The following is a 256,709-nucleotide window of genomic DNA, read 5'->3' on the forward strand; positions in this document are numbered from 1 at the left end:
TTGGAAGTCATCCAGTCTAACCCTCAGTGCAGGCAACTGCTACAGCATCCCTTACCAGTTGGCTGTTCAGCCTCTGCTTGAAAATCTCTAATGAAGGAATGCTCACTACTGCATAATGCAGACTGTTCCAATGCCAGAAAGCTCTTACAGTAAGGACAATCTTCATCATGACTAGCCTAAATCTACTTCCATGTAGTTTCAACCCACTGTATTCTAGTATTGCCCTCATGAGCCACAGAAGTAACAGCCCAATCCAAAATGGTCACTGCTGCATCTTATGGGGCTGGGGCAGCCACCAGAGTCCCCTCAGGTAAGGGAACATTTGCTCCCTTACCCTGGGTAGAATGCAGCTGGCAGTGATGGGTCTCCTTGGAGCTGCGCCCGCAGAATCAGAAAGGCCCATGTCAGGCTTTTTGGCGAGGGGGGGTGGGGATGCCCACCCCCCCTCCCAGACCTGATTCTCCCTATGGTCCACCCCCCTGTCCTGTTCTGCTCCCTCCACACCTCTCCTCATCCCCAAAAGCCTCACTACCTCCAGAGCCACTCAAATTAGCCCCCTCAGTGCTGAGGCCAGCGCCAGTCAGCACTGCCTTTAGCGCCTGCCCAGTAGGCTTACTACCAGTGCAAGAGTGCCTTATGGCACTTTTGCAATGGTGGTTGCTGGGGCAGTGTGGCAGCTGCTTGCGCTGCCCAGCATAGGATCAGGCCCGTAATCTTCCTTTTCTGCAATTCTGTACAAAGGGTTTGAATGAATCCACCTAGTCATAGAATTAAGAAAAGATGCAGTTCTGAGGATGACCAGGTACAATAGAGAACAATTATCCTCTATCTTCATTAGTTGTATGGAAGAAAGAATTTCAGCAAGTAAAACTTCTCACCACTGCATGGTGCTAAACTGAACCTGTAAACTTTACTGCATAAATGTACAGAAATTCTACCATGCTTATTCAGTCTAGAGCAAACTCAGCAGAGGCCATCCAGTAAAAGATGTGACACAATTCCACACGTCTTCCTTTCTCTCTCAAATGTTTCTTACCAATATGAAGTGAAACATGGACACTTGACTCAGACACAGTGGGAGAGATGCTTTTATATTAATTAAAAAATAGAACTGGATCACACATTTTTACACCATATAAAAACAGCATTGGTTACAAATGATAACGACTCTGGAAAGCAACATCTTTTGAATTAAAAATAGTTATTAAATTACTGATTTGATGGCAAACGAGTCAAAAAACCATTTAAAAGTTGAGCTACTAGCTTATATTTCAGCACAGTGATTATCACCTAGAGTTATAGCTTTGTTAAGTTATGACAATTATAAGTGTGTAAGTTGTTAAGATACACCATAAGACAGTACAGAGAAACACAAATGACTACATCACTATGGCAATACTGTTGTTGTAAGGAATATTAACCGACAATTTGATTCCTATGAAATACAAATTAGTTCCTTGTTATATCACGTGAACAACATTTGTGGAGAAACAAGTGCTTCACAGCAACAGGGAAGGAGTAGGAAAGGGAAAAACCATACTTTTTAAAAAATGTACATAGTATAATGACCCAGTACCTATATGAATAAAACAGTGTTCTTTCAACAATTTTTCTAATGAGCAGCTTTTCCAATGCTGTAATGCATACATTGCACTGTGCTTGCACATGTACATCCAAAGCTGTGAAAGAACTTTGTACGTACAGGATATTGCATCGGTTGGGATCCGAAGAGGTGCATATGTGCATCAGGACATACCTAGTTTTGCTTTCAACCTTCAGCTCCTTGTATTGCATTGGGTGACACATCTGACACATCACCAAGCTTTGAGAAAGGCTTTTTGGGTAGTGCAGGGGAGAGTACTATCAGAACGAGGGTTCTTAGAAGCCCCGCTGGTTGTGTGGAAGTGGGCCTTTGTACGCCAGCCTTTGTCATTCTTTGAATTTCCTCTCAGCACCGTTTGGGGGTTTCTAGACCACAGTAGCACCAAAATATGCATCAGATTCTGTTTCCAGGTGGGTGAAATTCATCTTCCATGTGCAAGAATGGGGGCGGGGTGGCTTAATCTGAGGTCAGTTACATTCAAACTTCTTGTCTAAAGAAAATGTTAAAGGAACTGTCTGTAGCATTCCAGTTTTTCAAATCATGGGCTGCCTATATGTGCTCGGTTTAGAAGAACTATCTATGCAATTACTTCTACGTGCTTCATTGCAATGTGGCATTGAAGTTTGCTATTCAAAGAAAAAAGGCAATAAAACCCACTGGATGTGCCTGAAACAGCTCTTTGCACTCTAGTCCATGGTTTAGTATAGGTGGTTGAATGTGAGGACAATGAGACACTGGATAAGAAACACTCATGGTGGCAGTAGCCATAACAGCCTTTGACACTGGGCAGAAATATTCTGAACCCACAAGCAACCAATGGGGGTGTGATTCCCCTTTGCTTGCACACCATACCTAGTATCCCCAGCATAAATGTGGGTACAGTCCTCTGCATGTCTATTCAGAAGTAAGTTCCACAAAATTCAATGGGATTTACTCCCAGGAAAGCATATAAGATTGCACTCTGTATTACCAAGCCGGTTTATCATGGGGACCAGTCCCATATTGCCCAGGAACTTTGACGTGCTGCTTCTGTATTGGGTGGAAAACTAAAAAAAAAAAAAAATGAATATTCGTCTTGGAATAAGATTCTGCACTGAGGTATGCTTTCTTTGGTTATTATCTTTTTAAAGTGTGCAGTTACAATACAATATTTACATCATTAAAAAAATTACATTTCAGTGTCAATGTTTTTTTGTAATAAAATTTTAATTTACATGCGGGGGGGGGGCAAAAGAAGGAGTTTATTTCCCTCCAATATTTCCAATATATCTGAAATCTGAAATATAACTGTTTTCAACACAAAGGACAATAAATCTGTTGCTACAGCTATAGGCTTGTTGATCCAAGAGCTTTCCAGACTTGAGAGGTGAGGCTTGTCCCATGACTGCTACATCTGCTGTCCTCCAGGCTTCACAGTAGTTGCTAATGAGTCGTATCCCATTTGGGCTTGAGCCGTGCCAGATGACTTTTTGAGGCCTAAAGTTAGAAGAATGTTTTAGTGTTATATTTGTGAAATAATTTCACTATACAGTTAGTTCTTTAGGTTCCATATTTGAGATAAACTAACAATTATTGCACAATTGAGGTACTAAATGGAAACAAAGAGTGATGGGTAGACTTGTCTGAACATGTTCTGGAAATCATCTGGAAACTATTATATGTTTGCTTTATACTAGACTAATCCAAATCTAGTAACCAAAGCCTGGATGCACAGCCAATCCTACCTAACTCTCCTGTGCTGATGCCGCACACTATATCCTGCAGGGGATTTTCAGGCCCCAGAGGTCTCCTCCAGATAAGGGAATATTTATTCCCTTGCCTGGGGCAAGACTCCAGTGACTGCATGGACCTACTCAGATACACAGGCTACTTTGCTGGTGCAAGTTTGGTGGGCCACAGGAAGCTGGACTAGATGGCCTGATCCAGTGCCACCATGCACCAAAGGAGTAAAAGTGGCAAGTACTTGCAGATTTAGGAGGCTCAGAGGCTGAGCTTCTGCAACCTGGCCAGGAGGAAGGGGTGGAGAAAGAGGGTGGGGATGCTCCATACAACCCCAAGCCAGCTGTTGATGAGGGCAATCTGGAGAGGGCTGGCTAGCAGGTAGGATGCTGGCCAGCCAGTGGCAGGGAGGAGGTCCAGTGGGTGATGGAACCCCCTCCCCCTGCCTATCTCTGGGGCTACTGAACTCCTTGACATGCTGTGAGACTGGAGGGAGCCTGGTCACAACCTTCTCCAGCTCCAGTAGTAACCTCTCGCAGTGCTCCAATATGGGTCATCCCGGGGGTAGCCATCCCTCCCGTCGCAGCCCCGACACCCCCATTCATTCACCGTAACCTAGCCACCCAATCTTTTGCATATCACATCTGTTCTCCTTATTTGTACTTAGTGCTTTTGGGTGGGGATGGGGTAACAGTCCTTAAGGTGGGATGCAACACAGATGCAATTCAGGTGCCCTAGCACTAATGCCTCCATGGTATGGAGTACTTTCACCAGTTGCAACTCTTCATTGCAACTCCTCCTGGACACATGAACTTCAGATTCAACTATGTTAATGTGTTGTACACGGGACTGCTTTTGAAGATTGCTCAGGAACTTCAGATAGTTTGTTTAGTAGGACTGGTGGATGTGGGAGCATATATCAAGATCCAATCCAAGGGCAATTCATGCCTGAGGTACACAGACTTGTCCACTCCCACCACTACAGCCACCAATTCCTCCTCTTCCTACTAGTTCATCCATCTAGAAGGGGGGGGCAACTGGACATGAGGTACCACACATGAGGTACCAATTTTCTTCCCCCCTTACTTCAAAGCATGGCTGCTGCTGCTTAAAAAAAACATGCAGGAAGTGACAATTAGGCATCCTAACCCTTCACACCTCACTCATATTTTGTGTAATCACTTTAAACAAATCAGGAAGTATGACTACACTGGGATTATTCCCAAGGTGTCCCATACTTCCTGTTTTGTTTACATGAGGAAGGAGTGAGGTCTGGGGAAGGGTGCCGGATCATTGCCTTTTGATCTATTTCCCTTTGCTTTTATTCAGCAGGAAGCAGATTGGATTGGCTCTGTGAACCCAGATCTCAACTAAACATGAAAAAATTGTGTGTAGGTGAGGAGATGCAGCAAGTGGAGAAGGAGTGCTTAACTCATACCCTAAATGTTGGTTCTCCCCTCTGCTTCCTACTCTGAAGAGCTTTCCCCATTTCCAGAGGTGGGTTTTCCACAGCTGGGAGAAAACTGGGTGAAGAGAGTGCAGGTGGAAAAGTGGCAGGTGGGGAATGAATTAATGCCCCTCTCCTGCTCACTGTTTTTGCACTCCAAATTGTGCCATCGCCATAATACTTTTGAGATGTTCAGTAGAGATTCAAATTCTGGATCTTTGCCAAATGTATAAATTGACCCTGAGGAGCAAAGTACTCCAGTGTTTCTCAAACTGTGGGTCGGGAACCACTAGGTGAGCCATGAGCCAGTTTCAGGTGGGTTCCATTAATTTCAATGTGTATTTTATTTTTAATATATTAAACATGGTATGTGACTGCATTTGGGGAAATGTTACAGTTCTTTACTTTTATCAGGCTACTATGTATACTTTTAACAATGATAGTCAATGGGGCTAACTCCCGGGTAAGTGTAGATAGGACTGCTGTCTTTGAGAAGTTTGGGGATTTTTTTTTCAGCAGATCAGCAACTGCTTGGAAGGGTTAGGAAGGTTCTTCTTTAATTTAAATAAATTTTTAAACTTATTCTAAATTAAACTTTTAATTACTTTAAGGGTGCAATCCTAACCCACTTTCCAGCACTGACATAAGGGCAATGCAGCTCTGAGATAAGGGAACAAACATTCTTTTACTTTCAGGAGGCTTCCATGAGTGCCACCCAACTGCAGGATGCACCACATGTCCCATTGGGACAGCTATGCCAGAGCTGGAAAGTTGGTTAGGATTTGGGCCTTAATGGATTAATTAGATTTGATTTTGTCATATGGGTGGTGTTAAAAATGTCTTGCTTCATGATGTCACTTCTGGCCATTACATCATTTCCAGGTTAAAGGCCTCACTTCCGGTGGGTCCTAGCAGATTGTCATGCTAAAAAGTGGGTCTCAATGCTAAAATGCTTGAGAACCTTTTACTTGAGATCCTTTACCTTTGCTTGAGATCCAGTTAAAGATGCAATCCTAACCACACTTTCCTGAGAGTAAGCCCCATTCAACAAAATAGGACTTACTTCTGAGTAGACTTGGTTAGGCTTGTGCCCTAAAAGGATCAGATTAGGCTGATCCAGTAATTCTGAAAGATCTATGGATGTTATCCTACCTTTGGACAATAAGCACTGTACTTTTTTTGCTGCTGGATGTGTTAATCACTTTAGCTATTTGTTCAATCCCAGGGAAATTCAAAGATTTCCAGTAGTACTGCAGGTAGAGGGATCTCAGTGCACTTATGGAACACTTAGAACACTTGATTAATACTTCAAGTTAACACATGGAATGCTGATATTATATTCAAGAATGTGAGCTTACCAAACTGGATCTGTCATAACATTTCTACCACTAAAGGAGTATATTGGAATCTGGAGATCAAACTGTCCACCATTGCCAGAGAATATTGACTCCCAGTTACTGAACAGGGTTTCTCCCTATCAAAAAGAAAAGTGTTTTAGAAATTAAATGAATTCAGCTACTGTACATTGCTACACAGCTTGACTGTATCCCAAATTAGTCTTGTCTTCTTCCAAAAGTGCACATAATTTGTACATTAATACCCTAATTTTATAGTCTCTGCCCTCTGTTTCAAGATAGTAACCTCCCACCAACATTCAGCTAGCTGTCATTTTGAGGCTGGTTGTTCAGATATACTAGCCAACCATGATGCTTTTTCTCCCAGTTCTTAGAAACACACCAGCACATAGAGGAATAGAGGAACACAAACTTGACTGCGTCTACACTTTTCCCACCTGAAATTTCAGTGCCATTCAGGATTCAAGAGACTGCAGCTACCGACACAATTTCAGATTGAGAACATTGAGAACCCTCCTGTCTCCTACCTCCTTTCCTGAACCATCCACAATCATGAAGGAAGATGCATAATGGCTTCTCCCACACCATTCCTCCACCTGTTCCCACTGTACATTCTCCCCTCTGGTCAGCCTGACAGATACGGCTCTTGGTTTGCTCCACCAAGCATGGGGCAGAATGGTGTGGAAGTATGGCAGTGCTGGGCTATAGTCATCTTCCTTCCCACTTAGGTCCAGGAGCCAGTTGGAAAACTGTGAAGTGAATACTATGTACTTCCCATAAAACTACACATGCATGAATTAGACACACAAGTAGTAAAAATAAGTAGATGCTGGCATACAGTTCAGAGGTAATGTAGAAATCCTACCATAAGCAAAGGCTTTTAACCATGCAAAATATTTTGGTCATATTTTCCAGAATGCTTTCAAAACAGGCAGTGGGGGTAGTGCTTAATTTTAAAAAAAGGTAAGTGCCAGGATTCAGGATTGTATCATTCTATCTGCCCTGAAGGAAAGTCTGGTTCTTAATTCTAAGTGTGTTGCACTGTGGGGTGAGAGACACTTTTTACAAGCTCAGAGACATTTCCATTCATTATATAGTAAGTAATCATCAAGATTCATCTTTAAGAGTTTGGTAGTATGTGTTTCAGGGATTCATATAGCTCACCTCAATCTTAACCTAAAGCAGAAAAGAGTTCCCCTCCCACCAAAACCAAGGTCCTCCATAACTCGGAGACGTCAATAACTTAGGGACCTAGTATGCTTCCAGAGTTCTACTGCTGACAGAGGGGAGGAGGGAGAGATCTTCCTTTCTTCCCTCTCTCAGGTTGCTGCTTGAGCGCTGCTCTGCCAGCCTGGTAAATAGGATGAGAGGAAAGTTGGGAAAATGTGGTTGAAAATCACTTGGCTTGGCAATAAGCCATTTCTCATTGGGGGGGGGTCAGGGGGAAGTCACCCAGTTTATTTCCTAGCCCAGTGATTTTCAATCTTTTCCACCTCATGTCACATTGGGAAGGCACTAAAATGGTCAAGGCACACCATCAGATTTTTGACAAGGCACACTATACTGCTGGTGGGGAGCTTACACCCCCCAATGACCCTACTAATAAATAACCCTCTCCCAAATTCCCACGGCATACCTGGAGACCATTCACAGCACACCAATGTGCCACGGCACCGTGGTTGAAAATGACTGTTCTAGCCAATCTAATACTTCGATGCATTAGCTTTTCCAGCCAATTTGGAGGAAGCTTGACAATCACCAAGAACAACTTCTTTAACAACAAACAAGTAGAATAACAATGTCTACATCTTTAATATCTTAACATCTACAGTAGAACCTCCAAAGTTGACCACCTCTCTACAATGACCACTTCCTTAAGTTGACCTAATTTTCACAATATGGACAGACACTGCATATGGGAGACCAACCTCTCTATATTGACCACCTCCGTAAGTTGTATCTTGACCACTTCAACCATTGCACAGAGTATTAATTTACCCTCTGTACGTTGCCCACTGAACGTGATACCGTGGGCCTGTGTTTTGTCTGGTTTGTCCCATCTTGGAAAAGCAAGAAGCCACGCGACAATCCCTCCCCTACGCCTGCTAGTGCATGTGCGAAAGGGTTTTTACAGGTGGGCACACTGCACATAGCTGACAGACCTGCACCGGCTGCCAATTGTACCTGGACATGTACCAAGTTGTGAGGGACATGAGGTTGCTTGTGCATAGTGAAGCCACTGTCCTTTCACTTTGGTTCCCATCACCAGTGCATTACTTTACACTTATATTGAAACACAACTGCTATTTTGCTGCCTATTCTCCCGGTTTGGAGAGATCCTTCTGGAGCACTTCACAATCCCTTCTGGTCTTCACCACTCAGAAAAATTTGGTGTCATTCACAAACTTGTCCCCCTCTCTGCTTATCCCTGTTTCCAGCTCATTTATGAAGATGTTGAAAAGCACCAGTCCCAGGACAGATCCTTGAGGTACTCCGCTTGCCACCTCTCTCCACTTTTTGTAAATTGCCCATTGACACCCACGCTCTGTTTCCTGGTCTTCAACCAGTTCCCAGTCCATGAGAGGACCTGTCCTCTTATTCCCTGACCATGGAGTTTTCTCAATAGCTTTTAGTGAGGGACCGTATCAAACACCTTCTGGCATTTAGTGAATCTGAGGAGACCCAGTGGAGGCCAGGCAGACTAAGTAAAAAAGTGTTTGCTTTTTTAGCTGTTGGGGCTATGTAACATGCTACGGACTGGCAAGGTATAGCATTGGTCTGCCTGTCTGCTATGAAACCAAGTATTTTTTTTTAACTTACAATTTTTTTTAAGCTTATGAATTTTCAGGGTTTTTTTTAAACACTGGTTGTGGGCTGTTTATTCTCTGTCTCTTGATATAGATATAGATGATATAAATAGTAAGCATCACAAGAGGATCAATTCTTATTGATATTTGCAATAAAACTTTAAAAGAATCCAATCTAAATAATAACTTGGCCTTGCATTTGTTGTCCTGGGAGCTAAACATGATAATATTTAAATGCCTTTCCCCCCCCGTATGTTGACCACCTCCCTATGTTGACCAATTCCTCCAGTCCCTTGGGTGGTCAACTTAAAGAGGTTCTACTGTATTTATTTTGTTGTCAGCTGTCTTGGACACTATTTTGATATGGTGGAAAGGCTTACAGTAAACATAAAATATAATATAAATGCTTAATAAACAGAATAATAAACAATGAAGAGGAATGACCACAAATAGGAGCAAGTGATGCAAAATAGATTGCTGAGTGACATTGGCACAATTTCCAAACAGGATTGGGCCTTATGTTTTTTACTTATTTATTTGCAAGACATCATCAAAGTGAAATATAGCTTTTCCATGTCATGACATGCACTGACTATAAGAGCTGAGTTTCAGAAAGCAAAAAAGCAAAGTCTTTTACCTTAAGATTAACTATAGGCAGGTGATTCCTGTCTGCTTTTCGAACAACGCTCAACAGATCTTGCAAATGTGAAGATAAGAAAGCTCTATATGTTGAGGTTAAACCGGCAGCCCGGGCTTGTTGAAAACACTGATAGTCAGCTCGCATATCACCGGAAAATGGAGTGTTCAAAGCCACTAGATGAAGCTGCAGAGCAAAGGGTGCAAATGTTTATATTGTAATAAACTAAGGGTTTTCTGGGAGGATGGGATGGAACAATAAGCCTCTGGAAATGACTGGCTAAGCTACATTCGCATCACGGAAGGTGGACCAGGTATATTGCTCTGCCTGCTCAGATCTTAGAGGGAATAGTGGAGACACAAGGACCTAGAGAAGGAAGGGTGGGAAAAGTAGAAGGAAGGGGCCTGACAAGATGAAAACCAAGGAAAGGGAGGAAGGAGACACACTATGACGGAAAAGCTAGAAGAGGCAGTGATCCTAAGAAAAGAGGAGGTGAGAGAGAATAGGCAGAAAGGAGAGGTGTTTAATGGAGCTGTAGAGATCAGGAAAACAAGTTTACATTCACAGATCTGAAATTACCAGGCAAATCTTTAACTGCAAGCCAGTAGCTGATTTTTAAAGTCATGATGTCTGGTAGTTACTCTGCTTTTCTGTCAATAATCTCAAATGCCCTTGAACAGAGCAGAAGCTGAAATAACTAGCAGAGCAGCACATTCCAAATGAGATTATTTAGACTAGCCCATGCATACAAATAATTATTTGCCCCCAGCACAGGCTGAGAGGAGTTTCATGCGCCAGGACAGACTAGCCTAGTGCACAAATGTATCATTTTTTAATGAAGTATAAAGCACCATCATCATGTTTGCATTTGTATTGTTTGTAATAATAGAATCACATATATGTCAGCATGAATAAATGCAAACATTGTATTAGTATTATTATAAGAATATTTATATACTGCTTTTCAACAAAAAGGAGTTCAGAAAGTGGTTTGCATAGTAAAATACTTTACATAGCACACAAAATGAGAGCACTTAAAAGAAAATGGAAAACAATAGTAATTATTCTAATATCCTATGAAAAATTATTCCAGTCATGAAGCTATGTATAAACTTTTTATTATCAAGTTCAGAAACCAATTTTGTACATTTTATCCAAGCAAAATAGATGGGCCCTATCAACAAAATGAGATATTTTAATGACTCTGATGAGCTTAACCTTTAACAAATTTTGGTCTATGTGTAAAATATATGTAACAGGTTTGTCTTAAAAAATAAAATCTGTTATGCATTTAGGGTGCAATCCAATCTGCGCCCTATGCCAACCGAAGTCCCTTGGGCCAGCCTAGGAGGGTTGCAAACATGGTGTAAAGCACATTTGTGCCTCCTCAAGAGGAAGCCAGGCTGGCGCTCTGAGAAGCACCGGCTTGCAGAGGCTGACATAAGCCTCCACACCGGCTTCCCCTCAGCCACTTGTGTTGGCCCACCTGCGCCAACACAAGCGGAAAAGGTAGGCATGGGAGGCAGGGAGGAGGAGGGAGGTAGGCTTCCTGGGCGGGGTGAGGGCGGGTGATGGGTGGCCTGGGGTGGGCAGGTGGGGAGCAGGAGTTGGGGCTGGGATCCCAACCACCGTTCCTGGGGAGAATGGAGTGGCTTCAAGCCGCTCCGCTCTCCTCAAACTTGCACCACCTCCAGAGGTGGCGCAAGTCCGAGGAGACCCATTGTGGCCAGCAGCTCTTACCCAGGGGTAAGGGGAAAAGTTTCCCCTTACCTCTGGCTGAGCCGCTTCTGGCCACAATCCTGCACTGGATACAGTGCAAGCCTCCTGGCTTGCCTGTTCCAGCACAGGTTAGGATTGCTCCCTAAGTAGCTTATTTAAACTGAAAATCTTTAAATGTAAGTATCTCCAAAAGGACTCACATTTTCAAGCATTGGTTAGAGAAAGGCCACAAATGTTGCATTATACTTATAATGTGCACCTGTGAAACTGCATTTCTGTCTCCACAATCTATGGCAATAAAGTGGATTAGCAGTAGTAGTCGTTAGTCTTCCATGCTCTATGTGCCATCCACCGCAGACACCCGCCCATAAGTCGATCCCACAGATAAGTCGAGGGCAGGTTTTGAGCCAACAATCATGGAATTTTCTATGACCCTTGGATAAGTTGGGGGTTAAACTTAGGGGGGTGTCTGACTATAGTTTTGTCTGATTTTACTCGAGGCCAGATCCTGAAAAATAACCCACCACTAATTGTTACTTAAGAACTGTAGTCTCTAATTTATTAAAAACATAGTAAAATCATAAGATACATTTTTATTCTTTTTAAATTCTGGTCTTCATCATCTTTTTGTAAGCATTATCAGAGTAAGTGCACTATAAACAACATACCAGTAAAACAGTGGTTCCCAACCTGGTATTCATGTACTCCCAGGGACACTCAACAGGACCTTTAGGGGTACTTGAAAAAGAATGGCAGAATGGCAGAAAAAAGGCAGGTCATGCTCAGGAATGCCTTGCAAGGACCAGCAAGGCAGGAAGGGAGGTAGCTAGTTGGGTTTGAAAGCCCCACCAATAGCTAGTTTTTGGTCATCAATTCATGTATGAACCAGTGATTGAAAACCAGCACAGTAAAAAAGCTGAAACATAATATGGAATGTGATCAATCACCCAGAATTTCTCAGCATACTTCTGGTGCAAAACAGTGCAAAGGCATAGTCTTTTGTTCCTCAAACAGATGAAAAGAGAAAACACTTTGATAAATACATGAAGTCTGGACTTTCATATAGAGGAGATGAGGGCTTGTATTATTAATTACAAGCATTTTGCTAATAGGAAGGGTACAATTTATGGAAATGGGCTGCCAAGGGATATGCAAGTGAAAAAGGTTGAACCATGAATCAAATCCACCTTTAAGGTGTCTGGTGTGTTAAGCCAGAAGAAGCTCCGCGTACAACATACAACTTGTAACACATAACTGGGAGTGTGCAATTCAATTCACAGCAGAGAGATGCAGCTGCATATACTTGCAACCCTTTTTAATCAGAAGTAGACCCACTGCTTTCCATGGGTGTTATTCTTAAGTAAGGGTGCATTGAATTGTAGCCTGCTTCAGATGGAAAGGAGGATTCCCATCCTGGTCTTTCAAAAAACAGACCTGCTTTGCAAGCATTTGCAACAGAAGGAAGGAGAATAAAAGGTTAACAAACTGCTTCTAAGGAGCTGTGCCTGCCTGCTGCTTGAGAAACTCAGTGCCTGTCTGTCACTTGAGAAACAAAACTTTTCAGAGTTGAAAGATTTTGCCCTCTGATTGACCCAGAGATAAGGCAAAGTGATAATTTGAGCTTGATTACTTGGCAAAAGTCTCATGTACTGTAGGCAAGTATCTACGGTATTTCTTTTTTGTAGAGGAGAAGATAGTAAGCTGTGCTTATACCTCTTCCTCCTGGACAATTTTTTTGCACATATGCAAAAAGTAACAGTACTACAGCTTTGAACTAAGCATCAGCCCTACCAGCACTCTTGGTAAATGTGTTGCCTGGGTGGGCTCAAGCAAAAGAAAATCAATAGGCTCTGAACCTCTTTCAGCCACACTGATGCTTTTCCTACAGCCAAACTGGAAGCACAGCACAGACTAGTGATTTCACCTCTGGTTTTTGACATGAGCTGAACCAGTTGTTCTTGGGAAGAGTTAGGAAATACAGCCACAGAATTGTCATAACTTATAAAAGCACAAGCCTCCTACTTACACTTGGTCTTCCATTGTCACGATGTGAAGATGACATTGGCACTGGAAGGGGTTGAGATCCCTATTAGTTTAACACACAACAAATTATGAAGGTTACAAATAAAGCAGTTAAGGCAGAGAAAACAAGGGTGAAGATAGATTTTAAGAGCTGGTTTTTGATACATGGCCTGAACACAACTTTGCAACTTGCATAACAAATGTTTGTTTGTTTAATGAATTTATACTCCACTTTTCTCCCAGCAAGGGCACTCAAGGTGGCCTATGAGAGTTGAAAATGTAATAATAAAACATTAAAAATTAAAACAAAGACACTCTGTGAATCGCATAACAAGTTGAATGAATTTCAGCTATCTCCTCCCTCCCACTATTTATCAGGCAAGTTGTCAGTTTCTTTTTTTTAACTGAAAGTGTAATACTTTTAGTTGTTTAGCATTCAGCTTGCAAAAGCATTTCACTATTTAAAAAGATGCTAAGCTGCCCTAAAGATTGGGGCATGTAGATGATAGTGTCTTTTCATAGCTCTATTTTCTCCCATCCAAGCTGAACCAATCCTAAAATCTGCAGAACCATTTATCCTAGAGCAGACTGTCCTATCATGAAGAAATTTTTTTTTAAAAGAGCTACCAGACTGCCATACTCAGTTTTAGAATACTGAAGAATGGTACACAGTGGTGTGGTCAAGGAGGAGCAAATTTTGGGACATCTTTCACAGGAGAGGTCATGTCATCAGCAGGGGCACTCGGTGCTGCTTTTGAAACATTTTTCAAAGGACCTTAGCAAAGAAGAAACATCAGGCACAACATGAAGCAAACCAAGACATTTGCCTAGGGTGGAGGTTCCCAAACTGGGGCGTCATGACACTCCAGCCAAGGAAGCCCTGTCTCTGCCCCCTGAAGGGGTGGGGCAATGGCAGTGAAGTGATTCGGCTGTTACCTGGGCCAAAAGGAGGATTTTTTATACTCACTAGTGGCAGTGCCAGCCCTCTGGAGAGTGTGGGGCCTCAGCAGACCCCTCTGCTGGGCTCCCGGTGTCTCAGAACAGCTAAAAATTGCTATCACAACCCACTTCTGATTCAGGTTCAAATATCCACCCATATATTTAGAAAATAAATATTTATTTAGAAAATAAATTAAAATAAGGGGATTGCATCAGGCAGGGTCAATGATGCAAAGTCAAGTAAACGTGGGCTGCTTAAATCGTCCTCTGGATTGCCACATGAGGTCTTTCATGCGACACGGAAGCACACTGACCCAAACCATGTCTTAGTGATTCAGGTTGTCCACATTCATGACTCATTTCCAAATCAATGGCTTCAGACTTGAGTCCGTGCCAGAGTCATTGACACAGATGACTGTACGCGAGTGTACACGAGTCAGCAAAAAACATGTGTTTTCACAACTTGGATGAGTCACTTGACTGGAGTTCCCATCCCTACCTGAACGTATGTCCCACTGAACTCAGTGGGAATTACTTCTAAGTAGACATGTCTAGGATCACACTGTAAATGTAGTATAAAAAATTCTATAGTAGAAATACGTAGCATGAGAATAAACACTATAATGAAGAAATTTAAAGTTAATGTATAGTCTTACCGTGGTGTGGTGGTTGTCATAATGAGCCCCTGCACTTCAAAATTCATCACTATGCTATGTTACATCTGTCTTCACCCCAAGAGGAGTTTTTATTGCAATTGACAACAATTCCCTTAATGAAATGAAGATCAAACCATACAGAACAAGCTTAGCTGCAAATTATGAGTGAAGATATGGATGAATCTAAATATAATTTGTCTGTTCACCACATCTTTACTCCTTCAAAAAGTGCAGAAGGAAAGTGAAATCTAGGCTAATGAGTCATGAATTTCTATATTGGGCTGGGTCTATGTATTATTTGTAATACACAATGGAAGGTAAGTGTCCTGCCGAGGTTTGGTACTGTGTTCCACAGTTTGTAGGCTGTTACTGGGCTTGTCAGAATCTGAAACTGCCCTATCTCATCAGAAAAAGTATTATAATACTTACTAAGCTTGAAATTGCTGGAGGTGGTTGGCCACTCAAAGCCAAGGGAATCAGATCACCTAGCTGGAATAAAACATAAAATGTCCTTCAACAGGAACAGAAGTAATAAAGAATGGTGTAACAGAAATAACAATAATGTTGTTAGCTTAGATCCAAAGTTGCGCTTGGGCATGTTCTCTTCTTCTACTAGGTGTGCCCAAGTACATTTTTGGATTCAAACCAAGGTCTGGATACAAACCAAGGTCATGTTCATAACATTTTACAAAAAATGAGAGGTTAAGTCCCTGCCCCAATCTCGATATCAACATAAGAAAGACAACAGTAGAAGGAGAGGCACATGGAGGTAAGGATAAACTGGGGAGAAAGACATTATTTCAGTTCTAGTAGGGTCTAATCTCATACAACTCATTCCTTTCAGAAACTAATGAAGCCAACAAATCTTTTGAATGGAAGGTGGGCCATATGACCTAGAATGAACTATTACCAGCAATTTTCTCCATCCACCATGAACACGGATGTACATCTCCTGGGTTTCACTAACAAAGATGAAGGCGCCTTCTTGCACTGATAAAAAGCTTCGCATCATACTGTCAACATTTGTAACTGTCGTGGCCTGTCAAGGAAAACAAAATTAAGTTATCAGATACAAAGAATAACACTGCATTGAAAACAAAACAATAATGATAATTCAAACAAAAGCATTTCCCTATCTGTAATGTTGCTAGTTTACAACCCTGAAATTTTATTTTGCACTTGAAAGTACAGAAAGTCTTACTGCAGAACACTTTAGCCTTGAACATCAATGTGTGCCAGGGCATGAGCCTTTATAGCTATCTCAGGCAGAAGATATTTAAAAGAAAAAAATCTAAATCCAGTGTTAGTAACATTGCACAAAGAAAGAGAGGAGGTTGGTTACCAGACATGACAGGTAGTCGTCCATTAAAAAATAAAGGACATGTTTGTTTTAAAAACAAAAGTATGAACATTTATATAATTCATGTAGCTTTCCTTTTTTAACAAACTGGCATATTTCATTGTATCTGGGTGTTTTTCTGGGAAATTGTAAAATCTGTAACCTTCACAGAGGGAAAATACAACATTAATTATCAAGAGATACTGCAGTTTAATAATGCATACTATTCAAAAGTTGCCAGTCAGAAAGAAAAATATATTTATTGAGTGAGACAGAGAATATTTGATCTTACTGTTCCATATCTGTAAGGTTTTTTCTTAAAGAGAAAAATGGTACTTTAAGCCCTCCAGGAAAGCTGCTTAAATTATGTATCTTCATGAACAGCATTATAAACCAATGTGCACTTTTAAACTCCTGAAGGAAAAGCATGAATATCCTCCACGAAGCCAAGACTCTCCTGACAGTACTGACCCAACTTACAGGAATTTAAATTGATAAAACCCAGAACTCAGTATTGTTCTTGTTGCAAAAAATATTAAATTGCCCATTTGACAATTTCTTCAAAAATAGTAAGATCTTGTGTCACTCGCTGCAGATTTTGAATTACAGTATACAGGTGTGCCCCTTATCCACAGGCGTTCCGTTCCAGAACCCCCCACGGATACCTGAAACCACTGATATGGGCGAATACCCATCCCTGCGATTTGGGGGCTACTCTACTCCCCTCGCCTCTGGAGGAGTCCAAGCTGAGCAGAGGGCAAGGACATCCACCCCCAGCCTCTGCAGGGCTCAGGCTGAGCTGTATAGCTCAAAACATAACTTCCAGTTTCACTGAGAAACCGGAAGTAACATTTTAAATGCCTTATAAGACATTGGGAGTCCCGGAGAAGCTCTCCAGGCTCAGACTGAGCTCAGACTCCCCTCTGGCGTAAGGCTCCTCTCAAGAGCCAGACATATTCTTACCAAACTCCTGGCTCCTGGCAATCCTGCTTCTCCAGGAGGTCCTGGCGGCCCTGGCAGAGGAACAGCTTGAAGGAAACAAAAATGTGGTTTGCACAATCATTTTCTTTAAGGAACAAGAATATTTTAACAATGCTCTCGAAGATGCAGGCAACACACTACTTCTGGAACTATTCCTCACAGAATGCAAGTTGCTCTAATATGATACTCGGGTATAGTACATGAAATTTTTGCCAAGTAATCAAGCTCCAATTCTCACTTCACCTTATCTCTTGGTCAATCAGAGGGCAGAGTCTTTCAACTCTGAACAGTTTCCTTTCTCTGCTAAGCTTAGGCAGGCAGCTGGTTAGTTGCTATAGTTACTTTCCTGGGACGTTCCAGTCAAAGTTAACCTTTTATTCCCCTCCATTCCCTTTTGCTGCTGCAACCTGATTCCCTTTTACAAAGGCTTTGCATTTGGCAGAGGTGTTTTTTTTTTTCAACACCAGGATGGGATCCCCTTTCCATTTGAAGCTACAATTCAGTGCAGCATTACTTAAGAATAACACCCATGGAAAGCAGTGGGTCTACTTCTGAGTAAAAAGGGTTGCGAATATATGCAGCTGCAACTCTCTGCTGTGAATTGAATTGCACACTCTCAGTTATGTGTTATATGTTGTATGTAGAGCTTCTGGCTTAACACACCAGACACCTTAAAGGTGGATTTGATTCATGGTTCTCCTGCAGTGGTTGCCAACCTTTTTCACTTGCATATCCCTTGGCAATAATAAATTGTACCCTTCCTATTAGCAAAATGTTTGTAATAATACACGCCCTCATCTCCTCTCTATGAAAGCCCAGACTTCATGTATTCATCACATACTTTCTCTTTTTATTTGTTTGAAGAAGACTCTGCCTTTGCACTGTTTTGCACCAGAAGTGTGCTGAGAAATTCTGGGTGATGGATCACTTTCCATATTATGCTTCAGCTTTTTTACTGTGCTGGTTTTCAATCACTGGTTCATACATGAATTGATGACCAAAAACTAGCTGTTGGTGGGGCTTTCAAACCCAACTAGCTACCTCCCTTCCTGCCTTGCTGGTCCTTGCAAGGTATTCTGGAGCATGACCTGCCTTTTTCTACCATTATTCCATTCTTTTTCAAGTACCCCTAAAGGTCCTGTTGAGTGTCCCTGGGAGTACATGAATACCAGGTTGGGAACCACTGATTTACTGGTATGTTGTTTACAGTGCACTTACTCTGATAGTGTTTACAAAAAGGTGGTGAAGACCAGAATTTAAAAAGGATAAAAATGTACCTTATGATCTTTTACTATGTTTTTAATAAATTAGAGGCTACAGTTCTTAGGCAACAATTAGTGGTAGGTTATTTTTCAGGATCTGGTCTGGGGTAAAATAGACTATAGACAAAACTATAGTCAGACAACCCTCTAATTTTAACCCCCGACTTATCCAAGGGTCATAGAAAATTCCATGATTGTTGGCTCAAGACCTGCCCTCGACTTATCTGTGGGGTCAGCTTATAGCCAAGTATCTATGGTAGTTTACAATGTTTAGGCCTTGAGTTTTGCTGACTGAATACATTCATCGGGGGATTTCAGCTCTGGTCCCAATGCAAATTGTCGTGCAAAAAACAAGTGATGGTTTTTCTGGACACTGGAGGGGGGACACTGGAAATGACAGCAATGGAATGATAATTCAGGCAGAACAGGTCATTTGGGTGGATCCTGAAACCTACACAAGGTGGTGGCAGAGACTGCAATTTGGCAAACAGTTGAACTCTTCCCCAATAACTTTTCACAAAGATTTGTCTCCTCTAGGTGTTTTTCTGAGATGGAATGTCTAGAAACATGTAACATTTTTTTTCACAGTTGACAAAAAAAATATGGCATAGGGAGGGGAATATAGAAGAGAAGCAGAAGGGGAACAAAAGGATTAACCAGTTCATTCTTGCCCAATGTTTAAACTAACGAGGCCCTATGACTCTTTCTCCCTGCTACATTTTAGATGCTCAGCAGACTTGGGACTCTGTCTAGTTTGTGCCATAGCCAGGGAAGAATAGGAATACAAAGAAGCTGAATAGGAATACAAAAGCATAAGGACATGGAGAGCTGTCAGGTATTAACATCACTGGGCAGCTGCCAAGGATCCTGAAAAAAGCTCCACTGTTGATCTCCAAAACCCTTGCTGTGCTCAATGGCCTTTGTGTAGTGGTGGTAATTTTCTTAAGATCTATCTAGGTAGATGGGGGCCTATGAAGGACAGTTTACTGAAAGTCTTCTGGTGCTAGTGCTTGGAGCTGCCTTGTAATGATGGAAACCAGTGGTCCATCCAATTCAATATATTGGCTGAAACATTCAGTATTTCAGGGGGGAGTCTGAGCCAACTCAGCCCAATGCGAACCTGTAACCAGAGTGTATGTTATTTTCTTCATATTATCCAATAATTTCTGTTAAATCTTTTCCTTCCATTTGTGAGTTATCCAGTCTGCCACTTCTGAATCTCAGGAGCACAAGCTACAATGAAGTGAATTCTGCAAATATGCTATTGGTCAACAGCCCACATACATATTTTAAGCAACAAGGTAAGATACTCCAAGGCTCTTGAGTACTGATCACCAGTTCATACCACCATTCACTGTTCTCAACAATGAACTCAGAGCAAAATCGTTCTCAGTAAACAGCTTAGAAGTGCGCTGTAAAACTAGTATTTCACTTCCTGCCTTCTCACCAAGGCCAGCTGCCTCATAGAAAAGCAGGAGTTGTTAGTAAGAGTCTTTTGCTTTTTAAGGTCTCATGTTCCTCCTTTGATCTCTGTGAGCATCCTATGAACGTTTAAATATCAAGGAGATATTTTTCAGTCATGGTCAAGTGAACTAGTTCCACATGCTCAAGAGGAACTTTGGATTTGCATTTTTCAAAGAGTAGTTTCTCTTCCTGCCCATGTATGTATGTGTGTGCGCAAGCACGGATGCCTGCACACACTTTTTATTTGTTTATTACTTCTTTTAACTATCAGTGTTCTTTTATGGTTTTCATCTGTAAACTGCTTTGTGTATGACACAAATATATTACATTTAAAACAATAAACAAATATACATCTCATCTTAGATGAAGGGGAAAGTAGATTGGAATCTAGTCCATATCACAATTGCACATGGAGGCCAGGCTCATTTACAAAGCTGTTTTATCTGATAATAGTATGTGTTCTAAAGTCTTTTCTTCAAGCCCCTACCCCCAATTGGCTGATTTGGTAAAACTTCTATATCAAATTCCATATACACAAAAGATTATGTATTCTTGGAATAATGCTTTTACCTGAAATGTTTATGCTACAACAAGGCTTCCAATCCAAAGTGGCACAAGGTACTGGAGCTGAAATTCAAAGTGCTCCTGAGGATGTTCCCATCCTATGGGATTTCTTGACTAGCAGACTCTTGTGCCACCACAAACTGCTTTTGAAATGCTCTTGTTATAGAAAACTGAAGGGGGGGGGCAGAGTAGGCAGGAAAGTGAGAATAGTACTCTTTGAAAAATGTAAATCCAAAGATCCTCTTGGGTGTATGGAACTAGCTGCTGAATTTCCTCCATACCAGAACTTTGCCCTCAAGTGTGGGGATAAAATACCAATAGGTAAGCAAGAGTTAGGGGAATGGTTCAGTCAGAGGATATTTCTTCGCCTAGGCCAACCCCAAATGTTAAATGACATGCACATTCATGTTGTATGCATGTCCTAGCCCTTTCCCTTCCATTTGGTAGAGTTTGGAGCACTTTCTCCTAATTGTATGGGGGTCCAGTTGGTCCAAACCAACCTCTATACATGCTGGTATGCTTATTTCTGCATGCAGGGGATGGTTTAAACCAAGGCTGTCAAACATACAGCCTGCAGGGCAGTTACAGCCCATGGAACCTCTTGGTGTGGCCCATGGGTTCAGGAGGAGTTCCAGGGTCAGCCCTCCTCCCCTTCTGAATGCAACCAGAGCTGTGTTCCAGTTGCGTCTGGGGAGGGGGGTGTTCTGAAGCCTTAAAAATGTCACTTCCAGTGTTTCAGAAAAACCAGAAGTGACTAAGGCATAAGGCTTTCTGAGGCCAGGGAGGCCCTTGCCGGTAAGGCCTTCTGAAGCCTCAGAAGATTGTTCTGAGGGCTGGGGAAGCTGCACACAGACTCCCCAACCCTCAGAACACCCTCCGGACATGACTGGAGCAGAGCTCCAGTTGCATTCAGAGGGGGAAGGGGGGCCAACCCTGAAACTCCACCAACCCTCAACAGGTGCCATGAATTATATCTAAGTTTGACACCCCTGGTTTGGACTAACTATTCCCTCCCCCACATGATTAAGACAATGTGCCTGAAATAGTCTGGAAGGTAAGAGAAGAGAATGAACTAGAACATTCTACAAACATTTATAATAATTCATATTCATGTCCATCCATACACATACATGCACATGCAGATAAACACACTTCATGCACTTGTGTATCAAACAGAAAGGAGATCCTGAAATAAACACACCTGCACCATAGATTGCAGGAGCAGGCCCAGGAGGACCTGGGGGTCCAGGAGGTCCAGGTGGTCCAAACCCTGGAGGCCCAGGTAGGCCAGGTACTCCTGGAGGACCTCTAGGCCCAACAACAGTGTCTCCTTTTGGCCCCTGTCAAAATAGAAAACATACACATTTGTAAACCAAACTACTTAATCTTTGTTTTCAAAAATACTATTAGTAAAAGTTGCAAATGCAAGAACCTGAGGAAGAGCAATAATACTTGCAAAGTGTGGTTTCCAAACCACAGTGTTTCAGAATGTTGCTACTGTAGTGTCACAGCCCACCAGAAGTTTGGACTGAGATTTTTGGGTGCTCCCTAGTTCAAACCCTATCCAAAAGAATTATTGTTATTTGTTTCATATCACAGTTGCCCATTCTTTAGCTGGACTTGGCGTTAATTACTAGTCAGGTCCCACCCAGGGGCCTAGGACATTATTATTATTATTAGACTTGCACAGTCAGGTATTTTGGCTGGTTAGTTTTATCCAGGCATCAAGCCCTTCCCAAGGACCTGGGATGCCTGGTTTTTAAATAATGTCACAAAATGTAAGCTGTTCCCAGTCACGCTGCTTTTTACAGTTGATTGATGGTAATTTCTGTGGCCTCAGTGCTGTTCAGATGCTCTTCAAGGTGTTTTGGAATAGCACTGAGGGTGCCAATCACCACTGGGATCACTTTGATCTTCTGCCATGTTCTCTTAATTTCTATTTGTAAATCTTTATAGTATGTTATTTTTTCCACTTCTTTTTTCTTCCCTTAGTATTGCTATATCAATGATTTTGACTTGTTTTTCTTCTTCTTGACTACAGTTATATCTGGTGTATTGTGTGATAGGTGTTTGTCTGTCTGTAGTTGGAAATCCCATCATATTTTGGCATCTTCATTTTCAACAACTTTTTCAATTTTGTCGTCCCACTAGTTTCTGACTGCAGGTAGCTTGTATTTTTTACAGATGTTCCAGTGTATCATTGTTGCTACCTTGTCCTGCTTTTGCTTGTAGTCTGCTTGTGCAATCTTTTTACCGCAACTAATTAGGTGGTCCACTGTTTCATCAGCTTCTTTGCAGAGATAGCACTTGCTGTTTGTTATTTTTTCTACTTTTACTTTTATTGTATTTGTTCTTAATGCCTGTTCTTGTGCAGCCATTACTAGACCCTCAGTTTCTTTCTTCAAGTTGCCTTTTTTGAGTCACTATCAAGTCTTGGTGGTGTTTGTTTTTCCATGAAAGTCTCACAAATATCGTCCATGCAATGGTTTATTTTCCCACTTTTCTGGTCCGTTCTTTATTTGTTCCTTTTAAAAAGTCTGCAGAGGTCCTCTCTCCTGCCAGCAGCCTCCCGCCATTACAGCAGACCCTTGGTCCTCAGCAGGTCTTGGGCACAGCAGCCACATACCAAACTCCAGTGTCTCCAGCAGTCCGTTAGTCATAAAGTCAGTCAGAGTATCCAGGGCAGAGTCCAAAGTCAATAAGCCAAGTCAGTCAGTCTCCTCTCCTACCTGCACTCCTTCTACAACCCACAAATCCTTCCTGCCTCAGGTGCTCCTTATATCCCTGAGGGCCCTATTGTCTTCAAGTGGCTGCAGCTGTGCAGCACACTCTGCTGGATGCCCAGGCTTACCCTTAAAGGGGCCACTGCTGACACCACATCTACTCCTCGCCAGGTCTTCCACAATTCCAATACACAGTCCAGGTACAGTTTTATTTACCACTTCAATGAAAATTAGGCATGGTTGCTAAGAATACTTGTAAGGAGAGTAAACACTGGGCTCCTCCAGGGCTTCCCCAAGCCTCCCAATGCCTTATAAGGCATTAAAAACATCTCTTCCAGTTTCTCAGTGAAACTGGAAGTTGCATTATTTCTACTGCCAAGTTCAGTCTGAGCCCAACAGATGCCGCGGACAGCTGTCCATGGCTTCTACTAAGCTCAGAGGACCCTCCGGAGGCAAGGCAAGAACAGAGTTCTGCTGCTGCAAAATGGCCACTGACAGCAAGCAGAGCTTTCACTGAGTGAGAGGCTTAATTGACAAATTAAAGATCACAAGTTACCAGGCCCAGATGGAATCCACCCCAGAGTTCTTAAGGTACTAAAGAATGAAGCTGCTGATCCTTTGACCAAAATAGTGTATGCAGCTTGTCCCTTAAAACAACCACTGTGCCAGGGGACTGGAGGTTAGCTGTTGTCATACCAATCTTTTGAAAAGGAAGAAGGGAGGCTTACAGAGGGGTAAGGGGATTTAAATTCCCTTTCCTCTCTGAAGCCTCCTGAATCCCCCCCCCCCGCCGCACTGGATACAGAAGTAATTTCAGACCTAATTGTCATAAAATTGGGCTATAAGTCATATATTATACTGACAAAAACCGTACCACTGGTCCTTGTCTTCCTGGGGGTCCTTGAGGTCCTGACATAAAAAATTCTCCATTTGGTTCTCCTTTTTCTCCTTTAAGGCCAGGTTCTCCATTGCCTCCTTTCTCACCCTTAAAGCAGAGAAGATACTTTTTTAGTCAGTTCACAGCATACTATACTAGTTGGTGTGTCTGCGAGTATACGCTGCTACACATATTAACTTTCTCCCTATGCTTGGTTCTTGAGAGCACTCAGAGTCAGGCTTTTCAATGACTGAGAAGAGCTCAAGCTGAATTCCTGTGATTAGGACAAAATTACTTGCCCTTGCGCGCGCGCGTGCGCGCGCGCACGCTCTCTCTCTCTCTCTCTCTCTCTCGCTCTGTGTGTGTGTGTGTGTGTGTGTGTAAGAGATAGACATACAGACACAAGGAAAAAGAACTACAAATGGGCTTTTTGAATTTAGTAAGAAGTGTTCAAAAAAGGCAGCTTTCAGAGTTCTGATGTTGTTGTGAAACTAGTACTACTTGCTGCATGCCACTTCCTGCCTCTATATAATACCTATTCAATTCTGCATCTGCAAATATATAAAGGACAAGGATGTATTACTTTCCTACCAACAGTGAAAAAAACAGATTAAAATTCTGTAAACATCTAACAGGTTTGCTGCTTCTTTTACATGGTGCTATTCTTTCAGTATTTACAATACTGGTCTTTCATTTCACATGTTTAAAGGGGTTTTAAGAAGCAGACAGAATTCAGCTGTTGACTACCTTCATGATGTTTAAGTGATTGAAGTATGTTGATGGCAGAGGAGGACCTGAAAAGCAAGAGGAAAACTTTCAGTTTAAAGTGAAATTATTTATTATAGTAAACTTTGCCATGTGGCAGACATAATTTTTTCCTTCTCCATTAATATTGCTTTAGCTAGCATATTTGACATGCACAGCCTTGATATAGTAATATGCTAGTACTTGGCCCAATGGCACTCTCCTCCCCCCCAAAGGATCCATTTTATCCGAGAGAACTTCCAGTCTACCCAGACCTGCAAAACTTTCTAAAAGTCCAAACATTTGCATGTTATCAGGAACTTTGGAGCTAAGCCTTGCACTCATGCCTCCATGGTGTTTCCTGCCAACTCCCTGATGGCACGCTGGGCATTACTTCTGCCATCTGAACAGAGGGACACGCAGGTCACGCAAAAGGGCATGGATCCTCAGCCCATGCCCAACCTGACTGACCTCTGGCACCACTCACATTCACTCTAATCCCAAATAAGTCAGAGGGATTTGGGGTAAAAAAATTTCTTTATAAAGACTAAACCCTTAAATTTCATGTCAAATTCTACAACCTCATGAATGCACCATAGATACTCGCCTATAAGTCGAGATGTTTCTGCCAATAAAGTGTAAATCATATCCTTGCCTTATCTGCAGGTCACTCAGGGGTCAGGGCTGATCAGGCAGCCAGGAGAAACCCAGAGGAGAGCAAGAAGACAGTGCAGAAATAATTAGAGAACTAATAGTCACCAGGGCAACCAGGCATTAGTCTCTGCAAGCTGCAGCCAAAGTTAACCCTTTAACTCTTCCCTCCTGAGAAAAACGTAAGCCAGGGCTTAACACTTCCATTTAAATCAAGCAAGCCTTGTTCTCTTTGACAGGATCACATTCAACCCTACTTCACCCTCATTCCATTTTGCAAATGACTGGCAGAGGCCTGGTTTTTAAAACACCACTATGTAATCCTTATTTCCATTGGAAACAAAGTTTACAGTCCACTTACTCTGACAGCGTTTACAAAAAGGTTGTGAAGACCAATTACTGGTAGTTTATTTTTCAGGATCTGGTCTCCAATAAAATCAGACAAAATTAGTTAAATAAGTTTAACCCCCAACTTATCTGAGGGTCATAGAAAATTCCATGATTTTTTGCTCAAAACCTGCCCTCGACTTATCAGTAAGATCGACTTATGCTTGAGTGTCTGCGGTATGTATTTTTGCGTGTTTATATCACCCTTCTTCCAAGGAGCTCAGGGTAGTGTACATGGTTTCTTAACTCCTTCTGTCCTCACAACAACCCTGTGAGGTAGGTTAGGGTGAGAGAAAGTGCCTCACCCAAGGTCACCCAGGAAGCTACATGGCTGAGCGGGGATTTGAATCTGGGTCTTCCAGGTCTAAGTCCAACTCTCGAACCACTACACCACCCTGGCTCTCTGATTTGAGAATTATTCCCTTCAAATTAGCACACTTCCCTGCTCTGCAAGATATGGTTTAAAGATTCTTTCTTTCACAATGATGCTGTGAAGGACTATTAGCAACTATAGCCAAACAAGGAAAAAGTTGTCTCTATGGAAACCATTCCTGACAGGACCCTGACTCTTAGGCAGCTGCTGCGTGCTGCAGTTTCCTCTCAGTTTCCTCTTCCAGGCATTCAGTGCTTGCTTGCAGAGTGACAGGTGTTCCTCACAATACCAAACAGAATCATCAGAAATCTATTCAGCCCATCAAAGATGTACAGAACATGTGTTACAACAAGAATAAAGCCAATGCAGTGGAGGAAGGTGGTAGTTCATCTATTCAGGAAGTGATCCAGAATACCGGGCAACATGTTTTTGCCCAAACCAAACCATTTCCCTAAATCATAAGGATTAACACAAGGATTAACAATCTAGATTTCTAATTTCAGTAAGCTATAGACTTCATACAACACTGCTGTGGATTCCAAGCACCTCAAATCATACATTATGGTAGGCAGTTCTTAAATGACCCTGCACTATAGGTTGGTATTAGTAGTTTTATAACAGCCCAAGCCTATTCTTTCCCTATCGCTGATGCAGCATGCCAAAATGGCTACTGCTCTATCTTGTGGAGGAGAACTTGCAGAGGACTCCTCTGAGTAACATTTACAGCACAGAAGGGTCTACTCAGATCTGCACTTGTGATTTCACTAGCACAGGTCCATGTGGACTTGCACCGCAGGATCAAGTCCAGGAAGGGGCCTAGGATTCAGTGACTGCTGCTGCCACCAAACCTTCCTGGACCTGATCTGTCCTTCCTCTGCCTCTTCACCACCCCATTCCACCCTCCCCCTGCCCTTCATTGCTACCTTGTTTTTCCCTCCCCCACCCTGTCCCATCTCCTTCACAATCCTACCTGCCTTAGCAGATGGCTGGTGATCCTATGGCATGTGGGAGACAGCTCCTGTCTTCCTGCCAGCACTCCAGCAGTCTGCAAGTTTGTCTGCTGTCAGAGCGTGTTTTACAACTGCCGTAAGGCAGTCACCAGCAGCAGAACACATGCTCTGCTGGAGGTAGGCCTGCATTGGATTAGGTCATAAATGATTTAAATATTATTCCTATATTGCCCATAGGGGGCTGACAGGCAGTGGCATGCCTAAGGGTTCAATGAGATAATCCTTAGAGTTTAAAATTCTGGGGTTTAAAATGTATTCATATTACTTGTAGAGGAATCAAATGTAGTTATCCTAGTTTGCAGAGACAACTCAGATCTTACGGAATATCCTAAAACATAACATCTACAGTAAGAATCAACCTGTTATGTAGCCTACCTGGTGGGCCTGGGAAACCTCTGTCTCCTTTTTCACCTTTTAAGCTCAATGGACCTTGAATACTCCAGGAACCTGTTTCAAGAACAGAGTTCAATAAGAAAAAGCTTTCTCAGTTCAAGGGGAATGTTACATGACAGGTAGCATCAGCCGTGCATTCAACAAAAGCAGACTTCCACAGCGTTCTACCATATCCACACTTTAAGCTCCAAGATTGCTCTAGAGATAGTCTTAAGTTCAACAGGTGGGTCCACTCCAATGATGGCCCAACCAAGAAGCAGTACAGGTGGCCCTCAAGGCAGCAACATAATTGCTGTCATCATACATAACACATGGGGCAGAGGGAAGCAAAATAAATTTCTACCTAGGTAGCAGCAGTTCATCAGTCTTGCTGTATTCCCCCCCCCCAAGTATTTTTCAGATATCTCTCTCCACCCATTTCTTGCTTGTATCACTGACAGTTGAAAGAGATGTGACAGAAAACATGTTGTTTGCATTTGTGATTTTTTTAATGATTTAAAATAGCTGTTACAAGGTGCCCAAACAGGACAAAGACTACAATGTATGGGGAGGGGGTATTGACTCTTTCCCTTTGTACTGCATTCCCTGGCAAAAAATGGTCAATAACTATTGTTATTCGACTTTCAGCTGGGGCCTCAGTTATTGAAAAACATACCATCAGTTACTTCTTGGTTTCCAGGATGAGCAGAGCCTACCTATACAGATAGAGAGAAAATAAATCCAGAATGAACATAAATTTGCTTGTGAATGGTGCCTTCTTGCAGGATGACTTTGATGTCATGATTTTGATGGTGCTACTAATAGGATCTCAATGTGCAATCATATACCACACAGTTAATAACAGTATTACACTATGTAATATTAGTCAGCTCACTGAAACACTGCTATCTATGCAGAAGCCAGTCAAGACCTGTTCAGTGAGTGTCACAAGTTCTTCAACATGCAGTATGTATTCTTAGGGCTTTACAAAAATCTTATGTGCTATTCTATTTTGTGCTGTTAGAATAATCTGCTAAACCACTAGGGTTACTCTGGATTATCATCACATTGTAACAGATAGCAGGATTTGGTTTCTAAAATAACAGACTGTTTGCATTTCTATTGTTAACTATATAAAAAAGGGTAGATGTCTACCTTCTAAATACACAGATGGCAATTTAAGAGAGGTGTGCTTTGAGACTGACATGAGGACTTTATCCCAGGGCCAAACTAGATGTGATGTGAAAGAGCTGTGATCAGGATAATTTTTTTTTTTAATTTCAGCATAATTGTGTGGGGCTGCTAATTTGATTATTAGTTTGATTATATAGGCAGGGCTGAGGTATTTAATCCTTTCCACTCCAATCATAACCAGTGCTCATGTAATAGGACCACTTGGCCCATACCGCTGAGGTATTCAATCTGTGCGTCCTGCCTCCCTAGTGAGGCATGGCTAGCCTCCAGGAGCGTCACCAGGCATGGGGGGGGAGAGGTGGCTGGCAGTTGCTCTGCTGCTGAGCTCTGCTCAGCTCAGCTGCAGCCTCCTGACTTGCTGCTTTTCCAAGGCTGAGAACGAGGTGGGTGGGGCAATGTGAAACATGGTGGGGGGAGGTGGGAGAGAAGGCTGGTTGGGCAGGCAGAGGTGCCGCATCTCATCATGGGGCTGTCTCCATGTGCAACCTCGCCCCAAGGACTACATTTACCAGTGTGCCCCTCACCCTGGGCATCCTGGGATTGGTCAAGGCTGGAGGAGAGAAGAGTGCGGAGGTGCTGCATCTCATCAGCACAGGGTGCACTCCTGGCAGGCTTCAAACTGGGAGGCAAGAGTAAGTACAGGCAGTGCAGCACTTTCCTCTGCTTGAGAAGGAAGGAGCTCAGCTGCACATGCTGCCTCCTGACTTGCCGCTTTTCTGAGGCTGAGAACGAGGTGGGCAGGGCAGTGTGGGTTGGGGAGGGCATGGGAAACATGGTGGGGGGGAGGTGGGAGAGAATGCTGGTTGGGCAGTGGAGGTGGTGCTGCATCTCATCAGCACAGGTCACACTCCTGGCAGGCTTCAAACTGGGAGGGAAGCCTGACCCAGAGAGAGCAGTGAGGCACTTTCCTCTGGTTGGGAAGGAGGTAGCCCAGCCTGCTCTTGGGGGGGGGGGTGTCCAAATGCCCAGCCTGCATCTCTCCATCTTGCCTGGGGGGAATAGGGGTGACACCTGTATGTTGGGGTGTATGTATGTGAGCATGTACTGGGGGGGGGGTAAGTTGTAATCTTGCTCTGTGTGGCTGCAATCCTAGTTGCACTTTCCTGGGAGTAAGCCCCATTGACTCAAACAGGACTTACTTCTGAGTAGACCTACATAGGTTTGGAGTCTGTCAGGTTAACCCAGGATCCTCACCTTTCTGTTTTTACGCCCCCTTCAAAAAAGAAAAAAAGCCACTCTTGATGGTTTTGTCTCCAAAAATGGATTAAAAAAAAAGAACAGCATTCCTTTTCAGCCACCCCCCTTTTCCCTCCTACCTCCTTTTGAGGGGGGGTTACTTCCCATGTTAGCTGCTATTATAAGACAAAAAGCACAATCCTAGCTAGGTCTACTCAGAAGTAAATCCTATTGTGTTCAATGGTACTTACTCTCAGGAAAGAAAGGTTAGGATTGCAGCCACAGTCTCTGGGTCTCAGTTTGCAATTAGCAGATGTACACAAAACAAAGTCTTCCCCTCCACTAGCAAATTCATCACTTCCCCCCTCCCTTTCCAAACCCCTCCAGGTGTGCTGCTAACAAACTCAGGACACAATCCTAACCAGGTCTACTCAGAAGTAAGTCCTACTTTGTTCAATGGGGCTTACTCTCAGGTAAGTGTGATTAGGATTGCAGCCTTAGAGTGCTGGCAGCTGTTTTTTTGGTTTCTAGTGTTTAATTATAACACCTTCATCCCCATTTTGGGGGTAACTGAGGTGATGTAATGGGGAGCTGTGGCCAATGGCCACAAAGATCAGGGGAGCTGCGGGCTGGAAAAGTTCGAGAACCACTGCCATTTTAATGATGTCACTTCCAGCCCCCAGGAACATGTTGGGGAGTCATGGCCAACAGCCACGGGGGTCAAGGGAGCCATGGGCTGGAAAAGTTTGAGTACCACTGACTTAAGGGTTTGGTGTTGGCTTAAAAACATACATTTCATGTGTTTATTAATGTGAGTAGTAAAGCAACAATCTGAAACAAAAGACAAAACTAAATAGAACAGGTACATATTTGTGCTATTAGTCTTCATGACCATGCACATATGCATATATTTATCAAAAGACTATTTTAAACATAGATTCATGACTTACTGGTGTTTTGCACTGTGGCCTGGGAGGAATGGGGAAAACTGTCTGTTCAAAATTTGGAGGAAAATACAGTAAATAACAAGTGCTTCAAAAGTAATAAATCAATAACAAATGCCTGATCAGATCATTCTTCAAAACACAAATTTTCTAATCCTGTTGCAAAGATTTTTCAGTCTGAGTACTCAACACTGTCTTATATGGTTGTTCCTGTGGCTGAAAGAGCCTATGTGAAGATAAGCAAGTTAGGGTGCAATCCAACCCTTGACTTGGGTCAGTGCAAGTCCCGGCCCAGGAGGGTTGCAAACATGCTGTAAGGAAGGAAGGGTTGCAAACATGCTTGGGAGGAAGCTGGGCCGGCGCTCAGAGAAGTGCCTGCCTGCAGAGGCTGACACAAGCCTCTGTGCCAGCTTCCTCATGGGCCGATGCAAGCCTCTGAGGTAGGCAGGGGGGCGGGGAGGAGGCGGGAGGGAGGTATTCTTGGGCAAGAGGGGGAAGGCGGGTGGTGGGCAGCCCCAGGGGTGGGCGCAGAGCAGGAGGCGGGGCTAGGATCCAGCAGTTATGCTGGATCCCAACCACTGTTCCTGGTGAGAACGGAGTGGCTCCAAGCTGCTCTGCTCTCCTTTACTTGTGCCACCTTAAGAGGTGGCATAAGTTTGAGGAGACCCATGGGGGCCAGCAATCCTTACCCAGAGGTAAGGGGAGATGTTTCTGGATGAGCCACTTATGGCTCCTATCCTGCGCTGGATACATCGCAAGCCTCTTGGCTTGCCTGTTCCAGCACACGATAGGACTGTGCCCTTAGAGCCCAATCCTATCCATGTCTATCTAGTAGTAAGCCCCATTATAGTCAATAGGGCTTACACCTAGATAAATGAGTATAGGATTGCAGCCTCAGGGTTGAACTACACATTACATTGAAATGCAAGTAACCAGAGCCAGATGACTCTGTTCAGTTTCACTTGAAGAAAAGTGGCAAGCAGCTCAGGGAGGGGAAAATTCCCAGTCTACAGTCTCCCACCTCCAAAATGCCCCCCCCCCAAATGTTTAACCACATAGACCAGGGGTGGGCAAACCCCGGCCTAGGGACCATTTGCAGCTCTTGGGGACCCAATCCGGCCCTCAGGGAGCTCCCAGTCTCCAATAAGTCTCTGGCCTGTTGGAGTCTGTTGAAGCCTGTGCTGGCCCACGACTGCCGGTCACAACCACCAGATGTGAGCTGTGGGCTGAGTTAGCATGTGTTTTCTGCTTTTCCCTGGGTATTATTTTACCCCCCCCATTGCCTCTGAACAACTTATGTCTCCATGTGTTTCTGGCTTGGTCTGTGTGTTTTCACTGTGCATAAGGTGTGTGGCAAACACTTTAGTTCTCATGTGGTTCTATATACCTGTATTATAGTTCTCATGTGTATTATAAATAAGCTCAGTAAAATTCACTCATTCATATAAGTTCCATCTCTGATGTATTCATTTATGTAAATTTATTCAAATTTGAAATGTAAATTAATTCTTTTTCCCGGCCCCCAACAGTGTCAGAGAGATGATGTGGCCCTCCTGTCAAAATGTTTGCCCACCCCTGACATAGACAAAACAGTCACTTAGGCCCCAATTCTATCTTCTACCAAGTTATAGCATGCAGCTATGCAGAGGATGCACTGCATGCTATGGGAAGGCCATTGGATAGCCTGCAGGAAGTATTTTTTATTCCTTGGATATAGGACAGCCATTTTGGTGGTGTACGTCTGAGGACAGAAAAGGGGTGGAGAGGTTTTTAAAAAGAGGGCATAATATTTTGAAGGCCTCTGTATGGGGGCCAAGGAAGGAAGCAGGGGGCGAGAAAGGAGATGTAGTTCCTGCAGACATGGCACCTTGGGGCATTTGCCCCCCTTAGGTATGACAGAGGCCACCAAGGATGCATTGTGGAGCAGGAAAACCAAAAACAAGGAAAAGGTTAACCGCCTTCCCCACCCTGTCACTTCTTTGCTATCAGTTGTGCACTCTGAAGTCGATTGTAAAATTTAAAAAAGGATAAGCAGGCAATTTTCTTTCACAGGTCTTTCCTGAAACTCAAGGTGACTTGAGTTACATATACTGGCACCTCTCATTTTACATGGGTTTGATTTACACATTTTTGAAATAGCATGCTTAGAAACAGAAGGTACAGAATGCTAAAACAGAAGAAGCAGAAGAAACAGAAGGTACACATGCTAATTTTCAGAATAATATGGTAAAACTTCCCAGGACACCTGCATATTTGGCTGACTTTGTATGCGTGTTCTTTTTTATTTTTAATTTATATGTTTTTGAAATACGCATTGATTTTCAAGAATGTAACCCCCCAAGTAAAATGAGAGGTGCATGTATGTACGTACAAATAATTTATAACTTCAGCCTCTGCCGAGGTCAGACTGAGCTCTGAAGGTAAAAAAAGCGACTTCCAATTCCACGGAGAAACCAGAAGTGACATTTTTAATGCCTTATAAGGCTTTGGGAGGCTCAGGGAAGCCCTCCTGGGCCAAATCCTCCCTCCAGCCCTCCCTCCCTCTGCCCAGTTCTGCCCCCTCTCCGCCTCTCCCAGCCCCAAACTCCCAGTGGGACGACTTACTGTCAGAGCTGCTCTAGCGTCATCAACTGGTGCTGGCCTCAGCGATGGCCCACTGGGCTTACCATCAGTGTAGAAGTGCCTTATGGCACTTTTGCAACACTGGTTGCCTGGGCAGTACAGCAGCCACCGGTGCTGGCCCAGCCTAGAATCAGGCCCAAAATTTCACTGTCATGGCTAATAGCCATTGATAGACCTACGCTTCATAATAAAATATCCTAGAAATAGTCAAACAGGAAGACAAATATGAATGGACTTACTCCTTTAACATAAACCACACGGCCTGGGGGGCCTGGAGGCCCAGGTGGTCCACGCAAACCAGGGGGGCCCTAGGAAGGAAATGAGGTAGGCATTAGAGATTATTCTTAAACTGCAGCACACATGCTCAGCTGGCTCATGCAGAATTGGGGCATGGGTCTGCTTCATCACATCTGACTCCAAGGGTGCTCCCAACTCCCAAAACTTGAATTTTTTTTTCCCCCAAGAGAATAGATTTTCTGTCTCCAAGATAAGAGCCCAATCCTAGGCATGTCTACTCAGATATAAGTCCCATTATAATCAATGGATGTTATTCCCAAATTAATGTGGATAGGACTGCAGTCTTAATGCTTGCCTGGGAGGGAAGGACTCTGGACAACTTCCAGCTGACAGGATATGAAGCTTCCAGAGCTTCTCACCACCAGCTCTGCTGCAGAATAACTGGCTTCTCACTTGTGAGAAGTCAATACACTGATTGCATTTTTCTAACTTTCTATACACTGATTACACAGGCCTACAAAATTGAGAGTCAGAAAAGTTTTTCCCAAACTTTATGGTGGTTTGATATGAATTTGGGGTGCCAATTCCAAAAATGGCATCCGTTTTGCCCTATCACATCTAGTTTTGGAGATATAGTATAGCCTCATTAGTGAATGGTTCAAGCAGCTTCCTCATGAGGAAGCCATGGTGCAGGATGTAATTTTTGGAATCGGCACCCCAAATATACCGAGGAATTGGTGTAACGTTTAAGGAAGCAAAATGTGTGTTGGCCTGTGTTATCAGCCCAATCCTATGCATGTCTACTCAGAAGTGAGTCCCATTAAAGACAATGGAAACTTTGGACACTCCCAGGAAAGTGTGGATTGGGCTGTATGTTTCTACACAGTAATATTTGACCTCCAGTATTTCAAGACCAGGAAACATCAGAACTTTCTATGTTCTACTATGTTCTTTCTATGTTCTACTATGTGCTACTTTCTCCTCCTTACCCTTGAAATTTTGCTTTCAGGAATACAACAATTGAAGATGCTCTTTTGTCTGTCCTATCTATAGTTGCATCTTCTCATACAATTAATAGGGATTCCGCATTTTTATAGAACTTACATATAGTGTTACACCCCGTTCCCCTTTTATGCCTTTTAGTCCATTCAGGCCAGGGCGTCCCTGGAGGGGAAGAAAAAAAAAGAATCACTTCAGTGTCTATATAGTTATGCTTGGAAAAAAAATTAAAAGCAAACAGAAAAGGTATACATACAGGCCGGCCAGGGAAACCAAGTTCACCTTTATGTCCTGGAGGTCCAATGGGTCCCTAAAGACAAAACGTTGTGGGATAAGCAGTGGAAGAACTGGAGAGAGGTATAGATGTGCAGTGTACTTTTGCCTGAATTTGCACTTTCATTTCTGACCATTTATCAGACAAGTTTTAGTTATCAATAACATTTTCATAAATCTGAAGGTGCTTCCAGTTGCGTCCGGGAGGTCAGATGGGGCCCTCCAAAGCTTTGAACCCACATATAAAAAGGGCCTGTTTGTGGGTTTGTGCCCTGAAAACCTCTAAAACGTTTTCACCCTATTCTTACATTCAGAATTAATCCAAGTAGCCCATTTTGTTCTCCAGTACTAGATCTGTTTATTGAACAATCATGAAAATAAAGAGCTCAACAAGCTGCCTGAAAATGTTTTTTTAGACAACAGGTTCTCAATATTGTTGAAGAGCTCATAGTGCTGTACCCTCATTGCAAACCTCATTGCTTTGCATGAGGTTTGAATTGTGTGTGTGGGAGAGGTTTTTTGTTTTTTTTAAAGCCAGGAATTTTGTGCTTTGAGAAACCAAATCTTCATTTAATGCAGTACTTCCCAACAAAGGAGTTGGGAGCACTGTAAATGGGTGTGGGGGAGGGGCCATGGTAGCAACGCAATCCCCAGGATTGCACTGCTGCGGGAGGGGGGGAGGTTTTCAAACTGAACTGAGGGAGTGCCAGCCTTGGGGTGGGAGATTGCAGGGAGCCCTGCAGATACCTTTGCAAGGCTCCTCAAGCCTCTGTAACAGTAAAAAAAAAAAAAAAAAGATTGTAAACCACTTGATTTTTGAAAACTGGAAGTGGTTTTCAATTGCTTTTTTAAACTGCTATAGAGGTTTGGGGAGGTCTGCAGGGCTCCCCACACTCTGGCACTCCATCAGGAAAGTTTAACCCCCCCCCCCCCCGCTGGGTATCCTGTTGCTGCCTTCCCTCCCCGCCCCTTAAAGGAGTAGTGACAAGTGCTTCCCTGGTTGGTGGGTGTGACCCACGAGTTTGGGAACCTACTGATTTAATGCATCATATCGGATTTAACAAAGGAGGCAGTATATAGAGTATTGCACTTGAGAATCAGGGGTAGTACCAGAGCTTGACCATGTTGGGCACTGGCCTAAGGTCCATGTCTTTTAGAAGCGTTGTGTGGAGGGAGCGGGAGGGGGTGGGGATAGGGTGGGGTGGGAGGGGGTGGGACTGGTGGAGCTCTGCTCCGCCAGATTTTGAACCTTGTGTTGGGCCAGAAGGCCTGAAACTGAGTTTCTTAAGTCTGCACCGGTAAAATAGCCAGTGCAGACTTGAGAAGCCCCTACTGCAGAGCTTGGGGCTTTCCCCAAGGAGACCTCCTGTGGCCTCGGCGGTACCGCTGGATGCAGTGGTAGCCATTTTGGTGCTACTGCACCCAGCGGAGCCCCCAGCTTCAGGATTGGGATGTTACAGTCCAACCCTATGTATGTCTACTCAGTCATTCCCATTATAATCAATGGGGCTTATTCATAGGTAAGTATGGATAGAATTGCAGCCCTAGTGTGAGGTTCATAGAGGCAAGTGCAATTTTATATTCTCACCCAGTGAACTTCATGGTTGTGAGGATTTCAACCAAGGTCTTTGTTCATGAGTACATCACATGCCCAACTTTGTGATAAAATAATAATGTACCCCACCACTACTGATCAGTTGAAAAGTGATAATTTCTTTTCAAACCTGTCTCATTTATGCATAAACAAAGCTAAAAAAAAGAATATTAGTTTTATTTTACAAAAACTACTGGTATTTCAGATGATGGAAGAAGGGGCTATTACACTGGAATTTACTAGAAAAGTAGATTTACCAACAGACATGAAAAGAAAAGAAAAAAGAAATTACTCAGAATACCCAAGAAAGAGGAAAATATGGATCGGCCAACATGGTCTTGAAACTTGCTATCCCAAAATAAAACAGCACCCACATTTAAATAAATATGTTTGATTGTTCAAAATGAGCCTGATGTTATCTTTCACATTTAATGGCTGTATTATACTGCCATTAAAAAAAGATAAAAGAACACTGAGATGAAATGATTAATCAATGTCTCTGCCCCATGGGAAAAACCCAGATAGTTAGGCAATTTAGAGAGGCTCTTCAAGGGACTATTTAGTCCTAATGCCCAATCCGTGCTTAACAGAGAAGCAATAAAGTCAGCTGAACCTGAAAGTAGGGGATTTCAATTAGCACTGGAAATGACCTTTGCGGAATGGAATTACCCCTGAGTAAACACAGAAGGTTCTTGGTCATGGAAAAAAGCATTGTTGGATAACAAATCATTATATCAAGAGCCCAATCCTATCCCCCCCCCCTATGCAGCAATGCCAAAAAGGCTACTGCAATGCATCCTGGGGGTAGTTGCGAAGGTCTCCTCTGGGTAAGGGAACGTTTGTTCTTTACCCAAGGGTAAGCCTTTGCAGTCTGAGAGGGTATGCCTGGACTTGAACCACCAAATTAACTGATGCAGGTCTGCATTGACCTGTGACAGTGGGTTGGGCCCAGGAAGGGGGTTAAGATTTGGCAGTGCCACCGCCACCAAACCCATCCCCTTCCTGGACCCGATCCATGCATCTCCCACCCCATCACCTTCCGCCCTCCTCCACCCCCATTTCCCCCTTGTTCTGACCTCCCACACCCTATCCTGCCTCCCCCACCAACTTACCTGCCTCATCGGGTCCTCCTGGATTCACATTTGGAAAGGGAATTGCTGCTCTGACAGCACATGCCTCCGGAGTGCTTTCTATGACTGCCATAAGGCAATCAGAGCTGGCGGAACGTTTGTTCTGCCAGTGGGGCAGTCCAATAGGATTGGGCTGCCCATGCTGTGTGAAGTCTCTGTTTTAATTCCACTGCAGAAAAGCAATAGCTCAGCAGAACTAAATAGTTCTTGTGTGAAAGCACCCAGTTTATTGTGGCTGAGAGCACACTGGTGACTTATAGTATAATTACTTTACTTGCAAAAGGACAAGCAGAGCATAATGGAAGCAAGTTCACTATCTCACTGCAGGCAAACGAAGCCCCAAAGAACAATTTGTACAGATTCTCCAATACTGCGCACCAAGTTCCAGCTAATTTGAACTAAAAATGCTCCACACTTTCTGCTTCTTTCTCCCAATTCAACACTGCGAATTGTGGTTTCCTCATGCATCCCATATACACCTTCCCTCTTTCATCAGCTGGAGGAGTGACACTGTCTCCAAGCTCTCCCTAAAGAGACAATACCGAATGGTGTTTATACTTATGCATCGGGTCTAGAAACAGAGAATGCTAACTGAATTAAAACAAGTTATTAAGCTCACCAATGGCCCTGGTGGTCCCATGGCTCCAGGTTCACCCTGTGAGAAAAAGGAGTAATATGATCCTTAAGAACAGTGTGATAGAGCTAGCAATGGAATGCAAAAATGATCCAATAGAGCTACCTTATCGCCTGGTCTTCTTATCAATTCTGTTATTGAGTCTGTTGAAGCAAAGATAGCACCAGGCTCACCCTTTTCACCCTACAGAAGCCACAGAATAATTGGTTAGAGATTAAAAGAAAAAAAGGCAAAAAAATAAAAAGAAATGGCCCATACTATTTGGCCAGTACATCAACTGCTTTATTCATTCATACGGAAACCTCCCATCCCTGGGCAAAGGGTGATGGGCATGCCACCTGAGCCCCACTGAGCAGAGGTCCATGCCCATTTAGTGGTGGAAGGGTTCTCCCACCCATGCTTGCATCCAAATGGTTGCAAGTTCTTACTTCTACTAAAATGATTCCCAGCACAGGTTTATTGTTGGCACACTGCCTGCTTCCTTCTTACCCGCATTCCTTTTTGTCCTGGTAAACCAGGTAATCCAAGGTCTCCTTTTGGTCCTCTGGGTCCCTGGAAGAAATACAGTGCACTTTAAAAAATAGGAGGAATACTGAGATTAGCCTGGTTTTCAATATTACCAATATTTTGGACTGACTTATAGGGTACAAGAACAGGCCTATGTGCACAACTGCATCTGCTGCTAAATCCCTATATAGCAGTGGCATGCAAGAAGGGCAATTTAAAGTGAAGTATGGGTAGAAGGGAGGGAGGAATTGACTCTCTCCTTGGGCCCACACTTCCCTCCCCCCAACTAGGAGTGGTATCAGCGATTAGGCACTAATCAAAGGCACATGCCTCCTGGAGGGCCCACCTGGTTAGACCAACCCCAGAACCCTCTGTACTTGTGGTGGTGGTATTGACTAATTCATCACGAGGTGATGCGCTGGGTGGGGTGCAGGGCTTCCCTGACTTGGAGGGGCATTTTTCTCATAGCAGGGCTCCAAGGCTAGAAGTCCTCACCACAGCTTAAAAACCAGTTTTGGGTGGGAGGGGGTTCCAGCTCTCCCTCCCCATCCATCCATTCTTTATTTTAAGTTGTTCCCCCACTTTGCAAAAAAATCAGCAGGACTCAGGTTGGATCTTGCCACCATTAAGGCTAGTTGCATACTCCATAGCTATGCTATATTTTCTTGATGAAATGCCTCACTGAATTAACATCATCATCATAAGTATCTCCAATTGAACAACATTTATGCAAGGCTATGTATCTCATTTTGTGCATCTCTTACACAGAAACTTCATAATCAAGACGTCAACAAGAGAGGCAAGTGCAATCAATTGGTAAAAGTGTGAACGTAAACAAATCTGCAGGGTGGGAGGGAAGGGACTTAATTTTTATTTTTAACCATTTCCTGCTGCTTTGCTCTTTTCTTAAGAACACTCAAAACAGCATACAATACACAAAATATCAACATAACCTTGTGTAAGGTTATCAGGTGGATGCTTCAACAGAAGATCATCAGGTGGATGATGTGGGGTTGACAGCGATTCCCTGTTTTGACAGCTGTTTGACAGCTCTGGGAAGGGCAGGGCTGGCTCCACAGCTGTAATCAATCAAGGCCAATGGAGACCTGGATGGACACCTGAGCTTCATTTGACTTTGATGGGACTTTGAATGAGTTAAGGAGGTAGCTCACAGCTGAGATGCATTTGGACTTAACAAGGGGATGAAGGATAAAAGGCAGCTTCAGAAGGAGCAAAGCTACCAGACCAAAGGCTACCCTGACCCAGAGGGAACCTGGCCCCAGATCTACAGGACAGACATATGGGAGAAGGAGACTGCCAGGCCCCTGCTAGAGGAGACACTCTGCTGGACAGGACACTGCTGGAGAGGAGGGACTCTGCTGCAGAAAACTGGACTGTGCTTTGGAGATTGGATTGGACTTGGACTGGAGGCTTTGGACCTTTACCCACTGAGTTAAGTGGAGTTTTGGGGAGGGAAAGCCTCTGGACAAGAGCACTTGTAGGGAGTGTATGTGTTTGTTTGTAATAAATTCTTGTTAACTGCTCAACTGATAAGGAGTTCTGTTCATTTCTTAGCACACCACAGCTGTTGTTCTTGGAAAAGGAGGGTGTTAATTAGCCAAAAGCAGAAGGGAGTTGGAATATTTGAGCGGGACAAATTGGAGTAGTTGGCAGGATAGGGAAAATTGGGATAGGACACCTTGTAACACAGTATAAAATATAATCTTAAGCAAGGATGAGTGCATAGAAGTTTAGACACTCTCATTAAGCATAGCACCTCTTACTTTAAGACTCCCCAGTGAACCATATATAGACATCCTCTCTCCTATTCTTCAGTGTAGGCCTGAAGTGCTATTACTGCTTTGTCTGGGCACCGTCCAGTGAACACTCAAGACAACACACATGGGAGAAAGGGCCACTTTATTAGCATTTTATTAGCATTAATACAGAAAGGAGGCTGAGACCTGCAGTTGCAGGAGCAGCGAAAACCCCTTTGTGGTGCAGAGGCGGGACCACTGGGCGGCCCCAGAACCAAATCTGTCCCCCAGGCTGGATGTGCACCCGACTCCAAGCTGTGCCCCGTTCTTGGGCGACGCAGCTCATCCAGGTCTGTCCCATAAGGAGAAGGCAGGCGGACCGCTGAGTCCCTGAGGACTGCTATTGGGTTCTGCCCTGCGTATGCTGTCTGAAGGTGCACTCCAAAGTCCCAAGCACGCCTCTACCGCACCACCTGCCACAAGGAGAGGTCAGTCTAGTGCTTGACCCCCCTGCTCCCAAACAGGGAGAAGTGCCTTAAGGCCATCCTGCAGGACTCTCAGAAAGATGTCTGCCCCCTGCTCAGACAAGTGCCCCCATCTCCTCTGTAGAGAGCAGGCATTGGCTGGATGCACAATGACCCATCCACCGGTCCATGCCACAAACTGGCCAATCTCTTTGGCAACTTTCCTCCTCATCCTCTCCACCTTAGCACAGTGGCTGGCACCACACCACACCTGCCGCTGTAGGAAGTCCAACCAGACTACCGTGATGCTAGGCAGCCAGCCCTGAAGGGTGGCGAGCTCCTTGCCTGCTCTGGGCCTGAGCGGCAGCCCGGACATCCCATGCAGATGGATCACCAATACGTCAGGCAACAAGTTCTCCTTCAATTACTCCACCATTGCGGGCAGCAGCTGGCCCCACCGCATCCCCCACTTGGCCAGCCAGCCAACTTGCATGGTAGGGCCAAACCTGACCTGTGTTCCAAATTGCCTCGCGGCTGCCCACTTGCGGGCCCAAACTACTATGGAATGGCCGCAGACAATTCACGAACCGGCTTCCCACTCCATCCTGCAGAAGGAGAAAGAAGTTATTGCCACAACCCCTGCCCTTTGAAGCACCTCCCCATAAAGGGGGGGTGCCAATGAAGGAGCCTGCCTCTAAAAGATCCGAAAGTAGTGCCTATAAGCTGCAGAACACCAACGTCCTATCTGCTGAATGTTACCCCCGGACAGGCACAACGCCGCAGCTGCAGAAGCTGCTTCGATACACAGGGAATGAAGGCTATACTCCTTTGGCTGCAACTCCAGGGCTATGAGGACATGTGAAAAGACCACCCAAGACTGGAATAAAGTCAGTGGGGAGCCATCTGCAGGCTGGAACAGGGTTCCTGCTTGCGCCGCTGAATGTGCTACGTACTCCTGCAGCGCCTCAACTGGGCACAGCGGCAACCCGCCTGTCAAGCAGGTTGGAAAACATTGCCCCTCCCTCACCAGAGCAGGGACCGCTCACCTGTTGTGAGTTGTCTGCATTACCCCTCTCTACAATGGAATAAGGGCTGCGTACCTGTTAGCAGGTTGTTGACAGCACATCACACCTCTCCCACTGGAGCAGGGACAGCACGCCCATTAAAGCGGTTGGTAACACTGCCTGTTAAGCAGGTTGGTAGCAACATTGCTGACATAACCTCACTCCTCCCCCACTGGAGGAGGGGCCGCTCATCCATTAAGTGGGTTGGTAACCTCACCCCTCTCTCAAGGAACAGGGGCAGCATACCTGTCAGCGGGTTGTTAACGTCACCCCTCGCCCAATGGAGGAGGGGCCGCTCACCCATTAAGCGGGTTGGCAACCTCACCTCTCTCTCAAGGAACCGGGGCAGCATACCTGTTGGCAAGGTGCTCACAGAATGTCACCCCTCTCCCACTGGGCAGGGGTAGCACACCCATTAAGTGGGTTGGTAATAACATCGCCCTTAAAGCAGTGGGGGCCGAGCACCCGTTAAGCGGGCTGTTAACAGAAAAATCCTCCCTCTCAAGGAGAAGGGCCACAATCCTGTCAAGCGGGCTGGTAACTGGACATCACCCCTTTCCTAGGATGAGGGGCAGAGCACCCATTAAATGGTTGCTAATAGAATGCCCCCCTCTTGAAGAAGGGGCCACAAATCCATAAGTGGGTTTGTAACCAAACTGCCCCTCCCTCAGGAGCTGGGCCAGTGCACCCATTAAGTGGGCTGGTAACGAAACATCACCCCTCTCTAAGGAGAAGCGGCTATGCGGGTTGTTAACAGAAACCTCCTCCGCTCTTCCAAAGGCCTAGGGGCATTATACCCACTAAGTGGTCTGCACCGGAACACCCCCCTTCTCTGAAAGGAGTAGGGGCAGTACTCCTGCTAAGCGTGTTGTTGACAGAACACCACTGCTCCCACAGGAGTTGGGTAGGCACACCCATTAGGCAGGCTAGTAACAGATCGCCATCCTCCCCTAAGGAGAAGGGGTAGCATGCCTGTTAAGCAGGTTGGTAATGGAACGCCACTCTTCCCTTAAAGGCGTAGGGGGTGGCGCACATATCTCCTCTCTCAAGCAGCAGGGGCAGCATGCCCACCAAGTGAGTTGCTGAATGCTCTGCTGATGCCCAGGGAAAACAGAGTATTAAATGCGCCAGCGCGTCCCCATCCACTCTGCTCAATTCCTTGGGTGCTGAAGCCTGGCCAGGCAGCTTTCAAAGCAGCTCCCACATAGATGGAGTGCATGCTGTAAGCAATCCGAGATGGCCAGGAGCTCCCCATGTGCCTCTAAATATCCTCTGAAACTGATGAAGTATTAACAAGGAGGAGTTCAGGTGCCTGGGAGGAGATCATTACGGGTGGTTGGACTGGGCAGATGCAACAGTTAGGTGAGCCACCACTGCACCATCGTGCATACCCCTTCTGGTCAGTCTCATCCATCTGCAGGTGCCAGTACATTGTGTTAAGATTCAACCTGCAATCATCATGCAGCTCATTGGGGGGGGGGGGAATGTGCCCACTTAAAGATACCCAGATACTAGGCTGCCCAGTGAAGCCTCACAAGGCAAACGGCAACATAAGCAAATTTCATGTTAATCCTCACACATGATGCTGGGGGTAGCTGGCTTGTGCCCATCAGCAACTATAAAGGCGGCTCTACTAAAATCCGCCAGTATCTTCCATATTTTGCAAGTGCCTAGCGTAATCCCGCCATCCGCTCCTGGGCCTAACTGAAAGGCCTTTTTCTCTAGCACCAGTAGTGAAGGCATGAGAGACAAAAGGGGGAGGGCGAGGACCTTCCTTTGGGAAGGAAGCTGACCTGCCAAATCTGCTGAACCTGCATGTCTTCCTCTGGCAGCTGGATGTGAAAGGTTATGCCACCCATGCTCAGGTGACATACTGGTCCATGTTGAGCCAAGGTCTCAGAGGACTGCGCTCAGAGTCTAGGTGTGCCCCTGAGCCATCTGCCAGGATGCTCTTCCTAAAAGGGGGGCGGGGAAGAACCTCAGTTCTGTCCTTATTTATCCAAGAGACATGCTGGGCAAAAGTGTCTGCATGTTCATTTCAAAATGCCTATAGAAGTGAAGCTCTCCCCAGACGCTTGCAGAGTCCCAATGCTGGTTGCAACTTGGAACTTACAAAACTAACAAAATACCTTTGTCCCAGGCCAAGAAACTAGCAACTACACTGCTGCATTGATTTAATGGTGACAGATGGTCGGGTCAAAGGCTTCAACCAATGAAGTAAACAGGGGGGGATCTAACTGGGGCCACTCCCCTTTCTGGCTGCTGGCGGAGGCAGTGCATCCTCTGCAGCTATCCCGTGCTCACCCTCAGGGTCCAGACCGAGGCCAACTCCACCCTAAGGTGTGCGGAGACTGCTTGCTTTATGCTGCAGAGCCAGCAGGCATGTGCTGGTAAGCAATGGCCCCTAGTGAAGTTGCCGGCCGAGCTGCCTTCAAAAGTGCATGGGATCTGCACCCATGGCACATCCCCCAGCACCTAGGACTACTAAGCCTTGCCACTAGCTGTCAGGTGACTGCTACCTTTCCAGCTCCCCCAAACCCCTTTGGACAGCATAACCAGCCATGCCTCGAGCCCCACTGTGGGATCCTTCACCCCCAGTGGGGTTTTATTAGGTAGCGGAAGCCCTAAATTTAGAAATGCTGCTCACAAGCATAGCCCTGCTGAGAACAATACACCATAGCCCTGACCAGCATGGTGTCATGTCCCCATATTCCGACTGGCTGGACCCAGAGGGCACACTCAAATTACGGCTGAGGCGTAAATCAAAATCCCTTTAGCCAAACTGCCCATACTTGCAACTCCCTCCCCTCCCCAACCAAGGGGGGCAATATCCCTGTAAGATACTGTGAGTTTCTCTACCAGCCACCCGTGCAAGCCAGTAAGGTGCTCCGTTTACTGAGCAGTGACTGCTCAGTAAGGTTCAGGGAGGGGGCTGAATTGGGCTGGGGGTAGTGCCCTCCTACAGGCCGCTGCAACATGGGAAGCCCCAGTTCTTGCATCCCCATGTGCCCGTTTAGGAGCTACTGGATCTGTGCTGGCTTGCACTCACTGGAGCTCATCTTATGCCTGTATACTCATCAGTAAGTCCCATTAAAATTGATGGAACACACTCCCAGGAAAGTGTAGACAGGATTGTAGCCTTAAGTCCAGCTATGTCTACCCGGAAACAAGACCGCTTATACTCGGTGGGACTTATTCCTTGGAAGCTGGAGCAAGGATCTGAGCCCTATGTTCCAAGCCTCAGCATGCAGACTCAGAAGCAAGCCCCATTATAGCCCCCACGGGGCTTACCCCTGGTAAGTGGGGCGAGCCCTATGTTCTAAGCCTCTGCATGCCCCATCAGAAGCAAGCCCCCATTATCGCCCAAGGGGCTTACTCCCTGGAAAGTTGGCGAGGACTGCAGCCCTATGACCAAGCCTCTGTGTGCCTGTTCAGAAGCAAGCCCCCTTATAGCCCAAGGGGCTTACTCCTTGGAAAGTGGGGTGAGAACTGCAGCCCTATGATCCAAGCCTCTGCATGCCCATTCGGAAGCAAGGCCCTTATAGTCCATGGGGCTTACTCCCAGGAAAGTGTGGCTAGGATTGTGGCCGAAGTCCAAAGTTCTGCATTCCAGCTCCGAAGCACGGCCCATTATAGTCCAAAGCGCTTACTCCCTGGAAAGTGGGGCGAGGACTGCAGCCCTATGGTCCAAGCCTCTGCATGCCTACTCATAAGCAAGCCCCATTACAGCCCAAGGGGCTTACTCCCATGAAAGTGTGGCTGGGGTTGCAGCCCCAGTGCTTAAACTTCTGCCTGGCTCCTCAGATGTAAGCCCCATTACAGTCCCTGGGGCTTACTCCCATGGAAGTGGGTGACTGCCGAGGTGTTGAGCTGGCGCCCACTTCCCATGGCAGGTGTCGCACGGCTCCCCATGTGCACGATGCCCGCTCAATGGGGCACCTCCTGGAGACCCGGGCTTGCCTGCCAGCCGCGCGCAAGGAGCTGCAATAGTCCTGCAGGTCGCGCAGCGCGTGGCCAGGCACCTGCGCCTTTGGGACGGCTCCACGCCATGCAGAGCCTGCTCCCACATGGAGCGCACTGCAACCTGCCACCTGGGCAGGCAGGAGCTCTGGAGCAGCCGTGTGATCACGGCACCCCTCTCCAGCAACCCTTGTGGGCACCCTCCCGGGAAGCAGCAGCAGGAGCTGCAGAGCGCCACGTGCGCTGGAGACCCCGGCAAGGCCAGCAGGGAGACCTGGCTCCAAGCTGGAAGGCGGCAGCCTGCCCCCTCCGCCTACCAGGCCAGGGACTGAGCGCACACTCCAAGCATGTCTGCTCAAAAGCAAGTCCCCCTGCGCTCCACGGGGCTTACTCCCAGGAAAGTGTGCCTGGACTGCACCTGATCCTTTCCTTGGGCAGAGCCTGTCCAAACCCCCATCCCCACTTTACAGATCAAACACGCTGCATGTGGGATCCAGTGCAGGAGGCCTCCTCGGAAGTTGAACTGGTCCTAAGGTGGCTGGATGGGGTCAGGTCCACTCAGTGCCCACGAGCAAAGAAGGAAGGGGGGCTGTTGCTGTGTCCTTAAATTACCTCTACTCCCCCCAGCAACAGCCCTCCACCAATCCCCTCACAGATTGCGTGTTCCGGTCAGGCCATACAAACGCTGATCTCCCTGCTTGTAACTGGGCGATCAGGAGACCTGCATCTCTCCAGTAACATGTAGCTGAAAATCCTAGGATGGATCTCATTACATTTCTTTGCTCCACTTCACTGACTGACACTTGCAAGGGAGAGGAAAATGCTGCTGTAGTAACACCACTTTTTTCTCCCCAATTACACATTACCAGGGAGATGCAAGGAGAAGACATGATTTAATAGCAATCATATGTCTCTACATAAGATTTCATTTGGCTGGTATACATATTACTCCTGAAACAGATATGCTGCCAAAAATGGTACTAATGGTTAGTCCTCCACTTAGAATGGGGGTGAACTCCAGAAGGTTTTTTGTTTCGTGGCTGAATTTGAGAGGCACCCTCCATCCGCACCCCATGAGGAAGACTTAAAATCTTATGCAGAGAGGGAGACAATTTGCCATGGAAGTATTTACAATGGTGTTTCCCATGTAAAGTACGGATGGTAAACACAATCACTATATGGTCTCTACAAATCAGTAAAGCATTTTATAAATTTTGCAACACAGCAAATGTTAAAACAGCAAATGCTAAAACATTCATAGGGTCATTGACATGTTAGAGCACAGTGCTTACAGGAAATCCTGGCAGGCCGGGCTCACCATCTGGACCCTGTAAAATTCAACAGAAAGTACATAAAGATACTTTGCTCTGGTTAAGTAGTCACAGTCTTTTTATGGATGTTATTTATTTTAAACTGCGTATACACAGCAAAGGAAAGGCAGGATTTCAAAAAAAAAAAAAATCATCTTTTAAATAAATAAATAATGTGAAATTAGTTGTCAACTTTCTAAATTGCAGGATTTAGAGCTTAACTTGTGGCACGGCTTACCAGGGCTCAGCCATGGTGACTACATTCCATGGTAGGGCTCAGCTCCAGAACATTTAAAGGAAGAACAGAATAAAGGATCTCTGAGCAGCTGCAGAATGTATTTCCGCTCTGGAGTGAGAATCCTCACATATCACAGTCAAGGGCCTTCTGGTCACATGCGCTTTAGATATTGTAGCAGCACCACCACCACTACTATTCCATCACGGGGGGGGGGGGTTTAAGGTTGTGCTAGTGGGAAGAAGACATGCAGTGGGAAGGAGGAAGGAGGAGGCCCACTACAGTGCCTGCGGACTGATGAGTGCTCTCTCCTTCAACTGCTGGCTGGCTCTTCCATGTTTGTTTGGCTACCACCACTGGGCCAGGTCGTGCAGTGCCATTCAGGGTCTGCACACAGCCATCCAGGGAGGCCCCACACCCCCTCCCTGGACAGCCATGTGCAGACCTTGAGTGGCACTGCATGGCCCGGCACAACAGTTGACTTTGCAACCGAACAAACCTGAAAGAGACAGCTGGCAGCTGCATGAGCATACGCCCCTCACCTCTCTCAGTGGTTCAGTGTGCCAGCAGGCCTGTGCTCCTACAGCTGCCAGCCAGTCAGTTCTTCCATGGCACACTGACCAAGGCCCCATTCTTTGGGCTGCCCAAGACCACACTGGAGCTTGTGCGAGATCCGGGTGGCCTGGAAGTGATTGGTGGGCAGGCGTGACCTGGAGGGGGCGGGGCTGGCCCATTGCCATTGTAATGGAGGTGATGGGGCCCATCCTGGGCAGTGAGCAGCTGACCACCTGGCTCCACCCACCCCAGCAGGGATGTCTGTTTTCCTCACTAACCACTCACAAATATGAGTGCTTAGCAGTTCTGCTAGCTTTATCAATTAAATCCCGTGAGCAGCCTTCCTGTACCCAGTCAACAACATAGAAATCCATTAGGGAGTAAAAGATACTGACGCCTGACGCAACAGCCTGGCTGACTTATAACTAGCGAATTTTTATAGCCATTCCCCTTTAGACCTGACCAACCCGTGTTTATGCCAATTTTAATGACTCATGTTCCCCACTGCCCAGCACCCCATCATATCTCTGACACGTTCCACATGGAGCTGGCTCTCTCCAGACTGGATGCTCCTGGAAACATAATTAGTACTCAGCTGTTATCTCCTTCCCAAGGCCAGAACAGCTTAACTACAGGTGTGCAACCCTTATCGATGTTCCGGCTAACACCGGGACTGCATACGCGACCACCACATGTGGTCATCGGGTGCGCACACCCACACCCTCCAAATGTGACGGTAGCTTGAGACCAACTCTGGAGGGTTGTCTGAACCTTCCAGAGGTAGCGCACATCCAAGTGCTGCCTCTGCAAGGCTCAGAATGAGGGCAATCGCATCTCTCACATGATTTCTGGCTTCTTCCATGAAACCAGAAGTCATGTGAGAGACGTGATTTCCCTTAGTCTGAGCCTCACAAAGGCAGCGCTCAGTTGTGCACTGCCTCTGCAAGGCTCAGACAACACTCTAGAGGTGAGAGGAGCTGAGCATCCCCTTCTCTGCAGAATATTCAGATTGCGTCAAGCACCACTTGACGACGGATATCACGGTCCCAATCCCTATCATTAAGTGGCACACGACTGTATTTCCCCCTTCTGCTCTGTCCTCTCTGCACTTCACAACTTAACCCTTCTCTAATATTTCTCCATTTCAGAAACCAAATTTAGCCATGAAGCCATTATAATAGCATAGGCAAAAATGTAACACTATCCTATCAAAAGATACAATTTCTCAATATTAAAATCAAAGTACTCACACAGTTAATTCCACTTTCCTAATATCCTCTATAGTTTATCCATTCATATTACTCTAAAATGATGTTTAATTCCCCAATTATAATCCCTCACCATCTTCACAGGCGTAATACCACATCAGGGTGTAGTGGCACTCTTGGGGAACCACAACATGGATAAGGCCAATCACATGGATCTGAATGACCCCATTACCATTCCTGATCTAATGTGGCTCTGTCTGACTCATATGGTGGTGGCCTTTTAAACTGTGCTCAGGGTGAATATATAGAAAAGCAGCTCCCACACTATTATTGTAACATTTAAAGGTTCCACCATCTCTTTTCATGTAGTCTTAGAATTGAGCTTATTAAAGAATGGTGAAAAGGTACACAGAAACATAATATGAAACCTCAGTTTTTTAATAAACAATTCACTGGAGAGACAGAATAAATTCAAGGTAAACAGGTGTCAAACATGTGAGTACAGGGGTTTACTTGCACAGCTAAGGCCTGAGGGCCAATCCCATCCAACTTTCCAGCACTGACACAGCTGGGACAACAGGGTATACACTGCATTGCGTGGTGGACGGGCAGGTACAGAAGCCTCTTCAAGGTAAGGGAACATTTGTACTCACATTGCCAGATGTAGGGGAGAGCACCAGGATGAGGTCTCTTGTTATCTGGTGTGCTCCCTGGGGCATTTGGTGGGCCGCTGTGAGATACAGGAAGCTGGACTAGATGGGCCTATGGCCTGATCCAGTGGGGCTGTTCTTATGTTCTTATGTTCTTATGTTCCCCTACTTTGGGGCTGCACTGTGGCTGTATCAGCACTGGAAAGTTGAATAGGATTGGGCCCTAAGGCTGTTAAAACAATGCCAAGTATCTTAGACTAGGGGCCATGGAATTATACAAGCACCTTTGCAGTAACATTGATGTTCTCATGTGGTAATCACTTGAAAAAACGTCTGGGTTCAGACAGAGTCTCTAGGAAGCAGGCCAAATGTTAATTATTATTTTGTACTAAGGGTGTTGTTATAGCTGCTTAAAAGACTTTGAAATATTTGGCATCTTCCTGTTCATTCATGCAATTATTCTGAAAGTCTTCTCAGCTGGGAACTGTACCAGAATCTGCAGCTTTGCATTCATTGTTCTGATTCTTGGGAATTGCAGGATATCAAAAAAACACTATTGGCACACGTTGTAATCATATCATGTAGGCTTGCAACATTAATAGCCCAATCCTATGGGGACCTTACAGTGGTGGATCTTATAATCCACCACTGTAAGGCCTCGGATGCTGGCTCAAAAGGAATGCTGCCATCATGTGCTTTAGGGCAGACCGTGCAAATGGCTAGAGGCTCCTTGTTGACAGTGGCTCCTAGATGCTTCGCAGAAGCAGTTAGGGGCCCAATCCTATCAAATTTTCCAGTGCCAGTGCAGCCATGCCAATGAGGCATATATTGCATCCTGTGGTGGAGGAACAGTCATAGAGGCCTCCTCAAGGTAAGGAAACATTTGTTCCCTTACCTTGGGGCTGCATTACAGCAGCACCGGTGCTGAAAAGCTAGATAGGACTGGGCCCTAGGTCAGCTGTAGGGAATGCTGGGGCAGGTAGTGGGCCAAGCAGGGGGTAGTTCGAGAGTGGAAGGGGAGGATCTTAGTGGCAGTGGTACAAGACAAGATTCTATCCCTCTTTCCTCTCTCCAAAAGCCCCACCCCGGCATCTCCTCCAGTTAGCAAAATATCTGATGTAGTTCTGAGGAGACCCATTGGAAACCAGGCAGCTTATGGAGAGGAAAGTAATAAAAATTTTTTTACTTACGTCTCCGGAGCCATCTGTCCCCATCCCCCAGTTTGCAGCATGTACTCTGACTCAATGCAACTTAACAGAGGAAGATGGTGGGGGATAGGGTTGGACTCTCAGACATCATTGTATTTAATACTACAGAACATACTCACTGGAGGTCCAACAAGTCCACTGATTGCAGTAATATTAAAACTTCCATCTGAAGCATTAAGAAGTGACTAAAAGTAAGAATAAGAAAAAGGCAATGTCAAACATTAATTGTTTTTCTTGAACACCCACACATTTCTAGAAGCATCCAAGCAGCATGAAATTCCCTATTTTTTACAGCTGAGATGGAGGAAAGCAAACAAGCTGTCTGAAACACTCACTGCTTTTTCTACCTTTCCCTCACAACATTGTTGATTTTTCTCCACTGTCAAGGACTGGAAACAACATTATGCAATGTTTTCCTCAGAAAACTTTACATGAGCAAGAAATTTGTACTTATTGTACTAGAACAATAAGTACAATAAGAACAATAATAAAACCTCAGAGATATATACAATAGTAACTTAAACTGTTGATCCAATGCTTCATCCACTGCAAGGCCAACTTTTACCAAAAGGTGCCTCTTATGAACTTTGCCTGGTTTCTTTTATCCATTGCATGCTTCTGCAGCGATTGACAAAATATGTGGAGGGAAGATGTATACCCTAAGAATACATGCTTAGCACATGCCTGAGAGCCACATTTGGCCAAGCCTCTCAGATGTGTCTTTACTGTGCATTTCTATACATGGACTTCCTCTTCAAATGTTTATATCGCTCACCATGGAGACCCAAGTTGGATATGTGACCATATCTTTTCTGCAACATGAAGCAAAATGTTGGTCTATAGAATCACATGTTCCCTTCCTCCAGCCCCTTCTCTTTCCATTGCAAATTCCAGCACTGGCAATAACTGGTTAAAATTTAAGGCAGGCATTAGGCTAACATTTACCAGGATTTACTGTCAACTTTGTTTTGGAGTATTAACCATGGTTAAAACTGGCAGAGGAATGATAAGGGAAATTCGAACCAGAGAAGACAGGGGAAAGAGAGTGCAATCTGGCAGCTTACTCCGAATCCTTCAACCACTCTTAAAAGGTTGGGAACACTACATTTGCGGCAGCCTTTTAAATGTTCAGATAAACTGAGAAAACTTCAGGTTAATTAATCCAGACTAAAATCTGCTCTTTTACTATACTTTTCAAAAGATGGCATCAAAAAAACTAGATGATTATGCCAAAATAGCAGGCCAGTTTACTGTCCGCATCCAGCAGAACAATTACTAGTACTGTCAGATCTTCCTTTGTTTTGTATTCTGTTATTGCTTGGCTTCAGTGCATTCTTCCTCCCACCATCCCAATTCTGTACCCTCCTAGGATGATAAGCCAAATCAGCCTTGCTCAACATCTGATTTTACTTCTGCCCTTTGAGACACTTTAGTTTTTGTGAGAGAACAAACTCCCTGAAGCATTTTCCCAACGCTTCACAAGTTTCAGAGTAACTAACAAGCTCATTGGGGGACTGAAACTTTGTTCAAACATCAGATATTTCCATTTCCATTCATATTAGTGACAACAATGCATTCAGATTGATGTGTGCTCGCCCTCATACATTTAATTCAGTTTTGATGCTGAATTTGATGCAATTTTGATGCTGAATAGTGAAAGACAGAGAGAGAGAGAAAAGAAATTGTGTGTGAGAGTGTGTGTCATTGGGTAAGCCTGAAAGGTAACAATTCTCAGAGGGTGCAGACTAATAAAGAGAAGGGGGAAAGCACCTACACATGAAGCATGGCTCAAAACACCAACCCCCCCAGCTGTATTAGATGTTTCCTTTGTGGCTGTAGAATCAGAAACAAGAGTTTCTTCAGAAATTCTGAGCCATTGCTCAATTTTTGTTAGGTACTAACTTGAAGAACAGTAGCAGAAGCCTAGAAAACCCACAGGAAGGCAAGCAATTGCCTCTACCCTGGACTCAGTGTTTCCAGCATGCAGCAAAACACGTACCACCATTCCCAAAACATTGCATCCCCATGTCATGGATTTGGGTGCTTCTGCTAGGAACCTCAGTATGGTCTGATGCCAGGACCCAGCATAGTGTGCTACCTGGATCTGTATTTATTCTGTCCTCCATCCCTTCTTCAGGCACAAATGGGAATAACAATAACAATAATACTGGTATTTATATACTGCCTTTCTGGTCATTGGATTACTCCTCTGATTTTATTCAAGGCGGTTCACATAGGCAGGTTATCTCTAAACCCCTGAGGAGATTTTCACAATAACAGAAAAATTCTATCTTTTAAGAACCGCACAACATTTCAGATGGATCTTTCATGGTCTAGTATAACTTCTGGCCCCCAGTTGCCTCCCATGCTGGCTGACAAGCAGCTCCTTCATCTCTCACTTGAAGGGCAGCCAAGATGCTTCTTCACTCACACCAAAGAACAGGTGGAATAACTCAGCTCAGCTTGTTAGCTGCTTCAAGGTCTCACCATTCACGGAGCTGCCGGTGGCCTCGAACTGGTGACCTTCAGATGTTATCTTCAGGCAAGCAGAGGCTCTACCCTCTAGACCAGACATCCTGGTTAACCAGTTAACCAATAGATGTGGTTAACTGGCCACTTCAGTTGGAAGGTAGTGTGAAGCCTCTGTATTAGCCAGGCCTGGAATAAATTTTTTTCTGCAACTCATAACTTGGTAGTTGCCACCAGTTTAGGATTGTTACAGTTATAGGTTTCTGGTTCATGCAGTGTTCCAGATCTGGGTTCTGAGGCTTGTCTGGGGAACCTAGGGAGCCCATCACCCCTGCAAGACTTGGATCATCTGACTTGGAGAAAGAAGCTGCCCAGATGCAAAGATAGAACCACCCTGGAACCACTGGAGAAGCTGGCCTCCTTTTCTTACCATGCTGCACTTCAGGCTCTTTCTCATGCTCAAGCATCCAGTAACTGAGCTCAGGACTGAATCTGGTTACAGCTGGGCTCTGCACCAGGCTTTCCCCAAACAAGTCAATGTGCTCTATGGACTGGTATTATTATTATTAACAACAGTATTTTTATACTGCTTTTCAACAAAAATTGCACAAAGTGGTTTACAGAGAAAAATCAAATATTTGTTATGTTACAGATTTGACAAATAATAATAACTTGAAAATTTCTGAAATGTTTTCAGGATTTTTGATGGAAGGCATTACCAAATTTGGAAATCACCATTTGGCATTCCAAAAACAGTTATAATGGTTCAACAAAATAACAATCTCCAAGTTCATCTCAATGCTACTTACCTCTGGAATGGCTATAATAGGCCCTGGTGGTCCAGGTGGCCCTGGTAGTCCCATTACACTAGTGCCATCTTGTCCTGGTTCACCCTGTTTCAACGGAACATATTTTTAAAAGCTTGTTTAAACATTACTGAGATCCAAATGGATATTCAATTACAGTAAAGGTCAATTCTCTTACCTTGGGCCCTGGGTCACCTTGTACTCCTTTTGACCCCTGAATTTAATTTTAAAGACAGCATTAATAGTATAAAATATGATAACATCAATAACAGATGGCTTGCATATGCTGAAACATTGCTTTCTGTGAAAGCTGACAGGGAAAGTTGAATGTCCATCATGTGATAACTTCTTTCTACCCAGCAAGGTTCACTTCTCTAGGTGTGCAGTTTAGAGGGATGGGGGAAGTTGTGTCCAACTCTCCACTCAGTATTTCAGACCACAACTGATTCTGCCTCTGGAGGAACACCTCTTTCCCTGGCAAACTTACAGCTCTATGCGTGCCCTACTCAGAAGTAAATCCATTGATTTCAATGGTATTACTCCCAGGTAAACATATATATGATTTCAGCCTTACAGCCCAATCCTAAGAGAACATTTTACTGGCAGTGTAAAGTCTTTTACAGCTGTTGCAAAATGTGACAAAGTATACAGCATGGCCTGGCCATCACTGCTGCAAGTGGCTGGGTCTGCATGCTAACAGAAGGAAAAACAGCTCTGGTGCTAGTAAGTTATAGTGGGGGGGGGGGTACGCAAGTGGGAATGGAGCAGAGATCATGGCAAGGAGGAGGGTGAGTTAAGGGCAGGAAGGGAGTGGTATCAGAATCGGCTGCAGCAGCATAGCTGATATTCTGTCCCCCTTTCTGGCCTCAGTCTGCCTACCTGGGTGCACTTAGACTTGTGCCAGCAAAGTAGGTACAAGTTGACCCAGCAGGGTATCAAGGGTTTACCCTGGAGTAAGGGAAAGAGATAATACTCCCGTACCTCAAGGAGGCCTTTGTGGCTCGAAACTCCCCTGTGGGATGCAGCGGGCAGTTAGGTAAGATTGGGCTGCCTGACAGCAATGTCTTCATGCTGAGTTGTGGTTATAAACAATTACATGGGCCTGTGTACAAAGCATGCATGTCAAAGGCTCAAGTCCCATTGTTTGAGAAAACAGAGGTTGAAGCTGGCAAAAGGGACTGTTTGCCTGGTGTTGATAACTATTATTATTATTATTATTATTATTATTATTATTATTATTATTATTATTATTATTAACAGTATTTATATACCGCTTTTCAACTAAAAGTTCATGAAGTGGTTTACAGAGAAAATCAAATAACTAATGGCTCCCTGTCCCAATAGGGCTCACAATCTAAAAAGATGCAAAAGAACACCAGCAGACAGCCACTAGAAAAGACACTGCTGGGGTGAGGTGGGCTAGTTACTCTCCCCCTGCTAAAAAGAGGAGCACCCACTTGAAAAAGTGCCTCTTACCCAGTTAGCAGGAGTAACAATGCTATAGTTATTATGAGACAAAAAATACAATCGCTACAAACACTGTTTTGCATTTATATATGTATGCTTGTATATATGTATCTGTGAGCCTTAAAACCTTGCCATGAATTTCAGTGCCATCACTCACGGGCCATTCTTTGCCCATCTCGCACAGCTAAATCTGAAATACTTCCAGTGCAACAAGTGCTGTGTAAAAAAGGCAATTAACAGAATACTCACTGCAACTCCAGGACGCCCAGCAACACCAGGAAATCCTGGTCTTCCTTCTGGGCCTTGTTCTCCCTGTTAAAACACACAAAAAACCTGGACATTTGTTTTACAGATTCTCTTGTTATGGCCACAATCCAGCAAACTCCTGTAGAAATTCCCAAAGATTTATAAGCACCCATCAGGCACCTGATAGCCTCCCCCTCTCAATATTCCAAACATGGATCTGGAACTCCATGAGTAAAAGTTATGATGGAAAGAGTTTTAGAGGAAAAGCAGGGTGAAAGACAAGCACTCCCTCCACAGCTACCTTGTCTGTTACCAAGAGCACAATTCTATGCATGTTTACTCAGACGTCCCATTGTGTTCAATGGAACTTACTCTCAGGAAAGAATGCATAGGATTACAGCCCCAGTTTAACCTCCTGAGTGCACTTAATTAGAGAAAAGAAGGTGTTGGGGTTCTGTTACTAACAGCTGCAATGTACCATGTAATTTGGCCACAAAAAAATGTGAAGGCAGAATGAATGTGGGGGTGCATGAAGCAAAGCAAACCTAGAGACAGTCAGATTTAGAAACAAAATAAAATATTCAAAAGTAAAAGCAAGTCAATGAAGAGGAGATAATGGAGAGCTGGGGAAGAACATACAAGGTGAGCAACAATGCTCACAACAGAATTAAGACATGACAGGAAAATAAATGAGCATTGTAATTTTTAAGACCAGAAAGAATAAGGGAGCAAATAAATAGCAGTATCAACAGTATAAAAAAGCATTTTTGAAATACCAAAAAGATGGGGAAAAGAGGCATACACAGCCCCTGCCCCCAGGTGATGGACTGGGAAAAAGAAGAAATGAGAATATTGTCCAGGGATAGAGAAAAGAGATCAGAACAGAAGATAGATTACGGGGGACAACCCCAAAGTCTTAAATATTAAGAGGGCATCCAAAATGAAATAACAAAGACAAAAGAATACATTTTGAGGCCTTTTGTAGGCCTTGAGCTACTGCAAGACCTTCAGGGCGCAATCCTAACCCCTTATGTCAGTGCTTTCCAGCTCTGTGCAGCTCTGAGGTAAGGGAACAAACATTCCCTTACTTTGAGGAGGCCTCCGTGAGTGACACCTAACTGCAGGATGCAGCACACGTCCCATTGGCTCCGCTATGCCAGTGCTGGAAAGCACTGACATAAGCAGTTAGGATTGCGCCCTCATTCATTCATATAAGTTCCATATCTAATATATTAATTTATGTAAATTTATTCAAATTTTAAATGTAAATTAAATGTAAATTTTAAATGTAAATTAATTCCTTTTTTTTCCTGGTCCCTGACAGTGTCAAAAGGATAATGTGACTGAAAGTTTGGACACCCCTGTATTAGAAGATTAAAAAATGAAGTTTCAAACCATCCATTTAGGTATTTAGAAAGCAAATGACAGGTACCAGTCAAAGGAAAGTAACAGAAAAGGTCCCAGGATTGGAGCCTCGTGTAACTTACACTGAGAACAGAAAGGAAAAAGTGTAAGGACCAGGCTGATAAGAATGAAATGGTCATAAATGCTGACAAGAAGAGATGAGAATAATAATCCGAAAAGTTAAGGAATGAATATTTGTAGGATATTGAAGTTGTTTGCAAGGTTTCTAGTTGTAGGTGAATAAGATAGGTGTCCTGGAGTTTTTCAAAGGTTGGCTGTGGTGAAGGGGGAATCTAGAGATCACTCCATCATTCACTCCTATGACAAAAAATTACATGTACCAACAACCAAAATGTGTGTGTTGAATTTTTCAGTATCGATTTTACCTTCTTCTCCAAAAAATATTCTGTGAAAAAGGACTCTCTTATTCTATTTCTTGTATTAACACATATCATTCTGTAATTTTAACTGGATCATTGTCAGTGGTTGGGGTTTTGGCCATTAACCCTTTGAGTCAGTCATGACCTTCCCTACCCCCCAATGCCTCAGACTGCAGAGAGTAGGGGGCTGTGAGTGGCACCCATCTCCTCTTCCTCACTGCCAATTCATGTGACTCACTCCTCAGCCGGGCTGTCTCATCTTCTACCCCATAGCTTACCTAAATAGGCTGGCACAGTCTACACATGAGTGGGTGTCTGGACCTGTATCTCACGAGAAGAGCATCTCTCCCAAAACCCCTGTGAGAGGAGTCATTGCCCTAGCAACAGAATCACACGTGGTGCCTCCCTAATGGCCTTTCATGGGAGCTGGAGATCTCTTCACTGTTCCTGCTTCCTTGTTCTCCCCTGCAGCTATGGAGGGACTGGCCATTTTGCTGCATCCTGAGTATCTAGTTAAGGGGGGTGACACCTCCTAGCTCTGACCTGCCAAGCAGCTTGGCTGGTGTGTGACCTGCAACGCTCCTGAAGACTCGTTGCAACACCCCAGGGCATTGTGGCACTCAATTTTGGAAACCTTTGTCCTAGGAGAATATGTTTTTAAAGACTGGCTCATACAGAATCTCAGGGATTCAAAATATGTACAGCAGATGGAATTCATGATAAACACTATGTGACTGCACACTGTTGTATTCTAAATTACAGTAAGCAGAAGCTGTGAGCTGACAAACCGTTACATTAATTAAGAGGATGTGATTGACTGTAACATTATCCTAAGTTTTATATTGGCATGACATGGCAGCACAGTCCTATCTTGTGCTGGAACAGGCAGGCCAAGAGGCTTGCGCTGTACAAAGTGTGAGATAGGGCTCCACAGTGGCTCATAAGAAGAGCCCTACTGGATCAGGCCAAAGGCCCATCTAGTCCAGCTTCCTGTATCTCACAGTGGCTCACCAAATGCCCCAGGGAGCACACAAGACAACAGACACAACCTGCATCCCAGTGCCCTCCCCTGCATCTGGCAATCAGAGGCAGCCTGCCTCTAAAACCAAGAGCTTGCACATATTGACTATGACTTGTAACCTGTAATGAACTTTTCCTCCAGAAATTTGTCCAATCCCCTCTTAAAGGCACCCAGGCAGGATGCCATCACTAAGTCATGTGGCAAGGAGTTCCACAAAATCCACAAACTGATTACACGCTGGGTAAAGAAATATTTTCTTCTGTCTGTCTTAACTCTCCCAACACTCAACTTTCGTGGATGTCCCCTGGTTCTGATGTTATGGAAAAGAGTGTCTCTCTATCCACTCTGTCCATCCCCTACATGATTCTGTATGTCTCAATCATGTCCCCCTTCAGGCACCTCTTTTCTAGACTGAAGAGGCCCAAATGAAGTAGCCTTTCCTCATAGGGAAGGTGCCCCAGCCCAGTAATCATCTTAGTCACTCTCTTTTGCACCTTTTCCATTTCTACTATGTCGTTTTTGAGATGTGGCGACCAGAACTGGACGCAATACTCCAAGTGTGGCCTTACCATCGATTTGTACAACGGCATTACAATATTCACCCAGCCCAGTAATCATTTTGGTTGCTCTCTTTTGTACCTTTTCCATCTCCACTATATCCTTTTTGAGATGTGGCGACCAGAACTGGACAGAATACTCCAGGTGAGGAGTATTACCATCGATTTGTACAACGGCTCAGCCGGAGGTAAGGGGAAACTCTTCCCTTTCCCCTCGGGTAAGCCATTGCAGCCCCAATGGGTCACCTTGGACTTGTGCCACCTCCAGAGGTAGCATAAGTCCTAGGAGAGCGGAGTGGCTTGAAGCCACTCCACATTGCTCAGGTAACAGGATTGGAATCCGCCATAACAGCGGAGTCCCAGCCCTGCCTCCCACTCCCTCCCATCCGCCCCAGGGACCGCCTTCCACCCACCCTCCCCCCGCCCTGTAACACCTCCCTCCCACTTCCTTCTTGCCCACCCCAGGGCCTTGCATCGGCCGAGCAAGCCACCATGGAAGCTGGATGCAGCCTCTGTCCACTGGTGTGGTTTGCTCCTGAGGAGGTGCAAACACGCTTTATGGCACGTTTGCAACCCTCCTAGGCTAGTGCAAGGGACTTCCATCAGCCTAATGCGAAGTTAGGATTGCGCCCTTAGAGAACACATGTATTTCTAAAACTTCCTCTCACCAATCCTGGGAACATTTTTTCTAACCCATGACAGGAAGGCATGCATCAGTGATTGTGCCTTCTTATGGGAAGTAGATGACAACTGCTTCTCATCTCATTACAATTTCATACAATCAGATTTAGACTTGTACTTGAAGTTAAATATATTCTGTATTGTGGCAAATAGCCATGCAAGTGTCACTGCTTCAACCTAATACACATACCTGGAAACAGGACTAGGGTCAGATGTGTATCAGGCAGAAAATCTGATGACTATTTCAATGGTTGTTCTCACATAAGAAAAAACAAACATTTTCATATGCAAGCCTATATCTGTCTAACCTATCATATCTAACAAATCATATGCAAATCTAGGCCTAGCTAACATTATAACATGAAAACTAATCCTACCAAAGCTATTTCTTCAGTCTTTTAGAACTTCTAACAACATTTCAAGCAAATTTTTAATTTTATCAGTTAATAAATGTTTGTTTTCACCTCAATGAAGTCAACTTAAATTTCACTTCAATTAAGTCAAATCTTGATTAATTAATACCTCACCTTTAAACCAGGTGCACCAGGCAGTCCAATGTCCCCCTTTTCTCCCTGAAACACAAAAAGTAGCAATTTCTCATTAAGAACTAAAATACTGTAAAATAAAATTTTTAATGGGAAATTAAGGATATGATTCAAGGGTATAAATGTAAGAAGCGAGTTGGAGTATATGACTGACTGCTGTGACAAATTTGCAGGGCACTTTGCACATAAAATTGCAAAATTCTCCCTGACTTCAACTCTGGATTAACAGTTCCAGAAGTCATCTCTACAGCATCTGTCAGTTCCATCGTTATGGATTTTTTTCATCTTACCCAGTCTGAGAATGGGGTTCTTTGGAGTTATGTGCCTGTGTATATGAACACACTTTCTGTGTGTATACACTGTGTATATCAGGGGTGCTCATGCTTTTTTTGGCTCGAGAGCTACTTTGAAACCCAGCAAGGCCCGGAGATCTACCAGGGGGGAAGGAAGCGTCTGACAGACACCCCCTTTAATGTATAGAGCCCCTGCTAGAGTCTAGTCAGTTTCGTCAGTTTTGTTGCTGCATGCCTGAAGAGCAGCTAAAGTGTCAGTTTCAGTGTCAGTTTAGTGTCAGCTAAATATGTCAGTTTCATCTAGTCACTAGACGAAACTGACATATTAACAGTTTGGAGAGACAGGGCTCCGCGATCTACTCATTTTGCCTCGCGATCTACCAGTAGATCGCGATCCACCTATTGAGCACCCCTAGTGTATATGAATCACTTGCTGATTCTTCCTGCAGTGCTGCCCCAGCATTGACATTATTTGGTAAACACATAGCTGGAAACCCATGTTTGAGGCTGTAAAGTAGATTTCTGGATGTAGACCAAATACAAACTCACTTCCTGGAGAGTGGATTTTGTGAATCTGTGTCCTCAGTAAATCAAACAGTGAGTGTGGGAGGGTGGCAACTGCTGCCCTCTGCTCCCACAGGTGCCATGCCTGCCACCACCTCTTCCCCTTGCTCCCAGGACATGCCTCCTCTCTCCTCCCACTCACATCCCCTTTTCCCTCATCAACCTTTATGTGCACATCTGGTTTCACCCTAAGGGTACTCTTTTAAGCTAATACGTAGCTTCTCAAATCTGGTAGAAATGTGCAGAAATTTTCAGAGACAATTCAGAAATCAGTTATACTGGTTTAGTCCTACTAAAAGCTGCAGCTACAGTCCTGGACATAGGATGGTGAAAACCCACAAAACACAATTTAAATAGTTTTCAGCATAATCCTATGCAGGACTGATGAGAAGTAAGTTGCACTGTGTTCAGGGGGGCTTACTCATAGGAAAGTGTGTATAGGATTGCAGCTTTAAATGAGTACAGAACCATTTCTGTGCAAGTAATGAATTAAGGCCACAATCCTAACCTACTTTCCAGCACTGTGATGGTTAGCAACCTTCAGTCTCGAAAAACTATGGTATAAGCCTACAGTATTCCCAGGTGGTTTCCTATCCAAGTACTAACCAGGCCTGACCCTGCTTAGCTTCCGAGATCAGACGAAATCAGGCATGTGCGATAAGGACAATGCAACTTCGAGGTAAGGAAACAAACATTGCCTTACCTTGAGGAGGCCTCCATGACTGTCGGCAGAATGCAGGATGCAGCACATGCCCCACCGGCATAGCTATGCCAGTGCTGGAAAGTTGGTTACGATTGCCCCCTAAATTCTTGGGGCTACTGTTTTTAATCTGTGTTGTCCTCAGTGGTCTCACTACTCAAAGATGATTGACAAGGAAGTTTTAAGCCTAAACTACTCTTTATGGGGAAATGCACAGACACCACAGACATGCATCCCTCTAGTAATATGTCCTTGAAGAAAGTTTTACATCATGATCATAGTATTTTTCTGTCTTTTGCTAATTTACTGTCACTTCTGTTGGGTAGGGAAACTACTAACATATTGATGTGGTATCACACTTCTTTCAACCATGGTAAAAAGAAAAACAAGGTCCCCAAGGTTTGATCCTAAATAGCAACTTATACCCTTTGTATAAACAAAGTTGTCAACAACATTTTATGAGGAAGAAGCAGGGGAATACACCATGCATTCCTCCATAATGTATCATTTGGATGAGAGGTTTGCTGCATCAGACAATACATAGAAATGTTCAAGATATATCATAGATACTTGAGTATAAGTCAATCTCACAGATAAGATGAGCACCAAATAATGAAATTTTCTATGACCCTTAGATAAGGGTGTGGGGGGGGGGGAAGGAGGTTAAATTTAGGGGGATGTCTGACTATAGTTTTGTCTGATTTTACCCGAGGCCAGATGCTGAAGAAGAACCTATCAGTAATTGTCACCTAAGAAACAGTCTCTGTTAAAAAAAAGTAGTAAAGATCATAAGATACATTTTTATTCATTAACTTTTGAAATTCTGGTCTTCCCAAAGTTTTTGTAAACACTATCACTGTGCACTGTAAACAACATACCCGTACAACCATTAATCAAATCCTTCTTTAAGGTGCCTGGTGTGTTAGGCCAGAGGCACTGCATTCAATGTTAAACGTATAACACGGAGTATGCAATTCAATTCACAGTGGAGAGACAAGCAATAAGGAATGACTGTGAGCAAGTGCAGACAGAAATAGTTGCAACCCTATTTACTCAGAAGTAGACCCCACTGCTTTCCATGGGCATTATTCTTAAGTAATGGTGCACTGAATTGTAGCTTTGGACTTTATTTTCAATGGAAATGAGGATTACATCCTGGTATTTTAAAAAAAAACCAGACCTCTGCCAAACATTTGCAAAATGGAAGGAGGGTGCAGAAGGGTCTGCTAAAGAGAACAATGTTTGCTTGATTTAAATAGAAGCCTTGAGCCCTGGCTTGCTTTTTTTCTCAGGAGGAGAATAAAGGATCAACCTTGGCTGCAGCTTTGTCCTGGAGGGGTTGCTGTGGAGACTAATATGCCTCCAACTAACTCTGCATTGTCCTCTTGCTTCTCCAGGTGCATTGCTTCAAGAGCTCTGACGCCTGAGCCACCTCACAGAGAAGGTAAGGAGATGATCTAAGCTTGATTTATTGACAGGAATTTCTCATAGGGGAGTATCTACAGTAATGTGATACAGGAACAGACAGCTAGTAGAATGGTTAAGAGACTGAGCTCTGAATCATGCTTTAAGTTCTTAGTTCAAATCTTGCCTTAAGGCAAGTCACTCCCTTTCAGAGCTTCCTATAAGCAATATAGTGGGTCCTCCTTCTTTGACCCAATGTGGGTTCTGAACCCACATCTAGAGGGCCCACAGAGGACCTCCAGACACATCCAGAGGTGTTCTGAGTTGTGGGAGTTTGCAGGCAGCCTCCCTGTGCCTCCAAAGACTTCTGAGAGGCATTTCTGGTTTGTTGAGAAACCAGAAGTGCCTCTCAGAAGCCTCTGGCAGGCCTTCTGAGGAGTAAGAAGGCCTTCTAGTATTGTCTAGAGCTATTCCGCATCCTCAGGTTCAGTATCTGCAGGGGGTCCAGGAACAGATCCCTGTGCATACTCAGGTCCAACCTGTATAATAAAAGAGAGCATTTTTATAGTGCTTTTAAGTGTTCCAAGAACTTCATGTACTTTATCTCGTCACTACTCCTTGCAACAACTCATTAAGAATGCAAGATTGAAGCTGAGAGAGAGAGAGAGAGAGAGAGAGAGAGAGAGAACGAGCCTGACATCAATTGGGGAGTTCATGACAGAAGTAAGCTGTGAACCAGGGATTTCCCAATGTGTAGCACAGTTGTTAACCACTATACTACCCTAAGTACTCTTAGGGCCCAGTCCTATCTAACTTTCCAGTGCTGATGCAGCTGCAGTGCAGCCCCAAGGTAAGGGAATAAACGTTGCCTACCTTGATGAGGCCTCAGATATGGCCATCACCCCCCCCCCCACAAGATGCAGCACACACCCTGTTAACATTGTTGCATCAACACTGGAAAGTTGGATAGGAATGGGCCCCTATAGCTTATATTTAGAATATGCATGTTATTCAAATAATAAAAGCATAAATTAGCTGGAGCACTGCTGATGCAACAAACCAAATTCTCAGTACAATCATTACAAAAATACATTAGTGTTCAGGTAGCTTCTTGTCTCAATTACCTTTGGTCCTATTGGTCCTGGCAAACCATTCTCTCCAGCTGGACCCTAAAATAAAATATTGCACTTCAAGGAAGGTATGTAATTTTGTTGCTATATCACAATCTTAGTGTGAGTCTGGATATTACAATGTTCTGAACATACAACTAAAAATCAAAGCTCTTTAGATGTATTTAACTAGACATGCACAAATGGACAAATGCAAGATTTTCAAAATGAATAACACCAGGTATCTAAAGTAGTACAGATTTTGAAAATCTTGTCGGGCAGCCCAATCCTGAGCTGCCCAGGGTGTGCAGCTTTGGCGGCACCGAAAATGGCTGCCACTGGGCTTGGGCTACCATGGCTGGCACCTCGGGCGAAGGGAAGCAGCCCCGCAATGAGGCTAATCACTTTACCGGTGACCTTTTGGTAAAGGCATTTGTGTAGGGCGCCAAGCCCTACATGAATGGACAGGATCCGGTGGAGCAGAGCACCAACAGACCCGCCTCTCTGCCTCCCCACTCCCTCCCCCCAGCACGCCTCCCACCCACCCTCTCCCCATCTTCCGGTCACACCTCCTCCTTGCCCTCTCTCTGCCCTCCACCTGCCTCCCCCCTCCCTGGAAGCCTCCTCCCTGCTCTTGCTTACCGTGCTGCAGCTTGGCAATCCATGCGACCACCGAGCAGCAGAGGATGGGCACCCGCCCGGCGCTAGCCCAGCGCCGGGCTAGCATGGGTGCTGGCCTGATGGTAAGCCTTGCAAACGTGCCTTATGGCACATTTGTGACAGTGCGCACCGGCGGGAAGCCAATGTGCCAAGCTCAAGATTGGGCTCTAAATAAGCTATAATGACCACTTTATTCATGTAGAGACAACCAACATCGATCAACTTAGGGCCCAATCCTATCCAACTTTCCTGCACCGATTTAGCCGCAATGCAGTCACAAATGTAAAAGAACAAACGTTCCCTTACCTTGATGAGGCCTCCGTGACTGCCCCCCCCACAGGGTGCAGCACACCCCCCATTGGTACACCTGCATCACTGCTGGAAAACTGGATAGGACCAAGCCCTAATTCATATACAGATATCCCCCCCCCCCCATCTGCAGATTCAGTTCTCCATGGTTCTCTGTGGGACCCCTGTGGCCCATCACCTTCATTTTTCTTCTTACTGGTCAGACTTCTTTAGCATTCTGTTAAAGGCAAGCTTATAAAAAGACAAGCAGGCAGGCAACCTGAACATCTGAAGGACATAGGCAAAATGTTAATAGGAAGCAAGAAGCTTCCAAGGACTTTTCAAGGATAAATTTCATTTGTCTATTTAACAAGTGTTTTCCTGGTTTTCGCATTTTTCCCCAACTGCCATGTGCACATGCTTACCCATATGAGTGTTTAGCATTACATAATCATGATTGTTTTTCTTTTGTAAGTGACAATTGTTTACAATTCATAGCAGCTTCATATTATTAGGCTTTTTTTTGGTTCATTGTCTTGATTTGTTTTACTAAAGTTTGTTTGAAATGCTTGGACTTGGAATCACTCTCTACCTCTCTTCCTTTCATGGTGCCAGTCCCAAAGGTGTGCACCATGATCAAAGATAAAGATCCCCAAACACACATGTTCTGGGAACTGTGTGTGTGCACTCACATGTGTTACCAGCACATCCATGGTAACAAGTGCCAGATGAAAACAGTGGGTTGATTCACTTGAATGGGCTTGCATGGGAAGAACTACGACTGTGAATTTTTGGAGAGTTATGTTACTGCTCATTCTGGTTCAAAATCTTTACCTAATCATTTCCTTTAGCTCAGTGCTTTTCAAGCACTGGAGAAGCATCTGGATGAACATCTGAAGGAGCATCTCCCTTGCTGAATGAACAACTGTGTTGCAAGCTGCCCATTCCTATATACGACATCCGCCCCTGGAGACAGTGGTATAAGTTGAAAGGTACTCACAAAAATGAAAGAAAAAAAGGTAGAAAACCCCTGCTCTAACCATGTCATGCCTTTCCAATGATTATGTTCTCTTCCCCTCTTAACATAAGTCCTAATGTTTCATTGTGATTTTGTACTGGAGCTATAAGAAGACAGGTTACACAATAAAATATTTAGACCCTAGAAAAATCAAATATTTCATGGAAAAATGCAAAGTAAACATTGTGCCTTCTCAACTCAACATTGTTAGACAGAAGACATGGTTGGTGAACTAAAACATCAAACATCAAAAGAAATTGTTGTAAAAAAGATTAAGATTTCATTTCTAAGGCATAGGAAACTATTGATAGCAACTTACATTTGGCCCCCTGGATCCTAATATTCCAGGTCCACTTGATGAACCAATGATTCCTGAGCCTTCCATATCCTAACAAATAAACAGAAAAGTTACCTAGCTATCTTACCCAAATCTTTACTGCATGACAGAGGGTTTCTAAAGTGGGACATTGGACATTTACATCACTTTCAAACACATCTTATAAACCTTCTCTCCACAACACTCTCTTAGGTACAGGAGAAACCCAGTGATGTGAACTCTTTGTTATAATATTATATCCTGCCTTTTTTCAGTGCCTGGAGCAAAGGGCAGCATCATGAGATTCCCAGGCAGTTTGCAATGCAGGCACTAGTCAGATCCAAATCTGTTTTGCTTCCATTTAAGATCAGATCCTGGGACTTTTGGTGGAGGAAGCGCCTAATATCTAAGAGCTATCTCCATCTTCCAAACACTGGCAGATGCGGATGTTTGCCAGTTTGGTAAACTGGCAGTACTTTAAGAATGTCCATTCTTATCATGTTCATGGGCTGGGCAAAGATAAACTCTATGCCTAGAACACCCAAAAGATTTTTCTTGATTTTTCATGGTGGGAGGAGGCATATTACAGCTTTCTCTGTTGATAAGCAAAACACAGAGTCTTATGTTCATGAATGTGAGTGAAAGGGTATAAAGGGGAAATCAATGCATGTTTGTTTGAATGTCTTCATGCAGTTCATGTATATGTGTAGGGCTCTCTCCCTGCAACAGGGAACCCTTCTTTTTTAGAGCTCCAGTAGCACCAAGAGTTGTATGCATGTTTAATCCATACAATGATTCAACTGACTGTGCATAGATCCCAGTTTCCCCCTCAAAGATAAGGTGACCCATACATGTCCAGGGACATCTCTTTGAGACAACAGAGTTTTGTCTTCCTTAATATATTGCCCCCCCCCCCTTAACAGCACACATGAAAAGTATGTGATTATGTGAAATTATTACCAACCATATGTATTAACCATGTAGTGGTTTCTTGATCCATCCTGCATGCGACTGTCTACTCATGACTGGTAGTGGCTCTCAGATATCTTAGGTAAAGGTCTTTCTGAGTCCTGCTGAGATAACTTATTCAGCAAGAGGTGCCAGGAACTGAACCCAGGACCTTCTGCTTGCAAGGCATGTCTTCTTCCACTAAGCAATGGCTCCAGCCCTAGCATGCATTATTTAAAAGTGTTAAATGATGCACCAGGTATTGTCCCTTGATTATTTCTGGAATGTGATGAAAAAAATCTTTCAGTTCTCAAATAATTGCTGGATTCTTGCCTGAAATCACTGAATGCAGTATGTGGAAAGAGTTATCATAAGACCATCAGAAAAGCTCCCAAACTACACGTTCTGCTAAACATGTAATTTGGCCATGCAGGTTTGGATTTTCTTTTTCAGTTAAACAGTAGCTGGAGGTGGGATCAGGATCAGAACTATGAGGCGTGGGAAGGGGGTATTCAACACTTTCCTGCCATATCACAACACATATAACCTCTCCAAAGTGGTTATTATTTGTCATCAGAGGGGGCCCTCTTAACCATGCCATTGATGGAGGTGAGGAAGATGGCGGTGGGGAACAGTTCCAAGATTGTGGGACTTCCTCCCCTTGGAATTAAGAACGGCTCCTTCCCTGAAGACCTTTCAGTGGGGCTTTAAAACCTTCTCATTGAGGATAGCCGAGTTGATGGGCTGGTGTAATTATTAACTCTCTTAGGTAATCCACTGGGATCTGCTCTGTATTTATTGCTTATTGTATTTATTGATTGCCCTCATCGAGAGAAAGGTGGGGCATAAATTATTTAAATAAATAAATAGTTGTGGAAGGAAATTTCCACTGATGGCAAAGCTGCAATGGCAGCTTTTCTCACAGGGCTAATGGTAGATCTGTGAGCATGACTTTCATCAGGACCACAAGCTCTTTCATACATGAACATAATGTCTTCTGCTTCACCCCACAGTTCTGACATACAGCCATGTGTGCCAAAGGAAATGGTTCTCATGCTGTTAGGGGAAGGTGTGAACTGAGAGCTGGCTGTTACCCAGAGATAAACATGAACACTTATCCCTTGGTAGAACTTTATTCCCAAGGAATAAAGCAAAACATCGACAAGCTCTTGGGGGGGAAAAAGAAAGAATTGTTCTGCTTTATTTTGCCTCTTTCTGAATTGTTAGATGTGAAAACATCTGACAAATTGCCCTGCTGAAAAGGACCATCAAGTGTTTTGAACTATGAAAATGATTGTTTACTTTGCAGGTTTAAGGAAGCAGTTTGTCTTTTGTCCAACTGTGCAGTAATTAGTCTCCAAATGGTGATTTTTTTCTCTCTTAAAAGAAAGGGCCAGCCCCAATGCCAGCATAAATTGTCACTTTCATTATCCACAAGTGCATTATCCAGAAGCTGTTATTTTGGTAAATGCACACGCCAGCAAAATCTAAGTTCCCTTTTCAACTACTTGATATTTTAATTTTGGCACATAACTGATAATAACAGATGCTGAGTGCAAAAATGCAGACTGTGTGAGACATCTTGTATAGCAATAAATAAGCTTCCAGCCCAAACAGTGTTTTACTATCCTAGACTAGTGTACTTTTTCAAATTCAGCCACCAGCAACTTGTCCCTTAAAATGGCCACTGTGTCAAAGGACTGGAGGATAGCTAAAGTTACATCATTCTTTAAAAAAAGGAAAGAGAGGGGAACTGGAAAATGACAGGTCAGTCAGACTAACATCTGTTCCAGGTAAGATGGTGGAAAGTCTCATCAAAGATAAAATCTTAAAACATATAGAAGAATAAGCTTTGCTGAGGGAGAATCAGTATGGCTTCTGCAAGGGTAACTCTTGCCTCACAAACCATTTAGGATTCTTTGAAAAGATCAACAGGCATATAGATGAAGATACACCCACCGATATTATAGATCTAGATTTTCAGAAGGCATTTGACACAGTTCCTCACCAAAGACTCCTGAGAAAACTTCAAGTCAGGGAATAAGAGGACAAATTCTCTTGTGGATTAGGAACTGGTTGAAGACCAGGAAACAGAGTAATGTAAGGAAGACAAACCTCAGCTTTGCTCAAAGACAAGCAAGTTAGCAAATTAATATTACATACACTTCCTCAGTTACGGACATTCAGCTTAGGGACATCTGAGTTACGAAAAGCGGCATCAGTGCTTTCGTGGAGGCAAACTACATCCTTTGCTAATGCTTCCATGCAGGAGCAATGATGCTAGACCAGGAAGAACTGGCTGCTCAAACCTATGTCAGTTTCAAGTTATGAATGGACCTCCAGAGCCTAACTTCTCTGTAAGTAAGGAACTTGGGCTTACTATTTGGGGTTTATGGTGGCAGATCCACCACTGCAGGTCCTGGTCTAGTGATGCAAAAGCTGTGCTGCTGTCATGCCCACCAGGGCTGACAGTGCAATCAGCTGGAGGTCGCACGTCCATGACAGTGGCTCCTGAATGCCCTGCTGGAGCAATAAGGTGGATAATATTAGATTAACAGGAGATAATATAATAGTTAGCCTGTGCAACTCCCTGCTAACCCTAGCAGCAGGGGAGGTCTGCGGACAGGTCAGAGCAGGAAGCTGGTCAGGCAGGGGGCAGCTTGAGGATGGGAGGAGAAGGATCTCAGTGGAAGCTGCACATGTTCCTACCCCCTTTCCCAGCCCAACATGCTCTTGACTCTCCTCAGACACCAGCTAAATAACTGGCATATATTTAAGGAGACCAGGCTGGAAGGCAGGCTGCCTAAGTAAAAAAGATTTTTATTTACTTCTCCTCTGGTCATTTCATTTCATTTCTCTCCTCTGGTTGCCACCCCCCATCACAGCATGCAAAGCATCCATCAGCTTTGCTGCATGCTATGGGCTGGCATGGGATAGGATTGGGCTGTTCATTTCTTTTGTTATGTATACTGTTTGAAAAGTGGTAAATAAATATTCAATAATAATAATAATAATAATAATAATAATAATAATAATAATAATAATAATAATAATAATGGCAAATTATAAGGCCAAACTCGTACCAAATTGTGTGTGGATTAGCTGAAACGGCAAATAAATAAACCTAAAGTGGAATTTCGGTCAATGACACAATTCAGCTAAATTGTTATTAAATGTCTGAACGTAATTTACATTAAGAAATATAACTGCAGTTGGTATATTCACTCTGAAAATTTAGGCCAGTTAGGGGGAGGAGCCCAGCAACCTGGGGGCTGCACACGTTTACTTGAGCTCCGTTTAAAAAACTTCCTTTTTTCCCTATTTATGTGTGCCTTACTATAATCTATTCTGCGGCACCTTTGAATGCAGTTTTGCAAGCCAAGTGTTTTGGTTTGCAAATGTCCCTGTTGGGGATAAAAAATCAGCGTTTATCTGCAGGCATGAGGAAACGAAGTAAAGGACAGAGAACCAGCCCAGCTGCCTCCGGGGAAACCGCCCTGAGAAAGAAATGCAGCCTCAAGGTCTCTAAACAGCTGCTGTTATCTGAATGCCCACTTAATCATGTAAAAGTGAGTAAGACTGTGGAATTAACTTCAGAGGGGGTCGAGGAGGTAGAAGAAGGGAGTCAAACATCAAGTCATCCTGGAGAAAGGAGCGAGACACCACTATCCTCCTATGTACCTAAGGGGGTGGTCAAACCTGGTTCAGCGTGCAATGTAGCTACCAGCACAGACAATTTGGAATTGATAGGTCTCAAGGAACTGAAAGCCCTGTTTGGTAAACAATGTGCTCTTTTCTCACAAACTCTGCTTACTATCTTTAGAGGCCAGCAGTCTATGGCCTGTCAGTTAGAGGCTTTGTGTAGTCAGTTGAAAATACTCACAGTGAAGGATAGGCCTCCCTGTGTGGGTGACATTCCTGTTGTTTCCTCAACGTCTGAAGTGAGGACGGGAAGAAGATTGCAACCTTGCAAGATCTCCCTCTCCATTTTTCAAAGCCAGTTAAACTATGGCAGGTGGCACACAAAATTCAGAGCAAAATCTTCTCTGAGCAGTCTTTTACGCTGTGACTTGCATGAGGTGGACTTGCAGAATGTGACCAGATTAAGTTCCTCTCCCAATTGGCAAAATATCCTGTTGTCTTTTCGACAGGATGTAATACCTCAAATGCTTTTTAAGTCATCTTTTCTTTTACATCGTTTTGGAATACAACCCAAGAAAGTCTATTATGAACCTCCCATTATTGCTTTTACTCAACCTTGGGGAGTTAGACATCTCGATACAGTTAGGGCAGAGGTTTCTCCTACCAGGCCTAGAATTTCTGAGCATCTGGACTCACAGTTTTTGGACCCCACATTTGAACTTCAGTTGAAAGAGTCATTTTCAGAGCTAGCTCTGTTAGAACAGGAACATTTGATTTCAGCCTTGAAGGAGCTGGTGCAAGACTTTGAAAACATACAAGACACATCAGCTTCTACTCTACTCCAGAAACAGCATGTTTTTCCAGAAGATTTGATGGAAACAGAGGTAGCTGTGAAGCAGATACCTGCTCCTAAGATTATTCATCCAGACCTACAGTGTCTAATGGACCTTAAAGAACAGTCTATGATACCTTATCCTTCTTCAACCTCTCTGTTGCTCTCTTCTCAGGTTGGAGAGAATACCCTGGAAGAAGTAAAGTTTGCTTCTGTTGCCCATGACTCGGTGCTCATGTCTGCACAAAGTGGATGTCAAACCCCTGGAATAATAGAAACTGATGTTTCACAGCAAAGTCATCTATCTAGTGAATTGTCTGTTTTGGAGGTTGTTGAATCTTCGTCTGGCAATGACCAGACAATTTTGGATTGTCCAGCTCAGTGTATTCATTTATCTCCAAAAACTGCAAACTTATTTCCTGTTGTGGAGTTGGGCTCAAGCCCACTTGGACCATTTTAAATGCTGTGATCTCTCCCCACAGTCTTTAATGATGATGAGCCCAGGAGACGCAAAAGAAATTTTGTGTCAGAGGTTGGTGGACCTTGAAATGAGATCTGCGAGAGCCAGACTTTCTGCGTATGTTTTTCTTGGGGATCAAGCTCTTGTACTTTCTCCTGCCAGATACTTTTATAATATCGTTATTCCTAAATTTAGGATTGCTTTTACTAAAGCCAGGTGTAATGTACTTTTATCAGCAGTCCTTTTGGGATGTTATGCAAGACGTCCCTATTCAGAGAGACTGTGCCCCTGCCCTCATAATGTGGTGGAGACAACTGCCCACATTGTTTTGCAATCCATATTATGATGACTTGAGATCTAAATTTATTTCCCCGATTTTTGGTACTGAAACGGGGATGCAGGTGGAGGAGCAGCTTGCTTTTGTGCTATCTGATGTATACTCTAATATATCATTCAGGGTTGCCCGTTTCTGTTATGCTGCACAGTTGGTAAGAAAGAAAATTGAGAGTGTAAATCTCTGATTTTATTATTTCATATATGTGTAAAGGGATGTTGGTCTTAATTTTGTGTATTTTGTTTTGTTGTCTGTGATTAGCTGGTCAGATGATCGTAAATAAAGTATCTATCTATCTAGGCCAGTAAACTCCTTTTAAACAGAGTACCTGTTTACCTCAAATCCAAATCCATAGCCTGGGCCAGGGGGCCCAGGGGGTCCTGGTAGTCCTGGTAGTCCTGGTTTCCCAGGCTCCCCATCAGCTCCTTTAGGACCTGGCAATCCAATATCCCCAGGATCTCCCTGTAACAAAAGAACACATTATTTTACATATACAGGTTGAGCCTCATTATTCATGAGGGTTTCATTCCAAGAACTAGAATGGATGGCAAAAAATGCACTACAGCAAATCAATTTATAAAAACAAAGTCTCTTTGCTCTGGTGATTTAAAAACAGCCTTGCTGAACCTTTGTCATGCACATAGAGGTAATCAGTTTCCCTCCAGGAGCTTAGGCTTCATTAGGAGGCAGCAATCCCTCCCTTCACCAGGAGCCCCAGCAAGGAGGAAAGAATAGAGAAGGGATAAATGGTTGGTTGGTTGGCAACCTTCAGTCTCGAAAGACTATGGTATAAGCCTACAGCACCCGGTATTCCAAGGCAGTCTCCCATCCAAGTACTAACCAGGCCTGACCCTGCTTAGCTTCCAAGATCAGACAAGATCAGGCATGTGCAGGGTAACAGTTGCTGCAGAGAAGGGATAATGGCTGCCATTTAGCCTTCTTTCATGTGCTCAGAGGGAAGGGAGGAGTGAAGCTGGAGAGAGAATGATTGATGGATTGTCAGCTGGCTGCCCTTAATGGCATTATTAAACAACTGTTTTCCTTTAATTTAAAGGGCCCTTCTCAGCCCTAACTCAGCTTTGAGATAGAAGAATCTGTGCATACTTAGGTTATACCTGTAATCACTTGCATGACTGTCTCTCTGCAACAGTAAAAAACAGTTTAAACTTTGATTTTAAAGGGGTGCATTTTTCCCCTTCTCCAGGAATCAGCACATTCCTTCTCAGTTGCAGGGGCCATTCATGTTGAGTCAACAAGGCTGGACCTGTACAAGGATCTGTAAGTGAATGATGGTGAGTAATGGCCTAAGTGGAGAAAAAAATTTCTCTTTGCAGATACTGTTGCTCTTGTTGTCCATAGCCCTATTGTAGGCTGTGTTGTCCATAGCCCTACTCCCCAATTTGTCTTCCTCTCCACACCATAAGTAGTGTGTTTATGGTCTACCCAACCAGGGCCAACCCCTCCATGAGATCAACTGATATAGAGCCCAATCCTGGGCTTTGTGCTGCTGTGCACTGTTACAAACATGCCTTAAGGCCCGTTTAGTAGGGCATATCACTAAGTGTAGTTATAGACATTAAAGACACATTAACATTACCAGAACAGCACACTGTATTGATGGAATGGAAATAAATATCTGTCTTCAAGTGTTCGATCACAGACAAGATTCTTGACTCCACTGCTCCCAGTCAAGCCCAGAGTTCACCACTGATATATCACAATATGATTAAAAGAGCTCTGCCCAATTACCTTTGGTCCAACCAATCCCGGAAGACCTTGATCACCCTGTAAAATATAACACAGTACCTTTGTTAAGGCGGACTGAGGAGGATTTAAAAGATACTGGACACAATTATGCATATCTAAGGGCAGAATGGTGACAAATGAGGCTTTTTCAAGGGTGTCATGTCTGAAATGAAGTTCAGCATTGTCCTGTGCTTTCTAGTGATTGCTACTATAATGGCAGCTTATAAAACTATTCTGAGCTCAGTATTTGTTAGAGTTCCTTACACACCTGGGGGAAGCAAATCAATTGACATTTCAATTACTGCTGCAGATACTGAAGGTCTGAAGACTGGTTCTCCAAAGCCAAGCACAGATACCATTCTTGAAAGCCTCCCTGCCAATTATGTGGCAAATTCCCCCAAAACGGTTGCAATAGCAAGGTGCCAAAGATCCAGGAGAATGGGGCCAAGTCACTAGCTCAGTTCAAACAACAGCAGGCAGGTGAAGAGTAAAAACATAGTTTTATCAAAGCACAAAGGGAGGGGGGAGGGAGGTTGGATAACAAAATAAGGAAGGGACGAGAAAAACCAACCAGGCTTGGAAAATGTCTCAGGGGTTGGCAGTGCCCAGGTGCAGATCTAAGTAAAAATACAAGCATGCCATTACAAGTAAACTTAAAAACAAAATAATTCCCTGATGCAATAGTTCTCAAACCTTTTAGCACCAGGACACACTTTTTAGAATGACAATTTGTCAGGACCCACTGGAAGTTATGTCATTAACCTGGAAGGGATGTCATGGCCAGAAGTGACATCATCAGACAGGAACATTTTTTAACACCACCCATATGACAAAATCAATTTCAACAATCAAGTAAATAAATATTTAAAAACTTTAAAATAAGTGCAAGTTTAAAAATTTATTTAAAATAAAGAAGAACCCTTCTAACCCTCCCAAGCAGTTACTGATCTGTTAAAAAAAAAAAAATCTCCAAACATCCCAAAGGCTGCAATCCTAGCCAGACTTAGGGCCCAATCCTATCTAACCTTCCAGCTCTGGTGCAACTGCAATGCAGACCCTAGGCGAGGAAGCAAATGTTCCCTTACCTTGTGGAGACCTCCATAATTACCCTCCCACCACAGGATGCAGTGCAAACCCCAGTGGCATGGCTCCATCAGCGCTGGAAAGTTGGCTAGGATTGGGCCCTTACGCAGGAGTAAGCCCCATTGACTATCATGGTTAAAAGTACGCAGCAGCCTGCTAAAAGTACAGATCTGTAACATTTCCCCAAATGCAGTCACATATCATGCTAGCATCAAGTTTAATATATTAAAAATGAAATACACATTGAAATGAATGGAGACCCACCTGAAATTGGTTCATGACCCACAGTTTGAGAAACACTGCGGCAATGCATTTTGGCTCACTGGTCCCTATTTGTACATGCACAATGCCTTTAGCTTTATGGACACTATTCCATTGATCTCCAGTGGGACACATGGAATTGACCATGCACAGATTCCCCCTCAGAGAGCCAGATAAAGAAAACACACAAGCACCTTTCGGTTTGAGCTTAAATAACCTAGGTTCAAGGAGGTCATAGGTCCATCCAATTGGATGATTTATTCCTAACTGCCTCATCAGGAGGGCTAAGATGGTCAGGTAGCTGATGCATGCCTGTGCTAGTAGGTAGATTCATTAAGGGCTATTGTCCATGGTGAACTCAAATGATAAAGACAAGCAATCCACAAACTTCCTGTCTACATGACCAGCAATCTTTCTGCAATGGTGCCAATTTCAAAGTGCCTCAGGGTAACATCTTTGATGATGAACCTGAGGCTGGGGCTTTCTTTACAGGGAACATACACTTATTATAAGGAAGCCAGGAGAGCTCAATCATCAAACTGAGACATAGGCTGCAATCCTAACCACACTTTCAGGAAAGCCCCATTGAACAAAATAGGACTTACTTCTGAGTAGACCTGGTTAGGATTGTGCCCATACTTACAGAACAATCCTATGCATGTCTCAAGTACCACTGAAGAAGTACCTCTCAGGTACACAATAAAGCTTCCTCCCAGGAAAGTGTGTACAAGATTGCAGCCTTATTTTCTGAGGTAAAATTGGAGCATTTAACCAGCAGCAGCTCCAGCTTTTGATGAGTGCTAAGGCAAAAGCCCTGACTACTCATAGATTCCCCCAAGCTTTAGAACATACATACATGCACGTGCCAGCTACTCCCTTCACCCACGATGCCTGGACTGGACAGCAGACAGATGCAAGTCCTCTTCATGCCACCCACCTGTCCTCTGCCCAGTTTGCAGCTGGTACTCATTTGGGAATATTAACCAAAGCAGTCAATGGGTAACAATTCTCCTTAACTGCCACCATTATGGTATAGCATTTAGGGTGGATAGTGGGTGGTTATCACTGGCAGCAGCTCTGCCGATATCATTTTGCTTCCCAGCCTTGATTCACCACCTATCTGGGTCCACTTGGACTTGCGCCAGCAAAATAGCTAGCGCAGATTCAAGTAGATTCAAGTAACAGTTGGTGGGTGGAGGGCTTGTTGCACCACAAGTCCTGTGAGGCTTATCATGGATGAACAGCCCTTCCTCACCTTGAAGGGCACTTGTGCAGTGGAGGCTGGGCTGCACTAGGTGATACCAACCCTAGTAATAATAATAATAATAATATACAGTATTTATATACCGCCTTTCTTGGTCTTTATTCAAGACTTTATTCAAGGCGGTTTACATAGGCAGGCTTATTAAATCCACGCAGGGATTTTTACAAATTGAAAGAAGGTTCTCTCTTTCAAGAACCACCACATTCAAGCTGTTACACTCCGATCTGGTTTAACATTCTGGCCTCCATCCTCCCACGCTCCGAGCAGATGGAACAGCTCAGCTGCAGCTTGCCAGCTGCTTCAAGGTCGCACGGTGCCGGTAGCCTCGAACTGGCGACCTTGTGGATGTTAATCTTCAGGCAAATGGAGGCTCTACCCTCTAGACCAGACCTCCTGCCCCAGTAGTAATGCTACTGGACTCAGGAATTGGCTGGCATGGGCCCTGGCTTGTGCCTCATCTGGCCCCACTCTGGAACCACTCCTTCATTAGACTGTTGTACCGCAAATGGTTAATATTTTGGATAAGAATTCTCCACACTCATGAGGAGCCCACTTCCCCTGCTTCTACATATGTCAATGATGGGGGCAGGTATCTCTTGTAGGAAAACATGCCAAGAGTAATGGCTCATGCAGAGACACAATAATAAACCTTTTCTGAGAGAGAGTAATTCTGCTGTCTCTTTCCATCAGCCACAACCCCATCACCTAAGGACAGGCCTTGCAATATGGAACTTAACAATGCATTGTTTGCTAAATAAGGACAAACCTAATAAAAGCTAAGGCAGAATGGGTGATATAAACCATAGCAGCCACTTAATAGACATTCCTTCCTCTCAGATTAAACACAGGACATATGCTAATACTGGCCTCCAGTAGAAAAGGAATGTGTATTCCACTTTTTAATACATCACACAGCGAACTCCTCTACTTTGCCCAAGGGACGGGGAAGTAGTAATAAGTAGACTTGCATATATATACACTGTCAAACTGTAAACCAAGGTTCATAATGCACTTCAGGGGAAAAAAAGATTAAACACAAACATTCACATTTAAATCCTTAAATAATTTATTCAAAGTCCCCATGCGAGTACTATAAACATAGCCTATTTATACTTGGCGAACAGGCAGTTTTATGTGCGCACGGAGCACTCAATCTATAATTTAATCACTCATTAAATATACAAGGCATGGAAGACTGTGAGCCAAAAAAATGGCTGTATCTCTTTGCTGCTGGTTTGGGCAAACAAGCCTTTCATGAGGACCATCTCTTTAGAAACAAAACCTTCCTTAGTTGATTCCTCGCTAAGATTTGAATTTTTGGCTTGATTATTTTCAGGTGTAGGTGCACACCAGGACTCCACAGGTTTGAATCTAACCTTTGCCATTAGTTCATTATTTTGCTTAAGGCAAGCCACTCCCTCTCAGCTTTAGCTCCATTCCCCATTTGCAACACCAGGAAAATAATACTGATGTCAGTGGCATACCTGGCAGGGGGTCCAAGGGACCATGTGGTAAGGGGCAGCAGATGGGTAGGAGTGGCATTCGCCACCCCCCTGCACCTGCTGCCTCCCCCCAGAGGAGTTCTGAAGGTTGGGGAAGCCATGCACGGAAGTGATGGTTTTCAGCCCCCAGAAGGCTGAAGCTGCACACAGCCTCCCAAACCTCAGAAGACCTTCTAAGGCTTTCTGGGGGCTAAAAACTAGAAGTGACTATTTTCAGCCTTCAGAAGGCCTTAGACATCCTTCTGAGCGTCAGGGAGGCCACAGGAAGCTTCCTTGGACTTAGAAGGCCTCGGGGGAGGGGGAGAGCAGGCACGAGGGAAGCACCTCCAGGTAGGGGGCGGCACCACTGGCAGTGTTCCCACTGGTGCCACAGTGGTGAGGAATGCCCCTGACTGACAAATCCTGCAGGTATTTTGTATGTATAAGAGAATACAAGTGATGAGCTCTGACCATTCAAAAGCACTATATAAATGCTAATAATTATTACTGCAACCCTGGGAATGTTACTACTGACATCAGCAGGTATATTATTAAGTCTCTTGATCTGCAGTGAGCAAGTATTTAAAAAAAACCACTCACAAAGGAGGATGACCTGGGTCAATTTACAATTGGCAGCAGACTGGGAATTGTTTCTTTGTGGCTTCTTCTCACCTAACTCTACTAATGTGTCAGGGAAACCAAAGCTTGTAATAGAAGTCTCAGGGACCCAACTTGGTGAGCGACCTGGATGCTCAAGCCCTCAATCCCTTTTCACGTACAGAGAAGGGTATAGGGATGTGCAATATCAGCTTTTGCAACAGGCAGGTAGTATGCAGCCTTGGACTGGCCAGCCCTAACATACATACTAGGAACTTGACATGCTGCCTTTGCCTAGCCAGCAAAGTCATTTTTCTACCTGCTAACCATCAAGCACTAGCTTCTCACTCAAGCTCTGCACATATATGTTTGGGTATAGCCGACCCAGAGCTGGCTTTAACATACATGTGTTCAAAATAACTTCAAGGAAGGGGTCAGTCAGATGCCTTCCCACATAGACATTTGTCCTCCATCCCAGTCTGGTGAAATTTGCATAAGACGCAGCCACTTTATTAGCTGACTCATGTGGTTTTTTTTATACATAGATTAAGGAAGTGGTTGCCTGGGCAGAAGCCACAGGGAAGCAGCTTTCCTACCTCTGCCGGAAACCGAGACATCCCTCATGAAGTTGTACTCAGCCAGGACATACTCAGCACAAGCCTGCACAGATCCCATGAGTAAAGTTTTCCCTACTGACTGAATCACAGCACAGAAAAGAATCCTGATGCATGCCACATCAAGTTCTGTTTTGCCCTCTGATTTAATCAAAGTGCACATACATTGGACCCTTAAGAGCTAGCTACTAACCACAGCAAATCACACATGTACACCAATCTGAATCCAGACTGGAAATCAAAACTGGAAGAAAGGGGAACCACTGGTTCACTGACGAGAACAAGATGAAATCATTTAGGCTACAATCCTATCCGTACTTTTCTGGGGATAAGCCCCATTGACTATAATGGGACTTACATCTGAGTAGACATGCATAGGATTGGGCTCTTAGAACCCTATGATCTTAGGAGAAATTAAGAAAGGGAAGAGTTTATAAGTTGCCCTAAAAGTAACACTTGTGTCTGAAACTTACTTTTTCTCCCTTTTTTCCTGCAAGGCCAACAAATCCATCTTGACCAGGACGACCAGGGGGCCCCTGTCAATTACAGTAGAGATAAGCAATTTTATAATGACATACCCTTAATAACAGACATGCTTGAACTTGTGGGTTCATCCCTGTTTACCACTCACACTGCCAGCCAAACTCCACTTCAAACTTTGCAATCAGACACAACATTCAATTTTTAAGTTCTTCATTTGGGTGGCATTTCCCATTTCAAAAGGCAGATTTTACCCTAGCGTTTTCAGACGTGTCTGTTATGGAAGAGTCATCAAGGCTGGGTTGGCAAATCTGCTTTTTGAATTTTTCCCCAACTCCACGTTTCAATAATGTTCTTAAATAGGCCTGTGTACACTATGACTCAATAGGCACTTTAGTGAACTGAAACTTTGTGGCAAGCTACTCATTGCATAAGTTGTGCGTAACTAAGTCCCCAATAGCCCCTTCTCCATTGCAAATTGCCCTTAGGAGGGAAGTGGTGCTTAACTATTCCTTTGCCAACTACTTTTCCCCTGAAATTATCCACCCCACAGCTACTTTTAGGCCTGCAAGTACTCCAAATACAGTATGTGTTTGCAAGATAAACACAGGATCTTCAAATGTGGCCTCCTCTGTATGCAGGTGGTTACCAGAAATAGCGCCTTTTTCAGTACGGCTGTAGGCAAACTGACCAGCAGGTATCAGGCAATGTCTGCCATATTCACCCATTACTTTAACACGGTGTGATCCTATTTCCACTGTCATTGTTTAACTGATTTTTGGCTGTTGTTTTTCCTTATGTTTTTTAGACAGTGCATTTATCGTTTTCATATTGTGTAAGGCACTATAAAAGGAATCTAGAAGTAGAACCTTGGTGCCTTGCCCTGCTAGCCACAATGATGACTTACAGGGGAAAAACTAGCTAGCCTAAGCCTTTTTGTTCCACAGTGCCTCCTAACAGCAGTGGAAAAGGAAACAGTAGCAAGTCAGGTGCCCAAAAAGAATCAGGTGAGCCAATAAAGGCCATGCTGGAACCATATAAGAACTCTCCTAGGCTTAGCTTCAACCCCTGGGGACTGGGGATAAGAATAGGCCCTCAGTTTGGCTGTACTTGTTGTAAGAGGCGACTGACTATACAGCCACCGGGTAGATGGGACTCGTCGGCCTGGGAGGGCAGCTCATCTGAGAGAAGGAAAACTCTGATCCCAAACCTCCACTGCCTTGTGCCTACATCCAGTTATGGAAAAGGCTTCAGGAGTCAACCTCGAGGCAAAATCCGGAGCCAGAGTCCCTGAGGTAGTTCATGGCTGAACACAGTCACGTTCTGGCAACTCCTGCGACATCGCTGGAACCAACTGTATTGGCTTCTGCCTTTCCATTGCACCATTTCAGCGACGTGGAGAGGGGGGATTTGCTGCATGGGTAACAGTCTTTCCTGGGTAAAGTAGATGGGTAACATCTACTTTACCCAGGCTTTGCGCACTGGAGAGGACACTCTGTTCCGGAACCACCACTCAGAGCGCGATACCATAGTCTTCCGAGACTGAAGGATGCCAACAAGGCTTAGCTTCCCTGTTGGACAGAGTAACTAACTACACAGATGTGCTCATCTGAACCAGTTTGTCTTTAACTATGTCAGTGGTTCTCAAACTGGTGGGTCATGACCCACCAGTTTGTGCAAAGGTTCCCTGTCCCTATGGGGGGGCGAGGGGGGTGCTTTCACTTACATTTAAGTAGGTAGGGCTGCAGGAGGTGCAGGGAGCCTTGTGCAGCCCTCTGAAGTGCTCCCCAAGGTTTGGAATTTTCAGTAAAAGCGGGTGTAAAGCTCTTCTGTTTTGCAGGAGGTGCTTTGCATCTGCTTTTACTGAAAGTTCCAAGCCTTGGGGAGCACTTCAGAGGGCCGTGCAAGGCTCTCCGCACCTCCAGCAGCCCTACCTACTTAAAAGTAAGTGAAAGCACCCCCTCCCCCCGGCAATACAATCCTGGGGATCACATCTCTGCCCTAGCCCCTCCCCTGCAAAGACGTACTGAGGGAGTAAAGCTCCCTTGAAGTTTGAGAACTACTGAACTATGTTGTTTGCCTCTAGCCCTTTCAAGACTTGGCTGCCTCTGGCAGCCAACTCTTGGCAGGCTCTGGGGCCTAACAGACATTCTTGATCCTGTCATTTGCCTCTGATTCTACTAGGCCCTGACATATTGTTGACTTTATTTTTTGTAAGCTGCCTGGAGTGGTATATAATTACCTATACTTATATATACTTAGGATATAAATTTCCTAAATAAGTATATAAAAGCTGCTTCAAGGGAAATTCTGGGGGGGGGGGAGTTTTCAGGAGGGACAAGTTGGCATCATTGGGCAGCTCCATAGGACCCACTGTTGATCACCAAGAACACCTCTGAGCCCATAGTCTTCATGTGATGGTGGTATTGGGAGTGGCTCTCTTGCGGCTCTCAGGTAGGAGGGGGTCCATGGAGGGCAGCTTGCCAAGAGTCCCCTGAAACCTGGATCCAGTTCTAGGGTATAGAAAGCATTAAGTCCTTCCTACAGCTTTTTCTCATGCAAAGTACTCCCTCCCATGGAGAAGGCACCAGAGGGGTTTCATTTGCACACAGCTGCAGTTTCCTTTCAGCAAGCCAACAAAGTCTTAATTTCTCAAACACAATATTAGCAGGATGGGAGGGAAGCACCGCCTTTTGTGCCAACCTTAATAGTACAGTATCTGCTTATTAAACAACCCAGACTTTTAAAAGGCTTGTTAACAAGCTGGAACCACTAATCTCTTCCTCATAAAATTGTATGTTGAAAAATCAAAATAAGATTTCAGCACAGGAACCCGGGGGGGGGGGGGGGAGAACCACCCAGGAACACATATGCTTTAACTTGAGGCCTGTAAGCACACTTCAGAGAAGTAAGGACCATTATAATAAATTGGAAGTAAATCCAAGCATGTTGTTTAGCACAGGGGAAGAAGAAATGTTTATAGAACCTTCCTTAACAAGGTTAAGAAATCATTCCACCCAATTTTCCATTGTGTTCCAGAAATCACAGCTTTTACCTTCAAAACATTTTAAATTCAGACAATCTGCCTGAAAATTTCAAAGAAAGATGTGAAGGCAATGACAACATGATCTAACATATACCATCTGCCAATGCTTCGCAGTCCTAAAAAAGAGGTGCCCAGGCCAGTGTAGGCCGTAACACCAGCTCCCCTTGAGACCAGCACTGTCCTGAGAGAACTATTGGGCAGTCACTCCTCCTTCCTTCTGTACTAAAACAGCTTCCAGTCAGTCCCCCAAAAGAACCCTGGAAGATGCTACTAGCCAAAGTGTAACAAGATTTTATGATGAAGAAGAAGAAGAAGAAGAAGAAGAAGATGAAGAAGAAGATGAAGAAGAAGAAGAAGCCAAGTCCAGCTAAAAAATGGGCAGCTGCGATATGCAAGATAATAACAACAACAACAACAACAACAACAATAATAGAATCAGGCATCCCAGGTCCTTGGGAAGGACTCAATGTCTGTATAAAAGAAACTCGTCAATACTGGTTACTTACTTTACTGGTTACTTACTGGTTACTTACAATACTTACTGTGCAAAAATCTCATAATAATCAACAACAACTAATCATAAAATTTTCCTAAAAAGCAGGAAGATGAGCATCAGAACCCAAATAGAGTGGGCTCCAGTTCACAGAAGTAAAGGGATCAAAAGTTGGGTATTTGGCAGCTCTACTATGAGCCCAATCCTATCCTCCTCCACCCCCCCCCAGTGCAGCCACACTAAAACAGGTGTGGGGTATCCAGCGGGGGGCGGGGGGTGGGTGAACTGGGAGCTTCAGAAGGAAAAGGGATATAAAATTCCTCCATAATCTCCTCAGTGAATTCGCTGGTGCATGTCCAAGGAACCAAAGTGGGTGACGAGGCTTGAAAAATAGGCGATAGGAACTGGCACTCACCATTTCCACCAGACAGATCCCCTCCTGCAGCCTGCCCACCCCTATTCTACCCCCCTCTTCCATGTTGCAACCCTCCCCTCCCCCCTGCCACTGCCTTACCTGCTCTGGGGGCGGGGGTGCTGGGTAGTCTGGTGACAGTTGGGAAGTACTGCTGCCACCTGCAGCACACTAAAAATGGCTTCCAACAGAGCGCTCTGTGCTCTCTTAATAACTGGTATTGGCACCCATTTCGACAGTGGAACTACACGCCAACCCAATCCCAGATAGGATCGGGCTATGTCTAAACAGAGGCCCTTAAACCCCCATCCAAGTTAGAAACAAACAGGATGAGTGCACCATAGCTGTGGTAGGGGCCATCTGCCTGGAGACCACATGGTTTCCCGAGAAAATGCCCCACCCCAAGGAGGCAGTATTTTTTGGTTCACTTCCTAGCTAATTCAGTGTGAGCTGAAAGATCATTCTTCAAATGCCTCTCTATTGTGCCTATGATTGCAGGAAAGTGAGCAGCTCATCTGACAGTGAACAGGACAGCTTGTCCTGTGACAAGCACAACAATATTTTCCTTTTCCTGGCAAGTAGAGAAAGGGTTTCCTATGCTTTGATCTTTGCCTCCATTGCTAATATATGAAGTTAAAGCTCCCATAGCATAGATAAAACACAAATATACAAACAAATACTTACTCGAGGACCTGGTTTCCCAGCTTCTCCTTGTTTCCCGTTTTCTCCTGGTAAACCAGGGGTCTCAGCATCTGGTGCTGGCAATCCTGGAGCACCAGGTAAACCAGGAGGACCTGGGGGTCCAGGTGAACCCTAGATAAATCACAGATACTGTCATTAAAATGTGCTACTCTCATCTCCTCAAAAGATTCACACTCATCTTCATCAAGCCATTCTTTCTCAGCTTCAAATTTAAGGCTAAACTACATATTATTTTAAACCTATTATTTGGATGGATCTTTCTGGATTGATTTTTCTTAAGTAAACAGCAGTGTGATCATGCCCCTTTAGCTTTTCTCCCAGGGCAAATAACAGCTGCGTTAGGGGGGAGGGAGAGAACCATGCTGACAGAGGGTTAAATCTCCATCCCATCATGATCCATCTTGATCCACAGGGACCCCAATCTGGTTGATAATTAGTTAAGAAAAATCAAGTCTACCTGTCTTAATAACAGACTTAGGGCCCAATCCTATCCAACTTTCCAGCTCTAATTCAGTTAAGCCAATGGGGCATGCACTGCATCCTGCTATGGGAGGGCAGTCACAGAGGCCTCCTCAAGGTAAGGGAACATTTGCTCCCTTGGCTCAGGGTTGCATTGCAGTTCAATCAGCTGGAAAGTTGGATAGGATTGGGACCTTACAGCCCAATCCTATCCATTGATGCAGTCACACTTAAATGGCAACCACTGCAACCTGTGGTGGGTGGGGCAGTTGCAGAGATCTGCTCTAGATAAGGGAGCATTTGTTCCTTGCCCAGAGGTCTCTGTGGTGTGAGTAGGGGTCTACTTGGATCAGGTCTGCATGCACCCATGCTGCAGGATCAGGCCCAGGAATGTGGTTAGGATATTGGTGGTACCAGTATCACTGATCCTACCACTTCTTGGCCCAAACTGTCCTTTCCACATCCTCTCCACCCAGTTTTGCCCATTCCCACACCATTCTGCCCTCTTTCTTTTCTGGTTCTCCCACTGACTTATGTGTTGGTGATTGGCGGGAGAAGAAATAATACAAGTGGCAAGCTGAGTAGCATGCCAACAGAGTGCCTTTCGCAATTGGCACTGACTGCTTTACGGCAGTCAGCGCTAGCAGACAAAGAGGACTAGTACATATAAGATTGGGCTGTTAACTTACCATGCAGTTTGGCTCTCAAACACACCATAGCACAGAGATAAAACAACCATGTAAACCAGTATTGTTAAGAATTTCTAAGGTTATGTCTATAAAGCACATTGGGTACTTCTGGAAAGCTCTATTAGAAAGATACTCTTCATTCTGAGCCACTCCATGTGATTAAGCTTTTAAGAACTAGAATCTTTATTAAGAAGAATTTTCCAATTGATAGACCACTAGATCTGGATCTGCATCACATAGCATCTCTGCATAAACCAACCTTGAAAAATGTATCGTTTGGCTCATACGTTAGTATTACTTGTTAGTATGACACAGATCAGGGACAGAGTGACCAAATGATGGAGCTTTAAGTGACCTAGTCTAAATCACCATTGGAGTTAAGAACAGATAACAATGTTAAATTAGACAGAGGTGCATGGGACGAAACTGGTCTCAAAAATTGGTTCTCCCTGTGGAAAACCCCATTCCAAATCAGCCTTTGCAATTGAGCCAAATCATGTATGTTTTTGATAGATTGGAATCAGAGGGGCAGGAGGAGCTATCTAGGACTAGCAAAGGAGTAGTACTAGGTCTGCGGGAGAGGGGCAGAGAGTAGGGAAGACTTCCACCCCTCTAGGCTTTCTGCCAGGAGAATTGCTCAGTCTTCTGCAGTGGTTTGACTCAGTAGTGTACCTAGAGGGGGTGCAAAGTTCTAAGTATTGCAGGGTGCCTCACCTTGGTGTGCAAGCGGCCCCCCTCCCCTTTGGAGCCATTCTGGGCTGCTAGAGCAAAACGAAGGAGATGCCTCTGCTCTGCTCTAGTAGCCCAGAATGGTTCCAAAGAGGAGAGGACACTTGTACACTGAGATGAGGCACCCTGCAAAACTTTTGCACCCCCTCTAGCTATGCTACTAGTTTGACTTGCAGGTAAAAGTCCTTGACCCCTGCTAATAGAGCAGAGAAGCACCTTCTGAAGTGGTGGATCTCTTTTGTTTATCAGGGAAGGACAACTGTCTCTATTCAGTCCAGCATTGCTGGTGTTCTGCATCTTTTTAGACTGCAAGCCCTTCAGGGACAGGGAACCATTTATGTGTTGTGAACTTTTTTGTTGAAAAGCAGTATACAATAATAATTATTATTATTATAACAACCCATACATGCTGGGAGATCCAACAGATGATACAAGGTAATATGCAAGTTTCCCAGATATTCCACTATTCAGGTTTGAGCACACTCCCTTGTTTACTTCAGTCTACGTTCAAGGTCTTAAAAACACCATGCACTGTCTGGTGGCCTTTTCCAGGTCACAGAGGTCTGGAAAACTAGTGGCACAACAGTTCTAGAATTCTTCAGAATGGAGAAGTGATTCTGAGAAAACTGCAGACTATACTTCATTCTAGGGCTGAAAGTGGGCTCTTTCCCACAATGAAGGTCAAAACCAGTTCTGTTTACATCTCATTATTTCTTTACATGCAGCTCTGAAGACGTCAGTTTTAAGGAATGTCTACCACAGTTGAAATGGCAAACCCATGACTCAAGGGGAACTTTTAGGAACTGCAGAGCAAGCAGCAGGTCAGCAGATGCAGCTTCTTCTGCTTCTCTCTATTCCTACGCACTTACACAGAAATCAAAGTAGCAGGCAAAGCCTTTTCTGACACAAAGATAACAGGTGAAATGCTTCACCTACTGCATTTTGGCTTGCCAGGCTATTGTTAAGAGGCACAGAAACAGAGCTAGTAGAAAAAATAAAATGACAATACTATCTTAGAAACTGTTGGTAATAAATTTGCCATTCCAGGTACCCCCTGAAGAAAATGTCTATACCAGGGATGTCAAACTTGTTTCAGACGGCAGGCCAAATGGCATTTATGATGCCTACTGACGCCGGAAGTGATGTCATTAGGCAGCAAGTGATGTCATTAAACAGGTCATAACCAGAAATAAGCACTTTTTCTCGCTTAGGAATACACATTAGCTGCAAATGACAGAAGAGAAAATACACAAATCTTGATCATATTTCAAGATATGGGAGAGCCCAATAACCATGTGGGCTGCTCTTTCAGTTATAACACTTCAGCACTACTCAGCAGCTGAGAGCCCGAGGGCTGGATAGAAAGCTTCCGTGAGCGACATCCGGCCCCTGGGCCTTATGCTTGACAGCCCTGGTCTATACCTTCTCATAGTCTGAGGCCCACAATGAAGGTGCAGCCACTGTGCCTTCTGCCTCATTTCTCTGCTGATCCTCTCACTCTTTTCCTTTCCTTACGCTGAGGAAGATTAAAGCCCTGCTGGCCATATCAGAAGGAGGAGAAGGAGGCTGAGAAAATATAAGGAGAGTCCTGCTGGATGAGAAAGGATCGATCTAGCCCAGCATCTTTTTTTCCAGTAATGTCCAACCAGTTCTGGGAAATTCACAAGAAGGGCATGAAGGCAACAGTCCTCTCCTGTGACTGATATTCAGAGGTGCATTGCCTCTGAACATGGAGGCTCCATTGATTAATCATAGTTGCTGATACATCCAAGTACCATTAAGACACCAATGGAAAAATGGCAACAGAGGTACAGCGGCTGCAGTTTCACTTGGTGCCTTGGTGTATTTAAAGCTACAGACATTTTTCCAGCTCAAAATATGGCAACCAACCCTTTATGTGCTGAAGTGATAGGTAGCCTCTCAAATTCACCCTTTCCTTATGCCTACTAAAGGCACAGGAGCCCTCTTGTCAAATGTAGGCAACACTAAATAAAAAAAAAATTCAGAAAAGACCATAGCAGAGGCTTTTGGTGGCATGTGATATAAGGCGATGTCGAGATTATTATCAGAGACTAAATTCTGGAGGTACTGAAATCTAAAGTACCTGTATACATCGTTGTTGTTCAGTCGTTAAGTCATGTCTGACTCTTTGGGACCCCATGGACCACAGCACACCAGGTCCCCCTGTCCACCACTAACTTCCAGAGTTTGTCCAATCTTATGTTCATTGCCTCCATGACACTATCTTACCATCTCATCCTCTGCTGTCCCCTTCTCCTTTTGCCTTCAATTTTTCCCAGCATCAGGGTCTTTTCTAAAGAGTCCTCCCTTCTCATGACATGACCAAAGTATTTAAGTTTCAACATCTATCCTTCCAATGAACAGTCACGGTTGACTGATTTGATCTCCTTGCAGTTTATGGGACACAAAAGTCTTCTCCCACAACACAATTCAAAATGTATGCATTACACTGGGTCTATAATTATTCAAAGTGATACTGTATCCAGTGGTTCTCAAACATTTAGCACCGGGACCCACTTTTAGAATGAAAATCTGTCAGGACCCACCAGAAATGATGTCATGACAGGAAGTTACATCATCAAGCAGGAAAATGTTTAACAATCCTAGGCTACAATCCTACCCAAACTTATCCAGGAGTCCCATTTACTATCATTGTTAAAAGAATATATATAGTAGCTTGTTAAAAGTACAGGTCTGTCAATTTTCCCAAATGCAGTCACATACTATGGTAGCTTCAAGTCTAATATATTAAAAATAAAATATTGAAATGAATGGGGCCCTACCTGAAATTGGCTTGCGACCCACCTAGTGAGTCGCGACCCACTGTTTGAGAAACACTGCTGTATACAATCGTTTTTAACAGTACAATTATCTCAGAGAACAATCCTAAACTGCGCTTAAGCCGGTGCAAGTCTCTTGCACCTGTTTCCGGGTGTTGTGACCATGTCATAAAGCACATTCAAGCCACCACAGGAGTCAGGGAAGCCTGCACAAGGACACGCGGCAGCATCCCTACACCAGTTTCAGTCCTGGCACAGATAAGTTCCTGCTGCTGGCAGGCCACCCACAGGTGGTTTGGGGAGGGCATTTCAGGGACGTTCCAGGGCAGGGAAGAGCAGGCTGCAGGCAGGCTGGGTCTGAGAGGGGGTGGAACTTGCCTCTGGAACTTAGACCAGATCCTAACCCCCCTCCTGAGTAGCCTGGCCTTACACCAGGCTGCTCAGATCTGCCCGGTGATTTAGCTGGTGCAGATCTGAGTAGCCCCATTGAGGAGGCTGGGGCATTACTCAGGGTAAGGTGACATAAGTTCCCTTACTCCAAGTTGTGTCAGGTCCACCTCCAAACCTGCTCTGGATACAGTGCAGGCCAGCTGGCCTGCCTGTTCCAGCACAGGTTAGGATTGGGATGCCTGCCCATTATATCCTTAAATACAAATTATAATTTGAAAAGCATTTAGCAGTTAGCAACTATTGGCACCTACTTACTCTTGGAAATTCCATGTCTTTGTCAAAGTCACCAGAGCCAGAGCCAGACCCATCCAATTCCACTCTTCTCTGAAATAAAAAAAAAATTAATTTTAAAATAGTATGTAAGACGTGACAACCTCCCTACCATTCTGGAATGTGACAACTCTAATTTCTCTTGAATTTCCTCAGAAATTCTGCTCAAGTTGGAAACTTCATATGCAAAATTTAGTGGCAACATAAAATGTGTGAACCCCACACCCACTCCATCCCAGAGAGATTTTGCTAGTCTTGATGGAAAAGAAGCACTGAAACTCACAAAGGGTCTAAGAGGAGCAGGTGGTCCTGGAGGTCCTGGAAGTCCCGGGGGGCCTGGAAATCCTATACCAGGATCTCCCTAGAACAAGAGTAAACATGATAAAGTTGTGAGGATTTTAGAACATATATGTTAAATTACACAATGAAGTTGTTTAATCACATTAGAATGTGCTATTGCCCTAGGAATTGTTGGGTCTTGTTCTGTAACATGTAAAAGACCAAACAGTTGTGAAATAACCAAAGGCACTTGTAAGAAAAACAAAATTCATTCAGAATCTTTATCAGAAGCAACTTTTATACAGTTAAAATGTGATTACACCAGGTACGTTTTGGTGTTACATTATAATTTGGCATTACATTATAATAAATATTCCTTTCATTGAAAGGAAGAAGGAAGCTGTACTAATTTATTCTATATTCAAAACAGATACTCGCTTTATCATGATTCCTCTGATAACCATCACATAATGCAGGTACTGAAGAATTTCAGGAATGTCCCTGGCCAATTAAGAATGATTTTCCCAGAAGTGTAGCACAGGTAGCATCAAAGGGATCATTAAGTCTTAGATGAATGATCCAGCTTGCAGGGGGTTTGGGTTTTGATTCCTATTGTGATGGAGCCTTTTTGATGTCATCATAATGAGATGCTAGCCTGATGAAGTGCATTTCAAACCATGTAGTAGAGGGATCATAATTGTCCAAGAAAAAAAAGAAGAAAGGACAAAAAATAAAAATATAAAGTTAGAGGTCAAAAAAGTTAAAAAGCAAAGAAGGAGGATGCCTTCTGCACATGCAGTGACAATCAGAAACCTGATCTCCTGATTTCTAGTCAGATGTTCTAGGTCTCTGACTGAAGGCAGTTTTTACATGGACTGGAAGTTGATAAAAGAATGGAAAAACATCACTGTAGGGGTCAGATTAAAGGCCCAACCTAGTATGTCATTCTTTTTCCAATTGCAGACAGCCAGTTGCCTCCAGAAATTCTGCAAGGAGACAGGAACCCTTATCCCTTTGTTCTGTTATTTATCAAAACTACTCAGGCATACTTCCTCTGAACTTGGAGGTTCCACTTAGCTGTTAAGGCTAATAATAGTTATTGAAAGAGCTATTCTTCATTAACTTGTCTAATCTCCTTCCAAAGTCATCTAAGGTCCAGAACAAATGTGCAAAATGTGGCAATGAGCATTTTCCTCAGAATAAGAGCAATGGCGGACCTTCCCACCGCACACCCTGGGGAAAGGTCCATGATGGTGCCCCCCGTTGGATGCTTCCACCTCCCCATGCGCAAATCTGCCCTTCCCCATTTACTTGGAGTGCATGGAGTCTTGCATGACTCCAGGATGCGCCGGGGAAGCCTGCCGAAGTCTCCCTGGGCTCTTAAACTGTGCCTCCAGCAAACCGGAAGCACCGTTTCCAACCGCGTTGGGAACCTCAGAGAGGCTTCCACATGGTCCTGGGGGTGTGCAAGTCTCCACTCCTGGGGCATTTGCCCCTTCCCATTAATACGTCTGCCACTTAATAAGAGCATGCTAGGAAGTAACACCCATGTGTTTTTCCATAGGTTTCATGCAAAGAATATCCAAGTATCTGTTTCCTACTTGTTCCCGTAAGTTTGCAGCCTTCCATGTAGGTTCGCAAATGTATGATTGATCACAAAACCCATATTGTACTCAGTATTTGTAAGTTTGGTGGGTCAGTATTTGTGAGTTTGGTGGGTCAGTATTTGTGAGTTTGGTGGGTCAGATGTCTCCCTTGAACATCTTCCCGGGGAGCCCTTTTTGTCACAGCTCCTCTTCTTTTTTTGTTTTGGCATTAGAGGGCAGCCGTCTCTCCCCTCACTTGTGCCAAGCAGGAGAGAGAGGCACCAAAACAGTATGCATTTGAACTGCAGCCTGAGGATGTTTGCCCTTGCCATTGATCTGAAAGCACTGATTTTGCTTGAGTTGGAGGGAAGCAGTATTCCTGTGACTGAACCTACTGTTCATGAATAGCTGCTGCTGATGTGGAGCGCATTAACCACACCACTGTAGTCTGTTTTTAGATAGTTTAAGCCATGCCTATACCACAATGATTACCAGGGAGAACATCCAGTAATTTCTAATGAGGAATTTTAGGTGGTTTTATTTATGTAAATGTCTGAGCTACAGCATCTTGAGACATGGGTTCTTCATAGAAAATTAAATTTTAAAAAATCAACCACAAATTGTGGCATTTGGTGGGGACGCCATTTTACCGCACCACTCACCTCAAGGTTTTCCAGGTTGTCCTCTTTCTCAGCTCAAATTGCCATGGACTCATGTGTGGGGCCATTCACAGGCATGTTTGGTTTCTATGAGCCCAAGTCAAGGGTTGGTCAGGCACAGTCTTCTACCCAAAAAAGGTCCCAAGTTTTCAGAAAGGGGGATTAACCCTCAGGGGGATCCAGAAAATATTTGTGAAAAGATAGAAATAAAAAAAATTCCAGCTCTGGACCTAATCCTGCTGAGCTTTGAAAATGGGGATGTGCAGATATGCTGCCCTGAGAAGGGCAACCTGTCAACATACGTTATACAGAGTAGGTGTGCCCTAGGTGGTTGAGGAACTTGTTTTTGCCATGCACAAAGAAAATCATATAAAATGTATATGCTGTATATGGAAAGTGAAGTTTTTGCAACGCTTTCCATCCTTGGATCATGTCCATCATGGAGAAGTCTCATCTTTGCTGTTACGGCCCTTACTCATGTTGAAGTGTGGGTGATGAGACAGAAGTGTACTTGATCTACCTCCTTCCTAATTCTGGCACTCCTGCTAGCTTCTCCTTATCCTCAGCTTCTCTGCACTTGCTCCTGATAGGATTCCAGCTGGATGGATGAAACCACTGCACTCTGCTTTTTGTCAAGTGATAATAAACCTTGTTCAAGTGCAGTCACAGAATGTCATGCTATTATCATGTCAAATGTGGCATTCCCAGCATGTATAGGATCATCAGTTAAGAATAGGCCCTCAGTTTGGCTGTGCTTGTCATAAGAGGTGACTAGACAGCCACCGGGTAGATGGGGCGCGTCAGCCTGGGAAGGCAGCTCATCTGAGAGAAGGAAAACTCTGATCCCAAACCTTGACTGCCTTGTGGCTACATCCAGAAAAGGCTTCAGGAGTCAACCTCGAGGCAAAATCCGGAGACAGAGTCCCTGAGGCAGTTCATGGCTGAACACAGTCACGTTCTGGCAACTCCTGCGATGCAGCTGGAACCAACTGTATTGGCTTCTGCCTTTCCATTGGACCATTTCAGTGACATGGAGAGGGGGGATTTGCTGCATGGGTAACAGTCTATCCTCCATATCTACTCTACCCAGGCTTTGCGCACTGGAACCGTGCTGTGCTGGAACCATATAAGAACTCTCCTAGGCTTAGCTTCAACCCCTGGGGACTGGGGATAAGAATAGGCCCTCAGTTTGGCTGTACGTGTCATAAGAGGCGACTAAACAGCCACCGGGTAGATGGGACTCGTTGGCCTGGGAGGGCAGCTCATCTGAGAGAAGGAAAACTCTGATCCCAAACCTCCACTGCCTTGTGGCTACATCCAGTTATGGAAAAGGCTTCAGGAGTCAACCTTGAGGCAAAATCAGGAGCCAGAGTCCCTGAGGCAGTTCGTGGCTGAACACAGTCACGTTCTGGCAACTCCTGTGACATCGCTGGAACCAACTGTATTGGCTTCTGCCTTTCCATTGGACCATTTCAATGACATGGAGAGGGGGGATTTGCTGCAAGGGTAACAGTCTATCCTCCATATCTACTCTACCCAGGCTTTGCGCACTGGAGAGGACACTCTGTTACGGAACCACTATTCAGAGCGTGATACCATAGTCTTTCGAGATTGAAGGATGCCAACAACATGCAAATATCTCGTACAGGTGCAGCCTATTTATCCACGAATTTTTTATCTTCGGATTGGTCTCAACTTGAATGGGGTGGGGGAACCGAAAGTCACACACAACTTTGCCTCCTTTGCCCTGCACTGGCGTCTCCCTCCATTTCCAGGCAGCCCAAAACACAGCAAAAAGGCTCTGCCTCGCCCAGGCAGGGAAATAGCCCTGGAGCCCTGGGAGAGGTTCCCCTTGCAAAGGAACAGTAACACTCCTGGAGCCCCTGAGCCAGCAAAGAGGCTGAAGAGGGGAAGGGGGGGCCAAAAATCTCTGTAGCCAGAACATGTGCAGCAAGGTGGAGCTCTCTCTCACTCACTCTCACAGGGGCAGGTGTGGTAGCAACAGAGGGGATTGCTTTAAAAAAACCAGGGAGTGTTTGCCAAATTCCCCCCCCCCCCATTGAGAAGGTACAGGCAATCACCAACACAAGCAAGCCTGCCCACCAAGCAAAGCATGAGATATAGCCTACAATCTTCTCCACACTTTCCTGGGAGTAAGCCCCATTGACTGGAATGGGTCTTACTTCTGAGTAGAAATGCATAGGGCTGGACTCTTAAAAGATCAGCATCCCAACTGTGAAAGAAGCCGGGCAGCTGGCAATGGGGAGGGCTGAGAACAGAAGGGGAGGCAGGAGGGGGAGGAGAAGGGATTGCTTTAAAAAACCCAGGAAGTGTTTGCCAAATTCCCCCCCCCCATTGAGATGGTACAGGCAATCACTGACACAAGCAAACCCCCCCCCCCATGGTGCAGGCAATCACCAACACAAGCAAGCCTTCCCACCAAGCAAAGCATGAGATTTAGACTACAATCCTCTCCACACTTTCCTGGGAGTAAGCCCATTGACTACAATGCGGTTTACTTCTGAGTAGAAATGCATAGGGCTGGACTCTTAAAAGATCAGCATCCCATGTGAAAGAAGCATGGCAGCTGGCAATGGGGAGGGCTGAGTAGAGCGGAGGGGAGGGGATTGATAACAGCTGCCTTAGTTTCCTTCCATCCAGAAGTGTCAGGCTGCAGCGTATTTGCTTAATTCTATGGAATTTAGCACAACATGTTTTTGTTAATTGCCGAGTCATGGAATGGAACTAACATGGATAAATAGGCTCCACCTGTATGCCAAAATAGCAATTACCTTTTCTCCTTTAGGGCCAAGGTCTCCTTTGAATCCTGGTAAACCTGGAGGTCCTGTATTACCCTAAAAAAGTCAATATATTCAGGTCCTTTTCCATTACTATTATTTCAATAGTAAAAGACTCTATTATTTAAATAAGTGGTCCTTGCACTAATAAACTCTACACACACAAAAACACACACACCCCTGTAATGTTGGGCATTTTGCTAGCGTTATATACAAAAGAGATACTTACTGGTAACCCAGGTCTGCCAGGAACGCCCTGAAATAAAAGTAAATTTTATAATAGTATATAGCTCAGGTGAAAATGGAATAATATCAGAATATACTGGAACAAAATCTATAATGGATTGCATTTTATTCTGTGACACAATACTTTACAACTGGAGAATGATCACAGTTGCATTAAGCATTTTTAAAAATTTGGAACTTTGTGTTTGTGGTGCATAAATAAATGTTTGGGTAGCAAGCAAATTCTAATCGTGGTCACATGAGAGAAATTCTCAAGGTTCCTATGAAAACTGGCATATGGACTAAACATGGAGCTGCTCCACATTTCCAGAAACTCCAAAGTAGGAGCAATAACAAAGCGTGCTTTCAAACATACTACTGGCATCTTGGACTACAACAAGCATCACAATTCTGCATTATTGTACACAATAACCCAGAGCCATAATTAGGATAGAGCCTGCGGGACACTTGTCCCAGGCACTATGCCAAGGGGGGGGCACATGATTGCTCTTCAGGCTCTGCCCTAGTTATGGAGGAGGCGCTGGTGGCTGTACACCCCCTTTCCTTCTCCTGTGGGAATTTCCCTCTTCAAAGGGAGCCTCCACAGGAGAAGGAACAGGAGGAACTGTGGAGACTCCTTGAAGGGGAGCCTCCACAGCAGAAGGAATAGGGAGTGTGCAGCGAGCTCCCCTCCACTGGGGAGAACCCAGCCAAACATCACTGCCTGGGGCAGTGTCATGTGATGTTGTGCCATCCCAGGTGCTGGGGCAGAGCGTTAAGACTCTGCAATAACATATCTTCAGGCATCCATTCAAGCATGTGTAGTGCTGGTTAAGTGTGTTCCTCCAGTGGGAGAGACCAGGCCTCTCACTGAAGGAGAGTGAAAAGCCTGCTGAGAGGTTCATTCCTTGCCTGCAGCCCTACAGCAAAGACTCAGCCACAATCAGGCACTGTGGCTCAAAACCTGGTGCATTTCTGCTTCTCTTTTTTATTCCTTTCTCTTCTCCCTCTCCACTACTGTAAAAAGACCCAGATCCTTGGCTCCTAGTTCCCATGGGTTAACCCTCCTGATCCCCCAACATTCTGCTCTGCCTCCTTCTTCTCCTACTCCATGTGCACTACTCCATGCCCCCTTCTTCTTGTAAAGATCAATTCTACCTCGAAACCACTAATGTTCAAGGGCCTAGTTGTGTCAGTGACTGCTGAGTAGAGTGCATGGCATTTTCTGGTTGATTCCCCTTCCCAGTTATTGTATTCGTACTGCCACAATAAAAGTGATATATTTTTGCACTTTTATGCTTGTCTCCCTCTTTGTTTCAAGCCATTCCATGGAGCTGCACCCATGAGCCACTGTGCCTGGTCTCTGCATTTGGTGTCTTAGAGCACACCTAATGACACTACCCTTTCAGCTATATACGTAATGTGTCTGCAATCATATTCTATTATACTAATTTACTGTCTATTGTCATAGTAACATTTCCTGTTAGTTTTCTGAAATTGCTGTTTGACATTTAGTACTGATATTGCCCTTTGCAGAGGGCCAAATGAGAGGTGAAGGGGTGGCAGGCCTGTGTGAAGAATCAGGTCTGCCACTTAGTCCCTATAAAGCAAGATGGGATGGGGGAGAGTGGAATATCAAGTACAGTACTGACAGGTGAAGGGACAAACTGGACCCTCCTTTGCTCCAGATTCGTGCCCCCCAAAAGATGATGATGATGATGATGATTAACAACAATAACAGCAACTCTTTAGCTATTATGCCCAAGAGAACACACTGGTTAGAAGAGACCCTGTAGAAGTGGCTGGGAGAAAAATACTTTTAAAAAGGACTTGGGGGTGGGTGGGGACTGTCAAATGTTGTCCCTGTTTTTAAAATAGGGAAAAGAAACAGACTGGTCAGCTTGACATCCATACTTGGAAAGATCCCTGAGCAGAATGTCTGTGAGCACTTAGAAAATAATGGGGTGATTTGCAGGAGTCAGTCAAGAACAAATTTTGCTCAACAAATCTTATCTCTGTCCTTGATTGACTGACTAGTCTGATAGCCCATGGGAATGCTGTAGACATTATGCAAACAGATTTCAGAAAAGCATGACAATGTCTCCCATGATATCCTTGTCAATAAAATGGTAAAATGTGGGCTAGATAGTACTACTCTTAGGTGGGTTCAAAGTTTCTTAAACAACCATTCTGAATGAGTGCCAGTCAAGTGCCTAACAGGAGATATTGAGTGGAGTGCCACAAGACTCTGCCTCAGGCACCATCCAACATTTTTATACATGATCTTCATGAAGAATTAGAAGGAATGCTGATCAACTCTGTAGATGACACAAAGCTGGAGGAGGGGATTGCTAACATCCTGATTCAATCTAAAATCAAGATTCAGAATGATTTTGTCAGGTTTAATCATTAAGCCCATACCAACAAGTTGAAGTTAAGTGGTAAAAAATGTAAAATCCTGCATGTAGGGGCCCAAGTACAGAATGGGAAAGGCCTGGCTTGGCAACAGCATGTGTGAAAAGGATCCACATGTCTTAGGCTGTCATCCTGTCAGGGTCCTGGGGGGAGGAAATACCCCATAGATAGCTACCCTGCAGCTACCAGTCCAAGAACCAGGATAGCTGGAAGGATTCCCTGGGCTAAATTCTTGCTCCTTGCAACTTAAGCTGTTTAAGAGGTTCTCTTTAATTCCTCTCTCTTACTCCCTATATGAGAAGAGACGAGTGGTTCCCACATACTTCAATGAGACCCAAACAAAAAGGAATAACAAACTCAAAGTTTATTAAGATCCATTAGCTATTACAAACTAACAAAAGGGGACTTCTATACAATCCAGATATACAGTGAGCTACAAGTGAGTCTCCTATGAGACTCCCAAACCTGCAGGACTCCCCTAAGGGAGACCCCTTTTGTGAACTTGCTAACAAAACAGCTACAAAGAAAAGGTGAAACCCTAACACAGCCTAACTCTTTTACTGACTAGCCAGAATTGGTTTAGCTTCTTTCATTTACTCACAACACCAGAGTGACGCTAACTCTCCTAGGTCCTATGCCCAGGAAGGCAAAAAAGATATCCAGGAAGGCAATATCCCTTCTCTAAAGATATTTATCCACTAATGCAATAGTTCTCAAACTGTGGGTCGGGACCCACTTGGTGGGTCATGATCTGATTTCTGGTGGGTAGCGAGAAGCTGACAGCAGCCATCTTGGAAGATGGCAAAAGACCTAGGCGGTGCCATTTTGGAAGTGGGCAAAGCCTGGGTGTTGCCATTTTAAGCTTCCCAGCATTGAGACGTAACTAAGAGCGGCTTGCACATGTGCAAAGAAAGCAGTGTGCCGCTTTTCCCCAGAAAGCATGCTGCTGCCTTCCAGCTGGACCTCCCTCTGTACTTGGAGGCTTCCCTCAGGGGGGCCAATTGCGGAGTGCAGGTTTGGATTACAGGCAAAGAAGGACTGGGAGACATGTGGACGAGCCAGCTAGGCTTCTCCCCACCAACCTTTGTCAGCTTGGCTGCCTTGATGGGATGGGCTGCCTTGGGTTGCAAGACAGAGCAGCTCCCTCCCTGCAGCTGGACTGGGCTGAAGAGTGTAGGCAGAGACCTGAACACAGGGCTTGGGTGAGTAGAGGCAGACCCGCACGATCTCCCCTCTTGTGAGCCTGCCTTGAAAGCAGCATCACCACCACCACCACCGCCACCCCACTGCCTTTCTCGTCCTTTGCATCACGACCTCCCTCCCTCTCTGAAATCGCCTGGAAGCTGCGATCCTTTCCTGCCCTGACTAGCACGTCCTCTCTTTATATCTTTGCTGGGGTGAGGGGGGGATCCCTGGTTGCCTGGCTGCCAAGAGAGCAGTGGGGGAGGGAGGGAGGGCAAGCCTGGCATGTGGGGGGGAGCAGCCAGGGAGAGTGCTGCTCCCCCAGCCGCTTCTCTGATGTGCACCCTTCCCCTCTTCTTACTGCTCTCTTAGGCTGCAATTCTGTCTACTTTTACCTGGGCGTAAGCCCCATCGCCAATAATGGGAGTCAATTCTGAGATGAGCTTGGGCTTAGGGGAGATGAGGGGAAGCGTCCCTGCTTATCTTCCTTCTGAGGGGGATACTACTTTTTTATTTCCTTTATTTACAAAAACTCAAGCTACTTCTTGTATTGAGGTGCATGAGTAGGGTGCACTTGTTTCTGGGTAATGCTGTGCACAGTATCAATAGCCACATCAATGTTTGTTAGTTTCAAGTGCAATCCAAGAAGTAGCTTGAGATTTTGTAATTAAAGACAGAAATAAAAACAGTAGTAAATAAATACACAAATATTTTGTTCCAGATGTTTTATTTTTTTGCTTGATAGCAATGGTAGTGAGGGCAGGGAGAATTGGAAGAAGCTTCTGAGCTGGAATACTGTCTCTTGTCATTTACAGTTTGAGTTTCTAGGCAGGAACGTCCTGCTTCATGACATCACTTCCGGCTCTGACATCACAGTGATGTCACTTCCTGTTCGATGATGTCATTTCTGGCTATGACATCACTTCCAGGTTGCTGACATCACCTCCGGTGGGCCCCAGACAGATTGTCATTCTCAGAAGTCGGTGCTGGGCTAAAAAGGGTGAGAACCACTGCAGGAATGAAACCAAACATTCTCACCTGAATCTTTTACACCCAAGCCCCAGCTGATTCTAATACCAATGAAACAGAAAATAAAAACCCACATGAAACAACTGTTTCAAGACACATCCTATGCACACTTTCCTGGGAGTAAGCCCCACTGAACACAATGAGACTTACTTCTGAGTAAATATGCATAGGTTTGTGCTGCTAGTGGACTGAAGGTTGAACATGTGATGTGTGTGTGATAACACTGCAAAAAAGATGAATGCAATACTGGGTTTGTCCCAGTGGTATCTTGAATATCAAAATTGCACCTACCTTTTCTCCTTTAGGGCCGAATTCTCTGCTGAATTCTGGTAAGCCTTGAGTTCCTGGATTACCCTAAAGGAGACAATATTGATAAACTGGAACAAGCTCAGAGGAGGACAACGAAACGCAAAGGAGTCTGGAAACTAAGAAGAATGGTTAAAAGAACTTTCTCTCCATGGCTCCTCAAAGCAGGACTAGAATTAATGGTTAAAACTCTAGGGAAGTAGATTTAGGCTGGATATGAGGAAGCATTTCCTAATTGCAAGAGCGGTCCAACACTGGAACAATCTGCCTTGTGCAGATGGTCTGGCTGAGGCGACAGGGCTGCCCAAAGCGGCTCCCAGGGGCAGGCACACACTCAGGCTCTCTGTGGTGAGGCCAGGATCACCCCAGGGCTGGGGCCTCACCACTGCACTGCAGCACAAAGAGCACATGCCCAGTGCAGCTCAGAGTGGACCACTGGACTCACACTGGCCCTCCCTCTCATGGGAACATTTCAAAAATGTTTTCACATTCAAAAAATGTTTTTCCAAAAATACTGATTTTCTAACATAATCCTTTCAAAAAATTAATTGATTTTCATTTTCAAAATCCATTTCTTCCTTTTCCTGTGCAAATCAATTTTCCCCTCTGCTCCCCTAATTCTTTTTTCAAAATACATTTCCCTCTCTTATTTATTAATTTGTGTTTTTGTTTGTTGCCCTTGTGCCAAAAAGTTTGGAGCCCTCAGTACAGACTAGATGAACTCTTCCTTGAGAGTTCAAGGAACTCAAGTTCAAGAAGGTCAAGAGAATTCAGGAAGGTCTTCCTTGTTGGTCTTAAAATATTATCTTCCCTTATTCCTAATCCATGTTCACTGTTGATTGAAGCGGTTGTCCTTTCTCTAGAATCACTCATGTTCAACACTGCAATCTGGTTTTAAACAAGAACTGCTAGTCTCTGCAATCATTGGGGTGAGAAGGTCTTTCTCAGGTGACCCCCCACCCCACCCCGTCATCTACCTGGACTGGGATGGTGGAAGTAAATCTCTCCCTGTAATGGAAGATCAGAAGATCATCAGGTGGATGATGTGGGGTTGACAGCATTTCCCTGTTTTGACAGCTGTTTGACAGTTCTGGGAAGGGCAGGGCTGGCTCCACAGCTGTAATCAATCAAGGCCAATGGAGACCTGGATGGACACCTGAGCTTCATTTGACCTTGATGGGACTTTGAATGGACATGGACTGAAGGGATAGCTCACAGCTGAGCTGCATTTGGACTTAACAAGGGGCTAAAAGGATAAAAGGCAGCTTCAGAAGGCACCCAGAACTACCTGTCCAGAAGAAACTTGACCTAGAGCTATCCTGACCCATAGGGAGAGGCTACCTGATCCAGAGGGAACCTGACCAGACAGAGCTACCTGACCCGGACCTATGGGAGAAGGGGTCTGCCAGGGCTCTGCTGGAGGACACAGAAGAGAGGACTGCCAGGACCCTGCTAGAGGAGACACTCTGGTGGAGAGGAGGGACTCTGCTGCAGAAGACTGAATTGGGAAGACTGGACTGTGCTTTGGAGATTAGACCATGGACTTGGACTGGAGGCTTCAGACCTTTACCCACTGAGTTAAGTGGAGTTTTGGGGAGGGAAATCCTCTGGACAAGAGGACTTGCAGGGAGCGTATGTGTTTGTAGCAATAAATTCTTGTTAATTGCTCAACTGATAAGGAGTTATGTTCATTTCTTTGCACACCACAGCTGTTCTTGGAAAAGGAGGGTGTTAATTAGCCAAAAGTGGGCATTAGAAGGGAGCTGGAATATACCAATGGGACAGTACCCCCCCCCCCATTCAGTCATTGATCCTGTAAATCAGTTAATCTGATTGCTAACCACTAGATGGTATTCTCTTTGGGCCAGCCTCTGGCTTCCTGAATTGCAGCCAATGTGATTTGGGTGATGTCATACAACATTATGTCTGACATGATGACATCACAGACATTCATAAACCCATAAATGCATGGGTTGCCATAACCACAAAGATGCAATAGCAGCACCAGTAGGATTCTATAGCAGGATGGGCAAATGAAGCTCAAGAGAAGGAGAGCAAAAAATGAAAACAAAAACAGTGGGGAGAAGAAGGAGCAGCCAGAGGCAAACAATACCAAAACACTACAAAATGTATGGCAAAATGTACCAATGCAAGGTGGTATTTTTTCCATAATTTGCTTTCCTGGGTCAAATATGCTACTTTTGATGGGAATGCAGTGCTGGAATTATGGAGGAAGACATAGAAATCAGCTCAACCCCCTGATTTCCACTTCCCCATAGTCTCCTGTAGCCTTAGGGTGTAACCTTAGCCAATTCTCCTGTAGCCTTAGCTCTGCTGTCACAAAAGATTAGGACAGGCCCTCTCTGGACACCCTGTAATTCAACACTGAGAAGATAAAAATCAGATACTATTTGGTGCATCCCATCTAGTTTGTGGGGAGATCACAATACTCACAGGCTCACCATCCAGTTCAGGCTGCTCAGGTTGTGCTGATCCTGCTTTTTCTGGAGGTCCTGATGGAACTTCCTCTCCCTTTTGGCCTTGTTCACCTTTTTGGTACTTCACGGAGAAATAAACAGTCAAGTCTAAAAATATGAGCATGCCTATTTGGAACAAAACTGCATTAGATTTATAAGATTGCTTCTGAATAACCCCTCAATGGGATTTTCTGTGCTTCTAGTCCCCCATGGGACTCCTAAGATCTAAGCCAGCTCTTTTGCTGGCATAGACTTAAAGAGCCTGCTGCGGGTGTGTCACGTCCAGGATGAAGGTCTAGATATGGTGGACGCCGGTGCTGCCATAACCCATCCTGATCTGCCTCTGATTCCTGCCCCTTTTTTTTGCCTTTCCACCAGCTGAAACCTTCTGGCAGCCAATCTACACAGTGCTGTGGGCATCACACAGTCTTCTGGCCTCTGCACCAGCAGTAACACCCTGCAGACTGGCAAAGGGTGCCAGCAGGGATGGGAACTTGAGTCAGGTGACTTGAGTCTGTCGCAAAAATCAGTGTTTTTTTGCTGAATCATGTACACTCGAGTCAGCTGCGCTGATGACTCAAGAATTGACTCAAGTCTGAGGCTACTAACTTGGCACTTGGTCCCCCACTCACGCAGACTCTAGTCTGTCTGCGTCTGAGTGTGCTTGCTTACTTTTTTGTGGTGTGAAAGACCTCATGGGGCCATCATGACCATTCAGACAAAGGCGAGCAGCAGGGAGGAAAGGGTTAATGTTTGCTTTTGCATTTGAGCATGAGGGGAGGAGGCAGGAGCAGGCTCTCTTGACCATCTCTGAAGGAACCAACAATCACTGGTCAAAGGATGAGAGGTCTGATTTGTCTCTTTGGATGAGGGAGGGCAGGAGGAAGAGCCTAAGGGGGTAGTTGCCTTGGAATTGGCTGGAGAAGCCCAGGGGAAAAGGAGGTAGGGAAGTGGGGGGAGGGGGTTGTAGTGATCATGCTTTCCAACCACGTGGCTGCTGTGAGCTCTGTTGTTACTTGGGAGGAGTTAGTCCCATTTGGAGTTAGTCACCTGTGCAAATGGGACTACTTCTGAGTAGAGCTGCAAAGGAATGGGTCATCACAGTAAGCCTTGCAGCTGCTGCGTGTGTGTCCTTCCTCCCTCTTGCTGCTTCTGTCCCTGCTCCCACACAGTTTGTTCCACCTCTTCCAGCCTTGTTTACAGATGGGATGGGGACAGCAGAGGAGTGGTTAAAGAGAACTCCAACACTCACACACACCCCAGCAGCGGTTCCATTTTTTCCCATGGAATTGTGGCTTGCTTTTTAAAGGGAAAGACTCATGACTTGAGTCTTTTTGTGTTGCAAAAATACTCCGGGCATCTTGGAAAGTGCCCCCATTATGATTTGTTTTTGAGTCAAGTTTCAGTGGGTGGAGACTCGTGACTTGACTAGAGTCAAGCCGCGCTTGACTTGTCCACCCCTGGCAAAGAGGCTACTGCAATAGTATACCTCATGGATAGAATTGGGTCATTAGTGTCAGCCCTAGCTCTTGTCAGGTTAGAGACTATCTATTTTAGGGAACCCAGCAGCAGAAGGCCCTTGAGAGCAAGGCTGACTGGGGTTTTTAATAGGGGTCCTGAAGAACCTCATGACTTGCTCCAGCCCTGTGTTGGCAACAAAATGCTTGGGGCTCTGGATGCCCAAGGGCACCTCCATCTGCCTATGATGGTGCATTAGACACTACTACAGATATTAAGGGTTTAGAGGTTGGACTGGCCAGGGGACTCTCTGAACATCTGACAACATCCCTGCTTTGGCCTATTGATGCTAAAAGGCTTTGTAGCTGGCCTTGCTGGTCTCTCTGTATGTCACTCCTGGCCAGAACCAGGTAGCAGAGCTTTGTATTCACACCTGACACCTGCAAGCACCATTCCCTCTAAGGGGTCAATGCAGGTAAGTGGACCCCTTCAGCAGCTGCATGGTGCCAAGACGTGTCACAACACCACCTCCCGATGTTCAGTGATGACGTCATCACTGAACATCCAGGTTACTGAGCTCTGCACTGCGCTGAAATGCCTGCAAGCCCTAGGCTCAGAACATGCTACAGGCCTAAGCCTTGACAAATGACTGTAGGCTCCCTGGATGCACAGCAATTTCTATGAACATACATAATAGTGTGGGAAAATGTACTACTGTGTGAACCAGCCTTGGCACATTGCATTCTATAGAAAAGACAAGTAATTCTCCACTCCATCTTCTCCCAAGAAAGATTCTGAGAATAACTATGGTACTTCTGCATACATCAGACCATATACTTACTTTTTCTCCACTTGTACTTTGCAGGATACCAGCATGAGGACCAGGTTCTGTTTTTAATGTTTCCTGAACTATCGTGGTCACTTCAATGTTCTGTTTACTCATTTCTGTAGTGCTTAAACCTAAAGAAGACAAATAACATCTAAAAATATGAAAGGTTACATAATATTGCACCTGTCAGGAAATAAGAAAATGCACAGGTAAGCCATGTAACAAGAAGACAATAATTTGATTCATATGAAAAAAATAAAACTTGTTAGTGAACATTAAAAAAAAATAATGCTGTAGAACAGAGGTGCCCAAACCCTGGCTCTGGGGACACTTATGGCCCTTGAGGACTCCCAATCTGGCCCTCAGGGAGCCCCCTGTCTCCAATGAGCTTCCGGCCCTCCGGAGACTTGCTGAAGCCTGCACTGGCCTGATGCAACTGCTCTCACCGTGACGGCCAACTATTTGACCTCTCATGTGAGCTGTGGGACGAAGGCTCCCTCCACTGCTTGCTGTTTCACATCTGTGATGCAGCAGCACCAGCAAAGGAAAGTCTGGTCTTGCTTTCTGCAAGACCTTTTGTAGGCCTTGAGCTATTGCAAGACCTTAATTCATTCATATAATTTCCATCTCTAATATATTCATTTATGTAAATTTATTCAAATTTGTTCAAATTTATTTATTTATTATTTATTTGTTCAAATAAATTTATTCAAATTTATTCAAATTCAAATACTCTGCACCATGCAATAGAAAACAGAAAACTCCTGCCCTAAAGCTGGGCACCTGGAACGTAAGGACAATGACACCTGGCTTCTCTGATGACCTGCAAGAAATAGACGACGCACGCAAAACAGCTGTCATCGACATGGAGCTGAGCAGACTGCAGATGGACATTGTCGCCCTTCAAGAGACTAGGCTGCCAGATTCCGGATCTGTCAAGGAGAGAAATTTCTCATTTTTCTGGCAGGGAAAACCACCAAACGAAACCAAGGAACATGGTGTTGGCTTTGTGGTCAGAAATACCCTGCTGAAATCCATCATCCCACCTACTGTGGGAAGTGAAAGAATTTTGTCCCTGCAGCTCCAGTCATCAGCAGGACCTGTCACTTTCATCAGTGCTTATGCACCGACTCTGTCGTCTCCAGCAGAAGCCAAATTCTATGATGACCTGGCCACCACTATCAAGAAGATCCCTGTAAAAGAGCCATTGTTCATCCTCTCGGCGATTTCAATGCTAGAGTTGGTGCTGATAACAGTTCGTGGCCCACTTGCTTAGGTCAGTTCAGCACTGGGAAGATGAACGAAAATGGCCAACGCCTGCTAGAGTTTTGCTGTAATCACGGTCTCTGTGTCAGCAACACGTTCTTCAACACGAAGCCCCAACATAGAGTCTCCTGGAGACACCCAAGATCAAAGCACTGGGACCAGCTCAACCTGATTCTCACCAGACGCTCCAGCCTTCCCAGCATCAAGATTACACGCAGCTATCAGTGTGCTGCTTGCATCACCGACCATTCCCTGGTGTGCAGCAGAGTGAAACTGCAAACAAAGCGACTGTACCACATGAAAAAGGAAGGAAGACCTCGCATTGATACCAGCAAGACCAGAGAAAAGTGGAGGAATTTGCATGAGCGCTTGAGGAATCTCTTCCAGGCCCCGTCGATGCAAACGCATCCAACAGATGGGAACATTTCAAGAATGCCGTTTACAACAACGCCTTGTCCATATTTGGCAAGAAGACCAACAAGACAGCAGACTGGTTTGAAACCCACTCTGAGGAGTTGACACCAGTCATTGAGGAAAAGAGGAGAGCTCAAGCAGCATACAAGGCCTGTCCCAGTGAGCGCAACCTGCAGGTCCTCCGAGCTGCTCGCAGCAAAGTCCAGCAGACTGCCAGGAGATGTGCTAACGACTACTGGTTCCAGCTCTGTTCCGAGATACAGATAGCAGCTGACATGGGCAACATCAAGGGGATGTATGATGGTATCAAGCAGGCCCTAGGTCCAACACAGAAGAAAATTGCCCCTCTGAAGTCTGCCACAGGCGAGGTCATCCAGGATCAGACGCAGCAGATGGAACGCTGGGTGCAGCACTACTCTGAGCTATATTCCAGAGAAAATGTAGTCACCGAAGAAGCGCTGAACAACATTGAGTGCCTGCCTGTGCTGGAGGAGCTTGACAGTGAACCAACCCTAGAAGAACTTCACGTGGCCCTGGACTCCCTTGCCTTTGGCAAGGCACCTGGAAAAGACAGCATCCCTACTGAAGTCCTAAAGTGCTGCAAAGAGATCATTGTCACTGAGCTGCATGAAATCCTCTGCTGGAGAGAAGGTGGAGTACCTCAAGACATGAGGGATGCAAACATCATCACGCTGTACAAGAACAAGGGCGACAGGGGTGACTGCAATAACTACCGTGGCATCTCTCTCCTTAGCGTTGTTGGAAAGTTGTTTGCCCGAGTTGCACTAAAGAGGCTCCAGGTACTTGCAGAGAGCGTCTATCCAGAATCACAGTCCGGATTCCGAGCCAACAGGTCCACCACTGATATGGTATTCTCCCTTAGACAACTGCAGGAGAATGCAGGGAACAGCGACAGCCACTCTTTATAGCCTTCATAGATCTCATGAAGGCCTTCGACCTGGTCAGCAGGGATGGCCTCTTCAAGATTCTCCCCAAGATTGGATGTCCACCCAGGCTCCTCAGCATCATCAGATCCTTCCACAAGGACATGAAGGGCACTGTTGTCTTCGATGGCTCCACATCAGACCCCTTTGACATCCGAAGTGGCGTGAAGCAGGGCTGTGTTCTTCCACCAACCTTGTTTGGGATTTTCTTTGCTGTCCTGCTGAAGCATGCCTTTGGAACTGCAACAGAAGGCATCTATCTCCGGACCAGATCAGACGGAAAGCTCTTCAACCTCTCCAGACTGAGAGCAAAGTCCAAAGTCCAGCTGAAATGTCTGCGCGACTTCCTCTTTGCCGACGATGCAGCTGTCACTACCCACTCTGCCAAAGATCTCCAGCAGCTCATGGATCGTTTTAGCAAGGCCTGCCAAGATTTTGGACTGCCGATCAGCCTGAAGAAAACACAGGTCATGGTTCAGGATGTGGACTCACCTCCCTGCATTACAATCTCTGCGCATGAACTGGAGGTTGTCCATGACTTTGTGTACCTTGGCTCGATGATCTCTGACACTCTTTCTCTCGATACCGAACTAAACAAACACATCGGTAAAGCAGCTACCACGTTTTCCAGACTCACAAAGAGAGTCTGGTCCAACAAGAAGCTGACGGAACATACCAAGATCCAGGTCTGCAGAGCTTGCGTCCTGAGTACACTTCTGTACTGCAGCGAGTCATGGACTCTTCGCTCACAACAGGAGAGGAAACTGAACACTTTCCACATGCGCTGCCTCCGACGCATTCTCGGCATCACCTGGCAGGACAAAGTTCCAAACAACACAGTCCTGGAATGTGCTGGAATCCCTAGCATGTATGCACTGCTGAAACAGAGATGCCTGCGTTGGCTCGGTCATGTTGTGAGAATGGATGATGGCCGGATCCCAAAGGATCTCCTCTATGGAGAACTCGTGCAAGGAAAGCGCCCTACAGGTGGACCACAGCTGCGATACAAGGACATCTGCAAGAGGGATCTGAAGGCCTTAGGAGTGGACCTCAACAAGTGGGAAACCCTGGCCTCTGAGCGGCCCGCTTGGAGGCAGGCTGTGCAGCATGGCCTTTCCCAGTTTGAAGAGACACTTGGCCAACAGTCTGAGGCTAAGAGGCAAAGAAGGAAGGCCCATAGCCAGGGAGACAGACCAGGGACAGACTGCACTTGCTCCCGTTGTGGAAGGGATTGTCACTCCCGAATTGGCCTTTTCAGCCACACTAGACGATGTTCCAAAACCACCTTTCAGAGCGCGATACCATAGTCTTTCGAGACTGAAGGTTGCCAACAACAATTCAAATTTGAAATGTAAATTCTTTTTTTTTCCCCAGGCCCCTGACACAGTGTCAGAGAGATGATGTGGCCCGCCTGCCAAAACGTTTGGACACCCCTGCTGTAGAAGTATCTTAAACTGAAAACAATTGTTGAAGAAAAATGTGGTAATTAACTAATTAGAAAAAACTTTTGAAATAGCATTTATAAAAAAACAGAATGAAGACAATCACAATAACACAGAATAAATTACAGTGGCAAATAGCATAATGAGGTCTTGTGTGCTCCCTGGGGCATTTGGTGGGCCACTGTGAAATACAGGAAGCTGGACTAGATGGGCCTTTGGCCTGATCCAGCAGGGCTCTTCTTATGTTCTTATGATCTTACACTTTTTTCAGATCCTTATGTGTTCTTATTCATTTGTTCTGTTTAACTGCAGAGTCTGGAATACAAACCGTTGTATGTACTGCTTTCCATTCTGTTACTGTTAGGTAGCCTTTCTGTTAGGTAGCCTTGAGAGAGCTAAATTTCTCATCAATGGCATAGCACAGAATTTAAGAAAATAACCTATGAAGCAGGAAGCCCCTGGGTCAAGTTCACTTTGCCATAAATCCACAAGGTGATCTTAGGTTTGATAAGTTGTCTGAGCAATCACTAGGGTCCAAAACGTAGACTAAAAATTGACTTAAGTTAAACAAGATTCTCTCTGCATGTGCAGAAACTCTTTTACATTCTGAGCTGTAGAAGAGATTTTGAAAGAAACTGTGCTAATCCATTGCATTCAAGCATTATAAGCAAATCTGTATTCCAAACCAGGCAATTACAAATTTTGAAAGCTTCACAAAGTGAGCACAATAGTGACTTGGGTCCAATTCTCTTCCCCTCCTGCTGATACAGCAACACCAAAAAGGCGCATGCTGCATTCAGTGGTGGTGGTGGTGGTGGGGGGTGACCTGAGGGCAAAGGGAGGTATTTATAGTTATCTCCCAATAAGCCCTGGGGCTGCCTAGGTTTCCTAAGACATATGCCACCACTTTTGTTGGCGTTCATCAGAAGCGAGGAAAGAGGTGGGGAGCTTTGGAATGGAGGGGATATGATCCAGGATGCATCATTGCCACTGGATCCACCCTTCCTGAACCCTTTCCTGGTTCCTCCACACCCAGTTATGCCCCATCTGACCACTCCCCCATCCTCCCCACCAATCCTGCCCCCATTATTGGCCTACCAGGTCTGCCAGGAATGGTGCTGTCAGGCAATGGAGCTGTGGCACTGCTGCCTCTCATGGCACTGCATGCAAATGGCCACTAACAGTATGCTGTGCATGCCACTGGCCACCATTCTACAACAGCAGAAGTCACTTCTACTGCTGTAACACACTCTGTCTAGTAACCCAATCCTATCCATTCTCTTGTTGTATTCCTTATGCTAGCCCAGTAAGGTATCTGAAGCAAACGGGAAGTGTTATATAAATACTAGGTATTATTGGTGCTGTTACTGCTATCACTATGATAATAATTCTTAATATTTATAATGTGATTGAGAACAAGCATGTCGCATATATTATTTCAGCAACCATTGCTAGTGATGTCACCAAGTTTGTGATTTCTTGGTTCAGAACAACTCATTGTGTTTCTAAATATGGTGAGCATTAAAGCCCATATACTGTATTCTTCTGTAACTCAGAATTTAATTCACGTCAGAGAAGAACTCTATTCCATTCAGTTGTGGACCTACCGTAAGGTCCGATGGGGCAAAAGCCCCAGGCACGAGGCACCAGGACCCTGTGGAAGCCTCTCTGAAGCTCCCAACGGGAGGCGGGAACTGTGCTACCAGTTTTCTGGAGGCATAGTTTAAAGCGTCGGGGAACCTCATCTGAAGCGTTCCTGGGTCGCGCAAGGCTCTGTGAGCTTCAGGTAAGTAGAGGGGTGGATTTATGTGCAGGGGTGGTGGTAGGCCACAGGGACCTTTGCCCCAGGGGCCGGGGCTGGGGAGGTCCGCTGCTGATTCCATTCTAATATGGCCATTTATCTGGCAACAGTGGCTGCAGCGGTTCCTGTGGTGATATGTGTTCTCTCTTCCCCCTTTCGCAGCGTTTCAGGCCCCAAGAGCCTTGGGACATGTAATTAGCACGGATGTTCCAGGGCTGTCTGAAGTAACAAGCACTGATCTCTCCCCCTGAGCATTATCCCACAATGTTCTGTGGTGGCAGTCACAGGGAGCAACTCTTCTTGTGACAAGCATTTGTTGCTAGAGACAAAATGCTAATCACACAAACAGCAGAGGCAGAACTACTGCAGTGGGTTCTTGCAAAGTCCACATGCATTCATCTCCATAAGAAGATTCAGGTTGAAACTCCTTATTCTACTGGGTTCCCTTCCCAGAACTCACATGAATGGCAAAAATTGCACTACAGCAAATCAATTTTAAAAACAAAGTCCCTTTGCTCAGGTGATTTTAAAATAGCCTTGCTGACCTTTGTGATGTTAAAATAGAGTCATTAAGACAACAATCCAACAATCAGTCTCTCTCCAGGCCCTTAGAAAGGATTATCTTTCTTCCATATGTTCAGGCGGAAGGGAGGGGTTCACTTGGAGAGAGAATGATTGGACTGTCAGTTGCTGCCCTCTCTCTAACTATTCTAAAGGACTGTTTTCCTTTAATTTAAAGGGCCTTCTCATCATGTTGAGATAAAAATCTCTACAACAGTAAGAAAAGCATTGTAAAGGGGTACATTTTTCCCTTTCTCCATGGATCAGCACATTCCTTCATGGTCACATGAATGTAGTGACCATTCATGTTGAGTCAAATCCGTGTATAAAAAATCTGTGTATTGGACCTGTACATGCATGAGCAGGGCAGCCAAAGCTGCTATTTGCCCAAAGTGGGGTTTTCATTGGTGCTAATGGAAGCTTTCTTCTTGGGGTAGTTTGCATTGGGATTGTGGCATGGGATAAAAAGATTACTCGTTCTCCCTGAGACTGTGATTCCATTCAGGACTGAGGTCCCTGCAGGCAACATTTTTTTGTGAAGAATACGTGCACACATGTGCATGCATGTACATACATGCGCTTGTGCACACACGCACACACAGAAAGACAATGACACGTTTAATGTTATGTCTGGTTTGGCCCCAATCAGGCCATTAATGAGCTAGATATTGCCAAGCAGGAAAAAGAAGTGCCCTGAGCAGTATACCATCAAAAAGGTCAAAATGCGCAGTGCCTTGCTCTTTGGTTGTCGTTGGGTCTGAAGTTTCTTCTAAGAGATGATGTCCTGAAAAGTCCATTTCTTCAGAATGAGGTGAAAGGGTTGGTGGTGCTCCCACAGGTCCAGCAGTTGCTTCTTCTGATGAATTCCTGAGCAGCTGCTAAACAAGAGTGGAAAGCAAATATTATCCGACTATTTTTTCTGTAGACAAGACTTTGTTGTATGAAATCAAGTATAAACCAGGAGGCTTTGCTCTATGTAAAGGTTTGCTATTCAGTAGCAATTTATCTTTGGATCCAAGTAATTTCCAAAGACCTCAGTGATCCTTAATATCACATAGGGAACAATTCAAACATTGACTTTGGCGGGCCCAAGTCCCTTGGGCCAGCCTGGGAGGGTCGCAAACGTGCTATAAAGCATGTTTGCGCCTCCTCGGGAGGAAGCCAGGCCTGCGCTCCCAGAAGCACCAGCCTGCAGAGGCCGACGGAGGCCCCAGAGCCGGCTTCCTCCTGGCTCCTTGCGTTGGCTCAAATGAGCCGACGCAAGGGTGACAGGTAGGCGGGGTGGGGGAGGCGTTCCTGGGTGGGGGGAGGGAGGATGATGGGCCGCCCCAGGGGTGGGCATGCAGGGAGCTGGAGGCGGGGCTGGGATCTGGCAGTCATGCCAGATCCCAACCCCCGACCTTGGGGAGAACAGAGCAGCTTCAAGCCGCTCCACTCTCCTCAGACTTGTGCCACCTCAGGAGACCCACAAGTCTGAGGAGACCCATTGGGGCCAGCAGCCCTTACCCAGGGATCAGGGGAAGAGTTTCCCCTTGCCTGTGGCTAACCCACTGCTTGCTACAATCCTGCGCTGGATACAGCGCAAGCCTCCTAGCTTGTCTGTTCCAGCTCAGGTTTGGATTGCGCCCTTAATCATTTGTAGTGTGTTGGCTGACATTGCTAGTAGGTAGGCTCTGAAAAGTCCAGCCATGTATGGTTTGAGATACATAACAATTTCTGCTTAGCCACTTGATTACTGGTCCATCTCTTTCAGTTTTAATTAAGAAAATTCTCATTTATTTTCAGCAGTACTCCTCTTGCTCAGTTTTATACAGTCAAATTGCTCTTCGGAGGCACATAGATATGGGTGAAAATACTAATCTGTTTGAATGTAAGGATCATTTCACATCTGGTTCTGATGTGTACAGTCTACATGTGGCAAGGAAAAGAAGCCAGCCTTGGTCTCAGGTGGGTGTGTTTAGTGGGAATTGGAGCTAACTATGTACTGCATTCCTGTGCATGTAGGCTCAGCTTCAAGGCTCATGAGAGGGGAGTAAAGGGGGTAATTTGTACCCAAGCCCAGGGTCAAAAAGTGGACACAGAAGCCAAAAGACGGGGCCCAGAAATTTCCTGGGTTCTTATCAGGGAAGGGAAAATCCAGCAGGGCTTGACTCAAGTCGAGTCTAGAGTCACTTCCCCCCACAACTTGACTAAAAAATGAGTCATAATGGGGGCACTTTCCAAGTTGCTGAGTCACCCTTTAGTAACTCTAAAGGACTCGAGTCAAGTCCCCCCCCCCGGGGGCGGGGGTGGGGAGCAGGAGGTGGGGCTGGAATCCAGCAGTTATGTATAAACCCAACACCCATTCCAGGGAGATTGAAGCAGCTTCAAGACGCTACGCTCTCCTCGGACTTGTGCCACTTCAAGCAGTGGTACAAGTCCAAGGAGACCCATAGGGGCCAGTGCGCTTTACTCTGGCTGAGCTGCTTTGGGCCCCTATACTGCACTGGATACTGCACAAGTCACTTGGCTTGCCTGTTCCAGCACAAGGTAGGATTGCACCCTTAGTGACTTGATTCGAGTCAAGCCACACTGGATTTTCCCATCTGTGCTACAAACCACCTCCCTTCCCCTTCCTGGGCTTCTGCAGCAAATCGAAGTCAAGAACTTCTTTGGGCTCCTCCTCCTGCCTTCCTTCAGTCAAAGATCCAATGATCATCAGTTTCTTCCTTCCTATCAGGCTCCCTCCCGCCCTCTGCAAAAGCAAACATTAATCTTTCTCTGCCTCCCAGCTGGAACTCCCTACTGCTCACCCTGTCGGAATGATGGCACCACAAATATTTTCACGCTGCAAAAACAGTTAGCAAACACACATCTATGGTATGGTTAGCAAGCACAAATCTATGGTAAGGCCACACCTGGAGCATTGTGTCCAGTTCTGGTCGCCACATCTCAAAAAAGACATAGTGGAAATGGAAAAGGTGCAAAAGAGAGTGACTAAGATGATTACTGGGCTGGGGCACCTTCCTTATGAGGAAAGGCTACGGCATTTGGGCCTCTTCAGCCTAGAAAAGAGACGCTTGAGGGGGGACATGATTGAGACGTACAAAATTATGCAGGGGATGGACAGAATGGATAGGGAGATGCTCTTTACACTCTCACATAACACCAGAACCAGGGGATATCCAATAAAACTGAGTGTTGGGAGAATTAGGACAGACAAAAGAAAATATTTCTTTACTCAGCGTGTGGTTGGTCTGTGGAACTCCTTGCCACAGGATGTGGTGATGGCATCTGGCCAAGATGCCTTTAAAAGGGGATTGGACAAATTTCTGGAAGAAAAACCCATTACAGGTTGGGCTGTTCTTATGTTCACACCCAGACACAGGCAGACTCGAGTCAGTGGCCGTGGGGATGAATGCCAAGTAATCGAGGCCCTGACTCAAGTGTTTTTAACCATCTTCCATGCATGCAATTCCTGAGTCAACGAGTCAACAAAAAACATGCATTTTCATGACAAGTCTGAGTCACTGACTCAAGTACCCATCCCTGGTTCTTACTGTGAGGCTCTTGGGGCAGAGCCTCCACTCCAGCTGACTGGCCCTTTAAGGGAGTCCTGAGAAGGCCTCAGTCTGGCTCAGGGAGAGGGGGTTCCAGCACCCTGGTCCTCTTCCCTGGCTGGGCTTTTGCTGTCTGGGTCCTGGGCAGGGGCTGTTAGCTGCACAGCCACCCAGCTCACAGCTTCTAGCCAGCCCTTGCATCACTGGCCTCCCAGCTTTTGTAGGGCCAGCTACCCTCCCCTTAGCTCCTCCCCTTCCTCTCAGGAGAGGTAAAAAGGGTGGTTCCCTGGGAGCCTGGCTTCTCTTCTTCCCCTGTACTGCCTTCACCTCGCCCTTCCTCCTGCCCTTCTGGCTTCTCCCCTCTCTTGTTGCCTGGCTCCCCAGCCCCAGAGCCTTCTCCTGAGGTAAGGTGGGGTCCCGGGTGCAGGGTGGGGACCCCGATACTTACATTTTCCAATCTGACCCATATTCGCTTCCCAGTTGGGATGTTGGGGGTTACCACAAACCATAAGCACTGGGCTGAGGAATGCATACACAACACTCATTAACACAGTGTTAAATCTGAGAGGAAACTGGCTTGCTACAGTAGCTCTTTGGCTTGTACATCCACTTGCTTGCTATGAAGGTGTGTATAGGAGCTCAGGGACTCAGCTGTGGGGCGACAGCTGCTGCAGAAGTACATTTTGGTGCATATGGGCCACTTTCCATTCTAGAGTGAGCCTAAATACAATGATGCTAATTTTCCATAATGACTTTCTATATTTAAGAGATTTTTGAGAGACAGCACAATCCTGAGAATGACTTAGGGCGCAATCCTAACCCCTTATGTCAGTGCTTTCCAGCACTGACATAAGGGCAATGCAGCTCTGAGGTAAGGGAACAAATATTCCCTTACTTTGAGGAGGCCTCCATGAGTGACATCCAAATGCAGGATGCAGCACTTGTCCCATTGGCACCACTATGCCAGTGCTGGAAAGTACTAACATAAGGGGTTAGGATTGTGCCCTTTGACTGGTGCAAGTCCCTTGTGCCAGCCGAGGAGGGTCACAAAAGTGCCATAAGGCATGTTTGTGCCTCCTTGTGAGTTGGCTAGGCTAGTGCACAGAGGTGCGCTGGCCTGCAGAGGCTGACAAAAGCCTCTGCGCTGATTGAGGCACCAAGCCTTGCATCGGCCAAGATGGGCCAACGCAAAGCTCTGGGGTGGGCAAGGAGGAGGCGGGAGGGAGACATTACAGGGCAGGGGGAGGGTGGACAGTGGGTAGCCCAGGGGGTGGGCGGGCGGGCATGTGCGGAGCTGGAGGTGGGACTGGGATCCGGCATTTATGCCAGTTCCCAACTCCCGTTCCCAGGGACCTTAGAACGGCTTCAAGCCGCTCTGCTCTTCTTGGACTTGTGCCACCTCTGGAGGTGGCACAAGTCTGAGGAGACCCACAGGGACCAGGGTGGCTTACCCAGAGGTAAGGGGAAAAGTTTCCCCTTCTGGCTGAGACACAGTGCAAGCTTCTTGGCTTGTCTATTCCAGCACAGGATAGGATTGCGCCCTTAAGAATGTGTTTGGCTTTCCATATTACCATATCTAGCTGCTGATGTTGTGCAGGCAGGTAGACCTGGGCTCTGCATTGGGAAGCCCGTTAGATTTGGGCTTCAAAGACTTTTCTGGCTGGCACCATCATCCCTTGCTCTGTTTTGCCACCTCCCTGCCCCTGTTCTGCCAATCCCCATTGCCAACCCCCCCCCCCAACTCTGTTTTACGCCTTTGTACCCCCTGATAAAATTCCTCTCAGAGGCCCTGCTCAGCTAAGTCATTGCTTGGGCAGGACCTACTTGTGTGGTAAGTATCCAGGCCCTAGTTCACACTAAACATGCTGCCCAAGGCTTACTCCCACATGCCCACTTTGTATAGGGTGTCAGTGCCCAGGCTGTTAATATTTTTGATACAAATTAGAAAAATTAACCAAAAGAGGACAAAATAAAGCAAAATGAAATTAGATAGGACAAGGACCAATGATATGTATATATCACAACCTGGGCAAAATACAAGTTCTAAACCTATGAATGAACAAGAACACACCAATCTGAAAGTAGCTGCTTGGATACTTTCAACTGCAGTACTTTGTACTGCTTTGAATTAAGTCTGTTAGAAACAGATGACTGCTTTTTCAGATTGCTGAAGGAGCCATTGTTACCTGTTTTTTCTGTTCCTCTGTGGAATCTGATCCAGGGCCCATGAGAGGGAGGTAAAGGGGATCATTTGTACCAGGTTCCAGGGTCAGAAAGGGGACTCAGGAGCCAAAGGAGGAGGCCCAGAAATTTCCTGGGATCTTGCATTTTCTGATCTCACCTGGACTTGCTGCCCATGCAGGATGCTGGGGATGCTACTACAGGCACATGGCTGCTGCTGCTATGCGCCACATCAAGGAATGCACACTTGACACATCTTAACACAGTGTCTAATCTCGGAGATAACTGGCCTGCTACAGTAGCTCTTTGGTGAGTGAACATACACTAACAATACAATCTTCCACAGATTTTAAGAGAACAGGCAGCCCAATCCTGAACTGCCCGGTGAGCAAGGCTGCCACAGCACCAAAATTGCCACCACAGCATCCAACGTGCTCCTGGTGGCCCACGGTGGCTCCTAGGGGGAAGGGAAGAAGCCCTGAGGCCACAAGGCCCGACACGGGGCTCAGGATCCAATGGACCTGAGCTCTACCGGTCCTGCCCCCTCCTACCCCGCTTCCTTCCCTGCCACACCTCCTCCCCAACCTCTTCCCACCCACCCCTGCCCCAGAATGCCTCCCTCTGCCTTCCCCCAAGCCCCCAATCACCTCTCTGCCACCCAGCTGTCCGGGCAAGCGCTGGACAGCAGAAGGTGGGCCCAGCACCAGTTTGTGACAATGTGCGCTGGTGGTAAGCCAGTGCGCTGGGCTCTATATCAGGCCCTTAATTCTACATAAATGTGTTTAGTTTTAAGAACATGCTGGTTCAATTTTTAACTGTTGTTTTTATCTATTTTGGAAAGTTACTGAGATTAAATATAAATCAACTGCAGCCACTTATTGCTTGACAAGAGCTGTTAACTGTGGATGATGATAATAGCTAATATATATACACACATACACCCAGAGCTTTGGGATAAATATTAATACTAAAGAGAAAGCTGAAGCTGGAACAGATTACCATCAGGTGAGAATACAATTGGTTGGAAGGCCACACATGTTGAAGAAAATGTGTACATGAGAGCCAGTATTTTCTTTAGCCAAACCCTCCAGAAACTCAAGAAGCAGATGCCTGCTGGCCTGTCCCCTAGTGCCTCTGGAAGACTAGCCAGGATCTAAATGGTCCTGCTCTCTCCTGTTACGCTGTTCTGGCATCTGCCCCCACTACATGTTTGCATTCCAGTTTTCAGTAGTAGTCAGAGATTTTTAAAAACTGGTGCATGTTAAGATATAGGGAAGTGGTTTCCAAAATTATTGGGGTCATAGCACCTCCACAGCCTCTCCTTCCTGGCTCAGCCGGACACCACTATCTTGGATCTCACAAACTCTCACATAATCCAAGATGGTGGTACCCAAATCTCATGAGATCCAAGATAGCGGTTCCCAAATCTCACAATATTTAGGCACCACCATTTTGGATCTCATAAGATTTTGCGAGATCCAAGATGGTGGCACCCAGGAGAGCTGATAGGAGGGGCAACAGGGGACATTCTGTGGCACCTTGCGAGTGCGCCATGGCACCCTAAGGCTCCACGGTGCAGTTTGAGAACCGCTGGTATACAGAAACTCTATTATATATTGATCCTGGAGAGATATTGCAAGAGTAGAAGATACTTCATAGTTATTCCCTTCACTGTCATCAGTTTAGGACTTATAGGCGAAAAACCATTTTTTCCCTGATTGAAAACACAATCAGGCCACAAAATATACCCAACACCAAAGATTGAATGAAAGACTTCTAGGGACTTCTAGGGACAGAAAAAGATATTAATGAAGAAAATAAAATTCATAAGTGTACAGAATGGCTGAGCATGTTTTCTTTTGGCCTCCCAGCCCCACTATTTGCATCACTAACTACAGTCCCAAGACAGAACAAGACAGCAAGACAGTCAGCAAGACAGAACATGTGTGTTGTCAAACTTCTCTCATGGTATACCAGATGATGCTAAAGGTTGGCTAGACAAGGCAATGGGCAGCCCAATCCTAATCTGCGCTGGAACACACAGGCCAACTGGTCTGCCCCATATCCAGCACGGGGTTGGGGCTACCTGCGGCTCAGCCTGGGGCAACAGCTCCAATGGTCTACTCGGATCAGCGCTGCCTAATAAATGGCTCAACAGACTTGCTCCGGCCCAAGGGCCAGTTAGGATTGGGCCCTTAATCACGAAGGATGTTAGATGCTGCAAAAAATGTTGCTGTTACTTTCCAGGACGCCATTGCAAAGTTAAAATAGCCTAAAATTTAGCCTTCCTATAATGGGAGAAAAGGTGACTTGCTCTCACTTGTTGCTGGTTGGAAGATTGAATAATCCTTCAAAGACTTGGTTTCATTTCTCCGTATAAGTGTCTTTGGCATGGCTCCAAACCTCCTGGGACCAGTAAATAAATATAAATAAATGTGGAATGACAAGGGGAGAGAGCACTGAATAAACAAATGGGTCAGAAAGGCAACACCTTAAAGGAAACACTGATTCATTCCACTCCCCTGCCACCCCATATTCTTCATGAGATGCTTATTTATGGGTTCTGCCAAAGGGCTTCCAAAATTCTGGTGCTGGCCTAGTTGGGCAGTTTCCTCTCCTCTCCTCCTCTGGCTGGAAAATCTACAAGTTGTCAAAGATGGTGTGCTTATCTCACACAAAACCTTACTATCGCTGTAACCAGGGCTTCACATAGACTGCTCTTTGACTGAAGAGCAGCAAACAGTTACCAAAGAAGTGAGTGTAAAATGGATATACGTTAAAGGGGTATAGGTCTGGTCTTTAAATCACAAAATTATCTCCTCAGTTTCTTTCCTTCACATTTGTGTGATTTGTCCCATGTCTGGATCTGCTTAGAAATTACTGCACTCCTAAGCATGCTAAGGAGTCTCTTCAAGATTCAGTTTAGGCTGAATTCCCTTCACAGTGTTCTAAAACATAAAACCACTAAAATAAAAGCTAGCACGTACCATAGATCTTACTGATAACAGCAGTTCCTCTGCCCAAACCCCTTTGAATTAACTAGGTTAACGCTATGTAGTTCACATTGGGAGGCTAATAAAAATGAATTCACAAAATCATTTCACTGGCTAGGAAAAAGTCCAGCACACCAAACTTATTTCTTTATACAGATTTATAGTCTATTGAACAACTGAATGTTGCCTGTATGTTACCTTGATCAATTGTAACACTTCCTGTTGCAGGGTTTTGAGACTTATCATTGCCTTTAGGACATATTAGAATCTCACTCTCCCATGAGGCTTCCGCTACATTCATTTGGACTAGCAGTGAGTGGGATGAGAACTGTCGGGCCTGTGTGTCACCCCATGCAGTGGGCGGGGCAACACCCCAGGTGGTGGGCGTGGTGATGTACCATCGCCCCGCCCCCACTGGTTTTTTGGCTGTACCCTTTGATAGAACACAGATATTTCAGTGTGGTTTGTTTCATTGCAATCCTGTATGAAATTACACATTGATATATAACATGATGGTATTATTCCTCCAAACTCTGATTTTAGTGATTTTGAAAACTTGTAGAGTCACACACACACCCCCCATGTCAACTTACTAACGCCTTATTGCAGCAGTTCTCAAACTTTTAGCACCAGGACCCACTTTTTAAAATGACAATCTGTCCAGGACAATCTGTCCAGGACCCATTGAAAGTGATGTCATGGCCAGAAGTGACATCATCAAGCAAATTAAAATTATAAATAATTAAAATAAAAGAAATAATTAAATAAGGGGGAGCCAGTCCTGTTCCACCAAGTGAATTTTCTCTGTAGTCTGCCTGCAATAACACCCCCCCCAAAAGAATCATTTTCAGCCCTCCCCAGTGCCCAGTTTAAAGTTCTTCTATTTCAAGTATATCAAGATAAAGACCCACCTGGCTTCACAAGTGCAAAATAGAAGACATTCCCCTTACCAGTTCAAGACTCTTTTTTTGTACTTTTTAGTGGGGGGGGAGGCTGCCTTCTGGAGCATTTGTTGCGCTCCAGTTCCATCAGATCAGGACCATTCTGGTGTCCTCACATTCCCCTTTGCCTGGCCTGATCACAAGCCAAGGCATGCCTGCCTACTCACAAGTAAACGCGACCGTGAGGCTTAGCTTCTCTCTCCATAGGGCTCAATACATTTGCAGCTGGGAGGGAGGGACTTCCTTCTTGGATGTTTTTTTTGGGCTGCATTCATTGGATAGGGACCATTCTGGTGTCGTTGGAAACCTCTCAGTCTGCCCTTTCTGAAGCACTAAGGCAAGTTCGCCTACTCACGAGTAAACACATGATATGGCTCGGTTTCACTTTCCATAGGGCTCCATGCATTTTTTTCTTTCTGGTTTTTTGGCCATAACTTTTGAAAGAAAGGAGCTATTTCACTCTGGTTCACTCTTGAGGGCATTGCTGAGCACAAAAACATGCTATGGAGCTCTGCTGGATGAACTGAGCCTCCTACCACTATTTGTTGTGTTGCATTCCTGGTCTCACAGCCAGGCAGTAGGGGTTCAGGGGTCATGTGAGTACCACCAGACACCAACTCAAGTATTACTAGTGATACCTGTACCACTGGTAGAGAAACACTGCTCTAAAGAACTCATTGTAGCAGTTCTAGACTGCTTTGGGAGGCACCCAAAGGCTTTTGGGGCCTTGTTGCCTGAGGGAGTGCAAAGAGCATTGAAGGAAGTTGAGACAGGGGCTAATGGAGCATGGAATCAGAGCAATGAATTAGACACGGCAGACAGGGATTCAAATGGTAGAAATGCAGGGAGAGCAGAGCCGGAAGTGGGACGGACTGAAATCAAGAAGGAGTGTCCCGAGAGAGTCTGCCCCCGGCCACCCTTCTGCAAGCTTTATTTATTGAATCTCAAAACACATGAAGCAATATTTGATAAGGGGCTAGTTACAGCTAGCTGGGCTAGCTAACCACAAAGCATTCCTACATATGATAACATCCTGTTGTTCAGGCACTGGGCTTAGACACTCAGCATATCACCAAGGCCAAGAATTTGCTCTTGCGCAGACGCAAGCGTGCCTGCTGTATTGTGGCAAATATGCCAAAGCTTTTCAAAGCCCAGTGCCTGTGCATATATTTACCACACTCATAATGTTCATTTGCACTTAATCATAGGCAGATGAGTCTTTCTCTGAAGGCGTGCATGAAATTCTGCTTGATGCCAGCAGATACAACACTGTGCATACAGCAACACACCCTAGAAAGTATTTTCCTAATTTGGAGAAAGGCACAAAGAAAAAGCTGCAGAATGTCCGATACTTACTGGTGCTTGTGTGGGGCGAATTATTTCTTGTGTTTCGGGGATACCCTCCTGCTCCTGAACACCATCGTGGCCACTGCTCTCTCCTGAAGCCTGTGTGAACCAGATCACATGATTTAGGGGAATGTCCCCATGAAGAACTTTACGGACATTCGGTGCATTAATGCGGCACAGCCGAGCCCAAGAAGTAACATAAACATATGTAGGCTTCCCACACTGATTCCTGGGTTGACTATAGAGTTACAGAAAATGTAGGTGTATATTCTCTTCTCTCAGCAGTGCTGAGAGGACCCATTTCTAGAGGTGTTTGAAAACAATGTTATTTATTTTATTCATAAGTAAGCCCATTGTATTCAATAAGACTTAGGCTGTAATCCTGTTTTATGCACCAGAAACAAATACCTCTAGCCATCTGCACTCTTCTCTCAGAAATCATCATGGAAGAACATGTCCACCCCACCTGGGGAGGTGGAAGCAGCATGCATGTGTAAACCATGAAGGGAGATTGATTGTCCAATCCAATTCATATCTACTCAGAATTTATTTCCACAGAATTTAATGGGACTCACTCCTAAGTAAGTGTGCACAGGATTGTGTCCTTATGACCCAATCCTAACCAATGATACATGTGAAATGGAGTTTTTGCTCCATTCTTGCCATTTTCCAGCCTCTGTTGAGCACGAATGAACTGTGTGCTGGTTCTACCCAGTTGATTTGGGGCTTTGTCAGTCTCCCTTTCCTGGTTCCAGATTGGATAGGTTATCTGGGTGTTAACTTTGAAGTGGAAAGTAATATTCCCACAATATTGTGGCCCACAATCAGTTGGCTTGGAGAAAACCCCATCTTCTTAGTCAAACAACAGAATTTAGCAATGTGGGCAAATAAATTCCCTATTAAAGTTACACCAGCCAATGATTGTGACTGGCACATCTGTGGTCATGGATTCTGCCAAACTGAAGCCAGCCAATAGTAAGAATTTTTCCACCCACCGACAAACAGGTTACTAGGGAGAACATTACCCATCTAGGTCTTAATAATTTGCCCAGTAAGATATTTTTAGTCATTTTATATATACAGATATTTGGACTAGTCACTAGAGCATCTTGGGGCATAGCTTTTACTTTGAAACATTTTTAAACATCTCAAACAGGAGGAATGTACAGTTTTTGCCTTGCTTTCTGCCCATGTTCCCCATTCCCCATTGAAAATGGCCTAGGCCTTGTTGCAGTCCCCAGTTGTGAAGTATGGGGAAGGACACAGAGGTGTGTGAGCCCAGCCGCCAGTCAGCAACAATGAATTGTAAGCTTGTTGCAGACCAAATGGGTTGCTTGGCATGATGCCCAGGGGCTCCCTTCCTTGGTTCCTACTGGGGTAGGTCATCCTGGGTGACCAGCAGGCATCACCAATCACTGTATGGGGAACCTCCCTGCTCAGAAGCAGGGAAAGGAGTCAAATTTTTTGAAAGCTGTTTCCCTTAAGGAGAATCCCTTTTTCTTGATTAAATAACAGAATTGAACAAGAAAAAAAAAAAAAACTTTCGTGTTAACACTGGAGCAGTGAATCACATAATATGCCTGAACCAGGATGTCTTCTACCCCCAGTAGGGCAAAAGGGGAAGCCCCCCAACCCTTTTGACAGGCAAATGCTGCTGCTATGCATGCATACTCAGGAAGTCTACTGAAGGATGACTGACAGCACCTGAGGAGGGACGAGCACAGTTTTTGCCACAAATAAACCTTCAGATTGGAGTGAATGTGTGGATGCAAATCCCACATGGGTTGAAAACTACAGATATGCTGATGTAATTTCCCATGGAATAACCGCACGTCTGGTGTGAGCCTCAGAAACACCCTGTGAGAGGATGCCCAAAGTTCTTTGTAGCAGAATACACCAAGAGGCATTGAAAAATCAGTTCATCATAATACCAGACACTGTCCAAGTATAAACTCTCTACAGATATAAACTCTCTTTCTATATATATTTTTTGTTGATTTTCATTAAGCCAGCAAAACTTAATTTTTTTCTAATAAAAGAATTTATTTGGATCACAGTATCCTCTTTGTGTGGCCTTTTATAGCACATAGTTATCATCCCACATTGTTTTCCCAGGTACTGCAAAACAGCGAGTATGGGAAGTTGCCATATATGCAATGCTTTCAGTGTCCAAATATTTGAGTTTGGAATGAAAAAATCTTAGCATGCATCTTGCCAAAGAGGTTCAGTTCCTCTATCCCAGCAGGCCCTCTTACAGCACAAGCCTATGCATATCTACTCAGAAGTAAGTTCCATTGTATTCAATGGGGCTTACTCCCAGGAAAGTTTTACAAGTCTCCAGCCTTAATTTCACAATTTTCTCTCGCCTTAAAAAAGACTCAAGGCTAAGTTACATACAACTAGCTAATAGTAGCCACTTATTTTTCTTAGCCAGTGACCATAACTTGAACACGGCAAATAGTCAGCATGTTGATACAATGAAGGCCACATGGCACTGGTGCAATCAGCCTGCTGATGTCACCTTGAATTTTTTGTTTTTGATTACCCAAATGCAGTGTGGTTTGTGAGTGTGAACTGCATTGCTGTAGCAGCACTGGGAGAGGGTGCTTATGTCTTTCCTCCCACTTTGTTTTTTACAACTAAAATCACCCCTCCAGCTTCTTTTCTACCCACTGGGGTGGGAAGGTTAGGACTGTGGTTTGTGATTTTCCACAGAAGTAAGTGCACAAAGTGGAGACAAAGGTGCCTTATGGTTTTGTGAAAATAGTGGCACTGAACTTCACTTTCAAATCCTTGCCATAAGTGCCAGAAATATGCACACAGAAGTACTCACATAGGGATCGTCATCCTCACACTGATCCTCCGTAGCGCTTGGGTCTGGCTTGATTGTTAGCTGCTGAATTGAACCCTGCATTGGAACGATTGAAGAAGACCGTTTTTAGAAAGCAGAACACGTGAAAAAGACAAGACTACAAGATCTATGGAGATTCATTAACAGTTGTTAAAGACAGGGGAAGGGATAGGGGAATTAGAGTAATTGCCAGATATCTAATACTGTTATAAGAAAGAGGGATAACAATTGTTTATAATACATTCATATCCAGTCTTGCCTGGAACATAGGGCATCTTGTATTTTTAATAACAAGCATAGTTGTTTATAGCAGTCTTCACATGTATGTCCTTTCCAGAGTAAAATAAGTAGGTATCTGCTTCAAGGAGCTTGCAGTATACATTTGGACATCAGGGAAAGGGAGCAGAGGGAAGGAAAGCAAAAGACAAGAGTAACAAGGGATGAATATGAGCAAAATGTAGTTATTGTTATTCAGGTTATTCTCATCGGAAGACAAGGACTAAGGCCCAGTTTATATACTTCACCATTTTCATGTTAGGCTGAATACATGTGGTGTGTGGGGTGTGTGGTGGTGGTGGAGGAATTGCACAAACTGTTGTACCTCCTGGTTTCTTCATTATAGGGAAAGAACTCCACACACACATAATTGTATGAGCACAACCTCTATGCAGAAGTTCGGTTGAGCACTGGGAGTGCGGGTGGGGTGGGAGGAAACAGAGGGAGTGTGATCCTATTCTTCCATCACATATTCAACATATTCAATATGTGAAAGCAGTCTCCTCCATTTAAGAAAAATCCTCTCTGTACATTAAAATGAAAGGATATCCAGAAGAAAGATAAGCTGAACCCTTCTTCCTTCAGCACACAGGGAGGCATTTTGCAGAAGAACATTCAAAAATGTGCTACAACACACACACACACCTGTGCAGCCAGGGATGCCATAACCTGGAATGCTGCCTGATGTGGTCTTGAGTCTCTTGCCTCTGTTTTACAGGAAAAAACCCCCAAACCATATCATGCTCTTTGCACTCTGCCATGAATTGTCCTTGTAATCTTGTTGGCAACCTTCAGTCTCAAAAGACTATGGTATCGTGCTCTGAAAGGTGGTTCTGGAACAGCGTCTATTGTGGCTGAAAAGGCCAATTCGGGAGTGACAATCCCTTCCACACCGGGAGCAAGTGCAGTCTGTCCCTGGTCTGTCTCCCTGGCTATGGGCCTTCCTTCTTTGCCTCTTAGCCTAAGACTGTTGGCCAAGTGTCTCTTCAAACTGGGAAAGGCCATGCTGCACAGCCTGCCTCCAAGCGGGCCGCTCAGAGGCCAGGGTTTCCTACTTGTTGAGGTCCATCCCTAAGGCCTTCAGATCCCTCTTGCAGATGTCCTTGTATCGCAGCTGTGGTCTACCTGTAGGGCGCTTTCCTTGCACGAGTTCACCATAGAGGAGATCCTTTGGGATCCGCCCATCATCCATTCTCACGACATGACCGAGCCAACGCAGGCGTCTCTGTTTCAGCAGTGCATACATGCTAGGGATTCCAGCACGTTCCAGGACTGTGTTGTCAAATGAAACTGTAATTGTGAGACTTTCAGTTTCAATTACAGGGTCAATGTGAACTCTTATGAAAATGAAAGTGGAAGTCCTGTACTTCTGGGTTTCAAGGTAGCGAGTAAGTTTTAGACTAGAGCATATGGCTTGCGACAGGTTGGAGGGAGGCGGCAGTAGCAGGCTCAGGGTGAAAGGTAGCTCAGATCCACCACCCCTCACATCCTTTGCAACCTGTTTCCAATGCAGCCCACATGAGGTGCCTACATGGATGGGTTGGCAGTGCCTGCAGCTTTATATTCTGAGAAAGTTTAACTATTTGATTCTGTTAAATCAATAAGGGGATTACCATAAGAAGAAACTTCCTGAATGAGACTCACAGCACAATCCTAATTTTGTTCTGAGCTGGTGCAAGCCTCCCTGCAACAGCATTGAGTATCACAAAGGGGAGGAGGTTTGGGCCCATGAGAGGCGGGGATGGTGGAGGCCTCTTCTGCCATATCCTAACCCCTGCTCCCAGGTCGGGCAACCCTACACAAGCTTCCTGGATTTGCCCCAGCTAAATAGCTGTCACGGATTCAAGAAACCCCATTAAAGTGGCTAGAGTGTTACACTGGGTAAGGGGGAAAAATATCCCCTTACCCTGAGATGACCACTAGCTGCCTCCTAAGTTGCATAGACGTAGTGCAGGCCATGTGGCCTGGCTGTGCTAGTGCAGGTTAAGATTGGGCTGTAAAGATCTTTCTATTTTCACTTTCAACAGTGGCCAGCTAGATGCCTCTCAGAACTTCACAAGCATGGTGTGCAAAGGTAGCAGCCTTCCTTCATTGGTTAGTCCCAAAAGCTGGTATTCAGAATATACTACTCCTAAATACAGAAGCTCCCTTTAGCCATCATATCTAGCAGCTATTTACATACCCATTGACTCTCCATGGATTTGTCTAATCCCTTTTTAAAGGCACAGGACAAAGAGGCACCTTCTAAAGTGGTGTCCGCTTATTCTGGGGAGGAGAAGAGCCATGGTCATTCTTCAGTCCAGCATGGTACCTTTGCCAGTCACTGCTTTTGAGGGAGGTGTGTTTTTTTTTCCTACTGTGAGCCCTTTGGGGACTCACAATGTTCATTCAGCTACGTAAACAAGGTTTTGTTGAAAAACCATAGAAGAAGAAGGAGAAGAAACAGCAGCCTGTGAACATCACAACATCTTGTATCAACGGCATACTTCAGTAATGACCCTTGGTGAAAATCTACAGATGCAAAAATTAAGGTTTAAAAATGAGACAAAAAAATATTCACAGATTTGCATAAATCTACATAAGAGGAGGAAATGCCTTTCTCATTTATCACAATTTTTAGTGCTTCATATTCAATCAACTGCAAGGACAATCTGACAGAAACAAAAGATGTATCAAGGGCAAGATGGTTTAAGAAGTGAACAGCCCAATCCTAACCTGCCTTGGAAATAGGCAGGCTGGCGTGCCTGCGCTGTATCCAGTGAAAGTTTGGGGTCAAAAGCAGTGCAGCTCCCCAGCAAGGGAGATTGCTTCCCCTTACCCTTTGTCGCACTGCAGCAGCCCCAATGGACCTACTAGGAGCCACCTCAGGAGCAGCCAGAAGTGCTCCACGCCGCCCGGGAATTGGGGTCAGGATCCAGCATAACCACCGGGTCCTGACCCTGCCTCCTGCTCCCCACCCACCCCCTATGAATGCCCGCCACCTGCCCTCCCCCCCCCAGAACGCCTCCCTCCCTCCCACCTCCTCCCTACCCTCCTCAAATCCCCCCAGATCCCTGCACTGGACGAACTCAGCTGGCGCAACTCATCCGTCCTCCAGGGCCCACGGCGGCACAGGGGGGCCGCCGCATATCCAGCGCTGGCCAAACCCTCTTCAGAGTGGCGAAAATGTGCTTAATGGTACTTTGGCGACACTCTTGGGCTGTCACAAGGGACTTGTGCAGGCCCAACTCCCCCTTTGGCATGCACCCTAAGTTAGTTTCTGAAGCAAGGAAAAGTCTGTGTTTTACTGCATACAAAGTCCAAATATTTTACAAAATGTACCTAGCTACAGAATGTTGTCCCCAACACAATTATTTGCCTTAAATAACCTCTAACATGGAGAAGGATCTCCTTGGTATCCTCCCAGCATTGCTAGCTGTTTACCCTGTGATCTTGGCAGTAGAACATGACCCTTCTTTTGGAAGTCATGGCACTGAACTCTTTCTCTGCTGTCAAAATTACTATTTAATTAAATAAAAGAAAACCAAATGTAAGTTCTTTGTTTTCATTTGGCCCTAGCTTTTCCATTTGGCCATCTTCCCCATTTCTACTGGACTAGGCAGGTTATCAACTCCAGACATGACTCAGCAGGAAGATGACTCAATCAAGCCGATAAAACTTGGGAGCCACATGTAAAAACTTCAATTTACTTCATTTTAAGGGAATACACTAGGGCAGTGTTTCTCAAACTGTGGGTCAGGACCCACTAGGTGGGTCATGAGCCAATTTCAGGTGGATCCCCATTCATTTCAATATTTTATTTTTAATATATTAGACTTGATGCTACCATGGGATGTGACTGCATTTGGGGAGATCTGTACTTTTAACAGGCTACTGTGTATATGCTTTTAATGTGATGATTAATGGGGCTTACTCCTGGGTAAGTGTAGGTAGAATTGCAGCCTAGGATTGTTAAAATTTTTCCTGCTTGATGATGTCACTTCTGGTCATGACATCACTTCTGGTGGGTCCTGACAAGATTCGCATTCTAAAAAGTGGGTCTCAGTGCTAAATGTTTGAGAACCACTGCACTAGGAGCTAGTATGACCATGTAATAAATATAAATAATTATAAATAAAGCCATTTTGCATGTGCAAATGCAGCTCTGTTGGTGGTCTCTTGTTCATTTCTGCAAGAGAGTTAAGTGATTAAAGTAATGTTGATCACAGTGTTGTGGATACTAACATAGAGCTAGTGTAATGTAGAGTGTGGGTGATCACACAGCTGGGTGTGTGAGCTGAGAATTTCCCAGTTCAAATCTCACTTCAACCATGTACTCAGAAGATAGCCTTAGGTAAGTCATTAGCTCAAAGCACATTAGGAGCCTAAGTTCTGACATGATTGTGGATACATGTTCTTCACTTAGAGACCTTAGCAGGTGAGTAGTATTCCATCCCATTAGCCCACAATTTAACATAGGCTTAGGGCCTATGAAAGTGTTCCCAAATTTTTTGACTGGCGGCTCCCTTGACCTACTGGGTCACTGGCCGAGGCCCCCCATTAGGGCTTCAATCCTATACATTGTATAGGGCAGTGGGTTTTTCGTGCAGATTCCACAGCTCCCCTGGTTAGTTTTCACGGCTCCCCAGGGAGCCGCATCTCAGTTTGGGAACCTCTGGCCTATAAGACTCTTCTCAGTCTTATGGTTTGCTTCAATTGTGCAAGTATAATAACAACCAGCAAAATCTTCCCGATCACATCCTTAAATAAAGCCCTGATCTTGTTCTTTATGAACCTAAGGCATAATATTATACGTGTTTTGAATATATGGTCATTTTAAAGGTCTTTTAAAAGTGCTAGAGATGGGTGAACTCTTTAAGAGCTTCTGGCCCATGCAAAGACCCTTAGGGAGCAATCCTACCCTGCACTGGAACAGGCAAGCCAAGAGGCTTGAGTTGTATCCAGCGCAGGATAGGGGCCCAAAACGGCTCAACCAGAGGCAAGGGGAAACTTTTCCCCTTACCTCTGGCTAAGGCGCTTTTGCTCCTATGGGTCTCCTCGGACTTGCACCACTTCCTGAGGTGGCACAAGTCCGAGGAGAGTGGAGCAGCTTGATGCTGCTCCGAACTCCCCAGGAATGGGGGTTGGGATGCAGCACTTATGGATCCCAACCCCCATCTGGATCCCAGCTCTGCCTCCCGCTCCTCACCTGCCCACCCCCAGGGCTGCCCACCACCCACCAGGGCTGCCTCACCGGCCCACCAGGGCCACCCACCACCAGGAACACCTCCCTCCCACCTCCTCCCCGCCCACTCCAGAGCCTTGCATTGTCCCAGCTGGACTGACTAGCCAAGGAAGCTGGTATGGAGGCTTGTGCAAGCTGGTGCACTTCTGTGCGCCAGCCTGGTTTACTCCCAAGGAGGAACAAACATGCTTTACGGCACATTTGTGATCCTCTTGGGCTGGCACAAGGGACTTGCAGCGGCCCAAGTGAAGGGCAGGATTGCGCCCTTAATCTCACAGGACACTGTGTCTTTACACAAAATGTTGTCAAGCAGAATATTAGAGCACCAAGGGGCAGGGGAGGAAAAAGCTTCGTGGGTTCCCCCATGGTAGTGCCTTTGCTGCTTTTAGGATGGTGTGCTGCTTAGGGGCAGAGTGGAAACAAGATAGCCTCCTGATTTCAAGAATAAAGGGTGGGTGGTCATGGGAGGATAGTGACAAGTCAGGAGAACTCATGGATCCCTGAAAGTGCACCCTCTCCTATGGGGGAATGTTTGCTGAGCACCAGCAAACCATTTTTTTCCAGGCCCAGTGAAGTTCACCAGCATCCATAGTGCTGGATCAAGACAGGGTGACTCCTTGTTTCTTCACTGTGATCTTAAGATAAAAGCAAACCTGAGAAGAAAGGCTGAAGGAGATCAGTTGGACTGGCTACAAGGATGCTAATAAATCATTATTTTACAGCCTGTTCACTAAAACTGTGGCCTGGAAGATAATATGCATTCCAATGTAAAAGGCTACCAACCTTCAACACCAAGCTGATAAAACTTTTTTTTTTTTCTTTGACCCAGTCCCAAGACCTACCCTGAGAGTCAGTAACTTTTAAAAGATGGCAACCCTGCTTTATCCAATGCTTTCACCCATTCAGAAGCATTCTGAAATATTTTTTGTTGGAAAAAGAGGTATATAAATGTCATTTATTATCAATAATAATAATAATAATAATACCTCATCTATTTCATTCAATACTGCTGAGACTGTATGATAAGCCACACATTTATCGCATAGGGTACTTACAGTGAATCTTTCCAGGCCTGTGGCTCCTGCATTCCCGACAAATATGCCTGAGCTAGGTTCAAAAAGCAAGGCTCGAGCTGATCTCTGAAACTGGACCCTCTGATATTCTTCACAATCCATGAACAATACAATGTCATTTTCCTGTACACTCATTGTAAAGCGATTCCATTTGTTGGTCATCACTGGGACTTTGAATGAAGCAGCCTCTCGGGATATGTGAGAACCTGGTTCAGTATAGTACATGATTATTCTCTGGGTGCTGTCATCCACTGGTGATAAACGAATTCCCAGGTAAATTGTCTTCTGAAAGGCATCTGTTATGGCAAACAGTACACCTCCATGGTCGCTGTTTGGCTTGACTGTAACAGTAACAGCAAAATCTCTATAGAATGGCTGAGGTATCAGTGTCCTTGTCAGGCGGCCAATGTTAGCTTCTGATCCAAAACTGTATGCTGGAAAGCCTCCGTAGCCAGTGATAAAGGAGACTGAAGGTGGAAGTGGGACTCCTATTAGTTCCGTGAGGTCCAGATGCCCCTTTGATCCTCTTTCTGTAAAACAAGACAAAACCCCAAAGTAGTCATTCAGTGGCCTCTTTAGTTCATGCATCATTTCTAAGTAAATGTTCTACATTATGTACTCCAAACCAAGCTCATTGCCAAGGGGGACAAGGAAGTGTAACCTCTCTCTTGGATAAGAAAAGAACTGTAGGTGGCAATGAGAAATAAGACAAGGAGTTTCCTTAAGATAATACTCTGTAGTGCTAGTGTGGTTGTTAAATAAAACAGCTTCTCTTGATTGTGAATGACGTGTTCTTCCTGAGAGAATACATACAGTGAGACCCTGTTATCCGCAGGTTCAGCATCTGCAGATTTGACTCACCACTGATGCCAGCAAATACTGGGGTCTGAATTTAAATTGCTTTAAATTGCTTTTTTTTAAAAAAGAAGTGCATCAAAATCAGGTTCCTTCCCTGTTCGTGCTCAAAACACACTGTTTCCAAACCTCCATAGCTATTTTCAGGATTGAAAAATCCACTTCTGGATCATGCTCTTTTCCCCTCTCAGCTTTGCCCCAGAATGCATTATGAGTTATATATTCTGAGAGTTATATTTTCTACTGTTAAAACTGGAGACACGCTTTACTCTTAAATTTCAAAAGTTTTATGAAGGGTTGTAATCATTATTTTACCCTCCACAAAAATTTTGGAGTGTAAAAGTGAGGTATGCCCCCAGTTTTAGAGAAGAAAAACTATGCCTCTCTTATCTGAAATATGCTAAACAGTAGAATAATAGGGGATTGGGTTATGTCCAATATAGCCACCAAGAATGAATTACACTCAGTGGAGCATACTCCTTGTGTTTCTGCATGAGTCACCGTTCTGGGCAAGCCTCCTGACCTGAAGGAAGCAAGCCCAAAGCAATTTACACTGAGACACAAGACACAGCACCTTCTGGTGGTGGATAGTTCTGGAGTGTCTCTGCACTGGAAGTGCTTGAATAGTACAATCATACTTTGTGAAAACATCACAATTTTATCCCCCACCACCACACAGTGAAGTCTGATTGTTCAGAGGCAGGGCCTGAACATTAAATCATGCACAGATACAGCAGGCAAGCTCCTCTACAAGTGGGTACTGTGGGCTCACCAGAGCCATTCATTACTTTGTTTTCATTTCCTGTGGTACATCAGTGTGTCCTTGTACAGTCTGCTAATGCCTATTCCCTCTCTTACTCCCTCTCCCCCCTAGACACACCCTCCTGCCCCTGGATTCACCAGAGGCAAGTATAACAGTTGCAGGCTCCAAACTCTCACTTTCCCCACCTTTTCCCCCCTTTTAAAAAGCAAATACTTGTTACATCTTGTATTTATATTGATGAAAGAACTCTTTGGCACTGGAAAGACAACAAAATGCACCAAATGGGAGTTTTGGGGTGATTTGTAGAAGATTTGGAATTGTCCAAAGGGTAGACATAAAACAGAGGTTCCATCAGCAAGAGGGATGGGGACCTAGTCTAATTCAGTTATTAACATGTTTGAAAATGTACAAGTAGCAGCATAAACTCGATGAGATTTCCTTTGTTTAAGTAACAGAGGCACTGAACAGGAAAGTGCAGCCTAATCCCTTCCACGATAGAAGGGCTTTATATTAATCCTTTCAAACATGTGATCTAGCTTATCTACATAGTTTGAGACAAAGCAAGAAAAAGGCAGGTTTAGACTGTAAAGGAATATACAGCACAAAAACTGTTGCATATTTGGAGATTGCATTACATTTCTTAAATTCCTTTAATAAACAGACAGTACATGGGGTTTCAGGTGCCAGGACCAGATGTACAAAATCCTTACAACAGTACTGTGAGACAAAACAGAAGAAAACAAGCAGACATCCCCTCTGGTATTATGAGTCAATGTTGGCAACAACATTTAGGACAGACCACAAAAAAAATATTACAGCCCAATCCTATCAGTTCCCCCCTCCACTGATGCAGCAGCACCAAAGTGACCATCATTGCATCCTATAGAGTTGCAGAGGTCTCCTCTGAGTAAGGGAACATTTGTTACAACATTACCACAGTGCATGGGGGGTCTACATGGACCAATGCTAGCTAAACAGCTGGGACAGCTCTGGGTGAATCTGCACTGCAGGACCAAGTCTGGGAAGGGGGTAGGATTCTGCAGCCACCACTTCTACCAGGAATCCACCCCCTTCCTGGTCCCAATCTGCCCTACAACTTTTAAATAAGTTAGCATTGAAAAGCCATGAAGACTGTGTTGTCACCAATTTACTATTGTTGAAAATGGCCACTGTTCTTGTCTTGTTCACATCTTACACAAAAATATCACAACTTCTTATGATAACCTTTTTGGCTTCATTAATTACAGTTTTCCCTCTGGACCTGTGCATGCATGTGTGTAATATCTGCCAACTAAAGTACATCAGATGCATCTAGTTCACTGTAATTTACACTAATTTATCGCCCAATCCTATCCAGGGCCTATGGAATTGGATATTATGATTTGCTGCCATTAAGACCAAGTCCAATGCCACAAAACCCATGACATTGTCATGTGCTTTGGGAGTGCCTGTGCCTACATGGCACAAAAGGCTGGAGGTCCTACGCATGCTCCATTGGCTCACCCAGACTGCACCAGGGCAGGTTGGGGGTGGTTTAGGGGAGGATCGGGGTGGGGGAGATGAGGTTTAGGGGCAGTTTGGGGAGGATCTTGGTGGCAGCAGTGCACTCCAAGATCCTATTCCCCTTTTCCCAACCTGATAATCCTCTGAGGCTCCTTAAGTGTTTGCCAGTGCCATTGGTAGCTAGGCGGCACATGGGGAGGTAAATAAAAATGATTTTTATTTACTTTACTCAGGTCATGTGGTTGCACTCCCCACCATGGCATGCCATGTGCTCTCTGTCAGCACCGCTGCATTGCATAGGCTGCTGGGGAATAGGATCGGGCTGCCCATCTATTAATCTGTAAAGATTAACAATGCATCCCCCAGCAGCTGGCGGAGGCAATCATCCCACAAGAACACCTCCTCAAATTTCCAGATGTTCTAAACTAATTCAAACACACAAATCCAGTGTAATTTTTTACTGTGATTACGCGGTAAACTTCACTGCCTCATGATGTGCACATTTCATTTTGTGCGTATTAACAGGCAATCACGTGGAAACAGTTTGTAAAATATAGAGCTCCATCAGTGCACATTAATTCCATGTGTTCAGTTTTTCATCTGATGGTATTTATTGCTCAGACAGATTTCTAGTTCTCCAAGAAGCAATTAGGTCCGGCAGGCCGATGCAGCTCCTTGATATGCCACAATGTGTGAATTCCAGCAAAACCAATTGTGGCATATTTTCTGAGAAGTAGCTCACTGCAAAGCAGTTTACAACTCTGCAGAGAGCAGGACAGCAAGTATCAGTTTGACATTCATGGCTTTGAGAAGAAAGGCATTTTTTTTTTTAAGAATAAGAAAAGAACTACACACAGTTCAAGGTAATTAATCTTTACACTTTCCATTCCATGCTTATAGCTGAAGGGTGCAAGCCTAACTTGCGCTGGAACAGGCAAGCCAGGAGGCAGCTTAGCCGAAGGGAATGGGAAACTTTTCCCCTTACCCCTGGGTAAGGGCTGCTGGCGCCTGTGGGTCTCCTTGGACTTGCGCCACCTCCTGAGGTGGCACAAGTCCAAGGAGAGCGGAGCAGCTTGAAGCCACTCCCCAGGAACGGTGGTTGGGATTCGGCATAACTGCTGGATCCCAGCCCCGCCTCCAGCTCCCCACCCACCCACTCTCAGGCTGCCCATCGCCCTCCCTCTGCCCAGGAACACCTCCCTCCCTCCTCCCCCCCCCACACCTACCTTTCGCCCTTGCGTCGGCTCATCTGAGCTGACACAAGGAGCTTGGGGGCAGCTGGTGCGGAGGCTTCCATCAGCCTCCGCAGGCCAGCACTTCTCAGAACGCCAGCCTGGCTTCCTCCCGAGGAGGTGCAAACATGGTGGTTTATGGCATGTTTGCGACCCTCCCAGGCTGGCCCAAGGGACTTGGGCTGGCATAGGGCGCAGTTAGGATTGTGCCCTTAGTCCCTGACTGTCAAATTCAAGCATCAGATTCCACAAGGTACTCTACCTTCAGATCTTTTTCTCTCTTACAACTCCTTTTCTGTTATGTCTGAACATTTATCTGTGACCAAGGGCTGGGACATGGGGCCACGGGTTTTATGGCTCAAAGGGCCAATTCACACACAGTACACTAACATTTGCCTTAAGTGTATACTTAACATATAGCTGCTACAGTGAATCCTGCATCTCTATGATATATTTACTGTAGTTGGAAACATCTGCTTGACTTTCATCTACCCTTTTTTAGGTATATACACAAGACTAATGTGTGAATCAACTTAAACAGGCTATCTTATTTGTTCAATGTAAGTAGAAACCCCCTAATGCCGAGGTCTGCAATCAAACTGTAGCTTCTACTTTGCATTAGTTAGATGGCACTTCTGGCAGTGGCATGAGCTACAACAAGCATCATGATCATGTCTGCCAATACACATTAGCACAAGGTATGAGATTCACTAATAAACATTTTCCTGTAATGTTTGAGAGCAGGGGTGCCCAAACCCCAGCCCTGGGGCCACTTGCAGCTCTCGAGGACTTCCAATCCAGCCCTCAGGGAGCCCCCAATCTCCAACTGTTGCAGGTTCAGGCAAGGATGGAAGCGGACACCAAGGAGGTTTCAAGGAAAACAAGCTTTTACTTTCAGCCGACTGCTGGTCACAGAGGAATAGCTTCCAAAGTCTGTGACACCCGATTTCCCGGGCTGTGAGTTGATATACCAAACAAACTTTCATTGTAAAGCATTGGCTTAGACCTCTGATTGGCAAAATGCAAATTGCAAAGCTTTGGATACATTCCTGATTGGCAAACATCATATCACGTGAGGCTTTTGTCTCTGCCTACACATCCTACTACTCAAATTCCGTGCTGCATGCTCTACCATATATGGCACTTTAAAATATGTGAAATCTTACTAGCTGCAAAAAGTTTCCTCTCCTCCGTCCTGCATTGGCTAATAGCACGCTTGCAAAAGTCCCTATTCTCCTTCGACCTCCTGCCCATTTGCAGTGAAGCTGGCTGTTTCCTGTTTTTGACGTACTAGCTGCAAAATAACTTGCAAAACAACTTCTTGCGGTCAAAGCTTGTTTCTGCAACACCACTTCCTCTTTAACACAGACACAGGGGTATTTTCAAGCTTTCAGCTGAACTAACAACCAGGTACAAGGGCCTACTTTAGCCAAGCACTCTGTACATGCTCAGAACAGGCTCAAATAACTCTGCTCATGTACAAAACTCCAGAAATCTGGCTAGGCACTGTCACACAATGAGCCTCTGGCCCTCCAGAGACTTGCTGGAGCCTGTGCTGGTCTGATGCAACTGCTCTCAGCGTGACGGCCAACTGTTCAACCTCTCGCGTGAGCTATAGGATGAGGTCTCCCTCCACTGCTTGCTGTTTCACATCTGTGATGCAGCAGTGGCAGCAAAGGAAAGGCTGGCCTTGCTTTGTGCAAGGACTTTTATAGGTCTTGAGCTATTCCAAGACTTTCATTCATTCATTCATATAAGTTCTATCTCTAATATATTCATTTATGTAAATCTATTCAAATTTTAAATGTAAATTAATTCTTTTTTCCCCCAGCCCCTGACACAGTGTCAGAGAGATGATGTGGCCCTCCTGCCAAAAACTTTGGGCACCCCTGTTTAAGAGTAACATTGTGGTTTTCAGCCACCTATGACACTATCCCTCTTCATGTGTTCCTCCTCTGTGGAGAGGGAATATGTGGTGGGGGAACCCTGACCATGCCAGTAGGCCCTGCTGATGCCAATACACTCCATTGTCCTGCTCCCCTCGCCCCATGGATAGCTTTTGTCTGCCCAGCCAAATACTGCCAATGGGGAGAGTTTCTTGCCATGATTTTGAACAGTGGCAACTAAGCATTCACAATCACAGGGACACATTCTTCCTGGGGACAGCAGTTTTCTGTGCAGGCAGACACTTCTGCAAGGGGAGTGGAGAGGCTACCTAGCACACCAGCAATGTGTTCTGAAACTGTGGGGACTTTCCATGGCTTCAGAACACCTGAACAGGGCTATATGAGACCTTTAACAGATATGTTGTCCAGTATAAAGGGGTGGGTAGTACAAGCAGGAGCCATAATCTATCAAGTCCTAGCTTTGGTTCAATATTATTAAGGCCACAATCCTAACCAGCCAACCCCCTTCCCCACCACTGATGCACACACATCAAGGAGGTGCACACTGCTTTGTATGGTGAGGAGGGCAGTGGCAGGGGTCTCCTTGGGTTGAGGGAACTTTTGTTCCCTTACCCTGTAGAAAACCTCTGCTCTCTCTCTATGGAGCTCCCCAGTTCTATGCCAGCTATTTTGCTGTTGCAGAATGAAGAAGAGTAAGGGAGAGGGAAGGGGGATAAGATAAGGCTGAATGGAAGTGCCACCACTCCCATCCCTGTTCTGCCTTCTTCCTTTGCCTGCCTCACCACCCAGAAACATCCCCTCACATCACCTGCTCTCACAGCTGATGGACAGTGGCCTAGCTACTTTAAGAACATAAGAACAGCCCTGCTGGATCAGGCCATAGGCCCATCAAACCCAGCTTCCTGTATCTTACAGTGGCCCACCAAATAACAAGAGACCTGCATCCTGATGCCCTCCCTCGCATCTGACATAGCCCATTTCTAAAATCAGGAGGTTGCACATACACATCATGTCTTGTAACCCGTAATGGATTTTTCCTCCAGAAATTTGTCCAATCTCCTTTTAAAGACACCTAGGCCAGATTCCATCATCACATCCTGTGGCAAGGAGTTCCACAGACCAACCACACGCTGAGTAAAGAAATACTTTCTTTTGTCTGTCCTAACTCTCCCAACACTCAATTTTAGTGTCTTTTTGCCAAGACAGGGCCAGCCCACCTGTGATGCTGTCCAAAAGGCTCCTGTTGAATGGGGTGTTGTAGAGGGTGGCAAACTGATGAGCCGCCCATTTTTCCACTGCCCTCTCCAGTTGGTGTTTCAATCCTCTTCCAGCTGGGAGCAAGCCAGAAGAGGTTCAGGGCAGAGGCAGCATCCATCTCCCATCAGAACCACTGGAGGAAGAAGATGGAGAAGCTCTGCTGCAGCCACCTCCACATTCTTCCTGCCCACCTGGCTGCTTATGAAGACAGCTGGGTGAGTGAGGAGAAGTGGAGTTACCCCTACCTGGAGCTCCCATGCAGTGACCTTGCACTGTGCATGCCTGTTTAAAAAAAAACAGGAAGAGTGGAGCATGCTGGAAGCTCCAGTTAAAGGGGCAGGGGCGGGGGAGGAGGATCGCCATGCCTCCCCTTCCATCCCCTCACCCACCAGACTGGAGAGGAGGATGGTGACAAGGTGGTAATGGTGGCACATGTGCATTCAGGCAGCTCTTTGGCTCAGATTGATCCAGCAACTGGCATTAGCAATGGACAAACATATCTCCTGGACTCCTCCTACAGGATTGGAGTTTCTAAGACCTGATCTAAACAAAACAAATGCCACACAGTTATTTTAACATGGGAATGAATCATGGGATCCCACCGGGAATGAAGAGCTTGAGATGGATTTTAAAGGTGGATTGGGAAGAAATATCATGTGAAGATTAAGCTAAATGAATGCAAATTCATCAAGTAAATTATCTAGTCGTCATGAAGTGGGTATCATTTATATAAGGCCTTGCATATCAGGGAGAGAGACATGTGACAGTCAGTGTTGCCATTAAATCACGTAAGAATCCTGAAAAATAAAGGGGTGACTTCTTATTCCCATCTTACAAATGAACAACTGAGAATGAGAGAGAGTGATGTGCAAGAACACCACTCAGCATATGCGTGGCTGACCTGGAGTTTGAATCTCCCACCACTGGCTACATGAATAGCGCAGAAGTCTAAATACCAACTCCGCTTTGCTGCTAGGTCATTTTAAAGCAAACATTACCTGCTTTCTTTTGTTTCCACAAATTTCGTTTCTTTGCCATTTTAAACTCCAGATCCAATTCCGCAGGAGTTTTCATGGGAGGATGCATGACCACTTCTCCAGGAGGCAAGGGGGGTTTGGAAGGTAACCCAGTGACACTTGAAGTCACGCCAGAAGGGGTCCGTCCTGCAGAGGCTGTTGAGTGATGAACCCCAGTGTCCCTCAGTAAAACACCATTAGTTGGATATTCCTTTGACGTGCGCAATGTCACCGCAGTCGTTAAAGGTGAAGCAGTTGTCCCAGGGGAGCCCCACAGTCGCTGCCACCACCATTGTCCTTCTACCAGGCCAGATTGCATTATAACCATTACCCAGGCTAGTTTCCGGAGCATCTTCCTTCTCCAGTCAATAGCAGAAGGGTCAAAGTTCCTTTCCGCCAGCGGCCTGATTTCTAGCTCCAACTTTTACAGCTGGTCAGAGTAAAAAGCAACAACTTCATCTTTCCGGCTGTTTTACAGAGGCTGCACTTTTGATCTCGGTGTATCAGCCTTTGGATGGAGGGGGTCTGTCGTTCCCATGAGTTCAACTTACAGTCTTAAAGGGGGGTCTAAGAAATTTACATCCTTCTGTAAAAGGAGGCTCTGAAGTCTGTTAGCTACTAATTTCTTTTCTCATGGAAATGAAGGGTATACCAGCCAGCTTGAGGAGGAGTTTCTCATGCACACCAATCATAGTAAAGGGGCCCAGCCTCCTCCATTCCCCCTCCCCAAATTTTTGCCTCCTAAGCAGCTTCAAAGATGAAGAAATTTTTGTTGTGTCTTACATCTCCCCGCAGCAAGTTCAGTGCCCCGTGGGTACACATAAGAGCTAATATTCCAATTAAACTCAGGAGGGCCAGGGATGCAAAAGTAATTATTGGAGTTCACTTTCTATGTTTTGCTATTTATTTCCACATACCATGACAGAAGTGTTAAGAAATGGAGAAGAAGTGTTTCTAATCATTCTGTACATGTATTCACTTTTTTTTCTCTTGTAATAGTTCATAATTTACAGAAAAGCTGGAAAAGCATTGAGCATCCGATTCCATGTATGGCTGCAGACCAGACCCTCCCCAAAAAGCTCCCCCAACAGCTCTATATGCTTCAGGTTTAGAATCCTTGTAGCACAGTTCAGGCTCCAAGGACACATGACAGCAGCAGATCTGCATGTTTAAATCTGGAACTGGACCTGTTCCAATCACACCAGAAATTGGATAGGTGCCCAATGCTTAAAAAGCAAAAGGGGTGAGCAATGCGGGGTTCCCCAGCCAGGAAAATTAATACTATAAGCAATATCAAGAGTGAACCAGGCTGGGGCAAAAATGTTTGGGGAGAGGGGCTAGGGAGGGGGGGGAATGGCAGGCTCAGAGATATCTTTGCTACACTCCTCACATGCACACTGTTTCCTCTTGAGCGCAGACACTGCAGAATGGGTTTCTGGCATGTGGTTCATTCTGGAGGCATAATCCATGGGAAAGTTCTCCAGCATAACCTCAAGGAAAGGAGGAGAGCTGCACACGAACATGCCCAAGGAACTCCTGAGCAAAGCACACAGAAGTGGCACCAAATCCTCACCAGCAGATCACTATACTGAGTTCCAAGATCCCCTTCTACATCCATCAAACATCCATGAACTGACTTTATAACTATGTTCATATTGCTTTCAGCAGATGTGACCTGATTTTCTCAAATGTGAGGTTTTCCATACTCTGCCATGGCAAATGCTCTTATAAATTCTCAGGAGGAAAAGGGCAGATTTCCAGAATTTCTGAATGTCCCGTCTTTAGTAAACTATACACAATGTTTGGAGAACATTAAGATAGAATCATAAAAGCCAGGTTGTTTTCCAGAATTCTCAGGGCTGAGGCAAAGCAAAGTTTCAGCAACACAACATTGTGTGAAATGGAGAGATACTGCGCCAGAGTCCAAGTCCCATCTCTGCCATGAACTCAATAGGTAGCTTTAGGGCGCAATCCTAACCAATATTCCAGCACCAAAGTAAGGGCAAAGCCTCTGTGACTGCCACCTAAGTGCAGAATGCAGAATGCAGCACATGCCCCGTTGGTACAGCTATGCCAGCGTTGGAAAACTGATTAGGATTTGGGCCTTAAGCAAACAACTGAAATACTTTTCGGATAATATACAGGGCTAAATGAATGCAAGTAGGGTGAAGTGAGGGATAGCAGCATCCTGGAGACTAGGGCTGGCAGCCATACTTGTACATACCCAGGATTCTCCAGATGATGAGGAACTCTGGATCGTGGAACCCCATATAACATCTCAGGAGGGCTCATCACTTCACCCTTCATGTGCAATCTGTGATAAGAATACTAATCTACCTGACAGTGATTACTGCGTAGCATATATGAAACTGTAATGATGGTCTGATCACTGATCACCATGTAGAGAAGGGGAGGTACACCCATCACACTGTGCACTTCTGTGAAGTCTTGGGTTCCTACGGGGATGGGGGAGGGGAGACTGAGGCATGCCACAGCATCCTGTCTTGGCTGTCATTGCTTGGTTCCTAGAAAACAGATATCCTGCCAGCAGAGAAAAACTTTAAGCCTTAACCTCATGCTTTTCCTCCAGCCCATCAACCTAGGGACCCCTCAGCACTTAAGTCCATTGCTGAAGAAGAGAAAGGGATGCCAACTGACCTGACTGCACTCTGCTCTGCACACACACTCACAATCCAAGCTTTTGTAGCATTCAGACCCAGCAGTCTATCCAAGGAGCTAAATAGCCCTTAACTTGTGTCTTTTATCAGACAGCCAGAAAACTTCTAAAATGTAGAGTTAGTTGAGGAATCAAGAACAAAGCACAAAATAAAGAAGATACAGAATATGTCAAAAACAGACTGTCCCCCCCCCCAAAAAAAGTCAAAGTACAAGATTCTAACTGCATATTTCCTGCTGTAAGCATACCCATCAGTCCAAAGATGCTGTTTCTGTTCTCCAGTTACTGGAGGGGTAGTTTTGATTTTAGGCATACTTCTTCATACCTGCACCACTATCTCTTTGCTGTCTGGTTACAGGCCTGCCTGGAATGCTAGATCTGAAACATATGCTGTAAGATGAGTGCCAGTGTAACTAAATTTGGAAATCAAAAATTCTGGAAGCTGGATAGCATCTGAAAGGAGAGGCCAGAGTTGATTTAATGGTGGAGCCAAGGAGCACAGCAAAATGGCTTTGGGGAACCTTGGGGAAGATGAAGATGTAAGACAGCAATTTTCAACCATTTTCTTCTCATGGCACACTGACCTCTATAGTCTTCTCTATGGTTTTTGCCTCTTGTGATGTTACTCCCACCTTCTGGGAGACTCTTCTGGGTTCTGTGGCTCTGTTTCTAGGGCAACTGTCTGTAGTAACAAATTGTCTGTCCCTCTTCCAGAATCCAGAAGAGTTTTCCAGCTTTTTTGAACTGCTGAACTCCAAACTCCCATAGCACACCTGCGGACCTTGTGCAGCACACTAATGTGCCACAGCACACTGGTTGAAAATTGCTGATCTAAGGTATACACCTTGGAAAACTCAGGAGATCATAAAGAGATCTAGCTCTTTGTTTTTCTGGGAACTGACCCCAAAGGAGGAAAAAATTTTAAAGCTGGTCATACTGTCCCCCTGGTCCCAAGTCAGCTGGCAACCTTTAGAGTGCCTTAGCATATGCATCAACAGGAAGGCTTTCTCTGAGAACACATTGATTGGAAACTGCTGATTCATAGGCACCATTTTAAGCACAATTGCTACCTGTCTGGTTTTAAAATTAGCTTGACCTTCTGCTAACTCCCACACAAGTTTATCTTTTAATTCTGCTTCAGATGCAGGCAGTGAATATTTCAAATAAGCATGTTTAATTAATTCACACCTAGAATTATTATTTCCTCTGAGAAAGATGGCAATGACAGCAGACCATCCTGTGGATAAGCTCGGGTCTGATGCTTCTCCATGAACAGCTAACATGAGTTGGGGGGGGGGGAGGAAGACCCATGTGAGAAGGAAGCTTGAGAGTAACACAAAGCCAGTTTGGCTGCACAGAATGCATTCTGAAAAGTTAAGAGGCAAGAAGATCACATAGAAGTGGAAAGGGGATAGATAAAAAAGGAACAATACATAAGTATAGCCCACACCTCCAGAGATAGAGTCAGGAAGGACAAAGCACAAAACAAGGTGAAGATTGTGAGACGATATTAAATACAGTGAAAATCATAGGGTTTGGGGGGTTTATTTTTTTCTTCTGCAGCAATAAGGTCAATGAGGTGGTGACCCAACTGGGGACCTGTAGTACCATTAGAATGGCACTTCCAGGTTTAGCCCTGTCCAAACAAGTACAGGTAAAAAAGGGGTGTAATGGGGCAAGGAGTGCATAAACGGGGGCAGATTGAGCCCAGAAGGGAGGTGGGATTGGCGGCACAGGCACATGCTAAATCTTATTCTTCCCCCACCCACCAACCGGCTTGAGGGCCCAACATGGGGCTTCTCTGACTTGTGCTGGCCATTTGGCTGCCACAGATCCAAGTAGCCCCATTGAGCAAACTGGGGTGCAACACGGGTAAAGGAACAAGCCTACTCCTTCCCAGCATTGGATATAGTGTGGGCTGAGTGGCCCCACTGCACTAGTACTGGTTAGGACTGGGCTGCCCAATGGCTCCTAACTTCTCATGGGAACTGTTTGCAATTGTGCCTTCACTACCTTGCTTTTCAAAATCCCTCTTGAATTGTTTTCTCTTTTAGCAAATTTAGCCATGGGATAGGATTTCCTAGGAATCCTGTTAAAAGACAGAACAAAACATTTCAGCTTTTTGTTTTCAAAGTGTTGTCAGTGTGCCCAGTGAAAAGATACGTTCTGAGATCTCAGAGCACCACTGATGTCAAAACACCATGTCAAAACACAATCTTCCTCTTGACACATTCTGACCTGAGGAGGTGACACCAAAGGAACCTGCATTTTGGGTGCACAAACACCTACTTTTAACAATGAAATCAGTACCAGCGTGTGAGGTGTGTAGGTGAAGGGAGCTCAGGTTTTGAAGTCAGCTCAACATTTCCTTGTAGGACCAACATCTGCCATTCAAGGCCACTATAAATTTCTCATTCTTGTTCTGCCCTCTACTGGGTTACAAGAAAAATAGCTTCCAAAAGCAAGAATGCAGCTTTTCTAACAACCTTGCTGCAAATCTCACACTTCCTGCTCTGGAAAGTCTCAAGGCAATGGACAAAATCAGGCTGTCTTGCAATTAATACGCATCGTTATTTGAGAGGGATACTGTAGTGTGGTGGCCGAGAGACCCAAGTGTACCACTGCAACAGATCCAGAGGTGGGAAGACAAGCCACTCTTTTTCATCTCAGCCTATCCAACCCCCACAGCTTCAATACTGAGATGACTGCAGCTCTTATCGCTCCTTTTTTGTATTCTGCTTTTCTTTTAAAATTGCATTTTTGCTATTGAGCATGGAAAGCTGCCTCTGTTATACTCATTCAGGTCACCTAACTCTATACATTGATTGGCCATGGCTCTTCAGAACTGCAAGATGAGGTCTTTTCCAGCCCAACTTGGTAATGACAGGGATTGAAGCTGGGACGTTTTGCAGGCAAATCAGATGCTTTACCACTGAGCTATGGCTCCTATTGTTTTGTCTAGTTCTATGTTTGTAAGTAATTTGGAATTTTTTTTCAAAAAAGTGGAATTTAAATCATAATTAAATGATGGTGATTATAGCCGTGACCTACCTTATAGGACTGTTGTAAGGATTACTGACATAACATGTGTGAATAGGGTTGACAGTCTTCCAGGACTGGACTGGACTGAACTGGAATCTCCAGGAATCAGCATCAAGTCTCCAGAAGACTACAGCATTAGAAGTAATTCTGAAGATATTAACAAGGTCTCTCTGGTTAAATGACATTACATCACATAGGAGATTATGGGCAGGAGGTCTGGTCTAGAGGGCAGAGCCTCCGTTTGCCTGAAGATAACATCCGCAGGTCGCCAGTTCAAGGCCACCGTGAATGGTGAGACCTTGAAGCAGCTGACAAGCTGAGCCAAGTTATTCCACCTGCTCTTTGGTGTGAGCGAAGAAGCGTCTTGGCTGCCCTCCATGTGAGAGATGAAGGAGCTGCTTGTCAGCTTGCATGGGAGGAAATCGGAGGCCAGAATGTGATACCAGATCAAAAAAATCCATCTGAAATGTTGTGGTTCTTGGAAAATAGAACATTTCTTCGATTGTAAAAATCCCTACGGGGATTTAGAACAGCCTGCCCATGTAAACCACCTTGAATAAAGTCTGAGGAGAAATCTGACGACCAAGAAAGGCAGTACAGTATATAAATACATGTATTATCACATTCGTGAAAAAAGTCTCCAGGATTAGCTTCAGTGAGAGTTGGCAACCTTACATGTTCAGTTCAGTTCAGTAAGACCTTTATTGGCATAAAATACAGAGAAAGAACAGAACAAAACAGGAATATACAAAGACAACACAACACAAGCATAAACTTCAGTCGCTGCCCAGAGTCCCAGGGCTCTGCCTGGCTATTACCCCAGATAAAAAGGAAGCAACATTATCCAGAGTCTCAGGATCAGGAGTGGAAAGGAGAGACTGAAGCATGGTTGAATCCCCACAGCCCTGCATCCTAGCTAACAATGGACCTAGAAATTTCTTGCATGACACATCATGTAGCGGGCAGTAAAAAAAGGTATACATTAAAGTCTCAACGCAATCCCTACCACACTTGCATTTCCTCTCTAAGTAGGGGATACCGCTGAACCTGCCCGTTAACAAGGCTGATGGAAGAGTGTTACACCTTGCCAGTGTGAAAGCTCTCCGGGCCTGTGGGCACACCAGGTGGTAAAAGAAGGAGGCCGGTTTCCCAAAACTGACTGGAATATGAAGATGGAGTGGAGAACAAGTGGTTCTGGTGGCACTAAACAGCTCTTGTTGTTCGATATCCAGAATTCTTCCTTTGACAATTCTGTAAGCTGCATCACAACCAATCATACCTAACTCTGCAGTGTCCAGCCCTATTGACTTAATTTTAGTTAGAAGATCAGTGATCTCTATAGGCAGGACTGGATCCGATAATAATTGATGCATTAGATCAGAAGAGGTGGGGTTAAATAAAATCCTAAACCAAAATTTCAGAAGTCTTAACCATACAGTAGTCCTTAGTCGAATTAACCCCACCTCGAGACACAGGACCGAGTAGGGAACGCACCTGGGTAAGCCCAAAATCTTCCGCAAAAAGGAGGCTTGGATGCGTTCTAGTGGTTGGTTAATAGCCTTATACCAGACAGGAGAGCCATAAAGAACCTGGGAAAGAACCTTTCCCTTAAACGCCTCCAGAGCGGCCGGAACATAACCATTGCCGCAGGTGAAAAAGAAACGGGAAATGGCTGAGGAAGCTAGTTTGGATGCGTTCTGCACTGCCTTGCGATGAAAAGCCCAAGTGAGTCTGTAATGAAAGTTGATACCCAGGTACTTGAAATGCTTAACCTGTTCCATTTTGTTGCCATTACAAGACCACTTAAAAGCTTTCCATCTGTTAGCAAATATCATTATCTTAGATTTAGCATAATTGATCTGCAATTTGTTGGTCAAAAAATACTCTGTGGCGCGACTGAGCAGAAGTTTCAGGCCAATCCTAGTACGAGATATCAGTACTGCATCATCCGCGTACAGAAGTAGTGGCACTTGGCTTGCGCCAAGCTTTGGACAATGGCCATCTACTTCCTTCAGGGAAGGGGCAAGATCATTTAGAAATAAATTGAAAAGCATGGGGGCCAAGACACAGCCCTGTTTGACCCCTTTGTTAGTGATGATGGAGTGAGTTAGATTCCCCCTCCAGGAGCATCTAACCCTGCATGAGGTATTTAGATGGAGGGACCTAATCAGCAGCAGTAATCTTTTATCAATGCCCATGTCTTCCAACTTGGCCCAAAGAAGCTCCCTATCCACAGAATCAAAGGCACCTTTCAAATCCAGGAAGGCTACATAAAGACGAGCCTTACATATCCTGACCTGCTTATAGGCCAAATGAGACAGGATCAGGCAATTATCCAAAGTTGATTTGCCCCGACAGAAGCCAGATTGCTCGGGGCCTAAGATGCCTTGCGAAGTAACCCAGAGAGTGAGTTTATTGCATAGATATTTAGCATAGAACCTTACATGTGAAGTGCTAAGAACACCACCTAAAGCCACCTTGTGTTTTGCTTTGGAAAAAGAAATCAGTATATAAATTCCCAAAATAAAAAAAAATTAAATGAAACACTATACAAATGCATTACATTCAGACATTATGGTTATGGGAACTGTTCCTATGTTGGTCAGATTGCTGGCTAGTAGTCCAGAACTGTTGATTGCTGTTCCAACGATTAGAGTTAATCTGTGTGTAATGAGATATCCATCAGGGTTTGGGGGAGGGGATACCATGAGCTGGTCCCAGGTTTCTGGGCTGCTTCAGCAAACTGCCCTTTATGGGCCAGTTCCTATCTGGGTGGGATCCAAAAGAGTTGTCCTTACACCACTGCACAAGGGCTATAGGCCTGAAGTGGTTTCAGGATGAGCAACAGGCTCTTCTGAAAACTCTGGGCCCATTGGCAGCTGCCCAACAATGTTCATCCTGATGCCAGCCCTAGTGGCACCTCTCCTACTGTGAAGAGATGGCAGATGTGTGAGTTAACTGAAAGTGGGACTTTGGGCTTTGGGGCTCTTGGGGAATCTGCTTTACAGGACTGCCTGTTTGCCTTCACTGTTAAATTGCTTGTGTATCTGTCCATAAAATTATTACAAAGATACTGTAAGTTTCCAAGGCTGTCTTATCCAAAAGGAAATTAACAACCCAATCCTATGCGGTGTTGTCACTCCTGGAACTAGGGTTCCGGTGTCGTAACATGCTTTACGATGTTGCAGATGGTGTTCCAGAAGCACACATTGCTGTGTGCTTCCAGGTTGCTGCTGGAGACAACACAGGGGCCCTGCATGTGGTGATGCGGAGAAGAAGGCCCACCAACTCGATAGGTTGGTGGGGTAGAAGGGGGAGTGCTGGGGGAGTGTGTCCGAGATTGAGGGGGAAGCACCTGGCACGGGTAACTTGGGCCAGATGCTAACCCCTCTGTAGTGAGCTAACATGCCCCCCTTTGTTTCCTTGGACTTGTGTTAGCTAAAGAGCTGGTGCAGGTCCAAGGAGACTCATTGCTGGTTGAGGGGCATATGGAGGGGTAAAGGAAAATATTCTCCCTTTTCAAGCCTCCTGATCAGCCCCCACCACCACCATAGCATGCAGCCCTATGAACTGGAGATTTTTTTGGACATAGATCAATGCAGCGAGTCATGGACTCTTCGCTCACAACAGGAGAGGAAACTGAGCGCTTTCCACATGCGCTGCCTCCGACGCATCCTCGGCATCACCTGGCAGGACAAAGTTCCAAACAACACAGTCCTGGAACGTGCTGGAATCCCTAGCATGTATTCACTGCTGAAACAGAGACGCCTGCGTTGGCTTGGTCATGTTGTGAGAATGGATGATGGCCGGATCCCAAAGGATCTCCTCTATGGAGAACTCGTGCAAGGAAAGCGCCCTACAGGTAGACCACATCTGCGATACAAGGACATCTGCAAGAGGGATCTGAAGGCCTTAGGGATGGACCTCAACAAGTGGGAAACCCTGGCCTCTGAGCGGCCCGCTTGGAGGCAGGCTGTGCAGCATGGCCTTTCCCAGTTTGAAGAGACACTTTGCCAACAGTCTGAGGCTAAGAGGCAAAGAAGGAAGGCCCATAGCCAGGGAGACAGACCAGGGACAGACTGCACTTGCTCCCGGTGTGGAAGGGATTGTCACTCCCGGATTGGCCTTTTCAGCCACACTAGACGCTGTGCCAGAACCACCTTTCAGAGCGCGATACCATAGTCTTTCGAGACTGAAGGTTGCCAATACTAAGATCAATGCTGTCTTGCACCAGCTATACAGCATGCATAGGCCTGAACTTACCTGTTGTGCTGATGGGGGTTTACCCTGGGGCAAGGGGACAAATGTCCCCATAGCCTGAGGAGACCTCCAGCCTGCAAAATTCCCCTGTGGTGTGCAGCAGAAGTCACACTTGCACCGCTGCATCAGAGTGGGGGAACTTAGGTAGAACTGGGCTGCCCATTACACAAGGTCTTGCACAGAGAGAAATCATACACAGAGGAAAATCTATGGTTGCAAGGGCTGTAGTACAGAATCCTAAAAAAACTAAAATTTTAAATTCTAAACTTTATGTGTGCTAGAATGATACTTACCACATCTTGGTACTTTTCTGTGTTGAAAAGTGTGCAGTGTAATGAGTTATGCAATTTCTATGTTCCATTAGTTTAAACATGCAATATTTAACATGCATCAGTGAAGGATGACTCATGATTGGTTCCCTTCCCTTCTGCCATAGGTACAATGAGTCACCATCCTATCATCCATCCAGGGATTCCCAGAACCACAGCTGATGGAAGCAGAATAATTGTGGTTACCTTGCCCAAATTTTTCAAGCAGAGGCTATAAATGAGTCAGTTATGAGGTAGTTTCAGCTGATTACTGTAATTGTCTGGTTTCAAGCTCTTGATCGTTTTCTGGATGGGTGGGTGTAGACAAACCATAGACAATACAACTACTGTCAGGGTAGCTGGAATAAGCCACCTTTGCAACATCAAGGTAAAGAAGGTGGACTTCAGTACAGGCCTGGACAACTTATGACCAATAACCTACCAAGCAAATGGAGCCTATCTGCCATGGTTGAAAGCCCAGGTATGCTATCCTGATCCTTGGGGGAAGAGTGGGATAGAACTAAACAAACATGTAAGATACTAAGCTGCAGCAGGAAACCAGATGATGTTACCCACAATGTAGAACAAACCCTTCTGACTCTCTTTTTCAAAAGGACTTCTCTGCTTTCAGTGTTTGGCCTCTAATGGATTCCCCAGTCAACATCCTGAAATTAGCCTTTTGCTTATGAGAGAGAGAGAGAGAGAGAGAGAGTTTTCCACTTGTCTTTATCATGAATCTATCTTCCAGTAAACTTTGGCATGGAATTTTTCATCTTTTTCACAGAGCTGATGTTCTGAGCTGCCCTCTTGACATCTTCAAGTAGCCTTCCAAATGGGCTAAATTACATATCCTCTGTTTTTCCCCTCCACTGCTTGCACTTAGCTGACAGATGCAGCTGGCCAGGCCAGAGCTGTGCATCATGCACGGTCTCTTGTCTGCAGAATGAGCAATGCCCAGCAGCACACCCAGCGCCAACAGTAGGAGACTGCCAGTTCATTAATTTATAGGAACGTCTCTTAGCCAAAGCTCAGTCTCAGGAGTGTATTTTTTTTAAATGCTGGTGGAACAAATAAGGTTTTCTACCACAAAAACAGCAGCGAATATCTGAATACAAGAGTATCATGGCTAACTTAGAAGAAGATCTTCATCTTCTCCCCAAAACTTTTAGGAGAGGAAAACAAACCCTTTACTACAGTGGTTCTCAAACTTTTTAGCACTGGAACCCGCTTTTTAAAATGACACTCCTACTGGTTTCTCCTCTTGCCAAAACTCCAGTGTTCCAAGCATCTTTTCCTAGGCCTGCTTATTTTTGTTCCTCTACCCGCCATTCCCCTTTCATTTTGTGAAGAATCCTCTCTTCTCCTGCTGCTCTTGGCTTGCTGCCTTTCTTAAAGCTTTTTGTTTCCTTTGCCCATCTTACCTCTCCCATTTCTCTTTTTCCCCCCATTCCTGCTTCACTTCCACCTATCTTTTCATCAGGCTCTAGTTTCTTAGTCCACAGCCTGCTCTCTTCCTTCAGCCACCTTGATTCTGGACTTCTTTTTGCTAAGCTCCTCTATGAGGTCCATCTGGCTGTGACATCAGTGCTGCCTTGCATCTATGACATCAACACTGCTCCAGCAATTGGCATCAGAGGCTTCACAACTGTCACTAAATGCCAGTAGCAGACCTCCCATTAGCTGAATGGGGCAAATGCCCCAGGTGTGGAACTTGCATGCCTCCAGGGCCATGCAGGAAGCCTTAATGAGGCTCCTGATGCAGTCAGAAATTGCGCTTCCAGTTTTCCAGAAGCACAGTTTAAGACCACGGAGTAGCCTCAGACGGTTTCTCTCGTTGGTTCTAGAATCATGCAAGGCTCCGTGTCGGTCCAGGTGAGTGGGGGTGTGTGGCTTAACGCGGGGGAGGCGGCTTCATGGAGCTTTGCTCCAGGGCACTTTGAGGTCCACCACTGCTAAATGCCTTAGAACATTATAGTGCTTAATCAATTCTGTTATCTTACAAAAGGACAGTTTTCTTTTTACACACATTAACATGTTTTGGTGAAATTGTATATGGCTCTTTCTACACAATATCATGCAGATACTTCACCTGTTTCAGAACTCTTTTCATAAAGGACTGTTACCTGCACCCAAATATCAGGTTAGTGTCTGAAGGTTGTCAAGTCTGAACACTTACCAGGGACAAGACCCATGAAAGAGACCATCAAATGGTATCAACTACACTCCACATATCTCATATTACAAAATATTCCCCAATATAATCTTTGTATAGAAATGTATATGAAATTATATACACGGGGTTGGAAAGCAGACAACAGGAGAGAACATGGGGGGACAGACCAGTCGATAACAGAGAGGGGAGAGGAGAGATTGAAGTGGAGGCAGAAGCCAGAGGACAGAATGGAAGAGTATGATGAGGTAGAGCAGGAGTGTCCAAAGTTTTTGGCAAGAGGGCCACATCATCTCTCAGACACTGTGTCAGGGGAAAAAGAATTAATTTATATTTAAAATTTGAATAAATTTACATGTTTACATAAATGAATATATTAAAGATGAACTTATATGAATGAATGAAGGTCTTGCAATAGCTCAAGGCCTATAAAAGGCCTTGCACAAAGCAAGGCTGGCCTTTCCTTTGCTGCCGCTACTGCATCACAGACGTGAGACAACAAGCAGTAAAGGGAGCCCTCATCCCACAGCTCACGCAAGAGGTCAAACAGTCTCCCTCAAGCTGAGAGCAGTTGCTTCGGGCCAGTGTGGGCTCCAACAAATCTCTGGAGGACCAGAGGCTCATTGGAGACTGGGGGCTCCCTGAGGGCCGCACTGAGAGGCCTCGAGGGCCGCAAGTGTCCCCAGGGCTGGGGTTTGGGCACCCCTGAGGTACAGGGAGCAAGGGGGACAGCCAGGAGAGATGCAAGAGAGCAGTAGAGGCCAGGAAGAGTTGAAAAGAGAAAAGAAAGCAGAGAAAAGATTAAGGCGAGAGGCCAGGTGGAGAAGTGGCATCTGAGGTAGAGGAGCAGGAAGAGGCAGGCAGGACTGGGAGAGAGGGCTCCTGCTAATGCAAAGGAGGCAGCAGTGGTAAGCAGTGCATCCACTGGGTTGGGAATATAGACAGAGAACATAAGAACAGCCCCAGTGGATCAGGCCATAGGCCCATCTAGTCCAGCTTCCTGCCTCTCACAGTGGCCCACCAAATGCCCCAGGGAGCACACCAGACAACAAGAGACCTGCATCCTGGTGCCCTCCCCTTTATGGCAAGCCTCCATTTGAGAGAGAGAGAGAGAGAGAGAGAGAGAGAGAACTGATGTTAAAGTTAAGGGCTCTGTGTATGCACATTACAGCAAATAAGCACTGTTAATCATGTATCTGTGCAACACATTTTGACCATCTGGACTCTCACTGAGGACCACTCAGCCCAGCAACTGCTTCATCCAGCAGAAGAAGGTGTGTGGTGGCAGGCAGGGTTGGGGAGAAAAGAAAAAGGATGGGGGGTGCACATAATTATAAAGCCACTGGGTTCAACAAGCTGGTCAAAATGTGTTGCTCTGCTTGATGTGGTCTACAGGCCTACAGGAGGGACTGGTGTACAGCAATGTATTCGTATGGGAATATAATCATCAAATATAAATGGCACACATGAAGTACAACAGATTCTATATTTGACACACAAAAGGCACAAGTCATCCCCTTCTACATGCAAGGGATGAGATCTCTTAGAGATTCTACTGCATCTTTCCCATGAACCACCTGCTGGTTCTCCACAGGGGTGACTGCTGCTGACTGTGCAACACATCCTGCAACATTCCTGGACATCACAAATTGAGAGGGCCCTTCTGTGTCTTCAAAAAGACATCCAGTGACCTCCTCTCTCCAGCCCCCTCCTTCAGTAGCATAGCTAGACAGGGAGGTCACAGCGCTAAATTTTGCAGGTGCCTGAACGTGCCATGTAAGCTGTCCCTCCCCCTCCGAGCCATTTGGGGTGGGAAACAGAAGGGTGGAAAACACAGCAAAACAGAAGGGTCTCCTCCATTTTTCTACAGCTGCCCCGAATTGCTTGGTGGGGGAGAGACAGTTTTCACAGTGCGTTTAGGCACCTGCAGAACTTAGCACTGTGACCCCCCTCTAGCTATGCTACTGCCCTCCCTTTAAAGATGGTCCTGCAAGGAGCATGAGGAGCCTGTGTGTTGCGATTAGCAGGTTACTGGATCACTCCATGTGCTGTGGACCAGCGTCACTTTGAGTGGGTTGAAATTATTTTACTTAGCTGAGCTCTAACAAGAACTTTTTAGGGGAAGAGAGAAGAGTCGAGTAAAATCCCTAAGTGGGACACTGTCCACTGTCTTGTGAATGCAGAGCTTGAATGGACAAGGTGGAAAATTTTCCAATATGAGCATCATTCAAAAAGGAGTACTGAACTTTAAAAACAAAACACTCTCTGAAGGAAAGATCATGCTCATCTTCAATGACTTTCGTGACAGAATATAAGGGGGCCTCATCAACACTGCACATTGAAATGGCAGCATCTTACCTGCATTTGGCAATGACATAATTACGTCATTACTGATTTCCAGTTCAACCAAACTCTGAGCTGCATGAAGCTCAGCTGAGAGCTATGCAGTCGTGCAACTTGCTCATGCAAACGGCTCACGCCTCCCTCTGTCTTTGTCCTGGAAGTGTTAGGATATTATGAACATTGCATTGATGCAGCAAGAATATTGGTGCAGCCTGGACTAACAGATTGTACTGTTAGTGTCCTATCTGCTTTACAAGTTCAGCCTGTGGATCCCAAAGATAATATTGTGGCAATGTTCAGCAGTGGCTTGCATTGTTTTTAATACAGCTCAGGATATAGCTACACATGTGCTAACTTGGACTAGAGCAGTGTTTCTCACACTGTGGGTACCCCTGTTCCAGATGCCTTTTGGCAACAGCAGACAAGAAATCATCCCAGTTTTCTTGGCAAAGACCTTTCAGCTAAATATCCTCTTTTTGTCCTGGAACATTACTGGTTGTTTCATTACGTGAATTTACATGAACCTTCTCTTTTAAAAATTCAGAAAAAAATAGACTCCAGCAAGATCAATTGTCACAATGGTAGGTATAGATTTTGAAATTTAACAAGTTTTCTAAATATTGCAATCCTAATTTTTCAAATAGTTGCAGAGGAAATACTGGAAATAATTGAACATGCTGACCTAGAAAGCTTTCATCTCATATGGAGGAGCTGGAGAGCTCTCTTGAAATGGAATAATAGCTCTATTGTGTTTGCAACTCTAATGATCACTTAAAGCAAAAGTGTTAAGCCAGCTGTCTTGGCTGACAAGCACACCTTGTGATCTTTGTCATTAAAGCAAACAAACCAGCAATATCATCCTAAATACATGTGAGGTTGTATCTGCCTGCAAGTGCTACTACAGTGTACTTGCAACACTACCAGAAGTTATATTACATGGGTCATATGCAAGCATCCCTCTCTTGAAAAACTCCCCTCTCCCCCCCCCCCGACAATACTCTATACTGAGGCTGACCTAGGAAGCAGCCTGTCATATCTGCCATTCTGACCAGATCTCCAGGTCACGATGGCAGGACCAGGACAGACAACTGTGTCTTGGTCAAATGAGTCCTAACTTTGGACTTTTGCGTACTTTTCTTTTTGCATCCCAGACATTTGTATCTCAATATATGTATACTTACATTAGATGTACTTTTTTATTTTTTAAATGCAAAGGTATAGGGCTAGGGCTGGGATGGGGTTTGTTGCCCAGTTATAATGGGATGGAAATAACTAGGATTAAAAAAAAAACAGACATGAATGTCCAGGGATGCCAGTGACTGGAACACATTTGACCAGGGCATAGTCGGCCAGGATGCAAATACCCTAGTACCAGCCAGCTAAGAATACCTTTCCCTCAGGTGCCAGGAAGATGCTGAACTGTAAGTGAATCCTCTATCAGGCTTTGTTTTTACTTTATTTTGAATTTTGCCTCTTGATCTCAAGTACAGAATTTGAGGGTCTGTCTGTTTTCCATTCTTTGATTTTAATCCCCAATAAATCCTTTTTCCTTTGATTTGATTAAAACCGACCTGCCTAGTGCTTTAACCCACAGGGAAGTTGGTCCCACATCTCTGATGCCTTTCTCAGCCTTGCATGCTACTCAGAGAAGGCTTGAGTGGGTGGGTGGGTGTGGGGGTGTGATTGTTGGGGATGTGTGAATGAGAGAGGGAGAGAAGTGAAACAAGGAGGTGGGCCAAGATGCTCCTGTCCTTCTCCCTTCTCAGGTAACTCAGCATGAGGACAGACAGACAGACCCCCAACTGGGTGAGGGAGTAGAAATGTGACCCTGACCCTGCATTTCTGGTGGCAGTTGGCATCTATCCATGTACACAGGCTTGACTGTGTGATTCTGACACAATCTCAGGGTGGGAAGAATTTCCCAGAGGGGAACATGGTCAATCTCAATGCTACCCTGGAGACTGCCAAAACATGCAGCTGTCAGTACAACTCCTTAGTCCTGCTTTGACTGCAACCTGGACAAGGGGCAGAACAGGTCGTGATTGTGTAATATATTGATAGTAAAATACTAATAAATCAAGTAATGTTTTCTTTTCAGTATGGAATAATTAAGAAAGTGGCATCATTAGTGTTGGTGTCACCCAGTGCAGTCACTCATGATGTCACCCCCGTTTGACTGCGTCTGCCCCTGAAGCTGTGGGTACTCCAAATCTGCCCAGCCAGCCATCTCCCTCCTTCCTGTTGTGTAGACCTCATGGAGAACAAAAGATGGAGGTCAGGCTGATTGGGAAGCGAGGTCTACTAGACACATAGACCTGGGCTCAACCTTGGGAAATCAGGTAGACCTGGGCTTCAGATATTTTTCTGGCTGCAAAAGCCAAGGCCAATGAGGAGGCCAGGTCTACCAAGCGGATAGATCCACCTCAGGAAGCTGAGCAGACCTGGGCTCTGAAGCTTTTGGTGTCACTCTCCCAAAGGAGTCACCTTGTGTGGTCTGCACCTTGTGATACTGCTGATTGAGCATATTTTCAAAGTAGCAGATTAAAAAAGCAGGTTTCATGTTGTTAAGAGACTTTGCAAGGGCAGTGGTCCTGACAGAGAAGTACCATTGCACTTTCTCAGTGGCCTTAAGCCCAGAACCTCACCCAGTAAAGAAAAATCAGTCATTAAATACTGCTGGTGAAAGAAAAGAAATTATGCTGGTCAGCAGTATTCAGCAGTGTGTGTGTATTTCTCTCTCTTTTCTTTTGTACAGCAGCTTCTGAGCAGAAGCAGTCTATATGACCCATACACAGGGGCATACCGAAAGCTTTTGGCGCCTAGGGCAACGCCATAACGTCATGACACCACACAGTGTCATGACATCATTAGGACGCATATGCTTCAATTGTTTCCCCAGTCAGGAAGCAGTTGGAGCATAAGTGTGTGCTCCGTAGCCGACCAGGCAATTTCGCCCAACTGACTGCTGAGAGGGTGCATGAGCTCCAATTGCTTCTCGAGGGGGGAAGCAATTGGAGCACATGCTCTTGCACCCCCCTCCAGTTTGCGCCCGTAGCACAAGCTATGTTTTGCCCCAGGGGCTCCAGGTACACCTCTACCCGTATACATTTGGTATTTCAGCAGTAGTATCTCTTAAGGTCTAAAACAGTGTTTCTCAACCAGCGGCACTTGTACCACTGATGGTACTTAAGGTAGTGTCTGGTGGTATGCATGGGACCCCCAGATCCCCACAGCCTTGCAGTGAGACCAGCATCATAACACAGCAAGGCACAGTAGGAGGCTCAGCTCAGCAGGCAGAGCTCCAGCGCACACTTTTTGAGCACTGGAAAAAGCCCTCCCATCTACCCTGAGCCTCTTACTGGTTTTGTTGCATTGCATCTGGCAGCCCAATCTGGAAGTAACTGGCGATGACATCATCACCAGTTATTTCTGGTGGTACTTCCAATAAGCAGACCATGTACAGTGGGGGACAAATGTTGAGAAATGCTGGTCTTAAAATTTTGGTCTTAAAAACTAACTTGCTGCAGGGTCAGTTCCTGGGGCGGAGAATTGGGAGCCTGCCCCAGGAGCAGAAGTAGCTAATCGTGGTAGCGGGACAAACTATTCTAAAAGTAGCACATAAATCTTAGGGTCAAGCTACCCATTAAATAAACGCATAACATGGCCCAGGGTCTCTTCTTAATTTGTTTTTAACAGTAGCACTGGGGTTAGTGTGTCTAAAATGGGACAAAACCCAGAGACATTAGCACTTTTCCCCACTGTGGTTTTGATCCACATGGCAAGCCCCCCCCCCCCACACACTATTTTAGTTAGAAAAAAAGTTTTAAATGAAAACTAGTGGAAGACTTTTTCTAATTAAAATAATGCACAGGGGGAGGGCGTGATCAGAACTGCAGGGACAAAGTGCTCCCCAACCCCTATGTTTTTGCCCCACTGGGCCATTTGTCCCTAAGGAATTGGCTATATAAGGATATTATTGTGGACCGTCTCTTTCATCAGTCCCTTTTCATTTCTCACCCTCTTTGCACTTCCTCAGTTTTAATGCTTGACAACCTCCAGAATACCACCTGGGCTAACACAGACAGTAAAGTGCAAAACTGAAAATGAAGCAAAGAAAAAGAAAGTTGTAAACATAAATGGCAGTAATATTACAGAGTCATTACACTGAACTCTGCTTTCCTGTGGTTTATGCCATCAGTTGTTTTGGTAACTGAGCAGGCACATTTCAGCTGAGCTCGATGATTTTTAACCACTGATTGGTAGCTTCTTTAAAGAAGACTGCATGATTAGGATGTTACGCGCATGAGGTTTTAGTATGCTCAGGGTCAAACTAGATGTGATGATACAGCCACATTTATTGCTCATATGATTGTCCTGCTCACCAATGAAGCTAGAGTTGGTCAGCTGGTTTCTAGTGAAGGAAGCCAAACCCTCCTCCCTCTCTTCAGGAAGCTTTCTCACAGCCCAGCTTCAAAACCAATGTATCTCCCTGATCTGTTGGTTTTCTATGTGCAGGGATTTTTTTCCCTTGTGATTCAGTTATTCACACATTCAGTTCAATGAATGTACAATCCAAGTATAGTCATTCACTCAGAAATGAGCACTTAGGTACAGATGTTTTGTACCTGGATACCGCATAACATATGATCAACACAGTCTTAAGTGGTACATGAGTATACGATTGATTGTTCGTGAAGATGATCTAGTGCTTTATCCACAATGTACTTAATACTCTCTGACACAGTTTAACAGGCTCCCAGTTCAGTGGGAAGAAGTGCCAGATCAGAGCGGATGTGCATTGGCTCAAGGCCGATGTCAAAATTTTCCAGATTCTGATCTGATATTTTTACAAAGCATCCACCCAGTAACAAACTGTTCTGCAATACTTCTACAGAGCAAACTAAGGAAAGAACTGAGCAGAAAAGTGGCCCAGAGGCCAGCAAATCGACAGGAGGCACACTAAAAATACTGTGAACAGGACGGGCAGAGCCATGGTGGGTAGGAATAACAGGAAGAAGGAGGGTGAATTCCAGAGAGGGAGCCTCAGAGGAAAGTTACCAATTATAAACAGATATTCAGCAATGCAACAAGTTTGTGGAATCCCCTTTTGTGGCAGTTTACCAGAAATGACTGGGAAAAAACATGGTTTTTTTGTGCTTGTTGTACTATATATTTCCTGCATTGTTACGTATATCCTACATTTTATCTTATATATGTAATTAGATTTTCAAAGTAATGTATGGATAGCAAATATATTAACATTCAAACCTCAGTCTAGTAATATCTTTGTTAGAATCAACTGTATTAGGTTACCTAATTACGAGCCTAATCCTGGGCTCGATGTACCAGCTTATCACAGGTGTGCACTGTTGCAAATGTGCCGTAAGGCCTAACACTGGCTAGCACTGGGCTACCGCCTGGAGGGCAGCTGGACTCTGCTGCTCGGTGGTTGCAAAGACCACCGAGCTGTGGAGACGAAAGCGGGGGCGGGGGAAGGCATTCTGGTGGAGGGTGGGGAGAGGGCAGGGAGGAGGCGTGACCGGGAGGTGGGGAGTGGGCGGGGAGAGGCATGTTGGGGGGACAAAGCGGGGAGAGAAGGAAGCGGAACTGGTGAAGCTCTGCTCCACCAGATCCTGAGCATTTGTGTGGGGCTCGCCACCCAACATGAACGCTCTTCCCTCACCACTGACCTTTTGGTCTGCGGTGAATCAAATAGCCCCTTTGTGGGGCTACTTCCCTTACCTGGGGGAAGGGGACAAAAGTCCTTCTCCTGAGGTGCTGCCACATGACAAGTGCAGGATGCAGCGGTAGCCGTCTTCGGTGCCACCGCAGCTGCGCGCCATGGGAGCTCAGGATTGGGCTGTAAGGCCCACTACACTGCCAGCACAATCCTATACAAATCTACTCAGAAGTAACTTCCCTTGTGTTTAATGGAACTTACTTCCAGGCAAGTGTGTATAGGATTCCAGCCTGTGACATCTGGAGTTTTGCTAGCCTACAATTTTGTGGGCTTTGGAAAACATCAGTGTTATATTCCCAGCATCCCATCAATTCCACAGGTAATTCTGGAAAATATTTCCCAAGGAAATTTCCCAAGACCCTCGGGAAGGGGCAGTTGGAGATGGGAAGGCTGCTTCATCCTTTCCCCACCCTTCAGTTCTTCACTCCAAATCACCCAAGTAGGTTGTCTCTCAGGAGACATTAAAACTGGAGGCACTGGCATAGCTAGAGAGGGGCTGCACACTAAGTTTTGCAGGGAGCCTCCCTGCAGTGTGAAAGCAGCTCCTCCCATCCCCTTTGGAGCCATGGGGGGGGAACAGAGGTGAATGGCTCCCAACGGGAGGGGAAGGAGCCACTTGCATGCTGCAGGGAGGCTCCCTGCAAAACTTCATGCGCCCCCCCCTAGCTACACCAGTGACTGGAGGTGGAAATTTAGAGTAGAGCAACTATCTCCCACTCCTGAAGCAGATTTTCAAACTAACAGTCAAACAAGAGAGCTACATTTGTTTATGTATAATGCATAGTTATACAGGTGTTATTGCAACCCTCTTACTGGCAGCAGCAGGTATCTAGAAATAATCTGGCTTCTTGTGCCAAAATACATGGTGGAAAATTCAGCAGCAAAGCAAGAATGGAATCCTGGCGTGCAACAGGAGAACGCTGCAACTGTTACCATGACAACAGCCATAGCACCAACATACTATGGTAATAGAAACAGACCACTAGCAGAAATGATGCAAACCAATGGGATAACATCTGTTGAAAAACAATATTGTTTATATGTGGCTCTCCTAGGCATAGTCTCTACAGGGTGAGGCAAACAGCATCTAAGGCAGTCTTTGGAAGTTTGTAAAGAGTTTGCCATAGTTACAGATTGTTCCATTAAAATATTATAAATACAGAATTGCCTCTTATGTGTAATACATAATTTGTAATGCATTCATAGTGGGGTTTTGTGCATTCACTATCTGGCCTCACTAATTCTCCTACATCTGCAGCTTTCAAATCATATATCACAGGGGACTTGTAAGAAAGATCCACTCATAAATCTCCACCCACTGCGTTCCCATCAGGAGCCCCAGCTGACAGCTGGGAAAGGAGAACAGCAGCAGGCTTAAGCCCATGAGACACATCAGCTAAGCTGGCTTCTCATAGCACAAGCCAAAGGTCCAGAAAGAGCAGAGATCTGCTCCTCTGTGTTCAATGAGAGCCAGTTTGGGGGGGGGGGACGACAGAGAGGATTACTGGAACAGCAACTGCATATCATTGGGCCAATGCATCAGTGCCCAGCTGCATGCAAGCATGAAATGCTGTCCCAACACAAGACCACTCTCAAAGAGCAGATGATCACATGCATACACTCTAGCACAGGGGTGTCCAAACTTTTTGGCAGGAGGGCCACATCATCTCTCTGACACTGTGTCGAGGGCCAGGGAAAAAGTTAAATTTACATTTCAAATTTGAATAAATTTACATAAATGAATATATTAGAGATGGAATTTATATAAATGGATGACGGTCTCATGATAGCTCAAGGCCTATAAAAGACCTTGGGCAAAGCAAGGCCAGCCTTTCCTTTGCTGCCACTGCTGCATCCCAGATGTGAAACAGCAAGCGGTGGAGGGAGCCCTCGTCCCACAGCTCTCACGAGAGGTCCCTTGCAAGTCCCTTGTGTCGGCCCAGGAGGGTTGCAAACATGCCATAAGGCACGTTTGCACCTCCTCAAGAGGAAGAGAAGTCTACAGAGAAGCCCCGGCCTGAGGAGGCCGACACAAGCCTCCACACCAGCTTCCTCTGCATGGGTTGCATCGGCCCAGCTGGGCTGACGTAAAGAGCACAGATAGGCAGGAGGAAGGTGGGGAGGAGGCAGGAAGGCGGTGTTCCTGGGCAGGGGGAGGGCAGGCAGTGGGAGGGCAGGCAGTGGGTGGCCCCAGGGGTGGGTGGGCGGCGAGGGGAGGCGGGGCTGGGATCTGGCAGTTATGCCAGATCCCCCCCTGTTCCTGGGGAGAACGGAGCGGCTTCAAACCTCAAGAGGTGGCACAAGTCTGAGGAGACCCATAGGGGCCAGCGGTCCTTACCTGGAGGCAAGGAGAAATGTTTCCCCTTGCCTCTGGCCAAGCTGCTTATGGCCACTATCCCCTTGGCTTGCCTGTTCCAGCGCAGGATAGGATTGCGCCCAAAGCGCGCTGGGGACTTTGGGCCAGTCACTCTCTCTCAGCCTAACCTATCTTTCAGGATTTTTCTGAGCAGAAAAGGAGGGGAGGACCTCCCCTGTACACCACCCCTGTACACCACCCTGAGCTCCTTGGAGGAACAGCGGTATAAAAATGTGAAAAATAAATGATGTTCATATGCTCCTGCTGCATGCGTTGATCTTCACACATGCAGCATTCATATGCTGACATTGACCATGGTGGGGAGTTGTGTCTGAATCAAGTGTACATTACACTGGCAAAAATAAAGCAGAAATATAATTCCAGACCATTTTGATGCATTCTCACCTCTGGTTATCAACTGATTATGTTTTAATAGAGTCCGGGCCCCAATGTCTGTATTAAATGCTCGCAAGACTAAAGCTGGGTTCAGACATAATGCTAAATGATACTTAGTGTCACTAACACAAGCCTTGGATTTGTACAAGAAGGGCAGAAATTTGTTTCTCCCATTCTTGGTCAAAGCAAGCCAGAACTTGCCAGGTTTGGACAAAAGGACAAAGCACTGTTTGTTTTAAACCAGGAACAGAAGCATCCCCCCCCCCCCCAGCATACAAAGAGTAAGGAGAGTGCACAGGTCCAAGGCTAGTGCAGTTATCGTGGTTTACGATCATGGTTCAGCATTATGTCTGATCCTGGCCCGGGAGAATTTTTCCCAATAGGTTTCTTTGGTCACAGAACAAAAAGCCACCTTTGTATTCTGCAAAATATAAAAGGGGAACGCCAGCTTTTATTTCTTCAAAAAGCAAAAAAAATAAAATGCAACTAATCACAGTAGAACCCAACATCCTCTAGGTTCATACCTTTCACTATCTTCTCAAATATATTTATAGTCATCTGAATTGCATTACTTACATAGGTACTGTGGAACTCCAAAGCTGACTTTTATATGAAATCATATAAGTATTCGCAACTCAATTCTTTTCTTACAAAACAGGAAACATTTTACTTTCATTGTAGAATTGGAGTTTTCTCTGCCTAGCAGTTTCCAAAGCCTGATCAATTCCCAGTGGTCTATTTGGCATTGATCACAGCTTGTGTTGTAACAGGACAGTGCTATAGGGCCAATGGTATATAAGAGGGGGCAGGGGGACAAATGCCCCAGGTGGCAGGCTTGGGAGGGTGGCGCCATGGCACCATCCACTCCCCCTCGGCACCATCCAATCACCCCCACAGCGTTCCCCTACAGCACTCAGTCAGCTGCTGATAGAATTGGCACACCAATCTGAGGGCTGTACCCTGAGGGCCTCTCCCCATAGGCCTTCTGAGGGCTGGGGAAGCCACATGCGGTCTCCCCAGCTCTCAGAGGGTGTTGTAAGACCTTCTGGAGGTTGAAAATAATCACTTCAGCCAATTGGTTTTTGCTGAATAATTGGTTTTCAGCCAAAACCCGGAAGTGATTATTTTCAACCTCCAGAAGGCCTTTTAAATCCATCTGAGGGCTGGGTGTGCCTCATGTGGCTTCCCTGGCCCACAGAAGGCCATCTGGGGGGCAAAAATAGTCACTGCTGCTTTTTAGCTGAAAACCTGAAGTGATTATTTTCAATCTCCAGAGGGCCTTAGAAGGTGGCGTGTATGGGGGCAGCACCTCCAGATGGGGGGCAGCACCCCTAGAGAAGTGCCTCCAGGTGGCACAGTGGCCAGGAATGCCACTGTACAGGGCAACACAGGCATAGAATGTGAAAACTAGGAAAATATAATAGAAGGGTTCTGATGTATGAAAGACAACACCAGGGCTTGAAACTTTGTGGGCCACATAGTTCCAGGAAGGTGCTGGAGTCAAGCACTGAGTCTTGAGTCAAGTCCCGAGTTTCCACCCCCTGACTTGAGTCACCCACAAGTCAGAACGGGCAGCTGTCACAACTTGTCCAGGGCTGCTTTTCAAGTCATTTTGACTTAAGTCCAAGTCTTTTTGAGAAATGAGTTGCGAAAGCAGTGAAAAAAACACCAAGTAAGCAAGCATACACACAAAACAAGAGTGCACACAAAAATAAGCGTTGACTTGAGTCTATTTGAGTCTTTTCATTCTTAAGATAAAACCCACAAATTCTGAGTCAGTGCCTAAGTTTTTGACATGTGTGACATGAGTCTGTATGAGTCAGGAAAAACGTGTTTTTACAACTTGAATCCGAGTCATCCAAGTTGTGGCCCATCTCTGTTCAGTTTCTCTCTGCAATAGTATCCTCACAAATGAATCAGTGGTTACTGAAATATACTATACAAGTACATCTATGGTCTGGTTCTCACTAATATTGTTAATGTGTGTCTGAACAGTATCACTTCAGTATGCAGGTGAAGTTCACAAGACTGAATGCTGCTCCACACACACACACACACACACACTGATCCCTGCTTATAGATATCTAGGGTTCTTGCCCTCTCTATTTTTATATAAAGGGAGCAAGTTTGTTTTGTTTTTGTGTATGTACATCAACTTAGTAAGGGTATACTTAATATTGGGTTATATATTTACAGTCTGACTGGGTTATGATTTGCCTACTTATAACAAAATGAACTTGCTCTCTACTAGAAAGAAAAAGCCATTTGTATGGGTCATACAGATGGATGTTATCTTGCAAGGCACAAGCAGCTGTGGAGCTCCATGTGGACTCCCTGGTTGCGGCATACATTGTATGAGAATGATTTCCGATTATGTACGCACAAGTATTTATTTATTAAACCATTTATAACCTGCCTCCTGATTTGAAACATTTGTGCAGCAGCTCACTATTTATTTATTTGAGAAATTTATACCCCGCCTTTCCCATGCCAAAGCAAATGCCCAAGGTGGCTTACAAAGCTTTATAATCAAGTACAAAGTATCACAAGTAAGAAACATCAAACAAGACATTGATTTTAACATTGTATGGTGAAAAACAACATCAAAACAAATTAAAAAAATTTAAGGGAAAAAGAAAAAAGAACTCTTTGAGTCAATGGGGAACCAACGAGTCTGAGAGGCAGTCAAGTCACTACAGTATATCAGAGACACAGAGGGCAAAAATCCACTCAACAACCAAATGCCAAATGAAACAGGTATGTTTTGAGCTTTTGCCAAAAATTCATGAGAGGTTTTCCATTCCCTCGGAAAGGCATTCCACAGTTGTGGTGCCACCACAGAGAAGGCTTGTCCTCAAGCTGCCACCCCTCTCACTTGGGACAAAGGTGGCACTTGTAGAAGAGCCCCTTCAGCTAACCTAAGAGGGTGGTCTGGAATGTATGGAAGGAGATGGTCTTTCAGGTAGCCTGGACACAGGTCATGCAGGGCCTTAAAGGTTAGAACTAGCACCTTAAATTGAGACCAGAAGTATACAGGCAGCCAGTGCAGCTGCTGAAGGCAGTGGGCCAACTAAGTCAAAATGCCTGGCCCCCATAACCACTTGGGCCGCCGCTTTCTGCACTAATTGCAGTTGTCAAACTGTTTTAGCAGGTAGCCCCACATAGAGTGCATTGCAGTACCACAGTATTGAGGTTATTAAAGCATGGGTCACTGTAGCCAGGTCCAGTGACTCAAGTATGGCTTCAGTTGGTGCCTAAAATCACAATGCACAAAATCCATAATACAAATTAAAATAGTGAGGGGGAAGATCATGCACAACAATCAAATAGCAGAAACAGAAACAAGACCACATTAACAGATACAAAAACATTTGCAGAAGCAACACAGGCAAATCCCCTTGGTTCCCCTTGGAACAGATAGGATAGCCCCCAACACCAGAAAATGAATCATGTTCAGCTGGTGCCTATAAGTGATCTGAGAAGGAGCAGAGTAAACCTTCCTAGGAACAGAGATCTTTAACCTCACAAGGACCCCTTAGCAGAGAGACAGAGTCCCTCTCACAGCCAAAGGGATAACAGGAGGGAAATGAGCTCAGAGGTTACATGCATTCTGAATCTTTCAGAAGTGAAAGGAGAGGTCCGATCACAGTTGGAAGGCTGTCTGAAGGGGAGGAACTGCACTTGGAATACATGTGCCACAAGGCAATCTCCCCCTTTCAGCAGCAAAGGCAATCCCCGTTATGATCAACAGAATCCCTGCCCCTGTTGTCCTTTTAGAAGTACATAAGAACATAAGAACAGCCCCACTGGATTAGGCCATAGGCCCATCTAGTCCAGCTGTGTATCTCACAGCAGCCCACCAAATGTCCCAGGGAGCACACCAGATAAGAGATCTGCATCCTGGTGCCCTCCCTTGCATCTGGCATTCTGACATAGCCCATTTCTAAAATCTGGAGGTTGCACATGCACATCATGGCTTGTAACCCATAATGGATTTTTCCTCCAGAAACTTGTCCAATCCCCTTTTAAAGGCATCCAGGCCAGATGCCATCACCACATCCTGCGGCAAGGAGTTCCACAGCCCAACCACACATTGAGTAAAGAAATATTTTTTTGTCTGTTCTAACTCTCCCAACACTCAATTTTAGTGGATGTCCCCTGTTTCTGGTGTTATGTGAGAGTGTAAAGAGCATCTCTCTATCCACTCTGTCCATCCCCTGCATAATATTGTATGTCTCAATCATGTCCCCCCTCAGGCACTTCTTTTCTAGGCTGAAGATGCCCAAACGCCATAGCCTTTCCTCATAAGGAAGGAGCCCCAGTAGTAGTGTACTGAATCCCCAGATTTTTTCTGCAATGAGAATATCCACATTGTAAGGAGTGATGGTAATAAGTAACACAGGAAAAAAATTTTTACAATTACAGTACACTAATAAAAAAAGGAGAAACGCATTCAGTATATGCTCAGAGCCATTCTCCTTTATTATTTATTACATTTATTACATTATCACTACACCACATAGGTCCTATCGCATGTGATTAAATGTGTCCATGTGCAGTTAAAGGCATAATGTTTGTGACCAGCTGGCATGTGTGACATCATTCTGGCTCCAAAGTGACTAATTCTAAAAGTGTTATTTACTACAACAGCTCCTGCATGTGTTAGGGCAGCGATTTCCAACCTGTGTGCCTTAGCACATTGGTGTGCCCCAAATGGTCAGGTGTGCCGCAGGAGTCTAGGGGAAGGTCATTTATTAGTAGGGCCTTTAGGGGATGTGAGCCTCCCACAGTCAGCATGCTGTACCTTGTCAATTGTCAAAAAACAATGGTGTGCCTTGACAATTTTAGTGCCTTGTCAATGTGCCATGAGATGAAAAACGTTGAAAATCACCTTCTTAGGGTTGACATCAAGGGTTGAACTCTAACACTGAAATAATTTTGGAGGGTGAGCCCTGCTTAAATTATGGCCTGAGGAGATCATAAGGGAGCAGCAATTCCTTATTACTGAATTCATAGAATTAAAGAGGTGGGAGGGGGGGGCCAAACAGTTATTATTCAACCCCAGATGAGGGATACAACTATCTAAGCTGGAGATTTGATTTGCACTTGCCACATGACTGTGTTCAGTCAGTAGTTTCAATATAATTACTGAGGATGCTCACAGATGCAGTCAAGCGTTTATTGTCAACCAAAAGTTTGTCACCATGCGAAGACATCATATACGATGAGACGTCTAGCATAAAACTACCTCGACAATTTAATCAAGTCATCTTGACACTTTCTTCTGTTTGGATGAAGGCAAACACTTCTCTGTTTTCATGCAGTGGCTGGAAACATAGTGGCTTTATGATCAATCTACTTTCTATGACTATACAATAGAAATTGTCACTTTCTGAGTCACTTCCACTTCTCAGGCTGGCAATACTTCTGCTGGCAGTTTCTCCCTGGGGGTGCAGCTGTGCAAAATGAGAATGGCAAAGATCCTTCACTTCTTTCAACCCACATACTCATACAAAAGTGGTGCCTGGCAGGTCCACCAGGTATTGAGGATATTGTTTGAAAGCACAGTCCAGTGGAAGTGTCTCGCATGGTATGCCAGAAGTTAGCAAAGGATGCATTTGTGAGTTTCTATGAACAGGAGGAGTAAAAAGGAATGCTTCTTTAGGGGGAGTGTGCCCCTTGGCTCTGAATGGGGTGTATGCACATCTTTTTTTATGAATCAGAAACAAACCCACATGTAGCTATCTGTAATTTTAGGGCTGTGCTAACCATGTCTGTAAATACATAACATGGCCTGCTTTTTTTGTTCAAAATAGTGGTGGTGGCACAAAACAAAGCAGTGGGGGGATTTTTTTTTTTTAGAAGTTTGCCTCCCCATAGTTTCACAAAGTCCCAAAAAACTTGTATTGCCCCTGTAAGCACATTTCCCCTGCTCATTATTTTAAACAGTTGGGAAAAAAATCTTCCATTAGATTTCAACTGAAGCTATTTTTCTGTTTACAATAATATGTGGGGGGCGGGGCATGATTAGGACTATACTATATGAGACTATACCTGGTATAAAACCTTAAAGTGACACCCTCCCCATGTTCTGCTCTGTTTAACAGGCCCCCAGTTGCTAGTTTAAAAAAAGAAAAAGGGCCATGATATGTGTTGCATTTTAGAACTTTATGGAAAGGAAAATCTTTGGCAACTGCATATGAATGTTTTGTCGTGTCCATGTATTTAATAATCATAAGGATGTCCAACTACAAGACAGTTGCTGAGTAATTCACTAAATAACATTCTCTACATTAATATTTCCATATTATTATACTTTCTTCAAACTTTTTAATCAGAGGGCAGTGAAGGAATTGTCCCCAAACCAGAATGGACATTTCAGACTATCAAAGACAATAGTTGTAAATTTTAGTTTCATTTTTGCCACTGAATCACTCTCAGAGCTGGGCCATGAGTAGGCACCATAGAAGAGTCAGGTGTCAGAAGGCCAAACTGAGAAGCAAGCAAGGAAACAGAACTTAAGCCAGGAGCCACAGACAGTAAGGAGACCTTACTGCTCGGGCAAAGCCTCAGCCCAAAGAGGAAACCCTTTGTAGTCTTTCCTGTTTCAGAAAGATCCAGTGATCAGGCTGGGTGGCTGGTGCCAGCCCAGAGCCTGGGATGATATTCAAGACCGCAGTTCTGGTCGCTTACCACATGGGGCAGCGATTCATAGAACCTAAAGTTCACAGCTCCTACAGCCCAGGCAACACCATGAGGTCAGACTACACATTATATTAAATGTGTTGTATTTTGTCTTTCTTTAAAGAAAAGAAAAAAGAAAGCAATCTGGATCAGGATTGTGATGCTAGGTGAGGTGGTTTAACCCTTTCTCCCCTGCATTATGGCACCAATGAAAACAGCCTCCTCCCAAGCTGCTATTTGTCCACAGTAGGGCCTGTGGGGGGAGGGGTAAAGGGAGTAATTTGTACCCAGACAAAGGGTCAAAAAGGGGGCCCAAGAGCCAAAGAAGGGGGCCTGGAAATTTCCTGGGATCTCACATTTTCAAATCTCACCCAGACTACCTGCCCACATGTAATGCTGGGGGCATTACCACAAACTTACAATGGCAGCAGCTACCCCAAGCCATAAGCACCAAGCTGAGGAATGCATACATGCCACTGTCTTGCCGCAGCTCCTCCCCACTGGGTATCATGCCCACTTAAGGCTGATAGTTTCCCTTGTGAAACTCACCAGTGCAGCAAACAAAAGTCAGAGTCCAGTTCCTGTCCACAGATTCCAAGTAAACCAGTCCAATCAATGAGACTTGCCAAATCAGAGTCCAGAGCCAATAAGCCAAGTTACAGTCCAAAGTCAATAAACCCAGTCAGTCTCCTCTCCAACCTGCACTTCTTCTACAACCCACAAACCCTTCCTGCCTCAGGTGTTCCTTATATCCCTGAGGGCCCTATTGCCTTCAAGTGGCTGCAGCTGTGCAGCACATGCTGCTGGATGCCCAGGCCTTCCCCTTAAAGGGGCCACTGCTGACACCACAACTGCCTCCTCGCCAGATCTTCTGCGATTCCAATACAGCCACTCCTTAATACAGGTATAACCTAATTATCCACAGATTTTTCACCCATTGTTTTAACTCAATGTGATGAGAAGGGCCCTTTAAATAAAAGGAAAAAAGTTGTTTAACAATAGCCTCCTCAATGCAAGAGAGGGCAGCCAACTGACAATCCATCAATCATTCTCTCTCCAGGCACTTAGAATAGCTTCACTCCAAGGTAAGCAACTCCTCCCTTCTCCCTGAGCATGTGAAAGAAGGCTAAATGGCAGCATTTATTATCACCATCCCCCTCCCCCAGCTGTGGCTCCTGATGAAGGAAGAGAGTTGCTGCGTATTTATTATTATTGGCAACCTTCAGTCTCGAAAGACTATGGTATCGCGCTCTGAAAGGTGGTTCTGACACAGCGTCTAGTGTGGCTGAAAAGGCCAATCCGGGAGTGACAATCCCTTCCACACCGGGAGCAAGTGCAGTCTGTCCCTGGTCTGTCTCCCTGGCTATGGGCCTTCCTTCTTTGCCTCTTTGCCTCAGACTGTTGGCCAAGTGTCTCTTCAAACTGGGAAAGGCCATGCTGCACAGCCTGCCTCCAAGCGGGCCGCTCAGAGGCCAGGGTTTCCCACTTGTTGAGGTCCATCCCTAAGGCCTTCAGATCCCTCTTGCAGATGTCCTTGTATCGCAGCTGTGGTCTACCTGTAGGGCGCTTTCCTTGCACGAGTTCTCCATAGAGGAGATTCTTTGGGATCCGGCTATCATCCATTCTCACGACATGACCAAGCCAACGCAGGCATCTCTGTTTCAGCAGTGAATACATGCTAGGGATTCCAGCACGTTCCAGGACTGTGTTGTTTGGAACTTTGTCCTGCCAGGTGATGCCGAGGATGCGTCGGAGGCAGCGCATGTGGAAAGCGCTCAGTTTCCTCTCCTGTTGTGAGCGAAGAGTCCATGACTCGCTGCAGTACAGAAGTGTACTCAGGACGCAAGCTCTGTAGGCCTGGATCTTGGTATGTTCCATCAGCTTCTTGTTGGACCAGACTCTCTTTGTGAGTCTGGAAAACGTGGTAGCTGCTTTACCGATGCGCTTGTTTAGCTCGGTATCGAGAGAAAGAGTGTCGGAGATCGTTGAGCCAAGGTACACAAAGTCATGGACAACCTCCAGTTCATGCTCAGAGATTGTAATGCAGGGAGGTGAGTCCACATCCTGAACCATGACCTGTGTTTTCTTCAGGCTGATTGTCAGTCCAAAATCTTGGCAGGCCTTGCTAAAACGATCCATGAGCTGCTGGAGATCTTTGGCAGAGTGGGTAGTGACAGCTGCATCGTCGGCAAAGAGGAAGTCACGCAGACATTTCAGCTGGACTTTGGACTTTGCTCTCAACCTGGAGAGGTTGAAGAGCTTTCCGTCTGATCTGGTCCGGAGATAGATGCCTTCTGTTGCAGTTCCAGAGGCCTGCTTCAGCAGGACAGCGAAGAAAATCCCAAACAAGGTTGGTGCAAGAACACAGCCCTGCTTCACTCCGCTTCGGATGTCAAAAGGGTCTGATGTGGAGCCATCGAAGACAACAGTGCCCTTCATGTCCTTGTGGAAAGATCTGATGATGCTGAGGAGCCTGGGTGGACATCCAATCTTGGGGAGAATCTTGAAGAGGCCGTCTCTGCTGACCAGGTCGAAAGCCTTTGTGAGATCTATGAAGGCTATAAAGAGTGGCTGTCGTTGTTCCCTGCATTTCTCCTGCAGTTGTCTAAGGGAGAATACCATATCAGTGGTGGACCTGTTGGCTCGGAATCCACACTGCGATTCTGGATAGACGCTCTCTGCAAGTACCTGCAGCCTCTTTAGTACAACTCGGGCAAACAGCTTTCCTACAACGCTAAGGAGAGAGATGCCGCGGTAGTTGTTGCAGTCACCCCTGTCACCTTTGTTCTTGTGCAGCGTGATGATGTTTGCATCCCTCATGTCTTGAGGTACTCCACCTTCTCTCCAGCAGAGACAGAGGATTTCATGCAGCTCAGTGACGATGATCTCTTTGCAGCATTTTAGGACTTCAGCAGGGATGCTGTCTTTTCCAGGTGCCTTGCCAAAGGCAAGGGAGTCCAGGGCCACGTGAAGTTCTTCTAGGGTTGGTTCACTGTCAAGCTCTTCCAGCACAGGCAGGCACTCAATGTTGTTCAGTGCTTCTTCGGTGACTACATTTTCTCTGGAATATAGCTCAGAGTAGTGCTGCACCCAGCGTTCCATCTGCTGCGCCCGATCCTGGATGACCTCGCCTGTGGCAGACTTCAGAGCGGGGGTTGCTGCGTGGAGTTAAGGCTTTCTAAGCACCTGGAGAGAGACTGATTGTCTGCTTGATGTATTACAAAGGTTAGCACAGCTGTTTTTAAATCACTGAGCAAAGGGACATTGTTTTTTAAATGGATTTGCTATAGTGCAATTTTTGCCATCCACGTAAGTTCTGGGAACAGAACCCTCACAAATAATGAGACTCAACCTATACAGTGTCAAATCTTGGTGGAAACTAGCCTGATACAGTAGCTCTTTGACTTGTGAATTGGTTTCACATGAAGGAGTGCATAGAAGCTCAGAAACACAGCTGTGGGACTGCAACTGCTGCAGAAGTACATTTTGGTACACACAGGACACTTTCCATTCTAAATGTGAGCCTAAATATGGTTATGCCAATTCTCTGAAATGATTTTCTATATTTAAAAGATTTTCAAAAGACTTAGGAGTGTGTTTAGTTTTCCATATTACTGTATCTAGCTGCAAGTGAGACAAGGGCTTGGCAGACCTGGATTCTGCATTGGGAAGCTGGGTAGACTTGGGCTCCAAAGACTATTCTGACTGCCACCATCCTCCTCCTACCCTGTTTTACCCTCTTCCCATTCCTTCCCCTTTGGAACCGGGCTCAAAATAAAAGTTGTACCCCCTGATAAAATTCCTCTCAGAGGCCCTGCCTGCGAGGGAAATTGCTACTGGCATCAATAGCAGCTTCCCTCATGGTAAATAACAGGTGGGGATGGATGGATGGGATTTTACTGAAACTGAGACACAGAAAGGAAAGAGTTAAAAGTCCTTCCTGTGTGCTATGGCCCTAATCCAGATCAGCCACCTCAACTGTAGCTATTTAAAAAATAGATGTACAGTACAGTGTTGCCTTTAATGCCATGTGTAGTTTGACCCCATTCCTGGATTTCTCTCTTTTTTCCCCCCTGTAACTTAAGAACTTGGTTGGCATTCTTGCTTTTTTGAGACCTACACAATGACCATTTCATGTCTAGTTTGCTAGGGGTTTCTTAAATACTTTTAACTGTTTGGGGTTTCACTCGTGTGCATTTTATTGTTGTTTTACTTACCATACATTGTCTAGAATATTTACTTGGAAAGTCACTGAATAAAATTAAAAAGGAATATAAATAAAAAAACACAGATAATGTATTTTCTAAGACATTTACATACTGAAAATACAAAGGGAAAAAATTGGACCGGTTAAGAATGAATTAGAGAACGAAGTTTTCAAATGACACAATGATGAACTGTTTCCCTCCTATATACAGTACTATGTTCCATTGTACTGTATGGACCTCCCCTCTTTTCCATAGGAATTTGAGTCAGTCAATGGACTCACTATGTGAAGTCGTTTGGATTGTGGGCTTGTATGAAGGACTTCTTCTAGGTGTAAGATTGTAAAAAAGAAATAGGCAATTACTTCAACATTTAACTATTCTTCTGTCTGGCTCTTATTGCATTTCCTCCCTTCCATAATAACAGTTCTGTGCTGGTGCCTTTGACAGGAAAACAGATTCATGCATTCCCAAGTACGTTACATTATACAGTGGCAGTCAACATTATGAAATGGAAGGAGCAAACCTGCAGATATTAAGTGTGAGATCTGTCATGTGCAGAGTTTTGTGCAGTTTTCTCCGGGCTTCTGCAGGAAGTTATTCCACTCAGAGTGCAATCCTAACTGTCCAGAAGCACATTGTGGACACAAAGAAGGGGAGTTTTGGGGGAGGGAAGGGCAAATTGGGGGTGGTCGGACCCAAAAGGGGGGCAGGATTGACAAAGGCCTCTTTCACCATATCCTAAACCCCCGCCTGGGCAATCCAGCATTATACCAAGCCACTTGGACTTCCACCAGCTCTATAGCTGGTGGAGATCCAAGTAGCTCCATATGGCAGGCTGGGGCATTACTCAGGGAAAGTGGAAAATATCCCCTTACCCCGAGGATACTTCCATCTTCACCAGCACTAGATACAGCAGAGGCCATGTGGCCTGGCTGTGTCAGGACACTCTCTCTCTCTCTCTCTCTCTCTCTCTCTCTCTCTCTCTCTCTCTCTCTGTGTATTTGACAGATGATATGACAGTATTTGAAGGTTGATGTGCTCAGTATTTGAATTGTTTGAGAGCTAGAAATTAATACATTTGTCACCTGCCAAAATCTAGACACTCAAGTGATGCCACAAGGCTAAGAAATTTCAATTTTAATTTCAATTACCAACTTTTAACTAATGTTTTACATTCAAAATTCTAGTTTTACATTAAAATTTTCAAAAATTCTGAATGTCCAAATGGGAAATTGTGATAAATTTTGAATTTTTCATTCACAACTAGAATGGACAATTAGAAAGTGTTGACAAGGAATGAGTTACCAGAGTGGAGAAAGGAAATGCTAAGTCAGCTCATCTGAGCCAGGCACATATCTAAAAATGGAGCTCCCAGACGGTATAATCAATGTCTGCATAAACATCCTCACTGACATCCATAGAACAGCCTTTAGATCTTTGCAAAATATTCTACTGCTGAACATTTTGAGCTGGCAGGGTAGGGTGTAATAATGGCAAAGCAACATGGGCAAAACCTGAGGCAGTACAAGATAGCCTCGAAGATAACCACTTCAAAATGACACAACTGCAAGTATGTTTTAGACGCTCTTCTTATGTGGGTGTCAGCAGTGAGTTGTAGGTAGAAGAGTATGTGGCAACTAAAGTCTGATCAGTTGGATGTCATGCCAGGGCAAACGTGGAGGCAGAGGTCATTGAAAACCAATGTCAGAAACTGCATTTGCAATCCAATCAGGACAACAAACACAAAGGAGACAAGAGTCAAGGTCAAAACTAAATGATGCTGGAATCAGACAGGCAGTCTGAACACTGCGACCAAAACTAGGAGAACAGAGGAAGCATGAATGAGAGCCCAACAGCCCAACCCTATTGAAATTCCCCTCCCACCGATGTAGCCATGCCAACGGAGCACACTGTAAAGGCGAAAGGGGGCTTGGTTGGAAAGGTCTCCTCAGGTCAGTGAACTCTTCCTCACTTTTCCCAGAGGTAGCCTCCACTGCTGCCATGGGACTCCTCGGATCCACACCTGCTGTTTAGCAGGTGTAAGTCTTGAAGCAAGAGAGACAGATGGTAAGAGATGATAAGAGAGATGGATGGGAATAGGGTATCCACCTCCCTACCCAGGACCACTTTCGTTCCTCCCCATTCCTGTCCTGTTCCGCCCTGCCACTGCCACACATACCTTCACTAGGCTGGTGGTGCACCTCCTGCACTGCTACCAGTTGTGGCAGTGCTCACAAAATGACTGCCTGTGGTGCATGCATGCTGCCGAAAGACATTTGATGACTGCAGAATTCTGCCCTGATGTCATAAACTCCTATGCACTCTGGCCCAATCTTGGCCAGGATTGGGCTGCAAGTCACAAACCAGGTATCCTATCCAAGGACCAGGAAGTAGGTAGCACATTGCAAGAGCTTAAGACCAGGAAGTACTCCTAGGCATGCCGTGCCATGAAGAACCAATGAAGTGCCTGGAAGGGTGAAGCTGTGTGGGGTGCTTCATTCTCCCTCCACTGCACAGCCCCATGGAGCTCACCACCAGGGGAACCAGCAGCACACAGACCAGGAAGCTCCCAGTTGAGTGAATCCAAACAGTGGATCATTGTGAGAAAATCCCATGCAATCCAATGTGGGAAAGTCTTTTAGCTGTGACTTTGAGTGGCAGTCATGCCAAAAAAAGAACACCGGCATTGGTTGTCAGTGCCAACCAGTAAAGGAGCTCCATGCATTATTCCAACAGAAATGCCACATTGAAATGCACCGTTGTGGTACTCTTTCTAAGGCTGCAGGCAATATACATGATGTGCAAACATGCACATTTAGGAAAATGAAGCAAGTATCCTCTCTTGACTGGTGCAATTTAAATGATTCAAAGAAGCAAAAGTTGTTTCCTTTTGCACTAGATATGACCTTTAAATCACACATGAAAATCTTATAAATTAATAATAGTATTTAGTTAATAAAAGTTCTCCTAACAAAACTCTTCAGACTGTTTTCAAAGGAAGTCAGGAAGCCAGACTCCTAGAGAGACACTTGTTGAAGAGATATACAAAGAATCTTTGTCTGGGATATAATGTCGTAACATATTATGGGCAGAAGTCCCTCCTTGAGGGTGAATCTGTCTGGTCCTACATTGCAGTTATAATCAGAATAGCTATTTTCTACAGAGATCTTTTGTCTGGAGTTGTTCATAAGCATTAAGATGTGGTATGACCAGATGTGGTGTTGTGTCCATTTCTGGTTGCCACATCTGAAAAAAAGATGTCAGGGAACTGGAAAATGTGCAGAAGAGAATAAGCCAAATAACTAATGGGCTGGGGCACTTCCCTTATGAGAAAAGGCTACAATGTGTGGGGCTCCTCAGTCAAGAAAGAAGACCCCTGAGGGGTCTCAATCATGAGGGCTCAATCCTATTGAGACACTGTGCTCACTGGAACATATGTTCTGGCAGTACAGTGAGCTTTGTGATGGTTGCAAAACATGACCCACCATTCTATGCAGCCAGGCCACTGTTGCAAACAGTGAGTGGCAGAAGCCAGGTGACAGGGGCCTCCCTGGAGCCCTCAGCGCCTGTAAGTCAGTGGCAGGGGCAAGCTGGAGGCAGGGAGGGGAAGGAAGTGTTTCTGTGTGGGGAGGAACTAAGGGCGGGAAGGATCTTGCAGTACTGGTGTACACAAGAAAGAAAGAAAGAAAGCAAGCAAGCAAAAGCAAGCAAGCAAGCAAGCCTGATGAGGACTGAGACTGCTCAATGACAAGCACATTGTATACAGATAAGTATATATACCATGGCAATGGCATTCTGTCCCTTGGGAGAGAAAAGGAAGAATGCGTTTTTGATGGAGCTTGTGCTTGTAGTTTTTTTAAGTACTTCTGTCAGAAAGGTTGTTTTCAAAATCTATTGCATAATTAATCTTGAGCACATTTTAGTATATTAAAAGTTTAAAACTGATTAATCTAGCCAATTGATTAATTAAACATTGCAGCCTGTGTGATGTCTGAATTGACCTTAATGGTCTGCAAGTTAAGGATACACATATTTACTTTTGATTCTGTTTTGGCTCTGGTGTGTTACCATAACAGAATTAAATTAAAATCCAAACAATGGCCTTTCCTCCTAACAATGAGTGATGGCTTTTGTGTATTACATTGCAACTTATCTCATTTTTGCTTTAAAATCTTAAAAGAGTCTCTATGTTGAATTTTTAGCATATGCCAAGGATTGTTTCCTGTGCCGATCCTACACACTGAATTGTCTTCATTCATTCACAGACCTTTGTTTGTGCCCAGAATTGCACAAAAAGTTGCCATGCAGTTTAGGAACTCAGCACATATATACAGAGACGGCAGACCGGCCACAGGTATCGTCCTAAAGCAATACCTGATTCCTTCCCCGGTTTCAAGAGTGTAAGGGCACAATGGGATTCAGGAGTAGGCTCTCTGTGAAAATTTGAGGGTGGGACGCGATATAAAAACATAATCGAAAGAATTGCTATTTCATTGCTTTAATGAGCATGATGCCAAAGGCTCACCTACAGTTGCAAGAAGACTACTAATACTGCAAAATTGTCTTGAAAGAGTGAGGTCTAATTTATCTCATTATTTCCATCAGAATCTGGAGGGGCAAAACATGTGACGAGAACACAGCAGTGTGGCATGCCTGCTGCACAATCTCTTGGCTCCTACAAACAGGCCCCTCCTGTGTCTTTTTCATTGTTCCATGCTTGTATTTTATGATAGATTGGAGCTTTTATTGGCACCAAATTTTAGAACATTCCTCGTTTTCTTACTTTACACTACGCTTCATTCAGTGCAGTAAAGGAGGGAAAACAGTCCCACAAATTCCTCTTTCCCCTCGTAGTCCAAATAGATCCAATGTGCCAACTCTTCCAACATGAGTGAGAGGCCGTCACCTGCCCTTCTGGAGTAAGGTTCTCAGCATGTATACTTAGAAGTAAATCCCACTAGGTTCAATAAAACTTACTCTCAAGTAACTGTGCACAGGACAGCAACCTTACAGTGCAAGTCTATGCTTGTCTACTCAGAAGTAAATCTCACTGAGTTCAATGGCATTTACTCACAGATAACTGTGCATATAGGATTGCAGTCTTACAGCCTAATCCTATCCCCACCATTGGTGATGATGCAGCTGCATCAACAGGGGGAAATGGCATCCAATGGGGGGGCAACTGGGAGGCTTGGGAGAGGTAAGGAAATCTTTTCCCCTTACCTCTCTATAGGCCTCCTGGCATACAGCTGATCAGTGGCAGACCTCCCCAGCCCATCGCCCCAGGGCATAGGTCCATGATGGCACCTCCCATGGGCTGTTGCCACGCCCCTGCACAGAAATCCCCCCCCCCCATGTACCTGAGGCTCATGGAGCCTCGCACGACATGTGCCTGTGTCGGGGAAGTCTCCTGAAGGTTCCCCAGTGCTATAAACTGTGCTTCCAGGAAACCGGAAGCAGAAATGTAACAGACAGTCTAGAAAACCCTGTAAGTACTGTAATTTTTCCCTGGTCAATTTGGAAACAAAATGAAGAGGTCTGAAAATTTATTAAGTGAAAATTACAATAGAATTTTTTCATGTGTTTTGTTAGTGGCACTTCAAGATTCAGAATCACAGAGTTTGATCTTGAAGTATATGTATGATATACAGGCAGTGAACACAGAGTAGGGCCCATTTAGGTTGGCACCCTACCAGACCACACAAACTTATCCCAGTCTAATACTAGGAAGGTCACAGCCTGTTTACATCTTACAGTGGACTTGGAGGTAGCTGGGCCTGGCACAGACATTCTCTATAAGATTTTCATGATAAGGAAAGACAATCCTTCCTAACCAGCTGCTCTTCCCCTAAGGAAAGGCTTCACCATAGGCTGAAGCCCTTCAGTCAGTTGACTGACAATACCAGTAGCTGGGGAATAATGACCAGAGAGTGGTATGCTCTTATCTCCCGCCTGTGTGAACGAAAAGAAGCAGAGTGGGAAATGGGTACAGCACCTAGCACTAGCATTGGACCTTTCTCCTTTGCACTCCCCACTTCACTATTCCTTCTGATAGGACTGGGAAATAGGTGGGTGCAAAGGGGTGGGGCAGGGCAGAAAGGGGTGAGGATGGACAAAACAGAGGGGAAGGGGTGGAATGGGGTGGGGAAGCTGTGGGAAGGGGTGGATCTGGTGGCAGTGCTGCATGCCAGTTCCTACCCCCTTCAGCAGCAGCCTCCCTGCCCCCTTTCTCTCCTTGGACTTGCACCAGCTAAAAAGCGGGCACATATCCGAGGAGACACATTGCAGGGCAGGAGGCTTGTGGTGTAAGGGGATTTAAATCCAGCCCCCTACCGGATGCAGCGCACATCTTTTTGGCATGTCTGCACCAGCAGGAGCGGGGAATCGGATTGGGCCAAAAGTTGGATAACACTGGGGGTGGGCACCACATTCAGTGCAGAGCTTAACGCTGCAAAGCAAACTTAGGGTGCTGCCCCATAGTTGCCGCACAGTGCCCAATGTGGCGGCACAGGACCGGCTGCTGGTGGGAGGAGGTGTTTACCAGCCTGCAGATTCTCTCCTGCAAATGCCCGCGTCCTCACCTATTTTCGCCCCTTTCCTTCCTGGCTAGTCCTTGAGAAGAATAGAACTCTGACCTACTGATCAGAAAGAATGCTGTTGAAAGGCAGGTGGCAAACCAGTTGCAAAAGCTGGAATGGGAGTGCCATGTTTACACTTAAAAAATCGTAATACCCTTTGAGGCCCTCCACAATGCACCAACATGGTGGTGGAGAAAGATTAAACAGCCTTGGCAAACTGTATGTTTCTTTACTCTGCAGCAGCTCATGTGGGGAAAAATTGCCTAAATGATACAAATACACACCACCACTGATTTATATCCAAGCAAATATTGGTCAGCCACATGGTTGCGAACTAAAGCTGTTACTTTTGTCCTTTGTAATAGGCTCTTGTTTGACTGGGAGGCTTTTCATCCGGCCTTGCTGCCATATACCAGCCATGCTTTGTCAAAACAACAGCCAAGGCCAAGTCGCTACTCTCTGAAGAGTCAAATTCCACAGTTTATTGCACTAGAAAAATGAAAATATTTTTCCAGATTTTCAGCAATATTTGAGAATAAATTTAACAAACGCGAGAGAATGGTCCTTCTTCTTCCGTGGGTCCACGAGTGAAGGCTGCAGTAGAGCCTAGGGGTCCAGTCACCTGCTCATTTCACATCAGACATGGACTCTGAGGCTCCAATTGAAAAACTGATTCTTTTTTGCATGACTCATACAATTCAACAGAAAGCGAAATAAAATAAAATAATCCAGCATCTCTAGCAAAGTCCAAACAGCATGAAACACGTGGAGTGCTGTACTTTCTTGTATCTTTTTCAAAGTTTGTGGGTTTTACTCTACTGTATAAGGTCTTGTCTTGTTTGGGTCTTGTTTGAAACAGAGGTTCAAACATGTGGAAGTATGAAAAAAATTACATTAAAAGGACTGAGCCACTCTGGTCAGGCTAATTGCTGGAACAATTTACCCAGCATCCAAATTACAGTGGTTCTGAAAATAAGCTCTGCACAGTCAACACTGTCTGTCAGAAGGTTTTGGAACATTGCTTGAGGATATAGACAAAATCTGACCGGTTCTTTTTTTTTTTTCTGAAGCCAACTTAGAAAAAAAATGTGGGTTTTTATTAGAAAAGGCAAGAATGTTGAATAATAAAAAAAAAAAAACATTAAACACAAGGAGTGGCCCATGGGCAGCTCAATCCTGAGCTGCCCAGGGTGCCCAGGCTCAGCGGCACTGAGAACGGCTGCCACTGGAACCTGCAGGCCCCGGACTACCGCAATGGGGCACCTCACTAAGGTAAAGGCGCTCGTGTAGGACGCCGAACCCTGCACGAACGCATTGGATCCTGCGGAGCTCTACGGACCCGCCTCCCACTCTTCCCCTGGCACGCCTCCAGCCCACCCCCCTCCCCGTGTTATACCTCCGTGTCACGCCTCCCCCCGCCCTCTCTCCACCCCCGCCAGCCTCCCCCCTGCCCAGAAACCTCCTCCCTGCCCCTGTCCCCGCCCCCACTTACTGTGCCGCGGCTCGGTGGCCCGGGAGAATGCCAAGCCGTGAAGGCTGGGCAACCACCCCACGCTAGCCCAGCACCAGCCAGTGCTGGGCTAGCACGGGGAGGAGCCCAGCGGTCAGCCCATGGTCAGCCCGCGGGCTGCCCGGCGACAGTGCTCAGCGGCATGGAGCCGTGCCGCCAAGCACAGGATTGGGCTCTGAATTGATACACTGAATTGATACAGGATCAATTCAATTCTCCCACTCCAGCCTTCTCTTTTGTGATACAACGCATGTGTCAGAGGGCTTCTATTCATGGATTCATGGGCACCTCCACTTCCAAACCTCATTTTTAAAAAGCCAAGATTCTAGTTCTCATGGCTGCAAAGGAAAAAAATTACACCATTTAAACATGGCAGCCATTTAAACATGGCAAAGATTGGCAACCAAATGAAATCTGGGTTGTGGTTTCCATTAATCCCATGGTAGTGTAATGTCTTGCTACACCAAAAAAATGCCCCCAAGTTTATTTTTTAAAATTTTCCAGTCTTTATTTATTTAGACAACTAAAATTAACAAACACAAGCCCACAGAACCTTAAACATAAATAATACAATTACCCAACCTAAAACATACAAGAAATAATAGAAACATAGACTGAAAACTATATCGCAAATGCAGTCCTACATCTAAAATTCTTTGTTCTTCTACAAAATATTAATCCATAATCATTAGACATATTTATTTATATCTTAAACAGTCTTTTAGAGCCCAATCCTGTGGTCCACACCTCCGCGGCGCGGACCACAGTCGCAAACATGCCATAAGGGACGTTTGCAGGGCTTACTGCCGGGCTCCCAGTGGAGCTGGCTCAGCTCCAGCTGGTGCTGAGCTAGTGCGCTGTGGGTGCCCGCGTTCCGCAGCTCGACAGTCTCTGTGACCGCCGGGCTGTGGAATGGGAAATGGGGGCGTGGTCAGGGTTGTGGGGGAGGCGTTCCAGGGAGGGGGGGAGGTGTGGCCGTGGGTATGGGGGGCGTTCCTGGGGGGCAGGGGAGAGGCAGGTCCACGGAGCTGAGCTCCGCAGGATCCAGGGCGTTCGAGCAGGGCTGCTCGCCCTACACGAGCACCTTCACTTTAGCGGCGACCAAACAGTCGCCACTGAAGTGAGTAGTCCCATTGCAGGACTACTTCCCTTACTTGGGGGAAGGGGACAAACGACCCGCAGCACCGGGCAGCTCAGGATTGGGCTGCCCCTTATTTCTAGAATACTTTCTTAAATTGCTCTTTAAAATTGTTTTTTTATTCCTCTCCTTATCAATTATTTAATTATCAATTCTATTTTATTCTCAACAAAAGATTTCATCTATCAATTATGTACTTGTCAAATCCATAATTCATTAAACCAATTTTTGCATTCAGGAAGTCCATGAATGGTTTCCAATTACCTAATTATCCACTGATTTTTCACCTGCGGTTTTATCTCAACACAATGAGAATGGCCCTTTAAATTAAAGGAAAAATGTCATTTAACAATAACTTCGTTAATGTGAGAGAGGGCAGCCAGCTGACAATCCATCAATCATTCTCTCTCCAGACACTTAGAACAGCTTCACGCCAAGGCAAGCAACCCCTCCCTTCCCCCTGAGCATGTGTAAGAATGCTAAATGGCAGTGCATATCATCTCCCCCATACTTTCCCCTCACTGAGGCTCCTGGTGAAGGGAGGGATTGCTGCTTTGGAGTGAAACCTTTCTTAACTCCTGGAGAGAGACTGATTGTCTGCTTGATCCATTACAAAGGTCAGGAAGGCTGTTTTTAAATCATTGAGCAAAGTTGTATTTTTTTTTTTAAATGGATTTGCTTTAATGCGATTTTTGCCATTCACGTGAATTCTGGGAATGGAACCCTCGTGAATAACAAGACTCAACCTGTATCCATAAAATTCTTTACCGGCTTAACTTTAAGAAGGATTGTAAGTTTATCCATTTCAGTTGTGTCCAATATCTTTACCCAACATTCTTCAACTGAGGGTACCTCTGGAACCTTCCAGTACTTAGCATACAACATCCTTGCTGCAGGTGTCATGTATAAAAATGAAATTCCAAAATCTTTCTGAATCCAATCATAGAGTATTCCCAACAGAAAAGCTTTTTGTTACATTTGGGGCACAATCCAAACCTGCGCTGGAGCAGGCAAGCCAGGAGGCAGCAGCGGCTCAGCCAGAGGCAAGGGGAAATGCTTACCCCTAGGTAAGGGCTGCTGGCCCCAATGGGTCTCCTCAGACCTACACCACCTCTGGAGGCAGCGCAAGTCCAAGGAGAACAGAGCGGCTTGTAGCCGCTCCGCTCTCCACGGGGAGGGGTTTGGAATCCAGCATAACTGCTGCAGCCCTGTGCGCTGGGCAACTCAGAATTGGGCTGTTGGTCTTCTTCTGAACAGAGTTGATTTTCTAATAAGGACATTCTATCTTCAAAGCCATATATCCATTTTAAATCTCTCCAAAAGGTTTTTATAATGAAACCATTGGCAACTAAATCCATCCTCTAGAAATTCCTCTCTTGTTTTCATCCTATATTCCCCTTGTGTAAAGATTATTAAATTTCTATATAATAACCAAGTTTCTGTCAAGCCTATGTGATGACCAAAGAAAGCTTCTTGTGGGGAATCCATAATGGTGTTTTTGTATAAAACCTATTTTTATATTTGTTCCATATTCTCAATAGAGCATAACGATTTTTCAGTTCCAAGTTTACTTTCGTTTATCTTACAAAAAAAACTCATGCCATCTAAACCTGATATTCGGCCCTTCTAAATCCAAGAAAATGCCTGATTTCAGTTCTCAGACAATGTACATTTAGTTTCCAGCTCAATGCTGCCTGCATCCAATGACAGCAGGGAATTCTCCACAGTCTCTTGAGTTAAACATTATTTACAGTCGTTTTATGCACCTTCTGTACAGACCAGTGGTGTAGCAAGCGGGCGAGGGAGGCTGGGCCGCCCCAGGTGTCAGACTAGAAGGGGGTGCCATGTGAGGCCCGCCCAAAATGGCAATGGTGGGACAAGCAGCAGCAGCACACAGGTATGTAGAGGCCTCCTCCTCATGTTTCGCCACCGTCTCCTCCTCCTCTTTGTACTCAGCATGGCAGCCTCTTGACCTGACTGCCTCACCCCCTCCTCCTCCCCCAGAAACTCGAGAGCCTTCTGGAGAGGAGGGAAGGGGTGTAGCAGATGGACCAAGAGTCTGCTGCAGCCTCCTCCTTCTTCATACTTCTTCATACTTGGCAATGCCATTGGCGCAGGCAGAATCAGTTGCTCTTGCTTCCCTCCAAAACTTTCTTCTTCCTCCCTTGCTCATTGGTACAGCAATAGTTGGCCAGGATGTACTGAATTTTAAGTGCTGAATTTTAAAAGGCAAAGTAATACAATCGGAGAAAAGAAAGCAGGAAACTATGCAAAGTGTACAATGTGCTTGAGGTATTCACAGCTTCAAATTTTCTTGCATAAAAATTTGGGAGGGAGGGATTAGAGGCATACCCAGCCTTGAGGTTTCAAACCACAACTCTTTTGCCAATCTACACTCTCTGAATTTACAACCCCTGGAGGAAGATGTGGAATCCTCTATGAGTTATGAGGCAAGGGCTGACTGGAAAGGAAACTCTCCCATTCCTATTTATGTTTCTAGAGCTTCAAGAGAGGACTGGTTTGCATGCAATTACAGACCTAGCCAAGAGAAGAAGAAAAAGAGCTGTGAGGTAGGCTCATTGCTGACATGGGGGTGATAACATGGCTTAGCCTGATGGAGCATTTCCTATCTGGCAGGCACACAGTGTCAACTGTATAAGACCTCCGGGGGCAGCCTGCTCTCTGGATGGAGCAAGCTGGCAGATTGGCATCAGTGAACAAGAGAGGCCATTGTGGCAATCCCACCTGACCTTCTCAACACAGAAGGTGCTGAATGTATGCATCTTGGAATGTGTTTATTTATCTACATTTCTTTAAAAAAAATCAGCTTGTTGCTGCTTTAAGATTCCAAGCAACAGGGGATTTCCCCCCACCCCCACCTTTGGAAAGAGTTGCAAGATGAATTAGCTTCCTTTATCTTCTAGCCATAAAACCTTGTTATGTCCATGTCTGCAAAGCAGTTGCATCCCTTTAAGATCAAGCAGATTTTCCTTCTTGTTCTTAAACCCTCCTGAAATGGAGTATAGTGCTCCAGGATGATGTAAGGCAGGTTTTTGATCGTGAAACTGGACGTGGTTTTTTGGTTGCTTTTTTTTTACTGTTAGAAATGCTTGGAGAGCCCTGCAGAGCCCCCTGGAAGCCAGTGCAGGGATTGGTAAGGGATTGGGGGTAAGAAACCCCCAATCAGCCCTTGCAGCAGCACGATCCTGGAAATCGCATTGCTGCCTTCCCCTTCCTTTGCCCCTTAAGGGGCCAGAGGCAGGGCTTCTCAGTCTGGAGCATCGCAACAGTTATTATAAGTTTGAGAACCTCAGCCTTAGAGTATTATGGTGCACTCACAGGGGAGCTGTGGAATTTCCAAGGTGGCTGTTTCTATCCTTTCTCCTGGGTGTTGCCATTTTGGATCTTGCAAAATCTCACAAGATTTGGACACCACCATCTTGGATCTCATGAGATTTTGTGATGTCCAAGATGCTAGCACTCAGCTAAGCTGAGAAAAAGAGACTGTGGGGATGCCATGACCCCAGTAAGTTTGGGAACCACTTGTGTACTAGGATAATACTCCAGAAGTAGCATAATTTGTATATCCTGCTTTCCACAAAATAGCTGACATTAAAGACCTGAACAAATGTAAAACTGCAAAGCTAAAATCAGCCCAAAAGTCCTAGGCAGGCAGCAAAAGTGAGAGATTTACCAGATCCCTATGGGGAGTTACACTGGACTTTGGGGGGTACAAATTGGATAGGTTATAATCCTGTTGTATAGATATCTTCTCACATCCTGAAAAGTTTCTCCTGCTTAAAAAATATAATTCAGAATTGAAAAGCAGAGTTTACAAAAAAATAAAATAAGAATAAAATCCAAGCGTCAATTATTTGTAGGACTGCCACTAGCTTTAAGCCTACCCTCATATTATTGAGAGAGAGAGAGAGAGAGAGAGAGAGAGAGAGAATCATTTATGCTTTTTAGGCTTGTGCAAATGACGGCATTTGACCACTCCCCCAGCAGTTCCCTGACATCAGTGGGGCCTTGTAAGGGCCTAACTGCACTGCTCCAAAAAATAAAATAAATAAAATGCAGGTTTGGACATTCCAAGGGTGGTTAAGTCTTCTGTCAGAGTTATTTTTCCCTGCTGCGTCACTCTCCTGTGCAGCAAAAGGAAAGTGGAAACCAACTGATTTGTTCAACAGCATTAACAAAGCCACAAAGCTGGGAGGCAGAAATCCTGAAGTGACTTTTGAGTCACTAAAAGTAGTCAGTCATCCTCTTAAAATATACCCCAAACAGTTTCTTCACATTTTTTGTTTGTGTTTTTTTGAAATTATAGCTTCCAGCTGTGAGCAGAGGGCCTGCGATATAGTGAGGAAAGCTGATGCAATGGAATGGTTTGCCCTAATTAGATTTAAACTGTGAACTGAAAATTTCACAAGAAAAATCTCCTCTGGGGAGGTGTTTCTTGTGACACACAAAGCATGGCTAGGCTGGAAAGCTCTGGATAGAAATTAGTTCCATATTCTTGTGAAGGATTTATATGTTAAAGGGAAAAGGAGTTATACCACCATAATTTCTTTGAGAAAAATAAAATCAGTGGAATTTCTGGGCCGGGGAGCACTAAGTTTTGCAAGGTGTCTCAACACACCCTGTAAGCTTCTCCTCCTCCTCACCATCAGAGCCATTCCAAGAAGTGAGCATCATGGAGGAGATGCATCTTCATTGCTCTCACTGCTAGAAATGGCTCCAATGGCCAGAGGGAGAGGCAGCTTACAGGGCACATTGAGGCCCCCTGCAAAACTTAGCACTTTGCCCCTGCTCTAGGAATGCCACTGATGAAAATATTGTCTGCTTTTAATCAAACAAAATTTTCTCTCTCTCTCTCTCTCTCTCTGTGTGTGTGTGTGTGTGAGAGAGAGAGAGAGAGAGAGAGAGAGAGAGAGAGAGAGAGAGAGAGAAATAAAGAGTGTGTTTGTGTGTGTGTGTGTGTCTTCAAACAAAGATGAAACCCCAAACTTTGTCATAAGCTCCATGTTATTTATTTTGCCTTGAAAGAGAGCAAACAAGAATGGCTGCTCAAGGTCTTTTGTAAAAACTGAGATGATAAAGACAAAGTTCAGCCTGGGCGCTTTGAGCTTAGACAATTTTGCATCATCCAGGGACCCTCACCTTCATCTCCAAGGCAATCCACAATAAGGGTCGGTTTATATTATAAGCAAAAGCAAGCTTAAGCAAACAGTAAGCTTTTGCTGAATTAAACCACTCTGAGCTATATATGTGTGTGAAAGTGAGTGGAATTCACATTGTTAGTGCTGCTTTAAGACTAGCAATGCCCAGGGGTGGGAAGGTCCAGTGCAGCTTGACTCAAGTCAAGTCTAGAGTCACCACCCCCCTGTGACTTGACTCAAAAACGAGTCATAACGAGGGCACTTTCAAGTCATCCTTTTGTAACTCTAAAGCAGGAGTGGGCAAATGTTCAACTTTAGGGATCCTGGACCTTTAACAATTGCTTAGGAATTTCAGCAGGTGCAGCTTTGTCATCTCACAGATGGGGCTTCCTCAATGGGGCTTCCTCCTCCCAAGTAACAACAAAGCTCAGAGCAGCCATGCCAAGCAGTGGAAAACGTGATCGCTATGAACTGCCTTCCCTTCCCCCTCCCTGGGCTTCTGCAGTCAATTGTAAGGCAAGAACCCTTTGGCTCCTCCTTCTGCCCTCTCTCAGCCAAAGAAAATACCAAACCTCCCATCCTGCATTCAATGGTTATTGATTCCTTCCTTCTTATCAGAGATGAGCAAAAGAGCTTTCTCCAACTCAGATGCATTAACCCTTCCCTGCCTCATGGCTGAAACTTCTCTACTGCTTGCCCAGTCTGAATGATGGCCCCAGAAGGATTTTCACACCATGAAAACAGTAAGCAAGCACACACAGACACAGGCAGACTTGAGCCTGCACATGTGGGAATGGGTGCTGAGTCAGGGAGGCCCTGACTCAAGTGTTTTTCCAAGTCTTCCATGAGTGCAAGTCAATGAGTCAGCAAAAAATGCACATTTCACAACTTGAGTCCGAGTCCAGTTCCCAACCCTGGCAATGCCTAAGGCAGCAAGCCTGTACACACTTACCTGAGAGCATCCCATCAAACTCAGTGGGACCTACTTCTGAGACTTGCATAGGCTTGTGCTCGAAGAATTCCAGAACTTCCTAATCCCAGAGGAAGTGAGGTGCATGAAACAGTATTACACATACAGAACAATTACACCACCATTAGTTATCTACGTACATAATGTATCTGGTGAGGATTCTGTAATCAGAATCTAACAAGCTACTGAATTGTTTCCTAAATTGTTTCAAGAAAGAAAGTCACTTCTGTTTCTACAAAAAGGGGGTGATTTTCACCAATTCCCTTTTCCCTAAGTCATACTCCAGAACATATGCATTTGCGGTTTGGTGGACCCTCCAAAGCATGGTGGAATGTGGCAATGGGGGGAGAGATTGTAGATGGAAGAAAGGATCCACAAAAGCCCCCCTTCTTGTGTAAATGGAACTCTCTGCTGTTCACAGAAGACACTGGTAGGTGTAACCCATTCTATGCACCCCATTCTCCCTGACTGATAGGATGAGTTCAGATAATGTTTGACCTCATACTTAGAGCACTTATACAGATGTGTGTCAATGATCTTCCAAACGAGCACTCTAGCTTGAATCACAGCGTGACTGAAAGTTCATTCTTACCCTCAAGATATGCCAGTATATCTCCACATACACCAACACAATGACAGCCTTGCCAGTGTAGAAGTTTGCTCACTGTTGGGTGCACCAAAGACACTAGCACAGGGGTGCTCACACTTTTTTGGCTCGAGAGCTACTTTGAAACCCAGCAAGGCCCAGAGATCTACCAGAGTTTTTTTTACAATGTTCGCGCCATCATAACATATAACATTTATGTGTACAATGTATGTTGGTGTACCTTGAGCCCCACTGAGTATGACAGGACTTACTCCTGAGTAGACATGCCTAGGATTAGGCTGTGAGGCTGCAATCCTAGTCACACTTACCTGGGAGTAAGCCCCATTGAGTACAATGGGCCTTACTCCCGGCATTTCCGCCCAGAGGCACCTGAAGGGGGGGATCGGCACTCCGCAATCTACTCATTTTGCCTCGCGATCTACCGGTAGATCGCGATCCACCTATTGAGCACCCCTGCACTAGCACAATGTCAGAAAAATGCCACAACAATGTAGCTCAGAAGTCACTCAGGTAGTTGACTCAATACAAGGGTTGAGAGGCCAAAACAGAAAAGACTGGAGTGCAGCATAGAAGGAGTGTGGGAGGGACAAAGAGGAGTCAACGTATACCATATTATAACCTCTGTTCAGTCAACAGACATGCCCCCAGCACCAGAAAAATGGTACAACAATGACAGAGCTGGCATAGATAGGAGTGACCCTACAAAGAACAATGGAGAAGGGAAAATTAGCATCTTCATATTTGGGTTCACACTAGAATGGACAGTGTGCTGTGTGCATCAAAATGAACTTCTGCAGCCACTGTAGCCCCACAGCTGGGTCCCTGAGCTCCTATATACTCCATGGTTATCAGATCCACAAGCCAATGGGCTACAATAGCAGACCTGTTCCTTCAGAGATTTGACACTGTGTTAAGGAAGGTCATAGATGCATTCTTGGGCCCAGTGTGTATGGCTTGCAGCTGCAGTTGCCACTGCATGCCCGCGGTTGTGCTTTCAGCATCATGCGCAGGCAGCAAATTCAGGTGAAACAGGAAAATGTAAGATCCCAGGAACTTTCTGGGCCCCCTCCTTTTGACTCCTGGGCCCCCTCTCTGACCGTAGGCCAGGGTACAAATTACTCCCTTTATCCCCCTCTCCTAGGCCCAGGGAGAGGAGTTGTCATGCAATGAGAGCATTCCTTTTCCCTCTGCAACCTTGAACTGAGAAGTTTCTCTCAGTACTAGAATGGAAGGCTGAAGATCTCTTTGCCTAGAAGGTTAAGACTCCTGCTGAGTAGATAACAACCTTCTAGGGCAAATAGTGCTTCAACCTGGGATGTGAATACATGCACTTGTCTGATATTTATAAACAATCACCTCCTGGGTTTCTTAGCATGCATCTGCCAAGCACAACATGGAGCTTTCCTCTGAAGTCTTGCTTTAGGGGCATTTCGAGAGACTTTTCTCTCATGCACTTTTAACTGAAGTCTAGTCAAGAATAGGGAAAAGGGGACCTGCTTGCCAAGAATTCTGACGCTGGGGTACATTTCATGAGGCTAAGAAAGAAAACGCTGGGATTGGAAAACCTATACTGGTGAGTTGCATATACAGTGGTACCTCACATAACGAATGCCTCGCGCACCGAAAAACTTGCAGAACGAAAGCATTTTGCGATTTTTGGTGACTCGCACAACGAATTTTTATGACCTGTGCTTCGCAAGATGAATTTTTTGTTTTGTTTTGGTTTGTTTTAAGGGGGGGATCTTCATGCCAGTTTATGATCCCGTCCACCCTAGTAAGGTGGCCCTCAAAACGGCCACGGTGCCAGAAGATTGGAGGATAGCAAATGTCACGCCTATCTTTAAAAAGGGAAAGAGGGGGGACCCGGGAAACTATAGGCCGGTCAGCCTAACATCCATACCGGGTAAGATGGTGGAATGCCTCATCAAAGATAGGATCTCAAAACACATAGACGAACAGGCCTTGCTGAGGGAGAGTCAGCATGGCTTCTGTAAGGGTAAGTCTTGCCTCACAAACCTTACAGAATTCTTTGAAAAGGTCAACAGGCATGTGGATGTGGGAGAACCCGTGGACATTATCTGGATTTTCAGAAGGTGTTCGACACGGTCCCTCACCAAAGGCTACTGAAAAAATTCCACAGTCAGGGAATTAGAGGACAGGTCCTCTCGTGGATTGAGAACTGGTTGGAGGCCAGGAAGCAGAGAGTGGGTGTCAATGGGCAATTTTCACAATGGAGAGAAGTGAAAAGCGGTGTGCCCCAAGGATCTGTCCTGGGACCGGTGCTTTTCAACCTCTTCATAAATGACCTGGAGACAGGGGTGAGCAGTGAGGTGGCTAAGTTTGCAGACAACACCAAACTTTTCCGAGTGGTGAAGACCAGAAGTGATTGTGAGGAGCTCCAGAAAGATCTCTCCAGACTGGCAAAATGGGCAGCAAAATGGCAGATACGCTTCAATGTCAGTAAGTGTAAAGTCATGCACATTGGGGCAAAAAATCAAAACTTTAGATATAGGTTGATGGGTTCTGAGCTGTCTGTGACAGATCAGGAGAGAGATCTTGGGGTGGTGGTGGACAGGTCGATGAAAGTGTCGACCCAATGTGCGGCGGCAGTGAAGAAGGCCAATTCTATGCTTGGGATCATTAGAAAGGGTATTGAGAACAAAATGGCTAATATTATAATGCCGTTGTACAAATCGATGGTAAGGCCACACCTGGAGTATTGTGTCCAGTTCTGGTCGCCGCATCTCAAAAAAGACATAGTGGAAATGGAAAAGGTGCAAAAGAGAGCGACTAAGATGATTACGGGGCTGGGGCACTTTCCTGATGAGGAAAGGCTACGGCGTTTGGGCCTCTTCAGCCTAGAAAAGAGACGCCTGAGGGGGGACATGATTGAGACATACAAAATTATGCAGGGGATGGACAGAGTGGATAGAGAGATGCTCTTTACACTCTCACATAACACCAGAACCAGGGGACATCCACTAAAATTGAGTGTTGGGCAGGTTAGGACAGACAAAAGAAAATATTTCTTTACTCAGCATGTGGTCGTCTGTGGAACTCCTTGCCACAGGATGTGGTGCTGGCGTCTGGCCTGGACGCCTTTAAAAGGGGATTGAACAAGTTTCTGGAGGAAAAATCCATTATGGGGTACAAGCCATGATGTGTATCCGCAACCTCCTGATTTTAGAAATGGGTTATGTCAGAATGCCAGATGCAAGGGAGGGCACCAGGATGAGGTCTCTTGTTATCTGGTGTGCTCCCTGGGGCATTTGGTGGGCCGCTGTGAGATACAGGAAGCTGGACTAGATGGGCCTATGGCCTGATCCAGTGGGGCTGTTCTTATGTTCTTATGATCTTCATGTCAGTTTTATGATCCCGTCCACCCTAGTAAGGGAAGGATCTTCATGTCAGTTTATGTAAGTCCCATTGTGCTTGCTCCCAGGAAAGTGTGCACAGGATTGCAGCCTTCAAACTCCCCACTCAGCATCTCCCCCATCGCTCATTCACCCTCTCACTGCCCCATTTCCTTCACATTTCCCCCCATGATCACGGCAAAAGCAAGCAATTGAGTGCAGCTGCTCTGTCCTCCTCCCCAGCTTAGAGCACAATCCTGTGCGTGTCTCCTCAGAAGTAAGTCCCATTGTGCTTGCTCCCAGGAAAGTGTGCACAGGATTACAGCCTTCAAACTCCCCACTCAGCATCCCCTCCCGTTTTTGAAATCCTCTGTACAGTATGTATGCCTTTAAAGAGCACTTAATAAACACTTTGTAAACCAAATTTGACTTTGTTCTGACTTTTCTTGCCCATAGGAACGCATTAATTAAATTTCAATGCATTCCTATGGGAAAACGCGCTTCGCAAAACGAAAAACTCGCATAATGAAAGGACTCGCGGAACGAATTAATTTCGTTATGCGAGGCACCACTGTACTTATTTAAATGATTTTTATTCCTCAACTTTTCTGCAGTTTCAGGGCAGCTATGTACACTGTTCAATAAGTACACTGTGGAACAGTACACAGCTCAATTATCTTGCAGGACCAGCCCAAATCCTCCTGCTGCCTGAGGTGGTATGAAAAATGCTCTCCCCCTTACCTAATGCTCCACCAGTTTCTGCTCTTCTTGCTTCCTGGATTTGTAAAGGAAGAGGGGCTCATAGATGCTCTAGCCTAGGGCATGGATCTCCCCTTTACATTTTCTGTTCTGCTCCACCACCACCCCTTTTTCAGCCCAGGGATTAGGAGTAGAAGCAGTGGAGACAAATGAGCAGGTAGAGATGGGTGCCCCCCCCACTTCCGTTGGCCTCAGGAATAGTCCGGTCCTGCCCACTTGAAATAGTCTCCTATCTCTGATCACTCTGCATTTTCTGAGAAAGAGGGTGTGCAAAACGTTAGCTACAGTCCTTAAGCTAACTGTTCCTATAACTCTATAATGACTTCCATTATTATTCCAAAATAATTTATTTTTTGGACAAAATATTGTGTCCAGTTCTGGTCACCGTATCTCAAAAAAGACATAGTGGAAATGGAAAAGGTGCAAAAGAGAGCAACTAAGATGATTACTGGGCTGGGGCACCTTCCTTACGAGGAAAGGCTACGGCATTTGGGCCTCTTCAGCCTAGAAAAGAGGCGCCTGAGGGGGGACATGATTGAGACATACAAAATTATGCAGGGGATAGACAGAGTGGATAAAGAGATGCTCTTTACACTCTTACAAAACACCAGAACCAGGGGATATCAACTAAAATTGAGTGTTGGGAGAGTTAGAACAGACAAAAGAAAATATTTCTTTACTCAGCGTGTGGTTGGTCTGTGGAACTCTTTGCCACAGGATGTGGTGATGGCGACTGGCCTGGACGCCTTTAAAAGGGGATTGGACAAGTTTCTGGAGGAAAAATCCATTATGGGTTACAAGCCATGATGTGTATGCGCAACCTCCTGATTTTAGAAATGGGTTATGTCAGAATGCCAGATGCAAGGGAGGGCACCAGGATGAGGTCTCTTGTTATCTGGTGTGCTCCCTGGGGCATTTGGTGGGCTTCTGTGAGATACAGGAAGCTGGACTAGATGGGCCTATGGCCTGATCCAGTGAGGCTGTTCTTATGTTCTTATGTTCAAAAGGCATGAAGTGAGCTGGGTTAATACTCCTCTTGGAATTCTAGCAAAAGGTTCTCGTCAGCATTTTCCAGGGAGCAAATAGTCACCTAGTCATGAATGTCTCTTTCCATTGTTTCCATATGTCACAACTGGTGTCAGGATCAGGAAGATTTCATTTTTATGAAAAATAAGACTTAAGACTATTCCGTATTATTTAAAAGCAAAAAAGAAAGAGGAAGAATTATAATATGGAAAATGCAATCTGAAAGAGCCCTTCGAGAAAGCCCCTCTGCTCTAAGAGGACAGTATGATGGTAATAGGGCTTTTACCACTCACAACTGTAAATCCCACCAGGTTTTCATGCAGCAGCATTAGCAGTAAAGCCTTTAAATCCTATCTATAAACTGCTGATAAATTTATAAATTGCAGTGGTGCTGATATTTAGAAAAGGCCTTAGGGATATTACAGTCCATTTACAAATGTCTGCCAGGATCTATTCTAGTACTTGCTGAACCTAGAAAGAAACCACTAAGCTGTGATTAATGACCCCCTATGTTAAAATAGTCCAGAAGTGTCAAATCTATCTTCTACTTAATGCAACATGAAAGAGATCATAAGATAAAAGTTTTTTCCTAAGAACGTAAGCAAGTACTGGACATGTTTTAAATTCTGTATGAATAATACAGCAAACAAATGGACAGTCTTCATCTAGTAGAAGAATGAATGTTTTGACTTGTCTCCTTCCTCTGTTAATTCAATTGTGACATTTAACAGTATGTCAAATGGCAGATAATCCAATTGCCAAGCACCAAAGGATTTTGTGGGGGTGGTGATGAACTCTCTGGCAGCAATTTGCCTGTCACGGAGTGTCTGGACAAGCAGGATACTAGATATCTTCTGGACACTACTGGCTAAGCTGCTGTTTTCCCAGGATGAGGTCTGAAGACACACGATGCAGTTCTTCTGCACCAGTTATACTGGCTTCCCCCCATGCACACATAATGAGGGGCTCAAATTGGCTATTCTGAACTGAAAGCTTGGTAACAGTGTTAGCCCCAACCTATCCCATTCCTTCTATTGCAGTTGATTTGAGAATTGGAAGCCTACCTCTCTGAAGACTTTAGGTGACTGCAGTTTGCGTGTCCACTAGAACACAATGAATAATACTATAAATTAATTATATACCTGCTAGGTAGAAGCAAAACTGAACCTCACTCATTTTATGCATCCTGCCTAGCATCTTGCGATTTCCCAGCCAAGCCTTCGGTAATGCTTCCCCCCATCACAGGAAGGGGGTTCAAAGGGCAAGTTGTGTATCCTAGAGAAATTTTACTGTCTTCCTTAGAATATGACTAGCAACCCAATCCCAACTAAATGCTGCCTGCAAGGTGCAGTAATGCCAGCATGGGCTCTACTTTATCCTGCAGGCAGCTGGAAATCACGTGGAGATGGAGAGGAAAGTAAAATTTTCCTTTACATACCCACCTCTGCTTCTGTATGATCTCCAATGGATCTACTTCGAACAAATCTGAATAGAGGGGTGTGCTGGGGGCAAAATGGAAGACCAGATATTGGTGGAGCTCTCCCCACCAATACTTGCCCACTGCCTGCCCTGACATGTCCCCTAAGAGGTCCTGGTCTCATTCCCATTCTGGCCATCCCTGCCGCCGCCACTGGCTTACTGGCTCTGGTGGACATGAAAGTCTTCCCCAGTGCTACTACCTCTTGTGGCAGCGTTTGGAAAATGGCAGCCATTTATGTCAAGGATTGAAATGAATGTTGAACACAAAGTAGATGTGTAGAACCCTGACAGCAGTGTTGGTGTGACCCGGAATGCCTTCCAATGCCACTTCAAGTAAGCTGCCTCTACACAACTACAGAAACAAAAGCAAAAAAACAGCAGTTGCTTACCATACTCCTTGCACGGTATCTTCAATTGTAAGGCTTCTGGTCTGATTGAAAGGGGACCATGCAAATGAAGGAGATCCTCTGTTTGTGCAGTCACTGTAAATCAAGCCAGAAGTCCTGCACTTCTGTGTTTGAAGAAACGATGCCAGGAGCAAGGTAAGGAGGCAGGTGATCCACTTTCAGCAGGCAGATAGTAGAGCAATGCAGGTTGCATCCATGGCAGGCTGGACATCTGCCACTGATGCAATCCACATAATCTCACCTAATGGATGGGCCACCCCACCTGACAAGACCACCAAAGGTCCTCCCATAAAGATGAAAAAGTACAGTACATCTTTGGCTTCAGCTAGTTGAAAACAGGCACAAACTACTGCAAAGAGCATGATGACATGAAGTGAATCAACGGTCCCAAGGGGAGTTGACTCAATTTGTTGACGGTTGTTTATTGCTGGGTTCAAATCTTTTGTAATGATTGGGGGTTTTTGGGGGGGGGGGGAACTCCCCACACGCCACATGTGATGACGTGCAATTTGCTTCACTGTTCCAAGATGTAGCAATTCTCCTGGCCTAGTGCCTGTGGGAAGTAACCTTCTAATGCAAGTAGTATGGTACTCTCCTACACTTACAGGCATATGAATTCACAAATCTTATGGAAAGAAATAGCATGCAAAAAGTCCAACCTATTTAGAACCTCCACTGACTGTGGAATGCTATCATTGCCTTTCACAGTCAGATAAATGTGTCCATTCTCCATAGCATGATCAGTTTTATACAGGTTCTTCTTGAATGCCTCTCAGGAGAGACTACCCAGATGCTTTGTTCTTTAGTTAAGCAAAGATGAAACATTTGAAAGAAGTGTTAGTTACCAAGATTCTTGTGTCAATACCAAGCGCCAGTTTAAAAACGTTATTGTTTAGGGAGGAAGACAAAGCTTCGGCAGTGTTGTCCCAGTTCTCTTCTGCTGCCAACTTAACAAATAGCCACCTCCCTTCTCGGAGCCCCTGACTATTTTGAAATAGAGGCTGTAGCAATTGGCTCCTCACTGGGATACATGTTTGTGTATGCAGAAGATTCAAGCCAGCATTGATAAGGAGAACACCATCATGAAGAGTGTGTGCTTCTAAATAGCATCAGCTGTGTGCGTTTCATTCAAGACCTTATCCATTCAAGAGCAGTGCCTATATTCGTCTGTTGCAAGAGAGTCCTGTGGCTTCTTAAAGACAAAAATGTGGCATAAGTTTTAGTGGGCTAGAACTCTTTCCATCAGAGGCATAAAGTGGTATCCCCGGTGGGTGGGTTCACACAGTACAGGTACCAAGGGAAGATTTCCTCTGGTTTTTTTGTTTGCTAATCTATCTCTCTGTCATGTGTGCATTCAAGCATTGCTACATAAAGTCAGAGCATGTATACATAATCAATTTGGAAAACAGAAAGTAACATGATATACCTGCTTTAGTACATTTGTTCCACAAGTGCTATTAGATAGACCCGTATTATTGACTCTTGGTCTATTTCCTCCACAAAATAATTGGCTCTGCTTTGATTAGGAAAGCATTTTAACAGCTATAAAATCAGGATAGACAGTACAAGGAAAACAGCCAGCACAGCTGGCAACACCCTGAAGATGCTTTGTAAGCTACAAACGCCCTTGTTTAATGTAGACGGCTGGACAATATTCTGTATGGAAAATCAATGGATTTAGAGGGCTAATCCTTGGTTGTTTAAAGTCAAAACATCACTGTAGTCATTGTTTCCTTTCTTGGAAGAGGATTGGAGATACTGGGCCATTGCTTGCTACATCTGCTTCAACATATTTATGGATGTATGCCTGCTCACATACAGAAAATAATTGCCTTCATGCATTCTTATTTACACCCACTGCATTGGCACATGTGAGCAAGAAACAACCACCCCACCACCTACTAACAAAATTCCACCAAGGTGACCCATAGATGTCAATGAACAGAGAGAGAGAGAGAGAGAGAGGAATGTCTAGGCAATGAACAACTTCTCCTTGAACAACTTTTCTCATATACAAGTTCCTGAATGAATGAGGTTGTAAAGATAATGTCAAATTGGTAAGGGATATTGGTGGGGGGGGGGAAGGGAGCTGGACTAGCGAGTGAGTGAGTGGTAGGAGTATTCCATAAACACTAAAGAGTGTTTTGAGGTGTAAGAAGAATTCAACTGCAGTTCTGAGTTCTTTCTTCATTAGAGCTCAGGGTTCAGCAGTGCAAAGTTTAAGTCAACAACCTACTGATCATAGTTGTGTGTGTGCATAGATCCAAGAGGAAAAAAAGACAAATATTTACTCTCTCTCTGACTGTTACCCAGCATTTTATTTACAACAGGCAACTGCTGCACATGTTTGTGCCGAATAAGGCACAGATGTCAATGAGAAAGAGTTTAAGCTCTTTGAAGAGAAAAAGAGCATAAGCCAAAAGCATCCTTGGTACAGCAGCCTGTCACAGATCCTTAGAGACCTCCAAATTACACTCACTTTTTTGAGGTTTGAAGTGGTACAAGCTTTTCAAGCATTTCGGCATGTCATTGTTGTAGAGTTTAGTCGGTAATAGAAGAACTATTTGAATCAAGACACAGGCACTTGAACCCATAGTTTAAAATTTGCTTGTGGAGCTGTGCAGTAGGCTTGTCCAACATTCTTTTCAGGCATTCTCACCCTTCTTAATGACATCATAAGCCATACTAACCCATCCTGGAGGGTAACACAAATATGCTAGTCTAGTGGTTCATAACTGAGATCCATTGTAGTCCCTAATTAGGCAGTACCTAAAATCTTGATAAAAAAAAAGAATTATAGAGGAAAATGACGAAGGGTTGAAGGGTTCCTAGAATGTTGCAGAGATTCACTGTCACTTTAGAGATCTACTGATTGCCAAATTGCGAAGATTTTTAAAATTCATTTATCTCTTGTGGCCTGCATTTCCTTCCAAAATTATTTTTTTATTTCTTGCCAGATATTTTTATTTAAAACAAAATTTTAAATTTAAAACTAAATTTAAATTAAAAGCAATTTTTTCAATTTAAAAAATGCTCAAAGTTGCAGACGAAATTTATAATATAAAATTTTGAAAAGCATAAAATGCTATATGGAATGAGGCTGTTTTGAAAGGATCTTGGTCCTAGACCATTTGGAGTTGAGCAGCCCAATCCTATGCTTCCAAGAGCCTGGAAGAGCAGTGCCAAAATGGTGATCATTGTATCTTGCAGGCTCCAAGAAGCTGCCGGAGGTCTCCTTGAGGGAAGGGGACTTTCATCTCCTTCCCCCAAGGAAAGACCCAGTCTCCACATTGGGCTTCCTTGAGTCTGCACCAGCTAATTCCCTGGTGCAAACCCAAGGAGCTATGTGTTGAGCTTGGAAGCCCAACACAGATCTTTGGATCCAATGGAGGAGGCCTCTGCCAGTCCCAACTCTATCCCGGGCCAGTCCCTCCTCCCATTTCTCCCTCCCCCAGTTCCTGCCATGCCCAGTTCCACCTTTCCCCACCCGCCCCTCCCCCCAAAAGGCGCTCTGCTGGCTGGCAGCAAGACTTACTGCCAGCTGCACAGCGGAGTCCTGTTCCCAGTGCTGAGGCCCAGTGCTGTTGCTTCCTCCTCGCCCAGTGCCATAAACATGCTTTATGGCTTGTTTACTAAAACTAGCAGCACTGAGTCAGCACTGAGCTCCAGTGCCAGTACTAAAGGGCCATAGAATTGGGCCCTTAAATAGTCAAAAACAACACTTTGAATTCAATCCAAAGGGAAAACGATAATAGAGGAGAACCCACTGTATCCACTGATCCTGTACCTGCTGATTCAGTTATCAACAGATTGGGTCTGTGGGGCACCCCCGCGCACGCTCTCTGTGATCGCCTCCGGAGAGTACTCTGAGCCAAGCAGAGGCTGCAGGTGTTCAGCCACTGACTTCTGGCTTCCCCAGGCCTCCTAATGCCTTACAAGGCATTAAAAATGTCACTTCCGGTGAGACTGGAAATCATGTGTTTTGAGCTGCCGAGCTCAGACTGAGCCCAGCAGAGGCCACAGATGGACGTCCGTGACCTCTGCTGGGCTCAGAGGACCCTCCGGAGATGAGGGGAGCAGAGCGCCCTTCACCTCTGGAGAATGGGGGTGCAGCATTCACCTGTATACACAGTTTCAGGTAGCTGCAGGAGGTTCCAGAAGTTTATACAGTCTAATTTGCATGCCCTAGTTAAGAACCTGGCAGCCACATTTTGTTGACCTAACGTTTCCAAACTGTTTTCAAAGAAAACCCTAGATAGAGCACATTACAGTAAAGAAAGCAGTCACATCTAAGGACAGGCATTCCTAGCTGCTGCTGTTGCTGCAACTGAACCATCTTGGATTAATGCTGGGTCCAGGGATTTCTACAGGGAACTACAATCTTGTCCAGAACAGGCTGTATCCAAATCTTCAAAACCCATAGCTAAAAGTATTTCTAGCCTGGATTAAGTTTCAGCTTATTTTCCTCAAGCAATTCAACACTGCTGCTAAAACCAGTTCAGAACGATCACAGCCTTCCCAGGATTAGAAGACCAAAGCTGAGATACAGCTTTGTATCAGCTGGCTAACATCAGCACAATCTAGCCCAAATCTTCAGGTGATATCACTCACAAAAGTGCAGAATAGCCTATCTAGCTCTGATCAGGCCAGCTATTGTACGACTATTAGCTCTATTGCCCCTATGACATGTGGCTAATTACTCCCTGTCCAAGCATCCTCAGGCAGGCATACAACCAACCCACTAGAGGCCAATTTAATTGTAATACAGTCTTTTGAGGCAGCAAGTTATGACATGCGCCTATTGCCTTGGATCAGCAGTCTCCAATGAGCTGTACTTCTGGGTTCCCTTCAAACCCCCTTTTGCTGGTTTTTGCTCTCTTGCTTCTTGCGTCACTCCCCCCACTGCAACCTTGGCATTATCCCTTCTTCCTCACAAGCAGCAAGGACTCAGTTCAGCGGCATGTGACCTTCCATCACACATGACATTGACTGGTCATCTCCAGGCACTCTGAACACTTTGCACTTTATTCTTGCAACCATCCCTGAACGTTATGATCAACAATCAGTTCTAGTCAGAGGCCTTCTTGGAACTGAAGTAACTTAGTAACTAGTAACTTAGTAACTAGTAACTAGTAACTTAGTCTTACTCCTCACTGGAGAAGGTACTGTCTTGAGGCACATCACAACTCCTGTTGTTTCAGTCATTCTCTCTCTCTCTCTCTCTCTCTCTCTCTCTCTCTCACACACACACACACACACACACACACACCTTCTATAACATTAATCTTAACATTTATTCAAATATGGCAGCAACTGTTACCCTGCACATGCCCGATCTTGTCTTATCTTGGAAGCTAAGCAGGGTCAGGCCTGGTTAGTACTTGGATGGGAGACCGCCTGGGAATACCAGGTGCTGTAGGCTTATACCATAGTCTTTCGAGACTGAAGGTTGCCAACCAACCATTCAAATATGAGCGCCTCAAATGGCTTGTGATAGTGGGGAGTGTTCCATACATACCCCACATCTGCCCACCATCTCCCTGCCTTGATGAGTGAGCAAGAGTGAGTAAGAGAGTGAATGGGATAAGGGGGGGGGGAGTTTATCTCCTCCTGCACAGCACTTTGAGTGGTTGAGTGGTGGTATGAGGGAAACAGTGAACTGGTAGAAAGTGCTCTGTCCGCTAACCTGCTGCCTGCCCAGCTTCTGTTCCACTCTGCCACCATCTCATCCTTCTCTTGTTTGTTCTCCTTAGAGAGCAAGCAGGAGGAGTGGGACAGTCAACTCCTTCTTTAGAGAGGATCATGACCATGGAGCAGAAGGAGGTAAGAGTCACTGTGATTCTTGTTCTGTTTCCAGGATTGCTTTGGATCCACTCCCCTCCAATGCTTCTTCAAAGACCAGGCAGTGAGAACAAATTCTTCCCAATTGCCCTGCCTTTAGGAAGCAGTGGCAGTGGTGGAGGTCCCCTGGCCTTTCTCCTCCAAAGCTTCTTTAAAGTAAGTTGGGTGATGGGCATCTAGGGAGCTCCCAGGATACCCCCTGAACTAGCCAGTTTCGAAGAAGCCACAGGCAGCAAGGAGGTGGGGGGGGCATATGCACATGGATGCATGGCACATGCAAGGGGGATTGGAATGTGAGTGCCACTTTGGAGACCTGATATTGATTAATGAGAGTTGGCAATCCTGGAGAGCAGGAAGGCAGGCTGACAAAGCAGGATAAGTTAAAGAAACCAGGCTACCTAAAGGACTACGTGCCTATCTCGATCCATGGTAAATGTCCGAGTGACACAAAGCATGTGCCAACCTAGTAATGTCTGCCTGTAGCTTAGCAACACTTTCCCTTTCCCATCATTTTGCAAGCTTATTCTTTGGTTTAAAACACTATGTTGATAGGAGTGCTGAACAATCTCAGTTTTTAATCCAAACCTCCCCAAGTATCCTCCCACACAGCAGCCCATGAGGTAGGAAAATGTGTTTATCAGCAAAAAACTAAAAACCAAGCAAACTTGAAAAGTGGTTCCCAATACAAAGTGTATGTTAAAGCTGATCACTGAATTGAAAATAAGTCTACTACTATAGCGATGACTAATGAGTTTAAGAACTGACTGCGAAAGCTTGCTTATACCAATCATTGTCTGGCGTGTGTTTCTTTCCAACTGTGCTACTGGCTTGCACAAACTTGTGAGAAGATAAAGGCTGCTTGGATCAACTGTAGTCCAGATATGTTAAGTCAAATGTTGAAGGATGATGCCATAAGGAGCTATACAGAAGAACTGAAAAGTTAATTCCAAAACAGATTGCCAATGTTTTCTGATTTGGTATGCAATCAATATTTTATTGAGAAAGGATGGTTTTTTCCAAAAGGGCAGTCCTATGCATGTCTACTCAGAAGTTAGCCCCACTGAATTTAGTGGGACTTACTTCCAAGTAAGTGTGCATAGGATTGCAGCCTAAAGGACCAATCCTCTTTGGGCACCCCACTGATGGAGCACCAATACCAGCATAGCAAAGGCCATAGGAAATGCCTGACCTGGCAAAGCAACTCCAGGGCAGCCCTCCCCCCAAGGATGGGCAAGTCAAGTATGGCTTGGCTGGATTAAAGTCATGAGACTCTACCCCCCTGCAACTCGAGTCAAAAACAAGTCCTAATGAGCAGACTTTCTGAGTCACCCAGAGCATTCTGGCAACTCAAAAAGACTTGAGTCAGGAGTCTTTCCCTTTAAAAAGCAAGCTGCAGCTCCACAGAAAAAATGATGCCAAGCTCTCTTTGTGTGTGTGTGTGTGTGTGTGTTGGATTTCTCTTTAACCACTCCCCTGATGTCCCATCACATTCATAAACAAGGGGGAAAGGGGTGGGATGGACTGCATGAAACAGGGACAGAGTTGGTAAGCGGGAGGAGGGTCACATGCAGTAGCTGGGAGGTTTACCAGTATGACCCAATCCTTTGCAGCTCAAGTGTAGTCCCATTTGCACCAGTTGTTCAATGAGGCTTCCTCCTCTCAATAACGGAGCCCAAAAGAGCCATGCAGTTGGAAAGTGTGATTGCTACGAACCTCTCCCCCTCTTCCCTGACTCTTCCCCCTCCCTGGGCTTCTCCAGTCAGTTCCAAGGCAAGAACCCCCTTGGGCTACTCCTTCTGTCCTCCCTCATCCAAAGAAAAAAATCAGACCGCCCATCCTTCATCCAATGATCATGGGTTCTTTCAAAGATGGAAAAGAGAGCCCACTCCCACCTTCCCTGCCTCCTGCTCAATGCAAAAGCAAAACATTAACCCTTCCTTGCCTCCTGGCTGGAACTTCCCTGCTGCTTGCCTGAATGATGGCCCCATGAGATCTTTCATGCTGCAAAAAAAAAAAAAGTAAGCAAGCACACCCAGGTAGACTCAAGTCTGCATGCGTGGAGACCAAGTGCCAAGTCAGAGGCCTCAGACTCAAGTTAGTGCCTGAGTCATTGGCGCAGGTGACTCGAGTCTGCACAAGTCAGTGAAGAACACCAGTTTAACCTGACTTGAGGTCCTATCCCTGCCTCCCCCCCCAAACACAAATACCCCAGCCACAACAGGAGACAAAGAGCACTCCATCTGGCATTTAACACTTTGCATCAATGCAAACAGGCACACTTGACTGAGGAGATGTAGCACATAGGTCTATCAGCAGGAGCACTGCATGGGCCAATCACTTGGCTGGCACATGGCACAGGGAGCCTACTACAGTGTTCTGTCCAGCTAGCCACTCCCACACATACTCCATGCCCTTTGTTGCATCACTGGCACCTGATAGCATGAGTGTGATGCCCACCTTCCCTTGCCACTGCTTACCATATACCAGGGGTGCCCAAACCCTGGCCCTGGGGCCACTTGCAGCCCTCAAGGCCTCTCAATGCGGCCCTCAGGGAGCCCCCAGTCTCCAATGAGCCTCTGGCCCTCCAGAGATATGTTGGAGCCCACACTGGCCCGACACAACTGCTCTCAGCATGAGGGTGACTGTTTGACCTCTTGCATGAGCTGTGGGATGAGGGCTCCATCCACTGCTTGTTGTTTCATATCTGTGATGCAGTAGCGGCAACAAAGGAAAGGCCAGCCTTGCTTTGTGCAAGGCCTTTTATAGGCCTTGAGCTTTTACAAGACCTTCATTCGTTCATATAAGTTCACCTTTAATATATTCATTTATGTAAACTCATGCAAATTTATTCAAATTTTAAATGCAAATTAATTCTTTTTTCCCTGGCCCCAGTATCAGAGAGACGATGTGGCCCTCCTGCCAAAAACTTTGGACACCCATGCCATATACCATGGCAGCAGAGGACAGGAGGCTCATTATCACCTCACCCCTCAGAGCCAAAGAAGCCATGGAGTGAAGATGCTGGAGGCCCCAGATGGCCCTCCCCCACTCAAGCCTCACCCTGAGACCAGTTGAGGTAAGGAACAACTAGGGTGAGAAGAAGGGATCCCAATCTGCTAACAAAAAGTCAACAAGAGTGATCAAGACAAAGGTTTTATTGAACTGTATCAGTGACAGAGCAGCATCTGAAAAGAGAAATACATGGGTGGGGTTGTCAGCCATCTCCTCCCAGCAGAGCTCTTGTGCCATTGCATGTCTGGAGGCTAGGATTGGGCCTTAAGAGATCCTACAAGTTTTGAGTCACTGGTTACCAAAGCTATGATACTTTGCATAAGTGAAAGTACTTGCATAAGTGAGGGCACAATCCAAGTGAGATATTGTAAAGGTCTGGAAAGGACATTGCCACTATTCTCTGCTGGAATCAGTCCATGCACAGATACATACATTATTAACTTTATGTTTAAGGTGCATATACAGAACCCTTAGCTGTTTCTTTTCTTTTTTCATCCCTTCCTGGCCTCTTGCACCTTGCATGAGAAGACATTAAAAAGTTATTTCCAGTTTCTCTGTGAAACTGGAAGTCACGTTTTTCTAGCTTCTGAGCTCAGTCTGAGCTTGGCAGAGGCCAGGGATGGACATCCTTGGTCTCTGCTGAGCTCAGAGGCCTCTCCAGAGGCGAGGGGAGCAGAGCTCGCCTCTGGGGGGGGTGGCCTCCCAGGACTGTGGGGACAGGCATTCACCCATATCTGCAATTTCAGCTATCTGTGGGGGGTTCCAGAACGTAACCCCAAGGGATAAGGGGGCATGCCTATGTTTTGTAATATGAGGTGCATGAAGTGTGATTGATACCATTTAATGTTCCCCTTCATGAGTCTGCTCTCTGGCAAGTGCTCAGACTTGACAACCTTCATTTGTATTTTTTATGTATCTTTAATGTTGTTGTCTGTTTTTTTTCTCCTTTTTCTTCTCTTTTTACTTTATTTTTCCTTTTCTTTTTTTATTATTATAAATAAATGAAATTTTTAAAAAAGACACTGACCTGATATTTGGGTGTGGGTGACAGTTTTACAATTTCACCAAGACATATACATGTGTGTATAAAGAAAACTGTCCTTTGGGAAGATAACAGAATTGATTAAGCATTGTAATGTTCCAAGGGATTCAGTGACTGTTGTGAAGCCTCTAATACCAATTGGTGGAGCAGTTCTGATGTCATAAATGTGAGGCAGCAGTGATATCACAGACAGACTGGTTGTCCTAGAGGAGCTTATTATTATTATTATTATTATTATTATTATTATTATTATTATTATTATTATTATTAATTTGTACCCCGCCTTTTTGCTCAATGGGCACACAAGGCGGCTTACATCATTTTTAAAAAAGTACAACATTAAAAACAATTAACAGCAATTTACTTAATTAAAAAATCTAAAAACAAACAAACCCCGTGGATTTTCATATAAAAGCAAGAACGCCAGCCAGCCTGTCAACAATTAAAAGCTTTTTGAAATAAAAAGGTCTTCAGTCCACACCGAAACGTTAGCAACGAGGGAGCAGTTCTCAGTTCTAAGGGGAGGGTATTCCACAGTTCGGGGGCCACCACCGAGAAGGCCCTCTTCCTGGCCGCCACCCCTCTCACATCTTTTAGTGGCGACACAGTCAAAAGGGCCCCCCCCAGATGATCTAAGAGCACGGGCAGGATTGTAGGGAAGGAGGTGGATTGTAGGGAAGGAAGCTTAGCAACAGGAAGCCCAGATCCAAGGTGGATGAAGGAAGAGAGTGGGCTGTGGACTAAGCCTGCTGAAAAGATGGGTGGAAGTGATGCAGGAATGAGGAAAAAAGAGAAATGGGGGAAGGAAGATGGGCCAAAGAAACAAAAAGGTCTAAGAAAGGAGGGGACAGCAAGCCAGGAGCAGCAGGGAAAGAGAAAGTTCTGCTCAAAATGAAAGGCTAATCAAAGAAGGGAACAAAAATAAGCAGGCCTAGGAAAGGATGTTTGGACCACTGGAGCACTGACAAGAGAAGAAGCCAGGAGGAGGAGGTCCTTTTGAAGCACAGTGGTCCAGAATTTGGCCAAAATGGTAGGTTCAGGTCATTCATCAAATACAAAATGTTACATGTCAAATTAAATATAAAATTATTAGCCTTATTTATCACATTCTGCTGGCAAATTAATACTTTCAGGTAGATTTTTTTATCGTAGGTTACTTCTGCAGACTGAAGCAAATGAAGTACACTAAGATTTACTGTAATGTGGGTGGTTCAGTTTAACCAGTGTTCCTTTAAAATTTAAGGAATTGGGGCCTCTAAAGGATATTTTGATGTCCTGTGGATAGGAACCAGTAAAGAAATCACACTGAGATGCTGCACATGTTGTACTTATGAGACCTCAATTTTTTTGTATGCCATGAGGCTGCTCTCTTATACGAGAGACTATCCAAATTATACGAGAGACTATCCAAATACTATCTCTCGTACTATCCAAATTGTCCAAACTAGGAGAGAGTTCCAAACTATTGGTTGAATGATGCCATTATCAACACTAGCCCTTTCTTTACAGGCAACTCTAGATAAAAGCTCTACAGTGGTGAGATGACCAACTCACTTTTGTTTAGTTAGCTTCGTCTTTCCAGCTTGGGTAGTCCTTGCTCATAATACTTAATGCTGTGTATATATGAGAGGGCACAATCCAAACTATGAGTAAAGCAAACTTGTGCTTCCTCGGGAGCAAGCCACAACAGCACACAGAGGTCCACTGGTACACAGAGGCTGCATCCAGCCTCCGTGGTGGTTTGCAGGGTGAGCCTTGCGTCAGCCGAGCTTGGCCAATGCAAAGCTCTGGGTTGGGCAGGGAGGAGGCAGGAGGAAAGCGTTGCGGGGCTGGGGAGTGGGTAGAGGGCGGTCACAAGGAGAGGTAGGCAGGGAGCAGGAGGCGGGGCTGGATCCAACTGTTATGCGGGATCCCAACCCCCGTTCCTAAGCAGCGCAGAGCAGCTTCAAGCTGCTCCGCTCTCCTTGAACTCATGCCACCTCCTCAGGTGGCACAAGTCTGAGGAGACCCATAGGGGCTGCAGTGGCTTACCTGTTTCCCCTTACTTTCAGCTGAGCCACTTTGTAGCCCTGTCTTGCGCTGGTTACAGCTCAAGCCTCCTGCCTTGCCTGTTCCAGTGCAAGATAGGATTGTGCTGTAAGGCACTTTTCCCATAATGCTCAAGGCACTTCTTCAACATGCTTACACGAACCCTCTAAGGTAGAGCAGTATTGTTGCTCTTATATTACATGCGTGAGGTGATGACTGAGAAAATTGAGCTTGCCCAAGACCACTCAATGAGTTCATGCTTGAAGTCAATTTTATAACTGAGGCCTTCCCAGCTCTTAACTTCAGTCATCCCATTGCAAGCGGAGCCTAAGTTTCATATTAACTTGCAGTGTAGCCATCCCTGTTGAGAGGCAGGTGCCGAGGTTTCCTGGAACTCAGGTGACACATGTTCAACAAAAGTATTGATTAACAGCTCTAGCACTTCTAATTGCATAGTCAAGGACTCTGATTTGCTGAGACAGCAAAATGATTACCAGACCAAGGCAAACAAAGTGGAGAGAACCCAAACGGTGCTGTGAAACAAACAGCAGAGAATGGCCATTGATGACATGCTCTGCTTCCAGAGACATCTGACTGGCGGCTTTAAACAGCACCAGAATACTAACCTAGACAGACTCTTTGTCTGATCTGAAAGTTAGTTCTTATGTGGAATCCTGATGGCTTCCATGTAATCTAAGTGGTCCAGTCTAGCCCCCACTAGATACTCTCTTCAGGCCCACAGCAATGAATCAGATCATTCACTGCACAGTCCATATTTGTGCTTTTCTTTTGCATTCGTTTGCCTGTGCAGTCACTTCTATCATGTAATAAGCCATTTCAGTGCCAGGGAGACCTCCTCTGTTATGATGCAGCTGACAGGATAAAAAATTGCCCTTCACAAAACACATTTTCCAAGGCCGCCTGGCTGAAGAAAACCTTAGCGCAACATCCAGTCCATCACCCATCCACCTAATAAGTACAAAATTAGCACACTGGTCACCTGGAAAAAATGAACCATGTGAAATACAATTTATACAAGAGTTACTAATTCCATCCTTTGGCTGGAGAAAGAAAAGAAGTTGCTATGTGGTATTAAAAATAGCCTCTAGTCTAAAATATTGGGGCCAGATTCGGATGTTTTAGAGGGGCATATATTAAGAGCACAGGACATTCTGTGTCACAGAGCAATACAAAATGACCTTCATTCAAAGTCTAACTTTGCATTCCTTTGGAGATGCAGCATGTTCCCTTTTTCCATGCACATCAGGATCTGATTGATGATGTATTTGAAGGAGGTAACCTTGGTCCATCACCTCTTTAATCCTAACTCCTCAACATTTATAGAATGACACAAAGGGTTGTACTGCCAAGTGGCCAACTGAAGCCTAAATTTTTCTGCACAGAAAGTGGGACAATGAAGAGACCAGTGAAGGAACAAGGCATGAGGTATAATAGTTGTACCCTTTCGCAGGCTATATGCCCACTGATAATTGGCGGCTCCATCTGGGTAAGGTGCTTATATCAGAAATGGCAAATTTATTACATACAGGAAGCCAAACAGCATTCATGGTGCCTGCTTAGGGCCGTAAGTGATGTCATTTTAACTAGGAACTGATGTCATTAAGCAGGTGATTACCAGAAATAAGCACTTTTTAACACTTAGGGATTCATTAGTTGCAATGACAGAGGAGAAAATGTGCAGATCTTGATCATATTTTCAAGATATGGGAGAGCCCAATTATCATGGGGGCCACCCTTCCAGCACTGCCATTTCTGCTGAAGCTTCACGTTGCAGCTTAGCAGCTGTGAGGTGATCTGCAAAGTGATGCCTTGGCAGAACTGGCACTGCTGAAAGGGCAACCTGTGTGATAACTGGGCTCTCCCAGTGTCTCAGCACCTTCTACCTTTCTCACCCCTCTTGGTCTGCCTCTTCCCCTGTACTACTCCTTGTCTTCTGAGACTTCCTTCCATCTCTCCCTCCCACCCTCTGCAGAAGCAGTGCTGCTCAAAAGATGGCACTGGGAGAGTACAGTTATCACATAGGCTGCCCTTTCAATAGTGGCATGTCAGGATGCTGCTGAAGGGTGGCCTGCAAAATAACTGGGCTCTCCCAGTGTCACCCTATCAGCAGAGTTGCTTCTGCCAATGCATCACTTCATAGCTCATCAGCTGAGAGCAGTTGATGGTGGTGCTAGGGCTGGATAAAGAACTTCCGTGGGCCATATCTAGCCTGCGGGTCTTATGTTTGACCAGGGATGAGCTCAAGTCACTAAGCCCAAGACTCGAGTCAAGTCTTGGCCTTCATGACCTGAATCAAGTCTCAGGTCCTTGGCAAAATTTCTGAATCCAAGTCTCAAGTCTCTGAGACAAATTTCACAGAAAAAAAGGGAGGTGGGGGTATGTGGGGGGAGGGAGAGAGTTGTCATTAAATACCCGGTTGATGTTCTCATCCAATCTGCACTCCAGTCAGGACTATGTGTTGTAGTCTTTGGGTCAAATAAAAGTGAGGACCCCATTTCCAGAGCCTGCCTGTCCTGATAAATAAATGTCTCCTAACCCCCATCCACAGATACAATGAGCCATTGCCTGCACCTACAGTGTGCAGCAAAAACATCATGTGAGTGTGACCTCACTCTCTGTGACCTACACTGCAGTATGATGCTCTGTGCTGATGTCAGCCACAAAGCTTTTTAGATGGTCTGAGGTCGTGCGCAGCAGAAAGAAAAAACAGCCCTTGGGTCAAATAATAAAGAAAGGGCCCCACTCTGAGAGTTCTCTTCTTGGAGCCTGCCTGCCTTGATAATAACTATCTGCTAATAAATAATAAGTGGACCCTAGTGCAGGCGAACCACACAGCACCTGAGGGTGTGCACTTTGCAACAGCTGAAGAAGAAGAAGAAAAAAGCCTTCCTTGGCTCAACTCAATAAACCAATGAATGACCCACTCTCAGCATCTTACAGCCTGTCCTGAAAGAAATTGCTACTCAGTTCACCCCCTACTGCAGAGATAAGAGTAAAGCATCCCAGAAACTAATGACCTTAGCAAGAAAAATTCAGCTATGAAGCTGAACTGCACAGAAGTTTAAAGCAACAAACTCTTACAGGTCATGCAGGGTAACCCCCCCCCCCCACTGTTGTAGACACACCTCCACCAGTGATGTATCTAAGTTTGTTCTTGCTTGTCCCCTGGCTTGGAAGCAAGGAACACGCAGAAGAGCAGAGGCAAGAGGAACATGTGTTGCTCCTGAAACACCAAATGCAAACTGCGCCACAAGAGCTAAAGTCAGTTCTCATCTGTTACAAAGAACCACCCCCCCCCATCATTTGCCCACCTCATTTTGCCCCTCCCTTGTGCAGAAAAATAATGAAGCCATTCGTTCCTATATCGCAAATAACCCCCTCCCCATCCTTTGCCCTCCTCCTTCTCACCCATCCCTTCCTTGTGCAGCAAAAGAAAAGCTTTAGCCATTCTTTTCTTTCTATATCACAAAACAGTGAACCCCCTGCACCTTGCCCCTGTGGTTCCTCCCACAGCCTCATGCAGCCAAAAAAAACATCCTGAAACCTTCCTCCTCACCTCATTGTGCAACCCCCTTGCCTCCTCCTGGAACCTACCCTCCCATCACTTCTATTATTCTCCGACTACATGCCTACTTCCAGATCGTCCATGAGGTCTTGCAGCATGCAAGCGGCAAAGAAAAAAAAAAGCTAGAACACGCCCACTTAAAAGATAGTGGGACTTGAAGCTGAAATGACCCGAGTTGAGTTTGTGAGTCTTTGACAGATGTGACTTATGGACGAGTTGCGCAAGTCAATTGCCCATCCCTGTGTTTGACACCCCTGGCTTATATCTTTAAATGCTCTACTTTCTACTCTATTCTTCCCTCTTGCCCTTCCTCTTTCCGTAAGGGAAGGCCAACAGGACTAAATTATCCTCACATAAAACAGGGGAGGAGGAAGGATGGGAAGAAGAGTGGAGGTGCATTTTGGGGGGGCCTCTAAATATACAAAATAGTGATTGCCAAACTGTGCGCCATAAGGCAATTGAAGCACGCCTCAATTGAAGATTAAGCCACTATGTTGGATACATCTTCCACTCTATACCGATCAAAGCAAGGAATTCCCATTGATTTGATCCCCCTTCTATGAAATGTATGGGCAGCACCATCATCTTGAGGGGGGAATCAGAACCAACTGTGGTAAGCAGACCAGGCAAGGTAGCTCACTGGGGATCAATGAGAAGCAAACTATTACTATACAGCAGGGATGGTCTGTGACTTGGACGACTTGGACTTGAGTCATGAAAACGTGTTTTTTGTGACTCCTGGTGACTCAAGTCACACGGGTCAAAAACTTGGGTACTGACTGAAGACTCAGGGGTTTTACCCTAAAAATGAAATGGCTTGAACAGACTCAAGTCAAGACTCTGTTTTGTGTGTGTACTTACTTGCTTTTTTTCCTCCCGCTTCCATGACTCAACTCCTTTCTCAAAAAGACTTGGACTTGAGTCAAAATGACTTGAAAAACGGTTCTCAACAAGCCACAGCAGCTGCTCATTATGACTCATGGGCGACTCGAGTCAAGGGAGGCAGAGACTCAGCACTCAACTCGGGACCTGGTGCTGTGACTCCAGCACATCCCTGCTATATAGTGGGAAGATCTGAACCTCTGTACTTCCTGATGCTACTGAAATAAATGTTTGCAATAAATGTTAGTGGAGCCAGAGGAGGGGCAGAGCTATAAGTCCCACATGGCTCTGAAACTCGCCATGTAAGCTGCCCCACCTCCTTGCTCTTGGAGCCTGTCCGGGGGTAAATGCTACACAGAGGACACGCCTCCAGATTGCTTTTGCTTCCCCAAATGGCCTGGAAAATGGTCCCTCTGGCTCCACCACCATTTACACTGCTTCTAATTCATAGCAGGGGTTTCCATAGCTCTGGCATCTTTTCCTGTACCCCATTCATAGAAAACTGTATTTTCTATTACTCCACAAGTAGGACAACTGAACTTGGTTTTAAATTCTTCCCATAGTTAATGGCAGCCATGCACTTAACTGAAAGTTCCAGCCTTTCCAGTTTTCACTTTCCTTCTGTCCTTTGTGCAGGTCTCTTTCTGCAGTGCCAGTTACAATACTGCAGATATACAGGTGTACAAGCCACTCTTTAAACTCTCTTGAACTACAAGGAGTTTGTAAAAATAAGTGGGGCAAGAGACTGTGGTTTCAAGTTTGTGGGAAAGGAGGGAAAGTTTGCCCTCTGCCAAAATGTTCTCGGGGTTTCTTCTTTCCATAGCCTGCAATAATCTCAAAGGAGATTTCAGAGGGGCAGCAGACCACAATTCAAATCACAGACTGCCATGTCATATGAAAGCAAACCAGACAGGAAGGCTTCGCTAAGCCACATGGCTCTCTGAACACTTTGCACGACCCCAGTACTGCAGCATTTCCTGTATATGTTTGTGACTCTGTCTCAAAGGCTGAACTGCATATGTGGTGACATGAAGTGGAGATCTCTGATTCTTTCCTCTGCAGGTGTTTTGTTTTAAACCCAGAGCAGTCTGGAGCAGTCTGGGTGGCAGGAGAAGAAACTTATAGTTTATTATTTTGAGTCAGAGGATTGTATCCAAAGGAAATCCGTTGTGGCTTATGCTGCAATCCTATATAAATTTAGCTAGGATTTACAGCCCAAACTTATCCTTACCGTATGCCAGCATACTTCAAGGTCCACTGTCATGGCAGGTCCTCCACCGGTTTGCACAGCGTTGCTGCTGGCACAAGGGCTGGAAGGCCATGCACCCCCAGCTACGGGGTGCAGATCAACCACTAGTGAGTTACTGCATCAGAAAGGCCAGAGTTGGGGCAGATCTAAGAGCAGAACAGAGCCAGATTGTGGCAGCACCTGTATCCACCATATACCAAACCTCAGAACTATGAGGTTAGGTCTGAAAAGTCCCAGCTGGGGCTATGTCATAAAAAGGAAGTTAAGTAGTTTTTCATTGCTTACCTCTCCCCGCTAGCCTGGTCCCCAACCAGCACACAGGATGCAGTAGATGCTATGCCAGCAGCCCTGCATCATGCACAGCAGCCCAAGATAAGATTGGGCAGTGAGTCCCATTGAACTCAGTAGAAGTTACTTCTGAGTAGATATGCATAGGATTGCTCTGTGAATCTTATTGAAATGAATGGGAATTATGGCGCAATCCTGTGCATGCCTACTCACATTAGTTCCACTTAAATTAAGGGACTCACAGCCCAGTCCTAAGCTTCCGGGTGCCTGCTGGAACAGCAGCACCAAAATGGCTACCACTGCATCCAGCAGGTGCTGGGAAGTCGCTGGTGGTCTCCTCAGGGAAAGGATACTTTCATCCCCTTCCCCTGGGGAAAGCCCCAAGCCCCACAATGGGGCTTCTCAAGTCTTCACTGGCTATTTTGCTGGTGCAGTCTTGAGAGATTCTGTGTCGGGACAGAAGGTCCCACCCCCTCCCAACCCAGTTCCTCCCCCTTCTCGCCTTCCCCCGCCCTCTCCCTGCCCCAGAACACCTTCCCCTGGCCCTGACGAACCTCACCGCTGCCCAGAGCTCTTCCTTTGCTCTAGGCAGCATTCGACTGTCTCTGGGTCTGTGCCTGCACTGACCCAGCACAGAGTGTCGCAGGCATGTCTTACAGGATGTTTGCAACTCTCTGCGCCAGCGCTATGCCAGCACACCAAGCTCAGGATTTGGCTCTTACTCCCTGATAAGATTGTACAGGATCGCAGCTTTAAATTATTCAAAACTAGTCTTGTTGATTTCAACACTGCTTAACCATGGCTCACTTCCTTTGGATACATTCATTACATTTATCATTGTTGCAATAATAATAATAAGAAGAAAACGTGTTTGTGTGTGTGTGTTTGATATTATCAATAAAATTCAAAGAAACAAATTGGCATAGCAGGTTTAAACTACAGAAAGGTAGACTGAGGTTGAACATGATGATAACCATCCAACTATCAGAGCAGCTCAGCTATGGAAAAGGCTGAATCATTTTAACAAATCTTCCTGTTATCACTAGTGGGTGGGAGAGGGATGTGTCAGGGATGTTTTCAGCATAGGATATCCTGTACCAGAAGTGGAGGAAGACAGATAGCTCAATGGGACCAGCCTGTTGCTATAATGTTATGCCCTCTGTGGCAAGGGGAAATTGTAAAGGAATTATTAGAAGTAACAAAGAAATAGGTACACATTACCAATATTTTAACAATATAAATAAATGCCTAACCATATTTATGGTTACTTACATACTGGTCACACCTTCAGTTAATTTTCAATGATGGCATAATTTCAGAGCAGCCATTTTTAACCACTGTGTCATGGCACATTGGTGTGTCATGAGTGGTCCTCAGGTGTGTCACAGGAATTGGGGGAGAAGGTCATTTATCAGTAGGGCCAATGGGGATGTGAACCCCCCACTGACAGCATGGTGTGCCTTGGCAATTATCAAAAACCTGATGGTGTGCCTTGACATATTTTGGTGCCTTGTCAGTGTGCCATGAGATGAAAAAAGATTGAAAATTGCTGTTCTAGAGCAATTGCTTTAGAAATCCTGAGTGTGCTACAAATATTTGGAGCTATCTTGGAAATCTTTTCCCCACCCCTAACCCACTGCCACTACCAGAGGTTGGGATTGGTGAGTTAGGACACAATGTGAACAAAAAGTGTCAGGATTTGCTGCAGAAGTCACGGACTCCAAATGGGACCCAGTGCCCCCTGGTCTGTTGATCCCTTTGCCTCCTCAACTTACCAGCAGAGGGTGATAGGTGTCAGGCAGCAGCAGCATCTCCCTTTTCACCAACTGCTGTGAAAATCCCCTAGAGGTTCTGAAATGGCACAGAGCCCTCTGAGACATGCTGCCATTTGTAGATCTGTAGATTCATGCCACCAGTACACAGGGAGTTCAGGGGCTAGCCAGGTGGGCTATCTGTAAGGGCTGTAGACCAGTGGTTCTCAAACTGTGTGCCACGGAACCCAAGAGTGCCACAGTGAACTCACAGGGACATGTCAGGATGTCCCCAACAGCCTCCTCTCACCAGCTCTTCTGGACACTGCCATCTTGAATTACACAAGATCTCACATGATTCATTATGGCGGTGCCTGGAAGAGCCAGGCTAGGGCACCGCTGTGACAGGGTCCCATGACCACTGTGTGACTATGTTAAGTTTGGGAACTTGACTTGGGAACTTGAAGTTTGGATGTAGATCTTGAACCAATGCTGCCTCAGACTGGGCCAACCTTTGAGACAAGTCACAGATCACATTTGGTTGGTTTCTCAGCAGGCTGCAAGAGACAGAGATTCCTGTCTCTGCACCTTGTTCTGCCTTGTCACCTCTTCTTCAACTATGCCTCACAAGAGCTACAACTACTACTAACACTAAAGTAGAGAGGTGAGGCAGAGAGATAGCTAAGTCTCCCCTAAGAGTACTGTAGCCTACAGACACAACCTTAGACCCCCCCCCCCCCGGGCTGTTTAAATGTTTACCCCTGCTAACTGGGTAAAGAGGCACTTTTTTCAAGCAGTGTTCCTCTTGTATTTAGCAGGGGGAGAGCAACAGGGTCCTTCTCACTCCAGCGCAGTGTCTTTTACCAAGTGCTTGTTGCTGGTGTTCTTTTGCATCTTTTTAGATTATGAGCCCTTTTAGGATAGGGTGCCACTTAGTTATTTGATTTTTCTCTGTAAACCACTTTGTGAAGTTCTTGTTGAAAAGCGGTAAATACTGTTGTTTTTGTTGTTGCTTTCAGCATTTCACCCATCACTGTGCTTGATGACTTATGATGAGGAATACTTTTGCCCAGTGTTCCCACTAAGCTGTGAGGCTCTGCAACTCAAAACCAAGCTCTGCACAGCATGGCACTCAGCAACCCAGAAATTTTTGAATCCAATATATTGCTATCAAAGGGATATGGATATGCTCCATCCTGAAACCTTTAAGTAGGTATACCTGTGTTTTTTCTTGGACCAGTCAGGTGTGGTTACACTGAGTCTTATTCTTAACACACTTTAACACACTCCCCAATATGAAATTGCTCATCCTTATGTAGATGGGGCTGTCTTGTGTGTTCTGCAAGCAGTGGAGGTTTGGCTGGCAGTTACATGTGAGAAGGTCTATTCTTTGGTGGCATGTTATATGTGAAACTCCTTGCCACTGGAGATCAGACTGACTCCCACTGCCAGCATTCTGACACCAACTTAACTTATTTTGTTCACACTTTGGAGTTGTTTGCTCTGTTATTTTTTAAGGGGCTTGACTGCTGTGCTTTATTGGCTATCTTGATTTGTTGTCTTCATGCTTTTGAGTGTTTAATTTTTAAGTTATTTTATTGTTGTGCTTGTTGTTGTTCCTGTTATTGATTTTAAGTGACTCTATTATCTGCCAGGCACTTTCCTATTTGGAGGAGAAAGGTGTGTGTATATGATTATACATATTCACACATATACATTGTACACATACATATATATTATATACGTACAGATATAGAAATAAATAAAATATCCTTCATAATATCACACCAAAATCACAAATATTAAAAACTCCACACCATCCCACACCTTCTTGCACCTCCAGATCAGTGACGTCGCTAGGGGTGCGGGATGTGCGGGTCGCACCGGGTGATGCGCACAGGGGGGTGACACGCACTGGGGGGTGACATACTAAAATCACGGTGGTTAGGGGTCCTGATCCAATGAATGCACCCCCAAAAAATACCTGAGAAGGAAGTCCCTCCCTCCAAGCAGACGAATGTATTGAGCCCTATGGAAAGCGAAACTGAGCCTCACAGTTGTATTTACTTGTGAGTAAGAAAACGTGCCTTGGCTGGTGGTCAGGCCAGGCAAAGGGAACTGTGAAGCCACCAGAATGGTCCTGATCTGATGAAACTGGAGCTCAACAAATGCTCCAGAAGGCAGCCTTCCCCCCCCCCCCCACTAAAAAGGATCAAAACAGGCTTCAGCTGATAAGGTGAACTTTTTTGAGACTTGCAAAGCCAGGTGCATCCTGACAGTGATCTGGTTTAAACAGAAGTTCTTAAATTGAACTGGGCACTGGGTAGGGCTGAAAACCTTACTGATTTTGGAGGGGGGGTTATTGCAGACAGGCGACAGAAGAAATTCACTTGGTGGACCAGGGCTGGTTTCTGCTTATTTAATTATTTGTTTTACTTTAATTATTTATACTTATTTATTTTAATTTGACTGATGATGTCACTTCCACCATGATATCACTTCTGGTGGGTCTTGGACAGATTGTCATTCTAAAAAGTGGGTCCCAGTGCTAAAAGTTTGAGAACTGCTGCAAGTTCTTGGTAAGTTGACACCCTGGGGGTGTGTGACACCATTAGTGACCAAAATCACTAAAATCATAGTTTGGAGGAATAATACCAGCATGTTATATATCAACCAATGCGTAATTTAATGCAGAATGTGTTCTATCTTTGTTCAATCAAAAGATACAGCCAAAAAACCAGTGGGGGCAGAGTGATGGTACATCACCACACCCACCACCTGGGGTGTTGCCCCACCCATTGCATGGAGGGGTGACGCGCTGGCATCCCGCATCGGGTGACGTGAACCCCAGTGACACCACACTGCCCCAGATGTCACCCAATTTTTATACCAACATCTTATACTTTTGGTTCATACATTTGGAGTTCTCTGCATAGCAGTGCACAACACAACCATCCTTATTGCCCTTCTGACATCACAATGGGGAACAAACGTTCCAACTTCTTCTGCTGAGCCGGCAGTTCAGCTGTAATCCTTCCAGTGCAAGAAAGAATGACAGCTGAGGGAGTGTAACATTCTGATGTTTCTGTGACGCCAGACAAACCACCCAGGAAAAATACTTCTCAAGCCAATGCACAATTCCTCCTCACACCAGGGGAGGAAAGAAGGAATCTCTCCTCCTTTGCCCGCCCCTCCAAAACTGCATAGAAGAGGAGGTTCTTACCTTCAATGACCTGAGCCGGTAGAACAACCAGGAGCAAGGAACCCAAAAGTAGCAGGAACAAATTCCAGGGCCACCAGGAATGACTGGAGAAAATGGGGCAAGAACAAAAAGAAAGGAAAGCAGCGGTGAGATTTTAAAAAAAGAAAGAAAAAAGTTCAGTGCAGGCATGTGAGGGGTTCAGAAAAGAGAGAGAGGATTCTTACCTGGGGGGCATTTTGTCAAAGCAGGTCTTCAGGGAGAGACAGGCAACACAGCTGGCGTGGAGAGGTGGAAGGAGTGAGAGACAGAGGCAGAGCAGAGGCTGCTGCTTTCTCCCCCACAAGTGGAACAAAGGCAGCTCTCACTCTCTGGCTGGCTCTAGTGAGTCACTGCGAGCCTCCAAGCCCGGCTCCAGCACTGAAATCTGACTCCTTCTAAGTTTTCCTCCCAGAGCCCACCATCTTCCAGCTCCTCAAAGCTCATCTCCACCTCACAACTAAGGCCAGCACCTCATGCTCCTCCTATTCACTCCAATGTTTCCATTGTACACCACTGCTCCCTCTCTCGCTCTCTCCCCACCCCTTGCTCTGCTACTGAAAGCTACATTTCTGCCTTGCTGGCTATCATCACCATCCAAGAGAAACACATATTAATGGCACATATATGATGCACTTTAACTGTGGTTGCTGATTTGCTGAATCGTGCCAGCTCCTGCCTCAGTCGGCTCGACACAAGAGAACTTTCTACAGAATCAGGCCCCAAAAGCAATAACAGTTCACCCAAACAGCAGCAAGACTTCGGCATATCATTCATTTCAGTTCGACTGGTGCTGGAAAGCTTCCCACAGGATGATGCCCTTCAGCGTTGCTATATTTTAATGTGTTGATTTTATAGAAAACTTGCAGTATGCATCACCTAATGTTGTATACATGAGCAGAAAAGCAGTTCAGGTTTTACAGTTATAGCCCAATCCAACATAAATCCATGTGCAGCGATGCAGCGGCACTGGCTACGCTGCATCCTATGGGGGATTTTTGACTACTGGAAGTCTCTTCAGGGTAAGGAGACATTTCTCTCCTTGCCCTGAGGTAAGCCCCTGCGGCCACAGTGGGTCAACTCAGTATCGCTGGCACAAGTCTGCACTGATCTGTGCAGGTGGATCAGGCCCAGGAAGGGGGTTTCGATATGATGTGTGCTAGCCCCTCTGATCCTGTCTCTGCCCAGACCAGATTTGCCCACCTCTGTCACCACCCTGTTCCTTACTCCCTTCACCACCTTTTTTCATTGCTGTTTTCATTGCTGAGCACGATGAAGTGATTCAACAGGTGATGTCCCCTCATCACTGTATCATGCCAGGGAAAACTAGCTCATGATTCAGTCCTATCCCCCTCCCCTGCCGCCATAACTAGCCTTGTGCCAGCGGAGGCTGCTTTACAGCAGTTGCAAAGCAGTCTCCACCGGCATGCGCTGAAGGCCCGCAGACAGGGAGGTTGCAGCATCCTCTCAAGTACCAGCAGATCCATAAAGACCCATCGGAATAGGAAAGCCCATGCAGGGTGTTGGGGGGAAGCAGGGATGGATTTGAATGGGACAGGGAATGGGCAGGATGGGGTGGTGATGGGAGCAGGGGAGAGGGTGGATTGGGCCCAGGAGTAAGGTTGGTTTGGCAGTGCATGCCAAATCCTAATCCCCTTCCCGGGCCTGATCTGCCTTAACTGGTCAACATGAACATGAACAGGTCTTAGTTGACTAGTAGCAGCTGCTGGGGCTTACCCCATAGGCAGTGGCGTTGCTAGGGGGCTGCAGGCCTCCCACTACTGTGGTGATACCACATGGGTGATACCGCTACTTGTCAAAAATTTTAAAATTTTGGGACTTTTGACTAATACCATCATGTTATATATCATTTGATGTGTAATTTCATGCAGAATGCAATGAAAAAACCAGGTTGAAATATCTCTATTCTATCAAAAGTTATAATGGAGCACCCCTCTCAGCAGAGCGGGGCAATGGAGCATCATCACATCCACTGCCTAGGATGTTGCCCCACCCACTGCATGGGAAGAGGTCCATCATGTGCTGGCCTTCCACACCAGATAACGCAAACCCTAGTGATACCACCGCCCCTAGGAGACCTCCAGCAGCTGAAAATCCCTCGTGGGAGGTAGCCGTGCTGGGTTACCACACTACACTGCACTAACACACTGCACAACCACACAGGGACTTGGTTATGATTGGGCTGTGACTCAAGCCCAATCCTGAGCTGCCCGGGACGCAGGGCTGCAGTGGTGCTGAAAATGACTGCTACTGCATCCAGCATGCTTCAGGCAGCCGCCAGTGGCTCCTCAGGAGACGGGGACTTCCTTCCTTCCCCTGGGTAAAGCAAGTAGCCCCACAATGGGGCTACTTGATTCTCCGCCAATCCAAAGGTTGGCGGAGAATCGAAGATGTGTCAGGTCATGAGCCCAACACAGAGGCTCTGGATCCTGTGGAGCAAAGCTTCACCAGTCCCGCCTCCCTCCTGCCCCGCTCCCTCCCCTGGAATGCCTCCTCCCTGCTCTCTCCCTGCCGTCCCTCAGCCTCCCCCAGCCCAGCCCTGGAACACCTCCTCCTCTCCTCCTTCCACACCTCCACCTACCTCACCGCTTCTCGGTGGTCCACACAATCGCCGAGTGGAAGAGCTCCGGTGCTCACACACCGGTAGCCCAGTGCCGACTGGTGCTGGGCTACTACCGGCAGAGCACCAGCGCTAGGGTTCACAAGCGTTTGCAACAGTGCACATTGGTGGTGAGCTAGTGCGCTTAGCTCAGGATTGGGCTCTCAATTTGTTAGCTATAATGCCGCAGTTAAAGTCAGATGGACCCTGTCAGAAAATGACAGGGTCATCCTAAATGACCTATGGGTATCGGACACACTGCAAGTGCACTGGACACTCAGAATAATCATCTGTCTGGAAATACACAAAGACTGATAAATACTGTTAACAGAAATTATATCCTTGACACTTGCAAAATTCTATCTGTATAATTTCACTCATGTTTTCAAAGTATTGTCTTCTTTTGACTGAACACTGTGTGTGTCAGAGCCTATGCATGCTTAAAATATCACTGTATAACAGTGGCACCATTGATAAGCTCTGGAATTGTTTCCATGAGAATTATGATTTTACCCCACCCAAAAACATCCTGAATGGAGCACTTTTCCCACATATAGTTGACAGCATGCAGTGCCTGCTTAGAATAAGTTGTTTTGAACCTTAGCATACATCTGAGTGATATGACTTTGTACAAATGTTGCAGTTCCCCCTTTCCTGTTGTTGGAAAGGAAACTGAGAGGATGACATGGCCCTGGTTACCCAAGCTTAGAATGAAGTGAAAGGGCCACGTATGTGGAGCACCAGGTTCTGCAGGCCATGGAGCAAACCCTGCCCTGGGTCCTTAATGGAGCAGTGGGTGGCTGACCCCCCTGCCCTCAGCCTGGCTCCCAAGAAAGGGAGCAGATGAATTTTCCTCACACAGAGCCACCATGGTGATGAGGAAAAGGGCACCTTTCATGTTTCCTTCCATCTTCTGCATCAGCAAGCTGTCATTGTGTCATTACTAGAGCCTCAGAGGAAGCCATTTTGCGGTTGAGGAGGGCAGGAGAAACCAGCAATTGAATAGCTGGGCATGTTGAGCTACTGTGGTTGCCACAGAAAAGCAAGGGTCAGGAAAGCTTCAGGGGCCAGCCAGGAGAGCCCTCAGGTGCACATAGGCCCTGAGGCTTGTGCACAACCTGGCCAACCTCTGACAGCCAGTTTAAGCTTTTTTTTTTTCTCCTCATAGCATGCAGGAGAGTGCAACTGAAATCCAACTGCAGTGGGAGCAAAGGGCTAAAGCTTCCCTACAACCTGCTCTGGTTTTGTGGCATTTCACACACACACACAACCCGTGCACTATTTTTTTAAAGGCAAAAACAAGGATTGAACACACGTATTCAACATAAAATGTAGCTTAGCCCTAACATGAAGGCTTGTTAGGAAATGGATGCATGGCTGGAGGCTATAATCCTAGGGACAAGCTCTTCCAAACTGGTCCTCTTTCATACTACTGGGGCCTGACTCTTCCATTTCCAAAATAGAATTAAAATAGTGGTTTCATAAACTTAAAGTAACACTATATTCTCTTCTAGTGTTACTTTAAGTTTATGGAACCACTATTTTAATTCTATTTTGGAAATGGAAGAGTCAGGCCCCAGTAGTATGAAAGAGGACCAGTTTGGAAAGGACTTTAGTGAAAGCACCACTTATTCATTAACTAAAAATCTACAAAATGCAACAAGAGAGGAATGGGGCATGGGGGAGAACAAGAGAGACAGTCTTTGCTTGACGAATAAGGGTCAAACTCCATGTTATACTAAATACATAATGTGATCTGGTAGCTTTAAAAAAATCAACAGTTTGTTGGGATATGAGGTGTGAAATGTGGCAAAACTGTGGCAGATGGGTAAGGGGGCTTTACTGGGAGAAAAACTTTTGACAACCAGTGAAAGTTTTTTTCAGGTAATAATAGCACACAGTAGGGGAAGGGCTGATTGGAATTGGAATCATGACTGAAGCAAAGTATTAAAGCCTCCTAAGCTTTACTGCATTTTTTCCACAATGTGTGTGTGTGTGTGTGTGTTTTATATTCATGTAAGAACAAAAAACCACTGGGCTACATTATTCATTTAGCATAATCTGCAATTTATTTCTCAAGAAAGCCATATGCAATGAGGTCATTAGGATCCTAGCAGACCAAACTAAGAGTAAATAGGGCTTCCTACTTAGCAGAAAAAATGATTTTGCTTGCTTTGCTTCCTTTTAGCAGCAGCATAATCTGCAGAAATTAGCATTGCCAAGTCAAGGTTTTTACAACAAGGAGATAGGCTACTACTTATAGATGTGAATGTTTTTCTGCCATGGATGGGCTCTGTGCTGGTGTGCGATCACATTTATTGTAGTTTTCATATTGTAGTTTTAATGATTTTTGTATACTGTTGGACTTTGGTATCAGCAGGTGGTCGATACCCGCAGCGGATACCGAACACAATTTCCTCCCATCTCACTATGGGTTTGTATTGGAATTGCGGAAGATATTACCGAGGAGATAGGGTGTGGTGTCCACAGTGCCTCTTGCTCTGAGTAAATGCAGGATTAAGGTGGTAGCTGGAGGTGTGCTGCACAGCTGCAACCACTAGAGCATAAGGAGATCCTCAGGTATATAGGGAGCACCTGAGGCAGAAAGGGTTTTGAAGGAGTGCAGGTTGGAGGTAGGAGAGGAGACTGACTGGGTTTATGGAATTGGGAATCGGATTGTGACTGGACTTTGGCTTTGGACTTTGATTTGGATACCCTGATTGATTGGACTGACCTACCTGGAACCTGACTTTGGACTGGAACTTGGCTTATTGGCAACTCTGATTGATTGGACTGGCTTGCAAGGCCCAGTGGATTAGGATTTGGCAAAACAGGGTTCTGAACCTGCGGCTGCAGGGCCCACAGAGGACCTCCAAACGCAACCAGAAGACACTTTCAGTCATGTCCGGAGGTGTTCTCAGGCCTGGGGAAGCAGGCACACAGCCTCTCAGAAGGCCTCTGAGAGACACTTCTGGTTTACTGAGAAACTTTATGATCCTTTTTCAGTAGGGATGGGCATTTCCATTCTGGGAAAGTGGAAGTTGCATCTCTCGCACAATTTGGGCATGCTGAGTCTCATAGAGGCAGTGCGCAGTCATGCGCTGCCCTTGCAAGGCTCAGAAAAGCCTCCGGAGGCAAGGGGAGTGCAGCTTCCTATTGTCTTCAGAGGCTTCGTATAGTATCAAGCCTTACTTGACGACTGGGGTGCCAGTCCGCATCCATGTTGCTAAGTGACATATGACTGTATACACGTGTACTTGGTGCCAGGCACCTGCCTGCAAAGTAAAGGGCCAGACCAATAATGTGAATATTTTATAGGACTGATGGCAAGAGGCCACAGATCAATAGGGTAGAAAGGTCACACTTTTCATTGAACCATGTAATCACCCCACCCTTCCTTAACTGATCCAGAGAATCCAACACACCAGATCTGAGCAGAGAGTTGTTTTGTTTACTCTCTAAATTTATTTTCACACATACATAACTGCGATGAAGCCTTCCAGCTTCAAATTCTGCTGTAACAGCATATTTGGTGCTTCACATCATGGCCACCTCCCTGGACTCCTGAGTTTGAGAAAAAACAACATTTATAAAACAAAGGAAAAGTTACATGCCTTCAACAGTCCTCACCAACCCCATGATTAAATTCAGTCTAGGAATTGTTCTGCCAAATATCCCAACTCCCTTTTAATGCCCGCTTTTTGGCTAATTAACACCCTCCTTTTCCAGGAACAACAGCTGCAGTGTGCAATGGAATGAACACAGAACTCCTTATCTATAGCAAATAACAAGGATTTATTGCTACAAACACAGACACTCCCTGCAAGTCCTCTTGTCCAGAGGCTTTCCCTCCCCAAAACTCCACTTAACTCCGGGGGTAACGTCTGAAGCCTCCAGTCCAAGTCCAATCCGGTCTCCAAAACACAGTCCAGTCTTCTGCAGTAGAGTTCCTCCTCTCCAGCAGTGTGTCTCCTCCAGCAGGGTCCTGGCAGTCCCCTTTTCCTGTAGGTCTGGGTCCAGAAACAAAGATAGCTTTATTTTTTAAATTACAATACTGTGCTTTAATGGTTTTTCAGCCCTGCCTACCTAAGTGATACTGGGTCCACATTATCAGGTTGGCTCCCTTGTAAGTATTTGATCTCTTTTCTTAAATATATTTTAACGGCTTTCTGAAGACCTGATAACCAGGCAGTGGTCATGGTGATCTGAGGTTTTTGTTTTTTTTTTAAATAATTTTTGATCCTCTGGGTATCAGAAAAGACAGGAAGTTAAATGAAAAATTCTGCATGCTGCCTTGTTTTTGTCACAAAGTGTACCTTTTTCATAGGATGGCCTGTCACTACTGATTTTCTCATTGGCTTTCCTAGAACACATTTTGAAAATCACTCATTGAGAACTGATTGATTGATTGATTGATTGGATTGATACATACCCACTCACCCACCCACTTTTCCTCTGATGGAACAGATGCAACAATATAGAGCAGTAGCCTTTCCACACCAAGAACCCAGACTTGAAGTGCAACCTAGGAACTACTTTTTAAATGTTTTATGTTATATACCAATTTTACCTTTACTTAATTGCTGCATGCAGGTTGCAGCATGGGCTATGGTGCATCCTGCAGGCAACTGGATTGCATGTGGCAGACAGAGAAGAAAGAAAAAGAATGCTGTACATACCCTCCTCCGCTCCCACATGGTCCCCAATTGGTCTACTCAAACCTGTATCATTCTATCCACCACCACCAGTGGCTTACCATGCCAAGATCTCAGAGTCACTGTCAGGAATGGGGTCGGCACCTCGCCTCCTCTTCTGCCTAGGCAGCTAGCAGAGATTGGCCTGCTTGGGCAAGGTGTTGGCCTCCCAACCTCCCCTCAACAGCTGCCCCTCATCATAGGCCCACTGGAGCCAGGAGCTCCCCCATGCCCTTCCTCCTTCTAGATTGCCATAAGCCATTGGTGGGTCAGTGGGCCCCTTCCCCTCTCTCAGACAGGGCTCGCTACTGCCTGCTGGCCTGAGGCTACTGCATCCTTGCCCCGTCTCATGCCAGGGTAGGTCCAGGCTTGCCCCATCACTGCCCTCAGCATCTCAGTTTGAGGGTGTGGCAATCAAGCCTGCCAGCTGTTGTGCCAGCATTGAGACCTAAAGCTTCCTCAAGTGGCAGTCAATAGTAGCCACACACTCTGGTTCAAGAGCAGCAGTTTAAGAGGCTCCACCAGCCTCTCTCACTGCACCGCAGCATCCCAGGCTAAAGAATGTTAGAGGAGGAGGAGTCCAGGCTCATCACATCTGGTTGCTCCCAGCTCTCCCTCGACCAGTAAATCTGGGACTAGACAATCAGATTATTGTGTCTGATACCAGTTAGGCCATGGATAAAATAAATTTGTTGAGCTAAGTGCCTTTATTACTAACATGCCCTACCTATCCTCTGACATTTCGCAGATAAAAATAAGATCACACGTTGTTGTAAAAATTTTTATGTGTCCCTCTCCCCTTCTTGGTCACTACAGAAAACCAGTTTCTATCCACTGTGCATTGCGTGCCCTATCTCTGCAAAAGCCTATCGTATTTTAAAAGCTGCAACAGAGTGTGCTAGTAAATTGACCACAAAGATTATTCTCACATTCTTGTTTTGCTTAAGAACATGTAATAGAACATTTGATTTCACAATGGACCTGGTTGTACTTTTTGGAGAGCAGCTGCAATTCACACACATTCAACAAGCATTTAGTGTCTGGATAGGTGAGGGAAAGGGTACACTGGCTTTTGGGGTCAATGTATATTGACATGCATTTGCACTTAACTGCATACATCCATTTCCTATAAGATATCCAACTTCTAGACATCCAAGGATCGTGGACTGAAACTCAAAGAACTCTAGTGAATAAGTGCAATTTATCAGTATTTTTTTAAAAATGTTTTGCTCAAAAGCCAAACAGGGATCATAATGACATAATCCAAGCATTTAAAAAGATGAGAAGACAACAGGGAAAACACTAGAACGCAAAGGTTTGGTATTATTATTGTTGTTATTATTATTATTATTAACTTTATTTCTACCCCGCCTTTCTCCCCAGAGGGACTCAAGGAGGCTTACAACAAGGTTAAAACAAATTAAAAACATAATTTAAAAACAGATAAAAGCATATTAACATAAAAAAAGTAGTCAGGTAAAAAGAGCATAGAGCAGCAATTCATAAAAGAATCAGGCCTGTAACCAGGTATTTAAAAGATATTAAAAGATTTTGAAAAGATGTTTTAAAAGGCCGAGAATTCAGAAGGCTCGTCTAAACAGAAGGGTCTTCAGGCCTCACCGAAAAGTCTCAAGAGAGGGAGCCATTCTTAAGTCAAGGGGAAGGGAATTCCATAGCGTTGGTGCCACTACTGAGAAGGCCCTATTTCTTGCTGCCGCCCCACGTACCTCCTTAGGCAGCGGCACTTGTAAAAAGGCCTTCTCTGATGACCTAAGAGGACGAGCTGGATTGTACGAAAGTAGGGATCTCTAAGATACCCTGGCCCAGAGCAGTATAGGGCTTTAAAGGTCAAAACCAGCACTTTGAATTGGGCCTGGAAACGAATGGGCAGCCAATGCAGCTGCCGGAGAAGCGGACTGACAGAGTCAAACTGCCTACCTCCAGTAACTACACGGACTGCTGCATTCTGCACTGGTTGCAGTTTCCGAACCGTCTTAAAGGCAGCCCCACATAGAGCACGTTGGTAGTGCCCTCCTCTGAAATAACTGAATGAACAAATGATGTTGATGCGAGAGAAATTTAGTGTTGTGGCAACCATGATGGAAACAGCCCTCCAAACTCAGTAGTGTTCAAATTCTGAACTTAGAAAACCTGGACTTCCTTGGAGATTCTCAGGTTGTGTTTTCTGAGAAAAATCAACTGGCAGGCAGTTTGCACAAGATGAAGCTGGGACCCACGAAGCCTGGCAAGTCCCACAAACTGGTAATAGGCCAAGGACATAACCTAGAAACTTGGCCATGCTCAGAGTGACCAGATACGATGGGGATTGAGTGCCTATACCTTTAGCCATTGTATAGAAGAGGGAATTTTGGCAGGTGCAGCTCAACATGGAAGGGTTTAAAAAGCCTCACCTGCCCAAATTCTCTCTTTTATAAAATGGTTAAAAGTATAGACACTTTCTTCTCCATTGTATCTGGTCACCCTGATCATGCTTAAGAGTTTTGTGACTGACAAGGGTTTCCTCAGTATAAGGAATCAATGTCCCTTGAGGACAAGAACTTTTAAACCCACAGATTACAGATGAGTAGAGTAGGGATGGGAACTCGAGTCAGGTGACTCAAGTCTGAGTTGCAAAAGAATGTGTTTTTTGCTGACTCATGTACACTTGAGTCACCCATGTCGATGACTTGGGCACTGACTAAAATCTGAGGCCACTGACTCAGAAATGAGTCCCCATGTGTGCAGACTGTCTTGTGTGTCCTTACTTTTTTTGATGCATGAAACACCTTGTGGGGCTATAATTCAGACCTGGAGAGCAGCAGGGAAGGGTTAATGTTTTGCATCAAGCAGGAGGTAGGGGAGGAGGCAGGAGAGGCTCTCTTGTCCATCTCTGAAGGAACCATGATCAATGGATGAAGGATGGATGGTCTTTTTTTTCCTCAGGACAAGTGAGGGCAGAAGGAGGAGCCCAAGGGGTTCTTGTATTAGGATTGGCTGGAGGGGGAGAAAGGAGGCAGGGAAGCCAGGAAGTGGTTCTTCATGGCTCTGGCCAGTTCCTCATGGGTTTGACTGTTGTTACCTGGGAAGAAGAAGCTGCTTCATTGAATGACAGACAATGGGACTACTTCTGAATAGAGCTACAAATGATTGGGTTATACAGGTAATGCCTCATTATCTACTGGCATTCTGTTCCAGATCCCTCAGTGGATTAAAAAAAAATCAGTCAATACCAAATCAGTGGAAAAATAACTTTAAATGCCCAGGTTTCTTGCTTCTCCATTGTCTATACCAGGGGTGCTCACATTTTTTTGGCTCGAGAGCTACTCTGAAACCCAGCAAGGCCCGGAGATCTACCAGAGTTTTTTTACAATGTTCGCGCCATCATAACATATAACATTTATGTGTACAATGTATGTTGGTGTACCTTGCATAACTGCATGAGCCAATATTGCACAACACAACATAATTAACTATAAACATTTTTTGTAATTACTTGAGTTTACTTTGATGACTTGCACTGAAGTGAATCAGCCAAGGATGCATAGCCCGGACAGTAGCTGCTGACAGCCAGCTTCAAGCACACTTCCAAATGTTCATCAGTCATGGTGGAACTGATGAACTTGGACTTAAAGATCTTCATGTAGGAAAAGGCTGACTCACATAAATAAGTGGAGCCCTTCCTGCCTCAGGTGCTCTTATATCCCTGAGGGCCCTATTGCCTTCAAGTGGCTGCAGCTGTACAGCACACTCTGCTGGATGCCCAGGCCTTACCCTTAAAGGGGCCACTGCTGACACCACATCTACCTCCCCACCAGATCTTCCTCGATTCCAATACAAGTGGGGGGGGGGGAAGCAGATCTCTATACAGACCAGTGCAAAAACAAGGGAAAGGTGTGAGGGAGGGAAGATCTCTATATAGGCATCACAGCAAGACCAGTGCAAAACCCCTTGCACACAGAACCAACAGATGGAAGTTGGGGGGGGGGCAGATCTCCATACATACCAGTGCAAAAACAGGGGAAAGGTAAGTCATCCCTAGGAGAGTCAATGGGGCACACTCCCAGGGATGCGTGGACAGGAGAGAAGCCTGCCAGCGGCTCCTCTCCAGGACTACTCACGAGTCAGCCCCCGTAGACTACTCACTCCCAGGGATGCTTCACTCCCAGGGATGCTTGGACGGGAGAGAAGCCTGCGATCAACTCATTTTGCCTGGCAGATCAGGATCGACTTATTGAGCACCCCTGGTCTATACCATGTCTGTATAGCATCTAAACCGATGCCTTCTTGGGCAACAATGCGGGAGCTTTAAAGACCCACTTCTGGGTTCTTGCTATCTTTAACCCCAAGAAGCTTGGAACCAGTGTGGATTAATGGAATGAAGGTAAGAAACTGGATTTTGGTGCTTTGCAGCTAGACAATTTAGGGCATCAGGTCTACTCAGAAGTCCTATTGTGTTCAACCTAACCTCCCAGGAAAGTGAGGTTAGGATTGCAGCCTTATCTACATACCCACAGAACAACAGCGGTAAATTTTGAAGTGCAGGAGCTCGTCATGCCCCACCAAGTCTATGCAACACAGAAGTCAACTTTAAATTCTTTTCATTCAAGTGCTTTCTTCTCCTGCCACTTGTTTCTACTTTGAACTTTATTATACATTAAAAACAATAGTTCATTTCATCCCAAACTCTTGGAGTGTGTTGAAAAAGTTTAAAACATTTAACAGTGGAATCAAAAATTTAAAAAAAGATCCCAGATATATAAAAGGTATATTCGAGTGTAGGGCTATGCATGTTTACTCAGAAATAAGTTCCACTGTGTTCAGTAGGACTTACTCCTAGGTAAATTTACATAGATTATAGCCTTAATATAAAGTGAGCTACATACTGTCTCCCAAGCTGCCTTTGGAAAAGGCAATAGCTTAGGCCAATGTTTCTCAAACTGTGGGTTGCACTGTTACTGCCTCATGCAAATAGATAAAAGGTATAATTTTTAAAATGACAATAAATTAATATTATTTATTTGTTTATTTATTCACTGTATTTTTATCCTGCTTTTCATCCTATATTCAAGGTGACCAAAAAGACCCAAACCCAAACAGAATTCTTAATACAGTAAAAAAACACTGAGAACACATTTGACTATATTAAGGCCTTAGACACTTATTCCTCTCTCGGAGTAAGGCAACGAATGTTCCCTTATCCAGAGGAGACCTCTGGGTCTGCTCCCCTGCAGAACACAGCACACACTCCGGTAGCATGGCAGCATCAGTGGAGTTATAGGATTGGGCCATTAGCTTTGCCAGTTTTTTAAGTGGTCCCTGTTGAGTTACTGGTGATGCTCCTTTCTTCCACTTATGAAGTTTAGTTTGCAAATATACCTGAAATACATGACCCTTAAATTACAGCTTAGCAGCCACCACCAGTCAGGCAGCAAAGCTTGCAGCTGCAAACTGCAGATCTGCCACTTCAACGAGACACTGCTCAGTTTAGACAGGCCACTCATCTCTATTCCCTGGTCTAAAGACCTCAGATCATCGTAACTAGCAAAAACTCTGCTTTATCTGGATTATACCTCAGTTCATCAAGATTATAACTTATTCCAGACATATATTTTATGATTCTGCTTTCTCTATAAGATCTGGGAGAAAGGGCTGGCTTCCTCCACATCTGCCCACTCATCAAATGGCAAATTTAGGCCATCACTGGTGCAATCAACTGATGGTAAATACAGTGCCTGAAAACTGCCTATAGCTGCAATCCTATACACACTTTCCTGGAAGTAAGCCCCATTGAACACAATGAGAATTTCTTCCAAGTAGATATGCAAAGGACTGTACTGTATGTCTCTTTTTCTGTCAGTGCAATAAAAATAAAGTTCCATTTTTTATGTTCCAACATTTTTCTGGCTATTCCTCCCTTCCTTTCCACACAAAGTTCCACTGCCAAACTCAGCTCCACAGCCTCTTTCAGGCTCTTTCTGTTTCCTCAGAATCCAATACATGAAACTAACAAAAACAGAACTCGCAAGTAAAATAACATTTTTTAAAAAAAGATATGCCTTGTCTAATTGTTTCTTGCATGCCCTGAATATAAACAGCATGCTAGTAACATCACCTTGAGTCTTGCTGCTGACTGCTCAACAGACTGTTAAAATATTGGATTATCACTTCTATTGCCAGTAGGGCAATAAGCTTTAAGCAATTCATTACTGCGATGAATCAACCATCAACTAAAGCTTCAATAGTTAATTGGTAGGGCTATCAACAAGCTAAGACTCTGGAGAGTGCTTGTATTTATGCAGATAACACAGATTCACTGGCTTCCTTCTGCCTGTGCCACATTTCATAGAATCATAGAATTGTAGAGTTGGAACTGACTTTAAAGGTCATCTAATCCAGACCCATGTATGTAGCAGGAAATCCTAGAGGATCTCCAGCAGGTGCTTGTAAAGCCTCAGTGAGGGAGAACCCCCCCCCCCCCCGCCCTTGGCAAGCTGTTCTACTGCCGAACCACCCTTACTGTCAGGCATTTTTCCTGATATCCAATCAAAATCTCTTCTCTTGCAGTTTGTACCCGTTGGTTCTAGCTTAACTTTCAGAGGCAGTTGAGAACAAATTAGCCCCTTCCATATGACAGCCCTTCAGGTATTTGAAAAGCCCTATCTTATCCCCTCTCAGCCTTCTCTTCTCCAGGCAGAACGTACCAAGTTCCCTCAACCTTTCTTCATAGGGCTTGTTTTCCAGCCCTCTGATCATCCTTGTCACTCTCCTCTGAAACCTGTTCCAGTTTGGCTGCATCTTTCTTAAAGTGAGATACCCAGAACTGGACACAGTACTCCAGGTGAGGTCTGATCAATGCAGAGTAATGCAGAACTACAACTTCTTGTGACATGGAAGCTATGGTTTTGCTAATGTAGGCTAAAATTGCATTTGCCTTCTTTGCAGCAGCATTACACTGCTGAGTAATGTGCATCTTGTGATCCACTTGATGAAAAATTACACACATTCCTTTTGTTACCTGATAAACCTTTTTTATTTAAGGCATGCAGAGAAACACATATGTTTACATATGCGCATGGTGCTGGGTGCCCACCAGGACAGCATGACCCAGGGTCCAATCCTATCCAATTTTCCAGCTCTGATGCAGCCATGCCAAAGTAGCATGTGCTACATTGTGTGGTCGTGGTGGGAAGTCATGGAAGCAAACACCACACCTTGTTTGTACTGAAACAAAAGCCATTTCCGAGATGCTTCCTAACTGGAGAAAAACTAATTGTTAGCATCACAAAAAAGGATCCCCAACTCTAGCTGTCCTCACTAACTCCATGGCCAAACTCAATCAAGGAGCCACACTAATGATGCAACTGGCTTCCTGGGCTACCTACTGAACTCTCAACCAAGTGCGAGAACAAAAGAGGCACTGATTTAGAACCGGGGCCAAGCCATCAAGGGCCATCTAGTCTCAGATGAAGATTCCCTGATGAGCTCACCCCACAACAGAAATGCTCTAGGACACCATCTCCTCCATACACTTCCTGGAGAAGCAGGAAGATGAGGGAATGGAAAACAGAGGCAGCACTTGCTAATCCTCCAAGCCTGGTTGTTTTCTTTCTCTTGGTTGGAAGAGAGGTCAAGGACCTAGTCCAGCCTGAGGACATGGCTGCTGGTGCTTTCAGCTGCTTGCTTCTCCTTGACCAGGCTGGGCCCTGCAGAGTAGGTGAGCACCCAACTTGGAGATGGCTGCTGCCAGGCCACTTGCTCCCTGTTGGATGGGCATGCGAGTGGTTCAATAGTAGTTGCTGCTCCCATCTCTAGGCCAGTTGTCAGGGCCTAGCACAAGCTACAAGAGAGGAGGAGCCCTGATGGGGCACAATAAGTACTAGGCAAAGATGGTGGACAGGTTTTTTGCCAACTCTGGCCTGCCACCTTAGGCAGCTGTTTCACCCTCCCCCATGAGTGGGCCAACCATGCCCCTGAAAACATCTTGGACACTACCACTGCCAGTGGTATTGAGGGGCCAGGGATCAGCCTAGCCAGGTGGGGCCTCTGATGGATGTGGACCTTTGGTCATTTCCCGATTCCCACACCACACCTGAGTGCTTGAAATATAAGATAAAGTGGCCTCCCCTCCCCCTGATCATCCTCCTGAAGAGCTATAAAGCTGTTTTTGGCATGAAGCATCTAAAGGCTACATTTCTCTGTGTCAAGCTTTTGTTAAAAGCACAAGAGTAGGACCAAGGGAAAAGATAGCAGCCCATCTCAAGGATTCCCTTTAACTTTCCTCCCAAATGCATAGTCCCTTTGAGAGCACCTCTTCCTGTCGAAAGCAAGAATCTTTCTTGGTTTATTTCTTTGGGTTAATCTGATCAGTAAATTCAGTCCTTTTAGAAATCTTTTTTATGGCATACTTTGGCATGTGTAGCTTTAATTTTACTACCCTACATCAAAAAACACTGTGTACAGGTTACATGGCCATAGAGGCACAAACTAAAGTGCTATTAAATAGCACCACAACAGAATCAGGGAATTATTTTTTTTTTAAGAAAGAAAATGTAGTGTGTTTTTTAAAAAAAGCAAATCATGTTCTGGCTGCACATCACTCTCAGGCAAACAGTTTCCTATGGCTGCAGGATTTTCCCTATTTGCTCAAGGGAAAGAATATGAATGGAAATGGAGAAAAAAGGAGGAAATTATCAGAGAGTATCTCTGCCCACAAATTTGCCCAAGCCTAGATTTGGAGGCCCCAGTGGCATTTCCAGGGTGGGTGCCACCCAGGGCAGGTGTCACCCCCATGTCACAGAACGCCTCCCCCATACGCACCAGAAGTAATGCACAGCACCTGGGAGTGGTTTGGTGGTGACACAAAACGATCACTTCATCGTGTGTACCACCAAATTACTTCTGGGATGGCCATTTCTGGCTGTTTGGAGTCTCAGGGTGTCTCCAAATGTGGCATGGGCCTGGCAGGGGCTTAGATGGTGTGCCCTTCACCCCCGCCCCTGGGCACATCACTTGGGGCAGACCACCCCTGCCTCCCTGCTTGCTACACTACTAGGAGGCCCTGTTGTCTCATTCAACACTATCTGAAATTTGAGTATGAGACACAGCCTTCTCCCAGCCCCTCACCCACTGAGACACAGGCTGCTCAGTCTATTTGCATGGCCGAAACCTGGGTTCTAATTCAGAGACACAAAAGGAATAAAAGCTCCTCTAGATAGTGGTTGCTTTTTGGCCTTAATCTAGTCTAGCTCTGGATATTATGGTTCTTCATAGAAGGGATATCTGGTATGTGCATGTTAGCCATGGAAGCAACTGGAATATTTTCTGTCCTCTGACATTTGTGGTTAAACAGCACATCCTTCCTTGAACTTCCCCAAGAGCATCAGCCCACGAAAAAGCAAAAACACAGTTTGACATCTCAGTCAATGGAATCAGAGATGGACAAAACCTTAAGTACAATTTCCAAACATAGGAAAGGGAAAAAGACAAATATATTCATGCCTACACTATGATTTTTGAGGAACCAGAATACTTGTACTATAACAAACAACTTGGCATGTTTCACGTGATCCTAGAATGGGCAAGCAAACAAACAAAAAGATCCCCCTTGAGACTTGAAATATCCAAATTACCAGTTTTGAACTGCCTTGTAATCTTGACAGTTGGGTGAATTCAATTTTAGACTCAACTTCATAAATTACATGCCATACTAAACAATACAGCACAGCCTTAGGATGCATTGGTCTGCATGAATTTTTGGCTAGGGTAAGGTGGGTGGTATAAACTCGAAGGGTGACCATGTTTTTTCTCCTTTGTTTCCTGGCAGGGGTTCAATAACTTTAATGGCTAAGGAGCAAGCAAACATTTAGTAGGAGAAGCTATTTCCTGCATGAAAGCAGAGAAGGGCAACACTTCACTTGCTGAATTTCTACTTGTCACATGCCACTTTTAGAAACACAGGAGCCCTGCCAGAAAATACTGGCAGTCCTAACAAGATGTACCCACTGTCACTTCCGGTTTTGCGTAAGTGGAGCGCAATCGCTGCGCTTTCACTTTTCAAGGCCTGGGGAGCCTGCAGTCCCTCGCGCAGGGCTCCCCGCACCCCAGGAAGGCTGCTGCAGCCCCCTGAGCGACACGATCCTGGAATTGCATCGCTGGCTCCCCCCTGCCCCCGCCAGAACTTACTGCAGTTCAAACTCTCAGGGAGAGTTTGAAAACTGCTGTTTTAACTAAATAAATAAGAGGTGACCTTTATCCTGAGCATGAGCCCACCACATCCGAGGAGTCAAAGTTAATGAAGCAAACTATTTATTCAAAGATGCTTTAAAAAGAAAATTATGTGTTTCTTATACATTTCCTACTTTCAGATACTAATAAAAAGAAACACACCTCCCTTGCCTCCCTGTTAACATCTTCCTTGTCATTCACTTGTGCCATGAGTTACTGATGAATGAAGTGGTTCTTTACAAGTCCTGGATTTTGCAATCATGACTATGATACATACAATATATTTTCTTTTTAACCCATGAAAGAAAAAGATGATTCTTGGAACAAGCATTAGGCAGGAGACTCTGAGCAGGTAGCAACGCATTGTGCTTCTGAGGAACAGCCATCCTTTTGCCTTCTCCTTTCCAACAATATCATAATCCAGTACAGATGTTCCTCATTATTTTCCTCTTGCTCTTCCCAGCTGTTTGGAGCACTTCCTTTTGTCAACAACATTTTCTCAGACATTCATTACCCCTTTGCTTCTCTCTAGTTAATCTGTTCTTCCCTTTCACATTTTTAACTGGATAAAAACAAAAATGGCTGTATGTCTTTCCTCTATAGGGAGAAGATGATACAAGGTTCAGGAGTCTAAAGAAATAAAGGTGTCAAGGTTAAGCATTATTCAAACTAGCAGGATTTGCTGGGAGCCAAAGAGATTGCAGAAAGATTTGGCAGGCCCGAATGACAGATGAAATCTATAGTTACTTGACACAGAAGCAGCTGTGTTGGAAATTATCATCTCAATGTTCAGGTTATATTGAATGAATCCACTGGAAATAATTATCTGAACTCAGGGATTGAGTACAGTGGAGACAGGAGGTCAAAATATAGACAGTGTTAGCAAAGAGTTATTTAGGGCCCAATCCTATCCATCATTCCAGCACTGATGCAGCTACAGTGCAGCCCCAAGGTAAGGAAACAAACATTCCCTTACCTTGTGGAGGTCTCTGTGACTGGCAAACCACTGCTGGATGTAGCCCACGCCCCATTGACACAGCTGCATCAGCACTGGAAAGTTGGAAACTTGCACTGGAAGTCAGCTAAAACAGGTCTTCTGCAAGGGCAGGATGGGGCATACAGTCAGTGGCATTGCTAGGGGGGTGACACCAGATGTCATGCACCAGATGGCATGCATGGCGGGGGGGTGACACCACTACTGGCCAAAATTTTTAAAATTTTGGAATTTTCAAATACCATCATGTTATATACTTCTCAATGTACAATTTCATGCAGAATGCAGTGAAACAAACTGCATTAGCATAGAGATATATCAAAAGTTATAGCCAAAAAACCTACGAGGGTGGGGTGATGGTGCATCACCCTGCCCACTGCCTGGGGTATTGCCCCACCCACTGCATGGGAAGAGGTCCATCATAGGGGAGATGTGCTGGCCTCCCGCACCTGGTGACACAAACCCTAGTGATGCCACTGCATACAGCATTATTGTTTTCCACTTTCTTTTCCAAGTTGCCTCCATGTTAGGTATATTTAGTACTCCAGAAGCACCCCCAACACAGGGAGATGGGGCCAAATGCACAACTTCACATTACACTAAGATAGATAAATTGCTGGATCACGAAACAGTTTGCAGCCTTTAATTTGAACGCTAACCACTTTGGGAAAGACCATTCTCTGAGGTAACTAAAATATGCTCACTTGGAACCAACCTTGTCCCTATATATAACTAAGGTTTCGCTATCTGCCCAAGGAAACCTTTAGCTTAAAAGTGTGAAACTGCATGGTTTGCCTTTACTGGGCGAGCCATCTTCCTGTTCATTTTATTAGCTCTGGGGAAAAATATAGGAACTCCTAGCACCAGAGTGCACAACATTGATTGATTGTACTGGTTTTCCAAGTACCAATTTTTTGTGAGAACCACCCTATCGCACAATATCCACATATCCACATATTGAGAACCACAATATCGCATATGCTTTTAGACTGTTCACTTTATGAGGAGACATGCACAAACCTTCTAAGCTCGATCTCAGCTACCATGGGAGGACAGCTAGACCAAAAAAGATCCAATTTGTTCTTTCCACAGAGGTGGTCGATGTAGTGGGGAGAAAAGCAGTCTTTCTATGGGAGATTGTCAAGAATCGGGCTAACGAACAAAATAATGCTGTAGTCTGTAGGGCAGGAGGTCTGGTTTAGAGGGAAGAGCCTCCTTTTGCCTGAAGATAACATCCGCAGGTTGCCAGTTCGAGGCCACCGGCACCGTGAATGGTGAGACCTTGAAGCAGCTAACAAGCCCAGCCGAGTTATCCCACCTGCTCTTTGGTGTGAGCGAAGCAGCGTCTTGGCTGCCCTCCATGTGAGAGTTGAAGGAGCTGCTTGTCAGCTTGCGTGGGAGGAAACTGGAGGCCAGAATGTGATACCAGATCAGAAAGATTATTCTGAAATGTTGTGGTTTTTGAAAGATAGAACCTTTCTTCAGTTGTAAAAATCCCTACGGGGATTTAGAACAGCCTGCCTTTGTAAATCGCCTTGAATAAAGTCTGAGGAGAAATCTGACGACCAAGAAAGGCGGTATATAAATACCTGTATTATTATTATGATGATGATGATTAGTCTGGGTACCTGTGGATTGTGTGGATTTTATGTAGTCCTTGTATTATTATGTCAATAAAAGTTCCTGGACTGTACTTCCCATGTCACACTGGCTCTTTGCTGCCTGTAAATGCTAACAGGAAGCAGGAAGCGTTCACAGATTGGCGTTGCATTATTTTCAGCCCTCTGACTCGCTTTCTGTGCTTCCTATTAGCAAAGAGCCAGCAAGTCACAGGAGGGATACAATAACAAGCAGATAAGTCATTTGCACAATGGGGGGGGGGGATTTTTGAATCCCTTTTTGTAGGGTTCTCTGCTATCTGTGGTTTTCAGTATCTGCTGTGTCAGCTGGAACCTATCCCTCCCGGACACAGGGGGACACCTGTAGTTGTCGGGGAACTTTTTCCACCTGGACTGCCAAGGAACCCAAACCCCAAGGATTCTGGAGACCATTATAGGGTTTCTGTCTGAGCTTACTGGGCTGCATCTCATATCTGCTAAGAGCATAATCTCAGACACCAAACAATCCACTACAATGGCACATTGCAAGGGAAGATCAGTAATGGCAGACAAGCCATCTTTCAGTGAGGTTCTCATCCTCTCTTAATGCTCTCATTACCCAGGATTTTCTTCTTCACAGAGACTTCATTTTTTTCTGGAATTGCTTTGGGATGAGATATTTAAATGAAGCGTGCACAGAAATACCACAGCACCAATGTCAGGCTGCCAACCCATTATTTAAAAGGCATCTGTTCGGTGGGAAGCATTTTATTAGAGACCAAGAAAATGGTTCTCATTCTACCAGTGCACAGTCAAGTGCACAATCAAGCCTTCAGGTCTTTACATGAATGCGTTCTCACGCCCAGCCATTTACTATGCAACACAAAATATTTTTTAACAACAAACGCAGCTGACAACTTCTGTAATTAACTGTGTATTATCTAACAATACATACATACATACATACATACATACATACATACATACCATACATACCATACATACCATACATGTGTGTGTTACAAACCATCAATGTGAAAACATGATACTACAACCTACAAATCTAATGTGTTGGTACTGTCCCTGACCCTCCCCCTTACTGCTATGCAAGCATGGTAGAAATTTTTCTGAACTGAGCAAAACAAGATGAGAGAAAGAAATAGAAGGGGGAGGGAGAAGAGAGATGCCTCTTTTGGTAGAAAGCCATTTCTCAGAATCTAGAATGAATTACAAATATCTGGAGATGATACCAATTTTCCAAAATCTGTTTATAAGCTTTAGATTAGATTTAGAGCTACTAGGAGTTAAACATTTTTAGCATTTGAGGTTCTAATCTAGAAAGCAGTTCTGATCCTTGCCTTTTTGATGTGTAACACACTGAAAATCAGCTTTAAGAGGTTCAAGCTGACCAAAACCAAAATTAGTTAGAACTCTTTGCCAAGAGTACAACACTTCATGCAATTCCATCAATTTTAAAACATGCATTACTGTTCATGTACTTAGCCTTTAATGTTCAAGGCTCAAAGGTATTTCCCTTGAAGCAATTGGAAAACAATAGATCTTGGGCCATTTGGATCATACCTACCAAACTGTCCCTTCTTGGACATTTAGGAACACGCCCAGCCTGCTCTTTCTCCTGGCACATATAGATGTAGCGTTTTATGGTCAGAGCAACCACTTAGCATACATTTTGACTTAGAAAATGCTTATATAAAGAGTAAAATGTCAATTTAAGAATTCAAATTGACTTTGTTCTTGGCAATTTAATTTAAATCACAGTCGTTTAAATTTATCCATTCTGATAATCCCTTGTGCTTAATTGCATAACACTTGTGAGGCCTGGGTTAGACCTGGTTTTTCCCCTTCTACCATCATTATGACATATGAAGTTGCCTTCTACTGTGTCAAGCCAGTGGCCCATGAAACTCAATAATGGCCTATGCTGGAAGCTCTTCAGGTATCTTTCCCATCCTATCTGTATATGGCAAGGATTGAACTGGGACCTTTTGCATGCAGAGCACACACACTACCCTGAGCTATGAACACATTCCCTACATGGTCTGATACCAAGGTTTAGATAATGGGGTGCTGGTGCGCCAATGCACTGGACCCAGTTCAGATTCTCTGACAACAAATATTCATTTACTGTGAATTTCTGTAGCATGCAAAGTGCTTTACTGATTCTGTTTCAGCTGTCCTACCATCCAGTGGCATATTCAGGGACAATGGTGCCGGGGTGGTTATGTCATGGAGTCATATGACATTGTGGCATTACGTGATGCTTTGACGTCATTGCCCAGTTTGGAGGAGGAGGGCAGTGCCACCCCTGTTCCCTCTATAGCAGCTTCCAAGCCTTCTTTCACCTTCTGCTGCACCAAGTAGGCCACATAACGCCTCTGTAAGCCAAGCTGCAGCAGACCTCAGAGAGCGGCACTGCACTTGGGAGTCTACCAGAGCTGGGCAGAAGCCGAGCTGGGAAGCTGCTGCAGTGCTGTCCCCCTTCAAGTGGTGCTGAGGGCAGGTAACCTCACCTGCCACACCCAAGATTTGCACTCTGTTCCAATCCACTCTGAGATGTTGCCAATCTGCAAAGTGAGTAACAAGGGCAACAGCCGCAGGGAGGCCTGCTAATATTGCTACTTGTTTGGAAAAATTCTGGGGCCTCAGACTGAGTGTTTTTGAGCAGCTCTTATTACTATACTTCTGAACCTCAGAAGAAATCCAAGGGGGGAAAAGGAGTGGCAGGCATCTCCTTATTACTTGGCAGAACAATACAGGTGGCCAGCTGAGGAAGTACTTAAGTAGGTAAATATGCACATAATGGGAAATTACCTTTGGGTGAATAGGGATTGATAAAGCCAGAGGGCTGGCGCTTCCTCATTCAGCAGCACCAGGGGGCAGCCTGGCTTGACAAAGAGCCTCTCTCCCTGCACTCAACATGGTACAGAAGCGGTGCCAGGCCTGCTTCTAGTTCATACCCATATTTTATAGCAAGGGTGGTATTTACTCTGGCTGTCCAAAAACTCAAATACCTGTACTTGCTGCATTTTGCCTCTTTAAGGCAGGTATTGAAGGGCATGTGAATGGAGAAAATAGTTTCCATTTTTGTAGCAGAAGCAACTGAATGGTTGCAGCTGCACTGATCTCCTTGGAAGCCCAAACAATCCCAGCTCCAAGTGCTATTTGGTGGTGGTAATAATGATTTTATGCCCTGGACCTTTCCAGGGAGTTGCTAGCAATAAACTGAGAGCCCAGTCCTATCCAACTTTCTAGCACCAATGCAGCCACAATTCAGCCACAATTGTGGAACAATAAGGGAACAAATGTTCCTTTGCCTTGAGGAGGCCTCCATGACTTTCCCCCATCGCAGAACATAGCACACACACCTCTTTATTTATTTTTCACATTTTTATACCACCCTTTCTCCAAATAGCATGCACAGCTGCTCCCCTTCTTTTGTCCTCACAACAACTCTGTGAGGTAGGTGAGGCTGAGAGAAAGTGACTGGCCCAAGGTCACCCAGGAAGCTTTGTGGCTAAGGGGGGATTTGAACCTGGATCTTCCAGGTCTAAGTCCACCTCCCAAACCACTACACCACCCTGGCTCTCTGGCACAGCTGCATCAGTGCTGGAAAGTTGGATTGGATAGGGCCCTGAGTTAAATCTCACATGTGCTTTTGTTCTCACATATCTAACAGTGGTAACATTTAACTTTTAGCTCCCAAATGTTCCAGTGTGTGAAAGCTCCATTTAGTATACATTCAATTTCAGAGATATCACTGTACATTGGACTGAATTTCTGCATCTGCAAGCAAGAATCCAACAATAATTGGTAACAGGTTCAAGCTGCCGGCTGTCTTTTTGGCGACATGGCCACTGCTATGGTTCCCATGGGCACCAACCCAATGTTTCAAAGTTGTGCGTTCCTGAGAGAGCAGAGGAAGGCAGAACAAATGTTCTAAACTCCCACACAAACCCCCCTGGAGTAATAAACATCATTTCGCTTGATCAGAATGTTGGCCCTTTTGCCAGGCTAATTTTCCTGCCACTTTTTTCTGACTCCAAAACGTGTATTCTCATCATCCAAGCTTTAACTTGTTTCTTCACTCATTCACTCCAATTAGCTGCACGCTTCTTGTTTAATAGGAAAAGTTATAGGCATTTAGAAATTAATTCTTATGTTTATAATCAAAGAATATCTTTGCACAGTGGTATAACCAAGACATCTGGGGGCACAAACATTTTTAACACACTATACCACCCATACAACATCTTAGAAGCCTCTGTTTTGCCAGTCTAAACTCTGCCTAGAGAATTATGCCCACTTTCAGCTAATTAGCTCCCCTTCTTTCCTCAAATATGACCCTAGTTCTGCCTTGCAGCACTACTGGACCCCACCACCAGGGTAGCTCACCTGTCTAACCTGCAGAGGTCCTCCTCCCACCACTATAGCAGCACTTTGGTCCTCAGCAGGCCTTGGACATGGCAGCCAAACACCAATCTCAGTGTCTCCAGTAGTCTACAAAGTCCATCAACACATCAGTCCATCAGCAATTCCATTAGTTCCTCAATCCAGTCTGTCTGTCTCTGTCTCCTCCCTTCCTTCCTCAAACTTTCCTCCTTCTACTACCCACCCCAAACACTCCCTTCATCAGGTGCTTTTATGCCTGAGAGCCCTATTGCCTTTAAGTGGCTGCAGCTGTGCAGCACACTCCCTGCTGAATGCCCAGGCCTTAACCATTTAAGGGGCAACTGCTGACACCACATCCTACCTCCTCTCCAGATCTTCTGCTATTCCAATACAGCCTCCAAAAGGCACGTCCAGTTTTCAGCAAAAACCCTAAGTGCCTTTCAGAGGCCTCTAAGACATCCCCTCAAGGAGTGGTACCTGGGGCAGTGTACCCCCTGCCCCCTAGCTATGCTACTGCCCTTGCAATCACAACATAAAGCTGATGCATTGCATTTAATATAGCACTTTCAAAGTTCTCAAAGTGCTTCATCTGCATTCTCTCAGGAATCACAAGAGCAGTTCTGATCAAATCTAATGAGATCTAGCATCTTGATTCCAACAACAGCGAGGCAGGCGCTTCCAGGAGGCCCATAGCATAAAGGAAATTGCCTTCTACCATTCCTTGCTTCCCAACAACGAACATTCAGGGCTATACTACTTAGGGAACTGAAGATTTCAGTTAGTTGTAATGAATGAGAGCTATTTCTATACCTGTCCTCCATGAATATGTCTAAGGCTGCAATTCTAGTCACCTTTACCTGAGAGAAAACCCCACTGAACACAATAGAGCCTCTGAACAAATATAGGATTCTACTATAAGCCTCTTTTAAAGCCATCAGGGTCTGTATCCATTTTTAAATGGTCAAGATTCTATTTCTGTTTATTTCTTTGAATTGAAGCTGTTCAGGAGACACACATTTAAACGTGTACTTTTGTGCTAAGTGCCTGCCTGGAGAGCAAAAGGCCAGACCAGTAATGTAGCTATTTCCAGGACAGATGACAAGAGGCCACAGATCACTATGCCAGGAAGACTACACTTTTGAATAAAAGGCCAAGTAATCACTTCTCCTTTCTTAATTGACCTAAGGAGTTTGACACTCTAAATTGGAACAGAGCTTGATTACTCCTTAAATATTGAATTTTCATGCCTCCATAACAACAATGAAGCTCTCTAGCTCTCAAATCCAGCTGAAACAACGCACAGGTTGAGCCTCATTATTTGTGTGGGTTCTGTTCCAAGCACTCACCTGGATGGCAAAAAACACACTATAGCAAATCAATTTAAAAAACAAAGTTTCTTTGCTCTGGTGTTTTAAAAACAGCCTTGCTGACCTTTGTGATGTAAGATAAGAGTCATCAAGAAGACAATCCATCAGCTCTTCACTCAGCCGCTCCCTTCCCCAATGCAAAGAGATCACCTTTCTTTGTGCTCAGGGGGAAGGGAGGGGTCCCCTGGAGAGAGAAGGATTGATGGATTGTCAGCCAGCTGCCCCCCCCTCTCTCATTAAGGAGGCTATTGTTAAAGGACTGTTCAGTTTTTTAAACTGATTTTAAAGGGATGCATTTTTCCCCTTCTCCAGGGATCAGCACATTCCTTCTCATTTATAGTGGCCATTTGTGTTGAGTCAAATCCATGTATAAAAAATCCATGTATAACAAGGTTGGACCTGTATTTACAGTTTATGACCCTAGCCACTTCCTTGAGATAAATAAGAACCATAGAACTTTCAAGTTCAGAACTCCATCTCTTAACCACTATACCAGCAGTTCCCAAACTGTGAATCCAGGACCCACCAGTGGGCAGTGGCGTAGCTAGCAAGGGATGGGGGGCAGTCTGCCCCAGGTACCAGCCTTGGGGTGACACCACAAATGACCCAACATCGTGGAGGTTACGAATAACCCATCATGCTACATACCATTGGATGCAGGATTTCCAGCAGAATGCAATGAAAAAAACCAGAGTGAAATATCTCCTTTCTGTCAAAAGGTATGGCCAAAAAACTGCAAACAAAAAAAATGTGTGGAGCCCTATGGAAAGAGAAACCGAGCCATATTGTGTGTTTACTCAAAAGCAAACAAATGTGCATTAGTCCGTCAGAAAGGGCAGGCTGAGAGGAATCCAACGACACCAGAATGGTTCCTATCCAATGAAAGCAGCCCCCCCAGAAACACCCAAGAAGGAAGTCCCTCCCTCCAAGCAGATGAATGTATTGAGCCCTATGGAAAGCAAAGCAAGCCACAGGTTGCATTTGCTCGTTAGTAAGCAAATGTGCCTTGGCTCCTGGTCAAGTCAGGCAAAGGGGAATGCAAGGCTAGTCCCAATCTGGGAGCTCCTAAAGGCAGCAACCCCCCCCCCCCCAGAATAAAACAGAGGCTTCAGCTATTAAGGTGAATTTTATTTGTTTTTAGACTTGCAAAGCCAGGTGGGTCCTGACAGTGATATGCTTGAAATATAAGAATTTACACTGAACTGAGCACTGGGGAGGGCTGGAAATCTCACTGATATTTTTTTTGGAGGGCTACAGAGAAAATTCACTTGGTGAAACAGGGCTGGTTTCCCCTTATTTAATTATTTGTTTTTCTTTAATTTAATTATTTATAATTATTTTATTTTGCTTGATGATGTCACTTCCAGCCATGACATCACTTCCGGTGGGTCCTTGACAGATTACAATTCTAAAAAGTGGGTCCCAGTGTTAAAAGTTTGAGAACCACTGCCTTAACTCAAAACAAGCCAATGAGACATCCTGGGGGGGAGGGGTGACACTCTAGTGACCAAAATTCTGGAAATTGTGGCTTTTAGAAATAAGACCATCATGTTATATACCATTTGATGCAGAATTTCATCCATTGCTTGTGGGGAAATATTCACTGCATTTATTTTCTGGCTATTATTATTATTCATTTCATGTTGTGACTATTACTATGTCTCACAGGGTTGTTATGAGGACAAACTAAGGGGAGGAACCATGTACATCACCCTGAGCTACATAGAGGAAGGGTGGTATAAAAATGTGAATGAATGAATATTTAATATGATTAATTAATAAATAATAATTTATTATTAAAATAATAAAATAATTATAAAGCCACTGCTCAGAGTGGCTAATGGCTCTCAGGATCAGAGGCTGGCTGCGGGCCGGATAGAGGCTCACCATGGGCTACATCTGGGCCCCGGGCCGGGGTTTGAAGACCCCTGGTATAGAGTATCTCTCCTTGGACAAACTGTTTCTCAATTTCAACAAATCCAAAATTATGATCTTTAGTAATTCCTGGTGGCAACATTCATGGTCCTTTAGAGCCGGGGTCTCCAAACCCTGGCCCAAGGGCCAGATGCAGCCCGCAGTGAACCTCTAACCAGCCTGCGGCCAGCCTCTTGTCCCCTGAAAGCCTCTGGCCCACTCGACTGTACATGACCAGAGCTGTGCTCTGATTGCATCTGGAGGGTGTTCTGAGGGCTGGAGAGGCTGAGCGAATGAGCCCACTCATTCATTTATTCATTCATCTAAGTTCCATCTCTAATTTATTTATTTAAATTTTATATTTAAATTTTTTCCAGCCCTCTGCACTGCGCCAGATATTTCATGTGGCCCTCTGGCCAAAAAGTTTGGAGACCCCTGCTTTAGAGGAAGGCAAATTGAGCCAGTGAAGCAATATAAGTACTTAGGCATTTACTTCTCATATAACCTTGCCTGGATCAGACATTGTAAATCTATCGTGAATCTCGCAGGTGTGATGAAACAGAAACACTGCATGTTCCCATTTTTACAGAGAGGGTGCCTATGTTCCTGAATCTCTGAAAGTAATTAATGCCAAAGTTGCTCCCCAGATCTTGTATGGCATCTCGGTTTGGATCAAGGCACTGAAGCATCCTCTGAAACAAATTCAGGCTGTTTTTCTAAGGAAAATCTTGGGGTTGCCTAGATGCATTATATATACCTCCCTATGTCTAGAAATGGGGCAGCTATTAATAGAGACAAGGGCCTGGCTGAGATCTTGCAAATCCTAGCTCAGAGTGTATTATAATCTAAATCAGAACCTATATAGCCTCCTGAAGACGCACTAGCCCCAGTGGGCTCTGCAGTGGTCTTTCATAAAATTAGATCAATTGGCATCAATCCGGAGGTGTTGGGTTCATTGCCTGTTATGGCGGCATTCCAACTAATCAAAAGAGACTTCTCAGCAGTCAAGCACAGAATATATATAGTGCTGTGAGCAAAGTCTGCTCCCCGCTGAGCCTTCAGAGTTCTACCAGAGCTGGTCACTTGCCAGTGTACCTCACCTGTTGAAGTGCCCCTATGAATGAAGGGCCTTCACCCTGGCCAGGTGCAATGTATTTCCCTTGGTTGTGCTGTATGGAAGATTTAATAAGACCCAATTTAATGAAGATGTTGTAGATGTGAGCTGGGTATGGTAGAATCTCTTTCTCGCATGATCTTGCATTGTACGCTCCATCTAATGGCCTGTAAGAAAAATTCAGCCCCTTAACTAAACAAGTGGGCAGACTGTTTAGATGATATTCAATTGAAGAATCTGTTGTCATCTGAGAATCCAACTATAATTGAGACTATGGGGCCTTTTCTAAAGCATCTCCTGAAACATCTTAGCTCAGCCAAATAGCAGTAGGGAAACAGGTTGCGAGCCCAATCCTATGCATGTCTATTCAGAAGTAAGTCTCATTGTCATCAACACAGCTCACTCTCAGGAAAGTGTGGACAGGATTGCAGCCTGTTATCTTCTAATATTCTGGGAATTATTATTGCTTTTCAAGTCTGAACTGTCTGTCTGTCAATGTATGTGTGTAACATGCTAATACAGGTTCTGACTGACTAATAAGAATGACAAGATTTTTCTTGGGAATGAAATGACTGGGAATGAAAAAGAAAAAAATTTTTTGCTGGAAGTCCAGGATGAAATGACTCTGACAATCAAAACAAAGGAAAAACCCTATAATAAAACGTATCTTTAGAATGGAGAAAAACCTCAATTAATTTTTAATTTCTGTACACTGAAGATTCCACCAAGGCCAGTAAGAGTTTTCATGTTGCAACCCAAAAATAGACAGTGCCTTTAAATTCTCTAGCCCAGGCTCCAGATTTTTCTCTATGCAAGTCTGGAATTGGGGCTGCGGAAGAAAGCATCTGGTGGTGGGGAGTCACAAGGAAAACAAATTAGATGGTGAAGGAAACATTGTGGCCTTCTCCTGCCTGACGTTTTTCCACTGCAATGTGCTCCCTCCCAACCCCGATTGTCACAGATGAAGCCTCAGCTAGACTTTAGTAAAGTGATTCCCAAACTGTGTAATGTGGCAAACTGACAGGGGTGCTGCAGGTTGTCCCTGGTGGCTTCATCTTACTCTTCTCCCAAGTGCTGCCATCTTGAATTGCATGAGATTGCACAAGATCTTATGTGAGTCAAGATGGTAGCACCTGGGAGAGCCACACAATGGTGTTGCCGGGAAAGGGCACTGTGACCACAGTAAGTCTGAGAACCACTGGTTTGGGTTAAGACTGAGGCAAAACATGCAACTCCATCCTTGGCAGAGGGCTTCTGAACAGCAGATATATCTGAGGAATCCTTGCTGATTACCAAGTAACATCTTTTAAGATTGTGAGCCCTTTTGGGACAGGGAGCCATTAATTATTGATCTTCTCTGTAAGCTGCTTTGTGAACTTTTTGTTGAAAACTAGTATATAAATACTATTATTAGTATTAAATAGTACAGGTCCAACCTTGTTATACACGGATTTGACTCAACACGAATGGCCACTGCAAATGAGAAGGAATGTGCTGATCCCTGGAGAAGGGGAAAAATGCATCCCTTTAAAATCACAGTTTAAAGAACTGTTTTTTTATTGTTGTAGAGAGACAGTCATGCAAGTGATCAGGTATAACCTAATTATCCACAGATTTTTCACGGGGGGGGGGGGGGGGAAGGAATCCACAGATTTTTCTATCTCAGTGTTGATGTGAAGTACCCTTTAAAGCAGGGCTTTTCAGACTGGGGCGTCAAGACACCCCAGCCTGTGGGCCCTGGCCTCTGCCCCCTTAAGGGGCGGGGGCAACCAGGAGGCAGCGGTGCAATCCCCAGGATTGCGCCACTCAGGAGGCTGCAGAGGCTTGGCTGCACTTACCTGAGCCACCTGCAGCCTCCAGGGACTGCAGGGAGCCCTGCGCATCCTTCTGCAGGGCTCCCCGCAGCTTCAGAAGTGAAAGTGGAGCGATCGCAGAAGGTTGTGCAGGGCTCCCCGCACCCCCAGGAGGCTGCAGGAGGCTCAGGTTAGTGCAGCCAAGCCCCTGCAGCCCACTGATCACACCGCTGTCTTCCCCCCGCCCCCGCTGCTTCCCCCCTGCCCCCGCAAGGACTTAGAGTGGTTTTCATACTCCCGGAGAGTTTGAAAACCACTGCTTTAAAGGAAAACAGTCCTTTAACAATAGCCTAGCTTAATGTGAGAGAGGGCAGCCTGCTGTCAATCCATCAATCATTCTTTCTGCAGGCTTCACTCCTCCCTTCCCCCTGAGCAAAAGAGTGAAAGAAGGCTAAATGGCAGTGATTATCACTGGGGCTCCTGGTGAAGGGAGGGATTGCTGCCTCCTAGTGAAGCTGGAGAGAAACTGATTGCCTCTGTGTGCATTTCAAAAGGTCAGCAAGGCTGTTTTTAAATCACCGACAAAGGAACTTTGTTTTTTAAATTGATTTGCTTTAGTGCGTTTTTTTGTCATCCATTGAGTTCTGGGAATGGAACCCTTGGGAATAACGAGTGTCAACCTGTAGTAGTAGTAGTAGTAGTAGTAGTAGTAGTAGTAGTAGTAGTAGTAGTGAAAAGAAGATGAAGAGTAATTAGTTTTGTTGTACACATATAAAAACTGCTTAGCATTTGTTCTCTGAAAAGCATCACCGGCCTGCATTTTGATCCCGCTGTCTTTTCCAATGAGGAATGAAAATTGGATTATCATTTCCAACTCTTCCATTGGAGGTTCTGAAAAACAGATGCAGCCTGCACATTCTTTACCTTGTTTATCAGAATCAATTTACCGTTTTTCTCAACGAAAGAACATCAACAGTACCTTACTGCCAGTTGGAGGTTTGTGTGAATGTGTAATGAAAGGAATTTAAGTACAAACGATAAACAGAGTTGCTAGGATGAAACTCAGATCATTCCTTTTCCCTTGAACTCTCCTCCCTTCTGCTACAGATATTGCTGCCACTTGTCCTCCATTGGATCCTCCCTAAACCCCATCCTCATCTTACTCCATTATCTTCTAACAGCCCAATCCTAAGCTGCCTGGCGCCCAGATGAGCAGCCGTGCCAGAATGGCTGCCACTGCATCCAGTGGATGCAAGGCAACCACTGGCATTTGTCCCCCTTCCCTGGGGAAGGCCCAAGCCCTGCAATGGGACTACTTGAGTATGTGCCAGCTAAGTGGCCCCATATCAGGTCAAGTTGCCTGATGTGGGAGTCTGGATCCGGCAGAGCCCCCCCCCCTCGCACAGCATTCCTCCTGCTCCAAAATGCCTCCCCCAGCCTCCCCCTCATCCCTCCGCTGCCCAGAGCAAGGGATGAGCTCTGGGCAGCGTGCAACAGGCCTCTGGCCAGCACTGGCTCAGCACAGACTGGCGCTGAGCCAGCACCAGCGCTGAGCCAGTGGTGTTGCAGGCATGCCTTGCAGCATGTTTGCAATACTCAGTGCCAGTGGAGGGCTGGTACTGTTCCGATTGGATCAGGTCCTAAAAGAAACCGGTGCTGGGGAGTGTAGGTGTGTGAAGAAGATACAATGATAATTTTGGACCATACACATTTCTCTCACAATTTGATGCAAATACGTCAAGAGTATGTGCGGGTGAGCGCACACGCACAGATTGGAGGAGGCAATGCTCCTTGATGTGAAAACAGTGGTGTTAACACATGCACAAGAGTGTCACAATTTTTATTTGTGAAACGTTGGAGGAAGTTTTTTTGCGAAACTTAGCTAGAGCAGATCATTCTGCTTGCAACATGCAGTTTGTTTGTTTCTCAACAGGAAACAAAGGCAGGAAAGCAAAACAAAGTCTTCCTGTAATTTAAGATACTAGCTTGCCCTACTTAACCTAAAAAGCCCAGCCGGATGGAACTGAGTGGCGGCACAGCTTCTCTCAAGCACATGGGAAAATGCTCTCTCCTCAAATTTGCTCAATACACTGCAAATATTTGCGGTCACAAGGGATACATCACAAAATTTGAAAGGGGAAAAAAAATCCTCAACAAGGCTTACATTCTGGAGAACAAGATGACCAAGTCAACATAAAGCGCTTCTGTTATCCCCGGAAGTCCTCGTTTCTTATCTGCACTTGGAGAACAATAGAAAGAGGGAAACAAAGCCAAAGAAAGTGAGAATTCTTTCTCCATGTGGTTGCTGGAAAATCTACTTCAGGTAACTTGAGTAGATTCAGCAGTGTTAGTGATTTAACTGCTGTTAAATGAGTGGGCCCTGAGAAGTCAATGCCTGCTGCAAGTTCAAAACCACTATCCAGAGAGGTGGCTGTCCATTGCTTCTCTGTGTGAGTCTCTACTATGCCCATGCTTCCCTCCACTCTGGCTTTGTTGAGAATGTGCAATTCTGCCACAGCTCTGGAAAAACATGACTGAATCACTTGGTTACCCCATATGTAAAGGCCCAGCAAAATTAACTTTTTTCATAGGAGGCTGTCCAATGAGGTTATTTATGAGTCTCTGCTCTGGGCTTCCTGCCTTCCTTTCTGTCAGGAAGCACTTTCAAAGCAGCAGGTCACACAGAGAGGGGGTGAGCTCCTTTGAAAGTCAAACACATTTGAGGTGCAAGAGTGAAGTGGCTTTAAATATTAACTGAAAAAGCACTGTGCCTCAGCTATCAGAACCGTGTGAACACTGGCTTGACTAGAAAATAACTTTGCTAAATCAGGGCAGACTTCTTGACTTCCCTATTGCTTCTCCATGGACTTGGTCAGCTTTTCAGATGAAGACAGATGAATGTCTTGGATTGAGTCCACGGTCCAGTAGTAGAACAGGAAAATGACAAGGAAAGGAGTGCCAGGTGGCCCAATTACCACACAGCAAGGAGGCCAGTAACATTCTTGGGGTTAAGAAATTCCTTACATTGTAGTCATTTTTACAGCGTCATTCTTGGAAAGGGACCAAATCCCTCCTCCAACTGCTCCAACACGATTAACATCTTTAGAGCCCCTTTACTGCAAGGGGGTAAAGATCTCCCTCCAACAACCAACTTTTAGTTCTAAAAGTCATTTTTGTGTGTTCCAAAAGTGCTAAAATCCATACTATTTTGTAGACATGGTACCCCCACCATGCATCCAAGTGGGCATCAGAAGCAGGGGTGGTGCAAACTTGGATGCTGCCTGATGCCACCAATACCTCTACCACAGAACACAGTAAGAAAAAACCTGTCTGTGCTCATCACACAGTTTTCTCAAGTCTGAAGTGTGGGAATTCCAGTTTTATTGAAAAGGACTGCATAAATAAAGGAGATCCCCAAATCCTCCACACCTCCTCTTGCAATCTGTGACTTACATAAGCCACTTCAGGTCACCTCATACTTGGAACACTCTGGAGCAGAAGTGCTTTATAATTTTCTGTAAAGCACACAGGGCTAACACAGCAATGATGGGCAGTGTGTGGCTCCTGTTCAGTTGTGTGACATCCCGACACGTGTTTATGGATGGAGGCTTGGGCTGTGTCCTCTACCTCTCACAGTTTTGTAAAAGAGGGAAATTTGGCTATTGAAGAGCACCATCATCCTTTGCAGCTGGTGACCCTATAGATGTTATAAGAAATGAGTTGAAAGGGCACATTTAACCATCCGCCTGTAAATGGGGGGGGGCACAGAGTAGGTTTTTCTCCATGTTTTTGTGGATCTTTGACCTTCAACAAAGGCTCCCTTAAGTAGCCATGAGGAAAGAAATGCAGACAGTGTTACAGCATTAGTTATAGAACTATGTAGAGAGACTCAGGATCTATAGCAGGGGTAGGTAACCTACGGCCCGCAGTCCCAAAACAATATAGCCATCTAGCCTGCAGTAGTCCTAAAAAAGAATTCAGGTTTGTAGTTCTACCTTTGTAAGGCTTACAGAGTAAGCAGACCAAGGACAGAAGCTTCCTTTGAGTGTCATTCTCTGTCTGACTATATGTCTCTTTGGACCGTGCCCATCTCTTTTGTCTTAGCTATATAGTCTAATCAGGAAGTTCGTGCATACATATCAAATCAGCATGTGTTCTTACTATTGATGGAT

General features: G+C 45.1%; 1 protein-coding gene across 2 annotated transcripts; it reads right to left on the reverse strand.

The window, feature by feature from the left end:
* Positions 1–1,080: 1,080 nt before the first annotated feature.
* Positions 1,081–222,153, reverse strand: COL15A1 (collagen type XV alpha 1 chain). 2 transcript variants are annotated; one of them, XM_066628923.1, is made up of 44 exons: positions 221,998–222,153; positions 221,795–221,877; positions 133,172–133,719; positions 126,599–126,673; positions 123,775–123,864; positions 113,471–113,639; positions 106,349–106,467; positions 104,027–104,131; positions 101,558–101,620; positions 96,645–96,671; positions 96,410–96,472; positions 91,377–91,454; positions 91,079–91,147; positions 85,678–85,806; positions 81,036–81,098; positions 75,266–75,301; positions 73,853–73,978; positions 67,304–67,372; positions 65,034–65,078; positions 60,931–60,975; positions 56,364–56,426; positions 54,826–54,861; positions 54,651–54,734; positions 51,492–51,557; positions 47,499–47,534; positions 38,944–39,006; positions 38,560–38,637; positions 38,440–38,475; positions 35,080–35,133; positions 34,929–34,988; positions 33,827–33,895; positions 30,972–31,013; positions 28,328–28,367; positions 27,655–27,726; positions 24,862–24,908; positions 24,112–24,222; positions 21,716–21,854; positions 17,207–17,271; positions 15,815–15,943; positions 15,334–15,393; positions 13,314–13,373; positions 9,569–9,754; positions 6,128–6,243; positions 1,081–3,079 (listed from the first exon to the last, which is right to left on the reverse strand). In XM_066628923.1, exons 1-44 carry the CDS (start codon positions 222,006–222,008, stop codon positions 2,845–2,847), a joined length of 3,960 nt encoding a protein of 1,319 aa, XP_066485020.1. In that variant the 5' UTR covers positions 222,009–222,153; the 3' UTR covers positions 1,081–2,844. The 2 variants fall into 2 exon arrangements, with proteins under 2 accessions (XP_066485020.1, XP_066485019.1); XM_066628922.1 differs by having other exon boundaries at positions 113,471–113,642.
* Between the last annotated feature and the right edge of the window lie 34,556 nt (positions 222,154–256,709).

This window comes from Tiliqua scincoides, chromosome 5 (assembly GCF_035046505.1).
Source record: "Tiliqua scincoides isolate rTilSci1 chromosome 5, rTilSci1.hap2, whole genome shotgun sequence".
Classification (NCBI taxonomy): Eukaryota; Metazoa; Chordata; class Lepidosauria; order Squamata; family Scincidae; genus Tiliqua; species Tiliqua scincoides.

Excerpts from the sequence above, each read along its gene's own strand:
- COL15A1 (XM_066628922.1), bottom strand. Across the intron at positions 17,272-21,715 it reads TCCTGCAATCTATGGTGCAG|CTGTTCCTCTGCCAGGGCCG; the intron begins GTGTGTTTATTT and ends GTTTCCTTCAAG. Across the intron at positions 3,080-6,127 it reads GTTATGACAGATCCAGTTTG|GCCTCAAAAAGTCATCTGGC; the intron begins GTAAGCTCACAT and ends TTCTAACTTTAG.